This window comes from Cyclopterus lumpus, chromosome 25, assembly GCF_009769545.1.
Source record: "Cyclopterus lumpus isolate fCycLum1 chromosome 25, fCycLum1.pri, whole genome shotgun sequence".
NCBI classification, from domain to species: Eukaryota; Metazoa; Chordata; class Actinopteri; order Perciformes; family Cyclopteridae; genus Cyclopterus; species Cyclopterus lumpus.
The window spans coordinates 5092163-5363774 of NC_046990.1; the positions used below are offsets into that span (position 1 = coordinate 5092163).

A 271612-nucleotide genomic window follows, 5' to 3' on the forward strand; every position below is an offset into this window, starting at 1 on the left:
ATGTGTGAGATGCTTTCCTCACTGTAATTTGCAATATATAAACTGTAATGCTACATAGGTCCCTGCCTCTGCTCATTTTCCTTTGCATGTATATGTATATATAGTGACAAAAAAGGTTACGTCATGACGGCTCCAGATTCTCCACCACTAAAGCTTGTTAATGTAAAATGCATGCTGGGATACTATTCTACCTAAAGTTCCCTAGATATATGGGGTATCCCAAGAACACCAGGAAATAGTACCTTCCATTGCAGAATAGATGACATCGCACCACTTCCTTAAAAGACCTGTCTCTACCAGAAGGACTCTCACCACAGGTGGATCTTAGATGCCGTAATCTGGTCACGCTGCATTTGTCCTCCGTGGGTCTCAATCTGTGTAATCAGGTCATGGCTTGTAATGTCCGTGGTTCTCCCTTGGTGGAATTTGGGATTATGTCTGTAAAGCTCCTGTGGTGGGGATCAGAGGCGAGTAAACGCCTGTGACTCTCTTTTCACAGCTCTCCTCTGAACCGCTCATCTCTGTGTTTACCGGGCCAATAATCTCCAGTAGCGCAAAGACCAGAGAGACACCCCTTTTATTTTGTCAACACTATTTCCACCTAAATATCACAGGAAATAAATGTATTGTCACCTGATTAAGCATCATATTCCGCATTGGTGTGATTTTTCATTCCTCTCTGATCCCAGACACCTTTTCATCCCGTGACGATTTAGCTGTGTTTCATATCCGGTTCCTGAGAAAATGGCCAAGCTGTTTGTGTTACACGATAGGCTCGGCTAGACCTTGTGAATTTAACCAATGATTTAACACAGCATCAAAGACTCTCATGATGTGTTTCTGTCCCAGAACATATGACTATGGCCAAATCCCTCCAACCACAAAGACACCGTTTCCCTCATCAGTAAAGCAACCCTAACCTTTTTATTCTGCTGATTTCTCTCAGGGAACACAGAAGCACTTTACAAAAAGGACAATGTTTTTTTTGCAACTCTCAACCTGGATAAAACATGTCACTTGCTTATTTACCTGGATGCTATGTAGAGTTAGCAGTTACTGTGAACCTAGCCAATCAAACTAACACAAAATGAAGGTTCAGTTTATAACCCTAAAACCAGGCCTGACCCTGTTTACACCTGTGTAAAACAAACACACCCACTCACAATTGAATAGGTGTTGGAGGATGCTCAAACAGATAAAGTATATCCTCTCCTCTTTTTTCTCGATTTTGTAAATCGATGGCCAAAGTGGAAAACCTCCTATCAGCAAAATGATCCTATCTCCACTTTTTATGTTTTTCTTTTCTTTCTTTTTTTTGTATTATGTATTGTGTATCCTTAACAAAAAGCATTCTGCAAGAAAACAAGTTTTCTTTTGTATACACAAAAAAGGATTTGCTCTTCAGCCATTGAAATACTCATATAAATACGTCTCCACTTTGTGCTACACCATGAATGGCTTTGAGGGGAAACTGTCTGAAAGTGTTGACCGCTGTCCCATTTAGTTTGATTAATCATCTCCTTCCCCTCTCTAGGATAGCAGCCTTGTCTTTCATGTGGCCATTTTGACGTGATATAAACAAACACTGCCTTCAGACATGGTAGGTTTTCTTTCATCCATCCATTACTGTGACCTTTGACGATTCGAATTTAAAAAAAACGAACCCCCCCTTTCACACATACAGACTGAACAATAGAGGCGAGACTGCCAAGCACTGTAATAAAACCATTACAAAAAACGGACATTGAGAAAGAAATAAACCCTGAATGTTGTTTTCTTCACAACGTTAGTGGTATTACTGTATCACCTGTCAGCCTCCTTTGTTCCAGTTAAGAGAGATCTTACGCTACAGCATACAGTGATATTTTAGACAATATTGTGGTTATAATTTGTGTTTGGAACTTCCTGTTTCTACCTGCACAAAGCCAGCTCCATGGAGAAATGTTAGGTGTAGAGGAACCTGACTGACCTGTACAGAGCCCTGACTTCGAACACGTCCCAATTTTGTTTTTAAATGCACCAAAATAGGACTGCCAATATGACTGAGCCTTAAAAGGTGGACACAATCAAGTTATGGAGGTCACATTGTTCAATATGATTACACATGACTAGTCAGCTGGAGAAGTATCATTAAAACATGCACTTGGCAAATAGTTGATGCAAACTCCATAACTCTGCCTGGACTGGCATAGTAGCGTGTTAGAAGCTTAATAAAAATGCTGACCAGCACAATTCAGCGTCATACAAAATTAGTCGAATTATGACATTTTTTGTTATTGTTGTATTAAGTCAGTACAATGATGTACTGCAAATTCAGCCATTGTGTAGTTATTCTAGCTATCTACTATGTGCACAGTTGTAGTGGGTTTGACCCTTTGAAGTGAAGAGGGGTGCCAGTCAGAATCACGTCTAACAATTACAAATAGAAATGCTCCTCCTGTCAGGCTCCAGAGACAACTAGGCTTAGCTTTGCCAAGTTGACTACAATGGACTATATCACGCAATCTCACAGACGGTAAAGCTAGAGTTTTTCAAAGTCACTGCCTCCCACACAATGGCGGCTCCTATGTTTTAGGGTTTTAATTGGATTATTGGATGTTGGTTGTTAACTGTGGGAAACATGAATTCATTGTTGATGGTAGGCTATGATGTAATTCTTCTGACAGCTGTTTGCTACGCAGTAGCTCATCTTCCTCTATTAACCAGTCCATGTTCGATGAAACCAAAAGCTAGCACTCACTTGCACCTCCTCAGAAGAACTAACAAGCTGTGTGTTTAGTATTGGCTGGTCTATGCTGCGCTCTGTTATACAGCATTTACATTTAATACAGCTCAATTGATGAACAATTTATTATTATTATTTATGTTACTTACAGTTTGAATAAGAGTCTTTTTAACATATTTACATTTTAAATATGACAGTAAATGCTTGCATGAAAAGGAAGTACTTTGATTTGCTTTGATTTTCTTACTCTGTCTTTGTGCCAAGCTAAGCTAATCATATCCTGCTAATTGTCTGTGTCGGATTTGCAGACATAATTCCATTTTGATCTTCTCATTTGACTCAAAAATGTGGACTGTTTTCATTTAAGAGTGGACTATAGAGTTGCAGGAAGCTGCTGGTAGCTCTGCACCAAAACAACTGATTTGAAAGAATGTGAGAAAACAGGTTGTGTTGAAAAGGTCGCTGTGCTGTGATGTTGTTTCATCAGAGACAAACGTGGACTACAGAGGACATCAGATGTGAAGGTACGTCTTAAAGATGTCACCCTGCTGCACCTCAGTTAAAGGCTTCATTAAAACTGTTGACTGATCAACCGGATATGTGAGCTTCAGCCAGGGACACAGTCCAGATCAGAGCCACTCCTCACCAGCAATGATAATTAGCCAATTAATGGGATCTGGGATGTGAGCTAGTTATCTGAGACACCAGCATTAACGTCCCATCTGAGTGTACCTCTGGGATAATGGAGAGGCTGACACCTGCCCACATACTCACAAAGGAGACAAACACCACAGGCTCCATTGTGATGGTCTACACAACAATGAAGAGTGTTTTTTGTGTGAGTGTGTTTGTGTGTCCTACCGTTCTGCTGTTCTGCTGTTGTCCAGTGGGATAGACAAAGAGCACTTTTGGTTTATTTTTCATGGATTGCGCATCAGGAAACTTTAGGCAGGGAGGAGACAGCTCCAGCTGAGCTTTGTGTAGCAGTAGAGGCTGCTGTCTAACACCGGCATCGGTATTGTCATCTTTGTAACGTGAGCTTTGATTGTTTCGAGCACAATATGAAGATCTTTAATAGTGTAAGAGCCAGTCAGGTTCTGTCTGTGCTGGCTACAGGAGACCGAGAGTGGGGGATGACTAGAAAGTAGTGAGTCGGTGTTTTTCACCACGTTGTGTTTTAATTCCAGCTGACCAACGAAAAACGTACTCACCACAAAGAGTTTCAGCGGGTTCTCTTCCCCATCAGACACACAACATACATAACATGCATTTTCAGCTTCATATAGATATATTTTCTTGCTGTCAACAAATGACCAACAATGACTGCATCCTATAACCAGTATCACATGTCCACACAATTAAATCAAATCGCACATTAACGATGTTTCTTCAGTACTATGAACTGAAAATCCCAAACAAATGTGCCGTTAAATTATTTGTGAATATATTTCTGAGCATTTTTTCAAGATTAACATCTATATCAAAAATAAAGTTAGTTTAGGTCTTTTTAATGGAATATTGAACGATATCTCTTCGATCAAATATTGAATAACGTCAGTCTTATCCTTTAATAATCCAGCGGTGGAAAGTAACTACACGTGTTCTGTATTAAGTATGTTACTTTACCATTCAAGCCCACTATTTATTTAAGAGGGCTTGTTATTCTTGTTTTGGTCATGTTTTTATCTAACTACAGTGCAGTTATTTAACAGCAATAGTTGCTACATTGCAGATAACGATTTCACATATGATACAACTGATCAACCTTTAAAATGCAATGCATTGTTACATATTAAACTACTCACATATTCTAGATGTTAGCTCTACTGCGGTTTCAACTAAACACATAGTGTTTTTGAGTCACTGCCTACATTTTTAAAGCATAGTAAAAGTGAAAGAACAATAACATGTCATTGCACTTGTATTCATGAAATGTAATGAGAGTACTTTATGACCAAGAAAATAGTTGAACACATATTTAACGGATGGGGAAACCTGGAAATCTTTCATGAGAAATTCAACAACCCTTTTAAGCATAAACTCATCCATAAACTCATCCCTTCACATGTAACTATGGTTCTATGAATCCTGGATGACCACCAGAGTAAATGTGCCCCAGTTCACTTTTATTAAAATATAGTTGGTTGATTTATGGAAGGAATATACTTTGCATACAGATATACATATACTTTATCATCTTCATAAACAAATTTAATTAGCCTTTAAGACAATTAATAAACAATATAACATGAGTTTAATAATCCCAATTCTGCTTCTTCAACATTATATATGTTATGTCTTGCATTTGGTGTTTGATATAACGACAGCATAGTTAGTAAAGAATTATATGAACTGCAAACTGACGCTGCATTACAAGTCGTTACCATCCTGTCAAGTGCTTGTACGGAATAGGTGGAAATTATTCATTTGGATTTTGTAATGAAAATAAATCTCTCTTTTACAAGACTCTACCCTTAAGTCACAGAAACATAATGGTAATATGAATCTCGAAGTAAAACTACAATCATGCAAAACAATCCACTTCTGTGAGATGAAAAAGTAAAAAATGTGAATTCAGTAGCTCCTGTAGCTCTTCTTGTCAGAACCCCTGCTCTCTAATCAACAGTCAAACATGATCATAGAGGTCATTGAGCACATCCAGCTATGCACAGCACAAACATGCACTGATGGAGCTATAATGCTGGGGTCACTCTACTGCCAGACACACATGAAGTTAACCGTCAAACCCTGAGGTCAAGCAGATAAGGGCACAGTCCTCTCCAGACCAGCAGGACTGACACAGTACAAATGTGTGTAACCTAATCTTTGACTACATCTCCCACAGCTTCCTCTCCTCAGATCCGTTCCACCTCGGGGGTCAGGGCAAGGAGGATGGGCGCTTTAATCTGATTGGACACCATTTTGCTGAGTCATTGTGGCTAGCATTGACTGGAGTCCCTGACGGAGGTCATGGATTGGTTACGCAGTGACCTTGTCAAGTGGTTCAGTCTCTGCTGAGTGAGGTGCTTTTATGACCGAATTTCCAATTATGTAACCAGTTCGCAGTGCTGAAAGATGCTTCCCACAGTATTAAAGGGCAATATAATACATTTTATTTCATAGCCAATGCACTCTTACTCCCAAATCGTCAGTGTTTGGTCAGTGACTTGGCATCGGAAATGAACGCACTGAGGTTGTATGTGACATATAATGTCTGTTTGAGTCAGCTTAGGGAGGGGGAGTGAGGGTCAGGAGACTGGTGTTCGAGTTTGTGTCATGTGCAAAACTAAAAGTGAACGTTGACATTTAGTCACCTGACCCGTTAGTTATGCAAAGTGAGTTGCAAGAAAGTAAAATTGACATCAACCACGTTTATTTACAGAACCTAACGAAGTGGTGTTCTTGCCTAAACATAACTTCACCTACTGTGAAGCTGACGTGTATTTTGAAAGGACAGTATCAATGTAACCAGCGTACATGCATACAACCAACACCGTCCCCACACATTGGTGGTATTTGACGAGTTGGGAGTGAGACTGTGTTGTCGCAGCTATCCAGACAATTTGACAGTGGGTACATTGTAGATTATTGTGATATGATTGTTATGTGTAGCCACCAAGAGACAGGACTCAAACGCCTACAACTTTGAAAATAAACTTTATTCTTCACTTTAACTAGTGGAATTATTTAAATTGAGGAATCACCAAAAACCGACAGGACTACCACAAGCGATCTCTAGGGCTCTAACCAGGATGGACCAAAACTGGGGAATGAGACAAACAGGGTTTAAATACACAGGGAAGGTGCAGGTGATTGGACACAGGAGGAAACAATCAGGGACAAGACAGACAATCACAGGGACAGGAAGTGAAGGGAAACAGAGGACACGAGAGACGGGGACTTCAAAATAAAACAGGAAACAAGACACAAAAAACTCCAGATCCTGACAATGATAGTCTGTGAATCAGTTATGCAATGAGAAAAATACACAACCAAGCCACAAAATGAGCATGCAACGTAGGCCTACTATATCATTTCCTTTATTGATTTTAAAGCTGCAGTGGACTCCACTACACGCCACGCTAATGTGAGTCATACAAGGCCTTACAAGTGGGACTGATATTAGCGATCATCCTAAGGCCTACATTCCCTTTTGGTATCCCTTTATTTGTGTTAATGAATTGGGTTACAAGATAATGATTTAAATGTCTACACATCTATAGATATATCCCACTTGGGGCCCATTTTTTGTCCACTTTGACCCAATAATTAGCCCACATACTGCCAATGAAAACAATTAGGAGCCTGTGGTTCTTGAGAACGATTGCTCATATGGTAATGTCAATAATTGTTTGAAGGCATGAATATTTATCATAGTTGTTGAACTTATAGCACACAGGTATTTCCAGTCATACTGGCTAATTAGAACTCAGCTCAGTTTGAAGGTGGTTGGAGTTACACTTGGCTCCATGTAGGAATGACAACGATAACAATGTTATTACCTATGAGGTACAAAAAAGCTAACAGGGAGATGTCAAGAATGTAGGCATTGTTTTGAATGTTGGAAACTCCTCCCATTGGGCAGAGGTTCTTGACCTCCCATTGGGCACTAGCAGAGGTTCTTGACGTCCCAGAGGTTCTTGACCTCCCATTGGGCACTAGCAGAGGTTATTGACCTCCCATTGTGCACTAGCAGAGGAAAGTGGCTTGATTAACAAGTCTGCATATATAATGGTTGAACTTATCTTTAACTAATTCTTAATTGGACACCCTTGCCTAATGGGGTTATTGAAATAAAGTCAAGCTTCTGTCATGGTGTGTTTCTTAGTGTCTCCACTCTTGCCATGTTTCATTAATGTGCGAAAACTCAATAATGAGGCAGATGAGGTGAAAGTTGTGAATACTTTTTTATTTTCTTTAAACTTGTGCATCAACTTCAAAGGGTAAACTGTGTGCACTCCATTTTGTTTCACAACAAGTTCAAAATTAGTTAAGTGTTCTTTTTATTTTTTTATTTTTTTTTTAAATACATCTTTTTCCATTTTAAAACCATTTACACACGATTGCTCAGCACTCGACTCTAGCAGTCTATCAGTAATCGGGGGTGTAGAATGATAGGCATCATCAGCAGTCTTCCTCTCTTCCCGTGTGTGTACACTATAGATTTGCTCTAACCAGTATTATCATTACTCTTCTTTCATGTGAAGTAAAAATATCTTTCTTTAAATATGATTCCTTTACATGATAAAAATACTTTCTTTCGTTCATCCTGTCTCTTCATTATGTCACCGATGCTAACAAGAGTTCTCTGTACTAGTAGTAGTACCAACATAGTATTAATTGGTGTGAACCTGCTCCATGGAGGATGTGTGCACCCTGCACTATTGGGTGTGTGTTTGTGTGCCTGTGTGTGTGTGTGTGTGTTGGCTCTGTCTAGTGTCAGAAAGCCTCCTGAACTACTGGCCTGGCGGCCCCTCTGTCGTGGTTGACACTCCTCATGGTGCGTTTCGTGTTGATAAAAATCATTACAAAATTTTTATTCTCTTCGTACAAAAACACTTTTTCATAGAAATTGCATTTTGCACAAGTAAATGTGGAGCTTTACTGCCAAAGAAAGAAAAAAAGCCACAGTAGTACAAAAATTAAACTTGAGACTTTACACTGAGCAAATGGAACGAAACCATGTGTATACCCATACAGAGTTGAAGTGAGGTGTATTTACGGCAGTAGTGAAAATCCAGGCCGTTGAGATAATAAATAAGGAGTTTCATAAATAAAACAATAAATATTTTTGAATAAATAGAGTTTGTGTGTGATTTCTATGAATTTAGAATAGGTGAGTCGTGCCCACGCCATTCCAAGTTCCTCCTTATTGACATTAAGAGTGTGTACCTCCATAGGATCGTCATGACTACTGGCTGATACGTCAACAGCTCATTATATTGCCCCTGCTCTGTTCTGCTTGTACTACACCACATAAGCCCCCACCCCTTCCCACCCGTCCTACATTAAAGACTAAAAGTGTTAGTACTTTGAAACACAAATAAATTATATCATTTATTGCCTGATGGATGATATACAGTATATCCGTTTTTGATGTTCATCAATATCATATGTGACTAAGCAAAGTCTCTCTGTACATTTTGGGAGCAGCAGCTCACCTTTGTCTTCAGGGCTGTGAGTTTGATCCGAGAAAGTTGAGAGCCTGTGTGGTCCCTCTATTCACAACTTTTGAAGAAAAAAACAATCCCTTACAACCTTTCTCCCCAATGTCCCAGTTAGCATCTCTATATTCACTTATACTCTCTGAAATGCTGTTGATGCTGCTTGACCAGCCTGTTTATAGCTGTTCAGTGAAAGACTGAATGAGCAACAGCAAAAGATGATAATTCTTTTTCTTTATCTTTTATGGGCACACCTCTGTCCCAACTTAAATTTATTTCCAGACCGTCTCTCTCCGACTCCTGGTTTTTAATTTTTTTGTTATCTTTGCACCTGTAGTTGGGTGCCTTGCCAAGGTGGAAAGTGTACTGAGGTAACTCGCTGAAATTTCACCCAGGTCCAAGTTATTTCCACAGGAAATATTGTTGAATCACTTATACCTAGCTATTTATAAAGAAACACAAATGACATTTTGTCAATACACTCCCAAGCACCTCAGCGCTACCTTTGAAATGACCCAACTGTCAACTATGACAACCCACTGCCCCCCCCCTTACCATTTACCCCCACCCTTTTCCCCAGTGTCTCTACACACCTCCTCACTGCAGGAGAGAGGGTGATAAAGTGATTGCGAATCCCATTTTACGCCATGGTCTCTTTCCCTGGCAGTCTGCGGTCGTTGAAGGTGTGCATGTTGATGACCTCCTCCGTTTTCACCATGACAGGCGGCTGGGGCTTGTGTTTGAGCCGGCGCTGGCACTTGAGGGAAACCCGCAGCTCGTCCACCATGGCACTGCAAAAGGACCTCTACAGAGGGAAATAGAAAAAAAAGGAGAACAGAATGGGTTTCAGACCGCTTCACCAGTCCAAATATTATGGGCAACTGAACAAGCCTGTTCTCCCTGTGGGCAGCCTCATTTTGTAGCCTCCCTCCATTACCACCCACCACCAGCAGTTCAGAGCTGCCATAGGGCACAATGGTGAAATATACAGTGTAGCAGGCTGGGAATGAAGGGAATGCTGGGTAGGAACAGGGGAAGAAGTAGGATGGAGGGAGGTGCAGGTCCATAGGCTGTGTAGTAGAGTGTGAAGTGTGAAGGCGTGGAATCACTCAACATAGTGTCAAAATGCATTAGTAGTGAATTTTGTGGTTGTTGTTGTTGTTGTTGCTCATGCAGGGCTTTTTATGCATACAGTGTATGAAGCATTGCAATAATGTTCCTTATTTAAAACATCACATTTTTATATTATCAATCTATGATGTCTTGTACATTTCAGCAGTATATTTTGTATAACGTGTTTGCATATGTGTATGCATTCTCTCATCTACTTCTACATTGGCAATGGCCAGTGTTTTTCTAATGCCTTTTCACAGACTCTTTGTTTACGACCCGATTTCCAGAAACAAATTAAATACTAGACAGTTCTGCAAGTTTACATTCACTGTTCACTGTTTTAGCCATGCTAGCGCCATGTCTGATGGCTACATCGGTCAGATGGTTGGTCCAGCAATTCGGTCTGGACTAAAATATTTCAACACCTACAAGATGGATTTCCATTTATTGTAGTACCGTATTTTCCGCACTATAAGGCGCACTTAAAAGCCTTTCATTTTCTCAAAAAACGACAGTGCGCCTTATAATCCGGAGCGCCTTGTATATGGATTCATTCTGGCTGTGCTTACTGACCTCGAAGCGATTTTGTGTGGTACACGGCGCTCTGTCAAAATGTTTTAGTACGACTTTGGTAAACTACAAAGCCGCACCGCTTGCAGCATTATGGTGCGTTCACACCAAACAGCTTTATAACTCGCGTCAGTTTATTCGCCAGTCAAGTTGTGTTCATTTGTGTCTTTCGCAACCAGTTGCGAAAAGGGGGCGTGGCTTATCTCAGTAGCTTGTCTCGGTAAAAACAGTTATAAATTCCACCATCCACCACGGTCGAAATAACCTCTAGTTCTGCTTTATACTTGTTGTGGACATCCCATAAACGTCGGAACATCTAACGCCCTGGTGTTTCGGTTCATAACATCACCCGTAGGCTCATACAGCTCGGGGAGTTTCACCGACTCCGTCTTGATAACTTCCTCTTCCAGCGCTACCAGAGCAACAGCAGCCCAACGGGCGGAGCATCTCAACGCTGATTCTCTGGTGAGTTGCGAAACTTTTGCAACTCGTGTTGGAAGTTGAAATATTTTAACTCTGGCGAAATTTCGCAATGCGCAAAACGCGTCTATCGCAACGCGTCTATCGCAACGTCCGGCGAATTTCAACCAAACGCGCAGCAGAACATGGGAATAGAGCAGCTGCGAGAGAATTCAACATTAATGAATCAATGGTACGGAAGTGGAGGAAGCAAGAAGATGACCTGCGCCAAGTAAAGAAGACCACATAGAGTTACGCTAACGTTTGATTTAGCGGTAAAAGACTGTTTTTTTTACGTGTTACAACTGAACAAGGTTGGGAGTTATTGTGAATACGCTCATTAACGTTTGAACAATGTTATTGTGAACACGTTTAATAAAGTTTGACTGACTGACTGTTTTGTTTCACTTAATGCGCCTTATAGTCGGGTGCGCTTTATATATGAAAAAAGATCGAAAATAGACTATTCATTGACAGTGCGCCTTATAATCCAGTGCGCCCTATAGTGCGGAAAATACGATACATATATCGATGCTGCCCAGACAATGTATCCTCATAACTTTGGTGATACCCTGACTTTTCATCTGGTGTCATCATCAGCTAAATTATATTGTATTCGTTCAAACACCTGCAAATCTATTTCCATAAACCTCACCTATACTTGGTGCTTAAAGCTTATGTAACATGCTAAAGTAAGATAGTGAAACATACTATACATTATACCAGCAATTATCACCAGGATAGCACGGTTATTGTGAGCATGTTAACAGTTAAATTAGCAATTAGATACTTAGTTTTAGTCTTGTTAAAACGTTTGATGACAACATATTTCAGATTAGCTCTTACTATACTATCTGCATATGGTAACCATTACAGGTTAGGAAAAAATTGTCGACATGGCAAATGATAAGGTCAGTGAAACACTATGATGCAGGTTATTTGACGCAAACTCAAGACTTATAAAGGCCCACTAATGCTACTCATTAAATGGTGAGAACTGTCAGTGTAATTCCTACCATTACTGGGACGTTCTTACTGTACATACAGATACAGACAGCAATAGGCACAGCGATAATGATGGAAGCATTACAGTTGAGCCTTTTTTCATTGAGGTAAGGCACGAAATGTACCTCTCTCAAAACACACCACGTCTTGTGGCTGAACCTTTACTAAGTCATCTTGTAGGAAAGAAGCTGAATTAGGCAATTCCTATTTGTTCCTTATCTATTTCCCCAATTTAGATGGTCCAATTCTTTGTTGCTGCTAACTGCCACTCTTGGATAGAGGATGATGTAGATAGAAGGAGAAGGAGGAGAAATGTCAATACCATCCAGTTCGACAAGTATATGATCTCCCATTGGCTTTCCCCCAACCAACACTGCCAGCTGTATTTAATTGGGCCAACTGACCAGGGTTCCAACCCAATACCAGATGCTCAGTTCAGGCTGAATTGATACAACTGTGTATGTTTAACGGTTGGCTACCAATTGTGTACCCATTGATCCTCAAAATGGTGTCTAATAATGTTCCTCTCTATTATTCTGTGTGTAACAGTGCTGTCCTGAAATACACTATCTCCATGTGAGAACATATCATATATTGTGGGCTTGGGTAGTTTCCACAGTAAAAAGAAAATTCCACAAGCATATAACAAAGTGTACCTGGTGATTTCCTTTTTAGTTTAGCGTTGTTTCAAAATAAACTTCTGTCTTCACATGAAGTTAGGTTTAAACAAAAACTTAACAAAACAAATAAGCTCCATTGAAGTGAGTACATTGACAATGGTTATGCAAGAATGAACTTTAGAAAACAGGTTAATTATTGTTCAAGAATGAACTGTCAATCCCAAACTAGCTAACTAAGAGGTCCTACATGTTCTCAGTATAATGTAAACATGGACATGCTTTCATGACCACCAGGCCAACTTCATTTCCTGATGAAAATATTTGGATGCATTACAAATCTCCAGAATAAATGCACTGTGAGTAGAGATAGTTTTGACAAGCAATCATTTAAATTTGATGCTTCTTAATTTTGAAATTAAGTAAAAGCAAAGTGTGCTTGATGCTACTTTTCATGTTTATGCGGATGAGACTGTTCTATAAATATGTGCATCAACTCTTGTGCAGGCCATTTATTACCTGCAAAATGCTTTTAAAATAAGCATATTTCTGAAGATATCAATGATACAAAACTGGCCCCTTTAAATTTCTCTTTTGAAATGTGAGTTCCCTATGCATATTTCTAGTTTCTTATAATTGTTGCCTCTTGTGTTTTCTGTCTGTAACAGAAATAGTTTTTTTATTCCATTCTTGGCCATTCACCATTGGAAAATACATTCATAATCTCAATAGGACTCTATTATATATTGTTTGTTGAGACTAAATAATTTTTATGATGTGAAAATGCTATGGTTAAGGTTTGGCACAAAATCGCCTTGGTTCAGTTTATGGAAACATCGTGGTTTGGGTTAAAATAATAATTGTATTGTCATGGTTACAGTAATAGGGAAAGTGATGAATTACTGGAAAAAAAATACAAAATAAAAATCTCTAAATTGGGCTAAAACACTTGTGTGTGTTCCCGAATAATTGAAACTTAATCCAAATTGCTGGATTTCTAGAGATGTTCATATAGATATCGCCAAGTGCAGCTTTATCCACATAGTATGATTAACTCTAAACTCTCTCCACAAAACAAAAAGTAGGAACATGACACTGAGACTCATCTCCAAAATGTGTTACTGATTCCGAGATTGATAATTGAAACAAATAACTGTCGAACAAGAATATAATTTATATAGGCCCTGACAGGCCTAAAATGTGTAAATCAAAGCCAAAACATTTTTTTGCAACCAGATGTGACACAAGTGGAACTAGCTACAACCAAATGTGTCATGCTTAATTTGCAAATATTGATTGAAAACAAATGAAATACACAGGATTCAGCAGGATTGCACAGTATGAACATTTTGCAACTTTGCAGATATTCATTAAAGTTTTCTCATTAAGTTGATAAAAAAAGAACATCTGGCAGGCATTATGTTTAGAGCAGTATATACACATTTTTAGGACACAGGGTTGTCTCTAGAAAGTTTGTGTTGCTGCCTGTCAGTGTTGCATTTAACAGTATTTTCTTGTCAGTGTGAATTACTGCATATGAAAAAGTTGGATGTGCCCATCCAACACCTCCACATTGCTCCATAAAGGGACACAATGCTTCATGCATTGACCCTGAATGTTCCTGGATACTCAGGTTATGTTTATCATTAATGTCCAGTCAAATGATTTCCATTTGCTCCTTGTAGTTTCTAAATCAGCAGACACCCTGCTTGTATTTTCCGCATCAAGCTGTCAAGCTGTTCATTCTGTTCACCAAGGAAGTGAGTCACAACCAACAGCTGTCAATGTCACACTATTCTCACCCTCATGGTGGATGAGTGTGTGTCTACAGTAGCTGGATTACTGAAATAGTTGCTACTGTACTTCAGAGAGCTGGGGAACCAACACGACACAGCAAAGCGTCGCCACATAGAAATGATTATATTTCTATGTGAATGTTGCCCTCTGTATGATGTATAAACAAAAATACCCAACGGTGTCATAAAGTACAATAATTTGAGAATTTTGTGATTTTTGTGTGTGTTTTAGTCTGTGCTGTCTCATTTGAATTAGTTTCAGGATGAATACTACGTGTTCTGTGTTTACTCTTCTCTTCTCAAGTGACCTCTGTCCAGCCAATCGTGCTTGGTGTTGATGGACTACTATGCTTATTTGAAGGCACTTTACTCGAGGGATAGCTTTGCACCAGTAAGCCCAGTTATTTATTTAATTACCTTCGTTCATGGTCTATGGAAAGGTAGTTTAATATTTCCCGTCTGTTAAAGCTGACAACATTCCAAGCATAATATTCATCAGAAGAGCTATTTAAATGTTAGGAAATTAGATACAAAATTAATTAAATGAGAAAATAAATTTGTTTCCATTAACCTGTGTACATGGAACACTGGGCTTTGTGGTAGTGAGATTCACATAGACATCCACTTAGAAACACAACATAATAGCTGAACCTCAGTCACACCAGACTGTGCAGAACAAAAGTTATGAACAAACACCAACCCAACAGTCTCAGAGAGCACAGTAGATTTTACAGGCCAGAAGAACATTGTCACTTATTGCTGTACATTGTATCTCATTAGACTGAGATACCTTGTCGCTGCATGCCCAATTAAACATCTGCTTCTTCACATTCTCTCTTTTGTCATAAGCTACTGCATCTGCAAATAATGTGTGAATGAACATCGGCAGATGGGAATGGAACAGTCCTGCTACAGGAGACACTACAAGCAGAGTCGCTACGTACTGGGCTCCTAGTTAAAAGGAGTTTATTGTGACGAACAATGTGTTCATTTTTATTTGAAAGCCACAATTAGCAGTGTGGCCCATGTATACTTTTCCTTATTATGTTAAGATACAAATGGGAAGGAGACACAGTAAATGGGATTGGGTGTGAGCTCTTCCAGTGTGTACTATAATAACTCTGAGGCTAATTCAGCCAGCCCTATCCTTACTTCTTTCATTATCAATGGTCACATCTTCCTCTGTGACCATTGATAATGCCATTCATGGATAAAGCAATGGTGGGAATGTAGCAGAAAACTGACATGTTTTCGTAATGTCAAATGATATTGGTTCGGAGCAGATGTTAGCTATGAAACATCAGAACATCTATACCACTCTGATTCTGAGACTCTAATTACAGTTAACAAGTGTGACCACACCTGATTGGCCGCTGATGATTTAGACTAGCATTTCACCAGCTTTCTTACACTAATTGGCATCGGAGTTGCCTCATGCCACCTGCAGTCAAGCAAATGGAAAGTAGCAATTTTTGCTGATACTACATTTAGGTGTAGGTTTTCTTTTAGGATTCATAGCTGTTCAGTTATGTCAAAAAAATGCATGCACCCTGAATATTTACCACGATAGCAATAACAATGCCACTGGTGTGACACAGAGGCTACCGCTTAGTGTCACACCACTATGACTAGTTTTGTTCAGCTGTTGGTGACTTTAGGGCAGCAGAACAAGCTCAAAACACAACATTGACAAATGGTATTATCACCTTATGAAGTAGTTTTGGTAAATTGGTTAAAAAAACAACAGTTAAGTGCATTTTTGGCAGACAGGGAGCAACATTTGTATTAATTTAGGGTTTGTTTGTGTAAACCTTGTCAATGTGAAAACTCTGATTTGGTCTCCACCTTCTCCTTGAAATATACTGTAGCTCTTCAGCTGCTAACTGTTCTACTATGTTCACCAGCTAGTTGCTAACTTACAGTGTGCAGTGGGTTTATCTGAGCTTTTTGACTGAAAACAACTTCCCGCTGTTGCCGGAAATCCAGCTCGTAAGAGTGAAATTTGAAAAAAAAAACATATGTATGTGCAGGCATCTACTGTATAGTGCTATTACTACTACATAGTACATCTGCAGTCAACATGAGACACAATGATTGCCCAAGCCACTCTGAAACACAAAAGTGTTTTATAACTATTGATCCGCCTCCCCTGTAAAATTAAATGGCACGGCAGTGTTTTCACCAGTAAAAGCCATGTTGCTCCAGGCTTTGGGAAACTCTGGGCTCACTCTACTCGCACTCAGGGGACACATTGCCATCACAGCTGCCTGCTGCTGGCATGCTGGATTGATGGAGGCTGCTTAGGGTCATTGGATTACAGAGTTTTTATGACGCTCAAAAATCACCCGCAGTGATCGCTCAGAGGAAGGGCCTGCCTGCTTTGAGAAGAATGGAAGGGTCGTAAATCTAATGCTGAAAGCAGACATTCGAAAGGAAATAGGTGCATTTAGTCGAGCGATTATTTACACAGGCCTGATTGGATAAAAAGGAGTAATGGTTAATAAAACTTCATATCAGGAAGACTTATTATTGATTATTATTATCAATATTATGATTGATTATACATTTGAATTATTGATTTAATGTCATTCTGTATGGTTTTTATAGGCGCAATAACCCAAAAGCAGTTGAATATGAATCTGGAATCGAGCACTGTTGGTCTACATATAAAGGTCCCTCACCTATGTTAGTGAACTAATGGGCTCCATTTAGGTTGAATGGAGAAGGAACAGATGTGAAGCTGTGATGCAGATGGGATGGGGCACGGCTGCGCTGTAATCCTCAGTTTACTCTGCGTCTCCGGCCCCCGGTGGCCAGTAAATGATTTGCTGCCTTGAGGGTTTGTCTAATCTGTGGGCTCTTCTGAGCTGTCGTCCACATTTGGCGCAGTGCGTTCCACATTTTGCTCGGTGGGTGAACTGTGTTCTGATTGATGTTCCCTCATGTCAAATTCCATGTCTGTGTGCCTGCCCGCATATTTTATTTGTGTGTGTCAATGATTGTGAAGAAGAATTAAACAACTGAAAAACCCTTTAGAGATTTAGATCACGTCCACGCAAAAGACCTTTGCCCTCGAAGTCCATTATTTTGGTCCAGAAATATCAGACGTAAAAAAATGAATACAACTGTCTGCGTATTTTATTAATCCGTCTCACCTACTATGATCCTGTCATCATCAATAATTTCAGAATCCGCCAAAGGGGCAAACATTTGATGACTATGTATTCATGGGTAAAAATCATGTGTAAGAGAAATGTGCTTGTTCTTGTGATTCCCAAGCTGACTGGGACGATGTGGCCTCCGCCCAAATGGCTGGCAGAGTCTGAACATTGTATTGTGTAACTGTGATCTTTTGCTAATCTTCATCATATTAATATAGTAATGACATGTCTACAATCATTGCTTGTAAAAAAAAAAAGTGTCAGTGAATGTAACTTTTTTGCAGAGTTGTCTAATATTGACATTCTTGTTTGGCGACAGACACACAGATAGTCTCCTAAATTCTAAAAGACGGCTGCATGTCAGGTATCCTGTGGAAGAGCCTTTGGAACGTTACAGTCCCATTGGGCTGTGATGACATATCTGGTGGAGGCATAGTCATATATTCCAGGAGGGAACTTCCCTCAAAAGTAGTTCTTCCTCTGACAAATCTTTGGAGAGTGAACAAGACTCCAAATTGCCATGTAGCCAAGACCAACAGCCTGAACTAACATTTTATTTGAGCCCAGGCATCTCTACTTGTGCACGTGTGTGTGCATCCATATGCATCCATGCCTGTTTGTGGATATACGTGTTTGAGTGTGTGCTGGGTTGATGAGATGGGTTCCTCACACACAGCTGGTGGTCCCCGCACCCCGAGAGCCAGGTTAGTCTGCGGCAGCCTCAGCAGCAGGCAGGAAGAGAGGAAAAAGCAGCAGTAGCAGGAAGAGCGGGAGGAGGAGGAGCGGGAGGAGGAGCTGAGGGATGGAGGGGGGTTGGGGGGGGGGGGCAAGAGAGGAGAGAGAAAGGAGCAGGAGGCGGAGGAGTAGAGGGAGGAAGGGGACAACCATGGTAATCATGGAAATCAGAAAGACTAGCATGGAGATGACAAAGAAATGCTCCATTGAAAGTCTATGAGGCATGTGATTTAGTTGAACATTATGGAGTCCAAAATTGGTTTTCTTAAAGATAGCTTAAATTAGCAAGAATAATTTCCTGAAGCATATTTTAACACACACTTACATCTTCATTGGAGGAAAAACTGTCACATTTTGTCTCTTTGCTCTTCCTTTGAACCAGGAATTATGAGAGCAGAGTTTAATATTCCCACCTATCCAAAGTCTACTCATAGATATTAATACTTTAAAAAGAAACACAGGCAATTATTGTACTATAGAGTAGACTATACACATAAAAGAAAGACATTTTGAGAAATCCTTGTTTGCCATCTTACCCACAGTCAGCTGAGAAGATTGATATAGACTTCAGACATAGAGCTCCGGGATGAGTTTTCTGTTAATTGTCAACCCTCAAAGAAAAAAAGGTTTTAGTTTTGGAAAACCAAGTAACTCAATGCCCAGATGACTCCTGCATTTACAGCTTAGGTGACTTGCTTGTTTGCTTAGTAAAAAAAGTTTTTAAAAAAACAGGTTTCATCATCCAGATTGAACAATTGTTATTTTTCTCACCAAATTTAGTTTTGACATCTTTAAGGTAAGAGGTTACCCAAATGTGTATACATGTTCAGTTTATCGATTAACTTTGAATGGCTCTGTGAAACTTAGAGATGGCCCGATATACCAATACAATGTGTGGATGCACGTCCGATATCGACTGTTTTGATATGCTCCAAACTAACTTGTTTCATCGCCATACTGGAACGTCCTGGAAACTCACTTGAAATCAGAGTAAACCGTCCAAAAATATAAATGGACTTGGACCATTGACTTTGTTATAGTCATATAGTGGTTATTTGAATTAAAAACACGCAATTCAAATAAAACAAAACATTTTAATTTCTATATTTACTTTGATGAAGAAAACGTCTTTCTAATTATACGTTATAAGCTGCTTTGAGCTAGTTTGAGGAAGTTAAAACGAGTCATAATTCCCTCTCAAATATCTATTTTATATCACTGTGAAAACATCTCCCTCAAAAGACAGGATTTATCAAAGTGTCTTGGCAAAAGCTTAATTTAAAAATATTACATTTGAACACATCGTGAATTACCTTTGCCCAACACCAATTTTTACTAAATAGAGCTTGAACATAACTTCAATGCAACCTCTGTGGACATTAGCAGTTAGCTCCGTTATTTAGCCAAGCAGGACTGTGCTGCTCACCAGCTAACGTTCTATAGCTCTCCTCCTGCTCATTATCACACCAGCATGCACAAGCATGTTTAACCACTGGTGTGTATTACTCACCAGTGGTTACAAATGTTGTCTCAAGGTGGATGTTTTTTACTAGCCATTTGTAAATATGAATACATTTAGCCTACAACCCTGTAATATTTTATTTAGTTGACTGCCAACATTACCGCAATAACACGCTCCTGTAGGTACATGCTGTACAACATCAGGAGAATACGACCTCTTCCCACTCAGAAGGCAGCACAGGTTCTGGTCCAGGCTCTGATCATCTCATGGCTAGACTATTGCAACTCCCTCCTGGCAGGTCTACCTGCTAATGCCATTCGACCTCTACAGCTCATCTAGAATGCAGCTGCTCGACTGGTCTTCAACCTCCCGAATAGTTTAACGTTATTGAAGAAATTGTACTTGCTTGATTCTTGTTGTTCTGATTTTGGACTCATGGTTTAATGCACCTATTGTAAGTCGCTTTGGATAAAAGTGTCAGCTAAATGACATGTAATGTAATGTAATGTAATTGTAAATATACATTATATTGATGATAACAAGTGTTCAGTGGCACTGAGGTGTCACCTGAGCCGGTCTTGATTGCTCTTGAGTTTACTGTTGCTGACATTTTCAACTAGCTAGTTACTGAAGAAGATAGCACTATGTATGGTATTATCAATCCACGCCTGGGATCTTGCCCAAATATTGCTTAAGGTTGGTAGAAAGCTGATTTTTTGTCTTCACTTTAAATGGGAGCCATCCTTTTAAAGCTGTTTCTAGTCTATGTACTAAGCTAGGCTAAATGAGTCCTACTGAACTGATCTATGTTCTTATCTGCCTATGGATCCGAAGGCAAACAAGCATATTTCCCAAACTTTTGGAGAGCTCCATTAAAGTGAAAAGGTCGGCATGAAGCAGTGATGATGGAATGTATTGAAACAATGTAAAAGGAAGAGACTTGGGACAAGAAAAGGAAAGTATTGGTAGATTAATCAAAATGACAAGCCTACAGAGGTCTACAGTTAGTAAAGTTATCAAATGTTTATTAATACTTTTATTAAAATGTTTAACAAGTGTATATCTTCTTCTGACAATGCTCTGATCTTGTGGCATTACAATATGATAAGTAAATGCAATAATCTCCAAAACACATACTTATGGCATTAACATGTCTATTAAACCTTTAAAAAAAATATTAACAGTGCCTCTATTGTATAAGAGGGTGTATGGCTCATCCATTTATAGAAATGTCCTGCTGTTATTTTTGCTCCTTTCTAATGTTACAGAAGTAATTATAACATGCAAATTGCAGGTCAAGCATGTGAAACTGCTTGACCTGCTTGAACTTATCACCAAATTTTTCAACTTGACACTTTGAGCATCATTGTGGGAAAACAAACCCATATTGTAAATGTAGGATGTATTCAATTATAAGAGAAGGCTGGAGCAATGAAAGAAATATATGGTTAATTTACACACATGATACTGATACTAATTAGCACTGGACTGTGGAAAGCACAACCTACACATTACAGTGGATCTTCATTTTTCTTAAATCAATATTTGGATTAAATAAATCAAGCTGATGTTACACCCACATATTGGTTTTCAAGTATTGGTCTTTTTTTAAATGTCATATCTGCCAGTCCGAGTAATGAGGCAACATTATGATTGAAGGGTTCTTTGAGACTAGAACTGTTCAAAAACAGTCTACAAAAGTTACTTTAAGATATCATTTTGTTTCCCCTTAAGTTAGATAGGTTCATGGTTTGCTCTAGTTTTAAGGAACAATTTTCAGTCATCATTCTATGACTTAATAACAGGGGATCTATGTTTTTAAAGTCCTCACTACTTATTACTACTCACTGCTTATGTACTTATTACTGTACCCAGCTGTGTTTGCCTAGGTTACTTACAAAATGACCAATCACTACACCATTAATACAACCACTGCCAATACAAACAAGCTGGCTGGTTATTATTGAGGGATCTTTATTTTCATATGACAACAATATTTTTTTAGCTGTTGTCATACTGTAGTTGCTTAACGTGGCAAGCATTCTTTTTAATTAATGATGCTTATATTGACTGGGCACCCATCGTAACCAGCTAAAGGTTTGGGAATTGGAATTATGTTCATATTGGGCAATTCCATCATTCACTGATTAAGTCCTGTGTCATGAGACTTTTCGAAGACAACATACAAAGCAGGGTTCCTTTGATGTCGCTAAACACAAATAACAATGTGGACTTGTGCACATCAGCATCCATGTGCACAATCCAACAATTTAATGTCTTCTATTTCTATAAACTGTAGTCATGACCTCTCCCCAACCTCAACAAGCATTTGAATTGCCTAATCTTAACTATATTTTAACCCTGGTTTATATACCAAAACCATTAGTCAAACACTATTTAAATCTAGTCGTGATCATATTTTGTTTATATACTAAGTGAATCCAACACAACATGTGACAGTAGTGACATTTGTGCATGAAACAAGAGTGGAAAGGATTTGTTGTCTGTACAAGGTTTGAAAAATGAGGTATGTTGTCATTTGAATGGACAAACCTTGAGTATGTAAAATATGTCAGGCTTTTGCTTCTGCCTGCAAGGTCCTGTTGGGTCCATTCATCCTGTCTGTCTGTATTTACCTTTTTCTGAAAAGATGAATAACCTTGTTCGGGAATTAATGCTGTTGTGGAGCTTAACAGTCACACTGTACATGCGGCATCACAACCTGCCGTATTCGCTCATTGCTTTGTTAGATATTCAAACGGGAGAAACAGGCTATGAATGTATTACATGAATTCAAAGCCCAATAGATTGAACTTTCTGAAATAAACAAACAATCACACTGCATTCAGATGAATAAGGTAATTACCTGTTAGATGATTTAAATTAGATCTGGAGGTAAAAAGTGCATTATTTATGAGGACATTAATACATCTTAATAAATATATTGATTTGGAAGACTGATTGCTAAGACAATCGCCTGTTTTGTTAATCACGGGGACTGACATACACTCCTGTAATGTACCCCAGGCAAAATAGCTGCAGGGGGTAGAAAGAAAGAAATTAACACTTTTATTGATGCCTGTGGGGAAATTCTTCTCTGCATTTAACCCATCCGTAGTTCTTAAGGAGCAGTGGGCTGCAGTGAAGCGCCTGGGGAGCAACTGGGGGTTCAGTGTCTTGCTCAAGGACACTTCAACATAAACCATGGGGAGAGCGGGGATCAAACCGGGTACCTTGTGCTTACGGGACGACCACTCTCCCCATGAGCTACGACCCAAGGGTATCTCATAATGTACATAATGTACTCCTGAAGCACCATATGATAAACTGGGAGATTTCTATTGGAATATAGAATACCTCTGACCATAAGGCAGAAATCTAGGTACCAATATTAACTGTACACTAGATGTCAAACATTCAAGTTGACTTTTAATAAGTCTCAAATTACCAACAATTTGACACACAATTCACAAATATGTTCGATTTACAAATGCACACAGAAGGATTTACAAATAAATTAGACTCACAAATGCACGCAGAACGATTCACAAATACCTTCCAATGCACACATAAATAAATTACAATTGATATAAATGTTAAAGAAAAATCACAAATACATTTCTGCATGTCTATGTGGATTTATTTATTTGTGGATCGCACTGCATTTGTTTGTGATTTGCTCCACATGTGTGTGTGGGATTTATGAGACTCCCCTGACGTGGCTTTATTCGCAAATGCATATTTTTCAACATAGACCTATCTGTAGCCATTCAGATGTTGCCCTCATTTTCAACCAATTCGTGGCTTTATTCGTGAAACAGTTAACATTTCCGCCATCCACCATGGAAGAAATAACCACTATTTCTGCTTTATACTTGTTGTGGACATCCCACACATGTCGGAACATCTAACGCCCTTGTGTTTGGGTTCATAACACCGTCCGTCGGCTCACACAGCTAATTTTTTTCACTTCGCTCTATTCACGTCATTCGCGCCACGGCAAGATTTTTTACAAGATTTACATTTATTGTGTATCCCTCCGCAAATTGCGCAACTGTAACGCTGGCAGCCTTGTGGGAAGGGAAGGAGGGGGGGGATGCGCTCATGTGATTGGTTGAAAATGAGGGCGACATACTGAATGGCTACAGATAGGTCTATGTTGAAAAAAACGCATTTGCGGATCCAGCCACGACAGGGGAGTCACATAAATCCCACACACACATGTGGAGCAAACCACAAACAAATGCAGTGCGATCCACAAATAAATACATACAAATCCACAAACAAATAGAAGAATCCACATAGAAATGCATTTGTGATTTTTATTTTACATTTATATAAATCGTAATTTATTTATGTGTGCATTGGAATGTATTTGTGAATCTTTGTGTTTGCATTTATGAGTCACTCTGTGTGCATTTGCAATTATTGAGACTAATCTGACCCCATACTATCTTGCTATATTGGTAAGCACTTTGTGCTGCATTTCTTGTATTATAGGTTTTTTAAAAAATATTATTATTGTTGTTAAGATTCACCATTGTCTAGTTTTGTAATAGCATAGAATATAACTCTGACATTTCTACATTTATAAAAAACAAAAAACAAAACTATCCTTTTAGCCGAACCCGTTCAAAAATTATATTAAAACATAATAGATGTCAACTCTTTTGTTCATAATCTAAATTATGGTGGAGAAATATCATGATTTATAAATCCAGTCAACAACATTTAAGTCCGTGTTTCAGACTTGTTCATTGGTAAATCTTTACTCGCACATCCTTTTCAAATCCTTTGTATCTGTTCAGCTACACATCATCATCTTTATAACGTATATGATTTTTCACTAGCTTTTATCTGCACAGAGAAATACTTGCACCAGCAGAGGCGGAATAAAAGCTGCTTTAAATTGATTTTTCTTCCACAAGATGCATGTTCATGGTCCCTTGCTGTATATTATGTGGTTGTTATATAATGCTCTCTAGGTGGCAGTGTGACTGCAAATCACCGACACATCTTAGCAGGTAAACATTATAGTGATAAAGTAACATTCATAACCCTGGTTGCCTTAGCCTTTACGGTTTAATGTATTGTTACTTCACTGCTGTGCTTTCAATGCATTTATTCACTGTGCTCACATGTGTCAACACCATATGTGTATGTTCATGCATGTGCATGTTAACATATGTGAGTGTTCTGAGTGTTTTCAGTTAATAGAATGATACCACAGAAGTGTCTGACTTGTCAATACAGGGTCAATAGGCGAAGCTAAAACACTGTACAATCAATACAATTAAATGTGAAAGGAAGCTGAGACTGAACTCTTTCAGGATTAGTACTGCCATTATTTGGAGGGTTCTAAACAATTCCAAACAGATGAGCTACCAGCTGACTGCTGGCTATAAAATGATGGAGGGTTCCAAACAATGGCAATAATTTGTCTTTCCTCCAATCGGGTTCCTTAAGTATTCCTTAAAAATCTAAATAACACGACAACAGCAAAGGACTCGGTCGAAGCAGCTCTGCTGTCACTAGTCACTAAATGTATTGGATGACTGTTTAAAGATTTTAGAACATATTTAGAACAACTAGATATGTCAACATCATCACACAATTCTGACAGTGTGAGCTTACAATATTTTCAATCAGCTTTCTAAATTCGTTGAATAATTTTCATTTAGTTTTACAAAATGACCTCGGTAGCATCAGTATAACGACTGTGACCCTTGTTTACACTGGTTCACAACATAATTCAGAATTTGTACAATGTGTGTATGTGGAAATTGATAGTTTGATTATTACTGAATTGTAATAAAAGAAAAAACTATCTGAATATTAAAATATATTTTAAATATTAGGTGAAATTCTTTGGGGATTTAAATATTTTGTTGTTGTGCTTGTTTCTGTCACGTTTGAATAGCATATATTTATCTATCTCTCATCATGATGAATATATATTTGTTGCCATTATGCCGCTCATATATTTTTTCCTCATTTTTGAAATTGAATGCCACAGATATGAACAGTGAGAATAGTTAGATTATAAGCAGAATGGAAATGGACAGCAGAAGTGGGGAGGTGTGTGTTTGTGAATGTGACTGTTGACGACATGGTTGATGCAGCAGAGCATGTGCCTGTGATCCCACTGTATATTACAGCCAGCCCTCCAAACCTTTTTATTAAACTGCTCTTAGTGTTCCCATTCCCTCAGGAGTGTCAGGAAGAAAGACAAAAAAACAAACATAAAAAAACAGTTTTAAAGTTTTGGTAGGTTTTAGATCATGTTAGATTACAACAGAAAAAAAAGGTTTCTGGAGTTTTTCTTGAGGTCATTTGAGATGGTGGTTAAAGTCTAGCTTGGATCCATGGTGACAGCAGAATTCCTCACGTTTCTTATCTCGTTGTCGCCATTGGGCCTAAGTGAATAAATGCAAAGAAACCAACCCTTATCTTACTGCATATGATATAGCACTGTCATTATAGTGTGAGTTTCCGCAAATTGGGAAACAAATGATTTCTTTAAATCATATATCAGAACATATATTTAGCATATATTTTGTTTCATTTTGTTAGCTTTTATAGATTTAATTTTTTTGCCATGAGGCTTTCACAGCACATGTGGCTATAGAAAGTAGAACTTCTGCTATCATTGTTGTAAATAACAAAGCAGAGGTGGTAGTCAGAGGTATTTCTTACCTTTTCAAGTTGCGCATTCTGTCTGGACTTGTAGAGGAACTCTCCCACGGCCACGAACACGGAGAGGACGAGTCCGGCGGCCAGGACAATGAAGATCCCTCCGATGTTCTGCACCCCGAGGGCACTGGCCTCCTTACTCTCCTCCTCTGGACAGCCGTTTCCTCTCCACCACTTCTCCTTCATCATGTGCAGCTTTCCTTCCTCTTGAAGCTGCAGGATGGCAATAGTGATCTTATCTCGGTACGGAGAGCCTGAAGGACCAAAAGACGTGAGGTCAGCAGGAGCAACTGACACGACTAAATCAGTGCCTTTGTGTTATCTAAGCACAGGTTTACAGAATATTGACTTTGATGGTCAGCCAAAGTTTGTTCATCTCATTTACTTAAACCTCAGGAGGCTAAACTGCCTGCTCAACCAAACAGGTAATTAAGGCAACGAGTCAATGTGTTGTAGAGAAAAGGCTATTTAGTTGAATAGATACAATACTGTGTGACTGCTACAAATCAACTAAAACACCGACCACGCTGGTGACGTAGAACGAAAAATCAATCACTGATTAATATAAAGTCGGATTGTTGTGAAAGAGAATATTCATGACTTTTTATGTACTCCGCTACAGAAATTAACTTTGTTCATTTGATGTAACCTTTTAAGTACTGGTATTTAGAAATACAGGTACTGAATATATTTTATCCACAGTAACACAAAACACATTTGAAGAATCAGTTTTCCTTTTTGACTGACTGTTTTAATTGTTATCCATAGACGCAAATCAAAGCGTACGTCTGTACAGTAGATGTACACTGATTTAGCATTGAGAATTGTTGCGTCAACACATACAAAATGCCTCAGAATACAACATGTACAAATACCTTTACTACAGCCTGTATGATATATTGTGTGTAATGTGTCTTTACTTGTTTCTTTGTTGTTGTTGTTGTCTGGGGATGTCAATGGTCAATGGACTGTAATTGTATTGCGCTTTTCTAGTCTCACGACCACTCAAAGCTCTTTAACACTACATGTCATTCACCCATTCACACCCATTCATACACTGATGACAGTGCCCATGCAAGGTTCCACCTGCCCATCAGGACTAACTAACATACAACATTCACACACCGTGGGCACAGCTACGCTTAACTAGGGGTTAAGTGTCTTGCCCAAGAACACATCGACATGGATTCTCTGATTGATGGACCATCCCGTTCTCCACTGAGCCATAGTCACCCCTTAATGTGTGCACTTTGTGTAAGCATTTCATTGTTTTGCAATACACATGACAATAAACTTAAAATTAACTGATACTATATGACTTAATTTGATGCAAATAAAGCTGAATTTTTTAGCAGAGGAGACATGATTTACATATTTTCAGTGTTAGGGTGACTGTGGCTCAGTGGTGAGCAGGGTCGTCCTTCAATCAGAGGATCGGTGGTTCAATTCCTGGCTCCGCTAGCCCATGTCAACGGCTCCTTGGGCAAGACACTTAACCTGAAATGGCTCCTGTAGCTGTGCCTACAGTGTGTGAATGTGTGTCTGAATGTTATACTGCTGATGTGCAGGTGGAACCTTAGCCCCTACCATCAGTGTATGAATGATATCATATCATTAAATTGCTTCGAGTGGTCGTAAGACTAGAAAAGTGCTGTACAGGTCCATTCATTCAACTGTGGCATTTAGGTAACAGGTTAGTAACAATTTAGTTCTTCAAACATAATTAGAGGATTTGTTAAGAAACCACCAGAAGAACCACCTTAAAGGGCCAGTGTGTAGGATTAGGCAGCATCTAGGGGTGAGGTTGCAGATTGTAAACAGCTGAAATGTCTCCAGTTTGCCAAGCATGTTGGAGAAATAAGGTGAGCAATGCAACAACAAGTGGCCCTCTACAGAGTCAGTGTTTGGTTCGTCTGTTCTGGGCTACTGTAGAAAGGTGCACCATAGCAAACTGCGCTCTGAATGGAGATATAAACGGCTCATTCTAAGTGAATGAAAAGTCAACAATTATATTATAAACCAATGAAAACATTCCATTCCATTATCCGAACCGTTTATCCTATTCAGGGCTGCGGGGAGGCTGGAGCCGATCCATGCTGACATTGGGCAAAGGCAGGGTTCACCCCGTACAGGTCACCGGGCGCATATAGAGACAGACAACAATTCTCACATTCACACCTACGGGAAATTTAGAGTCTCCAATTAAACTGAGCTGCCTCTACACCACAGTGCAGTCCAGAAAAAAAACACACTTATCAATATTATATTCAATTTCCGACAATAGATCCGCCTTAATACTATGCACTGGCCCTTTAAACAAATTTTCACTATTCAATGAATCCTGCCAAAATCTCAGGAAAATCAAATGGAAGACACTCGCTTCCCTTAATTTACAAGACTGCCCCAAATTGAATAAAATACATTTATTTATTTCAATCAAACTGTATTGAAGTATATGTATTATTAAGTCAATTATATCAAGGCTGTTCTCAAATAAACAGGACTTTCACCCAGGAGGCTGCTGTTTGTCACTGACTTATTTAATTCTTAATAATGTATATGTTTGCATCTAAAATCACAAAATGATTTTTTTTGTGCCTTTGTCAGTGCAAGGTTGATTTTTATGGCCATGATAATTGATCACTGTTACTTTTGTAATACTGCTTTAAAAACGTCTTTATGAGTACTTATTGTTCTACTATGAATCAGTGTGGGAGGTGTGCAGCTGCTTTATTTGTCCCATGCTGTTGTTTTAAAGTGTACTCCATCCTCCTTTCTTACCTCTGGAAAGCACCTTCATTCCTACAAATAGTATCCTCTGCTGTGTTTGGTGTGTTTCTATCAAAACTAGGCCTGGGCACGTTAACTCGTTATTTATGCATTAACGCAGCAAACCTATTAACGCCGAAAATAATTATTTCATGCATTAACGGCATTTATTTTTTTTGCATTGGGAGGGGCTTAATGCTGCTGCACACATTAACCGAGAACATGGAGAAATGCACTTTTATATGGACATTTTCATTTAAAATCTCTACCACGGCGTAGTTAATAAAAACAAAGTTATTTGTAACCACTCAAACTGGAGTTATCTCATCACCGGAGTACTACGAGCATGAAGTACGTCTTAAAGGCGTCACACAGTATTAATGCCAGCCAAGAGCTACCCAAACAGCCAGTGGAGCGAAACTTCGTCAGACTACTGCAGCGTGCGGGAGAACTGTCGATAAACCAACGCAGGGCAAGTGGAGAGCAGCCCGATTCCTGCAGTGAAAGAGGTCGGTCTAAGGAGCCTCCTTAGATTCACTTTGAGACGCACCGTCGATTTTTATGAAATGGAGCGGACTACAAAAATGGCGGCCAAATGCAGATAGGTTATGGGCCGCTTAAACTCATTGTGGGTAACTACTTAACCTACATTTATCTTTTTTTGACTGAGATTCTCAAAAGGAAATCCACAGGCTGTACAGACTAAAAGGTCCCTGCACAGTAAATTACAGCTGTGTACTTTCTTTTGTGCTAGACAACTTTAGCTCATTCTAACTGGGACCCTAACTACTGAACATACACAGCAATGCTGTTCCCTAATAAAAGACACATGCTTCTTCTGGTACCTGTATGTGTAATACACTAGTTTTTAATTAGGGTAGCCATCTAAACAAGGAGTCAAATTTTTGCAATTCATAGTTGCTCTCTAGCACCCCCTAAAATTTTGACCGGCGACGCCCCTCACCCAGAATGTCCGATTGACTTGAAATTTTTCACACATGTTCACTTACACCTGCTCTACAAAAAAGCCTCTCAGACCCCTAAGGTTCTAAGGATCTATGGCCCAATGAACATTTTAGGGGCGTGTCTTGTTTTTCAATGCTCATAGCGTCAACACTATTGGGACTAATCACTTTGAAACATTTGTCCTAAGTGCGCATGGCATGCCTTAACTTGAAAAATAAATCTTGTGCGATTTGAACACTATAGGGGGCGCTACAATAATTTGCCGAAGTTGCCCCGTTTTTCGGGTTTTTAGCTCGTTTTTGGCACTTTTCGCCGTTATATATTTAACGTTATCTCCCACAAAAAAAATCCGATCGACTTCAATCTTCTTTTCAGGATGATCGGAAGGCCTTGAGCATGATTATTCTGCAAAAAAAGTCGCTTTCACCCACTCTCACTTGTCGTTAAAATAATTCCAATAAAATTCCACTTTCTGTTGTTTGTTATGCTAGAGACTGTTGCTTTAACTAAACCAATCTTTCCAAAAATAATCATGCATGATGCCAGTCAAGCCCTGAACACATTTCCAAAAGTTTTAGACAGTAATATTTTCTAGCTATACGAGGTCCGATCAAATTTTTTGAGCTAACCGGTGGCGCAGTGGGATAAACACCAGTCTTGAGTGTGGGAGTCGTACATGATGCATGTATCTGTTCACATTCTCAAAGCGCCCCTACTGGCCAAAACAAATAACCCTAAAAATGCATCAGATTCACATGTAATTTACACAACTACACTTCACGTAGAGACACATGGTGCATGTATTTGTTCACATTCTCAAAGCGCCACTTACTTGTTCAATTGGACTTGCTCTAATCTGCCCCAAACTTGTCATGCTTGTTACAAGTCACGGCCTGAGGATATCGACAAGTCTAATTTCAGTCATAGTCAGAGCTCCACTTACTGGCTCAACTATACTTACGTTGAATCTGCCTCAAACTTATCGTGCTTATTACAAGTCACAGCCTGAGGATATCGACGAAATTATTCTCACTCGCGGTCGACGCGGCGCCTACTGGCGAAAGAATATCGTGGTTACGCGACAAACGGTAAAACGCACAACCGCGTTCTCGGCCGAGCGGGTCGGCGTCCCGCAGGCGCCCCCAACCGGCGCGGGTGAGCGAGGACCCATTCATTGCTGCTCGCAGCTTTAATTCATTATTGAATTTTGCGCAAAATGCAATTAATCGCTGTTAATCACAGAAAACCATGCGATTAATCTTTGCCCAGCACTAATTAAAACCCCAATATAAATCAGTAAACATCCACTGCATTCCAGTATTTTTCATTGTACCGGTTTACCATTGTGAAATATGAATGGTAATGTAAGCATTAACATTTTATTGTCCCCTAACAACAACTAATAAACCTAAAACACATCTATGGGGCTCATATCTGCAATAACTCTACCTTTATAGCGGTCTAATTAAACCAGTTGCCATGTGTTACGTGTCAGTGTTGTGTTTTCCTGTACTTTGTGTCTAAAACATTAGAATATTGGTTGGTGCTGCCTCTGTATTGTTTTGATGGACTTTTATTAGAAAAGCAGGTGAAGCCATTTTGTTTGTTTCTTTCTTAGAGGTAGTTAGCCAGGCCGAGTTTGTTATCTTGATTTCTTTTGTTTGGCACAACCACAACTTAGTAGATTTTTTGGGTTGTTTGTTAAACCGAGTGATAATAAATGTTATTTTGAAACCGTTACTCCTCCTTTTGACTTCTCACTTATTCTTTGACTGCTGCCATGTGTCGTCCCCCCCCCCCCCTCGTATCCCCTAGACCGAGAAGGGGACGTAACACCATGGTTAATCTGTGCTAATGTTTTCACTGAGCTGTTACCTTGGCTTAATAAATTAATGTCCCCAAAGAGAGCCTTGAACCGCCTTTCTCAGGTGAAGCAGTCCAGCGCCTTCCCCTGCTCTGCTGATCAAAACCAGTCACATGTCGAGATCCCTGATTAAAGCTGAAGGGTGCAGCCTTGTTGTGAACAAAAAAAGACTTCCAAAACCTCCCTGCAGCACAGCCAACACACACTGCAAAGGGTGTTCATGCAGCTTGAATTATTTAAAATACTAATACACCTATTATGGGAAACACTTAAGATGAACTCTCTGTGGAGCTCAGTGGGGGAAACAAGTCATGATCAGAAAAACACTATCAATTGGCTAGCGCCAGTGGTAGTGATCTCCGTGACTAGTAGTCAGTATGCAGAGCCAGTTTGTTATGTAGTGGACCCAAAAGACCATAAACAGTGACAATGAAGTGCAGCTCTGAGCTGTGGCCCTCAGCGGCGTGGCTGCAGTCACAAGGCTGTGTTCTCACTCTTTAACATCTCTCCTCGCCTTCATCTCTGCCCAAGGGTTTCTGCCATCTGACTATGTAGTTCAGAGCCTGCTGGCAAGCATGCTTCAAAAGGATCTATCACCATGGTGATGGCGAATGTGAATCCCACATTCATTGCCGTCTGCAGTGGATACCTTCCTTTCAGTGGAACAAGCCAATGTGTGTCAAATAAATCACTCGATACAACAAAGAAACCTTGAAACTAGGCCAGCTTTGCCTTATCAAAACAAATAGACCTCAGCTGTGATATTGTGGACTGGACCAAAGTGAGCATTGTGTCGCACAAGTGTCATAACCCACATTGACATGAGCATGAAATGGGTCCAATGCCTTCTGACCCACTGCGTTGACAATAGAGCAGTGGTGTTTCCTTCGTAAATGGGCTTTATATTAGTGTTGTGAAATACACAGCACACCACCAGACCTTCCACCATTTTCATATAGAGAACCAGATGGCACTACGAGGCTGGCTACGGCTGTGATACATCAAAGCTCCAAAAACAAGACAGGCCTTTTATATTCACTTACAAATAACGTCTCCAGACCTTAAGGATGGCAGAAGAATTCTCATTCTGATGGCAGTATCAGCTATTCATGCTTATTCAATAAATCAATGCACGTCCCTTGTCCTTTTTTCCCCATTGAAACTCTGATACATGCCTTCATCACATCCAGAATTCAATACTGCAAAAGCATTCTTTATGGTGCATCATCCAACATCACAACACATCTGTGACTGCACCAATCGGTTAATGCTAAAGAGGTTAGTCAAAACTCTTCTTTTTAGAGCTACTTTTAATGTTTAGTTTAACAGCATGAGCAACCTTATGCCTTCAGTTCTGCAGCGTCTTTTTCATTTAACTTAGTCATTCATTAAACACGTATCAGAAGATTCTACACCCATTATTTCAATTTGGAACATTTCCATACGACTTGTTTCCAATCGGGGAGGTGATGCTGAATTGTCACACATATATAGTTCTAGGGTGCATGAGTTTGTTTTAATCTAATATTGGATATATATGGATTTTGTTCCTTGATATTTAAGTGATACTGTTTTTTTGTATTGTGTTTTGGAAGTTTTTTTTTTTTCTCTGTCAGGGTCTGAGTTTTGCAGCACTAAACAATGAAAATTGCTCGTTAAATACTGTATATGTTGGCTTAATTGTGAGAATTAGAATAAGCTTAATGGGCAAAGTGTGCTTACGCAGACTCCACTGTCTAATGGCTCTCTATGTACACAGTTCCAAGAACAATGACCACCTAAACAAGGACAATAAAGCTGAGCAAGGAGTACTGGAATTAATAGGATATTGATATTGTAATAAGTTACTTAACATACGAGCTGTGGCTGCATTCTGCTCGTGTTTTCTTCATTTGTATTTTTCCTTCATCTGTTTTTTGTTGCTATTGGTTTGCCTGCTGCAGAGACATCCTGGAGTCGCTGTAGGTTGCTTGGCAACATCACAGTGACCAAAAGACCTCGATCACTTCTCGTTTTCACCCTTTGGTATTTGCACATATTTAACAAACTAGTTATAACAGGTTAATTAGTGAACTTCATGAATAGTAACGTCATATTAACTATGCTGACAGGTATCAGTCTTATTTTCTACTCCTGTTAAGTGAATCCATGTATTTCCCAAAACATTGAACACTTTCTTTAAAGCTCCTTCCTTCTTGAGTAGTTTCCAGCATATCTAGAAGAGGGGGCACAGTTCATAGTAATAAAACAACCAAGTCGACAGAAAAAACTAATGTTGGCATTGTGTTTCTGCAAAACGCAGGTTTTTTAAATGTGTTTCGTATCAGCTGTGTATTACAGTTGTAGAAACAATGCCATGTGGTTAAGATTGTGAAACAATGGCTTAGGTTTAGGCAACAACATGTCTTGGTTAAGGAGAGAAAAAGATCAAACAATTAAAGTTAAAGCAATAATGTAACAACCATTACAACTGTAACAGAATAAATAACAGTCACTCTTATGCTGCGTTCACACCAAATGCAAAGCGAATTGTTTGCGCGAGTAGATTGCAAAGAACCAAATTGACGCAAGTAACGCGCATTTCTGCCGGGCGCAATGCAAAGAAAACAAAAAACAGTTCACTTAGTTTATGTGTGAATGTAAATAGGATGCTGCGTGCATTGCAGTGATGATAGACAACATCCACTGTATGTGACAATCAATCAAATGTAGTATCTGGTTGGCTGATAGATGGAGAAATGTGCTGATGTTAATTTGTGAGTTGCATGCGTGCCCATAAAAGAGGCGCCTAATTCTCCAATTCAAAGAGGAGTGTGGAGCGGAGTGACAGGCCATGCTGAATTCTGAAGAAGACGTGTAGATGTAATCTGCTAGATCAAAGCAGAGTAACAGCGCACCGATCCCGGATGCATTGTCTCTCAATGAAGAAAGAAAAAATATTCAAATGTGCTGCAATGTCTTACACCCTGAAGATGTGTATTTTTATCCCACCAAGAGCGTCTCTCTTTGTAAGACATATAGAACGATTGGTTTTACATGTTTAGACAAAGAACAGCATATATAAACACTTACACACACACACACACATATTATATATTTGAAATGATTCTATTCCGGGGATTTTTATGAAATGGAAAGTATTATAAATTCTGTGGTATACATTTTTTTTTTTTACATTCATGCTCAACATTGTTCGATAAGTGTTCTCCAAAACGCCAGAGGGGGGGACGGTGTACAGATGCAATATTCAGTGGAGAAGCAAGAAGTCTACGAGTGATGAAACATGCAATCCTGAGGAGGAATTGTGAGTAACCGTGAACTCGTATCTAATAACAAATATTCAAGAATTACTTTATTGCCTTTGTACAATTCTTGTAAAGAAAGGAGTCAAATATTTAGAATAAGACTTGTTTATTTTCATTCTATTATATCCTCTGCCATTTTGCTTTTATTATGTTAATTCTGTATACAGGGTTCCTTCTTCTCTTTTCCCGTTTTTTTAAATTGACTTAAATATACATTTCTAAACTGGTTAACTATTTGTACACTGGGGTCTCTACAACGAGCATGTACGTAGTTTTAGCCACTTGATTCGAGGTTCTTCTCTCCATCAGTCTAAACCTGATAGTAAGTGGTCCATAAGCTGTTCTTGAATTGGGGCAATTGTCGTGACCTGCCTGATTTCTTTTCAACTGAGTAAAATTACTTTATTACACAGTACTGACACCATTCATAACATGTCTGAACAGAGCTTGATAGAAATTGTGGTAGCCTTATTTTAGGAGAAAATCAATGGATCTCATGCAAGAACACTTAATCATACGATGGGCTCATACACTCTTAACTTCAGATAATAGTAAGCGTAAAGAAGATGAATGCCACCTGTACCTACATGAGCGCCTTTATGAGGACTGTAAATTAGCATAATAACATTAGTGCCTTCAGAGATCCATAAAAGAAAGTCTATAATTTTAACAGCAGAATTAAGGGACCCGCTAAAGCCAACAAATGGAAGAAAATCATTCTGGTGATAATGCTGTGTCACCTGAGAGTCTAATGTCACAGAAATAAAGAAAAAATGGAGCTTAAGTGAGAGTTCGAGCTGAAATTAATTTCCTGATCTAACGCGACTGCTCCTTATTTCCTGGTCTAATGTGACCGTTTTGTATCTGTCAATCTAATGTGACCACTCCTTATTTCCTGGTCTAGCGTGATCGCGTCTTATTTCCTGGTCTAATGTGACCATTTCGTATCTGCCGGTCTAACTTGACCACTCCTTATTTCCTGGTTTAACGTGACCGCTCCTTATTTCCTGGTCTAACGTGACCATTCCTTATTTCCTGGTCTAACGTGACCGCGTCTTATTTCCTGGTCTAACGTGACCATTTCGTATCTGCCGGTCTAGCGTGACCACTCCTTCTTTCCTGGTCTAGCGTGATCGCGTCTTTTTTCCTGGTCTAATGTGACTGTTTCGTATCTGCCAGTCTAATGTGACCGTTTTGTGTCTGCCGGTCTAACGTGACCACTCCTTATTTCCTGGTCTAACGTTAACGCTCCTTCTTTCCTGGTCCAATGCGACCACTCCTTATTTCCTGTTCTAACGTGACCGTTTCGTATCTGCCGGTCTATTGTGATCGTTTGGTGTCTGCTGGTCTAACGTGACCGTTTCGTGTCTGCCGGTCTAACGTGACCGTTTCGTATCTGTTGGTCTAACGTGAACGCTCCTTCTTTCCTGGCCTAACGTGACCGCTTCGTAACTGCAGGTCTAACGTGACCACTTCGTATCTGCAGGTCTAACGTGACCGCTTCGTATCTGCAGGTCTAACGTGACCGCTTCGTATTTGTTGGTCTAACGTGAGCGCTCCTTCTTTCCTGGTCTAACGTGACCACTGCATATCTGCCGGTCTAACGTGCCCGTTTCGTATCTGCCGGTCTAATGTAACCTTTCGTTATTTTCCTGGTCTACCGTGACCGTTTTCCTGTTTTCAAAGCTTTCTCTTTTTGCTGAGGCAATTTCTGAGGCCTTAGGTAAGGTATTGATTTATTTTATTTACATAAAATTATCTTTTTGGGGAATCTTGCCATATCAGTTGGCATCATGGCCCCTTGATTATCCTACGTCAGGATGGAGTCCAATCGCCAAAGACTTTGAACAATTAAAATGTTACGTATATGTAATAAACAAAATTTCAAATCTACACAAGTCTCCTGATTGAAATGGTTCCATATGAATAAAGTCTCACCACAGCACGGCCATGATGACTGCAACGGGAAAATCATTTAAGATTTAATATTGATATTGTAGTGTTATACAATAACATCAATAGCCTATTCAAATTAATGGTGATATCGTTAGACTAATTACATACATTATATCAGCCTATATTTTAAATTGCAGTGTCAAAGAGAATAATGTCAACATAATAAACAAAATACACATTCCATTAGTGAAGAACTGCTAACAGCAGACTAATTGACGCTTAAAACAGAAAATTATAAATACCAGAAATTGGTAATCAGGGAAATCCTTTAAATCACTCGAACAAACCACTTTAGAACACATTTGTTCTTACGAGTTGTTCTTGTAAGGCCCAATGTGTGTCTCTGAAGCCAGAGTCTGTAATTTCCTGATTACATTTAAATGATATATTCTCAAAATTCATTATTTATCTATTTTATCCATTATTGCAGTGGCCATCACACCAAATAACATGAATCAAATGTGGACCTTTTCATTGTACATCGTATGCTTTGATCATTTGCACGAGGCTATTCCTGTCCCCAGGAACCTATTTAGAACCCACGAGGAACCTCCCAACAAACCAGCTTTTAACCATGAGACCTGTGTTTGACTTTGGATGTCCAAAAATGTTGATGTTTGAAAACTTCACTGTAACTAGTGTATTTAAGCCCAAACATGATGTTCTTCCTAAGCCTAACTCAGTGGTTTTGTTGCCTAAAGCCAACTTACGTTTTGTAACATAATGTTGTTTAAATAAAAAAGTTCTGCCGAACAACACAACAGAAAACGGAAAATCTGACTGATTCTATTTAATTGTGTGACTATTTCACAAAATGCCCTGGGACTGTTTCATCAGAACCAGCTGAGTGTGTCACACTTTGGATCAGTCTAATAGGCTAATCATGACATCCATTAAGATTTAAGATAAAAGGCTCAGTATTCTTCAGATTGTCACCACCATGTCTCATCTTCATGGGGGTGGGGGTATATTCTCAGGACTCATGGAGTGACTATACTCATGAAAAAGTATGTGGTCTAAAAGCTAGAGACTATTATGCGTCTCAGTTTTTCCTTTTTTGTATCCTGTATCAAAATCTCTCTCCTCGGTCATATGGCATGTCATCTCCACTGTATAAGTTTGGAAAATTTGTGGTAAATGTTTTTAAATGAAAGGGCCTCCAGAAAATGTATGCGAATGCTGATTCCTCAGTCTGTGTGTAGTCTAATATCCTTTCGCTCTCCATCACACACATCCCGGAGTGTGACCGGATGGTGGGGGTGAAACCGGCGGGGGGTTGAGGTGGAGTAAGTCGCCGCAGGTCACAGCATTGGAGATCTTCTATCTCACAGAAATGTATTCATGACCCTTCCTGTTTATGAGGCGGAGCTGAACAGCCCGGCGGCAAGAGGCAGCAGAGACGACTGGAAGGACAGCAGCCTGCTGACAATCAGCACAGACACTTCCCCGAACCCTGTTTGATTAATGCAGCCTAATGAAGCTAAATGAAGATTGATACTCATCAGGGAGCGAGACAAAGAGAAAAGAAGGATGATGAATAATGCAGAGCCTCCTGAGACTTCAGTCAGGGCAGAGGAGGAGACGGTGGCTGCTCAAGCTGCCGGCTCAAAATTGGCAAATACAAGATGTGATGGTAGTGACTGCATTTAATGCCTTTAAAAAAAAGTAAACATGGCATATCATCAAAAGAAAACAACTAATATTGGTAAGAAGATATTTAAAACACAGTGTCCCCAGCTTCAGGTCCGAGCTCTCTCCGCTACAGAGCATCCGGTACAGTAAAACCTGCCAAAACACAAGCTCAAAGAGCTGAAAAGAACAACACTTATCTTGACCTCACACTATGGTTATGGAGGGCAGACGTTCCTCTGTCTGGATCCCAGCAGACGGCAATGCTGCTGTCTCTAGGACAGATGTGAGACATTGAATGACCATGATGAGGGGAATATATTTGCTTCTTAATTGTTTGGTTTTTCTTCAGTATAAATTCGGGATGGCTTGATACCACTTTCCCCACTTTCTCACCACAGCATGATGGTATGGATCCACACCCGGTTCTCCTCCAACACATCTATATATATGCCTTTTCAGATATCGAAAACTATAAATATCAGAAATTGTTGAGTGAATAGAAAGATAGATAAATGCCTGTCTCAGTTTTGCTGCGTTTGCCTTATTATTGGACGTTGCTAAACATACTAATTTCTTGATCGTCGTAAATATTTACAGCTCAGTTCACGGTAATCTAGCCGGTAATATTGGTGGGATATCAAAGTGACAGACAGACGGGTTAACAATCATCACAGTTCTTATATAGTTGCATTCTGTTTGTGTCATTTAGTTAGGTTTAGGTTGAGTAGATTGTCTGTCTGTGTACAGACTATTTAACTACTGAACTACAAGTCAATACAAGCAAATGCTGTGCAGCCAAACATTCTTCCGACTCACACAACTTCAGTGGATGATCAAAGGGTCCAAAGATATCCAATATAGGAGGCATTATTTGGCTAAAATCTGTACATAATGATAAACAATTGATGGAATGTGGCAGCCAACGCAAATTCTTGTTTTGGCCCATCGAGATTTTACCCAGACTTACACAAACAGAGAAGACCAAAAGTCAATAGACCCCCGCCAAAATAATATGCCTTCTGGTACTATTACGTTCACTCTGCTTTCACTTTCTGCTGCTTCCCCCTCGCAATGTACCAGCCTCCACGGTCACTGTTGTGCTGGGCGACTGTTCGTTCTAAACAACAACAATGGCTTCTGAAGAGGTTAGTGTTAGTGCTAAAATAGCATCATTTATAAAAAAGAAATGTACACTTTTATTTGACGTGTATAGACCACGTCATGTAAATTAAATGTAAAAAGAAGTGATGCAAGAAATTAGTCCCAGCTGGGACATGGACACTGGTCTCCTCCTTCCAAACCATAGTTATAAACCGCAGGGCTAAAGACCCAGTTGCATGAATCATAATTTTTTACTAGAGTATGTTTATAACTTTAGAGAATAAAATGTGAAATGTTTTTCAAGTAGGTGTTTCTATGACTACATTCTATGACGACAACTTCCATTTTCATAGTGAATGGTGTTTTTTGCCGCTGCCGACTTTTGGTACAGTTTAGAGCATGGATGGTTATTTTTAAATTAACGCCTACCAAGTTTTGTATTTCTATGTCAAACCTACTGCGAGGGCTGCTTCGTCGAAATTTTACGAAGGTTTGTTGAAATTTTGTAAACTTACCAAACAAGATTTAAACAACTTTAATTACTAAGGTATTTAGGTTGTACTGACCACATTTTAAGTCTGTACGATGATTTACCTAAGAGGAGTTGAATAGACTAAAGCATGAACAAATTGACACAAAAATCACACACAAATCAAAATAGCTGATTTTAGGTTGCGCTGGGGGTGCTTAAATTAATATTAGTAGGGGGCGCTATCGAGCCATATTGACATTCTGAAGCATTACAATCATATAAGGTAGCTACATCTTTGACTTTAAATGTGTGTGCTAAGTTTAGTTATGTTTCAAGCATGTTACATTGGTTTATTCGGTCACGGCGAAATATCTAATTTGCCGATGCTCTGACTCGCCACCCTTCAACGAATCCATACAATCTTCGCCGTGAAGCATTATCAAGGTCTTAAGTCTATTCTGACACATTTTGAGAGGGATCTGATTAATCTGTGAGGAGAAGAGTATAAAAGTAGAAAACCTGTAACTTTCTGTTGCCACTAGGTGGCACTATGACCAGAACTTAAAATGATAATATGGATGTCTTCAGTGTCAGTATGTCATGACATATGAGAAATATGTAGCAGATTACATAATGTATGGCCCAGTTAAAAAAACTTGGCGAATGGTGTTCTTTTGCCGTAAAAATTTTGTAATCCCATAATTTTCACTGCTAAGGTCTCAAGATCATACTGTCCGACTTTGGAATGAATCGGGTTTAATCTCTAGGAAGAGTTGGCTATTTTACAACTCCCCAAAAGGTGAAAAAAGGCTAAATTTGCGATTGATTGCAGCGTCACCTAATGTTTAAATATTATGAAAATATTAGGGTAGATTTAGGGAGGCCATGTGGACATAGGCTAGCAATTTGGTGAGGATAGGCCACGTGATTTGGAAGTTGTGTCTCTACATATTAGGCCACACCCCGTCAAAGTTCATTAGTCCATATCCTCTGAACGCAATGAGATATCAACAAGATTTAAAATAACCGTTGATGAAATTGAACCAATAATGAACCACAGAACTTTTTTTAAGAATCGGACCAAGCGTTTAGGAGAAAATGAAAAAAGTGTTTTTTACAACATTCAAAATGGCAGAAAATCAGGTGCATTTTATGGCCACCAAATTTCAAGTCAATCGGTCATTGTTAGCAAAAAGCGTGGGCTTTCTACCTCAAGGGGCCGCTTTAGAGAAATTCTTTAATACCCAAAATGCGAGACCCCCAAAATGTTGTGTGTTTCGCGAGTCCTGAACTGCATGTCAAATTTAACAACTCTGGATATGATAAAGCCCCCAAAAGGGCAACATTCCTTAGAGAAAATAACAATAACTCTATGAAAAACAATAGGTTCCTCTATGACGAAGTCGTCACGAGGACCCTAATAACTACTTAAGAATAACTACTGCACTTCTCCTGACACAAACAGGATCCATTGTTGTGCTACAACAGCCTTTCCTATGTTTCAATATTGTTCTGAGAATCAACATAAGCTGCCAGTAGAGGTTTCATGCAGTAAACGCACCATTAGAATGAGCTATGACTAACAGCTGGGGGGTGAACTAAGTCTGTCCATTACGGAGCTGAGGGAGCTGCCAAGAGGCCGATCACTGAGTGCTGTGGCTCTATCATGGCCCAAGTTCTAATGCAGGCCGACACCTACTCTCTGTTCAAGTCAATGAGATACATGCTAAATGGTCCGGCTACATGGGAATACCGGCTGCATATGGTAAAGGGTACTAAAAGGGTAGGATTAGCAATTTAAATACCTTGTTCTGACTGCATGTGAATGGGCCACCAGGGAGCAATGATGCAAACACCCCTCCTTTCTTTGGTACGGACAATCTGTGTGGTGCACAAGCTGCCACAGGCGAGGACTCACTTCCCCTTCATCCCACTCACCCTCTTAAGCCTCTTTTCTTTCTTCCAGTGGCATACGCACGTGCACATGTAGAATATGAATAGATGTATACAGTAATCTAGGCATGAAAGCAGACACACAACACCAAACTGGGAAACACACACACACACACACACACACACAGCAAACCTTCAAAAGGAGCACATCAGTCAAGAAATGCAATCACCCAGAGCAAATATACCCTAACCTCCACTGTTTTCACACACAGCAAAACAGTCACTCAAATTACCTTGTGTGGCTGACCAGCAGAGCATACACAAACAGCAGCAAATGACCTTGCCAACGCTCACAGTCCCAGAGGACACTTCCCTGATTTGTCGGGACGAAACAGCCACAGGATGTCATCTATTCTCCACATACAGAGATTTCTGAATGCGCATGCTGATAATATTTGTTTGTTGCCAATTGTAGAAAATGTCGATGAATGTGACCATTTTCATCTCAAAATGTCTGGGTCTTTGGTCTGTTTTTATTCTAGTGGTGATCTCAGATACCAAAAATGTCAGGCTGAGTTTTGGAGTATTTCCATTTGATAGAACGATGGAGCCATAAGTAACATGGAGTCTTGGGTGTGATTACTGCTACAATGAATAGCTGTAATCAGGATACTCTCAGACAGTGAGGATAAAGATGATTTAATAACCTTTACTTCAAGTGAAATAAAAGAGCCAAGACTGGATATTAAGGGTAAAGTTGAACATGTGCCAGACAATCATGGATCAGTGAAAGCTTGAATGTGATTCACCACACCACTGTGAAAATATAGTGATGTTCTATATTAAATTCAACAACAAATCTTCTAAAAATACCCAAACCAACAATATACCAATCAAACTAACGAGCATTGAGTGTGTATCAAAGCCTGATGTCTATTCTTCCTCTGCATCATAGAGCTCCATGAAAGACATGTCCCTTCATCACATACACCGTCCTGCTGCCACAAATACACACTATAGAGTTCTAAATGTGGATAAATCCGCCGCTATAAGTCCCAAACAAAAGCACTATTGTTCCTTTCCTAGTTCTGGGATTTTTCATAGTCTGCTTCCTGTTTTATTTTTGTAAATTCGCTCTCCTAATGTGTCAGGTCTGGTTTGACTTCCTGCCCTTGTCTGTTTTCCTGCCACGCCCTTATGAGTTTCACCTGTTCCTCATCAGTCCAGCTGTCACCTGTCCCCTCCTTTCCTTGTGTCTGTAGTCTCTGTGCCCTTCTTGTCTTTTGTCACTTTGTCTTGGTTGCCACATGGAGTTCTGTTTGCTGTGATCTGCCAGCTGTACCTGCCTACTTTTTGGAAACTTTGGGACTTTGTGTTTAATTAAAAGTATCATTATTCTCTCTGACTATGACTCTGCATTTGGGTTGTCTCTGCTTGTGGTTGTCCATCAGGTGCATGTGTGACTCTCCTTGGTTCCCCCATGTTCCAAAGAAACGTAGAAAAAGTGCCTAGGGTGGCCTTCCACTGGAGGAAACGAGATGCAGTGCCCTACATGCTCGTAACCTTTCTGTGCGCTGATGTACCACCACATGCAGCTGGCTTTTAAGGTTTGAGTGTCTGCCACTGATCTCAAATGTTTTCAGGAACTAGTTTCTTTAGATAATTTCAACAGCAAATCTAAAAAAGATTCAAGAACAATTGCCTTGTTTTTCCCTTTTTATAATTGGTGAAGGAAGGGTTCATGTCATCTGCTGTACAGCCTGCTTTCACTACCAAATGATCTAAATAAATCACAATCAGATATGTGCAAAGACACTTTCACTGCAGGTGTTACAGACTGTATCAGCAATTCTGTATCAAATGAATGCTATATATTGGCAAAAAGATAACTTCAGCATCACCGTCCGTTTCCTATAGTATGTTCCTAATGTGTCCCAGGTGCTTATTAAATGAACTGAAAACATCCGTTATAACATGCCTTCCATGTAGCCAGCGCTTTCAAGCTTCAGATTCATTACTCTGCATTCATTGAGACGGCATGTTGCTCAAAAGCCGTGTTTGCAAGAGGCACAAACACTGCAGGAACTACTTTAGGGAATGAACATGATTCAAGAGCAGCCTTTTGCATGAGGTCATCATGTGAAGTTGTCTGCCAGTTATAATTCTGCAGGTACTTAACCAGAGTGTTTCTTTTCACTGCATTCATAACAGGATTATGACAATCTGCTGCTGAGCCCCATAATCAAATGTTGCACCTCCAGACACACACAGTGTAATGTTCCACCCTCCCCATTCCTCCCACTATTTATGTAACACCATTTCTCTGCCTGCAGGAGATAGCCTCAGGATTTTCCCTGCTAAGTATTCCTCCACATGGGTTACCCTTAGGAATGTGTGGCTTTAAATGTGCAATAGAGTTGTCAACATTCTATAGAAATATTAATTATCTTACAGGAAGAAACCAAAACTCCTAGAATTTATTTTACGGGTCTGTAATTTTGTAATAGTTTTTCAAAAAATTGTCAAGATGTTTCCTGAAAGGCTGGTCATTTGGTTGTGATTATAGGGAAAATTGAGACTGATCATATTTTTATGTTTTCACCTCATTGGAGGATGTTTGTTTGTTTGTTTGTTTGTCAGCAGGATTAAGGAAAGAAATACAGGCCACATTTTCAAGAAACTTGATGGAAGACTATAGCATGGGCCTTCCTCCCTCTTTACACATTCAATGTGTGGAATGTTGCATTCAGTGCATTGATGCTTTTAATCTTGGAACAAATGTGAGTACATTATGCTAAAAAACATGACAACGCTCGTCCTATGCAACTCCTGAGCTCATACATGCTCTGCGCACCATAACGGAGACACCGGCCGAGTGGCCACCATGACAGCAGTGAAGGACTCTGGTCCTGTTGGTGCCTACTGCAGCGCCTCTTATTGCAACACAAAGAACTGCAACTCAATAACTTTGTGTAGCCCGTAGTTTTTTTAATGCACATGTAGGGCATGTTGCAGTCATGAGGGTTTCTGATTTTCCTCAGCAAAACACGGTGTGTAACTGTAGCATACATACCCATCGGGGTGCCGACCCCGTAGGCTTTGGAGTCAATGAGGCCTCCGATCTGGGTGAGGTTGCAGTTGCGCTGGGTGACAAACTCAATGGTGGTGGACTCCATGAGGAATGCGTAGTCTGAGGTGAGCACCCGGTGGATGCCTTCGTCGATGTTCTTCACCATCACCGAGTGCCTCCGACTGCTCATGAACTCCCACATCTTATCATACGTGGAGATCTTGGTTTTCTGTGAGGAGACACAGAAGGGCATCATGAGTAAAAAGAGAAACTCAGAGACGGCACATGCATTCATTTTAAAAGCCACACTGTGGTTTGCTGTGAAGGGAAATTCTAGGTCGGAGGTTAATGAAGAATTACTTTTCTCTCAGCAATGTTCTGAATGATTTAAAGAAACAATGACAGGCAGAGCCCTCATTTAAATACTGCCAATACAACAGCTCCATCACGGCCTGCAGGACTATTTGCATTAAATAATTTTCCAAATTTAATTAGGAAAAATGTAATTTGCTTTAACTTTTTTTTGCAGCTGCAGCGGAGCTATATGCTCTCTGTCTGCCTCAGTCATTTTCGCTTGTGAGGAGAATGTAGGCTGAAGCGGACGAGCATACTAAATAGCAGGAGCAGTGTGATTTTGTATGACGTACATCTCTGCAGTCTGTGCTGCTGCTATCACCCATAGTTAGGATCAGCAGCGGTGTTGTCAGTAGCGCTGTGCTTCACTTTCTACACCTGTAATCATGGAGAAAAAATCCAAGAGCACATTACTCTCCAGGGGAGCCGATTTGAAGGCATTTTTGAAGCCATTTGAAACCTAATTAAGTCACATCTTCAAGGTCCTGCCCGCCATTATTGTGTGTAATGACTTTTTGTGGCTGGTCGATATTTTAGATCAACTGGGTGATTTGCGGAGTGCCTATCAGAATCTTTCGGAGTCACCCTTGACAAATCAGGCGATTGAGCATGCAAGCTTCAGACTGCTGATAAGGCGAGAGCAACGGCTGTGAATACACGGAGAGTCAGATAACCACCGACGCTCCAAGTCAGGCAGAGAGGGCGTCCCAGAGCCTCGACACAGGGATTCAGAGCCGATTGTGCTTCAACCATACGAGAGATCTTGGAAAGCGCAATGGGTACATGCCATGAATGGCTGTCAAACCAAAATAGTAACAAGTCTACAAACATTCATCCATAGCATTTCAAAATGTGTGACATCCTTTTTGTTTAGCCAAACTGAGTCAGAATATTCTAGCAATAGCAAAAACCAGCTTTCCGCTGTCTGATCCTTTCAAGTCATCACCTAATAAAGTTTTCATGAGCCTGCCTCCGTCGAAGAACGCTCACAGTTTGTCGTATCTGGAAAAACTGCTGGCTAATCCTGTCATCAAATTTGAAATGGCTGTAGATTAGTGATGCTTTACAATCTGTAGATTGTAGTCATGCTTTTTGTTCTGCAAATCACAATCACTGTTCACAAGAGCAGAAAGGCCCACAGCAGTATGTTAGGCAGCATTGAGTCATGTGGGGTGATGGGGTGAAAAGAGCCAGCCAAAACCACTATCAGCCTTAGTTAGATCAACATGGTGAGTGAGTAATCCTCTCCATTACTGCCTGGGCGCATATTTACACTGTATTAATTGATTTGTGTAATTTATGTAATTGCTTACACTAAGACACATTCAAGATGGACAGGATGGCATCTGGAAGTGTATGAGCCTTCTACGCAACGTTTGCCATTTCAGTGTGGGTTCGTGAAGGCAAGTTATTCATTGTTTAATGTATACAATATCACCATTTTAACACCAGGATAAGATCAATATCTCCTAAATGCTCCTTTCAAATACAATTAATTAGCATCAAGATTACAATTTGCATTAACGAATGCATTGTGTATCCATCTTTCATTTCTTTTCCCTAACATATCTAATCTTAGCAAGTAGTATTGTTGTAATAAAGCTTTCATGGTGATGTTCAAGCAACTCAAAGCACTAATGTTAGTGAATGATGATGGTCTTGGCTACAGATTGAAAGGTTCAAATCCACAATGAACCTGCTCTGTTATGCATTATGCTGCCTAAATCAGCAATAATAACACTGTTAACTTTACATGACACAGGGATTTCAGTTGGGAGTCTCCTCCTTTGGCGGGGGGAGGGGGGATACAATCTTACTCACTACATACAGAGGCTCCTCACACACAACAAACTATGATATAGAGCATTTAATTAAAGATTAAAAGTAATCACATTTCATGGCAAGTTCAGTTTTTTGGAGACAATACATTCGTCATAAATAAAGAATTTACCTAGTTATCAACTCGGTAAATTTAAAGTTTCTAAATCTGGCAGCATCTGACAATCACAAAGATGGACAAGTCTGCTGTCAGCAGAGTGACACACTTTACAAATATAACACTATAATATTAGAGAAATATGAAGAAGTTCAACATATAATTCAGGCTAAAAAAATAACAGCGTTAACCGATTTACATTGTCATTCATATTGAGCATGCTAGATCTGACTATAATTTGCCGTGTGCACTCCGTTTAATTATTGTGTTGCTAAGATTTATTCAGTCTAAATTGAAATCTGAAATCATAATTCTAAACGCTAAGAAGATTCTCTTCCATTACTTATAATCACCCACAGCGTACCTTAAAGTAACTGGAGCAAAGTAACACTGCATCCAGTCTGTGACTGTAAGACACGACTCAGACATGTCACACTGGAACACACGGCCCAAGAAGCTGACACACGTAAGTGCATATATGATATGAATATATGAGGAGAATATATACTTTTATTCTATATAGATTTTTTTTCTATTTCATCCCAAGTCCTTTCACACCGCCAGGGTTTACAGCTGATAGAATATGGCTAACATATTGTGTCACACCATAAGAATCAATCTGCATCACATTAATTTCACAGAATAAACACATGTAATTATAGTCAGAGCTATCATGCTCCAGATGAGACAATAATGTTATAAATCCGTTTATTTACACATTCGCACAGTCTGCGATTTATTACCCGCATGTTCTTTGTATTTGTGTATTATTATCTAACAATCCATAAATCAAGTTTATATTAGAACTTTTTTTTATAAACGTACTTGAAACTGAGAAATAATAGCCACATGTAGCATATGCAGGAAGTAGCCAGTTCCTATATCTATTTTATAAATGTATATTGTCGGGGAGGACAGTCAGCCATAAAGTACAGCAGATATTAAAAGGGAGAGGCTGCTCTGTGCAGTCAAGTAGGCAACACGGCACGTAATGAGCAATGATACATAGAAAAACACCCGACATGTCCAGATCAAGAAGGTAAAGTCAGATGCACTGACCAAGGCAGAGTTCCTTAATGACTGTAAACAGGATTTTATTTTGATTTGAAATATTTCTTATATCATTTATTGCAGAACTGGAAAAGTTTAAGTTTTGCAAGTGCATGTTACTTTGGCATTATAGTATAAAACATGATGGATGTGATGGATGTTAAAAGAAGAGTCAGGGGATGGCTAAAGTCACCATTATTTATCATCTGGTAAACACGAATACCATGAAACTCCTCTGTGAATTGCCACCTTAATGGGGTGGAGGAGTTTGAGTGGCTCAGTGATCCTGGGAGCTATGTTGTCTGGGGCATCATCCACTGGGTTAGGGTCTCCCAAGGCCAGCAGGTCTCGGGGGAGAGCCCACACTAAGAGTGGTTCAAAAAACCCTGATGAATAGCGGCCCACGGACTTTAGCTACCTCTCCCAGACCAGGGAAACTGTGGCACAGACCCAGGGGGGGAGTTCGCCATGGGGCCCGGTTGGGCTCACCCCCCGAAGCGACACTATGGAGCAGCCCCCCTGTGGACTCACCACCTGCAGGGATAAGCATCGGGGTCGGGTGGCAGGCCCATAAGAAAAAGCATAAAAAGCATAAGCTTCTTGGAGGCAAGGGGCCGGGGGTGGATGTGATCCGCCCTGAGATGCGGAAGGTGCTGGACATTGAAAGGTGTGTCAGCAAAGAAAAGCCCAACAATGTCTCATGGGGGTCAGGGGGGCAGTTCCCATTTTCAAAAAGGGGCACTCGAACTATCGGGATATTGCACTACTCAGCCTCTTGGGGAAAGCTTATGCCAGGATGTTGGAAAAGAGGCTCCGCCTGTTTGTCGAACCTCAGATCCAAGAGGAGCAGTGTGGATTGGGGGTGGAGAACGTCAGGTGCCTTCTGGGCACCTCGTACTGGAGGGATTTCCGGGCATGCCCAACTTAGGAGACCCTGGGGAAGACCCAGAACATGCTGGAAAGATTTTATATATATATATATATATATATATATATATATATATAGCCAAGCCCAACATGTCAACTCACAACTGGACTGGAACTATTGTCAGTGTAGTTATTAAACTGTTCCCTTTTGGTCCTTGAGTTCTTTTGATACAAAGTTATTTAATCATGTCTTTCATTGTTTTCTAAATTATCCAGCTGCATTCACATATTTAGGTCATAGTAGCCCTTTATTATATTTAAAAGTACAGCATTTTCATCCTCACCCGCATAAGAAACTAGTTCAAATGTAGTTTTCAGCCAACAGCAACACTTCAGAGACATGGCTCACTTGCAAAATGCAGCAGATCTGAAGGCCAACTCACTTATTTTAACCCTAAGGGTTATATGATGTGTGTTCTCTTGATTCTCCTTCCGTTCCTCTTGGTGATCTTCTGAGACAGTCCCCACAACAACACAAAACTTACTTTCCCTTAAAAGACAGTTATTGTGTGAATAATGACTTTCCTCTTTCAAACCCAAAGGCGAAAGTCACGTGACCCTGGTATACTGCTGCAGAACATATATTTAAATTTCCGACAAACCCCAGAGAGAGAGCGAGAGCGAGAGCCCTGCAGGCGCTGTCAGACCACTACACCACCCTTCCACAGAAAACAAGACATTCATTGTTCTATTTGATTCACTTCTCTGATCTGTGCGAGTAAAGAAGGGGAGCGGGTTTGGGTCAGCAAGAAACATCACATAACAGCTTACAGTAGTGAAGGTGCCCATTTTCTGTTCTACAGTGCGGAGTCAACAAATCAAACTGAAGCTGCGCTGCAGGACCCTGGGGAACAGGACACGGACGTGCACAGTAACCATCCCAGTTCTGTAAAATTAAATAGCCGACTTAAAGAGGGCATACTCATTTAACATGTTAATGTTGTTCGAGATGCAAGACTATATTTACTTCATGGTATTCATCAAGACTACCCGATGATCCTGTGAGATTCAAAGTTAACATTTTCAAAGTTATTTAAAGAGCTTTTTGAGTTGGTAAATGACATGTACAGTCCTGTGATGGGTGAAGGGGGCTAGTTTATGCTAAGTGGTCTCCAAAGATTTGCAACTTAAATTTGTATTTATTACATCCAGTATTGAAGAACCTCTGAAGCCGGTTGCAGACCGTTTGGCTTTCTGTCTGACATGAACAATTCCACACAGCTTGGTCACATGTGTATACATTGCACCCAGCTGTGGGTAGAGCAACGTATAATATAACATAACGTGCAACAGTCCACACAAGGCAGGCAGGAAGGGCGGTGGATGGGTCAAATAATGCAGCTTGTTCAGTGACATGAAGCTTCAAACTCCGCTATACCTACACTCCTAGTATCACTTTTGCACATCTCAGTGACCGGGTGTCAACATACGCTCCTCACATGTCTTTTAAAAATATACTTTCGTTTACAAAGGAAGTTTGAAGAGAATAGAGAGAAATCTAGGCTACAAAACCTTGTCGGTTTAAGAATAAAAGCATGGTTAATATTAACTTCACTACGTAAGTGACTACCGGTCTCCTGCTTTGTTCGACCTATGCACCTCCCCTCCCGCCCTTCCTCTTTAATCTACATCAGTTACTCTGCCCGTAATGCCGCCGGCGGGTGCATCACATACAAACGCAAGGAGCACTGACCAAGCTGCCTTACTTGATGCTTTGAGAATGGTCTGATGGGTCACACAAACATAAAACCGATGGTGACCATCACGTCCAGTGCAAAATTACAAGTGAAGTTGACACTTTGTCCCGTGAGTCGTTTAGTCCGTCTGTATTCACTGGGATAGTAATGGTAAATGGACTGTACTTGTATTGTGCTTTTCTAGTCTTCAGACCAGAAAACACTACATGACATCATACACCCATTCATACACTGATGGGAGGGGCTACCATGTCAGGACATTTAACTAATCATTCATACCCATTGATACCTCGCAGGAACAGCCTGGTGTCTTGCACTAATGCACTATAAGCCGTATCCAAAGTAACTTCGGTTCCTGTGAATGAACCCAGAGATCGAGCAGGCTGGACGGTGGTCAAATGCTACTCCTGCTGCACGGCCCCCTCAATCACGAGTTTACAGTCCTCTTCAATTACAACAATTTGGCCATGTCTCGTCCTGTCGCCGAAGTTATGTTTTTTCCTTGTTTTATCAGTTATCATTAATTCCTGTTCATTTTGTGGTACTCTCCTCTCCTTTCAGATCTGTTCACTTCCTGCCTTTGTGTGCCACTGTGATTGTTTGAATGAACCCAGCTGTGTTATCACCTACACCTCCCAGGTGTATTCAAACCCTGTGCTCATCTGTCTCTGGGCCAGTTCGTCTTCGTCCTCTGTGTCATGCCAGCGAGTTCCTAGTCTTCATGTTCCTGCTTTCTTTAATCTCTGCCTGTTTTTTGTCTTCCTGTGTAGACTAGTTTTTGTGCACATAGTATTTCAGATTCAGATTCAACTTTATTGTTATCGAAGTGTTTTGCATATTTTTTTAAAGGGCGCTAATAAAAATAATTCAGGGAGCATTCTCTCTCAATATTTTACACGCACTGTTTGTGATACACGGTCAACCCTAAACACAAGTGGCTAAAAAAGGAAAGCCTTTTGTAGCTCATTTTATAAGAAACATGTTGTATCAAAATGTTTTGAGGAAAGATAATATAGAAAAATATGATTGATATTTTGAGGGGGAGCACAACAGAAATATAATTGGAACCAACAGGGAAAAAGAGAACTTCAATGAAAATGAATGACAATATGATATCTGCACATGTTTACCCCAACACGTTAATAAATGTGACATCACTCTATCTTTCTAGGTTTTTTTAAAAAACAGCATAAGACAGATTTTTTTCTTTTCCATATCTTTATATTTTTACTTTTTTAATTCCGTTATGTGCAGGCATTTAGTGCAAAATCTAAGCAAATAATCCTAATTGAAAAACAATCACAAAGATCAGGCAACGATGCTCCTCCAATCCAAACCATAAAATAGGGAATTGTCCCCGCCTTTTGAAAAAGTGTTTTTTGATCATTTTTCTCTTCGGTTGAACACTCCCATTTCACAAGCTAACATTTGATAGTTTTTGCCCGCACATACATATTTTAAACTCCTCGAAACGCTTCAATACTGTGAAGAATGAAGCCAATCTTCATGTATTGCGTCAATTCTTTAGTTTTTCTTATTCCAGTTGGGCTGATCAGGATTTAAGTTAATGTTGCTATGGAGTCCGTGAGTTAGCTCAACTACACCTGAGCCTGTGTTTTTGCCACTTAATTGTTTGTATGGAGAAACTAAAAACAACCCTTCTCCATAAGAATTTAACAATGCATATTTTCCTTGGTGTATGGACTTTTATCCTCTGGGGTATGAGTAATACAGCAAAAGGGATGGAATTTGTGCACTTTTAGATTTTGTCGGTAATTTTGGATAAATTCAGCAGCGTTGTTGTGGTTTCCAGTTGTTACTATAAATCATTCTGAATTTACTTAAGCTCCGGTATAAACCTGACTGACTTATTCTCCAATGCCATGGGCTCATGGGTATTGTATTACTTTGAGTTATTCCAAACTGACAACAATTTTTAGACACAAATCTGAAATAATTAAAATGATTGCCATACCATCAGGTTGTAGTTTTTCTTCCTCACAGGAGACTCCTGCGGAATTTACCGTGGCGTAAAATACATATCCCAATAGAGTCCCACTTCAGTTCAATGGTATGAAAAGAGACTGACTTGAATCAAGCATATATTTCTCGAAATTGTTGTTGTAATAAATGTCAGTTTATCATTATAATTATATGCAGAAAATATATCAGTCAACACCCCCCCCCCCCCCCCCCCCCCCCCCCCCCCCCCTCCCTCTCTCAGGTATAAAGTACATCTTCCCAATAAGCTTTATCTGCGTGATTTAATCACCATGCTGGAGGTGTACCTCCCATTTGTCTTGTGGCTAATGCAAAACAAGTCAGGCTTGTTAGCCTGGGGACATGGAGCTTCGTGCCAGAGGGCTACCGTCTCTGCCGCAGCCATCACTACATTATATACACAAGGTGAAAAACCAGCAAAGCCTTTAATACGATGTGATTTTATTAGCTAACAAGCCAGACAGAGTGGTGTGTGTTTGCTTATTAAATTATTCAGTGTTATTGTCACGGCGGTCCATAGGGAACGTCCCCGCCAGGAGGACTAGTGTCACGCCTCAAAGCTTCAGAGACTGTCCCGTGCGGACATTTTCGTAATGAACCACCGTTAGATTTGTAGTTTACAGCAGAAGTCAATAATTACCCAAACACCCTGCGTTTGAATAGTGATTGTGATGCGTGCACACATCATCTGGGAGTGTGTCGCACCTATTCAACGGAGCTTGGAGATAATCAAAAACTCTCCATCCATCATCACTACGATGCGTTTTAAACACCTCAAACGGGATTGGTGGACATGATATGACTTCTGCATCAATCTGGAGCAGCAGCTCAGTCCAGGGGGACTTGGTTTGTGAAACAAAGGGGTTCAAGTCCAAGTACAGGGACTGGTAGCTGTGGAGGTGACCAGTTCACCCTTGGAGTGCTGCTCTCCTGGCAGCTGTATAGTCACTGTCCTTAATGCTAGGATGTGTTAAATGTCCTTAATGCTAGGATGTGTTAAATGTCCTTAATGCTAGGATGTGTTAAATGTCCTTAATGCTAGGGTGGGTTAAATGTCCTTAATGCTAGGATGTGTTAAATGTCCTTAATGCTAGGGTGGGTTAAATGTCCTTAATGCTAGCATGTGTTAAATGTCCTTAATGCTAGGGTGGGTTAAATGTCCTTAATGCTAGGATGTGTTAAATGTCCTTAATGCTAGGGTGGGTTAAATGTCCTTAATGCTAGGGTGAGTTAAATGTCCTTACTTCTACGATGTGTTAAATGTCCTTAATTCTAGGATGGGTTAAGTGTCCAAAATGCTAGGGTGGGTTAAATGTCCTTAATGCTAGGGTGGGTTAAATGTCCTTACTTCTACGATGTGTTAAATGTCCTAAATTCTAGGATGGGTTAAGTGTCCAAAATGCTAGGATGGGTTAAATGTCCTTAATGCTAGGATGGGTTATATGCAGAGGCTACATTTCCCCACGTTGTGCTTTGTTGTGTATGATGGTATGATAATAAAAAGTTGATTTACATTCACAACAAAGAATGACAGCAAAGGACTACATGTTCCAGAAAGAGGAAACCAGATGCTGTTTAGTGGGGGTGATGCATATTTATTGAAGTTGTTTATGTATATGGCTTCATAATACAATGTATTTTAGATATTCATGACCAAAGAGAGATGGTAATACTGATTGTCATGTTACTTTTCATGTCTATGAAAACAGCTTTGTGGGAGATTGAATCCAGAAAAGTACACTGTTTTCATTTAAGGACCACATTCATCCAAAATACATAAATAATGTGTCATTCAGACTGTGGTGTGAACTAGATAGTCCACTATGACCAATGCAACAAATCAATTAGAAAAGAGCTCCGAGATGAGAACCACGTAAATTGATTTTCAAATGTGTTTGAATCTGAAGGTATTGGTCGGCAGAGGAAAGAGAGGAAACGCGACCAAAACCAGACAGAACATGACATCCAAATAAATAACTTAGAGTGTGAGAGGGGAAGAAGCTTACTAAAGGTACTTTTCAATTACTGTGAACTGAACCTTTAATGACATTTTCTTTACATAATTCTCTTTACTTTTCACAACCATTACCGTGCAGTGCAGACATGGCGTGCAGATTTAACCTGCGAGTCTTCTGCTCACAAGTGGTAAGCTCTAAAGTGTGTTTGGCCCAGAGGCATTTTACTTTATGGCCACCCACCTGAGATAAATGAAAGGAGAGATATAGAGTGGTAACTAGCCTGCCAAAAGCATTTAGCCTTTTCTCTTTCTACCACAATTTAACTTGTGATATTGTGAGTCATAAAGGAAGGTTGTTTTTGCTATGTTTGGTGAGGAGTTATTTAGTTAGTGTTTGCTTTTACATACACTTTTATGTCATTTTGTTTTATGTCACGTTTGGAGCACATATTTGTTATATTTGCAAAAATAATGCACTTTCTCAAAACTGTCACTTGATAAAAAAATATATTATCCCATGTGCTGGCTCCTCATTGGTGGAACGAGCTCCCCATTGACATCAGGACAGCAGAAAGTCTCTACATCTTCGGTCGCAAACTAAAAACACATCTTTTTCGACTATACCTTGAATAGGGAAGGTAGAGCCGTAGTAGCACTCTAGTAGCACTTAAATGTCCCTTACCGATAGCACTTTGTTGTTTAACACTTTAGTAGCACTTAAATGGCACTTACGGATAGTACTCTGTAGTTTAACGTTATTGAAGAAATTGTACTTGCTTGATTCTTGTTGTTCTGAGTTTGGACTCATGGTTTAATGCACTTATTGTAAGTCGCTTTGGATAAAAGCGTCAGCTAAATGACATGTAATGTAATGTAATGTATTTCTACCATAATGCTCAAACGATTGGGACCAACAATGTCTGACCTGAGGCAGTAAATGATGCCTTACACCAACTGTTGTTTTCATTCATTTGTGCGGCGATATGATAAAGAGAACCATCACCACAGCAGTTTGCTAATGAATTGTGAGTATGTTTCAGTGTGAAGACGAGACACACACAAACATATTAATCTCAGCCGTGTGTGTGTGTGTGTGTGTGTGTGTGTAAGTGTGAACAGCACCTGCGAATGCGTGTGCGCCTATTGCACAGATGGATGAAAAGGAGGTGTGAAATGAAGCTACATCTCAAAGCTGTCTGAGTGCCATCAACGGATTGCAAGAGATGAAAACAGGAAATGGAGAGAAATCAAACCTGGAGCAAAGAGATCTAATGCAGGGAAGTTGTCAAACACGGCTGGATTAACACGGCAGCCTTGATATGCAGGAGGTATTCTATATGACCTTACGCTGAGGGGATTACCAAGCAGAGCCACGACTATCACTTCTACATAGTTCCAGGCTTTTTCACTGGTACATGTACTGCAGTATTTGATCATGGTGACACGGAGACTCAGTGGTTAGGACTGTTGCCTCGCTATCAGGACCCGTGTTTGAACATGACCCGGGAACTCTCTCTACGAGGTTTAGAGTTCAAAACCATGCAGGTTATGTGAAGTGGAAATTGCTGTCAATCCAGTGATAGATTAGTGACAAATCAGCTCCTCATGATCCTGAATAGGATAAGTGGGTACAGCAAAAAGCAGATGTCATTGGCATGTGTTAAACTAGTCAAAGTTTAAAACTAGAGACCATCTTGTGATGGGGAGACACCAGTCATGATGCCAAATCTGGGCATAACGTGTGTGTGTGTGTATGTGTTCACTAGCTGTGTGGAGTATATATATTGCTCACATTGGATATGTTGCAAAGAGAAGTTATGTTTAATCAAATTACCACAATCTCCTTCACAGTAAAGTAGTATTCCAGCAATGGACAACTGATTGGTTCTTACATTTTGACGTGATCTTGGAACATTATTCAAATATTTCACAGGATAATGGAAAAATGGAACTTGCTAATGGTATGTCAGGAGATTAACAGTGAACTTTTGTCCGGACTAAATATCTGTAGAAATTGTTATGGTAATCCATCTACTATCATTTCACTCTGAAGAGGTGGAACTCTGTGGCCGGGGTCAATCTTCTGAAAACTATAATATCTTCTTTGGCTCTAAAACAGCTTTGCCAAGTTTGAGAAGGCGTGACAAACCTAAGTAGAATAATAACCTATTGTGGTCATAAACATATCTGTCAGAACGCAGACATGAAGTAGCATAATGGCATACACCTGACCGAGCTTTAACCATAGAGGTGGCAGATCAGAAAAAATCATGGAAGATAATGAATGACAATGCAAAACTTAAGTGAATTTGACATTTTGCTACATCAGTAGTTAGTTACGAATGTTGTTTTTCACGAGTTGTTAATCACATTAGTTATTGATCACATGAGTCGTGTGAGTGGGTAGTCATGTGACTGGTTATTCAGTTAAATTAAGGTAAACCACGTTCTATTCCCAAACCTAACTAAGTGGTTTCTTTGCCCACACTTAACTTACTGTGAAGACAGTAGTTTATTTTGAAAAGATACTCCGACTTTGGCGTTATGTGTGGCAATTGTCAAACGGATTCATGCATAATGATTTGAGTCATTTGTATTCTATGTTTGGAGTTGTACATTTGTTAATAGAAAGCCGTCACATACTGGTTTCAAAGAGCAGGCAAGCAGAGTCAATACAGGAAATGATACCATAGGGAAGGATCTTGTGATATCTTTCTTGTTTGTTTTTTTTAAGTCCCCCAACATTATTGAAGTAGAATACTGAATTACAAGTTAGGATGGATGAATTCAACACCGACATTCGTAATGCCATCACATCACCTGCAAAGCCAAATCAGGGCTCAATAGCCCATTCCCCAATATGACCTTCATTTTTACCTCAACTTCGCACCTTTCTACAAGTTTCTTGTATGAATGCAATCCTATCGCCAGACAAAGCTCTACACGCCTCTGTGTGACCACATTCTGCCATGATCACTTACACATGGCTTAAGAGAGTTGAGAGTTTAATATTTATTTTATTTAATGTCAATTACACTATTAATATTTACCTCGCAAACTTGTCAGAATAAATATTGTGGTATCAATATCTCAAAGTTTAGAATAAACCTTAACATACCAACCCATATTGTCCATCTGTAATTTGCTGGGTGATACAGAGCAGTGAAGCACTCGAAAGGACTCTAGTCGGTTTCATTATATCCAGCTGTAACTAACCTTGAAGAAGGTCATTGTGGAGCCATCCTCTATCACCCCGTATTCTATCTTCGTCTGCTTGGCGAGGTCGTCAGCAGAGTCAATGGGCGACTCCATCCTCTCCACGGTGAGGAACGCCGCCAGGTTTGCCGTGTAGGAGGAGATGATGATGAGCGTGAAAAACCACCAGATTCCTCCTACAATTCTGGTGGAGAGGGCTTTCGGCATGAGCTCAGATCCTGAACGAGAGGAGCAGAGGAGGTGGTGAGGCCTGGTACAGCATTATGCTGGGGAGAGGGCAGCACCCGGGCCAAGACAGACCAGACCGAACCAGACCGGACCAGATCGGGCCAGGCCAGGAAGGGCTGAGCCAGACCAGACCGGGCCGGGTCGGGCTACGCCTCTGAATCTGCTGCCTGGATCACACACTCACATACACACAGAGTGGGCAGAGTGGGCAGCTTCATGGTTGATCCTGGTGATTGATATTTAGTCTTACTCTCACTTCCGGTCTGCTCTTTCTATACTGTACTGCCTCTCCTGCAACTAATCACAGTTTCTTTTATTTAAAAATATGACCCTGTCCCTTTGCCAGAAAGTGACGCAGGAAAATGTATTTGCAAGTTATGCGACATATAGTAGGTACTTCTGGAAACTAAATAGTGGTCACTTGTGAGGGGGTTACTTTAGCTGGCAAGCTAACCGTCAATATGCTAGCTAGTTGGAAACAACTTATTCATGTGGAAGGTTGCCAACCAAACTGTGTTCCAGTTGCTTACTAGACAAACATTGGACTATCTGTCTACAAACCATCTTTTGTAAAGCAATGTATTTTCACTTCACTGGTGGTCATTTATCATTTTTGATTGATTGCTAAGTTTCGGGAAGGCGGGTCTAATGCAATATGAGCTGGCCTGAGGTCAGACCCTGAGGGATTGGAGTGCAAAAGAGGAATGCAAAGAGGAACTTTTTTTTGTGGGCACCATGATGGATGATGAAGGTTAACCCCCTGCCCTGAAGTATTTGGGTTTAATTTTTGAACTGAAACGGACTCCGAGCTTGGTGCACGGTTGTTAACAAGAAGAGTGCCAGAGCGGAGCTGCCCAACCACGCAGTGCACTGAGCAACACTGTGGGGAATGAGCGGAGCTCCAACTGCAGACAAATAGCTGAGCTCAGCAGGACTTCAGGTGAGGCCAGCATACTTTCCTTGTTGATTTATAGGCATTTAGCATATGTGATGGTCTGTTAGTAGCTGCAACAGCCATAAGGCTTTGTGGTTATTAGGCCGTACCAAAATAAAACTCCTCCTATCTGCACTACCTGTGCTGCGACAGTATACTCGACAGGTTTTTCGTTTGTTGTTCGGGGGGAAAGAAGGTGGGCCTGGGTTATATCGGGACTATTGGCCTCAAGCGGCTTAAGCAATTGAAAGCTGGGATTTTGCACATTCACACAGAGGGAAAGCTGATAAGGAGTCGGGGAGATAGGAGGTTAAGAACTGTGTTCCACTCCCTTTGTGAGGGACTCACTTTTCATCAAACTTCTTTCTCGCTGTCCCCCGAGTGAGCTGTCTAATAAAGGGAGAGCATGCAGAGAAAGACATGACGACCAACTGCAGCTCCAGCCCACCGTTATTGATACGGCTTATAAAGAGGCGGGGGCAGGCTGAGGGGGGCAGGTTCCTCCCTCATCAGGTTTATGGAGATGATCTCATTGGTAAACTTACGCAAAGTGATAACAATAATTGTATTCACTATATTGACTTTCGAAGATCATGAAAATACTAATAATTGTTTGGTAAATTAACCAATTGTCTTTTCACAAGTAACTGAATGTGTTTACTTTCAGCATGTCGACATGCTTAAAGATACTACACTTACTCCTCTGTAGCACTTGAATACGGGGTGTTAAATTCATATCATCATGCAGTTTTAGTGTAGAACATTCGCAGTATGTCGACAGAACCAGCAGACCTCTCTGCATCATCACTCACTGCATGGTGTAACGTCTTGATGGACACATTAGCAGTGTGTTGCCTGTGTTTAGTAAACTGGGTCTGCAGTTCATTTGTCACTTAACTGTGAACCGACCAGGTAATGATTGTGTCATGTTGTCATAGGACACACCACACACATGCACGTTAACTATTGTATGCTCTGGAGCTTGCCTTGTCCCGTCTTTACCACTCCGAAGAAAGTCTTCTTTTTGAAAACCAACATGGCTCAGTGCAACATTTGGTTTTCAAAACAAAACTCATTTTACATCAGCGAACTAAAACCTCACGTCAATGTTAAATGCATTTAAATGCATTTAAATGAATGAAGTAGAAAATAGAAATCGAAGTAATAAGATAAGTTTTAGTTGGCTGATGTAAAATGAAAAACAAATATATAGACATATATATATGTGTGAACCACATATCTAGCACACAGCTAATATGATATCTCGCGAAATGTATTCATTGATCATCATTGGTGAGATAAAGCTTGTATTCAGAACTATTTTATTTGTATGCATTTTGAGGTCATAACTCTATAATTATTATCTAAAAGATGTAGGAATAAATTAATTGAAGGTTATATGCTAATCTCACAGAGGGCCCTCAAAATGCTACAGCTGGCCCTGATCTGAACAACAAAACAATGACTTTAGTGTCTGTTATCATTTAAAACACAAGTTAACCCTCCAAAAAACGTTGTCTGTTTCACCTCTCATTAGCACCAACCATCCACACTGTCACACTTGGCTCATCTACAGTATCTTAGTCACCTAGCACGGAGCACCAGCCACCCACTTTGCCCATTCATAAAACCACAATCAAGAACACAATTCAAGGAAGCAGGCATGATCACAAACACATATCCGTCAGTAGGGTTAGCAGTGGATTCTGCTTGTTCTGTGTTGGACCCATGGCCGGCTATCAGATGCAGGTTTGTTTCAGAGTGTAACATGTTACCAGCTCCGAGCTTCCTTTCCTGCTTCACCTCAGACACCAGAACAGAAAAGATGGGCGACCCGCTCAGAGCGGCGAGTCGACCCGAACAGAGCCTGGTTGGGGCTGACTATCATGTACCCAAGGTAACGTCATGACCAAAGAAGCACATCCCACAGTTTTCTGGGGGGCAGGGCAAGCCGCCGGGCAGGGGAGCCTCTCTACAGTGCAGACCAGCACGGTGCCGTGCAGACACCGTGTTCCTTCAATCTAATCCCACTGCCTTCCGGCCCTCAGCCACATCTTCTCAACTGGTCAACCCTACACATCTGTTCTGCTGGCTCGTCAACAAACTATATCCAACATGACTATGTCTAGTGTCTTAAATGCATTACATGTACATACATAAATAGGGCTTAGTTAGTTGTAAAAAAAATGGTAATCTCTGTGTTAATAAAATCCTCACCAGCCATCATATTTTAATCTCAAATAATTCAAATAATATTGGCATCCTAAGAAGTACAAAAAATACAAATCTGTGAGAAAAGTTAGTAGCTAATTTGGGGATATTAGTAAGCATGCAGTATAAGTAAGCATGCAACTAGCCAACACTTGATACGTTATCAGATGCTAAATCCTGGGAAAGACGAAGAAGTCTGCAGACTTAAAGGGGCACTTCATCAACTTCCGTCTAGTGGTCTCTAGTCATGCAGATAGTTCGGCTTTTATTTGTCCAAGTTTTGGGATCTGTCTGAGATTTCACCCTCCACCTGATTCTGTAGAAAATCAGACAAATAGGTTAAAACTTATAATAAACTGAATATCTTAACATACGGTCATTAATTATTATTTATTTCCTTAGAAACACCAATAAGGTGTTTGAAAGCTCTTGAAAAAGCCCTTTAAAGTTCAAGTTTTACTTTTTAGTCTTGACTTTTAAGTATTAATTAAACATTTTCATTTGAGGTTAAATTTCACAATTACGATTTAGTTCATTACATAACGGTTACGATTATTTAGTTTCATAGATTCTTCCAATACCATAATTCTAATTCCTTCCACCTCTTAATAGGGTGGAGGCAGAAATGAGACAGATTTTCAAAAAACAAATCTGCATGGCTCGACCCCAATAGAGGTAAGGGAGACATTGTTATTTCTTGTACTGCAGATAAACTGACCCTTTAAAGCAGCTTTGACTATAGCAGCTGGTTCTGTGTGCTCCATTGCACTGGGCATGCTCTCCAGGTCCTACAACCATCTGCTGTAAATATGTTACATTGTCAATTGCTTTGGAGGAAATGCTAATTTAAAAAATGCAATATATCTCCCAATGTGACATGCATTACAAAGGGCATACACTATGTATTAATATTAATGTGATAACATTCCACACTTAGTTTATTTTTCTCAGTCTAAAGATGCCAACTAGTTGAGAAGACATGGCATTGGCGTGGCAGAAGGAAACCAAAATAAACAGGCAGGGGAAGCTGCTGAGTTCACATTCTCATTCAATCTCACCCATTTGATCCATCTCAGGTATTCTGGGTGGGTTCACGTACCTGTTCAGGTGGCCGTGGACAGATGGGGGAGGGGAGGAGTCAGGGAGAATGGGGAAAGGGAGCATGCAGGCACACCACCCTCATTCATTGATCACACCACTCAAATCCCATCCAGTCCAGTCCTGCTGGACTCTACCAGTGGAGCATCTAGCATCATGCACAGAGGCCCCCATGCATGGTCATGGGCCTGGTCAAAGAGCAAGGTTGACCCCCAGCAAAAAAGTGGGACTTGTGCTATAAAAAGGGGGGCAGGCAGAGGCGTCTACCTTGCTGCATGAGAGCTCCAACTCCAAACCAGAAACTATTTAGCAGGGTGAAATTGTTTTCCACTACATCCGAGTCAGGGTTGCAAGGGTGGGGGTTATACCACTCGTAGGGACTAAACCTGTGACAATTAACAGAGAACACACACACACATATATACATCTGTTTACTGCAGTTAAAGACACAAGAGTAAACAATACAAGAGACCAAGAGTCGTCATCCTACCTGGGGAGACAGGGAGAGAAAACAAAGGTTACTTAGAAATGTCCAGAGATGACACACTGCAAATCATGCCTGAGGATACTTCCTCCATCAAGAAGCATTGCTAGGTCTTCATGTACATAGTAAATTAGAGTTTATTATATGGATTATTATAAAATGATGATTAGGATGTATTTACTGAATAATCTATTAGTCAAAAGAAAGCCTAAAAAATGATCGTTCTGAATCTCTTGTGTGTTTTTAAATAGTAATAAGATACAATATAATACTCAGGGATTGGGCTCGATTTAACCCCACTCATATTCCAAAGGTGGCTCCTCATGTGGGAGTGCTCATATCAAAGGCAGTTCCCTCAGTAATTTAATCGATGGGGTCTGAAAATAACTCCATTGTCAGCGGAGAAAAGAACTAATAATCCTTATAATCTTAGAGGAGCATTAATATTCAGCAGATCAAGCGGTTCATTCCCATCATGCCCACGCCAGCCCCGACGCTCCCCCTCACTTGACACACTCCTCAAGCAGAGCGATTTCTCATTTATTCATATCAAATAAAAGTGACATTACATTAGTAAAGGTTGATTGGTCTACAATTAAGCATTCTGACCTGATTTGGTTTTTTGCTGGAGTCGAGCGGGAACTGGGGCCCTATCTTGACTCAAGCTGTTTAACAGACACAAGGGTTTGACTAATCAAATTGCAATGCATAATGTAGACTTACTGCGCTGGAAGTCAAAAACGATAACCTCAAGTGGATGTTACATCGGCATAAAGGAGAATGCAGATGAAACTGCTACCGCCGCGTGTCATGGTTTGGATTGTCCTCTGGTTATAATACCCTACATACAGGACTCTATATGAAGATATATGGCTGTATTGTATAACATGACAGCATCATAACTGTATACCCTCATTGACTAATGGGCTTTGCCATTATGATGTGGTTAACAGTGGTGTTCCTTCTCACCCCCACAACACTCAGGAGGATATTGTGTAGTGTAGCTCAAGGACCTCCGAATGTCCCTTCTTGCTTCTGCTTTAGGAGAATCCTTGGCCTTAACTCACTCAATTTGCCCCAGATTTGCTTGCATGTCAATTTGCAATGCCAAATTGAGTTCAGCTGAACTGCGACCTTCCCGTGGCAAATGCGACAATGTGACCCAATCCCTTGCGCAGAGGTCTCCGAGTGTGTTTCCTCCAATCATGTTGCGAAAAGCCAATTACCGCTCGCCATGAACATGGATGAGCACAGTTGTCAGCATCCTGCTGGATCATGGGAGTGGCTGGTGGACTGTCGTCGCTGCTGCTGATGGTTGGGTCAGGGACCGCAAAACCAATGCCGCTTACAGGAGACAACACAGCTTAGCCTGTATCTCACTGTAGCACTGTTTGGCCTGTTTGCTGTCACTTTGATCCAATTACACTGCCCTTACATTATCTCAGGTCATCTGTGCTGCAGCGGGAGAAACTTTGAGCAAGGTCAATGCAGAGATAAAAGCCAGGAATTCACCAGCAGCGCAGAAACAATGTGAGGCTTTTATCTTCCTACGGGGGCAGGGTCACCCAGCAGAAACCTCTGGTGATGCTACACTTGATAACACCAATGTCAGGAGAGATGAATCAATTGTCAGAATGGTCTGGTTGCTCTGTCACAGGATGATGCACTTTATATGTCTAAACTTAAGTGTTTGACTGATATGTTGTTATAAATGTTATAAATCCGGTCGTGTTCAATTAAGGAACAGCTCAGTAAGCTTCATCTTTTTGCTGACTGTTGAAGTGTTTTCACCTATTTCCAGCATGTTTGACTATTCTAATGTTTTTTGAACAGGTAACACTAAACAAGCTCATTCAGAAGCTGCTGCTACAGGCTAAACACAGATGCAACCAGCACAGGACTGTCACCCAGGAGACCGCTGTTAGTGTCCTGTGTGGAAGCAACACTGACTTTACGTAAAAGTTGTTGCCTAAACCTAACCAATCTTTTTTGGCATATCAAACTTATTTTTTTCTAAACTTTTTGGGGGTTGACTGGTTAGTTAAAACTCATAAATAGGATGTTGTGACTTGAACATGTTGGAAAGTGCAGGCTAGATAATTTGTACATTGCTTTAACACTGGCAACATTCTTTAAGGGCCAACTGAAATGTAGAGATCACTGATACACTGTTTATGGTATACTGCTGTGTACACAGGGATACATAATGCAGCTTCCTACCTGACACTAAATTATTATTATTAGGACATATTGGAAGGATTCAATCCAATTATACCTTTTAACTCTCAATACCTTGCTTATTATGGTTTCCATACAATATAAACACGATTTACACAGATCCGGAACAGCCTACTTAGAGGTCTGCTTGGGATTCAGAGGAACATTTTGAGGCTGTGCCTTTAATATGAGCACGTACCAAACCAAAGGCTTCTCATTTTCCTAAGACTGAGAATGGACAGATTACACTTTGATGCGAGGAAAGAAAGACATTGCACACAGAGAAATATTCAAATTTGGAGAAGGACAGGCGAGAAACCTATGTCACTATCATGAGTCACAATTCTTTGGAGAAAAACGAGGAATATGCTGCACAAACCTTCTTATTGATTACTGTCATTTATCGTCACCTCTGCTTCTGCTTCCCTTATCTTAAATAAATTATCTTGATGTGTAGGATGTAGGTAATGGGATTCCCCAAAGTGTAACGAGGTGATAATGCACTGGCTTTAGCAGAGGTGGTGTGAGATCTACTTCTTTTTTTTTTTTAAAGCCGTTTCATCACCTGTGCCAGAAGCAACAGTGGTGCTATTGACATCAGTAGAGGGAACATAAAAGCAACAACAGCTGACATTGACATCAGTAACTGGAGATATCGGGGCAGGTGGCGGTACAACAGAGTAATCATGTGGTTTTAGCTGTGCACCCATGTGGAATAGGCCTATCCATGGCAGAGAGAGGCTGCTCTAGCTCTATCTGTGTACGTCAGTCCCCGTGTTCAGTCTCCCAGCCATACAAACAGTCAGTCACACAGTGCAGCACAAACGCAAGCATACATCAAATGTGTACACACACATATATAAACAGTATATAAATGCAAAGTGGAACCAAACCTTGTCCTGTAAAGTATTTCCTGTCAATGTTATGTGCTTGACAGTTTGGTCTCACAAGCTTTTCTGAAATGAGTACTTTACATACAAATGTTGTATGTGAACAGAAGGTGAAATAAATGCATTTCACCACCATGCAAGGATTAATTAGAGGACATGGGACGAATAAGGCTTTTTATGGCTGTGTAGAATAAGCAGAGAGCGTCCCAAGAAAATCGGACGTCTGTGTGAATTATGACTCTTCTGTCAAGAGCAAAGGCAAAAGTAGTGTGACATTGTTGGGGGTCAGGACACTTGTTAGGGGACAGGAGGGGTGGTTGAATGGCTTAACAAAGCCTGTATCTTTGACATGAAGAGCACTGGTCCTCTATCACCAGTCAACGTCCTGGTTAGAAGAAAACGACAATGTAGTTCTTCTCTCAATCATCACATTGATGGGTCCCGAACCGGAAATGAGTAATCCAACCAGTAACCAAGTGGCTATGCAATCCAAGTTGAACCCTAATCCAAGTAGTTGTAGAACTAAACCTGACCTGACCTTTATCAAAGTAGTGACACATGAAGAAATACTTATTTGAGCATGATTTATAAGGCTTGAGAAGCACTGTTTCTGCCATGGGGGCATCAGATCATACAACACTAATATGGGTAACTTTTGATGGCAAAAATAATTTTGAGCGAAAGAAGAAAATACAAAACTATCTTTATGGCTACATAGCAAAGGGGAAAGAAAGTGCGAAGATATTTAACACTTCTATGATAGTTCAACTGCACATGCTCTTTTCCACAGACTAACCTACTGCCTGACAGAACATCATACACATGTAAAACTCTTAAGGTGGAGGGGACGTAATCGCCACATCTTCTGTTCACAACACGTAATCTGCCTTTTTAGACTTCTCATTTCATGAAATTGTGTGAGACTGTTATGTGCTTCACTCTACAGCAAAAAAAACATGCAGCTGTAGCCCAGCATGCGTTTGTGTGTACAGGAGAGAAAAGAAGGCATAGAGTGAGGGGGGAAATGATACACTTACCCAAACACTTACTTATTATGATAATAAATACAGATAGGTGCATATTCTGAGCCAACTTAGATGACAGTTGCCGCTTTTTATTCTCTTGTGTGATCATATCGCCAGTAACAACGGAAAACACATGTGCGTTAACGCTAAAACTGTCGGGTCACGGCTGCAAGAGAGCCGACGTCTCCCAAAAGTTTTAGAGTTAACATGAACTTTTCTCTCTCTTTTTTTCTTCTTCACCATGCTTCAAATGGCAGCCACAAGTAAGAACCACTAGATCAAATGAGCGAGCCTTGAAAAAACATTGGCCTAGTTTCATCAACTGAATGGATTTGTCTGCGCAAAGACAAGAAAACCAGTACAAATGTTGTATGGTGTCATTTCACCAGCCAAAGCTTGGTGTCAGCTGCATCACCAAACTAAACTGTGATGTCGGTGGAAAAAAAAAAGAAGATAATATAGAGCTGTATGTGTCCATAAGATACACATAGATCTGTTGTGTGGTTAGGTCACATTAAGTCTCATTGTTACACGCAGAGCAAAGTAAAAACATTCAGGATTATTTATTGAATGTTTCTATCAAAAGCACCATTTTATGATAATGTGAATTTATATGAATTTATATCTCTCCATTGCACCTTATTAACTCTGCTTCCTCCCCGGAGTCGTTGTGACTTCACGTCTCATAGGGTCCATTGGACCTGGAGGTGTCTGATGCCTGGTGAACCGGCCTCCCGCGTTGGCCCTGCTGATGCGCCCTGCCCCCCCTCCTCTCTACCTCCTTCTGTTTCATGGATTGGAGTTCCATTCATACATTGTCATATTCATGTAATGTGTTTATGTAACTTTGTAAATGCTGTTCATTCTGTACACATGACATCTATTGCTTCTGTCCATCCGGGGAGAGGGATCCTCCTCTGTTGCTCTCCTGAAGGTTTCTTCCCTTTTTTCCCTGTGAAAGGTTATTTTTGGGGAGTTTTTCCTGATCCGATGTGACGTCCCGGGACAGGGATGTCGTATGTGTACAGATTGTAAAGCCCTCTGAGGCAAATTTGTAATTTGTGATATTGGGCTATACAAAATAAACTGAATTGAATTGAATTGAATATCAGGGCTGAAATCAGTACAGAGCTCGACCCATACTAAATTTACCCTCTAGAGCATCCATCAACTGAACATAGCCCTTATGTGCCATCACTTTCCATTGCCAAGAACCAAGTGCAACTCCAGAACCTTGTACTTCTTCACAAAAGGGCATAACAAACAGATTTGGAAAAATGGATATCAAGTTTGCAGCAGTCCCTCCTTGGGTTCAGTTTGTTTGAACAACTTCAATGCCATTTGAGCTTCTGAGGCACTGATAAACTGCAGTGAGAGACCTGAAATTGCAGGTCACAGCCCCACTTATGAGAGTTTTGTGCAGAACTGAAAAAAAGTATTTCAAGGCAACTAAACAAAATAACCTGAAATGTGAGATTTTATGGGGGGAAAGAATATATGAGCCTATGTAAAGATGGACGATGCAGCTCCACTACCTCCCACATCAATTAAACCAAAACATATTGGAAATGCGGGCTGCTATCTTGCACTGGTGTGATGTAATTTGGAGCCAGAGTCTGTGCAGTAGTGATCGGGGGATGGAGCTGTGGTCCCGCCTATACACCCGCCTGACTGACTGGTCCCATCCGCTAATATGGAGGGGGCGGGGTTTATGACATATACTGCAGCTAGCCACCAGGGGGAGATCAGGATATTTTGGCTTCACTTTTCTGGAGCTGACATGTCCACCTTTACTTGGGTCTTTAGGAAAAAGCCAGATGCTCCGTGTGCTTTGACAGTAGTAGTCTGTAGTCTGGACATATACTGTATCTGTGTCTATATCTGACCATATTCTCAGTTGCTATGAGCACCACAGAAGTTTATTCACAGTGTGGATCCTCAGCAAAGGTTACAAGGACTAAAATCAGATTTGACTCCTCTTTTCTAACAAAGTGTCCAATCTGCTGAGGCTACAGCTCAAAAATAATACAAAACTAAACTGGCTCCTTGTAACGGTGACTATTATTTCGTGGGAATTTTAGACTGTGAACCTAAACACGCAGGAACAAATGATAGGTTATCTCTGACTCACAGTCGTGCTTGAAGCAAGGTGAAGGAAACAAGAGAAAAGAAAAGACAGCATGAACTCGGAGACACTGGGGACAGTGAGGGAAAGGTGGGAGAGGGGCAGCAGTGTTCACACCGAGCTTGACACATCCCACAAACACACACACTTACGCACACACATATTCATATGCGTGCACAACCTTTCTGCCACTCAGACATATACACACCCTCAAACGGCTGATAGGCCCACAACTTCTCTGTCTGAGGTCTGTGTTTGTGTGTGCATCTGTTTCTCTGATACTGATACGAATGTGATGCCAAGTTTGTAAATGTCTATCGGTGGGAAAAGGCAAACATTCATGTGGTCCTTCGTGGTTGAACTGCATTAAACACGTTACACAGCAATGGAGTTGAGTTCTGGATACATGACTGTTGATTAGTGTCAGCATTTACTGTGAGCGAGTCAGTGTGCTGATCCTGTGATTACAGAGATTGGCCTGTTAGTCGGGCGGGCGAGGCCAAGCGATGGTAGCTAAGCATGTTTCTGATGGTGTGTGAGGCTGTGATCACTGGGAGTGACATGTTACCTGGCTATGACAAACAGCACACAACTGACACCCAAGTAAGCCAGCAGAATATACATCCAGATATCAGGCGAGAGGGGGTTGAGGAAGGAGAAGACCCCAGGGTTGGTCCCGTTGGGCTTGCGGTACAGTATACTTATACCCAGCGTCATGAAGGGCTTGGAAAAGTCGATAATCTTCTCGCGTGCGTATGTGATGGCGAGGGGGGCCACTGCCAGATCAGCTCTCTGTCAACAGCAAACATAAAAGAGAAGAGAGATAGACCATAAGTCACAGACACAGGAAGCGTTTAGGGGCAATCAAATTAAGAAAACAGGGTCTTTACACACTACAGAGTCTGTCCCAAGGCACTTAGCAAGAAATTTAAAGCCCTCTTTCTCTTTCCACCCATCAAGTATACTCCCACTACTAAACTCCCCTTTCTCCCCCTGGAGCCTAAATCAAGGCATTCATTTATTTTCTTCACCTACTTTCTTCTATTGTTAGGATGGCTGCGAGCTGTAGCCTATCATGGTACTATACTTTATAATATGCATTGTAGGGAGACATATAGGACAGGTCACCTGTGAGTTAGAGGATTAACACAACAAGAACGTACTGATAACTCACCACACACTACTCTGAAAGCAGTTGTTGGACTGTAGGAATGTGGATTATGAGTTTTGCTTTTTTCTATGCTCTAGATTATATATTTAGACTTGTAAAAGCACACTGTTGACTATTATCACATAGCTCTTTATGTATGAAGCCAAGTACTTTGGAGGCAAAACACGATGCTTTGGCATTTCGTTAATGCAGCATTCATTTGAGCTGCGTTACTCCCAAAAACGGACCAACATGAAACTACAGGGCTTAGTGCAACACACTCCGACTGCTTATGTCTTGCATCATTTACCAAAGAACAGAAATCGCATCCCATTCGCTGACTGCATTGGCACATCCTGGCCACTGTACTTTGACTATTTCTAAATGGCACTTATGTTGTGTGCAATAACCATCCAATCATGCAACACCACCCAATATAGAAGGTGTGTTTTCGCTCAGCAAGATAATAATATTGGGACAACTATACTGAAAACCTTCACCAAATGACAGATATTTCCAAGCCATTAAGAATGACTATATAAAAATAACCAATTTTCTCAGTAATGGTCTTGTTTACTTGTCTCGGTCATTTAGAGGCATCGGTATTATACTTAAACTGTTTCACAACCAGTTAAAAGTTAATCACAGCACTTGATAAATGAATATGGTGAAATGATAATTGTTAACGTTAAGTTACGTAACTAAAGCTAAAGTTGAAGCTTATTAAGTCTACTTTCTCTCGCTTTATACTATGCTTATGTTCAGTTGCTCAGACCGTTTAATATTGACAGGGATGGGTTGAAAGCCTGATGCTTCTCGTACAGATGCTGAAGAGTGCTTTGGTGCTTCAGTATCAGGAAGTGGTTGAACGGGCAAAAATATCTCTTAATATATTTTATAGCTACTGCTACCTGTTTCAAACCACTTCTTGAAACATGTTTCAGGGATATAATTTGTGTTGGTCAGAACACTCTTACATCTTAAAGGAGTGGTTTTGGTTGGCACACTTGTTCCCAAGCAGCCTTGAAGTAACTAATGAATTGTCATTTGCTAGAAAATACGTCTGTCATTAACACTGTGGGCAGTTAAGGAGGGTGGAGAATGTACAGGAACAATTCACTTGCTTGTTGGTCTTCTTGTGTCACTGTGTATTTGCACTTCTGGGGACACCTATACTTATTTTCTACTGCAGGAAATGAACAACCCATTCCCCAGGCTTTCAAAAACATGAACTTTTAAGAACCATGAGAGCCTTTGGTAGCTAGTCCTTCTTTTCATTTTCTCTATATTTTGGATACATGCCATGAAAAAGCAAAAGCCAAACCTATACATCATTTTTATGCAGTGTTTGGTTAGTGGTTATGAGTCGGACAGCAATGTATTAAGTGATGCCATTATTGTTAATGATTTTCTTTCACATTTACATAAACACGAGATATACTTATACCTCATGTTAACGGGTCTCTGTATGTCAGTGGCTCGCACCACCTTGTAGTATTTCGGTTTCTTTTCTAGCTACTGATTATGATCGCTCTCAATGGTTCCTCTCCCCAAATATTGCTGAGGACTTGAACCTGTCGGTTTTTTCAACAAACATTTTTCACGAGTCTTCCCCTTTATTGGTTCTTTTACGACAGCATTTCCTTCTTTTGTCAAGCATTGTTTTTTTTGCCGATACAGATGCAGAAATAAAATGCTGGTTACTGTTGTGTTCTCTGTAATTATCCATGTAGTGAAGTGACACTTCATACCTGCTTGGCAGGACCCTAACAATCACAGGTATCGCCTCCTGAACAAACCAAGCCGAGCAGTGGAAACAATAACAGCTAAATATAGCTTACGTTTTGTTAGAGTTAAGGTCTTTACACATTCGGGGCATGAGGAATAAAAGAAGATAAAGAAAATCCAAAATCTGCAATAATTATATTGATGGCTTTTCTTGTGAAAGGGAGAAAAGAAAGAAATCGATCTGGTCATGAACTGTATTTGGGGACTCCGGTGTAAAGCCTCAAGTTTGGAATTTTGGCTGACGGCATCTTGTTGTTTTGCAACCAGTGAACGCAAGTGACCATATTTGAACTGAGGAGTGACGTAGGGATTGTGTAAATTACTTACTTATTACTTATAATTGACAGTTAGAGACCTGTCAATTACAAGGTAGACCCGCCCTAAAGCATACTCTGCTTTATGGTCTCTTTGACCATCATTTACTAAATGAACATCAGGCTGTATTGAAAAAGACTTGAAACTAGAGACTGAGACCATAAACTCATGTTTACAATGTTTACTGAAATAATAAATCAAGAGAGAAGTAGAGTTATTTTCTATAGAATACTTCTATACAATCAGAGGAGTCGCCACCTGGTGATCAGTAGAAAGAATGAATTGTTTAATTGGCTTTACTTTTTAGGGAATCGCTGCCTTTGTCAAGGTTGGAGTAATAAAGTTTGCTTTCTTGGTTCGAACTACAGAGCCTCCTTCTTGTTGTTTTATTGTCCTTGTAAATAGAGGTGAACTCAACCCATTCCACACAATTGGTTGATGCCATTATTCACGGTGTGATGGCTCAGAAAAATCCACCTCGTTCTTAAAAACAAAATGCCTTTTTCGCAACATTCCATGTACACTGACGTGCGAATTATTCACACACGGCTTTGTAAAGGTCCCACAGTGGGAAAAGGTTTGCTTACATGATTTGTCTCATGCAGCTGTTTGCAGCACACACTGAGTATCAACATTACCTTTCTATAGAGATATTTATAATATGGCATAATCCCTTCTCTGGCAAGCACAAGCGTCGTGCTTATATGTGCTCTAGAGATACACAGAGGGGATGTAGAGAACCTGCCTGGGAAAGACATGTTTCCATATCTGTTCTGAAAACCCTGCTGTACTGCTGGCAGTTAATAAATCTTGGGCTGCCTTGTGACTATAAATGCTAAACATCAACATCAAGGTCAAGTGGTTCATTTCTCAAAGATATATCCTTTTTGTCTTATGAAGGTTGCCATACATCACTTGAGGAGGAATTGACTGTGCTTTCTTCTCACAGCTGTGGTACATAAGAAGTCCAGCAGATACCAGGCATCTCTGAATTCATCCAAACTACCCATAGGAGCCTCCACTTTGAGCATTAGCGAGACCAAAGATAATTTTGCTAAATTCCTTTGACAGGATGTTTCCAACTTGTTCAGTTGAGGAAGACAGGCTGAACTTCTTCCCTGTGAGTCCACACTCCCCAGTCTTCTGAGGGCCTGTCTGCTGCAATCACCATCTGTTTCAGTCAAGCCCTGTGTGCTCTGTGTGAGAAGTGGGGCAAACCCACGCTGAGCATCTCGCAAGGGATTGGATCCTTCAGCCGTGGCGATATGTCACGCCGTCCAAACACTGCACTGACCAAGAGCAGGAGCAGTTACGGGAGACTTGACTTCTCTTGGGTCAGATATTGACTATTGGCCGTGCGGCGTCTGCTATTTTTCTGCCCAAGCAGTTCATCTTAACTGGGACTTTATCTGGAGTAATGATCTACACTGTAAGCACATTGTGTGTGCTTGTGTGATTTTTAATAAGCTCTGTAGGGATAACAGAATCTATGCATTACTGTACTCTCAAAACAGAGCTAGTTCTTACCTCTTAGTGGTTTCAGTGAAATACTCCTCCTCATTATATCTTAATTTTCCCATTTTCAACCAAACATTTTCGCTGGTAATAGATGTTCATATGGCAGTCATAAAACTGGCGCCAAAAGCAAAAATGAAAAAAATGAAAAAACTGAAAGCAGATTTGTTACTTGGCACCTTTGAAAAACCGACTCACAACAAGAGAGCATGCTGCAGGTGAACTGCATACAAATGTGGATCTGGAATAAATACATTATTGTCAATAATTTGATTCCTTATCTCAATGTGACATTTGTATAAGCTCCTCCTGTTATCTATACTATGTTTGTACTTCCCTGCATTGGATCAATAAAGTTATCGTACCTTTGAATAGCTTTGTAGAATGTGTTGTCAGACCAAATTCAAAAGGCATTAGTTGAATGTGGTTCTTGAAAAAGTAACAGCTGTAAGCGATATCATTTTAAACCCAAAACAGTTGTTTTCACCATCACAATGCAGTTTATTATTTAAACTGAAACCTTATTCAGATTTGTGCGCAGACAGAGCTGAACAAACTAATACAAAGCAGCCAGCATGTTTAAGAATACAAATAAATGTTTCCAGTAATGACAATACCCAGCTAATTGCCAAATTCCAGCAATTAACTTTGTCTGTAAAATGCCATTGGCCTGATTTCTAGAAGTTGATGAAATCACATTCATTTTGTCTTTAATATATATGATATGATGAATAGAGACTCACATGGTCCATGAGCTCCTTGACCATTCCATTCCACTGGCCCGTGTTCTCATCCTGGGCACCGTATCGCCCATCTTCCACCAGGCGGACCTCGTAAGTGAAGCCCAGGATGTTGGCCAGCTCTCTCAGCAAGTCTATGCAGTAGCCCTCAAAGCGCTCGTTCCCATACAGCGGCTTGTCAGACTTCTTGAACATCACATATGGCTCCTCCTGTCAGGTGAAATAGGAGAGGAGGGATGAGTCTCTACAGCACTTGGCATCTTTTACCCACCGATAAGGCCTATCTGATGTGTGAGATAGGCTTTTCAGCCACGCAAGCCCAAACCCACAGTGGCTTGACAAGTAAAGCATGTGTAAAGCCGGTGTGTTTATGTATGTGTTTATAAGTTTAATGTGTGTGTGCCAGCAGTCTCAGTCCTGAGATGTGAGGTAGGGTGGGTGCAAAGTGAGGCATGACCATAATAAGAGGTAATCCCCCATATCAATGACTCTGTGCTCCTCTCGGGCTCAGCAGGCTGGCTTCGGGCCCAGGCCCAGCTTTCAGGACACCACACGCTTTGTCAATAAGATAAGCGATGCTGATAGACGGACACAAAAAGAGAGAGCAAGAGGCGGCACATCCCCTCTGTTCGCAGCTGGGGAGATTACTAATGTCTTCTTTCATACTGCTTTTTTTTTCCCCTCCCCTCCCGCCTACTGAGCATCTCCTCCACCGTGTCCTTCTCCTCTCTCCTCCACGCTTCACTCCCCGTTTCCTCCTCCTCCAGCTTCCTCCCCTCTGTACCTCTGCTGCATGCACCATCTGTCTTTGTTAGCCTTAGATGCTCGTTCTCGCCGCATGCCCCTCAATTCTACGACTCCCTCGACTCTCTCAGACAAATAAATCCCAAAATATATTGTCAGGCAGGTGTTGTTTGCAATATAACTGTGCCCTGACTGAAACGAAAAGAAAAAAAACATTAAGATTGCTAACAGCTCTGAGACATTTCACTGGCTGGCGGTTTAACAGGATTTAGGCTGTGAGATGTTTGCAGATGGGGAACAACAGTGTGGTCTATTCACTCGTAGTGGTGGGACAAGAAACTGCTGTATTTACACTGTATCATGCGTTTTCCTTGTAGTAGTGATGGCAGAAAGGTGTTGAGGATAATGATTTCACAGCACAGCATTGGGAGGAGAGATTATGGTAGAACAACATGACAGCTTTCTTTTACATGAGAGTAATTAATATAAAATCATATCTGTGTTCATTGCTCTCTATATCATTGATCCCTAGTATCTTTCTGTATTTACTTTTAAAATAAAGCTTTGCAGAAAGTGCGTTGAATATGGTATTTGCAGATGAAATCCTAATTTAGATTAAATATGTGTTGTTATATTATGTGAATATTTGAATATTACACATGTCTGTCTATGTGTAATGTAAAGGTTACACCTTTACATTACACATAGACAGACATGTGTGGCGCTTAGATATTTCGCATGTAATGAATAATATATGATGTAAATTAATCAAAATAATGGAGTAAGAATGTGGATTGGTTTTAACACGTGAAATATTACAGATATAAATATACATTAAAAAAAGCACATATACCTACATGAGACTTTATGTTAAATGCTGTTTCATATGATAAGACATGTACAAATTGTATCTGCACCAAAAAAGCTCACGCAAAATTGATGTTTCCTCATGTTAAATATTTAAAAAGCCACATACAGTATGTCTACTGTGTGTCATGCATATGTATGTTATATCAATTTACCATGTGTATAATGCTATGAAATTGTGGTGCCTAAGACAAATTACACATTGTTTGATTAAAAAATTGGTGTTATCTTACAAGGGACATTTTTTAAATGAATTTACATGTGTGTACATTTATCACACATGAATAACTGTGTGACATTTGTCTCTAACAAAACATGAACATTTATCACAAGAGTGTTCACAAGGTAGTTAAGACCCATGTGCACGCTAACATGATCGGTCATAGTGAACACACACACACACACACACACACACACACACACACACACACACATACACACACTATTGTATTGGCGCGTCACATGATCAAATAAGACTTTTTTGGACATCTACATACACATTGACCCAGCAATCATCGATGTGATGTAAACACTAAAGAAAATAAGAAGTTTGGAAAAGAAAAGTACTTTCTATAGTTTATGTAAAACAAGCATATCAACATCACAGCTACTGACTGTTCTACCCCAAAAGTATATTAAAAACTTCAAACCACGGTGGAGATGGGAATATATGGAATGGAATATATAGTAAATTAAACTAATTTAGTATTAATGAAAGTATTTCTTCAAGCAAAAGCGTATAACCACGTAAATAATCTCAATTGCATATGCCTTAATGCCATAATTCCCACAATAAGCCCCCAAACCAGTGGGTATTTAATTAATTAATGTACATGGTTTACCCCCAACAAGACCAAGACCATGGCTCTATAGTAATATGATTATTCAACTACAATAATTAATACCATTGGCAATCAAATCTTTCCCATCGTTGCCTTCCGCCCTAAAATAAACAGGAAATCAGTTCATGATATAAGCTACAATATTAACCACACTGCAACTATCCATATCATACTGTGGCTCATCACATGATACTGATGTAATGTTGGTGAAAGAGCAGAAAGCCCTGTCCGCATACAGATCTGTACTGTCAAGACGTACAGTACAAACACCAAAACACAACAGTATTTGTTTGTCCATAGCGAGGAAGGTGAACATAATTGAAATGTACATAACCTCTCTGCTGGCATTTAAAATAGCACATATACTGGACCCAGTCAGCTACCGTTGAAAATGGAAACACTTGGACGGGACCGCGGTGTGTAGTGCAGACCATGATGTGTATAGTAATGTGTATATTACAGGGCTTTTCCCCTAACAACCAAAAGTAGGTGTGTTTTCCTTTCTTCCCATCGCCATGGTAACTGCCACAGTGGTGATGAGCATGCTCTGTTTCTAAATCCACACAGGTAGCTTTCCATACTGCGTGCAGAAGGACTACTGCCAATATGAGAGTCAAGGAGGAGGAAGGGGAATATTAGCTTTTCAAATGTGTTTTTGTCTCTTCATTTTCAGATATGCTTACTTCAGGGCTATTTATCACTTGCTTTTTGAGTTCTGCTTTGAAAAGTGTGGGTGAAAAGAGAAACCTCCGAGCTCAAATTGCCTCCACTGCAACATACCAGATGTAATTCATGTTTGGTTTTGGTTACGTTGGAGCTAAAGTACAAATTGGAAATCAATTAGCCTTCAGGGAGGACATCAATGTTACTGTTTTCTAAAGGAGATTACATTACTAGTTTAAAGTGTGTGATTGGTCAGCTCATTGTGTTTCCTCCTGCCGGTTTATAGTGCCGGTGAAGACAACACAACGCACCTTAAAGAAAGGCTCTATAATCTCCAGTTCAGTAACACACATCTCGCAAAGATATCTACACTGCAAGTCCTCTGCTCTCTGTCGCAGCGAATGAAAAGACAGTGCACGGCGGTATAGTCTCCATTTCAGGTATGAAACAAAGACAGATAGAGGTTGCCTGGGAGTAACATCTTTTCTATAAGTGTGGCCCACCTTTACCCATAGATGTCACCATAACTAAATCAAACTATTGGAAACAATAACTGAAGCACGATGCTGTTGTAGATATCTATAGCTGGACCAGGTTCACAGCTAACTGCTGTTGTTGAATCTGCTGATATTTAGGCTCTTTGCTCACAATCAATGGCACAACTGCACATTTTCTGTCAAGACAGCGAAGAAGCCAGACGTCATGGTAACGCTACTTTTAGTGTTACGAAGTGCTGGAATTTTATGCCACACCAGTGTTCAACTTTGTGCAATGAAAGGTCACCGATAAATAAAGTCAACCAATGACATGACCTCTATCCAATAAAGATACCACTGTTTGAGAAAAATAGTTAAATGCACCCGCATCCTTCCTGACTGTTGGGTTATTATAAAATGTAGCTCACACATCTGCATAATTCACAAATGGTATTTGTGTTGGGCTCGTCATCAAAATGACCCTGAAACAGTGTACCTGTCACCTATGGGTGATGTAAACAACCATTACACTTTGCCTCTGTAATGTGCTCTACACCTGATCTTGCAGTGTACATATACATATACATACCTCATATGTAGAGAGGCGTAATATCTCTGCTTTCTTCTTCTCTTTCCCTCCGAGGCCCGTTCTAACATGGTGACAGTAAATTCCCCCTCAGCACCTTTAAATTAGTATTTATTCCATCCATCCATCCATTTTCAATACCACTTATTCTCATTAGGGTCGCGGGGGCGCTGGAGCCTATCCCAGCTGACATAGGGCGAAGGCAGGGGACATCCTGGACAGGCCGCCAGTCCATCGAGGGCACATGTAGGGACATACAACCATTCACACCTATGGGCAATTTAGAGATCAATTAACCTGCAGCATGTCTTTGGACTGTGGGAGGAAGCCGGAGAGCCCGGAGAGAACCCACGCTGCCACGGGGAGAACATGCAAACTCCACACAGAAGGACCGCTCCGACCGGGAATTGAACCCGCGGCCCTCTTGCTGTGAGGCGACAGTGCTAGCCACTACACCACCGTGCAGCCCCTAGTATTTATTCCCCTCCTTATAATTTGACCATTCTCTCCGAGTCTCTATTTGCTGCCATGTTAACTAGTGGAACAAGCGTTATCTAGCATGCGGAGCACAAAGAAGTTATTGTGAGCCCATTAGCAGCTTATGATCTCTGACCTTCTGACAACTGTGAAAGACCGTAATTATCATAAACCGTCGCCAGGCACATTAACAAAAAGCACCTCTCACTGCCACAGTCAGCAATACCTTGGAGTCTTTCTGGACACTAGAACGGCTCTGATCTTCCATCTGTGGAACTGGAAATGGCACATGGAGAGGTTTTTATTGTTGGACAAGAAGCCATGTTATTGTCTCGGGATTTTGGAAAGTCTATTGCATATTTTTATTTTTTCAAAGTTAACTATCCTCATGCGTTACCACCCATTTGGTAATCGTCTGCCCAGCCCGGATTTGTTCCACCTGAGTCTATCTCACCTGTGTTTCACTAGGTAATTAGTCCCTTGAGTGTTTATTCTGAAGAAAATGGCAGAAGAGTAGATAACTAACAATTTAGCGTCTGCTGTGCTGACCCAAATCTGATTATTAGTCAGCTTCAAGCCTCTTCTGCTCCAATCACTGAGACCACTGTGCGATAACTCATGCGGTTTGTTTATTCTGGCTTGAATAAGGTCAACACCGGACCAACAGAGAATCTGCAATGTCGGCCCTTTCTGTATTACTGCCTCAAATACATTTTAGTAAAATGTTTGATTCAGGCACCGTGGTTCTTCATCTGCTATACACATGCTTTAATCCCAATGAATCATATCAAAACGGGCCCAGTGTACATAATAATAATGTACATAATCTGACACATGATCACATTACCCAATAAGATTACATGCAGTACATGCGTGTGCAATCTGCACATAGGCGACACAGTGATTAAAACAGTGAGCTAAATAATATAAACTAATTTACAGAGAGGTGTCGGTTCCAGCGCCTCCAATCAATCAAGAACATTTTACCTTGCCTTATTTTATTTAGGTGAATACATTTTTTGCAACTTTCCCTTTCAGAACTTTACATTACATTAATGTACTCTCAGCAGCATGCACATAAATCATGTCCTGGAACTATATCACATTTTCTCCCTTTTTTAAGTTGCCCAATTTTCTTCTGATTCTAGAAAGATACACCTCCTCCCAAAATGTCCACCCAGCTGCTCAGCTGATGCTTTCAAACTTCCCTTTTGCCTTTGTTGATATTCATAAAGACGCTAACAACTTGGATTGTGTAATGAAGTGTTAAAAGGGCATCAAATCTCTATTGTCAAATAATCTGCGAGTCACCCGACTTGATGTATGTAAAAATATGAAATCAGAGATTTCCTTGTTTGCAACGTGTGTTAAACTAGACAAGCTAACATGTATATATATATATATATATATATATATATATATATATATATATATATATATATATATATAGTGAAGTACTTTTTTAACTTGCTAAGTGACATTTTAAATACTTTATAATATCCCTAAATGGGGTCATTTAAAAAAAAAGAAGAATCTTAGAAGAGAAGATTATTTATTGGCCTGTAATAAATGTATATATTACATATCTTATCTATTCTATTTATGAGATACTTTCAGGTGAAGGCAATACTCCTGAACATTTCAAGACACATTCACAGGTTCACTCTTACTCAAGTCGTCAATATTCAGATCTTCAGCCTCCTAAATAACTCACTTGCAGAGGTCACTTTTCGATAAGATTTAGGGGAACCAAATTATGGAGTAGCTTTTCCCATTTGACACAAAAAATGTTCCTCAATAAAATGTTTCAAAAGATGCTGAAAGACAATTTAATTGCTGTTTTGGGACATGTAGTATTACTATTGTTTAGGAGTTAATGCAGGTGTATGAACCAATATCCCCTTAACACACACGCCCACGCTAACTCCCACATTCATATCTATGCACACACACACACACACACACACACACACACATACTCTCTCTTTATTTTGTTGTTGTTGATAATGTATTGTTATTGTTGATATTATATAAAAAAATATAAAAATACTCAACAATATTACGCAGTCATATCTTATGTAGATCAATGTTGTGCTCTCTATAACATTTTAATTTAACATAGGTCGAGGCTTTAAATATACGCCCATAGGGCTTTCTGCCTCCTCTTGTTCTGTGAATATATTTATCTCTGTTACGTTTGTTTATTTTTTTTAATTGCGCAAAAATGAACTAAACTGTAGTCGAAAGCATTTAAAATAGTGAACACCCTGATATAGTATACAATTTTGCTGTATTTATTCACACACAAATAAGGTATAACCCACCACCCTGATTACACACACACACACACACACACACACGCTCCTCTCTCCTGCAGATTGAGGCCGGTGCATCTTTAATTAAAAAGATGGAGTGAAGGAGAAGCTGAGTATCTCTCTGAAGCCAACCTAATTAAAGCTACAGCACCTCCTCGCTCTCTCACACAGAGAATCAAGTCTGTTCCTCTCCAACAAATGAAAAACAACACATTGTGTGCCTCAGCAAAACAAATGATGCTGCCTTATTTGAGTCCGGTTTAAACATTTATTTGAGTAATATTGATTCCCTTTCAAGAAGAACAAAGCCAATCATCCAGGTGCTCTCAGCAAGCGGTGCGATGTAACACTACTGCTGCCCATTGCAAAGGAAGATACTGAGGACATTGTGAAATACATTATAATGTGAATATATTTATAAATAAATGCACATTCTCGTTTGCATTTAATATTAATGACTACTAATTTACTGTTTATTAATTAATTTCTAAAGTAATGTGCAGTATTTCAGCATATTAATAGTGTTTGTACGGCAAGCCTATTGCTGATACTATTACAATTAATTATTGTATTATATCTTCTATTACATTTTTTTTTTAATTCTCGTGATGACAAGAAAAATTATTATTCCCAAGATCCTTTTCATATTATAACTAGAAGGTCACGCGGTGAGCGCAGACCTCCAAGTGAAATCTAAATTGTAAACCCGTGATCCACTCCAAAACACAATACCCTTTTTTTCTTCCGTAATAAAACATATAAAGCTCCAGATATATAAAAAGTGTATGCATTTTATATATACATATTTCTTTTCACATTGTTATTGTATTTTCTCGTGAATGTTGCAGCATTTGCTTCAAATGTACTAAAATGTTTGATATGTGTACTGGTATGCACCAAAAAAAAACAAGGCTAATTTCTTATATGTGAAAACCTAATTGGCAATTAACCTAATTATGGTATATGCACTTTAAGTTTTATGTCCTGCTCTGGTTGTAATGTTTTATAGAATTAAACTTACACATGATGTTATGAAAAGAAAAATAACCAGTCAAAGCCTAAAGAGAAGACAATGTCCTACATTAGCTCGTTGTCATTGACTGGTTTGATTAAGAGCCGTTTTATGCTCAGGAAGAGACATGAGGAAAGTATGATTTTAGTTATGAGTTGAAGTGTAAAAAGGTAAACAAATACATGAGATGCATGCTGATATTATTGACACTGGGTACTATTAAGTTGTATCTACCATATATAAAAAATAAGGTGAGACTTTGTACAGCTACAGTATGTACGGTTCTACATAAAATATGTAATGAGGTTTATGATAACCCCTTCAATTTGTTACTGGTTTATCAAGTAAAATGTACGCTGTTATTTAAAATTAAAAATGTTGAAATAGTTCTTTTTTATGTTTGGCTGATATCATCCTAACAGAATATGTCATTATAGTCTAGCCCTGAAAAATGGACATTGTTAGTTGATATTCTGCACTGAAGGATATATTAAAGGAAACCTGAACAGGTTACATTCAACAGTCACACGTTCATAAACAATATAATTGTATAGCAAAACAACAAAGACATTTTCTTAACTTTGATGCCATGGCGACAATATTTCAATGGACATTGGCAAAAATAACTACTGTCTGTTCTGAGGTATTTCAGTAGATAACCACCTGGATACATAACAGTAGCAACATATTTTTGATAGATGAATGATCCTTTTCCCCACACATTTGTCAGTTTGATCTAGTGATTAAGGCAACTGGTCCACATCTGTCTCCTTCCCGAATGTGATACATCCTGGAAGGTCTCTGGGCTCTGGCACCGGCTTGTTTGCATTTCCTCACGTCTCGTCCAAGAACAGTTGCCCTCAATACTGACAGCCAAATGGAAATGAGACTTGATCTGACACCAGAGGTTGTTTCATTTTTCAGCCAAACATTTTAATCACCGCTTTTACTGTCGCTCACTCTCTCTTTTTTTTTTTTTTTTTTTTTTACCTTCAGATGCTTTTAGTCTGGAGGTGCTGGAGAAAAGAAGATACAGATTCATTGGTGCTACTTTAGAAATCCTAAAGTTGATCGATAGATTGCACAGTGTAAGTAAACAAATAAAAATATGTTTAAATTAAATGTTTACAATGTATAGCATACTATACCCCCTGCTGATGAAGACAACCCCATCCTCCAATATCTCAGGCATTTTACCTTTAACTCACATCTGAAAACAAGGAGGTGACATGTCTATTTTTGAGGATTCATTAGACAACAATAACATAAGCTATCTTTGAGGTTAAGTAGAGTAAAGAAAAAGTGATGTGATTAGGAAGGTAGCTCTACTGTTCCCCTGCAAGGATGGGTTGTCTCTGTGAGAGTGGAAGCAGGCCTGCTCCTTGCTCTCTCCAAGACATTACACAGTATATTATCTGCAGATTCAGCCATTAGCCTAAAGGTACTTCATTTCCACCGCAACATTACGGGAGTGATTTTCAAAGTAGATAAACTGTTGATAGGCCAAGATCTCAACAGTAATTACATCATGTTTTATAGTACATAATCCCTGAGAAAATGATGAGAAGCTGGATGAAAGTGTGCATCAATCAAATGTAACAAACCCAATTATTGTCAGCCCTCTCTGCTTTTCCTCGCTGCTCACAGCCATCACACATCTCCCCATGACTCAGGCCTGATATGGCAATTACAGCCGTGAAGAGTCTCTGCTAATAACTGCAATCCAATCACTTCACAGCACGCGCCGAAAGGAAAGAAGGCCCGCGATAAATAATGACAACCTGCAATTTACTTGACATTGTTATTTTTACACTTGGCTCCTCAATAACGGGATCATAAATGGCTTTAATTTGACCTGCTTCTACGAGCTTCTTCCTCCACTGTCATGGTCACACACACACACACACACACACACACACACACACACACGGATAACATGTCCATATCAAAAGTGGCTCACAGGTTAGTTTTAACCCGCTGAGAGTTGTGAATTTAGTGATTTTTGGCCACATGAATAAAAGTGGCATGACTTAAATTTGACTGAGGTTTGAATCGTCCCATTACAACACGACTCATCTACACAATTTGTGACTGGCCACCAACCAAAATCTGGCTAAACTAGCTTCAATAGTTTAATGATGATTCATTTAGCTGATTTAGTTTATCTCGATACATTATAGTCTAAAGTATCTTCATTGAACGCTCTAAAATCAATATGAAGTCAACCCTGAGTTTTTTACCGTGGACAACAATGAACTCGATTTGACTTTTGAGCCAACAAGGACAATGTGCTATGGATGAACATAAAAGCTGCTGAGCTCTCAACAGAACCATCTCCATGACAACTGAACAGACTAAGTGGTTTGGCTTGTAAGTAGACCTTGGGTTGTGTCTTAATGTTTCAGAGCTTCTAAACTGCCAACTTGGTCATCAGGTCAAACATATTTCTGGTTGTTTATTTCATTTTAAATTGTTTTTGCAAAACAGTCAATAAACACAGCATCTGTGATATATGTTTAATCATATAATGTACACTTTGATTTATATAATTAAACTCAGCCTGAAATATTACAAGAACATGACCTCCAAGCCAAATGTATTATTTATATATTATTTATTTATTCAACATTCTTATGATGTTTCATATCATGAGGGGGAAATTATTGCAATAAAGGAGACAGAACAGACATATGTTGCTGCTTCTTCTAGAGGTTAAATCTGAAATTCGTGGATTTTGACACCACTGGCAACGGAGACAATAACACAATATGCCTGATAAATAAGTCGGTAGAAGGCAAGGCCGTAAACCAAGAAATCTTATTGGACAATCAATCAGTCAATTTTCCCTGCCTCAGCCTGCTTCACCAAATTGGAGTCCTCCACAGTGGTGAAGTTAACTGGCAATTTGGGAATGCGGTGCTTTGGGGTACTCTACTTCAATTGAGTCGGAGAGCAGCATCCCCAGAAAGTGCTCTAAACAGAAGGGCAGCCCAGGCAAAGCACTGAAGGATTTTTCAAGAGGAAAAGCTTAAAAATAATGACATCTTTGAAGGGAGTGTGTTATGGCTGAGAGCTGTTCTAGCCTTCTATAATTGGTCCCACATAAAGCACCATTACAATTTGATTTGGCTATAAACAGACATTTAAAGCTGCAATATTTAATTTGCACATTGTTGGAAAAAATCCCAGCGAGAGGTAACTGTTTGAATTTTGCAGACTTCATTACTCAGAACATCTGTTAGATAACAGTACTGGACTTCCCACAGCAGGTTTATGTTCGCCAAATGGGTCAGTGTGCTGCTTCTTTACCGGGCCTGAGCCAGCACCATCCAACAGGCACAACAGACAAAGTGCTGGAACAACCTTGGGTCATGAAACTTGGGTCATAAATGATCATGGTCTAAGAACAAATTGATAATATTGTGACAAAAATGGTAAGAAGACCTGTAAAGGTTATGACACAAGATGCCATTAAACAGGTTCTAAATGATTTTGTTTGGTCACGGCTTGAATATTGTTTTGTGAGTTTGTCCAGTCATCCAAAGTAAGATATGAAAACATTACAAGTAGCTCAAATTAAAGCAGCACGTTGTGCGTTACAGTGCTTTTAAAGAACTTATGCAACAGACATACAGCGGACTGAGTTAACTGAGAAACAGAAAAAAAGGTTCATGCTACATAAAGCAAAAACAAGTATGAAACAAAAAACAGTTGAGCATAAAGCCACGGTCAGGAGACAATATTAAAGATGTGTTCAAACATTATCTCCAAACCTTTCAAGAACCATAATTGAGTTTGTGTGTGTGTGTGTGCAAGTGTGTGTGTGTATGTGTGTGTGTGTGTGTGTGTGCAGAATAAAATGTAAGATTTGGGAGAAGTCTCTGCAGAGAACGAGAAATGTCATTTGTTTTTTGTGAAAGTGCAGGATGGATCATTTGGGCAAGGAGTTTTGTTAAGAATGAATGTTTATTTGGATAAAGGACAAATTAAATTAGCTAATAATTAATTAGGATTTGTGATCGATTTATAATTGTGTTTGTTAAAGAATGGCAATTTTGTTTCTTTTTAGTACTTGATCGTTAATATATTAAAATGAAGGATTTTGTTTGTGGCTATGAGTGTATGAGTGTGTTTGACTGTATATGTGTAGACCAGGAAGAACAGCTAACGCTTATGTTAGTGCTACTAGGGCTCCTAAATAAAGAAGGAAAGGAAAAAAGGAAACCGATTAATTGCCGTACCAGTATGGTGGAGACGACCAGGGATCGGTTGGATAAAGAATCAGAGACGTTTGTCGTCTTCCCCCTCTGGTTGTCCGTCATGTTGAGGCCACTTGGGGGATCCCAGGTGCCAATCTGTGGAACAGGACAGATAGATACATTTAAAATCCAGTTATACAGGCCACAGAACAGGCATAGCACAATCATTTGAAAACTTGCTGCTTTGCTTCTGACAAAATTCCACCATTTGGCATGAAATCAGTGGCGATCTGTCTTCAGAACTTGCTCATTGTGAGAGGACGAGCAAGCCGAAATTGAAATGCAAGATGCACTTTAGTTTCAGTCTGGTATTTAGAAAGAGCAGTAAGCAAAGTAACAACTATACTTCTGTTCTCCAAAATAAATAAAGAGAAAATAAAACCTCTATAGCAGTAGCGAATCAAGGCTGGAACATGCTGCTCTGAGTGAACACCCTGAACATTCAGGGAAAGTTGACATGGAGATTCAAGGATCATTTATTGTCAGGATGCACAGAGATGCACAATGAAATTCAGGACCTCACAATGAATCCAAACCAATTCTCAGTTCAGAACTTAATCCCCACACCTCCTTTATTGCTGGTATTTGGGTGGAACACTACCTCTTGGATTGACCAATCAGCTTTTTGACAACACGCCGATTGAATGAAATGGTTTCAGCTGTGCAGCACTCTGTGATTTATGATCATCCTTAATCTCTTCATGGATTTACAGAGAAAACCCTATTAAATGAAAAGAATGTGGCTATTGGACAACTTTCTGCAAGACTGATACACGTTCAGTAACAATGCAATATTCACATCCACACCACCCCACTCAGCTGAGGCAGGATTAACAGTACTTTTTAAGGGTTGATTTGAGACAGGTGCGAGAGTCAGGAGATAGAGAAGGAGCCGACAGGAAGTGGAGACACAGAGGTGGCCGGAGGAACTGGAGAAACCCGTAAACCACAGAGTTTGGACCGCGGTGTTAAAGCTGTTCCACTGGGAAAGTTTGCTGATGGTTGACAGGGTGCCAGAGCGTAAATAATGCCCGGGACGAAGTACCAGATGGCCAGCCGTAGACGAGTCGGACGTGACGTGTAGGCGGAAAGACTTGGTTCACGATGAGACGCGGCATGGTGAGGATGAGACACGGCGTGGTGAGGATGAGACGTGGGGAGGGTGAGACGATGAAACGTGGCGTGGGGAGGATGAGACGATGAAACTCGGCGTGGGGAGGATGAGACGATGAAACGCGGTGTGGGGAGGATGAGACACGGCGTGGTGAGGATGAGATGCGGCATGGGGAGGATGAGACGCGACGCGGCAAGGATGAGGCGCGGTGAGGATGAGACGCGGCGCGGGGAGGATGAGACGCGGTGAGGATGAGACGCGGTGAGGATGAGACGCGCCGTGGGGAGGATGAGACGCGGTGAGGATGAGACGCGACGCGGGGAGGATGAGACGCGGTGAGGATGAGACGCGGTGAGGATGAGACGCGCCGTGGGGAGGATGAGACGCGGTGAGGATGAGACGTGACGCGGCGAGGATGAGACAAAAACATTACTGGTACCACTACCAAAACGCATGGCAGGCATGTACAGTATAGACATATACAGTACTGAGACATACTTCCCCTTCTTTCTATTCTGGACATACAGAGGATAATGAGCAGCACCCTGAGGACACAGTTGGCAGCCGTGTGAACCCTCAGCACTGTTAGGGGGGGAACTTTCTTCTACACTCCCACAGGGAATAGTGTAAGAGATGATCTGGGATCTGGAATGGCCCTGTGGCCTTTTGGAGGGTTGGTGGAGAACAACACTGTGGAGGCCTGAAAAGAGGAGGGGAGCGTCCTGGGGAAGCAAGTAGGAAGAAGAGGATGGAGAAGCTATTGGATCGTGCCTCAAGGCTTCTTCTGTCTTATCTCGGCTCTCCCTGAGGTCTCCAGACCCAAGCCTCCTTGTCAGCACCCTCTCTGCTCTCCATCGAACCCCACCGACCCGAGCCAATCGGACCACAAACACTCAACAACCCCCACCAGTCACACACTCCTCAGGGCTCCTCTGATGCCCCGCCCGAGAGCCAGAGATAGGCTTTGTAATTGCAAATCAACTCTTTAATTCAGGCTTCATGAGGCTAAAGGGCTTCTGAAGGTTTTTTTTATTAATAGAGTAAATTATTCATGGGGGTGCAGGCGCACACACACCAGAGGTCAGTAGCTGCTGAGAGGCACCGGTGAAGATGCTGAAGTGTGAAGTGTTTGCAGTTGCATTGAGGAATATTATTTGTATCGTCGGTGTTAGCAGGTTATCTTCCCGCTGATAATCTCATGAATCTTAAATTGACTGCTGAACACAGGAGATGCTATTCCAAGGAAAAGATGTAAACTATAGATTCATGAGATCACAAACGCAGGCCGCCACATATTGCATGGCCTGCCATGATGCATTCTAACTGACATTAAGGGGAGGGTTTGGATTCAGTTTGGATGACAAATCAAATGGATCTCTTTTAAAGTTACTCTCTCTCGTGGCTCCATGCTGAGCTGCAGCAGTGAGGACATACAATTAAAATAAAGTGATGTCTACACGCATGCCAGTCTGAACTCCTCTATTGTTGTATAGATTTTCTTATTATTAGCCCAGTGTCATTAGTGCAAAGGGATCCCCAAAACCAACGCCTAGTTTGTCTGCTCAACTTTTTTTTACAGCAATGCAACATCTGGCAATCAAAGTTCACATTCCTGCAAGATTACTTTGTAAAATCTTTTTTACCTAATCATTATGATAAAGGACACAATGATTGTGATGTGTCGCACTGATGAATGGTAAATGTACTGCACTTATATTGTGCTTAACGTGCATGCTCTTTACTCACACATGCAAGGTGTTAGAGACCTTTCCCATCTGGGCCCACTTAGGGTTCAGTGTCTCGGCGAAAGACACTTGAACACGAGAAGTGGAGGATCAAACCGATAAGCCAAGTGATTACCGTAGTGAACAACTGCTCCTGAGCCACACACATTGAACTACTTTCCAGATTTGAAATGTCTTCATTGTGCAGTGTTTCGGCATTTGAATAGCCCTCAGTCTTCTTTTAGTCGAACTGACCTTCCTGGATCTTATTGCATCTTCTTAATGAACGCACTTTTGAAGCCACTTCTGATTGCCCTGTAACTTTCAAGATGTCTTCTTTCTTTATAAACACCCTCCCCCCCCCAAATATGTATTACAAAACCATGTTTTATGTCTGTCGTTATTATGCACAGAGACAGAAGCCAAGCTGAAAGAGTTAAATAAGAAAAACAGAAGTCTGAGTTCCTGGCATGCAACACACAAAGTGTGTGTGTGTGTTTTTAGCTCACTGGATATAACGTCTTTACTGTTGGCTATCACTTGCTATTTGGGTTGAATAATCCCAGCATGCAAAAAACAACCTTCCAGCAGTCAAATTCATTGACAGAGAGAGGCACAATCTCCTTCACAGTGAGACTGAGCTCTTCATGCATGGACAGGAAGAATGATTACAGACATCAACATATCTCTGACTGTAGATATTCAGGCATTGTATTAAGAAATGTGTCTTGTGTCTATACTGTGTTGAGTATCTTGCATTTAAATCAAACTCGGCGTCATCAGATCAACTATTACAACGTGTCATCAGGATACACGTTGAATTGCTGTTTCTCTTCTGCTTGTCAAAATGCAAAAAATTTTTTTTACCTCCAATCAAAATGTTCCGTGCACAACCAACAGCTAAATACATAACAAGTGAAACACATCTGAAAACGATAGTCACATTGTAAACGTTCTCATATGCAGCACTCATCTCTACAAAAGCTGTCTTCGCGGTTGGTTTTGAAACCACTACATTTTCAAAACATTGGTTTGGGGGTTTGGGGAGGCTGCTGTGTACTCACAATGTGCTATAAAAAAGTCATTTTCATAAACAAAATGCTTTTTTTCCGGTTAGCTTCTGCCGTCAAGCGTCTGCCGTTGAGCCAAAGGAAGTGTTAAAGCATCTCAACTTGTCTACAGAAGCACGTTGGAGTTCATGACACACTTCACTGGATAATGGTAATGTCAGTCCCCAAAATAATGTTCATTTAGAAAGTAATCTTCATTCTGCCTTCATATGCTTTGTGCTTGTTCTTTCCACATGGATTGGAAGATCTCACTACAAGTTTACACGCGTGTGCTTTTGTGGTGTTTTTTTTTTCTTTTGAGTTTTGTCCATCTTCTTCCACGCTGGTCCACTATGAGATCAAAAAGCCTTAATCTGGGAGAACTAGTTTCATGTCAGCCTTTTTTTCTGGTATATAAGTGTAACATATATTACTTAATTTCCAAATGGGGAATACATCATTTATAAAGTATACAAAAAACAAACATGAAACGCATAATAGTCAAGCTTATTAATCAAGAATAAAACTAACTGTGTTTATGAATTGAATACTAATGAGTGTTAATGTTGAAACAATGCTTAAAAATGCTTATGCTTATAAATGATGAATTACGTGTTTACTCATACTTAACTAATTTTAAATAGTGTGTAGTTATTAAGTGTTACCAGTGTAATTATTGAGTACTGTAAAAATAATTTTCTTGGGGTTGTTATGAATGTCAATACAGAGACCATTTAGTGTCGCATAAGGCTCATGAACACCGACACTGGAGACCGTGTGACTGCTGAGCAAGAGGTAATAAATGCTCATTTACATTTATACTTGATATATTTGATATGTATATAAAAACAGATGAGTCACAGATAAAATCAGACATAATTAAATGTTTTAATTAATTAAATTAATTTAGAGAGGATAACTACAGAAAGCTTATCAAGGGGGGAAATGTTGGCATTGTATATTTTACATTACATTTCATTTAGCTGATGCCTTTATCCAAAGTGATTTTCTGCAAACTACGTCTTGTTGAATGCGGATGGTTTTGCATTCGATCAGAGCAAGTGACGTACAACTTGGGACGCGCAGAGCAAGTTAAGAGGCCTATATGGAGCGACCATTGTTAAAAGTTGCTTGGCAAATGATAAGATACTGTTAAAATAATTACAGTGGCTGCACCGTAAAATAACAGAAGATTACTGACGCCATAACTTTTTTCTGGCAACTTATTTGTATCTGAGAGCCTTCATTTAATGGCCTGCAGATTAATCTAGATATGCATTTACACTTACATAGTAATGGGAATTTCAAGCAGATTTATAGTGTGGTGATTTTCTCGTCAGTCACTGCTACACATGCTACACCTTAATTTTATGTTTTATCTCATAGTCTCATACAAGAAGAGCTAACACACACACACACACACACACATTAAAGACACACTACCTTCTCAAGTCCCTCCTCCTTCAGACTGATGACATCAAGGTCGAAGTCTGTCCTCAAGCCATTGGTCCGGTTAAAAGTGATTCTCCCGGTCAGGCCATCCCAGTGGGCCTAAAGAGAGGGCGGCAGAGAGACGGGGAGAATATCAGAGGAGACATTCAACCATTAGCATCAAGTCTACATCTCAGCCTTCTGTAATGGTTTTGATGTCAGTGTTCAAGGCAAAGCAGTCGAGGAGTGAGAACACACACTATTTCTATTTCCACACACTGTCTCTGTCTGTATGGTCTTCCCTTGCTTCAAAATGCTTACACAGACTCTGAGGCTGCATTTGTAACAGTGGGAAAGCAATTACCCAATCTTTACAGATATTTAGGGGTGTGATAGGATACAGTGTAGCATGAAAGTGGTTCAGAGCTGGAAATGCTTTTCTCTCAGGTACAGCAAATCATCACAGAGCAGCTCTGACTGGAAGCCGGGGAGGGGACTTCAGGGCCTATCTTTAGTCAGATGAGTGGGGGTCACAGATCTGGAAGGTACTCAGTACAGTGCTGGAAAGCATGTTATACAACTTTGACTGAATACCTCTCTATTGACACCAGTAGTGTCAGTAGATTCAAGTATATATTACTTCAATGGAGATTAGTATGAGCTAGTATAATCAAGGCATGTGGTAGGTATATCTGTCAACAGTTTAGGTAAGATAAAATAATTAATAATTGTTTCCCGAAAAATATTTAAACCATTTTGAACAATGTATAACCAGTCAGCCAGCCAAGATTCCCCCCCATTTCCTGATCTTGACACTAGGATACTCTTCAAGACAGGGCTTCAAGGTCAAGGTCAGGTCGTGAAGAAGGAGCGTCCTTTAGGTCTCTGTCATTTCAGTCGAAATTTGGTTCTGGTGGTGCGTACTCTTAAATATATCTTAAATCAATTTGAAGAAGCCAAGTCTGGAGCTGTCAGGAGTTCTGAGTTGCCTGGGCAGTGCCTATTTTGCCTAGTCGGCAATCCAGTCTTGGCTGCCATCAGAACAAAATGTTACTATGAACACATTATATCAAGAACAAATGATCAGACTGAACAGAATTAAATATTCTCAGCAGATATTTGGTGACCTCTTGACCTCTTCCTCCACCAGACCAATATTGCCATGGGTGTCTTTAAAATCATGTTTAGAAAGTGGTATTTCAACCACTATCGGTCGGGTTTCCGTGATACTTATGTTCACAGGAGATGTATCATGTTTTACTTCAGCCCCCTTATATGTGGTGCGCCACCATCAACTCAAAATGTCCATTGGAACAAACTAAATATCTTGCCAGATTGCCATTACATGTCATTCATGCTTTTCAGAGGTTGAACCTGTGACTTTCCTTTAGCACCACCCTCTGAGAAACAACACAACAAACATATACAACCCAACAAAATGTAAAGTATATGAGTTTGTTTCATCTTTAGTCATTTCAGTTATCAATATATTGATTTTATCATTTCCCCATTTAACAGAGATACAGAAAACAAGAAGAGTTGCTGCTCCTGTTTTCAGATTTACATTACACATCTTTTTATTTGATGAATGGTGTAATTTATTTGTGCCGTGAAGCCAGTTTTGACCCCAAAATTGCTAAGACATTTGTTTTTGCAGAAAGCAACATGTTTTGTGTATGTCAGACACATTTCAAATTGAATGGAAAGCTATGAAAAATGCTATTTTATCATGTGTACTCTTTTATGAGCACAAGTTACAGTTCAATCCTCTGTGCTGACCTTTTGTTTCTGGCACCAGCTGTTCAATACACACCACCCTGTGGTTAGGATGTTACAAACTGAGGGCCAGAGGCTTTCAAGGAGGTATTTTGGCCTTGCTAATACAAAGGACTGCATTTCAACCAGCAACGGGGTTCTGAAACTTACATCTTAGGAAGTAATTTAGAATCGTAACTTACATACAGGTAGATGCATACAATTTTAACTGGTTAGGAGCAGTGGGCGGATGTAAATCCCCGGAGTCCAACTTAAGGTTCAGTGTCTCGCTCAAGGACACTTTGACATAAGGAAAGTGGAAACCTGAGTTTTACCCACTTAGCTACAGACGCCTCGGGGCCCTGGGGTCAAGGGTCAACAAAGGATTTACTGGAAAACAAGTATATTCTGTATTTATTTCCACCTAAAATGATTCCTATCAGTGCTTGCCATGATGATCTTTCCACATTGGTCCCTGTTATAAGACACAGCAGTAATTCAGCAAAGAAAAGGTTTACATATACGGTTAGATAAAGTCTGAAGCCAATGTTTAGATACTGCATTACATCCCACACTATTGAAGTGTTAGACCCGAACGAGCAACATGGTGGGTTTTATTATTAGAAGCTTGAGGGTAATTGGAATGAAAATGTAAGGATTTGTTTTCCCAAAAAGCGGTAGTAATGGAAATGTGGGGTCATTCAAATCAGAAGAGCTCATCCTCAGGGAGATGACTGCCTCAGAATTCCGGGGCAATGTTCCCATTCCATTTTGTCTTCCTTGTGTGCAATTGGAAAGTTTGGTGCTTCGGAAGTCAGGGGCCATCGTTTATGGACCATTAATATAAATAACACATTTCATGGAAATCTGAACAGATGTCCTTCCATTATATTTTCACTTTCATCGTTCAGTGTTACACCCCTTCATACTGTAATTCTTTTAAACTATGAATAAATGTGTTATGTTTATAACACAGATGCACATTTCACTAGTTCACTAGTTCATTAATTACTAATAATTGAGCTCACTCTAAAGGGTATCCTTCACTTTCATTTATCAAAAACACCCACGCACTTTTTCTACTGTGTATGTATAAACACACACACACACACACACACACACACACACACACCCTTCCCCTGAGGAAGAACAGGGAGATGAAGTTGAAAGCTCTGCAAAACACCATGACTTAATATTACGTGTTTTGGTTTAAAAAAAATTTCAAATATTAAAATACGCCGACATCAAACCTAAATCTCATCTCATATCCTATCATATCTTATCTTTAGTTGTCAACAATATATTTAGAAAGCAGGCATATCACATTTCTCTCCCATGCTGTATTTAATCGGCGGTGCAATCAAAGTCTGAGCTAATTTAAACACTTTACATTTCTTCTAACAATCTAGGGTCACTATCATATCCTTCTGTACAATAAAGATAATGCAGCAGAATGTATTTCAAATGTCCTGTAAACCTCTCATTCTGGATTAGCCAATGATTTAACTGGAACCATTTAGCTTACCAGTGTCAAGTCAAGTCAAAAGGACGATAAGAGGCAAAAATGTCGGATTGAAATATGATGGAAAGAAGAGAAGGAATGAGGGATAGATCAGGGAAGAACATATGAGATCTGGATCCTGAAAGTTTAACATAACTAAATCAAAATGTACAGTTTGTGGTTACCATTTGCATACAACCCCTCACCTTAATGTTTTATTATTTGCAATCTTCTCGTGATCCCTGCAAACTAATGGGGAACGGAGCCTTAAATATAGGTTTCCTAATCCACAGACAGAAGTGCTGTGGATTAACCGTGCCAGCTTCATAAACGCAGTGAACCGCGGGGCAATTACAGAAAATGTAGATACGGTTGTGTTTTTGTTTCTGCATGGCTGATTACTGCTGAAATTCAGTGAGCGGGCTCAAGATGGCTGCCCTCCTCGGGGCAGTGTGTATGTACGTACACACACGGAAAAAAACAACAACATTTCCATATAAATAAACACACAGATAAATAATTTCTATTTATTTAATACCCTTCCTTGACTGCCTCTGCCTTCTTTGCATTCCGTCTCTGTTTGCTTTCCTGAGCGCACATGTGTCTGTGTGAAGGTGCTGTGTGTGTGGAGGAGGAACACAGAATGGGGAGCAGGTAGCGAAGCAGCTACCTCTTTGATGAGGGCCATGAAGCGGTTCCCGAAGCGCCAGGGCTTGTGTCGGTTGCACTGTAATGAGCTGACAGTGATCTGCTGAGACTGCTGCACAGCCACGGCCACCACGTGCACGGCATCGTACATCAGCGCGGCGTCCGTCTGTAAACCGAGACAGAGGGGAGGGGGGCGTCATTAACATGGAACACAGCGCACGGCAAATCAGTGCGCCCCCGGCACCTTTTGATCTGTTCAGAATCAGAGAAATATCAATATCATGATAGCAGAATCAGAGGCTCACATAAAATCCCTGTTGTGTGGCTCTGCGGAGTATGGATTACTGAGTGTAATAGATTTATTATGTCAATGTGGAAGGAGAAAAATTTTGGAAAAAAAGGAAAAAGAGAAAAGGAGAAATATATGCACTATGTATCATTTGGGTGGGGCATGGAAACGCATTTGCCAAAGAAATTATATATTCAATTCAATTCAGATTATTTTATATAGCCCGATATCACAAGTTACAAATTTGCCTCAGAGGGCTTTATAATCTGTACACATATGACATCTAACATCCATATATATATATATATATATATATATATATAGAGTGAGAGAGAGAGAAAGAGAGAGAGAGAGAGAGAGACTCGCAGCATTGCTGTGGCGGCTGGTAATACATTTAAAATGTGTATATATATGTATATATATTTATATGTATGTATGTGTTTATATATATATATATATATATATATATATATATATATATATATATATATATATATATATATATGTTATATATTTATATAATGTATTACCAGCCACCACATTCACCTTGCGAGTCTGTGTGTGAGTCATCATGGAGACACCCAATGCAGAAGAACTACCACAGAAGAGGTCCTGAGTACTTATTTTATCTGTCTGTCTGTGAACAGATTGCTTCACCGCCATAGCATTGCAACCATCAAAGAAGGAGTCACGGGACTGTGTAGTTGAGATCAAAATGAAGGTTGAGTTCGAAGATTGGTTGCGCCCCCCACCCCCACCACACACACACACACACACACGCACACAAACACACACACACTCAAACACATACACACGCACACACACACAAACACACACACACTCAAACGCATACAAACGCACACACACACACACATATACACACGCACACACACACATACACACACTTTACGCCCCTGGCTAGCGGATGGTGTGATCTCATCACAAGATGGTCTCTACTATGTAAAATAAATAAGGTGCATTCACAGTCGTAGTGGTGCAAATTTTACAGAAGCAGAAGACCCAAGATAAAAGAGGAGCAAAACATATGAAATATAAATAAAATGAGATGTTGAAGAAATGACATATACATATAGGATAATATAATAGATTGTGCTAATGTTTGTGCAAATATAATAGTCTGGATAAATACACAATTAACAATGGATGATTTTACTTTTCAATAATATATTAATGATTCTTCAATTTGAAACTAATTCAGTCAAATTACTGTGAAACCAGTTTTTATTTATGTTAGTTAGTTCCAGGAACATATGGAATTGACAGAACCCTTAAATATAACATTGTATAAAAGAGCTGCTGCTACTACTAATATTAACATTAAGACACAAAGCAAGGTACTACTTTGTGTGTATTTCAATGTACACCAGTAAATATTATTCGACGGTTGCTGAGTATGTGAAATAGTCCCTTTTCTGAACCGTAGTCTAATATTGCTTTTAGGTCCGTTAATGACAATAGTGCATATTCCATACACTGTATTCTCCCATCCATATATAAGCTATTATTAGTATTTGGAAAAAGCGTAGTCCTAGACAAGAGTCTTCAGCAAACCTAATGACATGAGTGAAAATAGTGCTGTAGAACCCACTTGTCTAGCTGCAGCTCTAATTTACAGATCAAAGGGTGGCAGCCAACTCTTAAAAGCCTTTCAGAACCACTTAATGGCAAATGATGTATATAGTGTAGGGTACATTATATGTGCAGTATTGTGAGTGTATAATAGTATGGAGGACCCAAAGGGTCAAAGAAAAAAAAAATCTGAACTACGTTTGCACTCACAAATACATATCTAAATTCCCACATTTAGTATTTAGTTGGTCCTGGTCCGGTTATACAACACTACGTGGCTTTGCATTATGCATTTATTGCTCATTACTCCTTTCAAAAGGCAGAGCCGCCCCCCCCCCGCCTGGATGTGCTTGGTGAAGCCGTGGCTGTGTGGAGATTGCTAGGACTACGGCTGCATTTGTGGTTGGATCCGTGACGCTCTGGATATGGCTGTGGTAGCTTTACTCAGCCTTTCTCTTCGGAATCCGAGAAAATACACAACATATCGTGAAGGAACAGAACATGTATTTTGCAAGAGAACTCAAATGTGTATTTTAGTTTAAATAGTGAAATTATTTCATAAAAGAAATCCCACGATAGAGGTTGGGTCGCTGGCTGGACAATAGGGTGACACACTGCTTGATGAATTCATCTCTGGAATGCCAAATGACTGGAAGGTTTTCAGTTCTCTGTTGTGAGGATGTGTACATCAAAAAGTGCCACCAGTAAATGGGCTTACAGCTGGTGATACCTGCAACAGGGGTTTGAAGTGAAAGCAGCAAGCATTTGTTCTCCATGTCAATAACATATGGTGTCATTGTTGTCCTTTTGTCAAACAAGAGACCAATTCAATCAACAACAAAGAAAAAAGGCTCTCAAGCTCGATAGGCGCACAACCCTTTTTCCCAGTCCGACCGTGTGCTCTCAGTCTCTCTCTTCCTCTCTTCTAATTCTATAATAAAGTCTTGACAGTAAACAGTTGTTCCAAACAGACGAGTGACGCCGAACCTATCAGAGAAGTGCCTGTCATCCACGCTTCATGAAAGAAGCCTATAATTCTGCAGTTCCTCAAAAAAGAAAAATCTAATTAGTGTTTGTCTCGCTTGATTGAAAAGCAATCAAAACAGCTCTCCACAGTAGTCGCATGGAAATCGTGCCCTGAGGTGTTTGGGAAAGAATTGTCCTGCAGGAAGAAATCACTCCCAAACCTAACATCTTCCCCCATCTGAGCCCTGATTGAGCGTCGGAAGGCTGCGGCTTAAGTTGCCAGTTTGTCTGTAAGAGCACGGTGAAGACATTCCAGCGGCTGTTCAACATGCATGTGTGTTTATGTGTGTGTGTGTGTTTGTGTGAGTGTGTGTTTGTGTGTGTGTGTAGCTCGATCCAAATGCACGGGAGATGTCCGGAGATGTTTCAAAATCAATCACCGTCAATAAGCTTGCTTTCTAGAAATTCAGACCGGTTCCAGTGAGTGCCCGCGGGAGTGTGAGGTATTAATAATCTGTGTTAGAAGAAGGTGTTGAAGCAAAGGGTGTGTGAATTTATTGCAGTGTGGGTGTCACCTGGAGGCTGTTAAGTGTGCGTATTGGGGATGGTGCAGCATCGTTTCGCAGATACGGGTGTCAACCAGCAGTGATATGATGGATGTGACCCAATTTAACTGACTTTGCAGTTATTTTAGAAATAATCGATGCTGCATTGGTTGTAGTATCTTGTGTGCAAATCAAGATGTTGGTGTATGGCCAGGAGAATAGGGATGAAGAACAATAGTTCAACACTATCCACATGAAAACACAGAAATCCAGCCATCTTCTGTACAATGTAGTTCATCCTGGGAGTTGTACAAGAGGAAACTTGTGTTGTCAAGTATCAATAATGAAGAGAGTTACATTCAATGGAAACACCCTTGTTTTGTTTTAAGATTTTTGGGGATGTAAGTAAAGATGTTCGGATACCATTTTTCCTTTCCAATACCGATTCCGAAAACCTGAACTTGTACAGATCAGATTTCAGTGTAAAAAGCTAAACAGATCATAACTCAAATATCTATTGTATATTGCTGTGAAAACATCTCCTTAAAAAAAATGTATTGCCAGAAACTGCATTTTTACGAGATTATATTTTAACACATGATAACTTCATCATTTACCTGGTAATTTTTGTCCAGGGACAGCTTTTAGAGGAACCTTCAGCCAATTGTTGTCTGCATTACCGTAGAGATATAAAGACCTGCAGAAAATAGGTAAATTGGTGTGCTGACGTAGGAAAAAGTAAGACGAGGGCTGCTGGAGGTTGCAGCGATAATTGCATTTTACAGCCTGGAGTTCAGTGTGCCGTCCTGTTTCATTCAAAAAAAAACGGGGATGGTGAAATGACTCCTGAAGTTGATTTAGACCCTTGTCTAAAGCTGTCGATCAGCAATGAGTTCCTTGAAAGGTTCCTAGTCCCTGGGGAAAGTTCCTGCGGTCAAACAGCGGCCTTAGGTTGAGGTTTGGTTTGAGTTTCGACATCTTAAAGTATTTGGTTAGAGTAAGAAGAAGATGAAACAAACTGACACTCAAGACTGCTATTCACATCCTGTCTTCTACCAAATTCACAAAGTCCTGAAGGGTTGTCTTGACCCTTTGCACGACACCCATCCATCATTTGCAAAACTGCAAGAGGTCTTTCCAAGGACATACATGACCGATCCTGATTTTCCTGGTGAGGACCTGCTTTGAAATGGGCCTTCAAAAACCTCCTTTAGGTCATTGCAACTTTGGGTAGGAAAGACTTTGTGTGACTGCTAGCTTCATGGCACCCAGTCTTTCTCTCAGCGCAGAGGGCAGGAGCAGCAGCTCTGTGATGTTCACACTGACATCCGTTCTCTCCGCTACAAGCCACACAGGCCCACAGGGACCTCATACTAGCAATGTGACACCTTGTCAGTCACAGCTCTGATTCTCTGTACAGCAGAAGTCAGTAAGATTTGTTGGGTAATATAGAATCTAACTTCTCGCCTCGGTTGGCAGGGACTTTGCTGGCCTAGCCTCAGACCATGATAATCTGATATTCCAGTTGAAGCATTGCAGTCGATACAGTGTTGAAGTTAAGAAAGTATTTCATGAATTAAATATGCTTAATTAAAATAAGCAGTCAAATGCGTTCCGTTGTGTGCCTGAGTGAGTGAAGGAGGCCTGCTGGAGTTCTGGCAGCAGAGGTGTGTGTGTCTCTCTGCATCTCCCCAGTGCAGGCCTCACAAGTACCCGTCAGGCAGTCGCAAATGATTTAGCAACACCGGCACTTCACTCTATAAACATCTCATTAAAATCAATTATGTCACTCCTGAATGAAATTAAAGCTAAATGCTTTAAAAGCTGCTTTTCCTTTGTGTCAGCCAATATGAGAATTACCCCTGACTCCGTCTATTTTCCACCTCATTGTTGTCTCTCTCGCTCTCTCTCTCTCTCGCTCTCTCTCGCTCATCTCACGGAGAGTGACAGAGATTATTAAATCTCCTAAACTCAGATTGATTTCAACAGTTTTATGATTTGATATAATACCCAGGCCTGACCTGGCGGATGCAAACTCGGTTGCTTTGATTATGTGAACTATTGGAAACCAGACAGGCAGCTGCATCCATGTGAAGCCTGGTTCAGACAATTACATATCTAGCTCAATGCCATTCATCCCCAGGCATCAGCCGACCAATAGCCATATTGCGGTCATCAAAGTTGATCCTTTATCATATTGGCTTATACAGTCAAACATTTAATTCCAACATGAACACTACTGACCCATTATGATGCTCACAGTCTTCTGGGATAACACAGAGGCATTGCTGCCCATGTTTTGTCAACATTGTATCACTTAAATTGCATGTGACAGATTTTCAAATAGAACCAATAGACATAGGCCCTTCTTACTGTAGAATCTCACCATGGGGCACTGTGATGGATTCATTTTAAATTTCCTCTTAGAAAGCCGTACACAAGGCCAATAGAAGGCTTCCAGCGTCCAGGTTAGTAATAGCAGAAAAAAAGGGGGGGAACGGGGGGATTGGCGAGGTGACGTTTTTTATGGCTGATTCGGTGAAGGGTGGCGGCAGCTGGACACGCAGAAAGCTGTGGTCACGCTGCTCTGGCTCTTTTGATTGAAACATAAACACCTTGAGAGATGAGGGCGCACACAGGATCAAGCCGGGGAAATAAGGTATAGAAGGAGTGTGTGTATGTGTGTGTGTTTATGTGTATATGTGTGTGTGCGTGTGTGTGTGTGGGAGGGAGGTTTAACACAAGGCCGACTGCCCAAAGCAGCTCAGTACCCTCCTACCCTCCTCTGTGGCTACTCGGACTCCTCCTCCCTGCTACTTGAAGGGATTAAAAATTGAACATGTTTTGTACTCTTTTGGAATTTCTGAGAGGCCTTAGTCATGACTAGGTCACTCACTGCCAGCAGCTATTCTTGCTATTCTCAGCACTGTGCACACGAGCTGTTCTGATATGTCACACATTATTTCACCCAGAGCATAGCATATTCTCTGGTGTCAGGAGGGACAGAGAAGCTAAAAGTGAGCCAGTTACCTATTACTATCTCCACTCACATCCTGCTTAAAGGAAAAGCATCCTGCGTTTGGAGATGGCGTGTGTCATTTCAATCAATAGAGAACGCAGACTGATACTGGGCCTCGTTCAGCACCAGACTCCATGAACTCCACCACATAACCAAAACAACTCCTTTTGAATCAAATCATGCCTTGTCTCTTTAATACAAACATCCTCTTAATTCCACAGTCAAAACTGATTTGGGACAATATAATATTCTGTTCTTATAGAAAGAAGAAACACACTGGCAGAGTGTATAAAGATCTCATTAAAAATGGGGATGTGGAAAACTCTTCACCCCTGTAAAATCTACAGCGGTGACCTCATGCTGCCGTCACCTTTTTATTTCAAACTAAGCTACCTGCTTGTGCCTAACTTCAGACTTATGGAGATGAGACTTAGTTTGAGTTGATTTACACTTGAGAGGGACCTTGTAAAGGCCAGCAATGAACTGTGGCTCAACCAACCAGAGTAATTGATCTATTTTATTTCCAATAATAAATAGATTACACTCAATAAACACCATCACCAGTCTCCAGTGCGCCTACACAACTCTATTGGATACTAAATCATCAGTGCTAAACATATGACCTGAACCTCTGGCCTGTGAACAACCATCACAACACATAACATCATAACATCCTATTCAGGTTGAACATCCCTCCCTCACATCTTCAAAAAAGGATCCAGAGCATGTCCCATCCCCCATCGTTACCCCTGACAACCACTGACACTCACCCCTGTTACAACTCTCACAGTATGTAGCTCCAGTGTGCCTCTATGGTAAATAGACTTGCATGTAAATGGCGTCTTTCTTTACACTGCATGTCCACATTCACACATTCACACACATGTATTCATACACTGATGGCAGAGTCTGCCATACAAGGTGCCAAATAGTCGTTCAGGATGTAATTTAAATTCTCATTCATATACACTCACACACTAATGGAACAGCCTCGTACCGTTTGTAATGTGTATATATTATGTTGCAATGGTTGATGTCATATACGAGTCTCTATAAAATGTTAAATAAATACTATACATAGATCAAAACTAATGAAACAGCTGACCTGTGTTTGTTTGTTTTTATTACTTCAAACCAGAGGTATGTATGTGGATTATGTGTGTATGATAAGTACCAGTGTAATATGCATGTAGACACATTGGATACAAGATCAGACTAATGCTGCAGAGCGCTGATGACTGGTGACCTTGTGCATCCATCCTGAAAAGACATGTTCACACTATTCATATGTGCATGTGCATTATGCAATTTAAAGCCACAAGCATGCACGCTCCCACACACTTTGTACATACAAGACCAAATAACACATTGCCTGCTTTCACAGGAAATCAGACGGTTTTAACAGTTCTTTACAACAAAAAACACACAATGCTCTTTTGGTAAGCCAAAAAGTGTTTGGTATTTTGAAAGGAATAAGAGTGTGGAAGTCATGTCACAGCTAAGGTGTAAAGATTCATCGTTTCACAACAACCGAACTCTCATTTCTTGAATTAAAAACACCTACACTAGCAATAGATTCGATATGTATAAGGCCCTGATCAAGCAGAGTGTGTTTTAACAGCGTGTGCCTGCTACTTGTTTTCAATGGGAGTCAGGCTTTTTACAACAGCGCCCTTAATGCCACGAGTTAAAAGAAATATCTAATTTTTTACATTTTGCTAACTTTTTCTAGATACCTGGAGTTATATGGATTTACCATAGAAATAGAAACAAAGTAGAACAGACATTTCCATTCAAATCAATAAAGCAGCTGCTAACATTTAATGTGTATTGTTGCCAATAAACAAAACAGACTTGTGTCGGTGAAGTTTGGGAGTATATAGGAGTAATATAACAACTTTATTATGCATCCACACACAGTCTTGTCACAGGGAAGGAAAGCACAGTGCTATAAAACAGATCATTGTAACATGGTGGAAATAACAATTCAGCAAGCTAACTAGCGGACTGCATGCTAACCTAAATCTGCCATTTAATTCTACACTGGTTGTAGAAAAAGAGCAGAACAGGGGGCCAGCGCTCTCTTCCCATTGACGACAATCACCATTTTCTTTTGTTATAATCAAATGACTATAACAAACAGTTGAATACAGGAATATATCATTTCAACTCTTATATTTCTATGCAATTTACCAACCATAGTTACCACACTCTGAACACAAAGAGGCAAATTGTTAGCACTCATTCTGTGGTAAAACACATCCGATCAGGCCATACAAGTGTTGTAAAGTTTTAAAGACAAGAGTGGAAGACAGTTTAGTGTTGTTTAGCACTTTAGTAGCACTTAAATGGCACTTACAGATAGTATTCTGTAGTTTAACGTTATTGAAGAAATTGTACTTGCTTGATTCTTGTTGTTCTGAGTTTGGACTCATGGTTTAATGCACTTATTGTAAGTCGCTTTGGATAAAAGCGTCAGCTAAATGACATGTAATGTAATGTAATGTAGTATATTCCTGTTGGACTGAGCTTTGGTGCCGTCAGTCAGAAAAAGATGCAGTGATTATTATATTACTGTACTATGCATTTAGCAAATGTGTCTCCTGTGCATTGACATGACTGACATTTCATAGTTCAAACCATGTCTATAGAAATGGATTATCAACTTTGTTCAGGCTCAGCTTTCAACAGTTGTAACTAAACCTAAAACAAATCAGAGGACTTAGCTGGGAAATTTATATTAATGGAAAAGTCATGTGAGGGAGGGTGGGGGGGGGGACCCGTGTTCCTACTCCTGTTTTAAATTCTCAATATTGCACTCTTTTTGGCATAAGACATTTCAACATTAGCAGTCATTACCAAGCTGCTCAGATGCAGATAATATCATTGTATAAGGATCACCGACAGACATAATACACACACATTGTAGTAAATGACAGCAGCTGTGCTGTGAGATGGGCTTTATTGACATTTACAATGAGGGATGACAGAGAAGGTTTGATGAAACCACTGGTTGACATTTTCAAATACAGCAAAGATCCATCTATTATCTGTTTCAAATGGCAAACTTTAATAATCATGTGGCTGCTGAACAACTGACGCTCCGCTTCCGAAATGTCTTATATATTCGGCATCCCTCTCAATAGTGGCCATTCTGACTAAAGTCCTCGCTAACTTGGCACTCGCCATCTCTGTTGTGGAGATCTGGGTAAGAGAATACATCCTCATTGGGGTGCGTGTCACAAGCCCAAATGAACATGTTGACATGTTGATATTGATAGAGGGTCAATGCAGAAATTAGCTATCTGGATTACTTACTGTAATGCATACAGATGTGTTTGTGTCACAACTTTGCTGGCTCACCTGGCTAGCTGCCGAATAATCATCTGTAAGATTGTGTTTTATAATATAACAAATGACAGAGGTCATTTGGATCCTAGGTGGAACCAGCTATCTGAACCACATCAACAAAAGCAATGTTGTCTTACAAAGATGTTATATTTAGTTTACTGGAGGCTAACTGTTCCTGCTGCGTATCTCTGTGCTGTTACTGGGAACTCCTTGTCGGCACCAGTCCAGCATATAGTGACATATCTTCACAGTTACAGTAAAGATCTCATGTTGAGTGATTTTCATCTTTGCAGAGAACTTTTCTTTTCTGAATAACAAACCAATGATGGTGATGTTTGTGACTATGACCACAGTCAGCACCCGACTGCTGGACAGCTCCTGCAGCTGAAATGAATAAACTCTCATAAACTTAATGAATAATACTTCATTTAAATGTAATAATGCCTTATAGCTTTGATTCCATAGCATTATGTAGTTGAAACTCATTTGCACTGGCAGTGTTGCATATGGCAGCAGTATAGATGCTTTTGCACTTCATAAGTGATCAAAACACCATAAACAAAGCACTATCAGATCATCATGTGAATGATCTTGTGATAATTAACCTATTATACTGCACTTCAGAGAGCACTCACTGGACTGAACCTCTCAGGGAGCAGCTTCTGTGCACATGCATAATCAGCTTCATCCACAGAGCTTGCATGCAATAAAATGATTATTTTCCTCATTTTAACTGCAGTAACAAACACAAATCAGCTCGAAAGTGCAAGTCCCTCAAGGAGAATATGTGATTTTGGGCTACATGAATACACTTGACTTGAATTGCAACGATCCAACAACAGAACAAACTAAGTTCTACAAAAGAACAGATTGCATTAACTAACTCAAAGCAAAGCCAGCGAAGAAAAGAACAGAGGAGATAACCAAGTGAAATCAAGTTAGTATATTTCTGAAGTTGGAGCACTTTGAAGTAGCTTTCATCAGCCTACACGATGTATGGGAAAAGAGGTCTTCATTGTCAGATAAGCACAAGCAAGAAAAACAATAAATAACTTGAAAAATACATAATAGTTTTGTACGGCATATTCACGGTTGTTGTCATCCAGATTTTAAAAGACATGGAAAAATGTATTTTGCTGATTCGTTTGGAGGTGTCAAAAATACACCTACCACATCATGAGCTCACTGATGAAGCACAAGGGGATCTCAATATCAATGAAGTCACCCAGAAGCAGTAAGCGCAGAGTGGGACTGACATCATCATAGTCCTCCATTGCTTGGAGAGACTGACCTTCCTCACCATTGCTCCTGTAGGATCTGGTTGGATGTTCTGCCATATTTGTTTCTATCAGGCTGTTCATGGTTCAATGGAACTACATCCTACAAAGAAGTACTGGGAGTTGTTCTCTGAGGAATGTATTTGTACTAACGCCCTGAAGTCTAGACTGAACTGTGTGTGTGTGTGTGTGTGTGTGTGTGTGTGTGTGTGTGTGTGTGTGTGTGTGTGTGCGTGTGTGTGTTTGTGTGTGTGTGTATGAGGGCAATCTCCTGACTTATTGGGAGGTGGTTTCATTGGTCACATTTAAAAGTGATCACATCTGATGTTTTGAGTGTTGAAGAATGAGTTTTGATATCTTACCATTTGAAATGTGTTACATTAAATTGAAATCATTATATGTGTTATTTGTGTGGCTGCCTGTCTTGGGACGCTCTTTAAAAAGAGTTATCCCAAAGAGTCTTTTATTTTTGATTAAATAAATGTTAAAAATAAAACAGAACTCTTATAATTGTAAGCTATTGTAAATAGCCAGTATTTATGCATGACTTATGAGGGTTCTGTAAGGAATTGACTAATAACTGGAGTGGAGTCAAAGTAGAGTGGAAAGTTTTGCTAGAATTTGTTTTTGGACTGGGCTTGCAGAGTTAATATATTGAATTAGCAGACACTCCTTTGACAGTTAATATTAGCAAATATGAGCACATTTCTTTTGGTTACAATGACTATATGCAGACATGACCCAGATATCTGCATGTATCTATTTTATTACATCTTTACTTTATTCTTCTTTTTCATGTCCATACCCAAAAATAAACACAGGCAGCGAAGAGCAGAGTTGGCTACTTCTCTACACCATTAAAGAGACGACAGTGACAGAGAGAGAGAGAGAGAGAGAGAGAGAGAGAAGAAAGAGCATGTCACTTATTCCCTCCATTAGCTTCATTAGTGCGGGAGGATGAGGCAGATTAAGACCGCAGCGGGTTGGATGATGATGCGATTTGGCAGGGTTATCTGTTATTTCAGGCTCGGCCATTTTGGCGCCTCTGTTTGGGCTGGGCTATAATGCGATGTGATGCCCGGGCCCTCAGGGGCCTCACTGCTGTTGCTACCAGCCTCTCTGATTAAAATGTGCTCTCACCAGCCAGCCACAGTCTGGATGCCCTCACGCCCGCCTCTCGTTTCCATCCGGCACCGTGAAGCTTTCACTTCCCATCCCACACGATGTTCTAGCGCGTTGCCACAGATTTTAAGAGATCATTTCAGACCAGACTCTTCACCTGCCCACACCTCTACACCATCCAGTGTAAGAAAAAAATTATACTACTTTGTGAAGTACAAATAGGAAAAAAATACTCCATCCACCACGCTGCAGAAAGAAGTTCAGCTGTCAAAATGCATCTCGTGTAAAAGTACAGAACTGTTAGCTTTTAAAACGCACATCATTATCTAATATTAAAGAGGAAGAATAGTCCCTGTCAGCGAGTGAAATTACTGATGCATAAACCAGGGAGAGTGATCATTCTCCTCGATGATCTCTATTAAGGCCTCAAAGTTGATGCACCTGTAATACGTTTTGCACTAAAAGTCAAAGCATGATGCTCTTTTTGTTTGCATATTTTATCCAATGCAAACGTTTAGTTTGTCTGCTGTCACACATTGTTATGTAAAAACATATGTTCATCTGTATGCATCAATTTCTAATACGCAGTTATTACACAGCTTCCTGTGTTCTCCAGCTATCAACCAAATGTGGTCTGTGCGGGGATTCAAACCTGTGACATCATCACATGGCTTTTCTTTATTCCCATTTCAGATCCTCGCTACATGTGTGCATGCATCCGGATGACGACTCTGAATATCCTTTGCTCCTCTGTGTGTGAAATGAATGCGACGTATCCACAAGATGTCAGCTAGCACATCACTAGGAAGAATAACACTTTACAGTTAGACTATCTGATAATTAGTAGATACATTTTGATAGAAAAATCATATATTTGTCTATATAATACCTTTTCAAACATTTAAATAATTGTTAAAACATTTTTTGTTGATGGACACAAGATATTTTGTAAAACTTCATTTTATTAATCATATATGGTATGAGACCATTTTTAGACAACAACCATTGTCCTTTCTTTTTATTGTCCACCACTTGATCTGAAATACAAGAACCTACATTTCAAAATGTAAGGAGATCACTAATTCATACACTTGAAGACTACGTCCACGCCTGCTTTCCTTGTAACTTAGACACACACATAAACAGGCCGACATGCCCTCCGTGTCCTCAGGGGGCGCTGCAGCCCTGAGCACGACGACGGCAGAGGCAGGGATGTAACAGGCCGTTGTGATTTGTGATTTAGGGCTATACAAATGATTTGAAGTCAATTTAATTTCAGCTTTATTTTCCGGTCGTCCATCTCACAGACACACTTCAGTTTGGACAGAAACAGCTGCCTCCACCAGCAGTGGAGCAGCTCGACATTTAGACTCATAATTGCAACGTCTGCTTTGACTCCACGTCTACATTTCTCTGACTTACCACGTGTGTCTACAGTGATCACGGGTTGTGGTCACATGGCTGCCGGCCTGTGCTGCTCTTGCTGCATAACTAGTGTTGACGAGGTGGTTTAACTATATACTAGCTTTTTGAGGAAAATGTTGACATTTTGGGTAATTTGCTGAATATAAAGCTCGAACCAGCAGCTGGGGGAACAAGGGCAAACGGGTAGCCCGGCTCTGTCAAATGCTCCCCAACAACACCTTTAATGCTCACTCATTAACATGTTTGCTTTATTGTTTGCAAAGTGTGAAAACAACAATTTGCTGTTCTACAGGTTTAAAGTATTCATTGTCCAATGGCAGTTGCCTGGCGACCAGCAGAGACTCCAGCAGGTTGCTGGTCCCTGTCAGGAAATAGTCCGGTACCTCAACCTTTGTTTACACCTTGTTATTTGGATGAAAAAAATATATATATATATACATATATAACATGTATTAACAAGCTTTACAGGCACTGTAGGTTCTCACCACCAGACAGAGACCCGGCTGCTTTCTGTAGCTTCATACGTGGTTTAAAGACAGTGATACTGATTTCTCAGCAAGCTCTCAGACAAGAAAGCAAATCTCTGTTTCCCAATATGCTGAACTTTTCCTTCGACTAACTGCGTGTGCATAGCAACGCTGCCCAAACTACATTCTCTCTAAAGTGTTGATGTCACGCATCAGAAGATATTGCTCTGCTCTGAAAGATGCAATGAAGCCCACGCATAGCATGATTCTGTATCAGGATGTAAGGTCAGCCGCAGACAGCAGACACCACAACAACAACAATAACAACATAGAGTGTTTTGAAGAGGAACTAAACCAGCGTAAAAGAGAGTTTTCCACCAATATGGCTTTTTCAAAAACAGATATTATTCAAATGTGACCTTTACCGTGCCAACATTTAATAAGAGAGTAAGGAATCGTCTTTAGAAAGTCTTGGAAACAGCAATTAGACTGGCATTAAACCCTCTATTGACAGAGTATGAGGAATATATCAAATAAAGTGCTTCATGGGCTTTATATGAAGGATAGAAACTCACTCTGGACTCCGTGTGCTTAAGAATCAGAGTGTCACAGATCCCTGAAGGCTAAAGGCCAAATGAAGAGATGCAAACGCTGCTCTTACACTTCACGTGTGTTTCCTGGGCCTCAGCTTAGGAAGGAGACGGGGGTGTCGAGCTACACAAGGGGAACACAAGAGTCTCCCTGATGAGTCTCTCCAGATAATGAGACAAGACTAATTGGTACTTGAATTAATGATGTCTGCTTATTGGACAACTTCATAGATTAAGGGATAGCCCACGCGACCGTGGCCTTCAACAACTCACTCCTTCAGATATCATGTTAGAAATAAAGTAGATGTGCGAAGCTTGAAGGTAGTAGATTAGTGTGTTGTTAGTGTTCTGTTCAGTTACGGAACGGGCCGCACACCGATGCACGGGACTGTGAATACGGTATGATGCTCAGTGCTTCATGGGATGTTACCACACACAGTGTCTGGAAAAGCCAGTCAGCCCAAATGCTTCACAGATGACAGTGGTCAGAAATGGAGGAACTGCAACAGCTAACAGGACCACGAAGCCATCCTAAATACAGAGGAGATGGATGAATTTGCTCTCTAGTCTGGTAGTTTATATAAACTCTGATTTGATTGAAAGTTCCAGATCAAGCGAGCACAGCTGAAACAGTCCTTCTCAAAGTCACCAATGACCTCCTCCTCTCCTCAGACTCCACCTCAACATTCTCCTTCTCCTGGATCTCACTGCAGCAACATTCTCCTTCTCCTGGATCTCACTGCAGCCTTCGACACCATCAGCCACAACATCCTTCTCTCCTGCCTCAAATGGTCCCTCAACATCACCGGAACTGCTCTCTCCTGGCTCAAATCATATCTAACAAACAGACAACAATTCATCAGCATCAACAACTGCACCTCCTCCACTGCTCCTCGGTCTCAGGGCGTCCCCCAAGGTTCGGTGCTTGGTCCTCTTCTGTTCATCCTCTACCTGCTCCCTCTTGGTAATATTATACGTCATCACGGTCTCCTCTTCCACTGCTACACCGATGATGTCCAGCTCTACATCTCCACAAAGGCCATTAACACTACTACTCACTCCACTCTGACCAACTGCCTCACTGACATTAAATCATGGATGCAAACCAATTTTCTCAAACTCAACTGTGATAAATCGGATATGATCAACTTCTGCCTCACCATCAACAACTCCACTCTGTCTCCCTCCCCTCACATCCGCAACCTCGGAGTCTTGTTTGACAGCAACCTCTCATTTGAACATCACATCAAACAAATCACCAGAACCTCCTTCTTCCACCATAAAACATTGCCCATCTCCGCCCATCACTCTCCTCATCTGCTGCTGAAACTGTAAACCACACCTTCATCACCTCCAGAATTGACTATTGCAATAGTATTCTTTATGGCACATCTTCCAAAATCCTCAACAAACTCCAATACATCCAGAACTCTGCTGCTCACCTGCTCACCCACTCCCGCTCCCGTGATCACATCACCCCTATTCTCCAGAACCTTCACTGGCTCCCCGTCCCACAACGCCTCACTCACAAAGCCCTCCATAATCAGGCCCCCTCCTACCTCACCGACCTGCTCCACCACCACACTCCATCCCGTCAGCTCTGCTCCTCTGATGCCGATCTCCTGTCCATCCCACATAGGACCAAGCACCGGACGTGGGGTGACAGAGCCTTCTCCATATCTGCCCCCCTCCCTCTGGAACTCTCTCCCCAAACTCATCTGAGACTGCACTGATCTTTCCTTATTCAAATCGCAAATCAAAACCCACCTGTTCAGAACTGCTTTTAATGAGTGACTGTTTGTTTTTGTTTTTTATTAGGTCAGAGCGACTCAAAGTCCCTATTTGTTTTATTTGTTTTACCTGTATTTTAGTTATTCTTATTTATTTATTTTTAGCTTTTAGGATGTCATAATTATGTGAAGTGTCTTTGAGTATCATGAAAAGCGCTATATAAATTCAATGCATTATTATTATTATTATTACTATATGTTCCAGTACCATCCTCTGTTCCACCGGTGTGATATTTGTGTACAGACCAACTCTGCTCTGAACACACATCGCTCACACCATCTGATTGTTTCTGGTCCTCTACATCTACACGACTGAAACGGCTCAACTTGCTGTATTTTGGTCTGCTGTTTTCAGGACTTCAAGCTCGGCGGTGCAGGTTTCTTGCCTTGGGTAATATTTTTTGTGAATGAAGCTGCAGAACAGGCAGCCTGATATGACCATTTAGCGGTGCTGATTATGCACATGATCAAATCTCACGAACACACACCTCCTCTTGACTCATCAGCTTTATTACAGTTGTCGTATACATACTAGGACATACATAACATTTGACCTCTGCATTTAACCCCTCATAAGGATTGGGAGCAGTGGGCTGCTGTGTGTCCTTCTAACCTTGTAGTCAAAGCTTAACTTCTTCATGGTGTTCTTTTTGTGTGTGTGTGTGTGTGTGTGTGTGTGTCTGTGTGTGTGTCTGTGTGTGTGAGGGGGCGGGGGGTAAAATCGTAAGTGGCAATCTGTAACAAATCTACATAAACTATGAAAACTAGTTAGTAAATAAAGTAAAGTAAATAAAACTATAGATAAACACAACGTCATTAAATGATTAAATACATTCTTCTATCATATATTTGTTATGGATGATTGCTTGGTAATATGCATGTTGATGTTCTTATGAATCTGGTTGATCATGTGTCGAGACAATGTGAAATATGGTAGCTAGTTTAGGTACAACATCTGTTCAGCCTAACGAGCTGAGCTTATCAGCAGCGTGAATATTAGCGTCATGTCTATGAAACATAAAAGCTGCAGAAAGTAACCAGGGTCGAATAACTACCTCAAGCCACTGCTCATAAAACAGAGATTTAGAAGGAGAAAAGAGAATGCTCTTGCATTAGACTCATTGTGTGAATGAAATGTGATGTTGAGGTGCTTGCTGTCTTGCTTTCAGCAACAGAACATCGCATAACAAATATGCCATTGCAACAACCGGTCCACAAGATTTCTACAATAACATGACGATGGTTTGGTTTTAATTCAACACTATAGAGACGTTGTGATGGGCTGAAGTGTAACCAAAAGGACCTACGTGATTCTGTGGAGACAGCATGGATGGACATCATTGTGGATTTGAATCACCTGGTATTGTGATGCATTCATGTAGTTATTCTGCCATCGTGAGTTGTGCCATCTACACAACATTGTACAAGTTTATTGGTAGAAAGTGATCGGGCTCAAATAGTGGCTTCTGGTAACTTCGTACCAGAAACATAATGATATGGCCCTTCAATAGCACACATAAGTCAAAGTCTTTATACAACATCAACTTCCAAAGCAAACATAACACCTTTGAGAAATAAAGGAGCAGACTGTGAGAGCGGACTGCCTCCAGGCTCTTGTTTATTTCTGTTACTCTGCCTGCGGCTAAGATTCCAGATGGCTTTTATACCCTCTCACTTCACAGAAATTGAATTTTTTCTCTGAAATCTTTCCCATGGCAACCACTTTTCCCTTCAATGCTTGGCTCCGGTGACCACTTCCTTCATATATAAAAAGCTAAATTAACAACAATGTTGCGCCAAAAGGAGAGGGAACTTGCAAGAGAAAGAGGGTGACAGCGCCTCGACATTTACGCCGTCCCTTTTCCTCTCCTATTGAAGCACAATAATGTTCTTCAATAGGAGAGTGAAATCGACTGTGTAAAACCGAATCATCACTTCCTTTGTAATGACAATATGTGTCTCTCCACATCCCCATCAGCGAACACGCCCCCTAATATGACGCCAGGAAATGAGTCCTGAAGATGACGGCTGTCTGCCAATGAGAGGGATAGAGGTGACAACTAGAGTGTCGCTACAAGCCTCTAACACACACACCAAAGCCGAGTATAAGAGTTGTATTGGGATTCTTGACAGGAATCAAGTCACAAAAGGCAAGAAGAGCTCTTACAGTTTAAGGCATGGCGGTGAAAATGGCAACAGGATCGTATCAGCCCATGCCCGAACGGATTAGTGTTGAGCAAGTTGAAACATCAATAGTTTGAGGCTCTGACTCAAAGCTGAGCTCCGTCTGTCAAACATCTACCACATCAATGCAGGTCAACGCTTGCATTGATGTCATTACCCTCCAGGGTTTTTTCCATTGCTGATCTATGTGACCAAAACACAAGCATCTATACATTTAGGACAAAGGTCACTGAAATTGTGTTTCTTTTAAAAAGCATGAAACAACATGCAATAGTACAGTACATCCATCCAACTTGTTCCTATAGCACTAACTGTGTTTAGCAGCTATTCAAGGCAAGTGTCAGATTGCCTTGATACAAGTACATTCACACCCACTACCACATTCACACCCACGGCAACGGGCAATTTGGAGAGCTGGGAAAGATGCAACGCAGCTAACTGCTAAGTCATCGTACAACACTGACCATAATACTCCAAGTACAGGTTGTATAGCACTATTCAGCCCATCATTTTGCCCTAATTTGGAATTTTCACTATAAGTCTTAAATCTAAAATATCTGCCTGAAGAAGCCAGGGCCAGTGTTGTTTTACAGTGAGTTCACTCTGAAGTTCAGGAACTCAAATTGGTTCTCATTTGACAAATATGCTATTTTCAGGTAATAAATTCACAAAGCATACGGAAAGCAATATGATTAAAAATAAATTTGGATGTGGATGTTTAAAAAAGAAACATGGGGTGCAGCCATTCCCACTTTTGAATGCTGTAAAAAAAAAGAGACCAAAAAATGTGAAAGTCATCATTTCTACAGTCACTACAAAACTATCTTTGAACTATCTTTTTCCAGAAAACCCGCGTATAATATCTGCGAACCAGAGAGAGCAACAATCTCCTATAATCTGTATGCACCCTCGGGAGAAGTCAATCCCAAGAAACAATAAAAAAGACTGTTTATGAACACTAAAGTACATCTAAAACATTAAATGAAGACCAGTGGAAGTTAGGGATAAATACTGTATGAAGAAGTATAAAATGCCACAGAACTCAGCAGTATAATAACGCATGATAACGGGCATCAGTCGCAGAGTATATTATAGCAAATTACAGCCCCATCGGCTTACGGGCCAGCAGCAAGACAATGTTGTGGACCGCTGCTGCTTTATTATCTCTTCTTGGACTGCATCTTCAGCTCAGAGGAACAGATCTCTCACTCCTTTAATTCATTAGCAACGCCTAATAGATTTTCTTTGTTAATCATTCCTCTATTCAGTGGAGTCTTTAACCATTCTCTCCTTCCAGATTACTACAGCTGCTGATATAATACTATTTTTTTATCCATTTTTCAGTAAAGCACACTGTGACAAAGTCCCACTCTCCCCTCCTCAAGCCTTTTTTTTTGGTTGTTGTCGCTTTGAAAAAAAAAGCGCCAGATTAAATATGAACAATGATGCAAGTTTCAATTCTCAAATTGGAAAAGCTAATCCTCTGCTTAAGATTTCCTTGGGGCAGGAAGATTGAAGACTCTGCCGAGGGAGCGTGTTCGGGAAAATTGTGCTCTACGAATTTTCTGCAGGCGTATTGAGGCGTGTGTTCGAGGGATCTAGGTCAGATCCCTGTGCGTGTGTGTAGGTGTGTGTGCGTGTGTGTGTGTGTGTGCGTGTGTGCGTGTTCACGGAAAAAAAGGTAGCATATACAGTATGTGTGAGGCCACTAAAGGGAGATGTTAGTGCAGGTGGATATATGGATGTGTGAGTGTGTGATTCTGTGGAAATCTAACCAACGCGCTTTTTCATTTGCAGTCCTTGAAATGGGGATTCTTTGAGAAGGCGTAGCTGTGCGTGACATTCAGGAAGGGCCTTTCTTTCAACGTCAGAGCGGAGTTTCATCAGGATGAGCCTTTCTTTCAATGTCAAAGCTGCGTTTCATCACACTAACTGATATCCACTTCCTGCGCATGTAATTATAGAGCCTTTTAATTAGAGCTGAGCTGAATGATTGCTCGTTGTCCGTCATGTGCGCAGTCCACAACCACCGTGCAGCATGAACAGCACAGAGCCCTCTCAACCCGAGTGAAGCAAGGAGGAAGCGGATGGACTTGAAATGTCTACATACTTTATAGCCAGCCTGATGTTGTGAGATACGAGATACATGTTTCCCTTCCGTATGAGATAACAGGGAACATCTACTCTGTTGACAATCAAAAGGCTTTTTCGTTTTTTGTGTACTATAAATCTCATTCTTACTGGTCTTTGTTTTCATAAAATACTGAATGCATTCATAAACTTTGTGTGGAGGATCCAACACATTCTCACTCAGTGGCTCTACACTGTAGTTACCCCTCTAGCATCAGTTTGGGAATGCACAGTTTCCACACGTTACATGCATAGTGTCTTCTTTTAAATAAACTTCACAGCAGCAATACCACTTAGTTAGTTTACTTAGTTAGTTTAGGGAAAGTGGTTGACATTAACTTGACTGACTTACGACTCACGTAACTGCAGAGTGACATTTCTGTCACAGATGCAGAATTATGTGATAACTATCTCATAACTATGCAAAAAGTTAAGGTGGCATATTTTGGTAAAGTTGGAAACGATGCAGTGTATTGTAACCACACCAGTGGACTCCTGGGATATACTACTACAACATTTCTTTCGGGAAAAAGTTATTTTGCATAATTTTGGTGAATTTGTATTGGGAATAATATTCAATAACTTCATTGTTATACAAGGAAGTGATACCAAATTCACTTCATGCATCAACAGTCTTTTGGTTATACTACAACACGAAGATAGGAAATTGAGCTTTTCCGAAAACAAGTGTGGTAGTACCTGTGGCTCACTGTATCCCGGTTAGGTTCAACATGCGTATAGAGACTACGCAAATGTAAATAATAAGCTTATCTTTAGCTTATCTTTTGATGTGACTCCAACAAAAGAAAATCCAATGTCTACAAATGCTATAACGTATCCCATTTGCAATGTGTGCAAATCATTTTGATTTGTGTCCTCACCACGTAATGTGCTTTCCAGAGTTTGAGCTAATTTTACAAAGTGACATGATGACTACAGCAACAGTCGCCAAAGCAGAGGGAGCTCACAGCTTCTCCCTGATGAAGCCATTTACCAGAGCTGATGGAACAGCTTCTTTCTGTCACCGAGAACTAAGCAGAAGGCAGAAGGAGGGAAGGGAAGGAAGAGAGAGAAACAATTAGCCTAGGGGTCCCTGGGATCATAAGTAATAATTTGAGTGAAATTAAGTGGCAGGTTTAACAAGCAGGGATAATTTCACTTTTCCCTTCTTCCTGGGGGAAATCTGGCCTTTAATTGAGTTAACACTTTTTGTTTGGCAAACACTCCTAAAGCAGGCCAAGACTGCCACTGTGTCTCATTACCGACACCCAGGATTGGTGTCAGCGCCCAACCGTCTCCTACCAGTGCTCCGTCTGGCCGGCTGCCTTCCTCCATTTCCTTACTTTCCACCTCCTCATCCTATCACCCCCTCCCTCAGGTTTTTAGCTGCTTTGGGATTTTGGCCCTGTCAGTAGAGTAACTCAAGATATTTATTTTATTTTTTATATTTAAATAAATACCTATTTTTCTTTAATTATTACTAATTACGAATTAGCACAATAGTGATAAAAATCGTGGTGGAGGCCACCAAAAGTCAGTATTCATGACAATCCATCCAATATTTGATATTTCAATTTGGATCCAATCAATCATGTGGTATTTTCCCAAAAGAGAAGGAAGGGTAAGATATTGAGCTCTAGTGATGTTATGAAATGTATGTGCCATCACCATGATTGCAGATGTCATATTTAATTTGACAAACACCACGATGCTCAACATTATTTAACGTTAAACCTTTAGTTGAAAACGTACTTCCTTCTTAAAGTCACAGTGGACAGAGTAATACAGACAGACAGCAGATGGAGATACAAAGCATGCGAGCACTACACTGCATGAACTGGATCTGAAAGGATACCCTTTTAATATGTACAGAGTAATTATAATATACAGAGGTGGAATAAGTAATTCCTCTCTACTTTAGTAATACAGTGTATACTACTCTCATACAGGTAAAAGTATTGCATTCAAAATATTACAAACGTATTATCATAAACATATACTGTCATCACTTTGATTCAAATGATGCTGATCCCTCCTGCTTCAAACCAGTGAGAGGTGCAAGTACAAGAACACAGAAGTACAGAATGGTGGAACTCTTAAAACATCCTTCAATGACCTCTTTGGTGCAACAGTGTAATATTGTTTAGCTTCCTCCTCACTTCCTCTGATGCAGTTCGTGTGTAAAAGTGAGAACGTCCTCACCACTTTGCTGCCTGATCATTTACCCCACACACAAAACACATCTGTTGACAGTGCCTCCCATTGAGTCCATTGTGGTCCATTACTGGAGCTACAGAGAGAGGCGTGGGTGGTAGATTGTTGTTATTTGGACACCATCCACACCCACCCCCAAAACCCCATTCCCACCCCCCACTCAGTATCCTGCAGGCTGTCTAATAATGTCCTGGAAGCCTTTGAGGTAGGGATATTGAGCAGTACAGTAGATGAACAATGGGAGGGATGTGTAGAGGATGAGAGTGTGTGTGTGTGTGTGTGTGTGTGTGTGTGTGGATGGTTTGAGGGGTTGTTATTGTGGAACAGAAGGAAAGCAGTGGCGCCGTCACAGTGCCAGGCAGGACCCGGGATAACGGAGAACTCAATGGAGTGTTAAATGGGAAATCATCTGTTTTCAGCCACAGATTTAATGTCATTGCTGCTCTCACTCTGCTGCGCTCTGCTGTTCCGCTTGCTGCTGTCTCCCCCTCCTGCGTCTCTTTACTTCTGGGTTTTGTTTTTGTCCAAATCCCCCCCCACTCCCAAATGTCACACTCTCCTGTCTTTGCAGTCTTTGCAGTCTACTCCAGTCTACCGTCGATTCGTTTTCCTCCTCTCTCTCAGCCATGCCTCCATTCTGTGCTCTTCCTCATCACGGCCCCTGCAGGCCCTCAGGTTATCTCATTTACCGTGGACAGTTTTCCACCTCATGTTCACAATGGGACTTCAGGGTTCGCATTGTCAGTCAGCGTGCCCTCACTTCGTCTCCCTCTGTGAAACATTCTCAGCAGCGTCGCTCAGTGGGATGTCTCCATTAGCAGTTTGACAAGACGACCGGAGAGAACCCTCAAACTTGGAAAACGCCCCCATCCCCTCTTCAGCCTCTTCACCCTCCTCTGCCTTCACCCAGGCACAGTCCTCCATTTCCATCTCCCTGCCCAGATGAACTCATCCATTTGCAACCTCAGCTAATGGCTTAAGTCATGAGGAAAGTCATCAAGCGTCGTGGCTTTAAAAGAGGGCGAGCTGATTAAAAAACATTCCCGGTTTGTGATTGTTTTGTTTCTTTATTCTTTTTTTTTAACCCAGTGTTGAATTAGGCAGACGACTCTTTCTCCTGCAACTAGCGCTGGAATGAGTTTGTGATTCAGTCGGAGCTCGCAGCACCAGTTATCCTCTGAGGAGCTAATTGATCCCCCACACTCCCCCCTTTACTTTATGGGAGTAGAAAGGAGAAGAATACTCCTTTACTCTTAAAGAAAATAAAACAATCACCTCATCTACCCTCCGACAATGTTATATGCAATAACAAACTCAAAGAGTTACTTTGTTCTTAAGTGCTGCAGTTGTAGTTTTTTGTTCTACATAATCTTCCTCGAACCGCCTCATCTATTTTTACTTCTACAGTTAATAGATTTCAGACTAGTAAAACATGAGATGTATAGCGACTGTGACATCAACTAAAAGAACCCATCATTGGGGCCTGATATGGGATGAGCAAGTGGCAACAGTGAAGGAAATAGCTAAGACCAGGAAGACAAAGGCTAATTATTTATGCTTATAACCCTCTTTGTGTTTTTGATAAGAGAAGGTTGGCAGCGTGCATCCAAAGCACCACGTATCTTATTCCTCTGTGTCATAGAGCTCCATTGTTGTCCAAAAAGCATTACGAACATATCAATGAGCCACTGTTTATCACTATGAACACTGTAATTGAATTTGATTCAGTCCCACATCATGCTGCCCTGAACACTCACTACAGCACCGACTGCTGCTGTAAATAGTCCCCACAAATGCACTCTTAATTAAGAACCGTTTGATTAAAACTACAGTGTCCAGCTGCTTTAGGAAATGAATGAGTCATGTCTAACATGTGAGACAGAAAGAGAGAGACAGACGGAGGCAGACGGAGGCAGACGGAGGCAGACTTTCTGACGACGGGAAAAACACAGAAAGAAGATGGCCTCATCCTCGTGAAATGTAACAATCTTTAAAAACGTTGGGAGTAATTATGAAACATAGATTCATTATTACAACTCTAGTACATTATCATTACTGCCTCCCGTTACACCATTCATTTGATATCTGAATAATTTCCAGCTCAGATATTATTACTGTGCACTTTGACTGCACAACTGCAGTCAAAATCGCAGTTATATCGCCTGAATAAAATCGAAGACATGTTTTCTGCGTGTGTATTTGGTGGCTTCGGGGATATTATCTGGTATTGGAATGTAATCGGATGTTACTAACATTAAAACATAATTCAACTGACTCCAAATAATTGTGGCTTAGGTATGAATGTTTTATAATATCTAAAACTCAATTTTCCAATATTAATCAGCACTTAGAATTGAGAAAAATGAATACGCTTAAATGTAATTGTTAGCTTTCAAACCTTTCCTTACTAAATCAATGTAACCCCCAAAAATAATAACTTCTCTTTCCGGTTTGCTCTTTCTGTTCACAGCTGAGGACTCATCAACTGTACATTCTTGGTTCAGTCAGTACGAACAAAGGCAGAGTGAATAACACTTAGTGGATCTACTTAATTGATCCCCAGTTGTTCACAGGAGCTATGCAGAACAAATATGCAAGGGGTTGCCAATACATTCAGTCTTTAGTGTGTTTAATGAAAACGACTAAATTGTCCAATACAATCTGAAGTGTAAATAGTGTTGACAAACCAGGAATGCATCAGTTCGGTGCTCAGCTAGCATAATGAAACACCGTCCAATCGAAAGGTCTTTACGGGGTGTTTTTTGTGCAATGAATTGGCACATCAATATTGTTTTTCTCAAACTGTGTCCTTTTTTTGTGGACAATTGCGGTGACTAAAGGCATCAACCAACCAAGCTGTGCGGAACGGATTGAGTATCTATATTTATGAAATAACAACAAGGAGGCTCCAAAGTCCGAACCAAGGTGCCAAACTCTTATTCCTTTCAACCTTGACAAAGGAAGCACTTTTCAAATCCACTCTGTATTAACCCAGTGTATAATCTTCAACTTTCAAATTCTGCTCATTAAAAAATGCGGTCATCACTTAACTTCACTTCACTGTTTTAGATGTTCTTGTTGCCTACTTGCTACGTGATACCTGCCTGCATCCGGACTTTCAGTCTCTAAGTCATTTTCACAATGAATCATTGGAATCATCCTGCAGCCTCCTCTATTGACTGTGTTCTGAGTTACTGTCTTCTCGGTCATCAACCGTGAGTCTCTCAGTACGTTGTGACTTCCATACGCTGGCTGTGGCTCTTAGCTCAAAGACCATTAAAGACAGACATCTTCAAAGACAGCACACATATTGACAATATCTTTGCTTTAACAAGAGGACATAGTACATTTATTGGGTACTATTTTCAGAAGCAAATTAATCCACATTTGGTGCAATTTATAATGATTATAATGCAAGAAATCATAGTGATCAATTGATGCAAATTAGGTCTACACAGTTACTGCACACAACTCTTTACCAACAGTCTTCTTTCACCAATCCCATAACTTAATAATATTTAGGACAACACTGTCACATACCATCAATTCAACCAACCATCACTGGTTGCATCGCCCAAAACATAAATCACGAAATGATGTGATTAAAAACTGAGTATTAGAAGAGGTGATGACAGACCATAATAACACCTCAGAGTGACCTTGTTTGTTGTGCATCCAGGTCCACAATGTCGAGCTCCTGTCCCTGGGGCCAGAGACCGAGCAGCAGCTATTTATCTGCCTAAACAGCCTCACCGAAGCTGTAAGGGAGCCCTTTGATAAGAGTCCCTCACGGTGAAGCGATGAATATTGTAAAAACTCTGAACATGTCGGCAGAATACCTTGATGCTCGAAGTCTTTTTGATTTGAGGGTGAGAAAAGCAGCAGCCCTGGGGCCTCGGGTGTGAACTTCCCTTGTTTAAAAGTATGTCAGAACATCTTCAGGCCTGAGTCTGACTCCTCCACACTGTTGCATCTGTCCCCTGACAATGCACCACAACTTGGGTAATAACGAGCGTGGCCTTGTGATGACTCAGTGGTGACAGTTATTAACTGCATCAGGGAACTTGCTTCTCTGATAAACTCACTGACCACTACATTAACACAACCTGTCCTTTACAGAACACGTCCTCAGCCAGGACACAGCGGGGCGTTGGACTGTACCACCTAATTACTGTTGTCTCTGCTGTGCAAGGCGACTCTAAAGAGCTTGACAAGTGAATACGGTAGAAGTGATTCAGCGGTCATCTTACTCATACCAGATATTGTAGAGTTTGTGACTTTTATCCCAGTTTCACTTTCTAACCCTCCGTGACTCAGGAACATTTCTCCTAGTTTAACCTTGTATTCAATTATCGTTAAGGACTGACCGATTCAAGGACACTGTAATAGAGATGAACATGTAGAAAGAATATTCCACTACTATCTTTGATTTGTTGCATGATGATGCAGACATATACATTTTCTCTCCAGAAGCTGTGGGTTGTGACGTCGGGTAGGACATGTCTCAGTAAAAGACAGAACTGAAACCACTACTGTCACCCTTCTCCAACTTTTATAATCAGACAGGTTATGAGAAAAATGCAATAATTGTGGAAATGAAAGTACTTGTGTGTCGACATTATAAGTAAAGCATCATGAATTCAGTCTGCAATAGGGTTGCACTATAGATTGCCATAAAAGCAAGGCAATCTGAGTTATATATCCTCCAGAAATATATTACATTTGATCCTTCCATTCTTTATTTGCTCCTCAGTGGGCTAATCGTGAGGAATACTCTTTAAACTTAATACACAATAATGGAGAACTGAATCCATAATGTCTCCAGCTGCAGCTTTCTAATAAACTCTACGGTAAAGGGTGTGCTGAGTCGGTGCACATTTGATTATGGTTTGTGCGATGATATGTCTATCAAACCCGCCTGTCTCTCTCTCTGATGCGAGACTCCACTGCAGAATGCGCTGAGAGACCCAAAAAAACCACCCAGAGTGTTGTATTTGATCTCGCTCAAAGCAACACAAATGAGTTTAAGTCTTTAAGCGGAGCTTTGCTAATTAAAAAGACTGCTACTCTGTCAGGCATACTAATGCCCTAGCCCTGAATGGACTGTAGACATGACTACGAGCAGAGCTCTGCCATATTGCTTTAGTAGCAGAATCCACTGTCCCGTGACTAAGACACACTGTCAGGAGGACTAATAGTCTTAACACTCAAGTGAATCTGATGAGTTTTTCCCAGCAAGCAGATAATGAGCGGAGAAAGGAATCTGCTATAAGGACCCTCGGAACGTCTGCAAACTCTCTCAGCCTGGGCCGGATCAGGACGTTGGCAGGGCGAGCACTGTGCGATCAGAGTTAGGAATTAGCTGTGGGCTTTAATAGGGAGAGAGTGCTGGAGTCGTACTCGCAGTGAAACGATGTACTGTGTGTACAGAGGAAACTGTAATGCAGCCAGTGACCTAAAGTGAGAGTAGGCTCGGTGCTGCGTAGTCCAGCAGCCATTCACAGCTTCAAACGCTCTCTGGAGGTTGTGGGAAATTAGACCCAAGGTTAGAGCATCTACTGGGCAGCTAGCTGGCAAAAGAAAACATTGTGCAAGTTGAACATATTTCTCAAGTTTATTTCCCTTCCTAACAAGCATGACACCACCTGCACCCTCTCCAACACTGTGAGTCTGTAACCTCTTATCCGCCGCTTGCAGCTCGGTTAGAGTGCCGCTGCACACAGTCAGGAGCATTGCACCATGGGTAACAGATTTAATGATGGCTCATGGCAATGACCAAGCTGAAACCTGCTCATTACAGACGGTATCGAATGTCACTCCCATAGACGCTCTAAAAGGAGAAGTTAAAAGATGGGTATAGATATTCTATAATAGCCAGTAGCACAATATAGGCCTAATATTAGTATATGTATCCAGTTAACTAAGCTGATTCGTAAACAATATGCAAAGTAGTGTTTGTGGAGAAAGAGAAATGATTTGTAAACTTTGGAGATGAAAGCAGAAGTGTTCGTCGACACTCGACACTCCTTCAGACCTTTACACACTCTCAACACAGTGTTTAAACTACGGCAAACACCGTGCCACCCAGAGCCCTGCTTCTCTTCTCCAAGGTTAGTGAATGAATTAGGTGTGAATAGATAGATGTTTGAATGCTATGCCGATCATTCATTCATCGTCAGCATAATACATGGCACTGGCAAAAGAAAAATACATTTAAAAGCGTCCTACTGACCGAAAGCAATGACAGTTCCCTCAGGAAAAGAAAACCTGACGATAGCTTTTGTAAACACATTTTTCACCAGTTCAGTTCCATCGACACACATTATAAACTAGAAGGGCACTCGGACGGCGCAGACCTCGGCCAATGCCAAAAGCCCTATCTTGCAATGTTAATGAAAGTGAATACGAATTTGTGTATCCCTCCCGTGGTTTGGATCTGCTCCAAAATGTAATGGTTTCTCCATTGGCCCTTGCTACAACCTTCAACCAAGCTTCAAGGAAATTGAACATCTTCTAAAGACAATCCTGCTGTCAAACAAACAAACAAGCTCACCACACTGAAAACATGAACTCCTTGGGAGAGCTAGTTAATAACAGACTTTACAAATGAGGTAACTGTCGGTTCTGAATGTTTGGACTGGGTAAAGTCTTTTTTGACGTAGCATATCGTGTCTATGGTAACCACAGCTAGGTACATTGTCATATTCATGTAATGTGTTTATGTAACTTTGTAAATGCTGTTCATTCTGTACACATGACATCTATTGCATCTGTCCATCCGAGGAGAGGGATCCTCCTCTGTTGCTCTCCTGAAGGTTTCTTCCCTTTTTTCCCTGTGAAAGGTTATTTTTGGGGAGTTTTTCCTGATCCGATGTGAGGTCCTGGGACAGGGATGTCATATGTGTACAGATTGTAAAGCCCTCTGAGGCAAATTTGTAATTTGTGATATTGGGCTATACAAAATAAACTGAATTGAATTGAATTGAATTGAATAGGTGGGCTGCAACATATCATACTCTCATCACAAAATATGAATGAACTTTCATCAATATTGTCTTCATGAGGAGGTGGTCATTGAATAAGCAGTATAATTAACAATGCACCGCTCAATTTAATGAAAGAAAATCTAGATATACTGAAATACTGAAGTGTCAAACCAAATTGCCAAACATTCCGCAGCGTCTTTGAATATTTCCAACTTTTCTGGTTTTACATCATTCACACTTTTTATTACAGGATGAATAATTAAATGAAAGAATACTCAACAAATTAAGCGAAAATGAAAGTAATCACTAGTTATTGTCTTCAACTGTCGGATATCACACTGAACTGAAAGGAAACAAATAGCTTAAAAACACATTCACTCTACTAACTGCACCAATACTGCTGGGTGTTAACAGGGACAGTATGTTACTTGGAAAGGTAAAAACATGACATGACGTGACAAGACATAAGTACATGTTAGCAAAACTTAATATTTGTGTCAGTCTTTGTTTTGTTTTGCAAATATTCCTCGTATGAGACCATCCATCCTCTGGGATGGAGTAGCTGGGTAAGCATTAGGTTAGCAGCGGTGGTGTATTGAAAGGGGTTATGAGTCAACGTCGCCTGATATGTTTCCAAAAAAACATATTATGGCTGTGTTTTTGCAGTAACCCATCTAAGAGGACGACGTCTACACAGAAACCTGATGGCGACACCACAGGGCTCGGAGTCATTCATCCAGCTGTGGATGCTGCAGACAGCAGCACTCAGCTTTACCCGCACAACTGCTACACAGCCACACACTCTAACGACACACATTTACTTTGTTACTATTAATTTACTTTTTTACCATTCTTTAAATATTGTCTTCATATTTAATATTGCTCGGCATGTGTTTGCTATGTTTTTTTGTTGTTGTTTACTCTGAAGAAGAGAAGAAGCAGGAGAGATAATTCCTAGCTGTACAAAGTATACATTGTATTGCTATAAATCATTCAAACCGTTGTATCAATAATTCACTGGCCAGTTAAAGACAATATGTTGATGTCTGTAGGAAATAAGGCTTCCCACAGTATAAATACAGAGAGGGCATCTCTATACTGGTGGGTTTGTAATAGGGCAACAATTATAGAGTAGAATCTAATGGCTTTATTAAGGGTCATAACTCATTTATTAATGCATTGTAGAGCTGTGATAAACTAATAATAAGTACATGTTGCCAGGTTGTGAACATTGCTGGTGTTTATTCTTTACATTTGGTAATGGAGTTAAATATAAAGATATACAAAATTACTAGCAGCTGAAAACTAAAACCTCTCCCATATACAGTATATGCCAAGCATGCATAACTACGGTGGCAGACGTGAAAACCCAAATGGCCAAATCTAGAGCTAGTGTTGGTTTGTCTGTTCTGGGCTTCTGTAGATCATGGCAGTGCAACATGGTGGATTCTATAAAGAGGACCGTCTCCAAATGGAGAAATAAAACTGCTCATTCTAAGTTAACAAAATCATTAGTTTCAGTTGATTAACCCCATGGGATCTACGGTCTTTTTCTTGATTTTACATAATTTCTTAGATTCACCTTTTTAAAAGGCCCTTGCATTTTATACATACCCATGTGTTATACATAACAAATTGCAGAACAATCTCAGCTATCTATATAATGAAGAACCATTGTCTTTAGGCACAAAGTAAAGAGGTCATTTGGCCCTAAAGCTGAAAAGTTGAAGTCCGATTTATTAAGATTCTTCAAATCTTTTGTGAAAACATACCTTTACTCATGTGGACGAATTGTTTTGGTGATGGACATTGGTTTACCAAAGCCTCAGCTTCACAAAAGGTGGAATATATGAATACAATAGTAGATACATGCAATAAATGTGTTCACCAAATGGGAGAGAGAGATCAAATGGGACTGAGAAATGACTTCATACTACAGATCAAGCATCATGGGATGTATGCAAATGATAAATGAACATTACAACCGTTTTTGTTTTCAAACTAAATCATTACTTTATATTTTAGTCTGTTTTTCAAGAGGGATCAGCCTGACAAACAAAGTGGTATTCTTTTTAACAGAATATGTCCTATATACTGTATAAAACAACCTATTTACTGACTGAAAACTGCAGTAGTTTTCCAAAGCGTAAGGTGCCTAGGTCCTTAGTGTTCATTGGTCAGTTTCACACAAAATATGTTCCACAAATTTCGTTGAAGGGTGGAGCTCGACACAAACGTCATGCGGCGTCCAAGCTCTTGGCTCGATGTGTGACTCGCGTACGATCTCGTGAGAAGAACACGTAAGTAGAACGTCTACAGATTACGTCAACATCCTTTCAACATATTTATGTGCCGTTTTACCGCGGAGATATGAATTTAACCGTCGGCGCGTCCATCGACTCGAGAGGGGTTAAACCCAAAAGAAAAATGATTATTATTGTCTCATCATGAGTCATGAATGGGTGAGTGAGTGTGCACCTCTGTGTCTGTCCACCGCGAATATCACATTCTACTGCACCAAACTGCGTAATATTTTTGCCTGACCAGTTATGGCTGCGTGCGCAAGGACCTCTAGTGGTTTTTCGCTGCCTTACGCTTTCTCAAAACACCTTCTGTTGCCTTTTTCGTACTACGGTTGACTTCCTGCTGACTCCTCACTCACTACTCTTCGTCGGCCCACAGTCAAAGTGGCACACAGCTGAGTGCGTCTCCGACCCCTGCCACTCTGCGCCCACAGTGGGTAGATAACGGCTGCGTGTTTGGCAAGCAGCTAACGGAACGACTCGCTCTGTCGCACCTCTCGGCCGCTTGCTCACTGTTACTGTTTTGGACACCGTGTTTGCTTTGAACTCTCACAGACAACGGAACTGCTCGCACACACACACACACACACCGCTGCACCTCTTTGCCACTCGGTTGCGGCGCGGCACAGACATCCTGGTGAGTTCATGTCATTTTTGGCAAGATTATATGGCGCGTCTCATACGACGACGTCGAGCTTATTGCCTGCATTCGTCAGTGCATGTTTTTGAATTTGAATGCAGTGTGTTTTATGAAGCCATACAGCCCCCCGGTGTTCTCGTGCTCAGAATTAAAGTGTCACTGCCTCTTAGACTGACAACGTGGCTGAAAAGGCAGAGCAGCCACTCCACCAAGCCTGCCAAGAACAAGGAGCTGAGCTGAAGTCTCGTTTGAATGCTCTCTAATCTGAAGCCCACTCCTGAAACCCTGACATGCTGCTGTACAAACTGCAGACATTAAAAAACAGATCATGTTAATTGAATGAATGTAATAGTGTGAAAACCCCCTCGCATTGTAGAATGTGAGGTCCCAGACACTAAGTGGCTCTCTGGGTGAACCCTGTGGCACCGGAGCCACTGCCCCTCGTCCTCCCCAACGCTGCCAAGCACTGCCAAGCCTCTGCACGAGTAACGGCATCTGCCGAAATAATGTTCCGGCAACCCGTCACAGCCAAATTCTTTCCCCAAACATTTGGACAATACCAGAGCCAGATCCAGATCCAAGTCTGCGAGCCAGAGAGGGGAGACAGAGAGATGGCGTGATGCACGCAGAGAAGCAGATGGAGTGAACTAAGCTGACAGAAGCTCCATCTAGGAGGCGGAGAAGGGCACGGTCTAACTGCATCCATCCAGCGCAGAGATTGGGGCCGCAGCCAAAATGAGGGAATAACCAAATATTAGCCTCCTCCTAATGACAGCTCCTTCAAACAGCTCGAACTCCAGACAAATACTTTGGAAGCCCTTCCAAAACAGCACCAGCTGTGTGTCTTGGAAAATAGTGAAGTCTGAGAGTGGCGCATGCTCTAGGTATCAAGCAGGCAGGTGTTTGTATACTGTTGTGTGCTTTGACAGCCACCCCTAGTCCAGACCTGAACTCTGGCCCAGGTCAGCACCCCCAAACCCTCCCAACCCCAAGTCCAGCCTGCACCCCCACGGACTCATTCGCCTCTTAAACCAATCCAGGCCATGTTTCCCAGCCTGTTCTGCCACTCAAGGAGGTCTCCACAGGGACAGCCTGACTGACAGTTTGGGAAAGGAACAGGCAGGATAGAGAGGAAAAAGCCCGGCTCTCCATCCCTCCACCAGCCTCGTCCTTCAATCATCTCTTTTTCTGCCAATAAATGACAAAAGACCACCAGAACAAAACACTAGAGATACTGAACACATCCTGCGGAGTGTGGATCTAATTATGTCTTCCACGTATTGTATAATCTTTTAAATGAGTTAAAATGTCATGAGTTTTTAAATATTAGTTTCAAACAAAGCACTGTTTAAGAATGCTGCTGTGATGAGCGACTCTTTCTATTAAAAAGAGAAATCATTCTCATGATGTATGATAAAGGGGTTCTACATGCTTTGCGGTATAATTTTCCATCCAGCTCAAAAATGTTGGGCTACTTCGCCTCCCAAGAATTCACGAATGTCCTTGTTGTTATTCATTCAGGTTTGTCTGGTTGTTTTTCAGTTGATTCGATTTGCATATTTGTTTGTGATGTTGACGGGTTAGTTGAACCCACAGTCATTAACTTTATTTGCCCCACCGTTGTCTCTAAAACTGATTTCCGTGGTTGGCAATCTTTCTAAATTGTTCCCAATGGCAACCTGGCAACCCGTACTGTCACGTAGTAAAAAATAGTGTTTTCAACATCATAAACCAGTGGTCACGTTCATCCATTTCTTTGCTGTCGATTCTTGTAAACATCAGAATGACATCAAGGTGAGCATTTTAATAATCAAAATAACATCCTATGACACATTTAAGTAATCCTCTTGCTCCAAATGATATCACAATATTATTGTTTGTGATACAAAAACACTGTATATATAAATTTTGTCAATAGTTAAAATGCACATATGTGTGGCACACAGTTGCTCAGATAGCCCATAAAGTTGTTTTTTTTCCTGGAGCTTTTTGCCACATTTCATGACCTTCATCAGCAAATGGATGTGGTACAGTGATAAGTACATGTGACATGATTATTGAAAAATGTATATGGCTTGTTGTATTGTCATCATGTGACCGCAATTTCATTTAGGTCATACAACAATGAGTTCATTATAGCTGAACAACATACAGGTACTGATGAAGGCATGCGTTATTAAAAAAGCTCCTGGAAAAATTAAACAAGTGGACGTTGTGACAGATTTACTTTTCAGAGCAGGACATTTTTGAGTGTTGGAAGACAAACAAAAAAAATGATGATTAAAAACAAAACATTTGACCATAACTACAAAAGGTAATAAAACGTATTGTTTTTGCCGACACAGGCAGTAAATAGACAGCTAAATGGAGAGGATTAGTTAATATGTTATGTATGCATCCATGTGCAGGTGACACTTTTAATGTAATGAATGGTCTTCGATAATGAAAAAAATGAATTATGATTGTCATATGATTGACACATAAGTAAATATAAGTAGGTTTATTGGCAGCCACACAATCATTGCAAAGTGCTAACACATTTTTGTCTGGTAAGCCTTCTGCAGAGCCTCCTGCTATAATAACACATTTCTCATATGATTCATTCTTTCACGATGTCCACCATATGCCTGTTTGAGTGATGCTCAGATAATATGAATCCCGGAATATGTCTGATGTCTGGGTGACATTTTTTCTTCTTTTCATAACTCTGTTTGGATCAGACTTTAAATGATATCTGTCAAAAAGGAAATAGCTTTCCGTCACTGCCCCCATTTAAATGTAGGTCTGGCACATTTATGGTAATACGGGAACAGAAATGAGTCGGCAGCGTTGACGTGGCTCTGAATACCAACTGTGTTTTGGAGCTGCAACAAACAAAGACACGACCTTGGTGACTAAGGGGTCAACCCGTTTGCCCGGTCGAGGGTAAAAGTTAACATCTCCGGCTTTCCAACTTATCACAAAGAGACAAATGCAGAAGTGACAGTCGTGCTTGAGTGTTTTTTTTTTTTAACCTGTTTCAAATTAGCAGGGTACACAATGAATGAGACAGCAGCTTAAGCAATTAACAAGGAGAGACATTATGGTAATGAGAGCGTGGAGCTTGTAAGGTCACACTCGTCGTGCATGTTAAGCCACGACTCTGGGCAGGGATTCTCCCTGCCGCCACATTAATCGAAGGCGGCATAAAGGAACGAGGCGCATGGTGAGTTTACTTGATTTGTCACACAAAAACATGTTCTCGAAAAAAGAAGAAGAAGAAAAAAGTCTCTGGACCACTTTCATGATTTCATGCAGATGCAGTTCAGGGCTACAGAGAGAAAAGCTGTGGAGGGAGGAGTTAAAACATGAGAGAAAGAATGTGATGATACATGTTGGAAGATTGAACAGCAGAGACCTGGTGTGGTCTTCAGTACTGTGGGATGTGAGTGAGACTCCATTAAAACGCTATTATCAAGTTCTTCATTCTGAATCAATTCAGCATGTATTTTATTATAAAATGCATTGCAGCACAAAATGCTGTACGACCAAAAAAAAATACCGTTGGATAGTAAAATTATTTGACAGATCTTATAACTCTACACAAGGCTTTGAAGATATACCTCCTTGTTACTTCTTGTTGTCTATGTTTTTGTTATTGTGTACATGGTTTATGTTCACTGCTGGTTGGTTCAGCGGGTGGGTGATGGGAAGTTATTTTATGGAATAAAGGACACTGTTGGATTTTGATATACAAATCAGGGGAAGGTCAACTACACATCAAATTCACATCAGCAACAGCAGAAGTACTGATTCTATTCTGCCTGCACAGCACAGCCTGTGCTCTTATATAACATACGGAATTAGAAAGTAAATATGCACCGTGACACAATTAAAGACAACATATTTCTCCAAATAACTACAATTATTTCTCCAAATAACTCATGGAAAATGAATCTGCACATTCACACGAATTGGCTGGGAGGAATTATAGTGATATATGTTGCGAATAGAATCACTCATTTTAGTGGACAGTAGTTTGAGTTCTGTATTCTGAATATGAAATGTATGTTCTATACCAGTCACTCCCACAGGTGAACACAGGGGATTTGTTATCAAGGTCAGCAAATACATTTGCTTAATGTCTTCCATTCTCATATTTAACATTTATATCTGCAGTTCACCTTTGAGCCACTTGAGGGAGCCTGAATGTTCGTATTGTTCTGATAATTGAAGCCTACTTATGACGTACAATCTGATATGAAAGGCTAGCATACATTCTGTTTGTTTAACTGATGAAAAGAACGAGAGTGTGTTAACTACACTTAAAGTCATTTGTGTTGTCTCATTTATAAAGTATTGAACATGTGTATATGTTTTTAATAACATGATGTGAAGCAGCTCGTTTATCTCTTTAAGGTGATGTGGAAACGGCAGTCGATCATTTATGCTCAAATTCTGCTCATGATTTAGAGTATTAAAGAATGTTGTGCCGGGTCGCGATGATTTGCCATTTTAGAAAAATGGGTCCCCAGAACATAAGTTGGTCTATAAAAAGATTTCTACAATGGGAAAGACAACAGGAGTGTCCCAACTACAATACTTAATGCTAACAATCCCACAATGCAATCGGTTTTATGACTGCAAAAATCCCCTGACGGTGATAATGATGATGATGATGATGATGATTATGATGATTATGATAATGTTGACTATGATCATACATTGAAATCTCAATGTACTGCTCTTTGTAGAAAAACTGCTGAGGGTGTGTTTGGTGTAGTACTGACTGAGTGAAGGAGGGAGTGATTTCAGATATCGTAAAGAACAATAATGTAATGCTTTCATACTAACCATTCTTCTCTTATCACTTATCAACAACAGTCACATCTTTTATGGAGGAGCGTCACATTGAACCATGCAACACAGACTCAAAGCACTGCGCTCTCCAGACACTTTCAATTGGTCAACAACACAATATCAGCATTTCAAGATTCACCAAATTCAAACGTAGCATCAATTTTGGCTCCGGTTGTATTCTGCAATCAGCCGCAGTATTTCAATCTGCGATCCCATCCACTAAATGTGGACCAACGGTGCTGATTGGTGTGTGAAAATGAAGTCTCCGGACTGCTCACTCAGTGCAATCTGTCATGATCTTGCGAGTCCATAAGTTACAGCACATCAGCAGTTCACTACTTAAGCACACAAAACCGTAAATACAGCACACAAATTAAGCCGTTAATCAAACGTTTACGGAACCTTTCACCATGTCAATATGCATTAGCTGCTGACTGATTGCCATTTGTCTAATTAATCAATCCCCACCTTCAAACTCATATGCCATTAATTCACTGATGAGCAGGGTCACCGCACACTCCTCACACACATAAATCTCTGTCTGTCGCCGATCCAGAAATAACCACGAGCTCTGCTGGCCTGATGACTCTCTACAGCACATGAATATAAACACAAAGATGATGAGACACATCTTTTATAAGACATCACATTGACTCTCAGACTCCATGTCGCAGCCATAAAGGCCCTCTGTGCTTTTTTGTGTACAGTTATTACACACACAGTCCATTCTGGGTCTCAAGTGGTAAAGAGTATTGATTGAGCCACAAATCCAACAAAAGGGGCTTAAACCGAGTAACACCCACTCTCCGATATCAATCCAGAAACATGACTCAGCAACATCTCGCTATTTTAGAGAGAGAAAAAAAATAAAAAGGAATCTGTTATTCCCCAGAGGTAAGCCACTGTTTTCAATCAGCAGCCAACATGTTGCCGTTGCCGCTCCCAGTGCTTTCCAACTGGAATCAGACCAAGCGGCTACATCGGCCTAACGTTTAACACCTCAACAATCCATGTGGGAATAAAACACAAGGACTCTGATTTCACTTCTGCCTTCCCTTCACCCACTCTCTGTATTTCTTCTTCTTCTTCTTCTTCTTCTTCTTCTTCTTCTTCTTCTTCTTCTTCTTCTTCTTCTTCTTCTTCTTCTTCTTCTTCTTCTTCTTCTTTAATTCATCCCCCTCATCTCATTTCTCCTATCTCCTCCATTACTTTCTTTTCCTTCCCATTCCTTGTCTCTGGTGGGTAGAGGCTTGTTGGCACGGTTCCCAGATAAGAGATGGTATGAAAGCATGCGTGGAGGCACAGTTATTACAGGCAGTGTGCTCGGATCAGAGAGGTTTCAGATCACAGTGACAGAGACTCTTCTCATCACACCCGGAGCCCACAACTCGGGGCACCAGGGTTTTACCATTTGACTCCCTCAGGACGACGGGCTCGTTACAGAACGAGATGCCACAGCACAACCGTTGTAACAGCTCTATCGTGTCCCCAACAGTGCTTTTGATGACTTTATGTCTGTTAAAAACCAGCCAGTCAGAGAAAAAGGGGAGAAGCACACAACGTTTTGGGGTGGCTGTCTCAATAGTCCATTACATGTGTTTTCGAAGCATCATAAAATAGATACAGTTCTATTTTTACACGTCCATAAATCCGAGAGCAAATTCCGAGAGCGCACACTAAACAAAACAAAACACCACCCCTCCGTTTCAGAAGCAGAGCATCTAAAGCAGTCTGTTAATATTTTGGAGGTGCTTAACACTGCTGTGATTCAGAAACAATAAAGTTGTTCTTCATACGCTTTTGCAGCTCATTCATGATTGATTCTGGTAACTTTGTGGCTATACTTTAATTACAGTGCCACGTCAACCTGTTCTATTTCTATTCAATATGGTTATATATAAAGTCATAAAAGTTGCTGTCGTCAACTTTCTCAGGAAAAAGAGAGAACCATTTTGGATTTTTTTATTTCATGTTTATTTCCAGAGGGCATGAATGATGACTCGTAATGAGATTTGAAGTTGTTCTTTAATATCTCTCACTTATGTGTTCACTAATGGTTCTCTTATGATTATCTTTTATGATGTATTTTTTTTATGATGTATCTTGTTGTTGCTCCCCTAATATATGCATTGCTTTATTAAATGTTTTTAAATGAAAGTGTTTTTAATATAGGCCACATCTGTACAGACTAAATACCAGACTTTACTTCCATTTTTCCATCGTATGAACCAATATAGTTTCATGAATGCCCTTGCTTCTCAATTTGGCCTGAAGTCACATGACCGCATACAGCCCATATTTGCACATGTGATATGTGTGTGCATGTATATGATTGGCTGTGTGTAATATTTTCTGACCTCAAATATTTGTTGTTACATCATGTCCCCGATGAAGGCCACAAGTCAAAATATATTGGTCTAAACAATAGTGCAAGTTCTGCTGACTTCCGCTCTACATGTACTATTCAATTTTTCTGTATCTGTATTTCAATCAGGGAGAGACCAGTTAGATAAAGAAAGGATGCATGTTTATTGTTAACAGATGATATGAAATGATGAAGTCTCAGAGTCTTTGGCGCTTGGACTCTGCGGGGAGATTTGCAATTGAAGGGCCGACTGCCCCGATCAGCAACGAGATAGATCCCCCCGTGGAGTCTGGACCTGGTGGTGGCTGATGAGCTGATGGAATGATGAGTTGATGAAGCTGATGGATCCGTGGAGACTGGGCGGAGATGGGGAGGTGGAGGGGTGCGTAACAGCAGCATGAAAGAACTGAAGGTAACGAGACAGTCATATTTAAATGAGACAGCGACAGCAGCAAGATGATTGGCTAACCGTGTCATTGTTTCCGTGTGCTTATTGGATAGAGGGGATCAGCTGATCTGCACAGCTGGTTTCATGATTGACGGTGCAGAGCAATGACAGCAAGTAAACAATGCGTGAGCATGTGTGAGGAATGATTGGCAGGAATGTGAGGAATAGATGGCGGGCTGAGGGGTCTGATCTTCCTGTCTGAACTTGCGCTAGAGCTCCATTTCCTGAACTTTGAAGCCTTCCTTCTAAGGAAGTCAAAGAAGTAAAACAATTTAGTTTTGTAAGTAGATCAAAAATAAAATGCATCATAAAATATTAATTCCATGGCAATTGCATAAAATAGAGTGTATAGAGACAAGAAAAGTTCATAAGATGCTTCACCGAAGGTGGTAAGATGGAAGAGGAACTCCTCAGAGGCAACAACATATTTATCTTACTTCATATTTCACATATTTACGTGTTTTTCGTTGGTCCAGAGGCAAAGAACCAATCTACATATATAAATGTGACCTCAGAAGACAAGCATGGAGACCTTTGAAGTAAATAAAATGTATTGGTGTTTGTTCTCTCCAATGTACTCAACGGACCAATGGGAACCAGCCTCAGTTACACCGAGCAGATGGATGCCATGCCGTGACAACTCGTCTCTGACAAGCTGGACGGAGGGATTCCCTCATTCACTACTCATTTGTTTTGTTCATGAGACTCACGGTCATGAAGCCGTCCAGTAGACCAGAGTCAGGTTTGGGTGGAGCCTGCAGTCGCTCCATGGACCATTTCTCGATGATCGAGGCCACTTGGCTGTTCTCAGTGTTGAGGATCCTGAAGCCCGTCATGTTCACACCACTGTATCGGTAAGGCTCCACGTCTAGTGCAAACAGATCCTGGGGAGTAATGAAAAAATACATTATATAAAGGAGAGAAACACCGAAATGTCAATAATCATCAGCCCTGTAGTAAAAAAAAAAAGAAAGCTTAACCAGCATCATATCCAATGACACCTTAATGTTAAGACGTTGTGCGTCTCGTGAATGGTTATTCATCTACTTGTTATGCCTGTAGAGTGGGAGGAAGAGTCAAATAAATGTTCTCAGTGAGAGCTTACATGGACATGGCTCTCTGGTTAAACCATCCGGAAAAATAATAAACAACTGAGAATATCTTCAGTCAAAGGTAGCAGGAAAGAAGGAAGTTAACCATGACTCCAAAAGAGCATTTTTTATAAGAAACATTCAACTATTGAGCTTACAAATCTGTTATTTCCCCTGCTAACATTTAACTTAAACTACAGATTCTAAAGCAGAGACCAGATCAAATGTGGTCCAAACTGTAATTTGTAGTGATTATAACAATATACAGAATGTTATTAAATCAGCTTTCAAGGTATTGGTAGGTGTCTTTTTATCTTAACGTTGCATCGAAGGCGGGACAAATTATCTCAAAAATGCATGCAAAAAACTTGCTAGAGAGAGCTATGCCAATTTGTTACAAAATGAAATAAATGTCAATAAGGTGTTCCAACAGATTTGAGGCAGAGATCTGAGGTAAACTACTGTTGGATGTTTTGTTTCCTTTTAGCAAAGTGAGGGAACTCGACTTTACCTTCTGGTAAACAGTGACTCAGTGTCAATGTCCAAATGCCTTTATTTGCAGTGTGAAAGCTTAGAAACGTCACTTTTTCACCACACAATATCTGTGTTCTGTGAAAAAGTCCAGAAAAAAAAAAAATGATTGCACTCACAATAAATATGTATTTGTGTAAATATCTCTCACTACCACCACTAATACCTATCATTTTTATCATTAGAATGATAGTGTTAAAAAAGCAATAGATTAAAAAAATCAAACTGACCAAACTCCAGCCTTCAGTCAGGCCCATGATGACAAACCTTCCATATATATTAGACAAACACTTAACACAAGGTAAGTGAAGAGTAAATATAAATCTGGCAGGGAAAAGGCCGCCATATGTGGCCGCAGTGTACTGGTTTGTTCACTCTGCTGGGAGAATTATGCTGTCAGCACCGGACTCTGTCTGCCAAACACCTCCACTCCCTCACTCGTGTTTGTATTTCATTTTTCATCTTCCTGAAAACACCAGAGGGAAATTTAATTATCTCACATAAATTGGGCCTGGAGAATGGCTGTGGAAAGAACGTGCGCTCATTTGGATGTTTCATTTCAAACCTAAAGAAATGATCTCTTTTAGCCGCCGTGATGAAAATTGGAATTATTCAGCTTTCAAAGGAACTTGACATTAAAAAAAAAAAAGTAGAGGTCAGTAGGGAGGCGGGACCCACACAGAGTGAGAGACAGTGTTTTGATATCGGGTGACACAAGCAGCCTCTTCAGGATGAGGGTGGGATGGGACTTCAATAAGAGTTTTAATTCAGTCAAATCTTTTGACGTGCAACATGGACTGAAAGAAAACACAGTCTATACAGTCAGGGAGCTTAGAATAGTACTGAGGAGTGTGTGGACATACGCACATGTGTGTCTTGTTTTACATTTCCTTGTGTGGACAGAGAAGGGGACTTTCTCCTGAGACAACCCAAGGCGAGGTCACTTGCCACGCAGTATCAGAGCTACACACTGAATCCAGCCCTTCACATTGAGGTCATGAATAAATAGTGACACCATCTTCTGCCTCACTTGTATGCCGAGACTCTGGATGGCACTCTTTATTACCAGATATTCCAACTGGCTGTCGCCATTGTGACAAAGAAACACTACTGCTACAAATACTACTATGACTACTACCGCCGCTGATTAATATCAAGCGTCATAATAACAAGAGGCAGAAGAAGTGGGGGAGGAAGCAAAGGGAAAATTGAGGCAGATAAGAAGCAGGAAGGAAAATAAATGAGGACACGGAAGATAAAGAGGAGGGAGAAAAGTAAGACCGTGGATGTATTTTGAGAACTTGACCTCCAAGGTCAAGTGACTGATGGGGGTAGCTGAGCTAGTACTACTGTCTGTGCGAGCTATTAAAACAATACTCTCTTTTAAATCTGGATGGGAACTTCAAAATATCACAAAATTCACCAAAAGAAGTACATTAGTAATTATGCTTGAACATCAGAATTATTTTCCACGGTGCAGTGAAATCTGTATCGATAATTTTCAATTTCTTTTTCCAAACAGGTCACAGTTTAATATCCTGGATGCTCAGAGATAAACTATTCCTCATGTACATCCAGAGGTAGTCTATTGATGTTTGGTGCAATGTATACTTTGCCCTCTTCATTGTGTGACATTTGTGCATTTAGACAATCGGACCTGCAGCTGATGGAAGAAAACAGCTGTGATGTTAGATCTGTTAAACAGAAAGTGTAGAAACTTTAAATGTGTTTTTTTAGAACGTGATTAAGTGTAATGGTATATTTTCAACATGACTCACAACTATTTATTTTTGTCTTGTCAAAACTGAATGGTTGTGAAATAATAGAGGAAAACAGCCGGCTGATTAAGATGTGTCTTTGCTGTAGAGTTTGACTCATTGTTGAAGGACAGTTGTTTTATGAGCTTTTCCTCACGATACAAGTAGGTGACCCAGCACCGCTACCAGAGAGCCGCCTGCTGACGTCTTCTTTTGTAATGCTGGTCTGTGGGGAAAGGGGGGCTGAGGTTCAGTAGGTCAAGAGGTTCATTCACTAACCACAGGGTCAGTTCAATCCCCAGCTTGTGTTCACACTTTGAAGTGCCCTTGGGCCAGCCATTGAACCCCAATGTGCTTGTGATGGTAGGGCCTGTGCCTGGAAGGAATCGCATTGAATAAAGCGCTATATAAATGCACTAAATTCAACAAAATGCTTTTTGGGCCACAGGGGATTTTGCACAGCAGCATTGTGGTTGGGTTAGGGTTGCTACCGGGACTAATTGGCAGCAAGGCTGACTTTAAAACATCCATGAGGAAGACAAAATATGAAGGATGAAGAGGAAGATCTGGACCAGAACTGAAGGAACCTGCCCCATAAATCGGACCCGGTTGCACCGATGACAAGCATTCAGAATAACTATATTGATATGTCGGTAATACATTTAAACTGTTTCATAACCAGTTAAAGAATCCTCACAGTAACTTAAAGAAAAAGACGAATGCCAGAAAGAAGATGTGAAACAGAAAAAAAAAAGGTAAAGAAAATAAACAGCTATCTTGATGTCTCAACAAACTATGCTATTATTTTCTTTAGCTCTGGAAAAAGACATTAAAGGGACAAAGAATGATCCAAGGCAATGAATATAAAATTAATGTCGGAGAAAATGAAGATTGAAGAGCAGCGTCGTCTCGTTCTTTGGGATGCAAAACATCTTCATGGAGATATGGAGCTCTGAGTTAGACCTGATGCCAAAATGATTGTGCGGCACAGCCTCTTTCGCTACTTACCAGTGTGGTGAAGATATAGTGATAATACTCTGTCATCATCCCCATGGCCAGAGCCTAAGAAAGAGAGTGACAGAAGGAGGCAGAGAGAGAGAGCGATTGGGAGAGGGAGAGATTTATAAATGAATAGGGAAGGAAGATTTTGTCATATTTGTCATATTTTGCACACACACAGACATTTGTCATTTTGTGTGGCTGTATTACTGGCTGTAGTACCATGTAATGTGAAGAGGCACATATTCTGCTGCACTGCTGCAGCCACAGGCTCAGAGATAAGAAACAAACGCCCACCAAAAATAAAAAAAACTGCTAAATAAAGCAGAAGACAGAGCTCAGTCTCATCGCTTGGCATATGTAGAGCAATATGGAGATAAACGACATTTGGGAAAAATAAGGAAGTCATCGCACAATAATGAGGTCCAGGGTGGAGTTACTTTGGGAGATTGTTTGAACACTGGTGTTTACAACATTCTGAAGAAAAGAACAGCTTGTGAGGTGTGATACTTCTGGTGTTGATTTGACAATATGATGCTTTTAGCGCTGGCTCTGTTTGGAACAGACTTTATTGGCACAGCCAGGAAAAGTGCAAGCAGCTCATCAACATTTCTCCCGAACAGAGTGGTATGTAGAGCAACAGTCAGTGTAAATGTGCCAGATGGATATGTTAATGCATCCCATTATCCCAGAAATTATCTCAATATTTGACAAGTCTGCACATGACGATTTACATCCCGTGCCGATGTGGGATGTAGTGTGTCCTTCATGGAAGTAATGTAAAGTCAGGGTGTGGGGCACGGGGTGGTAAATTGGTTCTTTTAATGCTTGACTTCCATGCAGGAGACCATAGTTCATGTCATGTTAAAGTTCATGTTCTAACCATGTTCTTTCACCTACCTTAATCATGGTATAGTTGCCGAGAGATATTGCAGAAAGTCGGAATTAACAAACAAAAAGATTGGCATTGGACGGAAACTAAATATTTATTGAACATAAGTCAGTTAACATTGGGTGAAGGCAGGGTACACCCTTGGACAGGTTTCCAGGCTATCTCCATAGCCAACCATTCATGCGCACATTCACAGCGCTGATGATGAGAGTTTAATAATATCTATAATATTCAACAGAATATTTGGGTCCCATTGCACAGAAAGTGCAAGGAACCTATTGCTTTTGTCAATATTATAATAATTCTACTGCGCAATCACAGTTTTTAAGTGGTTTGGGTTAACTGCTAGTCAACTCGTAAAAATTGACAAAACTAGTGAAAAGTTGCAACGCTCCGCAGTGATTGGCTACAGTAAAAAAGAGGTTCAATACCCAACCCTATTTGAGTTCAAGCAACTAAAACTGGCCTGGGAACACCAAGAGTTGCAAGACACGGCTGAGAAGAAGGAAGCCAGGGCTTTACTTAAGCCACAAGCAACTAAATATGAAATGATGGAAAAACAAACATTTAGTTTGCAAATTTAAGTACAAAAACACACTATAGACCCTGTCCTCATTGTTGTTTAAATACGTAGTTTCACCAAACAACGTGAAGACCAGAACTTACTGTGTGCACAGAAGGAGAATGGAAGCTACATTCTCCTCTGTTCCATTTCCATTTTAAGTTTATTATATCCATGTAATTTGACTTGACTGTCGCCTTGGTTCACGCTCAGTGTGAGTCAGACTTTTGTCATCTGTCTGCGATTGCCTTTCATCTTACCAAGCGAGGAATATGTACTCATTCGCACCATTACCAAGGCAATCTGTCTCTAAAAATGCACATCTGAGATGAGATTCTAAAGTGGAACCTTTCTCTGCATAATTCTATTATCATCTAGACTGTGTGTGTGTGTGTGTGTGTGTGTGTGTGCTGGCTGTATGCTACCCCATTCCGGCTGGATGGTGCTATATGGTGGTGTCAAAGTCCTGCCCGCCGTGTAGAGACTCACTAAACCATTATGAATCACAGATCACTGTGTGGAAAGGATGATTAAACAGATAGGAAGGGATAATGGCTGCTGGTATCAGGTGGGAAACCTCGAGAAAGCCTCCAGCATTCCGTCTGAGAGCCAGCCCACTCAGTAGGGATTCACATGATGCTATTTCCTGGACCTTGTGATAACAGAAGAGTGTCGTTAACCTTTCAGATCTCATATTCAATTTTTTAGTGGGCAACGAAAACAAATTAAGAGACAACTTACATCCTAGAAAAATCTATCAAAGCTATCAAAAAACAGGAAAAAAACACTTCCCATTTGTGTTGTAGCATTTAAAGGTTGAATTCAGATGAAATTTGAGGAAAATCCTTCATTCATAACCATGAATTGTACAGCGGGACTGTTTTCAAAATCTGTGCTTCTTGGTGACACGCCGAGTTTAGATATGAGACAAGTTAGACAGCACAACCAAAGGTTTGCACAGCTTTTCACTTTACAACACACCTTATTCTTCTCCTCACCTACAAAGCCTTGATTGGTGATGCACCATCATATCTTAAGGAGCTTGTAGTACCATATTGCCCCACTGGAGAGCTGCGCTCACTAAATGCCGGGCTACTTGTGGTTCCTAGAGTCCTATCAAGTAGGATGGGAGCAAGAGCCTTCAGTTATCAAGCTCCTCTTTTATAAAATCAGCTTCCACTTTCAGTCCGGGAGGCAGACACAGTCACCTCATTTAAGAGTAGACAGTAAAGAGAGACTTTCCTCTTTAATAGTGCTTATAGTTGGGGCTGAATCAGGTTTCCCCATGTCCAGCCCCTTGATATGCTGCTATAGGCTTATAGGCTGCTGGGGGATGTTTTAGGATACACTGAGCACCTCTCTCCTCTTCTCTCTCTCCTTTCCGTCTCTTCATTGCACATTACTAACTCTACTTCTTCCCCGGAGTCTTTGTGCCTTCTCGCCTCATTGGACCTGGCTGTGTCTGAAGCTGGTCCTGGGTCCTGACCCCTTGCCCCTGCTTCCTGCATCCAGCCCCTGGCCTGGACTTGGCCTCTTTCCTAATGGCCCTGCCTCCTTCTCTGTGCCTCAAAGGCCGACCTCATTGGTCCAGCCTCCTTTACGATGCCTCCTGCCTCCGTGGCCCTGCCCCCTGCCATGGCCCTGCTGATCCCCCCCCCTCTCCTCTCTTCCTCCTTCTGTTTCATGGATTTTGGTGGTCTGGATCGTGGTCCATGCTCCTTACTCATTTATGTCATATTCATTGAATGTGTTGTAACTGTGTAACGCTGTTCATTCTGTACACATGACATCTATTGCTTCTGTCCATCCAGGGAAAGGGATCCTCCTCTGTTGCTCTCCTGAAGGTTTCTTTCCTTTTTTCCCTGTGAAAGGTTTTTTTTGTGAAAGTTTTTCCTAATCCGATGTGAGGTCCTGGGATTGTAAAGGCAAATTGGTAATTTGTGATTTGAATTGAATTGAATTATGGGGCAGGACTGTTTGAAGTCTGTGTTTATTCTGTCAATACTACAAAGCTAGCTAGCAATTTCACCAAAAGTGTAGGCGTATGTGTTTAGGTGTGAACAGCGGATTTATTATACAGTTTAACTATCAAAGTGTGAAATTAAGTTTTACTGACAATTGTTGTCAGCTGATGTGCAGTTAAAAAATATGTTATTGTGAGATCGGCATTAATGCTTTCTAGTCACCGATCCCTGATAACGCGATAACCTGATAATTGTGAACAACAAATCTGTGTTGAAATCAGCATGCGGAGAGCTAGTTATGTTTGCAGCACCGAAACTAAGAGCTAAGGAGGTTGCATCGGGATGTGTTCCATGTGATGATGCGTTCATGCTCTATTCAGTAAAACTGAGTTAACTGATGTTGTCATGATTCGATATGTCATCTTGTAAAATGTAGTTTATGGCGCGAAACTTAAATTAATACAGTTCGAAGGTGTTTTCAAAGCAAAATAAAATAGATATTGGAGAGAGATTTACGAGCTGTTTAAATAACATTATCATTTTCATTTAATCCATTGATGGCAATAGAAATATATTCTTTTATTTCTTAATCATTTTAATTACTTTTTTTTGGAAAAAAAACCCACTATAGATGACTCTAACAAATTAAAAGAATGACATTTTAAATTGTTGACGCTTTAAACTGACTTCAGGGTGGTTGATTTTTTTTTTCTGGATGTAAAAATGTAACTGTCGAACCATCTACAGAAGCAAATAGCTCTACTTACGAAAGAAAGTCAAATGTGATTAGCTAACCCCAATATTACGTGTGCTAACAGGCTGTGCTACCCGTTCAGGACTGAAATCTCCACAGTGAGAGTTTAGGATCATTATGATACTGTCCTTTAAAAGAGCTAACTATCTCCATCCTGCAACACACACACATGTTTCTGTTTTATTTCCATTTTTTTGTTTGCACTAGTGTGTTTCAGCCACACCCAGCAGGTGAAACTCATGCTAGCTAGCTACAGCCGATGATCAACAAGTGACAGTCATCTTTTGAGCCGACTAGATCCACAGTCATTAGCTAACAATCAGAGGCCTTATTTTGTCTATTCTGTGTGAAATGGATGACCCATTTTTTCAAAGGTGACTTTAGATGTTGACAGTAAATCCGCCTCCTAGAGCAATGTAAATGGTTAGCATTGGAAACATTTTTTTAATACCACAGGTGGATCCAGTAAAAAGTCATGCTCCCATTGGGTCCCCAAGTTTGAATGCCGTTATTGTGAACACTCACATTTTATTGAATGTCAGGACAGTGAAGTCTTTCATTAAGTCCCATTAACAGGGTTTCTCTTTGAAATTATTAATGAGACTATAGTCCTTGACCTTCCCCAGCAATCTACCACTCAGGCATTGATTAAAAACCCTAGGAGAGTGACAGAGTGCTGGGGGTGAATCATGTTGTCTTTAATATTTGATAAATCCTGCTAGCAGAAGAAATATGACTGCTTGCCAATTGAGTTACAAATTGCAAAGTTACTCTTTTATGCCAAATTACATTCTTGTGCTGCATGGAAATGCCATTCTGTGGAATTGTGAGAATAACGTCTTTATGTACAAGGACAAGCTTTTCCTCGCAGTGTTTAATTCACCACTCTACACTTGCTACAGTGCAACTAATGAAATATTCTAACCTTTACTGTTTAACAATGTAAAGTGTCATTATCACAGTGTATAAGGCTTCTTTGTTTCACTTGCGGATCAAGATCATTTCATCATGTGGAGGAAAAGGTATCCCAGAAGAGGATAACATTAATTTGATAATCAAGTCATGATACACAGTTGGCTACCATGAGATAATGGGATGAGTCATAATTTAAACATAATTGTCTATTGGCCTATTTTTAGTAACTATGTTTACTACATGGTGTCTGGACTGTTTGGTCAGTATCCATCAAACACAATTGGCAGCATTCAATGGTGGGAAGCCAGTGAGGGATCATGTACTCATGTATGGCAGAAAGAAAGAAACCAACCCAGACAGATAACAAAAGAAACCAACCCAGACATCAGATAACAACATGTATCCACAATTCTGTAGGTTTAACAGATGTACAACATTTGATGGCAATTTCTTCAAAGAAATCTTTCTTTCTTTGATATCTCTGCATGGCAACTATGGTATCATCAACATTAGATAAAGATCATGGTTATAGCATATAAACTTTGTTAAGCTTTCATTTGGATTGGGCAACTAAAATACTTGTATAGGGTTGGTGAGAGAAGGATTGCGGTTTAGATTTACAACAAATTGGATATGATCTCTGATCAACCACACACATCCATCCAACACTCCATAGCTGTACTTTCCACGCCACTATAAAAAGCACGGATCTCCAACAAGTAGCTTGTGAGCTACCAGTAGTAATAACTATGACAGCAGAAAATAGACAGTTAAAAAAACAAAAAATTAAAGATGTAACATTGAGCACCACTTCACCAACGTCTCCAGCAACGTGTCACAGGGCTTTCTGGCTAGTAGCAGTTCAAGAACAGAGAAATGAAAGGGAGCTGTTTACCAAACTGATGAAGAAGGCCAACACAGAGGCTTCGTTTAGTGGCGCTCATCCTAATGAGACACAAAAGGCCATTGGCCTGAGGTGGGATTGTAATAGAGGTGATGACTGCAGTGGCTGGAACTTTATTAAAGGACCATAAAAGTAAGAAAAGAAACTAATTCTGCTACTGCTGATGAGCAGTTTCTACTTTTTTTAAATAGAGGAAAAAAGGATTACAAATCCCTGATATAAAGCGCACTCTACTGCCTGCTTTGGCACTGAATGTTAGCTCAGCTGGAGTTTGACGTTAAAATGTTCTCAATTCTATCAAAAGCTAGAAACTGATTCTGAACCCGAATGAAAAAACAAACAATTTGTCCAGATATGCAACATCAGTTGAACCTTATAGGAAGGAAACATACTCCACATAATTATACGGTACAAAATGTGTCAAATTAAATTGTTAACACAAGTGAAGCCACAGTTTCAAGAGCCACAGTGAAGTCTGCTTTAACAGACACAATAAAGAAGCTATCTTCTTCTGTTCAGAACCTCACAACGGTCTCCTGTAGTTTCAACTTGAGAACTGCCTTCATAAGGATGTAAGAACACAGATGTGTAAAGTTGCACCTACAACTATGCACACACACACACACACACACACACATACACACACCTGCTTCAGGATCCCAGCAGCCATTTCGTGGCCACAGTCAAAGATGATGTGGAACTCTTTCCCCCTCTTCATCTCTTTTAACAGGGGTTTCGCATCCTTGGTGTCTGCAGGCAGCTGCCGGATCTTTAACCGGATGTTGTAGCGGGATGGCGCCTTTATAAGTTCTTGCAACCGAATAAGACCTGTGGGGAAAAAAAGAAATGAAAGAAATACATTTATAAGTTGTATTTTGCCCCATTGAAACTAGTACAGTCCTCTTCCCATGAGGGTAATGCAAATGTCCATACATTTCCACAGTAATTGAGGTTCATATGGCAGTGTTGGTCATAATTAAAGTCAGTTTATTTCTAATTGTCTGTGTTCACTATTGATCCCTGGCTTTCTCTTTAGGCCACTCACTGCTGTGTTTAGGATATTTGTGAAGTCGACCTTGCAGTGGAAAATGACTGGTAGTTCAACAGAATCATAAACATCATCATTTTGACAAATACACATGCACTTCGATGGGTATTTCTCTTCTCAGTAGTGGATCGATCCTTTGTGTTTTGCAGCAGAGGAAGATGTGCGTATGTCTGAATGCACTGTAAGAGCCAAGTTAGTTAGAAAGAATGTTCTGGTTGATGCACTATAGTCGTTTATTTTATTATTCACATGCATTGCATAGTTTGGTAAATGTGGTGTGTATGCATCCAATTGGCAAAGTATTTGTATACTTTTATGCTTTCTCAATTTGAGTTAATGCTTTAATTTAACCTTCTGGTAGATCAGAAAAGATTCGTATCCATTTCCTAACCTTCACTTTCCTTTTGGAAGGCAGTGATGAAAGCATTAATAAGGGTCGGAAGAGGTGTTGCTCAATTTACACAGTATGGTGGTAGAGTATGAACACAAAACAGACCATGTGAAACTGACGTAGAGAATGTGTGACATGTTGCAGTTACATGGTTATGGTTCAGGCTGGTTGGCTTCTCTGTGCTTGTCTGTGTGCCGTAGAGCACAACACATTCATTAAATACCTACATACATACGTGATAATATAATAGTTCATATCTGTTATCTTTTTTAATTCAGGTCTCGAAAACTGTGCAAAACATGATGTCACAAAATATAGATTGCAGGCTGGTGACCAGGATTGACAGAACATTCTGTGGATGCAAAGTCAATGAAAACAGACGAGTGGCACCCAGCCTCGAAAAGGAAAACAGATCTACCTCATACCATCCAGGTTATATAAAAAAATGTGGAGGAATATAGCTCAGATAAATAATGTATTGTCTCTTAATTAACAACAACTGTTTTTTAAAAAGAATATTAATAAACATTCCCACTTATAGTTCCCGCTATAAATTTGATATAAATATTGTATTCAGTGCTACAATTTAAGTCGATTATGATTATTATACAGTGAAAAACTAATGTGTTGAGTTACTGCCATGCTCCCCTGACTCTCATTTAAAAACTAAAAGTGACCACAGGTAATTTATCAAACTATATTAATCACAAGTGAATTCATATTGTCTGGCCCAGATGCCAATTTAAATACCAGTCACTCCTTACATCAACAAACAGGCACATCGGTCCTGTGTCTCTGCCCCACGGCCAGACGTCCCCAGCTGTTCGGCCTGTGGCATTATTTGTTTACTTCCTGCTTCCAGATGAGTGCATTGCACTGTGGGAAACCAGGCTGCAGTCTGCGGGGGCTTCGGCAGCCAGTCGCTGCTTTTCATTAAATCAAACACAGTTTCGCTCACTGATGATGACATCCCCACAGTGTTGACCTGTGAGACACTGGCAGTGTTCCATTTAACCATCTCATGACACAGTCCTCAGCTGCTGCTCACAACACTGGAAACACCACTGTGCACAATATAAACAAAGCACACTATAAAAGGTTTGAAGCCAAGTCACAGAGGACCAGTAAACCCATTAGCCATTGGACCGAATATGACTGTATATGTGAAAAGACAACAGTCTGACATCATGTTAAAGTTATTGGCGACGCACACTGTAGGTAAATAAAAACAGTTGTGTTGTGGAAAAAGCTCTTTATTATGGATGCAAATTGAAAATCAATTATGTCACTTGCTCATGTCAGTAAAGATATCTGCACCATGGCCAACATGTATGATATGCACTGCCAGGTGCATAGGTGTACTAAGAAAATGGATGCTTGTTGTGAAAAGAGGTTGTGTGTGGAGGTCAACTTGGTTTTTTTGTAATTCCTCCTCAAAAGGAAACTTTTGGGGAAACCATTTGTTTTCTTTTCAAGAGTGTTTAAGTTAAGTTTAAGTTTGATATCAAGACATGAATGTTAACAGTACAGAGCTGGAGTCAGGTGATCCTAGCTTAGTTTATCATTAAGATAAATTAGCTAGTTTTCCAGTCCTAAGTAAAAGAACAAAAAAAGAATGCCATACACTTTAAAGATGAAATACATTGTTTACTGATCTGATCTGTTATGTGCTAGAAATATTCCTTCGTTCATGTAAAAAAGTTCAAAAAACTATATTAAGAAAAGAAAAAGACCAATTATGTATTTTTTTTGTAGCTGGTTCATTTATATTCTGCATCTCACAGCCTTCATAGATACATTTAATTCCTTTACTGTTAGGAGATAACAACTCTGAGTAATTGTGTAATTTAATTGTCAGAAACAATACAGAGGAAATGGCCTCACTGTCCATACTATGATGTGTTGCTGTTCTTATGTGACTATACTTATACATGTGGCTGCTTGTTTCTCTTCATTCATGCCTTCTCTCGGTGCTGCATGAGGAAATATCTCTCAGTCTGGGCTAAGGGCCAGCAAAAGCAATGAAAAAAGACTCAGTTTAGACTTCAACACCAACAATACTTGGACTTGAGACTTACAACTTGAAAGATCTGATCCAAGTCAGGGCAATGGATTTTAAGTTGAACAAAGGACTGGCACAAGTGCTTCTATAAATCTCAAACAAAAGCCAGTGAGTCTGATTTACGGTACTTGACAGATGGAGAGACGTGTGGACAGATGGACCCATGCTGATCCATTTAGTCCCTCCCATGATTCCACGGGGTTGGCCACCATGCCAGACAAATTCTTGGTGAGTCCAAGTAGCACGAGTGGAGGTCCTCCAAAATGGATGCCACTTGCTGGGACCAAGATCGATCAGCACTTTTAGCTGGCTTACTTTGAATGTATACAAGTGCATGAGAAGTGTGGGTTTGTGTGTTATATTTGAGTCCTATTTCATATGAGCGCTTGATGTTGCGTGAGCTGTCTTAGGAGAAAAACAGCATCCACTACTGCAGCAGCAATTGCTGTTTTACGGATAGTTAGTTAACATCGATAAAAGGAGCCTGACACATCTGACTGCTGCACTCGCTCATCATAAACACATGTCGGAGCTCTCTGGCTCTCCCTCTCACGACTAAAACATCTCTCCTTCCATTCTGCATGGCTGATTCCAAAATCTACAGAAACAGTCTAGAAATCTAGAGGTGTAAAATACTGGAGTGAGAGAAAAGAGGGGTGTCAGTATTGACGGTGTTTAATGCGAGGCGACTGCTCTCGGATCCATATTTAACTCTGCATGAATATTTCATCCCGTCTAAGCGTTTATTAGGGGGCCGTCTGGGAGTCTCCTGAGCGTAAAACAGATTGGCCTGCCTGTGATAAATATCGTTGTAAGGAAACAGCCCTTCAAGCGCTCCCCTCCAGACTCCCCTCCGCGTGCATCGTGACAAGGGAGAAGAGTTCCTTTTCAATCATTACCAGTCGCATAGACGTTAAAGTAATTCCCCCAGACGGCCGATCCGCAGCACTGCATTATGGGAGTAATGGCTTATCACTCACTGAGCTGCAGAATCCCGGGGTCAAGGTTAATGTGAGCCCCCGCAACATCGGGCGGCTTATTTATGTTCAATTACATGCATGTAACCCGTTTGGGGAAAATGTAAGCAGACCTGCGTTCAAAGGTTCTACTAGTTGTTCAGGAATGTGGAGGCAGAGCATGCATGTTGCTATAAATATACCTAAGGGTGTAAATGTGGGCCAGTTGCAACAATACAATTGTCTTTGCTATTAGCTACACATAGTTCTCCTTGCTCTTAATCATTCATGTCTGGCCTGAACCACCACTCTATTTCTCGGCAATTAACGCTTCCCTTTACTTATTTACTCTTGCTACATAGCACAGTGGTTATAAACAAATATTCTTCTGCCACAAAATGAGTTCATTTGGAAATGGGAGCAAATGTACTATTTACTTACTTTTGGAATACATACTATTTGTCTATAAACTGCACCATAATGAATACATACAAAAACTCATAGTAATTAAGCATCAGGGCCAATATTTACAATAGGCAACAATTCTTTATAGCATATTACAGATTTTTACCAAACTTCAGGATGGAGGTACAGAACCAAACTTGATGGTAAACACGTTGCTTGGATGTCCATAAAAACACACAAAGATGGATTACAACAAAGCAGCATAACTCATTGTGTCTATAAAGTGTTAGGATCTGTAGTGTTGTGTCGTGTGTCGTGTTTCCTGTTTTATTTTGAAGTCCTTGTCTCTCGTGTCCTCTGTTTCTCTGCACTTCCTGTCCCTGTGATTGTCTGCCCTGTCCCTGATTGTTTCCTCCTGTGTCCAATCACCTGCACCAGCCCTGTGTATTTAAGTCATGTTCGTGTCATTCCCCTTTGTTGGTTCGTCTTGTCTAGATCATTGAAGATCATGTGTGTGAGCCTGTTTTGTTTGTTTTTAAATCCTGTTGAGCAATAAAGTTGCCTTTTCGAGTGTTGACGGCGTTTGGGTCCAGTTACCTGCAGCTGCACTTAACATAAAGTAAACTAAACACTAAGGTTAACATAGAAAAAACCTGCTATCTGATTAAATGTACAGAAGGGGCCCTGCTCGAAGGCTTTCACTATGATATAGGCATACAGCAGGTGTTTAATGTACAATTAAGGCCACTTTGTGTGGATCCAATGCTCATAAAAAGGTGGTTGAAACATGAATTTGGCAATTTTCTTCATGGCTTTCTACCATGTAAATATGTCACGTTGTTCACATTGGGTGACATGAAGGGGGCTGTGCCTCCCGATTCTGCAAAGAAACTTAAAAAAAGAGGATACTTTTTATTTTGCAGGTCATTTCAATTTTCTTTTGCAATTTCCGATTATAACTTTATAATTTCAGGCCCCAGGTGGTAATGTTCTCTTTTAGCCACCACTTCTGTAGAAGTCTGTAATTAGCTTGCTTCATCATGTTTGACTAAATCATTCATACTTGTGCCAGAAATGGGTCAATGTTCTTGCAATACTGTGGTGACTCATCAAGGAAGACTTTTAATTCTAAATTGCCAAATGCCCTTTTGTTCCATTCTGGTACAATTGTCATTGACTTGACCAAGTATATTTCTTATTAGAAATAGCTGGAAAAAAGGCTGATTTGAAAATACCAATTAACCACTTTTCTCTAAATAACAAAAATACAAGACCGAAAACTAGGGATCAGAGCACGGACATCATGGCAGCTTCCATTATCGTTTCAGCACAGCAACAGTGGGATTAGCATGGTGAATTGTGAAGAGTCATTGAGCCCTTCTCTAAACAGGCTGTTGAGTGGTAGTGGAGCGTATGATGGGACTGGGACTGCTGGTGTGGAGACACACACACATCAAATTGAAACAGATTATCGGAGTTGTCCTGGGACTGACTCTGAAGTACACTGAGAGACAATATATTATCTTTACAAGAACCGACACTCACATGGCTCAATACGCTGTAGATATTGTTGATTATCAGATAGTGACCATGGCTTTCAATTCCTTCAACAGCAAACAGCCATTTGCTATTAATACAATAATCTTGATAAATTCAAGATAATACAAAAATAATGTTTTCCATAACTAACTAGATCCACCTCATTGTATTTTGCCATTCTTTCCATTGGTAGTATTTATTTTGTGATTAACGTGAATTTTTGGTCTACCATTGGCTGAAGGTTTCTTGCCTTCTCCCCTTTAAGCCTTGTCAGGTACATTTACTTATTAATCATCTGGATAATGTTAGTATCAAATGTTTATCTGATGTATTCTCTCCGAGCTAACTCTGATGAGAAAGGCTTTGCTAGCATTGACCGGGAATTGCAATGTGTAGTAGCAAATAAAGGTTAAAGTCTTTCAGTTATTCCCTTTGTATCGTGAGACAATTAGTGTTTTACCATATGCTAATCACAAATCAAAAAGTACGACCTAGATCCTGAGGTTAATCTACAATATAATTTAAAATGTTTCCCTTGAGTCACAATAGTGTCCTGAGCTCCCTCCTCTTTAAAAGCTAACTGTAGAATAATGTACTGTATATTGTCAATGTCTTGACCTAAGTGTCTTTGACTGAAGTATATGCATGCAACTACTGATATTACTATTAAAGATTTTAGTGTATCTTTCTACTAAAACAATAAAACTACAACTAATGCTACTGGCACAAATCCTTAATTACGACTGTAAAAACGACCCTTTAGCATTAGTTCTCTTACTATTGTCCATTTTGATGCTTCACGCCTTCTAATTTCCATTAACATCCCACCAGGATATATAAAGATCAGACATGACCACCCTCTAAATACCAACTTGTCAGACTCGTCAGCTTGTCAGACATGGCTCTTAATCATTTTCGTGAATCTCTCAAATGACCATTTTGGCATCACAGCATGCAGTCATCCATATTACTTGTCGTGAGCATGCTGTCAAGCTGACCTTTCTTGAAGCACCGCAGCTCCCACTATGTCCAGATGCAGGACAGCAGAAAGTCTCTACATCTTCCGTCGCAAACTAAAAACACATCTTTTTCGACTTTACATTGAATAGGGAAGGTAGCGCCGTAGTAGCACTTTGGGAGCACTTAAATGGCTCTTACTGATAGCACTATGTAGTTTAACACTTTGGTAGCACTTAAATGGCTCTTACTGATAGCACTTTGTAGTTTAACTTTATTGAAGAAATTGTACTTGATTCTTGTTGTTCTGAGTTTGGACTCATGGTTTAATGCACTTATTGTAAGTCGCTTTGGATAAAAGCGTCAGCTAAATGACATGTAATGTAATGTACTGTAATGAAATGACACCTTAAGTTATCATTTAATTTTGGAAGCTATGCATTAAAGATTCAATTTAATTTTTACTTTGCAGTCCAGAGCTTGACAAGAAGTTTCCAAAGCTAAAAAACAGTGAGGAGTAAAACATTCCAGTGTGACAATCAAAACGTATGTATACTGCTGTATGTCTGTAACTTGTATGTTCTCTATTTTCATTTTGCTTCTACACGCAATCATGGTATCGTGCGACAGATTGGTGAACCTTTGCTTTTGTTTTCTTAAGACGCAGTGCATTTGGCTTAATCAGGGTGTTAACAGTAAGGTGAGGAGTAAAACATTCCAGAACAATTAAAAATGACTTTGATCTGAGTCACAGTGAATGGAAATGTGATTGGCTGATGTATTACAGCATCTCTTTTCTTTTCTCTGCCACCTCAGGGACGGCCTCAGTTCAATTATTTTCCATCATTTGTAAAGCCCAATACCACAAATCACAAATTTGCCTCAGAGGGCTTTAAAATGTGTACAACATCCAAAAGCATCTGTTTTTGGATCCTGGCATCGGTAAAAGAAAAGAAAATTTCCCTAAAAATACTCTAATGGGAAAAAAAGGAAGACCCCGATCCCAGGATGGGCAGATGTGTGATAGTTGGCATGTGTACAGAATAAACAACATAATATAATTAGAATGGAATCAATCCATATGACAGAAAGTATACATATAATAGCAGTAGTAGCACTAGTAATAGCAGAAATAATAACAGGAAAAGTATTACTACCAACAACAACAGCAGCGGATATAATAGATAATAAAAGCAGTAACAGAAATGTGACTAATCATAATGATAATAATAAAAGCAGCAGTGGTTGTCAGGAGGGACCATGGCAAGAGGCACAACCACAGTCCAGGTACAACCACAATCACCATAGAAACCCGACCAACAAAAGGGCTTGAGTTGGCTCATATTGTTTATGAGTAATGGTTTTGACTGTAAGTCAACATTCACTTGATTTGGTAGAGGACATTTATTTTAAATTAAGGGAAAAACAGCACAAAATGGAAAATGGTTTAAAATGGTACATAAGCTTCCGACTTTGTATCAGCAGTTTGTGTTTGACCCTGTCTTGTTTTCAACATGACAAGGTCCCCGTGCACAAAGCCACAAGAAATGCGTTCCCCAGGTTGATGTGGAAGAAGTTGACCTGCCTGCTAAGAGTCTTGACCCAAACCCCACCAACACCTTTGGGATGAATTAGAACTAGAGAACCAGACCCTTTCAGCCCACATCAGTGGGCGACCTGCATCGTTCATTTATTCATTTAGCTGTTCAACTTAAGTTTTTGAGAGTTTTATTTAAATTGGAAATGTATTTGCCTTAACAACGTATACAGAAAGCACTGTGTAAAGGGCATAAAGTCTATAAAATGTTCAGAAATCATGAACAATTGCATTTTTTCAAGGTCCACAGTAATGTCTTAATTTATTTCCTTTTCTATTTCAATACTAGTTCCAATTTATAGCCATCAATGACAAAGAAAAGCAGCAAATCTTCTTGTTTGAGAAGCTGAAAGCCGAGACTGTATTGTACGGTTACTGACGAATGGGGGTATGTATGGAATCCCTACTGTGAACAGCAGAAAGAAGCACTTTCTGAGCCAGTGTTGTATTGTACTAGCCTGTACTCCCTTATGGCCTAATCAAACTATGCAGCAGCAGCGGTAGTGGCGGCAGCGGTGTTCCAGCTAGTTGTATGGATGTTATGGCTGGCTGGGAGAGCTATAACACATGCTGCTGCCATCTCAGTTTTGCCATTATAAAGTTGAGCCGTTAGAAGAGTCCCATTATGGTTATTGATTTGCTTGTTTGCTCCCTGCTTGGTGGAGAAACAGCACAAAGAGAGAGGTAGTTTCCTACTCCCCTTTATATCCCATTTCCGAAAAGCCAACACAATTTAGAACAGCAGGTGGGGGTTCGGGGGGAGACCCCATGAGAATTATATGATAATATAAATGTTCTGCTGGGCTGACTTTGCCCAGCACATCAGGCAATGTGCCTCTTGTACTGAAACAAGAGAAGAAAAGATCCAAATGAAATAGAATCCTGCCAATCCGATCCGATTTCTCTTTGCCCTCAGTGTCCACCATCACTGCTGTCTGTCCTCGCTATCAGGTCATCCGTGTAAATGTCGACAACGAGAAGGTGAAGCTGTTTGCAGGTCAAGCCAGGATCTCATTTCCTATCACCGAGACAGAAAATCAAGCCACTATTAACCCCATAGTGAACCAGCTATGTCCACTTTACAACTTAATTAACAGAGGTGGCAGGATCACAAACGATCAATTCCTCCCTAAAGCTGCCAACAAGACCTGCATGGCAAAGACGCCCCCCCACACACACACACACACACACACTTACAAATTAAAAATTCAACTGTGTAAACAAAGCGTGCAGGTTTGGTGTTCAGTCTTTTCTTTGAATTTGGGTTCTGGTAACATTTAAAGTGACTTTATTGATCAATCTGACACAATTCATCCAATTACTTTCACCAGCAAAGTCTATATGTTCTTCTGCATGTCATTAATGTTAGGTATGTACAGGTAGAATAATGCTGTGGAAGAAGAAGTGTTCAAATCCCATACTAAAAGTACCACTACAACAAAGTCAAACTATAAACCAAACCAATATTCCTGCATTCAAAATGTTACTGAGCCGATTCCCCACATCACAATCTGTTTAGTGAGTTCACAGCATATGTGAATACAAGTAATAGGTTGTATGAAGTCTCCAGGTGGAGCTGTATGAACCCTGATACAATCTCTTAAGTGATGTCACTTGAGTTAGCATCAGTTGGGGCTGAAGGTTACACTTTTGAAAATGAAGAAAACAATATAAGGGTGTGGAGTTAGAAGGTTGACCTTCAGAAACATTATTGGCGAAATGTACATAAAGCTACAATGATAAACTTTCCTTTTGGTGTTGATGTCAGTGGTGACTGTCGACAAAAGAGAGCAGCAGATTCCTTTGAGAAAACCTTTAATTTGACTGCAGCAGGGTCTATCAGTCTCCCCGCCCAGTCCTGGTTCTGGTTCTCCCGTGACTCCAACAGGCCCATTATTCCGGCCTGGGTCTCCAGCAGCTTGGTGTCGCTGTTGCCTCCCACCAGGGGGGACCGGTGGAGTGAGAGGCACAGCTCTGCTCCTGGCTGGAGGAAGAGATGCTGCTGCCCCATACGGAGCGCTCCACCTGCTGCCGGAGCTCCAACTGCAGGCGGAAGGGACTGACACCCTGCTGGAGTCTTAGTTAAAAGAGTTTCTGGTGAACCTGTATGATTTCATCTGATTTCTCCGGAATCTGACACTAATGACAGGCATTAAGAATAACTGTATAGTAATATCGAATCTTCTCTCTGATGGTTGTGGTTACATATGTAGGTCATATAGAAGCATCAGTATTACATTTAGCCTGTGTCATAACCAGTTTAAAGTATCTTACAGTAACTTTATGTAAATGAGAAAGGTTATTATAATGGTAGATGGCGGTGTTAAGACAATCTATATACTGCTGAGTGGTTCATTCTGTAACAAAGATGTAATTAGCATATGACATCATAAAGAATTAGCTGGCCTAAATGCTAAACACAGTGAACACACACTGCAGTACTGTGATCTAGGCCAAACTGGTCCCAGTGTGTCAGTTGGATGGAGCTCTGGGAGGCCTGGCAGCCTGTCTTCAGGCTGGCACACACCCTGACCCCTGGCATATGGTACATGTACCAAGCCTGCTGGCTTATTTGTCGCCTGGTGACCTAAACTGCAGTAATAACAAGGTCTGCTTCCCTGAGTAACAAGGAAAGCATGTGTACTGAAACCTCGGAAGCTCTCTGACTTCCATGAATTATGGAACATCTACAATGGTAATGATACTCGGCTAAACCCGGGAAAAAAACCTCAGTCTGCTCTTCCACATTAGTTCAGGTTGTATGTCAAACCTTTAATCTTGCAATATAAAAAAAAGACAGAAGCATATGGAGGAAACATACAGTATTCCCTAATGTAGATGTCAGCACAAGTAAGACAGCTGATAAATAATGGTGCTGCAAATTTATGATCTTGTGTTCCATGTTTTTTTTTTATATATATATGAAAGGAAATAATGGGCCATGATTGTAGTACGATTTTCAGTGAGGCATGTGGCCTTTAAAAAAAAGCTATCTTTAGCTTCAGTGCCATGGTAAAAATCTAATTGTATCAGTCTGAAGGTTGGTCCTATCTTGACCCGCCAGATTGTTTGTTACACATAATCTGAGAACCGTCATTAGAAACAGACATCTGTCTGTCTGGGTGGAGCAAACACATCTTTTCCAAGGAGAAAAGCCTTCAATGCCGTTTTTTGCTCTTCTTTCCATGAAGAGGTACTCTCCTGCTCTGATATAACCAATGCTATTGCAGCATATTTGCCTCACACAGATCAAAGTCACGCCCATTGCTGCCATTAGCTCCTCACAGGATGCTGACAGGTCCACACTCTGGCCTCCTGTACACAAACGCATTACTTAAAGTCTGACAAGATGGATTTTCATGTGATATGTGATTCCGTAATGCTTGCGTTATCTCGTGACATCAAGAGAATCGAGCTGCTGTGCAAGATACGGTTGGTCAATGGTTATTGGATGGTTTGGCAAAGCCCTTTGTACAGACACATGCATGGTTCAGGATGATGAGTCCTGACTTTTGTGATTCCCTGATTTACCCTCCAGCGCCACCATCTGGTTGACATTAAATATTTTACTGCAGAATCCTTTCCATGAATTATTAATTTCCAATAAGGATGCATTGTGATCGTCTCACCCTTCATCTTGCCCCATCATCCGGTCAAAACAGAACTTGCAACTGTGCAATACTTTGGTTTGTGACCCAAATAACTGCAAGAGTATCATCAACCTCAGATTTAATTTGCATTTTGCAATAATTGGCAAATTTGAGCATGTTAACATATTACACTAAGATGGTGGAGATAGTAAACATTATACCTGATAATCTGGGAGCACTGGGAGCACTTTGCAATGCTGACATTAACATTTAGCTCTAAGTGCCGCTATGTGACATGTAACCTTCAACAGTTGATGGTTCACTAAAGGCTGTGAAAGTCTGAAATATCAAATAAATAAGGGTATGACATTACTGAGTAAAATGTGTCGCAAAGCAGGTGAGACAAATGTAGTGAACCATATGAGATACTGTTGATCAAGTTTATGTGCCATTGCTGTATTTTTAGTAATCGTAATAGCATTATTAGTCAGTGCCAGTGGGATTTGGAAAGACATTCTCTTCCTGCTGAGATTCCACCTTCAGTCTCTACAGGTCACACACAACAATCATTCGACCTTCGCCAGCGCCACCATTTCTGGGTTGCCTAACTTCCTTATACGTTGTCTCATGGAGTGTGACAATCAAAACGTATGTATACTGCTGTATGTCTGTAACTTGTATGTTCTCTATTTTCATTTTGCTTCTACACGCAATCATGGTATCGTGTGACAGATTGGTGAACCTTTGCTTTTGTTTTCTTAAGACGCAGTGCATTTGGCTTAATCAGGGTGTTAACAGTAAATAGGAAACCTGACCCGTTGACACAAAAACTATGTTATCCCTAAAGGTTTCCTTGACAAATGATCCTTATTAAAAATGTTGAATAATCTGAAGAAAAAATCCTGAAATCCAGGAAATTCAAAATGTCTGTCATCCAGTGACAATAATGATGATGAATGAGAAAGTACTTTTGATAATTATTGATAGACGGATGGAATGAAAGCAAATGTTTTAAAAGTAGAGGAACATTTATGGTCTTACCAGTGCTGTCGTCATAAACCACCGTGACCGTCTTCCATTTGAAGAAGTGGACCAGGTCCAGGATGGCCCGGCTGAGGGAAGAGAAGTCTGGATAGAGGCTAACGTAGAAGATGTCTCTGTTGTCCGATACTTGGTGCTTCCACTTGGTCTGGATGTGTGGCACCCCCAGGGCGTTGCAAATGGACTGGACCGCATTGGCCGAGGAACTGTGAGAGGGTCCAAAGATGGCCGCTACGCCCAGAGAGAGCTGGTCACAGGCTAAAGAGGGGAAATAGTTGAAAAATTAGCTTTCTCTTACTGTGATGCTGCATATATTATTGATGACCAATGCGATGATCCCCACCAAACTATAGTAGATGATGTAAATAAAGCTTTTGTGAATTATGTCTGTATGCAACAAGTCCTCTTTAAGGATATAGAATATGTTAATAGAATGTATTACTTCTTTTTTTATTTATCTTTTTTTTCTTATTGTCAACAAATCCAATGTGCAGAGCCAAACAAAAAGAGAGTATTGTGCCAACAGGTAAAGCATGCATAACGCCTGATACTGTGAATATTCTTGCTTTATGCCCTAAAGCTCCATTGTTGTCATTTAGAGACTCGTTGACTCTAAATGACCATAATTTACTAATTGAACATAATGCTGTATTGAAGAAGACTTGAAACTAGAGATTGAAACCATAAACTCAGGTTTATAATGTTTACTGAGGGAATAAGTAGAGTCATTTTCTCATATACTTCTATACAATTAGAGAAGTCGCTCCCTGATGGCCATAAAGCTATGGGCTCCCAACCTGACTGCTTTAGTGTATGTGTATTAGTTAGTGGTATTAATAATCATTAGGCAAATTAATGCCATTTAAGAAATCATCATTACAAAGAACATAACAAAAACGTTGCTACTTTCTCTTGGAAGTGATACGTGACATTTCTTCTTTGAAAACCAAACACAGTTTTTGAAAGGAAGTAATTCAAATGAAATGTCATTCTATTAAGCTGAGACAGATTCCATATTAGTGTTCAGAGGCTGCAGTTGCGAGCCTTTGTTAATACATAATTAAAAGGTAGATAGTAATAAAGCCAATGATTATTCAATGTTAACAGAATTGTTTTGTATTTTTAGAGCCTTAGAGCCACAGACAGGAATTCCCAAAAAAGGGAAAGTTTTGATTTGGTTTTGACATATGGATATGTTGACAATCAGGAAACTATAGAATAACACCAGCCTTATCCTCAAATCACGAAAGCCTTTTGATATAAATTACGTACTGGCCAAGATGAAGGGAAAAACAATACGTTTTAGACTACAAATTTGATAGCATAGATATGTAACATAATCATCAAATACCTCACTGGCTGACCTCACGTATTCTGTTTTGTCATGTGTGCCATGCATGTGTATATGTATATATATTGATGTTGATTACACAACCTTTACTATATTGCATGTACACAATAGAAGCTGAAGCACTGAGGCAAAAGGTGTGACCAATTTAAACTTACTTTCATGGAATTGTGTTCGGGAGACATACAAACAACTGCACTGTCTTTGTATTAGCTCGACTGTGCACTTTAATCACCTTTTTAAGGGAGTTGGCTAAATCACTGATGCAGGATATAATGGCCCGTAATTGATAAGAGACTTGAAATGTCAGCCTGATGCACACACAAAACTGATAGATTATAGCACTTTATTGGCTGTCTCTGGGGGCCAAACCGGTCTTTGAATTACTGCCGCTGAGTCATTACCTGGAACCAATCAATTCTCTCTGTTTACATTTGAAGTACTCAGCCATTTCTCCCTTGCCTGATTATAATTGTCACAATCTAAACCACTGCAGCTCACAAGCCTCGAACGGGGAATACATTTACAATGCAAAGCAGCTATAGCGTATGTGCACACACACATTCACTGGCTCCATATATACACAAACACACACAAGCACCCAAGAGCATGCCAACACCGGAGGCAGATCTTCCGATCACAAAAACACAAATACCTTTCCTGGAGGCTTCAAAGCTGTCATAGATGTTAATCCTTTGGATGTCGTAGGTGAGCGTGGTGTTTGGTAGTAGGGTTCTGTTCCTGTTGATTGTGTTTAAAGCAAATTTAAAGGCTAGTTCCTCAGCACCTGACGGACCGCTTTCAATGGACTCAAATATCCCCCCTGTCAAAGAAAGACAAGAAAATGATTAGTGATTTATTAAGGTTGAATTGTTTTCTTTAGAAAATATGCTGTACCAGTACATTGTGTTGTTACAGTGGAAACCATTGAAAAGTTTTTATTGTAGCTGCTCGATTATTATAAACAACAGAGAGAGAGAGAGAGGCATATCAACTGCACACCGGTCTTCCTCAGGACCAGTCCTAGTGAACAAGTGTTGAGCAAGTCAATTTCATCACTTACTCATTACACATTGAAAACATAAATGCATTGCTTTACTAAATACTCGTCAAAGGAAAACGAACTTTGAGTAAATGAGTGAACAGTGATCCTATACAGTCCTATACAGTGCTCTGTATAGGGAAAAGGGGCGGAGCTTCAGGGTACATCAGACTTCAGAATGTAGTCCTCAGTGTGGCTTTATAGGCCGTGGCTTTATAGGCCGTGGCTCATTGACTGCAGATCAGCTTGGCTGCTGGATGCTGGATGTACTAACATTACAACCAAACTCTTTCCCTGCAGCACATCAGGGACCGGGAGCCAGGCCATCGTCCCACTCCGAAGGGCCACGCATTCTGAACGACCAAGCACAACAAAAAGATACGTCCCCAACAACACTACCGGGAACCACGGAATAGGTCCATTCTCAGAGTGCATGCCGTGATAGAAAATAGGAATATTTAAATCCCTACATGCCTTTTGTCTCTGGGCGCTAGAGGATTCAGTGAGACCTGGAAGCAACATAAACTGTGATTTTGACAATACATTGTTGTTGGGCCTATCGGTTAAGCATATAGCTCCCTTTGGTTATCACCACACAATGATGGAACAATAAAGGCCTATAAATAATAATATATAGTTGATACTATACTCTATACTTTTCTCTGCCTTTTATGAGCACTCTACCATTCATTTTTACCATTTAAATGATATATATAAGAATATAACAATCGCTTGTCACAATCTAAACCACTGCAGGTATAATGTATAATACATTATTACTATAATGTATTATACATTAAAGTCTGTTGCAACTGGAGCTACACTATAATTTCCATATCCATAAGTTATCATGTTCATCAACATAGAAAAATGGGGACCCCTGGATAAATGACAAAGTTTAATCATAATTTTTCAGAATTTCAACATCTTTTCTGTGTTTTTCATTTGTTTGAAATAGCCAACCTTGTCACTACTTAAATCATCAATATTGGATAATACTGCAAAACCCTAGTATTACACTCAATAACTGCTTATTAAATCCTTTGAACACCCACAGATGTGTTTGCAGCTAATCTGGCTGATTAGACCTCTTTTTAGGACTGTGTGGTGTAGAGACAAATTGAGTGATGTCTGTTTTAGTCTCCTGTTAGCTCAATTAAACATATTTGGTGAGTTAAATTACACCTTTGGTTTTTCTTAGTGGCATCATTGTACTTAGTGGCATCAATGTACTTAGTGGTAGATGAAGATTTGTGACCTAAGAAATTCCCATCAAAGGGCCAACTCACCTGTAACCTAAGCAGAGGTCTAATCAACCAGAATATCTGAAAAACATCTGTTTGGTTGTGCAGAGGCTTCAACATCTAACAGCAACATTGTTCACCCATAGGTGCCATATTTCTGCACATGACACCTATGGGGGCAAGTTGTGCACTAAATAATATTCCAATTCAGACATTGTCCAACAATCAAAGCTGAGGAACATTTCAGTGTTGCAAATGGTAACGAACACAATGGAATGGTTGACTAATTAATCCACAAATGTTTAATCAGGGTTCTGTAGGGTATTGCACAGTGGCAGCTGGTGATTCAAACCATTGGGGAGGACAGGAGGAAGAACCAACCCATGCCGTTATGTTAGAAGAATAACAAAAAGAGGCCGCTGTCACCCACTCCACAACTCGACAAATCCATTCTTGCCTTTTAGTGTACAGTCCACCAGGGATATTACAATGGTTGCATTGGCTAACATGAATAGCTAGCTACTGCGTGACAAAAAAGGAAAATGTAACTCAGAAAGAATGGACTGTCCAATAAGAATGTAATTTATTATGAAAATTGTTATAATCAATTTTCTACTTTTCCACTGTATGCATCCATCGCATTACTGCCAGTTCATCACTCGCGTACATACAGTGGTAGAGGACTGAAGATGAAGTTTAGAACTCTTCATTGGACCACTATAAATATTCTGTTTGTTATTTTTTTACTAAAATGCTTGAGTTTCTACACTGCTCTCCTTGTGTTTTCATGTACAACCTTTTTTTTAAACTGGTGTGAAGCAGTCACAGAGAGTCAGTACATCCAAGTTGGAGTCCACAGTGCAGGAAAATGGTGTCTTGTGCCCTAAAGGTTGGGAGAGAGTCACTGCCCTCGCTTGGGGCAGTGACTCTCGCTTGTCAAGAGTCTTGTTCATAAGTGAAGGTAAAATGTAGCTGGTGCAACCAGTGAGTAGAGAGCAGAGCCAGAAGGCATATCTCTAGATTTACCAGTCCAGCTACATTCAGACCCTAACTTATGATCTTAAGCTTTGGTTTGTGACTAAAGTATGAGAGATAGGGTGAGGAGCTCAGACATCCGGTGGGAGCTCAGTTGGGGAAGGTATCTGATCAGTATTCCTCTTAGACCTTTCCTTTTAAAGGTTTGCAGGGCAAGTCCAACCGTTATGAGGCTCTGGGGTAGACCCAGAACAGAAGAGATTTGATATCTCTTCTGGCCTGGGGACATCTGGGGGTCCCCCAGGAGGAGCTGGAAAACGTTGCTAGGGACAAGGATGTCTGGAATACCCTGCAATGCCTGCTGCTCCCTAGACCCAGCCCAAGATAAGCAGAATATAATGGATGGAAAAATGGATCGCTGGAACTAAGCAAGCTTTTAATATTATTACTATAAAGTAATTATGGTGATAACAACTGGATCAAGGGAGGCCTGAATAACAATATGAGGCACTGTAAAGCACTTTCTTTAGAAAGCCACGGAGGTGTGCTTAAGAGTGCGGGTCTCCACAGCTCCAGCCCCCCAGTGAATACTTCTGACAGCCAGCAGATGAATAGACTGAGAAGAGGCCTGGGGAGTTGAGGCTGGGGGGGTCGGGTTCGGAGATCAATGTACTCTGATTGGCCGGCGAATCAATCAATCAAGCCCTTGGGGAGCAGTGGAGAGCAACGGTGAGAGATTGAAGTGTTTTGTTTGGGTTAGCCCTATGGCCTGGCCCTGCTTGCTGAGTGTCCGTCAGGGGGAGCTTTATTTACTCCAACTACAAGCACTGGAGAACCCTCTTGAAGTCTAGACGGAATCCATACACACCATTGCACGAGTACTGCTGGTCCTTCCTGCCACAAGCGATTACCAAAGGACAGGCTGATTCTGATCAATGCTTCCTTACAGTGAATTCACCGATGGACTCCTTAGAAATGTTTTTTTTCTAAGGTGAATTTATTTTGGCTGTGTGCTGGAGCTCAAAGCAAACATCTAAACAGAAAGACCTCTCACAGCAGCGGCACTGTCGATAAGTTTCTTCTTTCATTAGTATTCATCTCATGGGAGAGTCCTATTTTGCTTGCCATAATGAGTTTGAAGGAATTAATAAGCATCAGTTAAGCGGGATGTACTATAATTGGAAAGCTGAGCGTTTGGAATGGGTCCGTTCACACACGAGAAACGCTGTATTCCTGCTGAGAATCTCAGCGGTTCAATTGAAAGAAATCTGGCCTGTAAAAATGGAGATGAATCACTGCAGAAAGGTGAATCGGTGTTAGAGAGGTGACTGTCTAAGTAGGTAAGTTTGAATATGAATACACATGGAGTCTAATGAGAAAGTTGTTTGCTTGTCTGCATGGACACGGAGATATGGAAATGAAGCAGAATAAGTGAGATGAGGATAAAAGGAAAGAGAGAAAATCTTCCAAAGCGTGTTCTCATCTTAATTAGAGTTAGTCTTGTGTTAGGACTGGGATTAGTTTTAAAATCCCTCAATAAATCTTTCTAGACATTCACATGTGCAATCATGAACACTATGATAATGCAACAAGCCTGATTACTGTGATATTTAAATAGTTAGTTGACTGCATTTCCCCGATATATATTTTTACAGACAGAAACAGTGTGCAAGCCTTATTGCTCGGTCCACACCTACATCACATTTGTGGAAAGTAAAGTAGAAGCCCTGTGTTATGTTTACCAGAGCAGGACATAATAACTCTGAACAAATGGATGTGTGCAGGGAACACAGTACTCAGAGAGCTGTTTTACTGTGACACTGAACATATCTGCAAAATGGTCACCAGCAAAGTATGCCATTTGTTTTCCTGCAATGACTGCAATTTTAATGTTTTTATGCTTACATTTAGGCACTCAAAGAACTTACATTTTGGTAAGATGGACAGAGATGTGACTTGTTTGTATTGCTTCATTAACATCTAACTGAAACCATGATCTTTACCTAATCTTCTCTTAAAGTGCTTTGGTTGCCTACATCTAACTATATGCTGCTCTCAGGATGCAAACCCCAGTTGTGGGGTCAAAGTCCTGCACTTGGTTTTCCTACCATCCACCACAACCTCTTACTACGTCCGACCTGCATGCAGTATGAGATGTGTGACTTGAACAACTGTGACTTGCCATTGAACATAATACAGGTAGCAATTGCATTTCCTACAAAAAACTATTATTAGTATATCAACATAATTTCCCCAAAAAACATGTCACGAGTCACCAACAGGTTAGTCATTGAGACAACCAACCACAAACAGCGTCATCCTTGGTTCAAAGCCAGCCGGGGTCCTTGGTTGCATCTCTCTCGACTTCCTTCCATGTGGCCGCATGTTACATCCGTTGTTTTCCAAATGTTGGCTGTGTTGTCTCTGCGTTTTTATTACCCTGAACTTAACAAAAAAAGAACCAATGTATGTATCAGTGGTCCTGACCACACGTTCATTTGGGATATACAAAATCATTAATAAAACCAGCTAAATCTCTGTCACGTTGATTTTTTATGTTCACGAAGGAGATAGTAAGTCTTGGCTAACAGGGTTCTCACCAAATAGCAGCCAGCGATAGTGATTGCTGCGAGTGCTGCACTTCAACTCCCTAACCCATTGTCTAACCCAAAGCTCAACCTGTTTATGATTGAACTGGTGCTAAAGCTCTGTTCTGCTATGATCTTGCAATTTGTTGAAGAGAAACAGCAGGCAGTATGTTAGCACCAACCTTCATGGCTGAACAGATGAAGAAAAGAGCTGGACCTATAGAAACTCTGAATTTATCTACAGAAAATTGATATGACAGAGGGCCAATAAAAGGAGTATGAACCCTTTGGAATTACAGCATTTTCTGCTTTATTTGGTCATCAAATGTTACCTGATCTTTATCAAATCTACAGGTATAGACAAACACAATAGGCTTAAGTTAATAAAAAGTGTATTTACTGAAAACATCAAATAAATGGGCACAGTGCTGTAGATTTGTTGTATTTAATATCTGGTTGAATCTCTTCTGGCAGCAATGACCTCACTCAAACACTTCCGGGAGCTGCAGATCAGACCTGAACACGGCTCAAAGGAAATGTTGGCCCAGTCCTCCTTGCAAAACTGTTTTAGTTCCTCTAGATTTCTATTCCTCAGCATTTATATTTGCTTGAGGTCTGGGCTTTGACTTGGCCACTCAAAAAGGTGGATTTTCTTTGGCGAAATACATTTATATAGAGTTTCCGAATGTCTTGGACTAATTCATCCTCCCCTCAATGACTGGAAGTTGTCGAGGCCTAGTGTTGTAAGGAGATGCTCTTTGTACTTAGAACTTGAACTTCAAGTGTGCAGTGATGGGTTTCCCTTTGAGCAGAGTTCTCCATGGTGTCCTGCCATGGACCCATACCACTATCGGTTCCAATACTGTGCCCAACATTTTAGCCTGACAAGCCGCTAAGCTTAAGGTCAGGCGACCATAAGGTGAGCTAGCTTTCAAAAACTTTTTCATCCAGCTTTTTATATTTTTTATAATCCTTTAACTCTTTAACTGATAGTATTGTTAAATGGTTAACTATTAAGTTACTACTACTACTACTGCAAACTAAGCTCTGTTTTGTAATCGGCAACAGCAGTGTGTTGTACATTTAATGTTACATTTAAGTGATCTGATGAAAATAAAACATGTTTTCAAAGTCATTACTGTAACTGAGTACTAACTGAGTAATTGTACTTGGTCTTTAAAAACAAGTGCTATGTATCAGTGCATCCCAAATTGGTGTCATTAGTTCATTGTTCTAACTTGAAGATCACACTATATTTAAGTAATTCCAAACAGTTCACTGTTTTTCTTGGCACTGTAAATAAGCTCTTAAGAAGCTGAGCAATTGTGTGTGTATGTGTGAGTGAATAAACCGCATATGGTAACAGTCCTTTATGCTGCCGTACCGGGAGCCAGAGAGCCGTGATCAGTCAAGAGAGAAATCCATCAGCACTTCATCAATCTGATCAAATGACAGTGGACACACAGTGACCACAGCACTCGCAGCCGTCGCCACCTTCTCTACTTATCGCAAGGATTTGTTGAAGCGTAACGATCCCAACAGACATAGAACTCTCTGAAAATGAAACATATAGGCTAAAAACATTGCCTCCCTGATTAATCAGAGAGTACTTAAGCAATAAGCCACTCAGGGCCGAGTGTTTCAGGGATTTTAAATATGCTGAGGGTTTGTTGTTAGGCTGTACAGTGGAGTGAATGACAGCTCCAAGTTGCTGTTGGTTCTTAGAAAATAGAAACAGCATGCAATAATCAATATAGAGTCAGGACACAAATGTTCAAAACACTTACTTGTGACAATTAATTTATTACAATTTGGCTTTTTATTATTTCTCGTGAATATTTGAAAATTACATCTTCAGAGATTTCTATTGTTCTGTTTGATGCAGCACCTTTACTTATATTTCAGAGCAAGCCTATTTTAACTCATATTTCTCTGATGTATCCAATCACATTGCAGATAAACATTTTTACATTTCTTTTGAAAGTAGGAGAATTCTTTTATTGTGGTTGTGGTCCTTTTATTTAAAGACACTGAATACGGAATTCAGAGGATATCTGTTGGCTCCACGTATGGCTCTAAAAATGGCGACGACTGAGTCCAATACCATGGGATCAATAAAAGTGTACATTAAATTAAATTAATTAATAAGATTTATTGGATTATATTTACAAAAAGTATGAAACAGTTCCCCCGTATTCCTTAGGAATTCAAATAGAAATACCAATAAATTGCGTGAGAAATGTCTTTAATCCTTGACTTTTGGGTAGCTGGAATTTGTTTTAATAAATAATAATGACTGATACGTTTCAGTCGAATACATCTATGACTACATACAGATAAAGACAACCATAATTCAATACATCTTGTTTCCATGTAGCTTTGTGAACAGTAGTCAAATGTTTATGTTTCCATTGACTTGACGAAGTCTGTCTTTATACGTTTTACATAGAGAAGGCTTTACAGGCAAAGGTCAGCTTGATCTGGACTGATTAAATACATTTTCCCTGAGTGTCAGTATATTCTATACACTTTAACTTTAGCGACAGCTGATTTGACCTTGGAGATGTCAGCTTGACCGCAGTCATCAATGAACACTGACATTGTGCTCCTGAGCTCTGATAAACATCACAAGTAATAATAGGAAACAACCTTTATGTCTTCTCAAGATAATGATTGGATGATCTCCTTTTCTCAAGATAACAAAATAATTAACTTGTGATGTCGAGATAAAGGCCGTAACACATCCAATTGCTAGCACCAGTCTACTGACGTACGGAGGCTGTTCTTGGCCTATCAAACACATACGTTCATAAGGCAGGATACATTATACTGTATGTCACCATGTGATATAATTCAGCCAAGGTGCTCAACTGTGCCTTACTCTTAGATCAGTGCTACACTGTGCTCTTTCCCATACCAACGTTCCAACAACGAGGTTTGGGGACATTTTCTTTGATGTTATTATCTGCTGGCTTGATGTAAACCTGTTATTGATGTGTTGTCAGACCAACTTTTCAACCTGTATGTCATTGTGAAAATGTTGTCATTCCTTCCTAAAAATAGGTTAACTTGAGATCCATGGTTCCCTGATGTCACTGACACCTGCAAATAACATCAGGTTTGCTTTGTTGTTTCATCATATGTGTGTGTCACTTTATTCTAAATGGTGGTTTGATGTTAACATTGAACCTGAAATAATAAATCTATCTTAATCCTAAAATAAGACATTTCAGGGGAAATCAAAAAAGTGTATTTACAAGGCTCTTGTATATTTATTAAAGCTGTAATAAGTCTGTAGGACCAATAAGGGTGTGCAGAATTAAATCTTACAGTTCTCGAAATGTGTCAACCTTTGGTACTAAACGTGACAGATTACGACGCTTTAGAAGGCAAACTATGTATTCAGTAAGGAATCTTGGGCTGAGACAAGACTGAAATGGCTGGAGTTAATGCTTGTTGTTAGCTGGTGTGTGACACCGTGTCAACTATCAACTATACCTACCTATTTCCTATTCCTATTTCTATCTGACTGGTGAGATCAGATTTTGTCTACAGAGCCCGGCTATCTATATATATATATATATATATATATATATATATATATATATATATATATATATATATTGCTGGGTAGCGCGGACAGGTCCTCTGATGTGTTTGATGGCTGTATTTCAGTAATCCTCAGAACGCCAGTCTTCAAAGTACTTGTTTTCAGTTTGATGTCAGACTGACCATGCTGGCAGTAATAATAACATTATAATAACAGATATATGATCCTGACTTGACTAACAGAACTTTCAGTCTATAAATTTCATTTAAAATAAATAAATGATTACATTTGTTGTTGCTATGTGTGTTTTTTTTTTCTCATCCAACCCTAGTCCCTAACAACACCCCTTAGCTGGTGCAAAAGTCACTGGTAATCACAGCCTCTTGTAGCATTTTGCTTTGTGTTAGTCTTTAGTCTATTGGGGGTAAGTGTAAGGCATCACCTCCGGACCCCCCTGTCCTGACACAGAGGGGAATGGTTGTACAGGGAGATGGCAGCTGGCAGGAAAGACCTCCTGTCGAGGTCGTTGTCACAGCAGAGCCCGATCGGTGTTTTACTCAAAGTACTTGGCTGTTTGGCTAGGAGGTCGTTAAGAGGATGTGATTTGTGTTTTCCGTGATGCACAACAGTTTGAGCTGCACACTCCTCTCCACCACCACCTCTAACGGCTCCAGGGTTGATCGCATAACACAGCCTTCCTGATCATACATTTTGTTGATATTATGCTTACATGGTACAATTTCTTAAAAGATAGTGTTTCATCAAAGGCCTGCACACCACATTCTTGACATGTGCCAAATACAAGAAAAGCTCATGAAAAGAAATAATACTGTACACTACTGATCACTTGTACTGACTTTATTTATGACATTATTTCTTGGTCTTTAAGACCTTCATCTGGAAATAATTCACGGGATGACGATATGTTACCTGATGAAATATTTAAGCCATTGGGTGAAAACAACTGAAACACTGTGACTTTAGTGTTTATAACTGCTACTAGGGAGTTCTAGATCAATTGTGCGCATGACTCTTAGGTTTCTTCACGTTTTATCCATGAAACAACTGTACACATCACTAGAATACTAGGAATAATTTGATGTTCGATGGGGGCTGACAACTTATTTTGGACCCTGCAGGAAGTTAATTAAGCACTGCTAGTGAGGTAGACACAGAATCAGTTGTATTGTGTTATGAAACATTACACAGGACAAAACACTTTTATTCTAGACGTCCCAATCCAGTTGGATAGGATCATTATCAGTTTGATAATATCATCTGATCCCAACATAAGGCAATCCAAGTGTATCTGAGTATTCCCAGAGGACAGTTATTTCTAAATGTGGAGTACACATGTTTAGAACCAGCATAGCTTCCCTCGGACACAACTGGTATAACTGGACCAGCACTCGTGGTGGTGCTTGAGGAACTGGGTCTGAGGAATCTCCATATTTGGATATTTATAGTTTATAGAATTGCAGTTATCCTTGTTCAGTGTGTGTTCTATCTTTGTGAGCCCGTGCAAATCTTGTATAAACATTTGTGAATTTGTTTCGCAGAGTGTTGTCATTATTATTCAATGGTCTGTTTGAGCAGAACAGTTTGTACCTTTTTCTTACAAGATCAACAGCAGAATGCTTTCTATACTTCGGGGAGCTGTCTGCAGCAGTTGAGGGGGTTTAGAAGGAAAAGACTGAAGACGCTTTCACACAGTGAGCCGCTAGAGAATTGCAACTAGGTTGTTGTATTTATTCTATCATCTGTCCTTTATTCAGCTGTCTCTCACATTGCTGTCACCTTCTTCCTGTACTTTGTTTTCCCTCCTTCTTTACGACTCATCTTTTTCTGTTTCATTTTTATTTCACATCCTGTGAACACAGATTACTGCAAAAGATATAAGTGTGTAATGTGTAATTTTCCTCTCTTTCTCATAATAGAAAGTCTTAGGAGTGCTCCTCGCGGCACTTTCACAAATGTCAGTGCTTCTCAGCCATTGTCAAGCACTCGCAAAGACACAAAATGTCAGCCTCTCTCCTCAGTCATAGCCTTTGTGAACTGCTCACATCTGGAAATGTCAATGAGCAAACCACAATGGGAGGGAGAGAGCACGAGCACCCTGTAGACTCTAATCCTGTATAAAGATATATACTGTAGAGTCTTGGTCACATAATACAGAGAAACTCATCCACCCTGCTGCTGCAAACCTGTGACCCATATCAGCACCCATACAAGGCAAAGGTCACACACATTTCTATGATAAAATGTGCCCAGCATGGGTAATGGACATTGGTAAAGTGTTAAGGTGATACATGTGTTAAGATCAATACCTCATTTTCAAATGTATTGTATGCTATCTAAGGTGAAGTGATTATTAGATTAACCTCATCCCCATACAGAGAATTAAGCCATATGTTGTCATATAAACGTACTACACTGAATTTAATGGAATTAGTGTTCAGACAAAAAATGTATCAGTGATTATGTATCAATGAGACTGGGACTATGCTCTGCTGCTGGCCACTATTCTGCTGTTCCACTTATTTTCCCTAACTTGTGTACCGTTAGCATAAAACATGGTTGATCTAGCATCCTAACATTAGCTAGCTAACTAAATGAGGAAAATAAAACAGCTTAATGCTTCATCAAGGCGATCATAACACAGCGTAAAAAGCACTGATCTCACCAGATAATCAGTCAATAACACAGATTCAACAGATTGTATTTGTAATATCCTTAATTTCGAGTTCACAGAAATGAGTGAACAGGCTTGGGCTGTGCTGGGATTGTAATGCAACACTGTTTTTCCTGAAAAAAGGAGAAAGGGTAGATGCTGAGGGGAGGGGTAAGGTGAATATATTATATATATATATATATATATATATATATATATATTGAGAGAGTCTCCTTTGAGTCTCCGGTCTCCTTTGAACAGACGTATATCTGAGGTGGCAATCTGAGCCACTCACAAGGGTTCGTTCTCTGGCCAACACGTTGCTTTATCTACAGTGCTCCCCCACCACATGGAACTTATTGACAACATCCTGTCTGCACTGTCTATATTACCACCCCTGAATGTAACCCAATATGTCACAACTTATGGTATGTAGTTCTCGGGGGAGCTCCCTACTGAGCAGTTCCTCTCTGGGATTCCCCAGAACGATTCAGTCCAAATACACCTATTAATTTCGCACTAATGGTTATATACTTCTAGTGCATCACGTTGCATTCCTTAAAGATTGGAGGCTCATGCAGCCACACTGTGAGCCATGTGTTGGAGCACAGCTCTACTCTGCATTACAATTCAACCTCCTCCATATCAACAGTTAGCTAATTCCCCATGTGCTGCGATCGGCATTCAGTCGCTCCGAGGAGGCGGCTTCCCCCATTGGGCTCCAAGAAGATACAGTTTGCTAATAGCACAGGGAGTAAATCGTATTATTTCTCTCCTGTCTATCTCTCACCCTGTGGATCTATTAGCTTAACAATGATAACAATCCTTGCAGCTTAACTCTCCGCAGTTGGACCAATACTCTGAACAACGTGTTTGCCCCCTCTCTTTTTAATGAGTAGCTTCGGTTTTGAACTTAGCTCAGGCATATTGATTTTCTGTGCTCAGGCGATTGTGTGATATTATCTCGAGTACAGGGATATAAGGGGTCGGGGGCGCATTCCTCCTGAGGCCTTTTTCTCCTCGTGCACCTGCATGATGCCCCTTGACCCCTCCATTGTGATGTAATCCCAGTCCGTTTATGAGATCAGCCGGGGCTTTGATGAGATATGAAGGGGGTCTCGACAGGATCATTGATTTTGCGGAGGAGGAAACATCAGCCAATGATCGACCAGGTACACAACCTTCCTTCTCTGTCCAGGATTCAGATTCATTAAGGTATACGGTTCTTGATGGCTCCAATGCAGAGCTGTCTATAAAGTCTCCCAACCATAATGGGATCAATATTGGATCTTTAATGCTCTGAATCAGGTCACAGGAGTCTTGGACCTTACATGTCCTCTCTTTCCTTCCTCGTATATCCATCTGCCTTCCCTTTCTGCTGTTTTTACTTTGCATTCTTCTCCAGTGTCAATGGTTTGACCAACTGATTTTAAATTGAAGCTGTCAATAGTCAGTTGTTTGTGCCAATAGTCCCTTTTAATGGCCAACCAAGTCATTAAGCTGTTAAGCACAGTCCTTCCCAAATAACACAGTAGAAGAGAACGTGAGTGGTGCATCAGCACCGCTGAAGTGTCCATCCACTCAGTTTAACTGAAACTACATTGTATTAGTAATTCATTCTTAATAGATATTATATTCCTCCCTACCCCCAAAGAATGCCCAGTGACATTACCATATATATATATATATATATATATATATATATATATATATATGGTAATGTATATCGAAAGCCTTCCCTTCCGGACCAGCTTCTTCGGACGCTCCAGTACAACGCCCACATCACTGTTGATGCCACATCAAACCACCTGTCCATCTTCCGCTCCATTTTGCCATTTAGTATCTCGTAAGCAAGACTCCGAGATACTTGAACTCCTTTGCTTGGGTCAGTGACTCACTCCCAGCAATCCACAGGAGTGATCCACTGTGTTCTGGCAGTGAACGATGGTCTCAGACTTGGACGAGCTGATTATCATTCCTTCTGCTTCACCCTCAGCTGTAAAGCACCCAATTGAGTGCTGACGTTCATGGTCCCCTGGAGCCAACAGAACCACATCATCAGACACAATTCTGAGGTCCCAAAACCAGACACTCTCCTTCGCTTGGCTGCACCTTAAGATCCTGTCCATAAACATCCCAAACAGAATCTGTGAATAGAAACAATCCTAGTGAACACATCCAGAAGGTGCTTAGATGTTTCCCTCTTAGGAACTGCTTCTTTACATTGAAAGGGTCCAGCTGGGATGATTTGGACATCTGATCAGGATTTCTCCTGGATGCCTCCCTTTAGTGGTTTTCCGGGCATGTCCAACTTGTAAGACCCAGAAGATGCTGGACAGAAGACATATCTCGTCTGGCCTGGGAATGCCTCGAAGCTGGAAATAATGGATTGATGTATGGATTTTAGCTTTGGTTATATGGGAAACCTCAACGTCAAATGCAATACTCCACTATGTTCACCAGCTAGTCTCTAACTGTGTCTGTCTGCCATTTGCTTCTAAGCAGGAAATGCACAGAAGTTTTATCAGTGCTTTCCTTACTGCTGCTTGACACAGAATAGTTTAATTATGGGCCATAAAACTAAAGTAATCGTGGGAAAAGAGTTTGTGATCAATTTGTGTGTTTCTGTAATCCTTTCACATAGTCATTTGATCCATAGTTATTGTGTGAAATATAGAATTGAGCAGCTTTAAGTTGCATCATGAATTAAGCTTCAGTGGAATGTCATTGTCCCTAACAAAGAAAAAAGGTGAAGACTATGAATGAATAGAGAGAGAACCCATGATCAGAACATTCTGTATCACCACATCTTTTATAGATGATTTAAGAGGAGAGAAATGGAAAAGTGAACTCTTTCATCCGTATGCTGTAAATCTCTGAATATATTGAAAATATTGTATGGAGGTTAAAAGTGGGAGAAGTCAGCTATCTGTACACCACTAAAAATAAAGTCCCCTCCTTTAATCATCATGGGAATTATTCTACGCACATTTATCATCGTGTTCGGAATTTTCCATAGAATTGCAGCCAAGAGCTATTTATTATTAAAAATATTTTGAAAAGGGGGAAGGAAGAAAATTGAACCTGGGCACTTTCATAGGAAGATATGCAGCGTGACTTTTAATTGTCTGCTTCCTCTTTAAACTTTGTAGAGGGTTAGAAATGGGTAGAGAGGTACACAACATGTTTGACAGATAATGAGAAAACAAAAAGGAGCAAATCAAATGTACAGAAATTAGATTTTCTGAGGGAGAAAACAGCGTTGTCGAGGGTGCACTGAATTATAATGTCAAGAAAAAGATAATTCACAAAGCGGGAGACCCCGGCACGGCGCACTGATAAAATAGAAAATGGGACACCTGGTTTTTTAAACAAATCTCCTCACAGCTGCATCGTTCATCTAGAGCTGCTCTCAGGGTCACACGGCAAATATATTCAATGGGAGTGTGTTTGTGGGTACGCTCACATCCAAAACCGAGATGTTTAGCAACCACCTTTAAGCTGCTTTAAGTCACGCTTTAAGAATGTAAATGTACTGGCAATTTGATATGGTCTCATGTCTGAATACCATTTCCGGAAAGGGCATAACAGCACTATTGTTAGGTCAGAATACTGCCACATTCAGACTTCTATAAGACTATAGCAGGGACATGTTCATATTGAAAGAGATATTTAGTGAACCAATGTGTCTTCATGCTTGGCATGTCAGATCAGTCTATCACATTGTGTGTTTTTTTGTGGAAGCAAGACTTGAGGTTCTACAGCCGTACTAGCAGCTCTGTGAGGCTGTACTTTAGCACCACAGTGCTTTGAGCTAAATGCTAGCATCAGCATGCTCACATGCTCACAATGACAACGTTAACATGCTGCCATTTACCAGGTAATGTTTACCAAGTTAAACACTTAAAAGTGCTATATTTAGTTAATAACCAGTAAACGCAAAGTACAGCTGAGGCTGTTTAGCAGGTATGTGTACTGACCCAACGCTCGATGTAAACTAATTTACAGGAGAGCCGAGATGGAAGCTAAGCTATCCCAGCTAAGACCTAAGGCTAATCCATCACATGCCCAAACTCAATCATAGTCAAAGTGTGTGTAGCATAGACAGTGTTTCCCTGATGTTGAATTGTTCATGTTCAGATGTCAGCCGTATTGCACAGATCATTTTTGTTTTGCTGTTGTTTACATTCCTCCTGATGCAAGATCAATAAATGCACTACATTTTTGTTTTGTTTGTCATGTTTTTCTTTTGTAGCAAATGGGCTGAACTGCATATTGTTGGGTTAATCTGTGGTACATAGAGTAACATCATTTAATCCTAGAATTTCTCCTAAGGGAAACATCTGAGGCAAATTGTATGACATAGCAATCATGGACATATTCCACTGTTTACAATTAAACTTTAAGCTGCCAGTGAGGCCAGACGCATCATCTGGGCATGACAGTCTGTAAAAATACATTACAATCCATCCAATAGGTGCTGAAATATTTCAAGTGCTGGACCAGACATTGCCATGCCAGAGCTCTGCTGACAGCTAATACATGAAAACAAAATGCATGTGAGAAATTTTTAAACCATCCTCATACCAACTGCTTAATGTATAAAGGCTTTACCTACAAATAGCAACTCTGTCAGGCCCTGTCAGCCTGTATAAAATAGGCAATGAAATATTATATTCTGTCTTATTATATCATTATATATGATGGAATTGATTACAATATTTTTAACAGGTTCCAAAAAGTGGGGGGAGATCATTCGTCTCTCTGAAGACGGTGTATGAAGCCTTCAAGTACAAGGTTTAAAATCCATTACTCATGCAGCCTGAGAACTAAGAGTTCTCATCTTCCAACACATTCGTACCCCAAAACTTTCCAATTTATATACCAAGACTTGATTAGGGCTCCTAAACTTCATTCTGTGACACACATACTCTTCTAGTGTCAGTTTTGGACATGCCAGGGATAGTGTCAATATACACCTGTTCCATGCATAATGTCTTTTTTTTAATATATATATATATATATATATATATATATATATATATATATAAACGGGAAGTTAGGTTTACGCAACAAAACCACTTAGTTAGGTTTAGGAAAAGATTGTAGTTTACGTTAACTAACGACGTTCACTTTTAGTTTTGACAAATTTTTGAAAGTCCTTCTCTCCTCATCGTTGTGCAATCATTTTCGTTACTTACGGAACCATGATATGAAGAGGTACAGAATGCTTAAACATTCCGTCATCTTATGAAAGCCATTACAGAACATTTCCGTAACAGTAACCTTAGCGTGAAAGCCAAAAAGCCAGTACTTCAGCCAGCAATATCTGTCATGCTCTCTAAACGGCTTTATTCATTGCAACGAAAAGACAGTGTCCTCCGCATGAAGTAATTGACAAGGCTGTTGTGTTTATTGACCTAGGGATCTTATCAGGGTATCGGACATTCTTTCTGACACCGCTGTGTCTCTGCCATGTGCACATAGTGTGTTTTTCTTTTTCCCACTGCTGTACACATCTTCTCTAAGTGCCAACACAATGCAATCATCATGTTTCAGTGCACTTCCCATTTAGCGAGCAGTGCTCCTAAGACGCCTCGCTTCCATTGTCTCAACTTCTCCCGTAATGAAATCAGGCTGCAGCTTCAAGGTCACAGCCGGGTCAGCTTCATGGGATTCTGCTATTCTCTTTCAAAGGCGGAGGGGGAGGGGGGGGTCTGATTACTTCTCCTGGATCTCAAAAGGTTCTCTGGGAATCTGGGAGACAGAACTAACGGCTGATGGATGGATGATGGATGCAGCGGAACGATCAGCCTCGTCTCTGTAATGAACTTGTTCCATTTGATCTGCCACACAGAACCAAGCTGGTGTGAGAGTTAACCCTTCCTTCATCGCAATATGTGCAGCCTGCAAATTTATCAAAGTCCAAGCATAAAATCAAAACATCAATATGTGTGTGGAGCTTTTACAGCATTTTATCTGGCATACCAGCGTTACTTTGCCAGTGTCAGTGTTTCTCGGATATAGGCCCACATTCCTTCCTGTGCCCTCTTTCCTCAAAGGAAAAACACATTTGTGATTTTTACAGTGGCCTATTGTTTCTTTTAAAACAATATGACTAAAGTTAGGAAAAGAGGAAAAGAATGTCTAAATTGAGGTTAGGAATGAATGATAGTTTTACAGTACTGTTATTCCTGACCACACCTCCTTATATATATGTTGTTATACTACTAAATGCCAAGTAGATTTACCAGAAAATGTAAATAAAACATTTTCACTGCATGGTATGGCAACTCAACTGGCTCTTTGATTCCCTCTAGCAAAACGTTGTGGATAGAACCTGGTATTCGGTTGAAGTTCCGATACTAGAGGGTGAAGTCAGTCAAAGAAAATCGTTGGCAGCATTGAGTGGGCAGTCGCTTTTGTGCCTCCTATTAACAGTGTATCCTCATCGGACACATGCCCACAAGCAACAGTCTGTTACAGACTGAACTGGTTTGGACAAACAGTCGCAAAGACTAGGCTCTCTCATTTGGTTGTAGAAGAAATCCAACGGGTCATATAAGATAGCAAGCCGGCGTCGGCATTCCTGGTGTCTGGTGTCTGAGATTTGTATGATGCTCGACCCTGTATCAAGTTCTACTGAATGAACGTGGCAGCCGACGATGAATTAACTGAACCTATGCTGGTTTCAATACAGCAGGGCCAAGACTCTACATACTCTGGGACCGCCGCTCTGAACCCTGTCTCGGAGTGATGTCATTTCCTTTCAATGGTAGCCTTGCAACATGGTAGGTGGACGGAGTGACCTTCTACCCGGTTATGGTTGGCCTTAGCACCTCACTGGGCCAACTAAGCCTTGTTTGCATCTTGCACCTAGGCCATGTGTGTACATACAGTAGTTCCTTTATCCGAGCATGTGAGTTAGGGATCTAATGGCGGTGACGTCAACTGCCCACTCTTTCCACTGGAGCAGCCAGGTCTGCTTGGTTTCCAACATGGAGTGTCCTACATATAACTGGTAAGATGTGTAAACCCGGTTCTCTGAGACAAGAGACTATACCTACACCAAGGATAATTTCTCAACAGTCAAAGAAATATGTGATTTCTATCACACAATGATGAACATAATTAAATTGCATTGGTTGTGCCTTGAGTGAAAAGCTTCGCAGCGATCATCAGACAGTGGTGAACAGCGCATCCGTGGCTGCACATAATAGAATCATCTACAGGTGATTTGTCTGAGTCCCGCGGCCATGCCATTATTCACCGTTACCACCGTGATCACTGCCCTCTCTCATTCTCTCTGTCGTCTCTTTTCCTCTTTTCTTTACCACCATCCCTCCTTTGGGGGTTGGTGGGTGGCTGTAGTGTGTGAATGGAGATAAAAGGCAGGCATGTCTGCAGGTATGAGCCATGGGATCCATTATTGCCGACTAATACATTAAGAGACATTTCAAACTGAATCACGGCAGGTGGAGAACAGCTTTCCCTCTGGGCAGGATGAGGCATCTGTTATGACAAGCAAACCAAATCTCAGCTTTCCCTGGATGAATTCGGAGTCACCTCCAGTCACACAAGCTCCTCCACCGCCTCCTCCATCTCTGACACATCCCTTCCTGCTGGTACCTCCTCCCCTGACACCTGAACCCTTTTACCCCCCCCCTTACCCTATCCCCTTCCCACCAGCCGTCATCTCTTTGCCGCTGTCACCTACCATCTTTCATCTTACCTTCACATCTCCAAAATACCGCTCCAAAGAGAGGGAAAAATTCAGGGGAGCATAGATGATGTGGTGTGTGTGTGTGTGTGTGTGTGTGAGTGTGTGTGTGTGTGTGTGCATAAGAAAGAAAGAGCAAAATAGTCAGAGTGAGAGTGCCTGGGGCAGAAATGTTGAGATAATGGTTTCATTTGGAGAGGTGGTGATGAGGCCCTTGAAGGGAAAATCCCCCGAGATGGGTGGAAGAGTTACCTCTATCTTTTCATCTCTCCACTGCCAGATCACGGCGTCCTTAACGCCACAGGAACATTGGACCCTCTGCCTTTAACTAACCCTGACAATCACAGCTACAGGGAAGGAAAAGGCTGTCCTACAAAGTCGTGTGCCTGCAGGCTCCTTTAAAACAAAAGAGATGCTCACACAGATGCACAGGCTGGCTCACATGTAAAAGCACATAAAAGGTATAAAAGAACCCCAAACGACAATTTAATTAGCAATCAAAGGTGTATTGTTATTTGTTGTAAAGCCAAATCATGACAGCATTAATGTGCAAGGCAGCTTCATGTTGAAACTGCGTGAGGGAACATGGACTTTCCTATTTGCTTCTCCTGACTGAGATATAAGTGGTGACAGAAAACATTTTATAAATATTCATAAAGGCTTTTAAAAGCAGGTAATCATTTTCCCTTTTTATGCATAATGTAGCTTATTTATTTCAAACATTACCATGCATTTGAAGGAAATCATTCCCTGTTTGAGGGAACTTGTGCCTCTGGCTGCAGTTAACTGGGATACTGAGCCAGCTGCCACGCAACTGGGGAATATGTGTTTGTGCGTGTGAGTGGCTTTATGGTGTGTTGCACATGTTTGGCTTTTTCCACTTGTTTATTTCTGTGAGCAGATAGTGATGATGGTGGTGGTTTAGGGAGTATTTACAAGACATATTATAGTGCTAATTTACCAAGACAGTCACCTAACTCTCACAGCAACAGTATGTGTGGAAATGTACTCAATGTTTATTTAATGTCAACCCCAGAATCACACTCAGGGTGGGAAAGTCTCTTTTGTGAAAAAGCCTTTACAGCAAACAAACAAACAAACACTCTCCCTTGAGATTCACAATAGTTTAATTATTTTACAGATTTCAGCTCCATTGCCACATTAACTATATATATATATATATATATATATATATATATATATATATATATATATATATATATATATATATATAACCCCAACATAACACATATGGTTTCTAACCAACACATACATATATATACATATATATATATATATATATATATTTTTTTTTTTTTTTTTTTTTTTAAATTTTTTTTTTTCTTTTGTTGTCTATCTTGTTTGTAATTGTTGTTGTTTTAAATACTATATAGGTGGAGGCTTTAAATAAGCCCAGTTGGCTTTTTTGTCTCTTCATGCACTGTTCATTTATCTCTGTTGTGATTTTATTGTTTGAAAATAAATACATTTAAAAAATATATATATATATGTTTTTTGTATGTTGTGTTGAAATGAAATGTTGTTGGATGAAGTCCTGTGTTTGTTGGAACCATTCAACACAAATCCCATCCCTCCTTTGTAGACCTTCTCTCTTGTCATACTTGATGTTATAACGTGTAACTTTAAATACTAGGCAATATACTATGTCACTTTCTTTGAGCGTTGTGTGTTTAGTTTTGCTCTGACTGAAACCTTCAGTTATACTACTATGTGACTTATGTACTTATGACTAAGCTTAATGAAAATGAAATACATGAAATTACATGACCTCACACAACCCTGTGACCTGAATTGGTTTGGTAACTACTCCCTCTGTGTATGATAGAGAACAAGACTCTCACTGTGGTCACCATCTGTCTATTCCTCCCATTGCCATATCCAGTTAATGTATAGATCAAATGCACCAATAACTTGCACAAATATATTGAGCTACACCTGGCTAATGGGAGGTTATCACAGAACCTGGTATAGTAGTGAAGCGGTTTCAATGACATGATGATCTGCCCACACAGTGCGGTTCAGTAGTGAGAACGAGCGTGGCACAAACCCAGGATCAGCTCTGCGTCCCCCATGAGCCACCAACAACAACACCAGCAGGGGTCCAACGTAGCATTCCCGTGCACACTCCACACTAACACCACGACTGCTTTCCATTACACCCGCGGATGGACCCACCACACTCCAACCGCCTCGCTGTCATTGACACACACGCAGCAGTGTGTGCGCGTAAACAGTCTATTTGTTAAAAGCCAAATTAACACTTTCGTCTGATGCACATTCCCTATCCAAAAAGAGTGTGTGCGAAGCTGTATGAGGGTGTAAACTCTACATTTCTCAAAGTGGGAATATGGTGGGGATATTTCTCACTTTCTCTGTGAGATGTAGACGCCTCAAATGGCTGAGTGTAAAAAGAATGTGGCATGAATATCCACAGGTAGTGTTATCAGAGCCAGCCAAGTCTGCAGGCAGGCAGCGCAGGAGCTACTTTTGGGATTACCAGGTGTGGGGGACGAGGGGTGAGAGGGTAAGTTCAACAATGGAGAGATACGGAGCATGGGGACAGGGCCACCAACTGAATGGAGGCCACACAAAGAAAGCAGCCAGCAGCCAGAAGCCAGCCTCCCTCCCATTTACAGTCCACTCACACTGCACGACATAGCTTCCAACACATCTCAGTGGCCGTTCTCTCCTGTACGAAGTTGAACATCCAAACCAAACACACACAGCATGCTGTATGTTACTGAAGCCGATACACACAGCTCATCCTGATGTTCCTGAAGGCAGCGTCAGAGCTATGATGAAAATCAATCTCTCATGCAATTCCTATAGTCTCATAAAATTGCAACACTGATTATTTAAAACATTGAAATGATTAGGTATACTAAATAAGCAAGCAGTAAACAGAAGCTATGTGCTTAAAGCAAACATATGCACGAGTTGTTGCTAAGGTTTCTACACAAAAAGGAAAGGGTATGAGCATCCCCAACTCAAGATTTAGTGGGCATGTGTTGTTTTTTAATGCTTTTGTCAACTTTGTAACAACACTTTCTGTGTAGTTTCATTCTCTCCTGAGAATGAGCACTTGCTATTTTGGACACTTCATTAATGTTCCTAGAGCAACACCCTCAGGGAAAATGGCAACTTTGAAGAAAATTCAATATAATTGTGTGTAATGGTGGACTGCCAACAAATTGGTGTCTGTCATTTATGCTCCCAAGAGGATGAACTGTTCAGAATGAAAATGAGATTTCCTCTGCCACCGCCCTAAAGACAAATGTCCTGTCTCTCTCCTGGTAATGCTTTAAGAGAAGCAAAATGATCAGTACGTTGTCCAAAACGTTTGTATTGTCAGTGAACTATCAGACAGGTGGAGGCAGGATTCACAAAACCATCCCAATATCAAATCAATATAGAATAATAATAACAACATCATCAGCGGCCATTAATCACTGATCAATCGAAAACTAAGTAATCAAACCAGCTTTGTAGGTCTTCCATTAAACGTGTGACAAGTCCGTTTGGTGCTGTGGTCTTGGACCTGATCATAGACTGCAGACGGAAAGAGAGCAACAGGACTTTCAGTGACAAAGACCACCCAGGAGAGTTGTCTCAGATGTAGGACAGAGGAAAGATTATAAATAGAGGAGGTAAAAATAATCCACGCAAGAGTTGTGTGCGACACAACGCAGACGAGACTGCTGCTCTTTGTTCCTGTTAAGTTACAGTCCCTTCAGCAGAGGAACAGGCATGTGCTTTTCCTTTTTGACAGAATACAACATAGGGAAGGGGAAAAACAAAGAGGGTGGGGGAGTGTGTGGGGGGGGGATGAAGGTTGAGTGAAGAATAGAATTGTCTTCAATACTTAATATCCAAGGAAACATGCTCGTCTAAGTGATTTTCACCAGTGGGGGTTTGTGAAACGCTGAGGTTTCAGCCTTGTGTACGCTCGTCTCTTTCCTGCTCGGTAAATCAGATATGAGTCGCACGCACACACAAACACACAAGAACACAACAGAAGACAGTTGGAAATGATTTAGTTATGAAATGTGTAAAAAACAAAATGTGTAAAAAACAAAACGTGTCGTGGCTTCGTGGATGAACTTTCTAGAAATCTATTGTATCTCTCACAGAGGAGAAACAGGATTACTCAAATGCATCAGCCCGGGAAAAAAAATGACTGTAAATAATTGTTCAATTTTGGAACAAATGTAGTCATTACAAGAATCAATTCCTGTGTCCAGACAATTTCCTGTAAGTGACCAACCAAAAGCAACATTATTGGAAAACTGCAGCAACTCCGAGGCATCTATATCACAGTAGATGGGATGCTATTGCAGCGCTACATCCAGAGTTCTGAATTATTATTTGTTTTTTACAAATCTTGTAGAGCGGCATAAAATATTAACCATCATCAGTTTAAATCAAGGGTAAAAAATATCTTTTTACTCTCTAAATCCCAGTAAACTTTCATCTAACTGTCTAGCTGCAAAACTCCAGAGTTGATTAGCAGGTTGCCTTGCAATCTGATTGGTGGAGGATGTTGGACCTCAAGGTTGCCTTGCAATCTGATTGGTGGAGGATGTTGGACCCCCCAAGGCCTTGAAGAAAAGAAGGTCTGCAGACACAGCATATTGTCACTCTCAACTCATCTAACAGGCGCTGGGTCAGTGCCCCTTGACGTTGTCTATCAATGTTATATTTAGGAAATTATTTATACATATATATTATTATTTTATTAATGTAAATCTCTGTCTCCTCTGCAGGAACCCCAGCTGGTAAGATGAAGGTTCGAAAAAAATTAATGCAATTTTAAGTTGATGACGAGTGCAATTAATTTTGCTTTTCTAAATTTTTTTACATTGAGATGTACATTAAATTTTTTAGGAAAAGGATCTGTGAATTATTGATGAGTATGAATATGTAACAATACAGCATGTCTATAAATTGTACATACATGTTGAAAGTCAAACCTGCGTCATTGATTTAAAACCAAAAATAACAAAGCACTCCTCTTTTAAGGGTTGCATGTAGTCTGCACACAGCAGGTTGTGGATTTGAACTCCCTGAGCCGTGCTGACACCCGAAGAGATCCATCAGCACTACCACAGAATATCAATAAGAACGAATAAGGATGTTATACATTGTCAGAAGCTTGTGGTAAGGACACACACAGAGCAACATAGTTAATATATATCAGCCACAATAGTGGTTTTAATGTACAACATCCAAGGTTTCATGGTTAAATATATTAGTTGATTATTTTTGTTTACCCTTTTCATCTGTAGTGTGTCATGTATGTAATTTTACAAAACATATCCTTAAAGGCCGTTTTCTTGAAACAAGTTTTTTCACTTCAGCAGCGCACCAAACTTTCCACTTACATTCCATTCTATAATCTGAAGGTTTTTACAGAGGGGTTTGTTCATATATCATTGATAGCCTGACTTATACTACATGGTGAATATATTATGTCTGTGATTAAAGGAGATATCCAAAATTCCCTCTGTAAAAACCATTGACTCAAGCATTGAACCTGGCGTCATTAATGTTCAGAATTCTGTTTTGGAAAGTTATGAAAATAAGCACATAGGAGATTGACCATTTTTAAACTTGTAATACAAAAATGTAAATAATCAACTGGGGAAGTTGCATAGCGATATTTACTAGTTACATTTTTGACCCTCTTCACCTGTGTGCCCTTGGAACCAGATGTGCATCCGCTCGATACTTTGAGCAGTTATCCATTGTGTGTATTTAACATGTGGGGAAAACACGTATCCAATTTCATTGCTTTGGTTGTTTCAGATATGAGCCTGTGGGTGTGGAGGGATGCAGCACCATCAACCACATCAGGACACTTATAATAATTCAGGAACTAATTACAGGCTCAACCATTTTATTACCAATTCAACTTGCCCTCCTGTTCACCAGCCGAGGAACTGCATGCGTGGCAACAAGACATTAACATGGAAAGCATGCAAATAAAGTCTAGGTTATGGAGGGGATATGGGGGAATAAGTGTGTGTGTGTGTGTGTGTGTGTATGTGTGTGTGTGTGTGTGCGTGTGTGTGTTTGTGCATCGCCATCTTCCATTGTTCTTGAAAGACACATTACTGCTGTAAATTATGCAATTTCGCAATGCTTAGAGCAGTACAGACACACACAGTATATTCACCTCTTTTAAATAATGTATAGGTATTGTATTATTGTGAATATATATATATATATATATATATACACACTTTAAAACATGTGGTGTGTACGTTGCTAGCTGGCTACAGCTTATGTCTATTCAGTTTGAAGTGAAGAAACACTGAACAGTCCTGCAGTAAAAATCGTCTTCATACTGCAGGGGATGTTCACAGGGAGGAGCTTGTGATGGATGACTGGCTATTCTAAACAGCCAATGCATTCACTGATAAAACATGGAATCCGAATAACGGTGACTCCAACCCTCAATGTACGGATCTAATGGATGTCGGTCCTATTTCAGGAAGGAGCAACACAAAGCAGGAGGTGACAGAGCAAACAATACTGTAATACAATAATGTCCTACAAGATTGTCTTGAATTGTATGAACCGTAAATATGTCTGTTAGCCGACACCATGTACAGACAGTCTCTCTCCTCAGTCCTCTCACCATCCCTCCTGTCCACCTCCTGGATAGCACAGGCTGCCGGTTAATGAGGTCTGGAGATCTAAATGAGGGCCTGAACATGCTCTCCAATTACCTCTTTTCTCTGAACCGCATCCGCATACAATGGTCTGGGATTAACTCAGAGATCTGTCACCCTGTCCTAATTATATTCCCCTGCCACCTACAAACAAGGCTTTATTACCTGTCAACTTTTGGAACAAACAAAAAAATGTAAACGTAAGTAAGCCTTTATCGTCACGCATGGTACAGCACAGCTGCTGAACAGATGATTGAAACACGTGCAATGATAATGGGACACATTCCATCTGGTGGTCCTGAGAGAGGAGCACTGCTTCAGCGGTCGGTCAACTCTTGATCACCTTGTGAGCACATTATAACAGACAGAGTTGACTGCACTTAGGCACCAGAGAATACACAATTGTGTGCATTTTATTTTTCAGGTAAACATAATAATTTAGCTAATATGCATAATGAAAAAGTAAGATAAAATGTCAAGGTCTAGTGGGTTGCATTTTGGGTGATCTAGTAGGTCTGTTCTCAGTCCATCATGAAAGGACCAAGTAGTAGAGATGTCCTGAGGTTTTGTCAATCACATTGAAGGTAAAGAGCATATATTTTGAAAGTGTTTATTGGATAAAATCCAAAATGTTCTAATGAATCGTATTTTCGTTTTGTCCTCCCTGCCTTCAGGAGACTACTTTGGCGGAAGGATGGCAGGCAGCCAGCAGCTCCTGTAGAGGGACCCTCAGTTTGCAATTAGCTGTAGCAACCAGCTTTCAACCGGCGAAAACACCAGCACCAGGAGTCAGAGTGAGCTTGGTAGAGCGTTGAGTCCAACATGTGTTTTGGCCAGGTGATTGCCACTTAAGGGTGCAATCAAATCACCACCTAACTACAAAACATGAATGCAACTAAAACAAGAAATGCATTAACAGTTTGCATTAGGTTTGGAGGAAATGTCTAACTTTTTGGAGGTGAATGAGGTAAATGTGTTTCTTTTATGAACTCCAGTATTGTTTTTCAAGTGAATACTTGAATTAATGAATATACATTATCTTTACATCCCTAATTGGCTCACACGGGAGGGGGTTTCAGGACCATTCAGATCACATATCAGCTAAATTTGCAAATTGGTAGATAATGCAAAGCCTGTTTGGCAAAGCTCAGATGTTCTCCACTCGGTTACCGGTGTTGTGAACACAGGTGATTCAGCTGAGCGCTGCACTAATCTGAATAAGTACCACTTAATGCTGAATGGAGGTGTTATATAAGGCTTCCCTTCCAGAGGCTTCCAGCCCACAGGGCCACAAGCAGCACTTCACAATGGAGGAGTTCTAAAATCCTAAAATGTACAGAATGGCCAGAAACTACAGTGGTGTGTCCAATATTTAGCAGGAACACTATTGTTTGTGTCTCTAAATCCAAATTCTGTATCAGCTGTCAGTTCGGGACCATTTCCGACATTTAAATTGGAAACAAAAGGAAAAACACATGATATAGGTGAAAGCAACTTGGGTGGAGTTGTAATGCTTAATGTGACCCGCCAAATCTCCAGTGCTGTTTAGAAACACTGGCCCCAAGACGTCTTGTTCTCCTACAAAACCCTCCTGATGGAGTAAGTGGGCCCAGGTCTACTCAGGGGGAGACTAATTACTTGAGTTTAGTTCCAGCCAGTTCAGAGCAGACAGACCTGGGATTCAAGTGTCTCCAGTCCTGCTCCCTTCATGCATTATTGACAATGTGAGATTATTTATGGATATTATATTGTTTGAATTATGCTGTAACCATACATTTGATTACATTTAAACATAATACAACGAGTTTATAAATGAAAAGAATGGCTTTTGAGATATGTTGGCTACAGCCAAATACATTTGTTCAGTAGGAGTATCACGGTCCAATTGGTAGAGGATTCTGCCTGTGCTCATAGAAGTAGGGTTACAATGTTGTGACGTTCCTCTTAACTCACAGAGGCTCAACCCTCTACTGGACTCTATGGTTGCAGTGGGTGGACCCGAAAAAATGCACGCCCTGCTGCAACATTAAATCAAACCAATTAACCACACTAACCTAGGGAGTCAAAGCAGAGAAGTAGGGGCCCCAGCTAACCCAGGTAGTACACAACTGAATTGGGTAGAGCCATTGTCTAACAAATGACCCATGCTCAAAGGACCCAGGCAGCGATGAGTTCCATAAACTCTAAAGGCAGCAGCAGACGTTGCGTTGCTGTATTTAATCCCTCTCATCTGCCGCTTGGAGATCACAGAGACACAGTGCCTTCTCTATACTCAGTTGGACCCATTCACCTTAGCAGTCTGGGGCTGTCTTGGTGGCTATCCTCAAGAGGCCGGAGGCATGGGAGCTCTAACCCGGCCGACACTCCCTTCTTCTCGACGTCGCATTGTTACACTTTGCCTCAGTTTTCCTCTATGACTGTGATCAAGCTGCAAATGGCGGCTGAGCTGTAATTTCTCTTCGTCCAGACGTGGAAATCAATACAAAGACCCCTTCCGTGGCGATGTATGTTCCAAGGAGATTATCCAGGTCCTTTCAGGGGAGTGTCAGGAGTCCCAGCCACACATGGAGAGAACCTATAATGGCTGAAGTCATCCCATTGTAACTCCTTGAATCAGATTATTCATTTGGCCAATGCTACAGTCTGAGAGGGTGAGGCAGGGGCTGTAGAAATGGGAAGACGCAAGCAAAACGGCCAACACACCCAGATTGTAGCAGCTGCAGCCAGCTGTGGCCCAGCATGCCCTGCCACAGTGGTCATCACTATCGGGGAAGTCCCGGTGGAGGACTTCCGCAGGACGCTGATGTACCAGACACACTAATGAGTCATTGTTGTCTCAGCAGATATGACTACAGGTGTTGGTGGCTGGCGCAGGTACATTGACCTTGTCAATCTTAGGATCCGGCTTGCTCTCATCACAGCAAGGAATCACATCAAAGCACATCAAAGGGGTCTGAAGTGGTCCCACCGCTTAGCAGGCACGGCAGATGGTGGCTGCTCTCTCTATGGTATGTTTTGATCGAGTGGATGCGCGCATCATGAGGATTCATGACTGCCGCTGACGAGGTTCCTGAAGCAGCTACTCCATACAAGTAGATGAGCAGTCAGTGAGCAGGCAGATGTGTATGCCCCTTATATACTGTAGGGTTGGCACATATTCAGGTAGGGATGTCCTGATTGGTCAGCTACGCTTATGCAAATGTTCAGTGGGCGAATCCTCGTGGTTGGAGGAGATTATTACCCATAGAGTCTAGTTGAGGGTGGAGCCTGTGTGAGTTGACACAGTTATTTTGGAACAAAGTGGTGGAGCACCTAATTGAACAACATAGTCATCCATAAAACCACGCTGCCAAGTTACTGTAGTAACTGAGTTGTTAAGTAGGTACAAGCAATTCCTCAGTGTTTGAATGGCAGATATTATTGGTTTATTGGTGATTGCTGTATTACTGGAGTGGTAATCTTTAGTTGAAAAGAGCTTGATATAGTACCTGCCTCAGCTCGTGTCTATATGATGACAAGTGAGCCAGTTGTGGCTCATTATATGATGTAACATCAGTATTGCGCGGTGTCTTGCCATGATTGAACTGTGCAGTAAGTGTGTATCTTCAGCTCTTTTAATGGGCCTCCTCCACACCCACACCTCTCATAATGTGCAGCCAGGCAGAGACAGGATGCTCCATAAAGTCAGCTGGACAGGCAAAAGGCTCGCTGGATGAAAGAAGACAAACCCTACAGGTCCTCAATCAATACAGCTGGCATCGATATTCACCACCTCACTGCCCCAATAGCCTCCTGTTAACTAACAGTCTCTCTGCTCCGTGTGTGTGTGTGTGTGTGTGTGTGTGCGCGTGTAGCCATGTTTTAAAGGAGACCAGAATAGAGCAGGGTAGAATTTACACTCAATATGGTATTGATTTTATTTTTGCTCATTTCTCATGTCTGCAGCAAGTTTAATTGGGTCTACTATACAGTAAGGAGAATGAAGGCAGTGCAAAAAGCAACAAAATCTAAAACAACCCACCAAGTAACTATTCCCCCATAAAAATGACCGCAGTGCTTTGATTACCCCTTTTGTCTTTGGGGGTATGTCAAACAGAAATGAAAGAAACACTGGGGAACCAATTTATCAACACTGTGATGTTGCCAGAATAGATATTGTGGTCAGAAACAATTAATTTCATGTTACTTCATCTCACAACCTTATGGTTTTCCACGACAAATTGGACGCTTCTTCAAGAATATAAAAACAGCAGTAGATCAGTAAGAGCCCGAGAGGTTAAATGTATTTTAATAATATTTCAGACGTTCTCTTCTTTCTTTAATTAGTATGATAACTCACAACTTGTATTCAGTAGAATATTGGTACTTGTCTCCAAGCCAAATAGAATTCCATCCATAACTACTCCAGATGAGCTCTTTGTATGCAGTACTGCTGAAGCAATGAATAAATATCCAGAGAACAGTTTGAGCAGCAAACATTGTTTCAGTCTATTGTGCATTATCAAGAAGCAGCAAGGAAAGAGAATGATGGCCCTTTGCTTCTCCATCAAGAGGCCAGAATATGAATCCCCCCGGGATGACTGTTGTCATGAGTAACCAGGTCGGAAAATGAGTGACGACACTAGGCTGAAACACTTCTCGCTGTTTTCATGCACAGTAACACTTTTTCTTTGAAAATAATACCTTCTAATTGCATCAGACAGACTTGTCTCTGTACTTGTCTTGTTAGACCTTAGTGCTGCATTCGACACCATTGACCATCACATTCTGTTACAGAAACTAGAAGTCAATTGGCATTAAAGGAACCACTAAGATGGTTTAGAGCCTATTAATCAGATGGACCTCAATTTGTATTGCATGTATTGTATACGATGAAACCTTGATGAACACCAACGTTAGTCATGGAGTTCAACAAGGTTCTGTGCTTGGACCAAATTTATACATGTATTATACAGGTATTTAAAAGACTTAAAAATCAAGAATCACATTTAAAAATGTTCTCCTCGCCTACAAAGCCTTGATTGGTGATGCACCATCATATCTTAAGGAGCTTGTAGTATCATATTGCCCCACTAGAGAGCTGCACCCACTAAATGCGGGGCTGCTTGTGGTTTCTAGAGTCCAAACAAGGGATGGGAGCCAAAGCCTTCAGTTATCAAGCTCCTCTTTTATGGAACCAGCTTCCACTGTCAGTCGGGGGGGCAGACACAGTCACCTTATTTAAGAGTAGACTTAAGACTTTCCTCTTTAATAGTGCTTATAGTTAGGGCTGAATCAGGTTTGCCCTGGTCCAGGCCCTAGATATGCTGCTATAGGCTTATATTTTAGGATACACTGAGCACCTATCTCCTCTTCTCTATCTCCTTCTGTATAAATTCACGTCCCTTCAATGCACACTAATACTTTAATAATACTAATTATACTTCATCGCCGGAGTCTTTGGGCTTTCTCGTCTAACAGGTTTAAATAGATTGGGCACCCTGGTCCTGCCTGACATTTACTGATACTATTATCATTATTATAAATTGCATTGCTATTACTACTGCCGATACCATACTGCTTTTATTCTCATTATTATTATACAACATCCACTGCTGCTGTTCTTTTTGGTTGTCGTAAATATTTCATCATGTCTACTACTCTCATTATATGAATCATCATCAGTCATAACTCTGTTATGTTTTTCATTCTGTACACATGACTGCACTTCTGTCCATCCCGATAGAGTGAATTAATAGGCTCTCAGTCAAAAAAGGAATGCCTCTTTTTGTTTTTCTTCACAAAAACATCTACTGGGGAATTGTTTTTTTATTTTCTTATCTTCATCTATGGATAGTGATGCATGTCAAAGTACAATATCATAAGAACTACCGTCCAGATTTCCAATTTATTTTTGGGTATTCTGATTTATGATCTTTCAGTTCACCAGAAGAGTATTTCTTGTTATCCACTGACTCTAGTTCAAATTCCAAAACCAGGCCAAGATGTATCACTGACCAAAAATGTGGCCCATGAGACAGTATCTCTGAACCAATGGCTGAATATGAAATGCTTTTTGAATCATTCTCCCAGAGGATGAACCCTTTATGTGACCCCTATAATGTTTTCCACAGGCAGACATGCCCACCTTACACACAATATACTGCATAAGCTATTATGTGACCAGCACTTTCACGCTCTCAACGGGATAAAAATGTTTAAATAGCAACTCTCACAATACTTTCACAACGAAACACTCACTTCTTATGTTACTCTTTAATGATTCCACAGCTGTTCCTAGGTGGGGTTGCACCAAATTATTTAATGATGCAGAGTCTGATCCTCCAACTCAGTGTCTCAACACTAAAAACTCAGTTGCAATGGCAAAATATTCAATAACAATTGCATTTATTATCCTATCCAAACTATGGTTATGTCCACCTGATAATTATAACTCTAATATTCATTCTCAGTGTCTTTATTTATTTATTCAATTAATTCTTCACATTCTAAAGGGACATTTATTAGTCTTTGAAAGAGTGCAACGTTTCTGTATCTCATAATGATCTAAATGACTGCTTCAGTCATGATGTTTTGACATGAAAATGCTCAAATTGAATCTTAATAATGGTCATTAAAAGTAAATAGCCAACACAAATAGAAACAGTGAATCAGAGACCGGCACACGAAGACAAAGAAAAGGCCAACGGTGAGCAGTGAACAGAATGTCAGCCCCTTTTAAAAAAGATTATAGATCATTTGTAAAACAAGTGCTCACAGCTCGGTGTGGCTGTGTAGTGTTTCCAGCTTTTGCCTCATTGTCAGGGTGAGCAGTGTTAGCAGGTAACAGATGGCAGCCGGATCACAGCACTCGCTCTCTCAGATGATTCTTCATTACCTTTAAACAAGTAAGAGGCAAATGTCCTGTAGCCAATGCTATGCTTTATTACATTACATTACGTATCACTTAGCTGGAGCTTTTATCAAAAGCGACTTACAATAAGTGCATTCAACCATGAGTACAAACTCAGAACAATAAGAATAAAGAAAGTAAGATTTCTTCAAGAAAGCCAAAGCTACAAAAATACCATAAGTAAGTGCCATTCAAGTGCCACTGAAGTGCTAATCAGTGTGTATTCAAGGTATAGTCGGAAAAGATGTGTTTTTAGTTTCGGGCGGAAGATGTAGAGACTTTCTGCTGTCCTGATGTCAGTAGGGAGCTCGTTCCACCAATGAGGAGCCAGGACAGCAAACAGTGTTTAGCTCGCAGTGACAGAGCTACAAATCGATTGGTAGATGCTGAGCGCAGTGAACGGGCTGTGGTGTACGCTTAGACCATGTCCTGGAGTGTAAGGTTAGAACCATGTCCTGGGTGTAAGGTTTGACCATGTCCTTGGTGTAAGGTTTGACCATGTCATTGGTGTAAGGTTAGACCATGTCCTGGAGTGTAAGGTTTGACCATGTCCTGAGTGTAAGGTTAGACCATGTCCTTGGTGTAAGGTTTGACCATGTCCTTGGTGTAAGGTTTGACCATGTCCTTGGTGTAAGGTTAGACCATGTCCTTGGTGTAAGGTTAGACCATGTCCTTGGTGTAAGGTTAGACCATGTCCTTGGTGTAAGGTTAGACCATGTCCTGGGTGTAAGGTTAGACCATGTCCTTGGTGTAAGGTTAGACCATGTCCTTGGTGTAAGGTTTGACCATGTCCTTGGTGTAAGGTTTGACCATGTCATTGGTGTAAGGTTAGACCATGTCCTGGAGTGTAAGGTTTGACCATGTCCTGGAGTGTAAGGTTTGACCATGTCCTTGGTGTAAGGTTTGACCATGTCCTTGGTGTAAGGTTTGACCATGTCCTTGGTGTAAGGTTAGACCATGTCCTGGGTGTAAGGTTAGACCATGTCCTTGGTGTAAGGTTTGACCATGTCATTGGTGTAAGGTTAGACCATGTCCTTGGTGTAAGGTTAGACCATGTCCTTGGTGTAAGGTTAGACCATGTCCTTGGTGTAAGGTTAGACCATGTCCTTGGTGTAAGGTTTGACCATGTCCTTGGTGTAAGGTTAGACCATGTCCTTGGTGTAAGGTTTGACCATGTCCTTGGTGTAAGGTTTGACCATGTCCTGGGTGTAAGGTTTGACCATGTCCTGGGTGTAAGGTTTGACCATGTCCTTGGTGTAAGGTTAGACCATGTCCTTGGTGTAAGGTTTGACCATGTCCTTGGTGTAAGGTTTGACCATGTCCTTGGTGTAAGGTTTGACCATGTCCTGGGTGTAAGGTTTGACCATGTCCTTGGTGTAAGGTTTGACCATGTCCTGGGTGTAAGGTTTGACCATGTCCTGGGTGTAAGGTTTGACCATGTCCTGGATGTAGACGGGACTTGTTCCGTTCGCAGCACGGTACGCAAGCACCAATGTTATGCTAATAAGACTTCCTGCTGTATCCAAGGCCTACAGTAAAACATACTGGCATTATGGCACGTCATTATGCTAGGGTAAGGAAGTACTTTGTGCCCAATAGACAAATCTGAGAGAATATGCATTTCATTTTTTTTGTATTTCATTTTAATCTTTGTGTCATTGCAGGACTGTTGATGGCATACACTATGGTATTATTAGCATAATAATGGCCATAGCAGAGTTGAAAATGAATTAATTGTATATAGAGCTAATAACAGGGGGCATAATGTTGATCGTTGTTGCACACCGTTATCAACCAACTATCAATCAATTAAAAATAATACCCCTCCTCCATTGTTAATGTTTGATGTAAAAGCAGGGTAGAAATCATCAGTATGTTGTTTTGCGCTGATCAACACTTTCGAGAAACGTTGATTAATCAATTAGTACCAGTTATTTGTTAGTCGCTTTATATTGGAATATTTACTTCTTCTGCAATGGTAAACTGAACATCTTGAGCTTTTGGACTGTCGATCATTTTTATGTCAGCTTGGGCACACATCTTTCACAAAAGAAATGTTGAACAAATAATCAATTGAATGAGAAAAGTATTAATCAGATGACTCAATAATTATAGGTTTTTTTGTTTCATTTCATTTCTGCATACAAGGGATCAAACATTGAAAACGTCATTCCTGCATCAATCTTTGACAGGTTGTAAAAAAAACAGCCAGTCCTCTCTTCCCTCTCTCATGTTAAAAGTTGGTAATTGTGGTAAACACCTTCCTTTTTTCCTGACTCCTCATTGTGCCGTTTCTCCATATGAAACAGTTCCCATAGCAGTAGTTATCTGAGCACTGGAACACTGTTTCAGGTTTCTTGGAGGAAGGAGGAGCCCTTTTGCAGTAATGACGGTCGCTGAACAGTAAGAGATAGGGATGATGAAAGCAGCTTTTTCTTCTCGCCTACCCTCTTGATCCCTTTCCTTCTCAGTGTCTCTACGTCGCCTCGTTCGCTCTGTCTGGATTATAGACACCAAGCTTTTTGAGTAAGACTTCATCTCTCAATTCCCTCAGCACTTAAAAGTCAAAAGAAGAGATCTCAGTCTTCCACCCCAAACCCCCCTTTCCCATCACTACACCCACTACTACACCCACTGTATTTCCCCTCTACTGTAAGCGTACAGACATCATCTTGGTATGGAGGCTGTAGGTCAAGTGCTGATTTCTGCACAGGAGCTCTAAATGTTTCCTGGCATCCATTATGTAGAAAGAGGGAACAGCTTGGTGATAATTAGACTGGAGGAGGGGAGGCTTTTTAACAGAAAATATAATGGTTATTATGGAGGAGGTGAATGAGGGAGAAATTATAGAGGAAATATACAGCTACAGATAAAGCCTCAACTGTCCAGAAATAACACAATTAGCAGCAGGCCATTCTGCAGCCCTAGACTGACTCTGCTCAAGCTGAATCTGTAGGTGAGAGACAAACATCAAGTATATATTTCAGGCCTTTTCTTTTTCATTTTCTCAGCACTTTGTTGCTCAGTAAGTGAGTCTGAGAGCTTTCCTTATTCTCTGGCCCTCCTGAGGAAGGTGAAGCATCTCATCACCAGGAGGCAGAGGGGCTGAGAAACAGCAGTGTTCCCCATTTGAACAAATTCACTGCCAAATAAAATAAGCATAATCTGTCCTGGACTGGTTCTATCTGGCTATTATAGCAATATATTCTTGCAATATAATATCAACATTGTAATGAAACAGGTATGTCCGATATCTTGGTTATGGTAATAATCAGGCACGGTAGGCAATATTCTAATGTTATTATGTTTGCTCAGGGTCTTTTCACAAACTCAAGGTCAACTTTCTATCTTTTCTTTTCCAGAGCTTTCAAACAGTTCTGGAAAAGAAAAGATATAAAGTTAAAATAGATGATGTTTTCAATATTCTTTTTACATGATTTCATTGTCACTTCATATTTTTCTGATCTCCCACCTACGTTTTTGTTTAGGTTTGGAAAACAAAAGAATATTTGGCTATGGATTGGGTCATATTTGTAGTCATGGTTGAGGACACCAACATGATTACAATAGGCACCAATCTAAAAGTCACATGTGCATAGGACCTCCCTGTTTGGAAAACATATACATAAACAAATCAGTTTGAGTTTACTTTCCAATATTGATATGATTTGTAATATAATTATAACCGTAAATGCATGTACTGTATGTCAACATCAGCTGAAGTAACTCCTTGCTTCCAATGTGTTTTGCTCAAAGGCCCCTTCACACTGCAATGGATATTGTTGACGAAGCCCTCTGAGGCAAATTCGTAATTTGTGATATTGGACTATATAAAATAAACTGAATTGAATTGAACTGAATTGACTTCATCACCGAGCAGGAAAGATTTGAGCTGCTCGTGAACTGTGCAGAAGATATCAAAGCTGCGCTTCCCCTGGTTAGATGAGATCAATAGTGTAACACATTTTGAATGTTCTCACGAGGGCTTGATCTTACCTTAAATTCTGAGAGGATTCTAAAAAAATCTCAGACAGTTTGACGACTCAAAAAAAGCAACTGCTACGTATTCTTTTATGATGCAAGCAGAGAAATGATGCAGCAAATGCAAACTACCTTTACGGTTCCATCTGGAACTGGCTGAGAAAATAAAGCAGCCAGAGATCAAAGAGGAGCAGACAGAGCTGGGGAGCTCCGGGGCTGAGCCCCGAGGCCACAACCTGGATGGAAACCCCAGCTGTGCCTGCACACGTGCGAAGACAATCTTGCCACAAATCAATCAGTACCCTGCATTAAATGTCCTTCTTTGTCAAATCCAGATTTTCACCCTGAAATGAGATCAGCTGGCAGAGAACAAACAGGCGGCAAGGAGAGAATGTCACACTAATGCCGCCGCCGGTGGCTGCCTCCTCCACCGCAAACTGTTTAAGGGTCAGCAGAGCCAGCCGTAACTCCATTAGACAGAGAAATGGATAGCTTAGTATCTGCAGCCTGACGCCTGCATCATGTATTGTCAAAGTGGCCCTGGAGGCAGGGGTGAGGGCTGCAGACGGGAAGGCAAGCAGGCAGAATATGGACTGGAATAATGATGATACAACAAGGACAGACATACGTGCAAGAAATGGGGTAAAAGAAGAAGAATGGGGTTCATACCAAGGTGTAAAATTTTAATTTTATTTAAAGAGGTAATAATGTATTTTGGTGCTTCAGTTTCAGAATAATACTATTTTTAATGCTGGCTAGGGCTTTATGTTATTAGCAACACTTATTAGCAACAAATATATCTGTATTGTTCTATAATAAGTATAAGATGAAATAGTGCTCATCATGAAACTTCAACAGAAATGACGTGTTCTTTATTAAGACATTATTAACCTTATTGTTTATCTGACTATCAATTACTTGAATAGTCATGTTCATTCGGTTAGTTTGATTTATTTCCCCCTATATTCAAATGTTTTAATTCAACTTAGGTTAAGAAAACTCTATTTCATCCACTGTGTGTGCAACATTAAAATAAAAAGTCTAACCTATTATTTAGTGATAACTACAAGTTGAGACAAGTAGTTTTTGAGAAATTGCAGTTTTTTGTAACTGTCCACAATGCGTTGAACACCCACTGCTTCAGCTCGATCGAACCAGCAGACTCACAGCAGTGAACCTCTCTACACAGCTGCGGCTCAACTCAGAGCTGTTTGTCCTTCCAGACTGAGAAAGACAACAACAACAACAACAACAACAAAACTTCTTCAGACAGCCACTGACCCTGGAAATAACACTGTTTTATATTTTCCTCTTCTTTCTTTTGTCCCCGGCTACAAATTGAGCAGAAGTAATTTGATTTAGCCGTGGGCATTTTCCATCGATTGTCTGGCCTGCTGGACGCTGCGGTCAATTGCTTGTCCAAACAGCAGGAGACTGAATAACAAAGAGAGAGTGAGTGTGTGTTAGAGAGAGAAAGACAGTGACAGAGAGACGCTGATGGTGAAAAAGTCAAGATTAACTCAGTGACATACAGCATGTGCACTCCTCCACAGAAGGTCCTGAAGCAATGATCCCTGACATAAGCTTAGAGCCTTTGACTGACACGTTCAGCGCAAGCATGGCAATGTAAAATGGTCCGTATATGATTGTATGACACCATAAAAGATTCGATTGGAAACCTCATGCACACTAAAGGGTTCATCTTCACTTGACTTAATGTAACAGTTGGAAATAAAGTTCTGTTGTTGTACAAAAGTTTATGTAAAACTATGTTTGTTTCCTGGAAACTACTTGAAATATGTCCTTCTCTTTTAAAGCTTATGACCATGTTGTCATAGTACCACCCACAAGAGGATATTATCACACACATTTTCAAAGCAGAGCGGTGTATTTAAACACCTGCTTGTATTGCTAATGCTACTATCTGACATTGGTGCTGCTGATTGCTATCCACTAGCCAACAGCTGCCACCACAATACAAGCTGATTAATGAACCATGGTCACATGACATATTGTATCATACACAAGGCTTTTAAATGTCTATGTTGTCATCTGGCAAGTTGCCGAGGAACACCAATGTCAATAGTCATGCATTTCCTAAATCGGCATGATCGTAGTCGTCAAATTTTGCCGTCACTTTAATGGTGCCAGGGTCAACATTTAGCGTAGTATTATATTTAATGTAAACGTTGTAAAAACGCCCGTCCCTTGAGTAAAAGTCCTGTAAGTCTTCATCCATCCACTTCCTCTCTCACCCATCCGGAGAGGAATTCTCGCTCTCAGACTACATCCATTGTATCATGTGGTTGACGTTGCAGAAAGATTACTGTTAATGCTGTTCCACGTAGTTAACACTGCAAAAATGTTGTAACACATGGTAAACATTGTGAAACAGTTACAGTTACTGTGAAACGCTCACTATTGACATTGTAACACATGGTAAATGTTGTGAAACGGTTACGGTTACTTTTGTAACATGTGGTGAACATTGTGAAACGCTCACTATTGACATTGTAACACATGGTAAACATTGTTGTAACATGTTGTGAACATTGTGAAACGCTCACTATTGACATTGTAACACATGGTAAATGTTGTGAAATGGTTACGGTTACTTTTGTAACATGTGGTGAACATTGTGAAACGCTCACTATTGACATTGTAACACATGGTAAACATTGTTGTAACATGTTGTGAACATTGTGAAACGCTCACTATTGACATTGTAACACATGGTAAATGTTGTGAAATGGTTACGGTTACTGTTGTAACATGTTGTGAACATTGTGAAACGCTCACTATTGACATTGTAACACGTGGTAAAGGTTGTGAAACGGTTACGGTTACTGTTGTAACATGTTGTGAACATTGTGAAACGCTCACTATTGACATTGTAACACGTGGTAAAGGTTGTGAAACGGTTACGGTTACTGTTGTAACATGTTGTGAACATTGTGAAACGCTCACTATTGACATTGTAACACATGGTAAAGGTTGTGAAACGGTTACGGTTACTGTTGTAACATGTTGTGAACATTGTGAAACGCTCACTATTGACATTGTAACAAGTGGTAAACGTTGTGAAACGGTTACGGTTACTGTTGTAACATGTTGTGAACATTGTGAAACGCTCACTATTGACATTGTAACAAGTGGTAAACGTTGTGAAACGGTTACGGTTACTGTTGTAACATGTGGTGAACATTGTGAAACGTTCACTATTGACATTGTAACACGTGGTAAACGTTGTGAAACGGACACTGGTTACGTTGAACCACATGGCAAACTTGAAACTGTCGCAGTTACCATTGTAACATTTTGTTATTTTGAAACCTTGGTGAATAGGTTTATCGGTCCATCAATACCCCTTCATATCCTTGATCTTTATGTAGTTTTACGGTTACCTCATAAGTTAATATAAGTGAAAAAATAAAATGTTAGATCGGAATCCACCAGTCCACCCCGTGACAGCCAATCCATGGCAACATTGTCGATGTTTAGACTAGAATGGGCAACATATTACAGATATTAATCTGTTGAATTATTTTGCCACTTTGACATCATGGCTTTACATCAGAAATGTATATGTCACCTGTAAATCTCAGTACTACGTACATTACTCCGCCACACACTTTGAGCTCTGGTTTTGCCCTGCCCAATATGAGATGTTTGAATTCAGCGGTTATGCCAAGATCAGGTGTCCCCATTATAGTAAACTAATCTGCATCATAGATTGTTGTAACACAATAATCCTTTCCAAGGAAAACTGATGAATGAAGTGATGCAAGTTTCCTTTTCCTGTTTCGAATGACAAGAATGAGAACTGAGTGGTTGCCATGGGCAGTGGTACTCACAGACAATGGCTGGTTTGAGAACAGTGCCACAAACCTGCAGCAATAAGCTAGTATTACCAAACAATACAGACAAAAATGAGGTTCTAGTTTATGACCTCATTTACACGTCACAAAAAATATTCACTATTGTGTCTGAGCAATAGGTTGACAGCACACGTACAGTATACAATTAAATAAAATCACACACACTCACTGCCCCTTCGCAGTAGACCTTGGCAAATAAAAGAAGGTCAAAGAATGTGTTCTTCCTCCGTCTCCCTCCCCCTCTAAACCGCCGTCCCTTATAACTGTGAGCGAGTGAGAGAAGGCCAGCCATGAGCCCTGAGCCTGCCGCTGATATGTGACATCAAGGTGAACTCCTTCCTGCTCCCTCAGGAATACCAGGCCTATTAAAAGAGAAAAGAGCTGAGGGCCAAATCGTCTGTTTCCTTTTTTAGCCCGTCGCCCTCCAGAGGTTCGGCTTACATAGCAAGAGGCAAGGAGAGAGAGAGAGAGAGAGAGAGAGGAAGAAACGCACACTGAGAAAGAGACAGACATCTGAGGAAGAAACACATACACTTTGATTTCCAAAATTAACTTTCTCATGAGCATAAAAAAGGTACAAAATAAACTCAACACTTTTTTTTCTTTATTAAGGGGGAATCTGTCCTCTTTTTCACTTCCTGTCTGTCCATTAAAGTATATGGCAGCCAAAAGTTGCTTCCCTTTTTTCCCTGTCAAAGGTTTTAGAGTTTTTCCTGATTCGATGTGAGGTCCTGGGACAGGGATGTCGTATGTGTACAGATTGTAAAGCCCTCTGAGGCAAATTTGTAATTTGTGATATTGGGCTATACAAAATAAACTGAATTGAAATTGAATTGAATTGAAAAGTTGGTTGGAGTAACGTGTCTTACTGATAGCATGGTCAGGGCCCTGCCGGGAACCTGCGGACCGCCTTAAACATACATTTATTTAGGAATATCCATCAATCCATTATCTGTAGCCTTTATAGAGGGTCACAGGTGGCTGGAGCCAATCCCAAATGACATTGGGCGAAAGCTAGACCCTGGACTGATGGCCAGGCAATCACAGGGCTGACACATTACAGATGGCCAACCATTCACACCTAGAGGCAATTTAGAGTCGCCAATTAACCTAATTTACCTAAGCTGCATGCCTTTGGACTGTGGGAGGAAGCCCGAGGAAACTCCACACAAAAGCGGTTTGCAACCCAGAACCTTCTTGCTGTGAGGCGACAGACCATGTAAGCTATGAGACGGGTAGACAACACCAACCTGTTCTCTCTCCCAACTCGTCAAATACAATAGCTAGGTCGTTGCTCGTCGGTGTCTGATGCAGACTCACAGAGGTAGCTTCTGGTCTTCCACGAACTCCGATGTGACCCCATCAGCATCGTTACAGGATGGTCGGATCGACTGCCGTACTTTAAAGTGCGCGATAGACTGCTTCCGGCAGGATGTGTCAGACAAACACAGAACTTTCACCAAGGTCATGCTGTGAATAAAAGTCAACGTTGACTTATTTTGTCACGTCAGTCACGATTCTTTTCCAAAACCTAACTAGGTTTTTGTGTTGCCTAGACCTAACATCCTGTAAATGTTTTTTTTTTTAAAAAGCAAGTTGATTTTTAAAAGACACTGATGCTAGAGGGGTACATAGTGTCATAGTTTGATGGAAGTGACAAACACTGGTGATGAAAGAGTGCAGGCTGCTGCCAGACATTAACAATAAGGTGAACCATCCCTGTCGCTAAGCGATGTGACATCACGCTTTGGGACGAGCTGAATCTGTTTCTGATTTAGATTCAACTCGTACGTATGAAATGCTTTAAGGGAGGAGGAAATCTATCTTAAGGAGACCAAATGATCATCCTGCATATTAGGAGCGCTTTGAGCGTGTCATGTTTCAAACAGAGATTTGCTTTTTAATGAAGAATAATTAATTTAAATGCAAATGATTTCATTCTAAAGAATGACACTCCATGTAAATGAGCCTTTACTTTTCTTAAATTGTTACCATGCAGCTCTAAAGTGTGACTATGCAAAGGAAGCATCTATTCATTCATTATGGGTTGTCAACAGAATCGTAACTGTTTGGCAGCGACTCAGATCTGATCACAGGAACAGCTTTACATTCTTTCAGCTCTGTTATTTATTTATCAAGTAATTTACTGCAGACCATTTCTCCTGTGAGAAAGTTGGTAGGAACAACCAGGAAGTGGGCCACATCGCTGGGATCCTTGTTTTTCCAATCATGGTCACACTTGCTCTGAGATTAGACATGTCCTCATAGCACCTGTGTGCACTGTGCTTGACGTTTTGTGCTGCCTGCAGATATTATATTTTCCGCCGTATGTATCCAGGGAAAGTTACCTTTTGACATTTAGAAATAAAAAACATACAACCATTACAGGACCTGTCCATGGACCGTAAATAAGTGGACGTTCTCATCACCCATTGGTTTGTGCACCAAGGCTTTAAAGCTTTGAGTTTGGCCTTTTTGCCGTCGTCATCTTGTTTTACAAGCAAACATCGGACCAAAATGTTGCAATTATCTTTTATGAACTAAAAACACACTATTAAAGCATTCCCAGACCGTAGTAGCCCAGCACTAAAGCATACCCTGCTTTATGGTTTATTTTACTCTAAATATACCATAATTTCCATAATGAACTTCATGCTGTATTGAAGAAGACATGACGCTAGATATTGAGGCCAATAACTCATGTTACAATGTTTACTGAAGTAATAATTCAAGAGAGAGTCATTTTCTCAAAGACTTCTATACAGCCAGAGGAGTCGCCCCCTGATGGATAGTAGAGAGAATGCAGCTTTAAGGCTCTTCCAGATTGGCGTTGCCTTTCAGACCTAGAGGTTGCCGTCTGGACCTGCCCAGTCCAACAGCAGTACTCTACAGTCGACCACTGAAGGGTTCAGCTATTTACTCAAAAATAAGTATTCTGATGAAGGATGTATTGCTGTCTCCAACCAGGTTTTCCCAGTTGGTCCTGGGACTGAAGCGAGCGACTTCACACCTGCCTCTCTGACCTCCATATTACATTTAAGTCCCCGAACTATGCATGTACTCATCCAACCGGTGTTTTTGTTAGTTATAGCCATGCCGCATGGGGTCGTCTCACACTTCTCAATATGGGACACCTGTCAACACTCCCGTCTCTCAGCGGAGCCACAATGCCTATTTTCACCTCTGAATGAGGTAGAGAGCCTATGCATGTCTCTCGCACAGAATCCCCAAGGCTGCTTTCACATTGAGCACAAGTCCGAGTCACTGTGTATCACGCACTGGCTTGAATCTCTTTTTTTCTTAACAGGACTGAGGGACATAAGGGGGCAACAGAGAAAGACACCAGAGATTCTCCGACTTGCCAGTTTTGAATGAATAATTTATTGTCCATTTGTGATCCATGTTCCTAATGAATAGGATGAGATCCCACGTGTCGTGACCTGTGTAGTACTACACTGTCTGATTTATTGGAGGACATAGAAAGGAGGGCAGAAGTCTTTGCAATGGAGATGTCAGAGGGAAGACGGTGAGATTAGATTTCCATGATAGGGGCTTTTAAACACTCACCGCGCTGAAAGACTGTGTCAAGTGTATCTTTATCTGTGACGATGTGGCTTTGTGCCATGCTGCTTTACAAAACACCAGCTTTACTGCTGGCATTCTCGCTCATAATCTAGAGCCCATCATTTAGGTGATGGCTCACATGCAATATAATTTGCACAGTTTGTCCACAAAAAAAAACCCTGGTCATTTATTCCCCATGAATCCCCTGTCACTCCGCAGCCCATGGGGACGCAAGGACAGACTGACATGTTGTTCTCTCCACCAGAAACCTGCATTCTGGCTGCTGCAAGTGTCACCGGCGTTTCCCCCGAGTAAGTACGAGTGCTATTTGCTCTGCTCTTCTATTTATCGTAAAGAAAGCTGGATGCATAAAACAGATAATCATAACTATGTAAGAGTGGACTTTGGCTATGGTCGTAAATAGTTACCCTTGAATGACGACTTTATAAGTTAAGTCACTATTCATGGACATCAGTTGGCAAAATTATAACAGAAATCAGCTGAATGGCCCTCAACCTTCGACCAGTGAACACCCAACTGCTGGGACTGGTGTTTATTGTGACTCTACCAGTAGCAAGACCCAACCACTAGCCACTTAGCCTTACTAATTCACACTGGGACTTAGGGCAAGCCGTGGTCCGTTGGGCTTGTTAGAATCAAAGTGAAAATGATACTTTGCTGAGTTAAAGCAAACCAAATATCAAAATAACAAAATGTTCTAGGGTGTTTTTGAAGAGGCACATTTGTCTTTTTTGTTTTCAAGATTTACCACTTCTATGCAGGCTATTGATAAGATAGCAGGCTTTGGAATATTGCCGTTAAAGGTTTTGCACTTCACAAATTCCTTCTCTCCAGTTTATTTGGAATTACTTTTTTTTTTCTCGTATACTCCGTATGTTCTCATCCAGTCATCATCGGAAGTCAGTCCTTTCCTACTCATGGTAACCTGTCGTTTACCTGTGTCCATCTCAACAAAGTGCAATGCAGGCAGCCAGCTTTTTGGTTCATTTAGAGTTGATTTCATCCTAATAAAGGTGCTTTGCATGGATTGTGCTGGTCTGAAAATATTCTTTCTTGTTCTGTATATTACAAGTTTTTCTGAAGTTTTGACCTTTTCAGACTTTCCTTTTATGCATCTTGGAAGTAGGTGAAGTTGAGCCGGTAATCCCATTTTAGCAAATGGTCCCAACATGATTTGGTGGGAATGGCTCTGCTCAGCTGGACGGAATACTCCTCCATTAACCACCATTAAATCTTACACTGTAAACCAACATAGAATATAATGCGTTTTTTCTCAAATAAACTCAATTGGGTATAACTGGGATGTTCTAGGGAAATTATCAGCTTTTAGTTTAAAATCATGAGGTTTTTTTTCAGATTGTTCTCATAGTTACAGAATTGAAACCATATGGACCAAGAAAAAAATGTTAACCATCTCAAGGTGATAAAACTGCATGGCCAATGTTGCTATGACAACACAGGCACCATGAACACAACAGAAGATGCTCCAAGCCATGAACTGTTTGAATCAGACGCCCTGAGCTGAAAATAATACGGAGAAGCTTTACCACATTCAACCTAACGAGACTAAATATAAATATTTTGTAGTTTTTCTTTTGTTTCCCTGAACACTGACTGAGTATCAGTTTCTATGCTTCACATGCATCGATTCAACATCTCCATAAATAAGTAGTGTGTATATTTTAGAGGGAGTTGATTAAGCAATGCCAACAAATTGTGAAACACATCTGCATTAATAATGTGTAGGAAACAAACATCATTTAAGTATTTAATTTGGAAAAACTTCTGCTGAACTGCACAAAATGTTGTTTACTAGCCCATTTTCGATTCTCCTGGCTGCATATGAATCATTTCTCTTCCTCACAAACATATTTTACTTTTTTAATTACTATGGTGAATCCAGCCAAATGAACTGTTTCTCTTCCTGTTCTATTGATCAATACTTAACACGCTGCTGCTCTTCCACCTCCAACGAGTTGATTTATGGTGATTACACATTAAGGTGAAATAATATAGAACTATAGTTTTTCTCAATGGGAAATTGTTGGGCATATGTTGCAGTAATTAGGAAATAGAAAACATTACGGTGGAAATACAAGATGCCAGTAAGGATCATGAAATATAGGTTAAAGGTAAGGGGCAGTATAGGTGGGTTGCATATGATATGTATAAGAGTTGGCATATAATATCAGATCTAAATGTGTGTTATGTCCATGATATTGTACATAATATCATAACGTCAGATTAAAAGGAATTCTGAAAAAAGAGCAGCTGCTCATAGTACCATTTACAGTCAGCGGCATAACAATTCAGAACTGAGCATCGGAGCGAGGAAATAAAGATAATAACATCAAAATTAAAAACAACAGTGAAGCCATTAACAATTATTGATGACATTTCTGTGAGCTGATGAAAAGGTCACCAGAACAATTAACACCTACGGAGAGTTTCCTGTGGCTTTAACTACGATTCCACAGATGACACAGACACAGAATAAACGCGTATTCTAAAATTAAACTACAAATATATGGCACCTCAACATGTTCTATTAAAAAAAAAAGAGTAACACATTATTAAATAATTATCTTTTTATATGTGAACAATAAACTATGCAATATTTTAAGATATAATTGAAGTTCATCTATTGACTGATTGATTTCTTTATTTCATGAAATAAAGAAATGTTATGATTAATGTATTAATGCATTAATGCATGTAATATCAAACATTTGGGGTTTCGAATGCAATCTTTGTATCCTGGGGAAAAAAACACATTTTACACACCAACCAAGCTCAATAAGAAATAGATACACATAGTTGCTATGGACACTGGCATGTGTGTAAGTATTGTTCTGAACAGAGGTTTCTATGGAAGCTTGTAAATGAGTCCATTAATTACACTGCCAGTTTCAATCCATGTCCAGCTTTTTCAATTAGGGTAACTGTAACCCTCACAGGGAAATGGCCCTCTTGCTTGTTAAATTTGACTTGTTCCATATATTTTACTGTTGAACAACCCTCCCTGATTCAAATCATTGGCTTGAATTAGCCAATTAATACTATTTATCTTTAGAGGTTAACAAATAACCCTGACTTCAGCGAACCTGGCAAGCACAGTTGACCGCAACATCGCTGTCTCAGTACATACATCCACGAATCACTCAGCAAAACGTGGAACTAGAACCCAGCTGGAACTGCAACCAGGCTGAGCACATCTGCAGCTCAGGATGCTGCAATGCACTCGCAGCAGCACTTCCTCTCTGGCCCCTAAAAGTGATGAGAGGAGAGTTGGGAGCCTTTGAAGTAGTGCTGGTGGAGGAGCTAAGCAGACCTCCTCTATAGAGTAACACAGGAGGGATGTACAATACAGCAGGTGACACCCAGCTCAGAGGGATGCTGTTCCATGTGAAGGAAGCTAAGACAGTTCTCTGCAATTGCAGAGACACAAAACGAGCGGCCCAATTATTAAAACCACTGACTCATTTAGCTGACCAGGTATACCAACCCATAAGCACATTGGAGCTCATGCGAGCACATATTGCAATTTAACTTGTAACTTTCAGTAAATGACCAGTGTTAACCTGAAGAATGCCACCGAGAATTAGCAACATTATTGTCTCAATGATTACATACAATACTTTGCTTCCTGCGCCATATGTCCAGTATTGAAGTTCTGCTTTCAGAGATCTATAAAGGAAAGTCTATAGTTTGTATCAGCATTAGCAGCATAATTAAGAGACCTGCTAAATACAAGGAATGGGGACAAAGAACGAGTGTTGTTAATGCTGTGTCACCTGAGAGTCTAATATCACAGAAATAAAAGAAAGAAAAAACGTCTCGCCACAGCCCGGCCATGATGACTGCAACGAGAGGGCTCAGACAATTTAAGATGGTCATATTGATATTGTAGCTTTATACAATAGAATTTCGGTTGATTTAGTTTAGCTATATGAAAGTGTTTCAAGGAAAGCTTTTATTTTGGCACATTGTGGGTGTGTGTGTATGTGTGTGTGTGTGTGTGTGTGTGTGTGTGTGTGTGTGTAAATAACAGAATAGTGTACAGTAGAGATTTGCACTGGAATTATTTTGTTTAAGCAGCTGAAATTTGATTATTTGGAAAGTAGCTGTACATGATGCTGTCGTGTTCCTGCTGTGATGAGTCTGGAACCAGGTAATTGGATGCAGACCTGTTTGGAACGTTATTTGTATATGGATCAGTGAAATGCACACATACTTTAATATTGTTGTGAGCACATTAGCAATGCTGTTTGCATTTGGGGGTTGTGAGTGGTTGCAGGTATGGTACGTTGATTACAGAGATGGAATACTTTTTTTTCACCCAGAGTGTCCAGTCCTGCATGATTCTACTGATGCAACTGCTGTGATTTAAACAAATATGGATTTGGAGTCTCTTGCCAAAAACTGACAACATGGCAACATGGAGATGACAACTACACACATGACTATTGCAACACAGCACTGTGTTGATGAGGACTGTGAGCTGTGACACAACAGTCTCTGCAATAGAAAGTGGACGTTGTGTTCGGATTATTTTATCAGACAAGGTCAAAAATGAACTAACACAGTTGGGTAATATTCTGACAGTTTGCCTTAGTTTTCTTTAAATTCTTCGCCTGACTGTTCTTGCCTTGCTCTTGTGTTTGTGATGTTCCCAGATCTCAACAAAGTGCAATATCATTATTACCAATAGCAATGGCAGCAGCAAATGCAAGAATAAGAGCCTGGCTGATGGCCCCAAAGCAGCTTTTAATGAAGTGCATTTGCTCTGCAAACAGCATATGAGATATGACACACAACATGATTAGAGACTGAAAATGAAGAGAAAAGCAGGCGGGGCAGGCACTGTGTTTAACCGCTCAGTGTCCCAACAGGCTCGTGAGGCGTAGTGTTGTGTTGACCAGCTCAGATGAACTAAGTGTGAGGTCCCTATCCCCCACGCCGTTTACAGACATGTTTAATTCAAAGGAAACATCCTTTATTTATTTGCTCCCTCCTCTCTTAAGTGTCTTCATATTTTTCAGCAAAGTTCCCCCAACTGACCTTCATCCCATCATCTCTCTCTCTCTCTTTATCTCGCAAACACACGCGCAAGGATGCACACACTCTTTTCTCTGCCCTTTCGCTCCTCCCAACATTTTTCTCTCCTCTTTAAGTAGAGATTGCTGTCTGAAAGCGATGAGGCCTGACCGAGACGTCTTGGGAAATCAAAGCGGCTCCCCTCCCACCGTAGCGATGCGAGCCGCATGAAAACACATGCGCAAAACACACACTTTGTGGAGACTCAAAGCCATAGCAGACAATGAGGAGATACAGTGAGCTGATAGGGGCGATGGAGACGCACAGATCTCCCCTCAGAGTTACAAAGGGCAGAACAGGAGATTCGCAGATCAGCAGGGGAAAGAGACACAAAACACACTCAGGAAAGATCCCACATGCAAAGTTTCAAAGAGTGAAGATAACAGCGCGAGATAGAACGCGCACACACACACACACACACACACACACACACACACACACACGGCCTGTAGAAGAAGTGCAGATAAAGTACCCACCAACAACTAGTGATTCTGTTGGTTGTGATGTCGCAGCACTTCCAAGAAATGCCTGAAGTGTTTCTTTATTCTACAGTCAGCAGAGTGTGAGCCACTTCCTTTCTGCGCATGTCTCTTAATGGAGGACTCAAGACATTACGTTGTGTGTATAATTACTGAGTAGCTGGACGCACTGAATAATGGCTGTTTAAAGGGATAGTTTGTGTCTTTTGAAGTGTGGTTGTATGAGATATTGTCCATGACCAATAGACTACCTGCAGTAGCTTTAATAGCATCGCTGCGTCTCATCGAGCATTACGGTCATCTGTCGATCAACTGTAAATGCACTTCATGGACTCTGCTGCCTACGTTCTCTTACAAACCTAGCACAGCCTTTTCATTGATACAGGAAATGCCGGCATATCGATAGCCTGAGACATGTTCATGAAAATCTGTGGAACTACATGTGTCTGTGTCATGTGTCTGTGCGTGGACAACACAAAAGAAAACGTGAACCAATGCATTAAATAACCGCTCTGCGGCGCTACTAGAGGTGGAACAAACATAAACGCAGTCGCCCTCACACAGGGTTATTGTACGCAGATAACAAAGACAAGTCAAATGATCAAATGTCAGGTCTTTAGCCTTGGTAGCCAGAAGGTTACAGTGACTGTGGTGTCGCATAGCCACACCTGATCACCACAGCGTTGTGTCAGTGCCAGAGATTGTGTATAAAAAGTGGACGTAGTCGTCGTGACGTCACCCATTGGTTGTGTAGCTGTTATGAAGCCTCAAGTTCAGTATTCTGGCTGTCGATTTTCAGCAACCAGTGATCATAAGTTACCATATTTGGACTGCGGAGGAGTGACGTAAAGATGCCATATAAGGCCCTAGTAGAAAACTGTCAATCACTGTGTAGTCTTGCGCTAAAGCATACTCTGGGTTATGGTCTATTTGACTCTAAATGAAGCATCATTTACTAAATGAATATCATGCTGTATTGAAGAAGAGATTGAGACCATACACTCATGTTTACAATGTTTACTGAGGGAATAAATCAAGTGAGAACTGATTAATTTTCTCATAGACTTCTATACAGAGGAGTCATCCCCTGATGGCCATAGTAGAAATGTAACGTAAATGAAGTTTAAGGCACTTCCGCATTGGCTTTACTCTTCAGAACCGGAGGGTAAAGAATGGTTCATGAAACGTGTAGAGGTGCATGAAAAATTCCGTTCAATTCAGTTTATTTTGTATAGCTCAAAAAAAATCACAAATTACAAATTTGCCTCATAGGGCTTTACAATATGTGCACATATGACATCCCTGTCCCAGGACCTAACATGGGAACAGGAAAACACCCAGTGAGTCAGAAAACAGCACATGCCACAGAAATGCCTGGTTTCATTCCATCCACTGGACATGCATGTCAAACCCCCTCTCTCTCCCTCTGTTTCCTGTCTATGTCTTCACTGTCCACTGCCCAATAAAAGTGCAAATGCCAAAATGTTAATTAAAAAGAAACAATTCACCCATTGTAGTGTACTGAATTAATTAATTTAAAACAATATCTCGACTATGTGTTCAAACAGGGGGGCTAGAAAAGGTCAGTCATGGGCATTCTGAAAGCCAAGCTGAAATTTAATGCGCCAGTGTTCAGCGTTTCAAGCTCAATCATGGCCATGAAGGTTGTGGGTGATCGAGCACCAAAGCACTGTGACACAAACAGAGACAGCAACCCAAAGGGATGCATATAGAAAACGCTCCACTGACCAGGACACATGACGATGTGCTTCAGCCGGAGGGCAAAGGGAACCACAGAGTCACCAGCTCTGTAAGTCTATTCATGCATTTTAACAGCAGCATCCACAAGGCTGGACACGCCAAGAATGGAAGCCGATAATAAATAAGTTAGATAAGAAAAACTACACCCACGCATATATTTTCAGAGCTCTGGTTCTATTGATTGAAATAATGTTGTGCTCACCAAAGTAATTGATGTTGGACCGACTGCAGCGACATAACTGAAATTGGTCTGACAAGGCAAAAAAGAAATCGCCATTAGCGTCTACTGTCAAGTACTGCACGAGATTTGCAGCACTAGGATTGTATATCTAATCACAATGTGAAAAAAACACTCGTGAAACATCAGTCCGGTTTCCAGCCTGCACTGCACACAAGCAAGTGTGTAGATCCAAAAATGACTGGATCAGATTTGGTACTAAATGGTAAATACCATTTGAAATGAAATATTCTGGTGCTGCAGAGATGTCCGAACCTAAATATCATATACTACACAGTTGAGAAAACATGTTTGTTTGGAACAGATCCCTGCAAAAATCACACAAAAAAATAGTGATAGTAATAATAATTATAATTACATTATAATTATTTGAATAATTTGAATATGTTCAATGAAAATGAGAGTAATAAAATGATCATACACAATGATCACATTTTTTTTGAAAATCACTCAGACACATATTTGACATTCAAAACATGCGTACACTTCTGCACTGACAGAATGAGTCAATATGTTCCGTTACAACTAAGGAGTATGTGCTTGACAATATTAGAGACATATGCTGAACTCAAACCTTTAACTATTGGTGGTGTCTGTTCCCTTCACTACAGTGTAACATCACTGTGTATCTCCAACACATCTCACGGCTGACTTATCGGACAGACGACTCTGTCAAGGTTGAGAGCTGAGAATGACTGACATGCACACACACACACATAACACACACACACACACAGAGACACACACAACACACACACACACACACACACACTGAGACGCAGGAGCAGGCTCTCATAATGTGGATGACACTTCAATCTAAATACAAGCTAATGAAAGAACCTCCCTGGCACTGAGGACATTATTGACATATAATCCCATCCCCCGGGACAGGGAAGCCATCATTTTCCATCCACAAGCCAATCTAAATGGCCTGAAATTTTAATATGACATTTTAGGGAATTGGATTTATGGCATATCAGCAGAAATTCAGCCGATTGACAGATAAGAGTCGTGTGGTGCAGAAAGGGCCCACTGCTGGTATTTGTCCCCGTGGCGCTGCATTCTGTCATCGATTTTCCAGGATTATTATTCCAGTTTCTTCAGCGACTCGAGGCAGGATATAGGCTGGAGTCTACCTTCCCCTTAGCAAGATCATTCTAATTCAAAACCCTTTCCAAATGAGTTATTGACTTGGAGAGAGTTCTCTGCCATTCGCAATAAGAGGCTTTTACTTACAATATATGCAGCTCTGGTCTCCAAACACCTGTCTCCAAGGCAGCGGGAGGAAAGATAGGGACATCTGGAAGACTCGGATGGAAATAGAGGGCGAATGTTGTTCTCATGTTTAACATGTTTTTCACTCTAAATTATGTTTTCAGTTTAGCATAGGGTCAGCCGTTGGTGTCATATTATCAATTACTGATAAACCAGCTGTTTGTTTAAGATCAAAGTCTTGCCCATTGCCAGTAAAAATGTCTACATAAATATAAATATATAAATAGCTAAATGCTAACATCAGCATGCTAACATCAGCATGCTAACGTGCTCAGAATGACAATGCAAACATGCATTGATGCTGATTCGCAGGTATAACGTTGACCAGGTTTACCGTTAGTTTAGCCTGTTAGCATAGCAATATTTGCTATTTAGCACTAAACACAGTTGAGGCAGATGGTCCTTTCAGGTGTTTTGCAGGTATTGGTCGCAAACCCAAATATTGAACAATTGAAAGTGTTAAACTGGTGATGGTTGTAGATGGATGGATTTGTCATCACCTTTATAGTCTACCGAGCACTCAAAGTGCTGTAAATTACATTCATAAACTGATGGCAGAGGTTACCATGCAAGATGACCTCCTGATCAACAGGATCTGAACTAACACAGCCATCGGGAGCAATTTGAGGTTAAGTATCTTGCCCTTGGACATGTGGACTGGAGGAGCCGAGAATCGACCTTCCAATCTTCCCATTAGTTGATGACTCGCTTCACCTCCTATGTCACAAGATCACCAAATCACCAACGTGATTACAATTCATCCTATGTGGAACAGGAGTGTTTCATGGTCATCGATCCTCAAAACCACAGACGCCGACCTCAGGGTGACACAAGAGAAAACGTCAAGGGATCACCAAACTTATTAGGATTCATCTTCTGGGGATCATGAATGTGTACTAAATTGGAGAGCAATCCATCCAATAGTTCAAATATTTGAGTCTGGACCAAAGTAGTGGAACAAACAATACCGCTATCCCTGGAGCAACACTTTTTAGCATGGCTAAAAGAATATAGTATTCCATTCAAGGCCAAGAAACTCCAAAGCCATAACTCCTGAAACTACTTGATACTTGATTGTCTTTATTTCACCTCAACATCCCTGCCAGTTTGTTTTGGCTTATTTTTGACCCCAGTTATTATATGTATTTCTAATACAAGTCTGAGTCTTATTGATAGTTACCTTTTGAATTGAAGCCATAATTATAACCAGCTGTGATAAACTCAGAAAATGTCACATCACTTCCTTTGAAGTTAGGATAAGACTGCATCTACCTAAAAAACAATAGCATTGTGTGTTTTTCACATGATTAAAACCACCTTAAACTAAGTTATCGTGGCAAGCAACCTTTTGTTGCCATGCAAGTATATGGTAAAGACCAATGTAATGCCCTGAGAGACTCTAAAGTCTTATTAAGTCTGCCATCCAAAATCCATCTTTTTCGCATGTCCAGATTTTATCCAGATTAATTTAATCTGGACAGCAAAATATGATGGGAAATGTGATTTTTGAAAATTGGTTCCCAACCACATTTGGAAGATATTTGAAAATGTGATTCCAAAGGGATTTCTGCAGATGCATCTCAGGCCGGGCACTCTGGTCGCTCAAATGTGATTAAAGTATGGAATTGCTGCTACTCACATACCCCTATGGAGTACAAAAGAGGAGAACAACAGTCCGTGGACGGATGCAGAAATAAATTGTCTGCTAGCACTATCACTCTGCTTTCATTTTCTGCTTTTTCCCCCTTACATCGCAAAGTATACCAGCCTCCTGCATCGCTGAGTTGGTCTGGTGCAACGGAGGAGTTCTGCGAAGGCGAATGCTTCCGCATCACCAGCGTAGCTACGTAGTTACTGAAGCCTACCTCGTCACCACAGCAACCCAATGCAGATAGGTTGATGGTGTCTGGTCACACAAATCCGATCTGGTCACTTGCAAAGGGCGGACAGTCTGTGTTAAAGAACACATTTCCCTGCAGTCGGATCATAACCTTAAAGCTCTTTTATATAAGTTAAGAACAGGTCCAGCATCAGACTGCTCAGAGGCGACTCAATCAGGCAAAACAGAGCATCGGGGAAATGTATCTGGCAGTCATCATGGCCCCGTGATGCAGCTCTTAGTACACAGGGCCTCAAGTGTAGGACAAAACACAAGAATAGAATAGTTTGAGCAGAGGACAGTGTGTCAGGAGGAGTCCTGGTTTGTATTACCGTCACAGTGATACAGGGAATGGATCTGGTCACTTATGATCGCAGTGTGTTCCAGTACAGCAGGTACAGAGCGTCTCCGTCACTGTGAGTCCACGCGGTAAGTCACCTCCAGCTCAGCCCCAGTCAGCATCTAAGACGCAGCTAATTACATCCGCATACAAGCGACAGCAGGCAGAGACTTTGTTTCAGTGAAGGAGGCAGAGAAGCGGCTTTTAGAATAATCATTTCACGTGGCGCATTAACCATCTTCATGCATGGCAGTATCATGAGCCTGAGAGGAACATGGCATGTGTCCTCCTGCCTTGCCCAGCCGGGAGAGACAGAGCATCTAAAGCCAGCCATATCAGAAAAACACACACTGTTGGGGGGGCTTAACGCCTCGACTCCGCTCACCAGCTCCAGCTCACTTTGTTCCCTGAAAATGTGAAATGATATATATATATATGTTATCCATGTAACTGATTTTGCCAGCCGGAGATAATTTCAAATTTCTATAAACTAGCTATGAGTGAAATATGAATATTTTAAGCAGCTTAGCACTGATTTAAATATATTTACCAGAAGTGTGTTGGCTGTGGGCCAAGACACTGTGTAATGCTCACAAAGCCACCACTGCTAAACTCAATTTAAGAAAGCTGATAATTCAGACTGGCAGCGCTAAGGCAAATAAAGTAATTTAAGTAAAATATTTCTTCTCATGCTTTGTAAAAACCGCAAGGAGAATAACACAGATACAAGTAGACATGGAGAGAACATGGCAGAGAGGAAAATAGGCAACAATAACAACGACCAGACCAGTGTGAGTCATTTCCTATGTCTGTATATACACAATAAAATGGTAATTGAAATACTTTGATCTGCCATTATAGCAATAATGAATACTGAATAGAATGTAGTCTGTTCTGACTGCAATGGAAATGCATCTATGTAAATGTACTATGTTCTGAACAAGTGATATTGTATGAATTGTGAAAAGTGGATGGGTCTAAAAGACACAGACAAGTTTTTTTAATCTTTTTAAGTTACATGGATGTTAGTGACATGTTTCCTGTTCCGTGGTTTCCGTGGGTATTTTACGTAATTAACATTTTGATTTTCAAACATATTTATATTTATTTTCCAAAACCTTCGTAAGGGGTTTTGCTGCCTAAAACTACCTGAAGACCTTCCCTTAGTTTTTCCTAAATATAATCGAGAGCGTTTCACGTTAACAATATAGCGGGAAATCACACACAAAAAGCTTAAAATACAGATTAATGACGCACATAAAAGTGTTCCTATTTAAACTCTACTTTTCATGAGAATGGATTACCATATCACATAGTGTTCATGAGCAGATGGCATTCGCCCAGTTCTTCAGAGTTTTGCTTTGCCAACTCCATCTGCTGTTGAAGACCATGTGATATGGTACACAACTGCCAACAAAGAAGTCAATTGGACTTTGAGTTGGCAAAGGACTATTTTCAAGGTCAAGAATGATCAAACTGGTAAACAGTTCCAAAATGACAAAATAGTATGTGCAAAATAGCACAAGAACCAGCACTTAAAAAACCTTCATACACAAAACTCTATTTTAAAACCTTTAAGACTGCCGAGGTTTAAGTTTTGTTGGTAACTGTATTTTGCTATTCTTATTTTTCCTGATAGGACATGATGGCTAAGCTGCTTTATATACTTACAGTCTTCTAAACAAACTGCAACCACAACATGCATCACTCGCTGAAGCAATATTTTGTTATTCTGTTTATATCATTGTACAACTTGAGGTTATATCAGTGGCAAGAAAGCAGCAAGTGTAATCTTTATTGTAGCCACCGCATATGGTTGGCAGGGAACACCCTCAACCTTATAAAACATGAGTACTGCTCTCTACTGTTTAAATAAGGCCAGTAAAGCTGCACCTCTTAGGAGGAAATCATCATAAACTGGGAGAACAAGTGAATGGGAAGTGCTGCAATGGTGGAATGTGTGCTCTGCTGCCAAGGGCATAAAAGGAGTCACTGACACATCATATGCTTGAGTTACCCTCAATGAAGGATGATACGATGAGTGTTGCCATTCTGTGAAACCGTTGAACTTCTTTCCGTCTCAGCAAACAAGCCTACTGGCTGAAGACAGGTTCCCGAGGACTGAGTATACACTCACTGTGCCTTTCTTCCCAAGGCATTAACATGACAGTCATTTCTACCAACCAATGTTACACTTGGTGAACAAGGGCTAGCGATGTCCGTCATTTTGGCTAAATGGGAAAGTATCAATATAGATTTCTTGGCAACTTCTTTATTCATCAATCCAACACAGGGTTGCCAACGTGTAGTTGCCAGGCATCATCTTTTGGTTTGCAGAAACGGAAACAATGTAATACTTTGCAAATACGCCAGCTTAATATTGAAAATGTAAGAATAACAGCTTTATTACAGTAACCAAAGTAAATAGTTTGAAGTCCGTGTTTCATCAGAACACAAACTAGAGCATAATTAAAGATGATTTCTTTTTTCAGGTTCTTTGTCAGTTCAGCCAATGTACGCATTAGTTTGTGATGTTAACCTGATCTCTGGAGCTTTTCACCCCACAATCAAACTACATTATTTTCAGACATTCATTTGTGCGTGCGACTAAACGCACCGACATATTCGGAGGAGAAAATGAAGGCAAATGCAAAAGACTATCGTCCAAGCCGTCCTCGGATATCTACTTTCCTCAGCTGAGTCCTTGACGCCACCGGGGCTGCAGCCTCGCTTGCAGCAGCTTTACCTCTCTGCCGTCACTGCAGATGACATCCAAAGACGTTAGCTAAATGCTTTGGCAACAGATAGAGGTTGTTCTGCTGTCCTCGTCTCAATGTCATGAAGCAGCCTTTGCCTTTGTCTGACACTGCCAGCTGTTAATTGAGTTACAATGCATGTACATGTTTTACAATAAACTGTAATACCACTTTTGAGTGAAAGAGCTCTCTTGCAGAACACTTCCACGTGGAAGATGTGCAGAGTGTACAACCTACATTTACACTGCAGAGAGGCATAATGAACACATCTTTGTGTTCATTATGTTCACTTGAAGAACAGCAGTAGGTCTTAACGTATAAAAGACCTTTGCTCAGCATTATTGGTTTTGTATCGGTGTTCATGGGTGATCATTTTCAGCTAAAAGTCTGAGCTTTGAAGTTGAAGAAAAGGGTGGAAAAGATCAATTTTATTGTAAAAGCTGAAATGGTTTCCATTAATCTGCAACAGCCCAAGGATTTAAAGATATTAAAGAGATGAGAATATCTTCTGCTCTGTTCATTTTTTTCATTAAATGGACTCTGAATACAATAATGGCCTTTGCAAAATATCTGTTTTGTCCTCGTCTTAAACTGATAACTCAAGTTCCGCATTCAAAAGAGAGAAAATGAATGGAATTGATTTTAGCATCTTCCTGTTAGAAAATTATCCTCCCCAAAAATGTTCCACCAAATCAGATTTGTTTCCTCTGATTGCGGTCAAATGCAATTCAAACAGCACGCTTCTAATTGAAATGATTCTTAATATCTTGAGCTTTGTTTCTAGCTCCAGGTAACCTTGACTTCTAATTCAGCTTGCTAATTCAAGTAGGGGAGATGTAGAGGTGGTAAACAAATTACCAGAAAATTATCCTATTGAGCACAAGGCTCTGAGTCTGACTGCTGTATTGAGTGCATACCGACTGGAGCCTGGCAAAGCACTCCAGTAGTGGAATGTGATTGCAGATTGTGCGATCATGAACAAAGACAATAAAGGACCCTTTTGTTGACAGCTCATATGGAAGTCATGCTGCTGCTGGATCTTTTTCTATCCCCAACCTCAGCCTCCATCTGCATTTCATTTGTGTCGGAAAAAGAGTGCAGCCTTTGAGTAAGCCAGGGTGGAGATATAGTTAGCTTAGCTTAGCCTACTGACTGGAATCAGGGGGAAACAGCATGTTTGACAGTGTCAGTAAAATGGCCCAGTACCATTAGCTACAATACTAGCATTAGTATGTGCCAAATCAGAACTGCCAGAAAATCCAGCCAACTAGTTGATCGATCATGCAATTAATGAGAAGTCAAAGGCACCCCTCAATCAAAACGTCAAACAACTGCATACAGGAAATTCTGCCCCATTCTTATATTAGTCATGGGCATCATATGCTAGGGATCCATCAGGTTGATATATAGGAGGAAATAGGACTATCGTGTAACTGCATATCATACAAACAATATTCAGAGTTGTAGATATTGTCACTTGCTGGCTTCCAGTCTGTATACTAAGCAAGACTAACCTTGTCCTGACTCCAGCTCTTTTCACCCTTTCTTGTCTTGAAGGAGTGTTGGCCCAAATGTTGGAGTGAATCTCAGTGTATTGTCGCCTCTTCTGTTTCGTGCATTGTGTGTGTTGTCGGTGCAACATCTCTGCTGTGTTTTTTTGTTTTTTTAAATCTCTGCTGAATCTCTGAGCATGATTATAATATGAATCCAAGCAGCATGTTCAACCACGGAGCCTTTCCTGCCAAATACTGCAAATTAATTATCCATCTCCTTTTATATAAGCCTTTCTGACTGGACTGCAATTCATAATCCACAACCTGTTCCATTTTTAGACCTAGACCTTATTTTCTTAGGTGGGTTGTGTTTTTTCTTTTTGTTATTGTTGTTTTGAGTATTGATTATGTTCAAGATGTAATATCTTACTTTACTAGCACGTGTAATGTAGCTTCAGTTGGCAGGAAAACACTGCAGTTCAATACACACCCACAGGCGAAACACAGTCTCCAACCGCTGAATCCAAAATAATAACTATTTTAACGCGGCACATCACACATGCACCCACTGCAGTGAACCTGCATGCTTCCACCTCGTCTCCATTTAGCCGCAAGGACTTGTTGCAGTGTTTCACCTGCCATGTGGCGTCACAAATGTAGGAAGCGTGACAACACAGGCAGTAAACATAATAGGCAATCCAGCAAATGTGATGCTCCAAGTATTACACATTAATTCAATGAGTTAATTTCATTGTCTCAGCTTCTGTCCATCCGGGGAGAGGGATCCTCCTCTGTTGCTCTCCTGAAGGTTTTGTCCCTTTTTGCCCGTGAAAGGTTTTTTTCTATTTCTTGGGAGTTTTTCCTGATCCGATGTGAGGTCCTGGGACAGGGATATCGTATGTGCACAGATTGTAAAGCCCTCTGAGGCAAATTCATAATTTGTGATTTTTTTAGACTCTATAGAATCAGCAGTCTCAACGTTGTTGAGATGCTACAGAATTGTTCCTCCTGCTATACCACCATGTGTTGTAACTTTGAAGAGGTTGTGGGAGAGTTGTCAGTTTGACATATTTCCTTTAAAAACCTCTTTGTTTGCTGGTTCACACATGGTCAACTTGCTGCTGGACTAGCAGTGGCATCTGTCACGGAAATGAACAGGGGCAAATGTAATGCTACAGTTGGTAACTTAAATTAAAAAATAACGCTTTGTCATATTTGGTAAAACTGTCACTATATCCTGACAGTAGTACATGAGGCAGATAATTCCTCGGCCTCCTGAAGGCATTTGCAAGATTCCAATCAAACTGTCAAAGAAAGTTTGCTCCAGCTGGGGGGGGAAGTGGTGCTTGGTTTGGGCTTGACTGTTTTCAACATGGACGGGTCATGAATGTGCTCATTTTAAAGCAAATCAGTGCACCAAATATATATTTCTGAAAACATTTGAGGCGAGAAATAGGCAATGCAGTGACAGAATGTTTTTGTTCAAATTTGATCGCCGCTGCTCAGTTTGACAGTTGTAGAAAAAGAGAAAGTGCACATGAACACAACAAGGCTTTCTCGGATGTCCTAGAAAGTTTCCCCACTGATTTAAAAACCCAACCCACATCCCCTGTAGACTTACAACACATGTGCTCATGAGAATAATAGATGAATCATACAGTCCAGGGGATGGTCCACTCCTCACCTTCAAACAGAGTGGATACATTCCACTCTCTACCACTGAGGAACGTTTGGTCTTGGACTGCATTTTGTTTTGGCTCTGAACAAAAGATCAGAAGGCAGGCTTTTGCGCAGATGACAATACCCATGTTATATCTGGTCATATATTTCTGCATAAAGACTGTGATATTTAAGCCTTGTCTCTGAGTGAAAGGTGCAGCATGTTGTTTCTCAAAGCCTTTCTCTCTGTCTGTGTTGAATGTTGGATTCCTCCATCTGTCACTGCCAGACTCTCTCATAGCTTTACTTTTGCACTGACTAAATAGCGCTCCCACTATTTTGGAGCTTAAAGCAAACTTCACTCCAAATCCTACCAATGGCCAATTATAGACCTCATTTTAAATGTATAAGTATTGGTTTGTTATGTTAACACTGCTCTGAAGGAGAAAAATATATTTGTATATTTGTTGTATGCTGTGATTTGGTGTTTTGGTTGACTTTGGTACAGTTCATGTGTCAGGATTTGGCCAACAAAACCACGTAGTTGGGTTTGAAAAAGGTTGTGAATGGGCTTTAAATAAGTGTGTTTTGGACGCAGAGGAGAGTGACAACGCGTCGTCATTTGACACCCTGGGAATGAGAACCGGCTGTATTTAAACATGTCAACTACAGTATGGTATAGGTTGGGAAATGATAGTGGTTGGCATTAAAATTGGATGCACTACATACCCATACCAGACCGCGAAGCCCTTCATGTCTGCTTCACTCCATAAAGGACTCCCTGTTTACTACATTGCCACTGCCCCAATGGTTGTAATTCCAAGGTTACTGGGCGGAGGAGAGGTGGCAGATCAGGTATGTGGGATATGTAGGAAAGTACTGACTACCAATTGTGTCATTCACTTGTGAGGACTTGTAAACAGAATATCTGTCTGAGACTATTAGTATGGATTGTGTTTTTTTTCAAGGATGATGCTCTTGTCTATTCTGCCATGGAAAGACCAACATTTAGTATTTTGTGGCTTCCTCTGCAGCTTTAAGCCCCGAGCCATTGGTGTGTACTGAGTTCAATAGTTAAATACAGGTTTATACTTTCTTTCTTTTTAAATGGCTTGTAATTCCCTAAAGCAGCTGGTCACTGTCATGTTTAGCAAACGCCACTCAAACAAGTAGAATTCGTGCATTGGTTTGGTACTATTTCCACTTTAATGGTATTATAATATGTAATATTATAATATAATATAGTATGTCTCCAAGCTGTCGCTTCAGAAAACTCCTAAGCCTACAGCTACATTAATGAACTGGAAAGTAAATAGGGAAATTAGCTTGTTCATTGAGGGATGCTTTGATTATCACCTTCTGTTTCATATCTCATGCTCTCCACTGCACATTGCTACGCTTAGCTACCTATTGTTTCCAAACAGCTTGCGTTTCTCTGCAGATCTCCTTATTTACAAGTCATCAGTGAGGCACAGGCCGGAGCCCGGAGGATAATGTCAACTTTTCTGTTCACTTATTGACAGGCTGCCTTCTCAGAGAGTGAGTTCTTTTCCAAAGAGGGTTTTTCTGGCCTCGACCTGCAACATTTAGCTGCCCCATTAGACGGTGACCTTCCTACAAATGCCGACCGCGTCAGCCACTGCCAAAGCACCTGATTCAATCTCCACTCTGCCGTGACAGAGACGTAGAGAGAGAGTATAAATCCATTGATTGATTGATTGATTGCTTTTATAGATACACAAATACTGCTTTAAAACACTTCTTTTGGATGTGAGGAAACTCCTAAATGGCCATGAAGAAGGCTCAATTTAAAGTATGACTTTTCATACTTAATTGGATCACTTCCTTGACGTAAACTTTGTTGCTAATGTTACGTTTCCATCCACAGCTCATGCAATGAATGTGTGAAATTCAATCTGCTGTGTTCCAGTGAAGTGACCCTTAATACGGCTTCTCCTCCACACAAGCAATCCAATGTCCTGACCTCGACTGTCTGCAATGCAACACCTTAAAGCTCAACCACTTCAGCAGAGCCAGCAGGCCAGAGTCATAGTCACAAAGCTGGCAGCTCGCATTTTGCCGTGGTTCAGTCTATCGCTGTTACAGCTGATCTGTATCAAGCTTTATCTTCAACAGGCCGTGGGAGGATTCAGTTATATGCTTTCTACCATCAGAGGTTGTCAGCATGTGAGACTCTGTGACAAATACTACTGCTGAACAATCACACCATGTGAGCTCTTACTCTGCTTCAATGTCTTTGTTCCCTCCACAACTATTTAGAAATAGGATCTTGCTCCAAAGGTATTTTAAGAAGTCACAATGGGAATCTGCAAAAAGCTTTTTTTTAATCACAGGATTCTGGTCAGATAGATCAAAAACAACATCTGTGGCATTCTTACTCTGAGCTGTTTCTTTCTTGTGCTTGAATTTAAAAAATGGAAATCCAATTTAGCTATCAATCACTCATGCAGCATAATTCTTCAAAGGGCTGAATGGATTAAACCATTTTCAAACTCCTATTTTGAAGAATAGCTATTGCAATTGATTGGTCAAAAGACATCCGGAGATTTAATGTTGGGATTATTGCATTAATCGCAAACTCTTTTCACGTCATTTATCTGAGTCCAAGCTGCTCCAGAAGAAGAGGAAATCCCCTTTTGTGGCTTAAGAATTCAACTTTTTAACAGAAACCTTACTTAAAAACTGGATGTCAAAAGTTTGAAAGACATTGGCCTCTACCACAGCAGGAGGGTATGGTAGAATATACTGTTGAGTTGCATCATGGGAAGCGTAGGATCCAGTGTTTTTGGAGCTTGATCCATAGAACCAACCAAAAGTCAGGATATCTCAGCTTCTGCTGCTGAAAGTGTTAGCAAGTGTTGTTTAATTTGTCTCTCAAAGGTTTCCCCACCTTTATTGATGTGCAATACTTAACTGTTAGTGTCCCTTTAAATATGAATAGTTGGTTGCACTGTGATCAGTGTTCTCTCTTTGCAGCCTATGTTTAGCCCAATCAATACAGTTACCTTCGGAGCCACTGATTTTCTCTGAGTAAATGTTTTCACAGCTCAAACTAAAATATGTCACATTACATGATGAAACCTTGAAAACACACACATTAAAGGCCCAAAGATGCCGGCTGAACAGATTTCTCAAAGGACAAGTGGTGGTAGCTGATAAAAGTGCCTTGGCAAAGGACGAGAGGGGGAATAAATGCAATCACAAGACATGTTGTCCGACAGACAGATTCAGGTTGTAACCGCTCAGCTTCAGCCTTCTGACTCCTCGGCTGTCAAATATAGGTATATTTAACTATTCAAGGAATGGGGTACAGGGTGTTTCCCTCAGCACTCCATGTTCCCCTCTACACGTGGACTGAACGATGGGAACCAGTCACTGAGGTGTAAAGGGACTACGACTTTGCTGACACCCTGCAGGCCAGAGGTTCACAGGGTTTCACCTATTTATCCATCTACTCTTTGATTCAGATCCTACAGCTCCATCAGAGGAAAAATCAATCCGCACATCATCAATTTGCATTCATGAATTAAAGAAATGTACAGCGCTGACTTAATTACTGAGGAAGTTCCCTCTATATGCTGTAGCACCAATGTGTTTTTTTCCAATCAATACAAAAATAAAACCATTGGATTATTAGACAAAAAGTTTGTTCTATTGTAAATGTATCTGTGTGTTGTTCATATAAGTAATCTGCGTACTTCTGTATCTGTCTGCATTAATTGTGGTGTGTGCAAATACATGACTGTTGAATTGAACTGCATTCAATAATTGTTCATCTTTCTACTCTTCTATTCTGTGGTTGTAGCCACAATGTGTGAGTCAGTGGCCTAAATGTTTCACTAACCGCTGGCCCCAGCATAACAAAATTTGCCTTATATAAAAACGTGAACATTATGTTGTGTATAAAATTAGACACGAGACAGCCTGAACATTTCCATCTTGTAAAATGATCAATCAAAAGATGCAGACCCGGGGCCGAATATTTCTTGTGTGAGGATCATATAACCGTTCGTTAATAAGCGTTCTATATGTTCATATAGTCATATAGTCCATTGGACACCTCCAGGTCCAATGGACCCTATGAGACTTCACGTCTCATAGGGTCCATTGGACCTGGAGGTGTCTGATGCCTGGTGAGCCGGCCTCCCACCTTGGCCCTGCTGATGCCCCGCCCCCTCCTCTCTACCTCCTTCTGTTTCATGGATTGGAGTTCCATTCATACATTGTCATATTCATGTAATGTGTTTATGTAACTTTGTAAATGCTGTTCATTCTGTACACATGACATCTATTGCTTCTGTCCATCCGGGGAGAGGGATCCTCCTCTGTTGCTCTCCTGAAGGTTTCTTCCCTTTTTTCCCTGTGAAAGGTTATTTTTGGGGAGTTTTTCCTGATTCGATGTGAGGTCCTGGGACAGGGATGTCGTATGTGTACAGATTGTAAAGCCCTCTGAGGCAAATTTGTAATTTGTGATATTGGGCTATACAAAATAAACTGAATTGAATTGAATTGAATAGTCATGAAATGTTCGTTTTTCCTACTTTAAAGCTGCTTAATGAGGATGTATGGCTCAATAGATTATTAAAAAATGTCCCTTGCAGCATATTAATCACATTTCTAAAATGTGGATGAGGCTTGTAGGCATCAAATGAAAAAGAATATCCAGTTCAGTCTTTTTTATATATATATATAAAAATGAAGCGACTGTAATAAATAACATGTATACCGTACAATGTGAATTACTGAATGAATATACACACATAGTGACTTATAAACAGCTGACACTATGCACACTCACACACACACACACACACACACACAGTGAGGGATGTTGATACCTGCAAACGTTAAACCTTTTCAATGTGAAACTTTCCAAACAGCAACAAGTTACAGATGTTCCCATACAAATGTCTCTTGTTGGCAGCGTTGCCCTATAGGAGTGCAGGTCTGTGTCAACTCTTTGGATACACGAGGACTCTCGTGGCATTGCTCCTATAACGTTACAATGCAAATAACACTCAGAAGAGAAACTTTCCCAGAAGTGAGAAAAGGGTTGGTAAGTGAGTCTCCAACAGGTTGGGGGGGGGGGGGGGGGGGGGACAGAAACAGGCATAGCGGGGATGAAAACACACCAATCAAACTTTTAGGGCTGGATGAGAGGAAAAAGAAGAAGTAGCTCACCAAATCTCAAGACGTGTGGCATCCCATGAGAATATCCCACACAGTGTAATAGCAGCACTAGAAGCCTGACGGTGCACCTGACTCTGGCGTGAAGTATCAGCAGGGAGGTAATCTTCATGGTGCTTGTGTGGTGCACAGGATTTTTATTCCCTGAATCGGTATATTCCACAGAATAGTTTTCTCTTTAACGTGAAGCAGGGCGGCTGAGCACCACCGGCGGGCTGGGAAACGGTTTCCCCACATCCATTTAGCAAAAACAAGCACTGCGTGTCCACCTCACTGCGCCAAGAAGAAACAGCCCTCCGACTCAGCTGAGGAAGATGATGGTGGAGGTGGTGGTGGTGAAGGTGGCTGGGCATCCATGTTAGGCAGGGCAGAGCTCGAGGAAATCCATCTACTGAAAGACACAGGCAGAGATTGGAGGAGGGGGGGTGAGAGGGGGTGTGTGTGGTGGGGTGGGTGGGGGTGGGGGGGTGTTAGGAGGAGGATCCAGCGTGACCAAGTGAGAGTGCGAGTGAATGAATTCGCGGTCTCAGCAGCCTCGCCAGCCCGAGCTCCTCCTGCTGCACTGCCGCACAGCATCTGACGTCGAGCCGACACTAGTAGTGGGAGAGCGCGGGTGGATCGGGCTTGTTTCTCGGCTACCTCTGACCACACTTCGCCCCTTGATCTGTATCGCCTGCCGAAATTGTCACGTCTCCCCCACTCCTCCTCCCCGTCCTCCCCGAATGTCGTGTCGCCGGCCAGCTAGAGCCGCCGCTCGGTTCGGTTCAATGGCGGTTACTGTCGGAAGCGTCGCCGTGCACGGCCGTAAAAGAGCCAGCGTGTGAATGTGATCAGACCGCCTGTGTTTGATCGGAGTCACTCAGGCTTGGACTCATGTGCGGGCTCCGTAAAGTGAAGCTGTCACTGTACACCCAGCGTGAAAAATACCCCCCGGCTCTCTCCCGTTGTATTTCAGTGCTGCTCCGTATTTTGAATTATTACTTTTTTTTATTTTCTACTTTTCCTACGACCGAGAGGGTACAGTGTGTTAGATAAGAGCATCACATTTGAATTGAATGTGTGTGTGCATGTGTGAATGTGTGTGTGAATGTGTGTGAATAAGTGCCTTATCGGCTCCTTTGACTATTGAATTACTGGCCGTGCTCTCGTGGACTGAAAAGCGAGGACATTTAAGTGTCATATTCAATATTTTCACAGAAGCTAGACTGTGGCCTTTAACCTGTTATTTACAAATACATCTAACAATGCCATACCCATTATATACGGGTTAGTTTTACTGGATATCTAGACATAGAAGCACAATTAATGCTCTATTATTTCCGAGGTCGGACAATTCTGGTTGATGAATATGATGCATCATTTGTAAATATGATACATATTCCTTCTCTATACTTCAATATCAAGACAGGGTGAGGAATACTGCATACATGGAGGTCAAGCTGATTTAAACTTGGAGCAATTAGAACGAGTGGCTGGCTGCTCCTTAATGCAAGCTGTCAGTCAGCACGGGCACGGGCATTTTCAATAAAACATTTAGCTATGATCATATGTGATATCGTCAGTTATGTTCTATTTAAGAAGCTACCTGCTTTGCATTTAGGCCACAGCTGATAGAATGGTGTTTTAAATTAGGCTTCAGCACCACGGACAGAGAAACTGTTCAGCTGGGTCTTTGCGTTGTTTTCAGCACCATGGACAGAGAAACTGTTCAGATGGGTCTTTGCGTTGTTTTCAGCACCACGGACAGAGAAACTGTTCAGCTGGGTCTTTGCGTTGTTTTCAGCACCATGGACAGAGAAACTGTTCAGCTGAGTCTTTGCGTTGTTTTCAGCACCACGGACAGAGACTCAATGTAAAATCTTTGCATTGAGAAGGTTCCAGCAGCGCCGACAGCGGCTCTGCGGCCCCGTGTGCTCCTATACATTTGGCCAGCTCCCTTGGTCCTTTGCCTCCCTAATTAGCAGCGGGTCAATCAGTTTGGACCGCATCCATGCGACAATACAGTGTATGCTTAAAGGTTAAATATTGCTCCACAATAACGCCCGCTGCCACACCAACATGCATGTAATGTGGCCAACACCCTAATCACTACCCTGACTGCCCAACATTTTTTTGGAAAGCTAAAATGAAGTCATACTTAAATTGTATGAACTGGCTGAAATGGATTTAAAAAATAAACCAACGTCATAATTATATTTAAGTGAAGAGGACAATGTGCACTGTGATACAGTCCAACCCAGCATGAAGCGGGACTTACAAGTGGATTTCTCAGTTTTTACATTGTTGATTATTTAGATTTGTTTCATATATATATATATATATATATATATATATATATATATATATATATATATATATATATATATATGAAACAAATATATATATATATATATATATATATATATATATATATATATATATATATTAGCAGCACATTGAGGTTGTCTTTAGGTTTCCTGAGCCAAAATATGACTAATGAGCAAAACGGAAAAAAATACACGTCTGAGATATGTTTGCCTCTCGGCGTGCAATGAGTAAATATGAACAGTGTTTTAACGCACAGAGGTCATAATAAGAAGGATCCGTTCTTTACTAATATTAGGAGAGCACAGAGCCGCAGCTCTGGTCGCCGCGCATGACGGCCAACAAGGTGCGGGCTTGGCAGGTGAAAAAGAAAACACAGTTGTCCCCAGCGCCTGTACTCCTCCTATATCTATACAAAATATTCTGCTCTTTTTACAGCTGGAGCAACAGCTCAACAAATACCCATTTGAGCACGTGCAAAGGGCTTTAAAACGGGCTGAGCGGAGCCCGTCCGCCGAGAGCCGCTGCGAGATGATAAAGTTGATTTAAAGCTAATGTCCTCATCAACTATGGGGTTTAAATGCGCGGCTCGTCTCCGCGAGTTCACACCCAGCCCCGCGAACTACAGGCGTTATCTATGGATCATTCATGAAGCGGATCACGGGAGGCATTTAACGACCCTCGTGATGCCTTTCGACCCCAAAACAGTGAAGGCATCAGCCCGGCGAGGTGGAGAAGAAGGCGGAGGAAACAGAAAAGGTGACAAGCGTCTCCAAATAGAGGTCGAGCAAAGACGCGGGAGGTCACATATCTCGGAGGCGTATTAAACCTTATTAAGTCGGAACATATTTCTGACACATATAGCCGTATTGCTGTTTTGGTTCTAGGTGCGCAGCTTCAAAGCGGTTTTGCCCCTCTAAACTCACGGATGAACTTCAAACCTGACCAGCGCGGTGCGTAACGCTGTTTTCTGCGCGTTTTACCGGTTGGATAACATGTTTAAAATCTCGTACTTCGGCCTCATCTGTTTACAAATATATAACCTGTTCTTAAAAATATGCAACGCGCAAAAAGATTGAGCATCAGAGACGTGTAAATATATGTAAAGTTGGAAAGAACGGGCTTACCCTAGGTAGAGCTGGAGCAGGAAAGAGTCACCAGAGCAGCACAAAGAAGTTGGTTTGTTTCTATGGAGGAGCCGAGTCGCTTCCCCCGCACTTGCATCTGGTAGCGCTGAGCTCCGGCCGTAGGGGAGACACGCCTCCTGTCGGACGGCAGGACGCACTGCTTAAAGCAACAGGGGGGCACAGTCCGGACCAGGGGACTCACCCACATCGAATCTGCAGTTTCCCCGGCGGACGAGGCTGGGTGTCAGGTCGGGCGGAGCCGCATTTTAATCCTTTGTCCGCTCGATAGTTCAGCCACGGCACCCCCGTGGACATGTGCACAATTTGTGAATGTGGGTGTAAAAGTGTGCCACTGTTCATTCTACAGACAGATCTGTGAGAAATTGGAATACATGCGACATTATTGTTGGATATTGTTGGATATAAGATACATATTCCCTCTAAGACGAATGGTCAAACGACCTTTATCAACTATAATATGGTCGGAACAGATTTATGTGAACACATTGAATGTAAGCAGGAGTTTAGTGTGCATTCGTGGGAAGTCAAATACGCGTTGTGCACAGTTTTAAGGGTTGCCACTTGAGGTTTGATGCTAAATTATATTAAAATACAGATCTCAGTGTTTGGGCTTCAGGGGATTCATCTGGAGCTTGGTGAACAGTGGTGAACTAGTTGGTGAACATTGGTGAACTATCGTGTTAGGAAGCAGTTACATTATCATTTGCAGTAGTTGATGGAGTGTCTTTGAAAGTTGCTTAAACAAAGTAATTAATACATGTAGAAGCAAAGAGAAGTTCTCAAACTGTGCAGTTTGAGATCAAATGTTCGGATGAAAACTGATCCCACTGCTTGAGGTCTGGTTCTTAACTTTTCTAGACCTATGAATTCAATTTTTTTTTAATGAGCCAGAAATGAAGGGCCTTTGTAAACCCGATATAATATTTCCAAAAACGCTTCTATCCCTAATGTGCAATACTAAAACACTCAGAATGTTAGATCCACAACATTTCTTGTCAAAAACAAACGCAATAGAGCTTTTTGAAATGATAGTCATCTGCATAAATTCTATGAATGTACAGGTAGCAGGGAATAAACCCGAGTGGAGAATCAATGTTGCCGATGAAAAATGTCCTTTTAATGATCTTTATCAACAATATGCTCAGTCAGTCATCTTAGGCTGAATGACTGTACGCAGGACGCTCTGCATTCGTGATAACATAAATTCAATTTTGGTTTATGGAGTGAATGAGATGGCACTTGTTTATCAGATTATGTATTTCTTGTCAAAAGATTAGAAGCAAAGAGAAGCTAACAAGCACAAAGGATTCATATGAGTTCTAGAAACACTAAGGAGAGGGTGCTGCTGAATCATATTAAATGTACAGACTGTATCCCGTTGCTGAGGGTTACCTAAACATTTCCATCACACACATTCAGGAGCTTTTAAAAGTTAGAACATTACAGTATTGTAGATATATAACTTGTGTTTATCGTGAGTGCGTCCCGTTTCTGAGGGCAGGCACAGGCCTTGAGCTTATTGAAATATGAACACATTGTTGTATTTGTTTGTATCGTGAAGAGGTTCTCAGCTGACATACAACGTCCTTCAATGTGCAGCTGTATCTCAAACCACCAGACATAAGTCTTCCTTATGCCTGTCCTTTATGTTTTAGCAACACACAAGTTTGATCTGCTGCTTGATTTTGTGTCGTTTTGTTTATGCTCAAAAGCATAAACATTCAAAAGAGGTTTCTTCATATACTTTAACCTAAATGTAGAAATAATAATTGATTAAGAATACAATTAAAAAAATAATACATATGCAAAGAAAATCTCATGTCATTTCATAACGATTTTATATCTGCTTGGTAAGGCAACAACATCCATAATTTCAGAAGCATATGACTGATTGGAGTACATGAAAGGCTAATATCAATGCATGAATTATAACTATGGGGCGTATCGCAAAACTATGTCTGTCATAATGTCTCAGAAATGTTTTCCTTTAAACTAATAAAAAAACTCTACCTAGAAGCAATCTCTCTCTCTCTCTCTCTCTCTCTCTCTCTCTCTCAATTTGTGTTTCGAGAAGCAGATGACAATATCTTGACATCAGGTGAGATAATGTCTTTCAATTCTGAAATGATCTCTCGACGCTCGACAACGTCACTTCACTTCAGATTCAATGCCGGAACAATTAGCTTGTTAAGATACAGAGCCTTTACTTTTCAATGTTCACCGCTCAACACGAACACGTTTCCTTTCAGCATGTCGAGCCAATCGAGAGGCCGGATCAGAGAGGAGGGGAACGATGTGGTGGGGCCATCAGACCCAAGTAACTGCAACAAAATATACAATTTAGTGGTGATGGGTGCACATCTCTGCAGTAATGGAGGCCTGATCTGAGGCCACAGTCTGCAGCTCAAATGAAAGGGAGCTTTGATCGAGCCCTGCCCCTCCCCCACCCCCCACCCCCCCCCACCCCCCCGCCCCCACAGTGTGCAGCATGAAAAGTTGAATTGTGGGGGCTACAAATAAATAGTCAATGACAGCTCTGTGATTCAACAGCCTCTACTACTCGTACCCATGGGCCATAAAAGGAGCTAACATCCCTGTACCCATAAGATAAGAGATATAGACGTCTGACTTGGAGCGATATACATTTTGACTTGTTGATGGGTTTTGAGAGCGATGATGACCAAAACAAAATTGATTAAAATCATAGAGTTGATTATGCTGAATGATTAAAAGCACATAGAGTTTAACACAGAGAGTAGAGAACTTTTCAAGAAAAGGAAAATTCTCTTTGCCGATCCTCCTGTTTCTGTTTTTAAATGGTGATTTGGTCGACAATGTAAAACGAGTTTGAGATTAATAGTAAAGAATAATAAGATTGGAAGATGTTGGAGGAAAGGTTATCATTTTGTAATAAAAGTCATCATATGAAAGATTAAAGTCATAAATTAAGACAAGGAGTCAGTTCTTTAAAGGGCAACTTCAGTATTCTTAAACCTGGACCATTATCTGATGTTTTTGTGTCTAAGTGACTGATGGAGATAACGATTTTTGAAAGTGGTCCAGTATTGAGGGAGAACGCTGCAGACGACAGCTGCTAAACGGGCTGCAAGGACAATTGTGCTCCGTCAATGTAACATTACGTTCACTTAAAGTGCTTGTTTTAGCCCAGACTATTATTATAAGTGGCTGACAACATTATGAAAAGAACCCTTCTGAGAAATGAAACCATTTTCTTTACCTTTCACATGACCCCATCTGCCGCTCTCTCTGAGTATAGAGCAGCTTCCCATTCAGTCACGCTGCAGTTAACTTATATTACCTGTATGTGTAACTGACGCAGTAACGGATCTTTAGCCCCATCAAACGTGGAGTGAGTTCAGTGGGTCATGATGTAACAATCCCACATCTCTACCAGAAGCTCCTCAGGATCAGTGACACTGAGCAGCGGATGAAGAGAAAGTTCAGGAGCCGTCTGAAAAGTAGCTTATTCAGTTCATCACTGAGGACTCACAGCTTTGATAAGACTGTGGTGGGATATGATGAATGACTAAGGCCAGGAACCTTTTCACAATCATATATATATATATATATATATATATATATATATATATATATATATATATATATATGATTGTATATACATACACATGTTCAAAAATGGGCATAATAAATTAATGATGTCAAACTCTGTATCTATTGTTATTTCTATCCCATAATCCCAAATGTTCTCCGAGCTCATTGCTGAAGTTCTAAATGTGTGAGAAAGGACAAAGAGTGACACATTCACAGGCAGAAAGATTCAAAGGCAAATATTAACGATTTTACTCAACTATATTTTTATTACAGCTTTATTTAATGACGTTTTAAAAAAAAAAAAAAAGATTTTACATACAAACCCTAAAATCTGCTTAGAATGATGTGATCTATAATAAATGTACAACATGATCAGTTTCTTCATTATGTGTTCTTTTACTCTTCTCAAATGAGACTGTATTTGGGCAGCGGTCGGTCATGTGAGGGTTCTGAAGGGACACTCGCGGGTTGAAACAGAAGCCAATCAGATCAAGTTCACCCCCATATAAACACACGCTGCACTTACTTTTGTAAATACACTGAACCTCCATCACAGATATGTGACACACACACATGGAATGATCTTAAATGTGGCTGTGTTTGTCGGCTCATTGAAAACTGTTCAATTCCCCCTGTCTCTTGTCAGTTATTTCTGTCCTCTGTGTCTCAGTTAGTTGGAGGTCTGCTGTAGTGGAATTGACAAGCTGCTGGTTATGTGTGTATTTACAGAGAAGAATTAGCCAGTTAAGTGCTCTTAGTGAATGAATTTTCAGCACATCTCAGATTCAGCCATGTGTCTGCTGCAATCACCAGTGCAGCTCTCTCAAGCTGACACCCTGACATGTAAAACCATCAAGTGTCACACTTAAAAGGGTCATTTTTAATATATTCAGCCGCACACAGAATTGGTCCACGGCCCTGTCAAAGTGCTCTTATAATTGCTTTAAAAACTGGAAGTCCTATAGAAAGAATCGTTCTCTTTTGACCCTGTCCAATAGACTCCATTCTGCCTGTAGTTTAGTTTGAAGCAAGCCGACCTCTAAATGGAGCTGGGATCTTCACGCTCCTTTATTTACTGAAGTTGGCTTGAATTTCACTTTTTGAAAGACATTTCTTTGACAAAAAATACAGCAAGGATTATTAAACTAACCCACTTGGTTAAAGGAGTAGTTCGACATTATTTAATAAATAACATGTAACTTTTAAGGAAAATCCATGTGTCATGATATGCATTTTTAACTTGCGTGCCATTTCACCTTGCTAACGTGAAATGGTTGTGGTTATGTCAAGCAACATAACGATGTTAACAGTTGCAGTGTGGTTTCGGCAACACAACTACTTTGTTAAAATTTAAAATAAAAAAAAGTTAAAAAGGTATTGTGACATGAGGTGACATGAGGATCCGGATAGCCTACTGGTTCAGGTTACCAGTACCTCAACGAGCATGTACACCTGGCCAGTCCTAGCGCTTGAATGCTGCACAGGGCTGGTCTTGCCATGAAAAGTGGGATTCATACTAACGTTCTAATGTGGCTTCCTGGTGGAATATAATCATCGCAGACATGTAATAAATCTGCCATTTTGGTCTTTGGGGAAATACTTTGACAAGAGCGTAGGTGTATGTCAGTGTGGCGGTAAAATGTTCCATTTAAATACCTTGTTTCCCCAATGGCAGCATCCGAGGTGCTTTCAGATGCATGAGAAAAACTCGGAATTTCTCCATTCCAATGATACTAAGCATGATATTGTAGACGGGTGAGAATATTATCCCGGATCTTTTGAACAGAAGGTTAACATAGTTTGGAAAACATACTATTAGTTTATGGATGCTGAAAGCAGAGCAGAGGAATCCATGTTTTCAAGACATTACAACTTCCATATCTCCTGCTTTCAGACCATCTTCCACCTCAACTTTGTGTAACTATGCCTCAGGAGTGGACCTGGTACCATCTACATCAGGTTAATACACATGTTATGTGAGAGGACGCAAGCTTTACGATGTTCTACATAAAAACTAGACATCCACCCCCCTGACTACACCTGTACCTTCCACCTCTCTATGTTAACGGCAAAATACTCGTCAATTTTGGAAAACCAAAAAATCGGTAATCTTTGGAAGAATATTTTTGCCTTTCCAAAGTTACATGTGTATTGAAAAATAAAAATGTTGCACAAATTTGTAAAATCCATTAAATTCTTGCCATCTGGTGTTTTCACACCACGGATGATGAGCAATACAACACAAGACTTATTTAGCTATTACAAGAGTTCAGGAGTAACTGTGTGGAGGCCATAGTAATATGGATCTCATAATTGTATGCATGTTAAAGAGAAAACATCAGTAATCATATTTAAAAAAACAGAAACATATCTGTTGAGATCTTGATTTCATCAAGTTGATCTGTTCTGAAATGACTGTTGTCATAGCCTTTGATTTTTGCTTCACTTTACTCGCGTGAGTTGACTAGCTGGATTATTTGTGGTTATTCGCGTCATTCTCGCTCGACACGCCGGAGAGGAGGAGGGGCTTAACTCCACGGAACACGTTATCATTTCCGCCATCCGCCTGTTCTGGCACCAGCAGCTTCTACAGTACCAGGCTGGCTGATGTCAGAATGTGACTTGACCTCAATCGTTATCTATAGGCTCCATGAGGAGTACACTCATATATTGATTCATAAATTGTATTTCTCTTGTATATCGTGAAACAATGTGGGTGGGGAGAGCATGATCATTCATTACAGATATTGTTAATAAGACATCCAAACAGCAGGAGATGTGTTCAATTTACACAGCTCTCTATGGAGAATATGCTTCAATAAATAGCGTGCCAATCGAGAGGGAGGCACCCGCAGTGATATTTTTTTATGAAATGGACATGTATCTGTTCCATGAGTTCAATGACATAAAAAAAATATTCTAAAAACATCTCCAGTGTGGATTGCCCATAAGAGGTTTATAAAATGCTCCTCTACATCCGCCTTTGATTCCAAGACAGAACATTTTTAGCACAGCCACAAGGTCGCTTGTCAGGAAAACATAAACATACAGTTGATGTTTTTTAGGCATAACAACAAGCCACCAGCGCTGTTGTTATTCTGGTAAACACACATAAATGTTGGTCAAGAAAGGTTAAGGGGTTACCAAATTCATTATCCTGCTCTGGTCTAAACAGTTGGACCAACCAGCATCACCGTCCTCCATTAACACACTGGATAACAATTTAATGAGAAACAAACGCAACAATTATCAGAAATAGTAGCAATTTATTGTGTGATTATTTCTCCTCCTCCCTTAAAAATGCATCATTCCTGCTGATAAAACCAACACTAGCAGGTTGGTTGCCACCGAATGCGGCTTTGCTCTCTACTGGACACGAAGCACACTCTGGGTTACAAATCGGAGTGTCAACGTTACGGTGATAAAGTTCTCTCTGAGGGATCATCGCTAGTTTAGAATTCATATAATGGTTTTCCTTTCCATAAAGGTATAGATCTCTTCTGTTTCCATGATGAATAGAAATCAATGAACAGGACCGACACAACATTTCCCCTGCATAAACTCCTGTTTATTAGCACTATAACACGGAAAATGGGCTCATAATTCACATAAACCATCCTATTACCATTGTAACCATTGAAACTGCTACTATAAATAGATCAAATCAATTTAGCACCAACATCTAGAGCAGTGGTTCTCAAATAGGGGTCCATGTACACTAGGGGTACGTGAAGGCACTCCAGGGGGTACGTGAGATTTGTAAACTATATATTTAACGTTAGCATCCATTCAAAAATCCTTTAAAAACAGTTATTTGATAAATACTCAATATAAATTTAAGTTATTACACTGAATTGTATACATTCTATATTAAATCAAACACTGATGGCACAGCACTATGTATTACATCTTTAGTTTAACCAGAAATGCTTTGCCCTGTTAGGGGGTACTTGGGTGAAAAATTAGTACTGATGGTCAGTTCAACAATATTGTAACAAAACATCGGTACAGATACAGAATCAATGTTAACATAGGTCCATTCAATTTAGTGAAAAGTGGATATGTGAAGCAATCACTTCAAACTGTCTTTTAGGTTTTCTCTGTTAATAAAAAAGCCCAAGGAATGTAATTTAAGAGCTTTGCTATCTTTTCCTCCTCTTCCTTGCTCTCGTGTCTTTTCTTACTGCAGCTTTTATGTTTGGAGGACATGACTGCTCACTCAGATTGCAGTTGTGCTCAGCCTGTCAGTCTTGACAGATTTTGCGCCGAAGCAATATTAATGCAAATGGCACCATTCCTATATAACGTGTGTTTTTCTTAGAATACAGTCATATTTCCAAAAAAGCATTAATGATTCACCCCTTTTCAGCTTAACTCAATGTTCGAGGGCCCAACCCCAGTGCAACCACATCGCCTGCACTGTACAGCAACCTCATTTAGCAGAAGGTGAATTTGAATAACTTATTATGCTTTTGGTGGTGTATTGCTAGTGGATTGGTTGGTTCAGTACAATGTGAGTTAGGAACAAGGAAGCCTCATTGTTGTTGTTGTTGTTGTTGTGAAGATGACAAAGTGGAGAGAACAGTAAAGTGATGCTGCTTAGGAAAGTTATCCATCCAACTGCTTCTACTCAATAAGAGCGGTCCAACCACCACCTATCGAATCCCGAATCCTAAGTGTAAAGTGGAGATATTTTCAGAGCACTGTTTCTGTCACGCTTGTTTGTTTTCCGTCTCACATAAGAGAATCTGAAGCCAATTATAGTTCAACATCAAAGTCCACTTTGCTGGAATGACATTTAGGAATATTACAGCAATAGTTACAATTTCTCCCAGTCCTGTTTCCCTATTTATTCCATATGCAGAATGTATATCTGGTTTGTCCCACACAACAAAGCAACTGTGTGTTTCGTCTCTGGAGGGTTTCTCAATGTCACTGTCACTGTTCAGAGCCTTTCCCCAATAGTTTGTGGATTTAGTGTCATGCAGACTGAGGAGTGTCGCTTGTCTGTGGAACTAGAACAAAATACCAGTAGTGTCCCCTAGTGAGTACAGTATTTGTTCAATTCCACAATAGAGCTGTAGGGATGAGTCGTAAAACCTGGAAATGAGTCAGCAGTTTTGCACTTCTGGTCCCTTCTCTCAAAGTCTATGTTTCTATTTTGTTTTTTTAAGCTTAAAATATTTGAATGTTTTGATCTATTATTCATACATTTATGTCATATTCATTTAATGTGTTGTAACTCTGTAACGCTGTTCATCTGTACGCATGACATCTATTGCTTCTGTCCATCCGGGGAGAGGAATCCTCCTCTGTTGCTCTCCTGAAGGTTTCTTCACTTTTTTCCCCATGATTTTTCCTATTTTTTGGGAGTTTTTCCTGATCCGATGTGAGGTCCTGGGACAGGGATGTCGTATGTGTACAGATTGTAAAGACCTCTGAGGCAAATTTGTAATTTGTGATATTGGGCTATAGAAAATAAACTGAATTGAACGTAAGCTTCATAAAACATGGGATTTAAAAACATGTTCCCTCTTGAAATTAACTTGTTTGGACATGTCTTGATTAACCATACAAAGAAGGTGTCTATAAATATATAAATGATAAATAAGGTCTTGTGATTCTTGACAACATCATGACAACAATACTGTTGATAGATTACAAACATGTAAATCCAGCAGGAGAGTTTGTACTTACCCTGTGAAATATTAAAACATCTACACTGGCACAAACATGAAGACTGCGTAGATATTCATGGTGCCCAGAGGAAGCATACTGATGTTGGTGACCTGACTTCTCTTTTAGTGCCAGCTTGGGACAACTATTAAAAGAATTGTCAGGAAATGTGTTAGACATTCATGTTCCCCGCCAGTTAAATCAGAATCCCTTCAATGACAGTCTGACTTTTACTTTAACGCCATCATCAGGTCAACATTATAATTCATCCAGCACTTTGGTAGATGACCAAACACCTGCAAAACTAATGACATTCCTAACGTCCTCAGCTGTAACTTGTGTTTCATGCTAATTAGCAAATTTTTGCATGCTAATTAGCTAAATTGATTGACATGTTTAGCGTGCGTTAGCATTTACAGCCATGCCAGTAACTCTCTTGTTTCAGAGGTACGGCCTCGTTTAACATTGCTTCCAATTAGGTTTGTACCCATTTCTCCTTGATCTTTGCTCTCCATGCTAATAAACTACACAATAAACAAGATGACATTTGGATTGCAGGAAGAATATGACACTGATTGCCACACACAGCTGGCATGCATGCTCCTGTTCTTTCTAGATGCTGTGATTGCGTTTCACCTTTCTGCATATTGGATTTATTACATCTAGATCCTTTTCCTATGTCGTCCAAGCCATTTGGACCATCACATAAAAACGTTATGTCCCCTGTCAATCTGGTGGTTGCTCCTATCTTTTTATAGTTGGTAATGAGGCCTGGAGCACAGCCTTGGTGATTACAGGACCTGAACGCCCAGAGCCAGTGAAAAGATTGCCTGAGAGAATATCAGGTTGGAAGGCTTTCTCTGCCCCCAACCACACAATGTATAACACACAGCACCAACATCCTGGCCCCTTTAGCCAAAATAATTATGTGAAATTGCAGGTTTTGAAAAAACATTCTTTGTAGGCCAACAAATGTTTCCGGGAGAATTGGTTCATGTCATTTCAGGCACACAACACTTTCATAAAGAGTAAAGGCAAATCAGCAAGAGAAGATTGTTGAATGTTACCTGATGAGTCACTGAGGATACAAACAGCCGCCTCCTGTGTGTCAAAGCTTTTGTTCCGTTTCAAATGGAACTCAGGCCTGCACTTGACCTCCTGTGAGTCTGGTAAACTGCATTGCTGTGTGTAGCCGCGGAGCATGGCAGCAATATCATTTAACTGAAACAGAATCAGATTGATTCAGAAATGTTGTTAAGAATAAAAGAAAACATATGATGGTGGTTGATGACGTTACTTTTCAGTTTCAGGGCGGACAGTCTGTCAAACATCACCCTGCTTAATGTGCTATTCTATTCATTTTGAGTCTGCTTTGGTTCTAAGCAGTCCTTGCTTGGGTGTTTTTGCATCTGAAAGAGATCCCTTGTCAGTCACAGTCCCGAGCTGGGACACCTTTGGCTTTCATGTGTTTCTGTTAATTAAGTTGAATTTTAGGATTCTCTGTGTCCTGTCAAGTGTGACAAACAAAGAACATGAAAAGAATCTGTAGATGGTGCCATTTATTCTTCTTTTAATTCCAATACACCAAATAGATAAATAAATCCAAAACATCAGTTACTCAGTTACAGAAAGATCTTCCCACACACTGTGTGAACCAGAAAGTTGATGTACAAGATACAATCAATATAAAGCACTTAGCTCATACAATGTAATTAACTCACACTAAACACTTAACTGTCATCACACACTGTTGGTCCGACACACATACAACACAATTCATTCAGTGTGTGGAGGAAAACTGGGCTGTACAGGAGATAAAACACTGGAGGGGCGTGCAGCTAAATGACATGTGTTCATGGCCCTCCTTTCACGTTTGAGCCTTTAGCATCTGTTTGCTAAATCTCTTGCAGCATTTTAAAGTGTCGGACGGGCCAAACCAGAACAAGTCCACAGAATAAAGCCAGTCATAACAACAAAGACACGTTTTTATTTTGTGGCAATCCAACTATACATACATAAAAACATCCAGGTCAAATTGATCCACAGGCATCATCGATGAATACAAATTGGGTTCAGACATTCACAACACACCAGTGTGTCCTCATGTTCCGTACAAGGCCATGACCCTAAATGAGGGAAAGAGAGGTTAACCAGGATCCCATGCCACTCAAGAGCAGAAATTGACCCACAACATAAAAGGCATCAAAGGCAGACTGTCAAGTACAAAGAACTTCTGAGAAAGAAAATCCACTGTTCTAAAAAGCAATATCGTATATCTGCCTAACATTGAGTTTTAGCTGATGCGCGCTACACCTCAATCATTTAACATGAACACAAATATATTTATAAATATCTAGGAGGAAAGATGACGTCGGGAAAATGCGTCCTTGTAAACATGTTCAATTCAATTCAATTCAGTTTATTTTATATAGCCCAATATCATTTATATATTTATAGACACCTTCACTGTATGGTTAATCAAGACATGTCCCAACAAGTTCATTTCAAGAGGGAACATGTTTTTAAATCCCATGTTTTATGAAGCTTACGTTCAATTCAGTTTATTTTCTATAGCCCAATATCACAAATTACAAATTTGCCTCAGAGGGCTTTACAATCTGTACACATATGACATCCCTGTCCCAGGACCTCACATCGGATCAGGAAAAACTCCCCAAAAATAACCTTTCACAGGGAAAAAGGGAAGAAACCTTCAGGAGAGCAACAGAGGAGGATCCCTCTCCCCGGATGGACAGATGCAATAGATGTCATGTGTACAGAATGAACAGCGTTACAGAGTTACATAAACACATTACATGAATATGACAATGTATATGTGCCATTGGTATGGTGGTAAGCTGTGAGAAGTACCAAATGATAGGCTTTTGTATGCTTCTCTACCTGTCAACACTAATCATCTCGCCATATACACTGACACGTGGAAAATAAGGCAATTGTAATAACTGCAAAAATATTTGGGTAGCGCAGTTTCAAGTGATTTGTATAGGCCATTAAAAAGCCCATTCATTCTTTGGTTGCACAGCCAGGCACTTGTCAACCACAATGTTCATTCATCTTTCAAAGCGAGGTGAAGCAGTCTAGCTAGGAGAGGTCGTGCAGCCAGCATGGAATGGCCTTACCCGTCCCTCTTTGATTACCAATTACTGCTGTGCTCTCCAGAGAAGGTTCAAGGCGAGCAGCCGGCTCCATCTTAATGAGACAGAGGGCCACGGCCATGCATCTGACGTTATCTTTCTAAATACCAGAGCAGATCAACCACACAACCCCGCGATCTGTCCCCCAACTGACAATACCAAGCAGCCATGGGACGAGATGCCAGCGGGGGGGAGAGAATAGAGGGAGAGGGAAAATAATAAAGGAGAGGTGCTAAAAGGTTGAAAGGAGGGAGACAGAAGCAATAAAGAGAAAGATGCTGTTACCAGCGTTACCGGTCTTCGTTTGTGCCGCGCTCTTCCCTCTCATTTGTGAGGAATCAAAGGTTTTTGGCTGATTTATAATAAGCTGACCCTGACACTAATTAGAAATTCGCTGCACATTGCCACTTAGATTAGAGTGAACTGAACATGTCCCTTACTGTGGTCACCATGCCGATAAGTGGGACAAGACTTTGTTAAAGAGCAGCTCTGCAAGCTCATCAAGATGCCATGATGTCATCTGAAGAAGAGGACTGTTGTTCTGGGTGGAAACACTGTACACTGTACGAATTCATAGTATAGCTTATTCATAGTAACTGTTGAGTTGTAGTGGATTTCATATATACTTGCACATGTAAATAAGAAAGTTTATGTTTTAAATGAATACGATTGAAACCTGAGATGTTGCTTTTATTCTGAAGGCAGGATAATAGGTTTTATTCTGAAGGGTAACTTCCGGTCCCTGACCCGGAAGTGTGAGCTTTGACCCCGCCAGCTTATCGATTAGCTTTAGCGAACAGAATGGCGGCATTCTTTGAACTGGCCAATAGAACTAACCTTTAGGTGTGAATTCATTTGCATGACCAAAGCCAAGCATTTGTTCTGGGGAGATGGTTCTACTGGATTGGAGGTCTTGAGACAGCCCCGGGCTGGCCGCTCTTTGCGAGCAGCAGAGTCCGTCTGTGGAGAGTTCTTCCTTTCTGGCCCCACGATCGTGAACGCTATATGAATGTTATCTTTTGCCATTAAATATTGTTAAACTTTAATTCATTGAATCCTGGATTTCCTGCGGCCACGGGACCCGAGTTCTGAACATATCTTTACATTACAATTCATTTACATCCCATTATATCCCATTATATAACACTTTGTGCAACGCGCCTTCGTCAACACTGCACCAGGTGCATATTTTTTGGGAAGCAGAGAGCCACTTTCTCTTCTGGGATGCTTCTGAAACGCACTGCAGTGCGTCTGGTGGAAACATGTTGGAGATACATCAAATCTATGGAGGGATCCTCTCCATTTCCTACAGAGAGCAGGAAATCCCCCCGTGCGTTACTTGGGAGTTGGCAGGCCATTCTCCGTATCTGAATTTAATCAACTTTATCAAAAGAGATCCGTCCATCGCAAGGCAGCAGGCTCACTTAGATTAAACAATCCAAGTATACTTGAACTGGGATTGAAATCTGAATCAAAAATTTCTGTTACTTCATTAACCTGTTTCTTGTCTTGTCTTACATGCGAGAGTACTGTTCTGCTCCATGATGACAACGTTTGTGTCCTGGCCACCACGTTGAAAGGACAGAGGCTGAGGAGAAAACAGTGAACTTGCAGGCGGGGCTTTTAAATGATAGGATATATAGTGAACTATTACATAGTCTATGTGTTTGACCTCTCTCTCTCTCTCTCTCTCTCTCTCTCTACCTACTTGGTAAGCATGATGTTATTAGCTTCTGCTCCAGACATTTCACAACACGCACCAGGGAAATTATATATTCTAACTTTGATACAAAAAGAAAGAGCGGGGGGGGGGGCATTTGGGGAGCTGGAGCAGTGACTCAGGTAGCGATAACTCTAGAGGCTGGCCAAGACTGCGTACTGTAAACACCACGACTAAGACTGCAGGTCAAAAGCGACACCATTTCTCTGTCAGAGGTTTCCTTTTAACTACATGCTAAATGGAGCCCACACATCACAGACACACGGACACACAAGCCTCTACAAAGCAGCTGCCTCGGGAGAACAGGATGACACCCAGCAGTGGCAGGGAGAGGGGCCGAGGAGAGGGGAGGATGAGAGAAAGAAGGTGTTTAGTGCTGCGCAGCTGAGAGAGAAGGCTTGAAGGACACCGAGATGAGAGTCACTGTGTATTTAGCTGGGAGACTAAAACTTCAGAATGGGGACGAGACGGGGAGCAGGAACGGGATTAAAAGCCTATCGACCGGCCTGTGCAATCGCCTCTTACATTATATGAAGCTATGTTTAATTCAGGCCTATGCTGTGAACAGGCAGAGATGAGATATGGGGGTGAAGAGGAGGAGGAGGAGGCCACAATCTGAGGATTGTACTGGCCAATCACTTTATAGATCTAACTACAAGAAGAAGCTGCTGCTTTCCTATACACAGCAGTGTGTTTATCCAAAAACATACTCAAAAGCAGACCGTCCAAAAGTGATTTGCTACATTCCTAAAGTGACACAGAAATCTAAATAGAGAATATTGTTAAACTTTAATTCATTGAATCCTGGATTTCCTGCGGCCACGGGACCCGAGTTCTGAACATATCTTTACATTACAATTCATTTACATCCCATTATAACACGTTGTGCAACGCGCCTTCGTCAACACTGCACTAGGTGCGTATTTTTTGCGAAGCGGAGAGCCACTTTCTCTTCTGGGATGCTTCTGAAACACACTGCAGTGCGTCTGGTGGAAACATGTTGGAGATACATCAAATCTATATAGGGATCCTCTCCATTTCCTGTGACACAGTGACACAGAAATCTAAATAGAGAAGTATCTCTGTCAGTGCTGTTTCCAGATCACATGCCCAACCCCAGCACCAAGACCTTTTTCACCTTCTTTTACAGATTTATTTCAGTGTTGTTTTTTTGCAATTCTATAAATACTATCTCAAAGCCTTTTCCACAATGTAGGAATACAATGTTATTTTTTCATTTAGGGACAAAAAGGGACTTTTTACTTTTGGTAGTTTGACACAGAGGCCACACCTCCTCCTCATCATGTTATATATGAGGGTTTGAATTGGCCACATACTGCTCCAGAAATCCCCTTGACAAGTGAGCTACATGTCACCCTGTGATTATCCTTTCATGATTATGGCAACCAGGGCTTAATGGTTCTCTGGAAATAGCCACTATTTATATCTTCAGCTCAGTACAGCTGTAATAATAATAAGCCTAACCCTAACCCCAAAAGGTCCACTGGTACATAGTCTGCTTCTCTTTGTAGATATTTCTTTGAGTAACAACCTTCACTTCCAAGCACAGAAAGTGTTGTTGTGGTGAAAGAGTAAGAGCTATGATCAATCCCTCACAGATAGTCTTGTATTGGCGTAACAATGGACTCAGTTCCAGACGGCGCTGAATATCAGTCAGTGACAAAACCTTTTTGTTGGCAGGCAGCAAATCCTCCAGTCAAATGAAGGTTAGATGCATTACAGCAGTCCCGAAAATTGACTCGAGCTCAGCTGCACTGCACAAAAAAACACAAGCCCAGTGAAATTACTGCTGTTTACAGACAAAAAGACATATGTAATAATACAGGATACACCTATATGACACCGACCACAGCAACACTTTCTAGAAGGTTTGGACATGAATTAACGTCCTCCGTATGTTCATTTGGAGTTTCCCTGCTGAGGTGGCAGCTTGTTGATTTTTAGAATTCTCTCGATGATGAAAAAAAATCTGTTTGGGAAATTACTACTACTACTTACTTACTACTTCCCATTACATTTACAAATGCCAACCATTTTATGAAAATGTAAAAATATCAGACAGAATTTAAACAGTGGTTTCAAGATTCTGCTGCCACTTTGTTGACGTGGATGGCGTACAGGAGGATGTGCAGTTTATTGACATGTAATGTGACGATACTCTCTGAAATCTCCAGCACAGTTCTACAGGGGTTTGGAAAAGGACAGAGTTCCCCAATGTGGCTCCATGCCAAAAAGACGATCCGTTTTCTTTTGGCTGAGCAAACATTTTCTCAGAGGTCAAAGATGGCAGACCTCCCTGATGTACTGCGAGTCTCCACTACAAGACTTTACACAGACCCAACAGCAGTTCTTTAGTTTAAGGCCCAGTATCACTGCCCCCATTAAGAGTGATATTTACTGCTAAGTGAAATTTAATGGTGGTAAAATCATTTTACTGCTAATTCAAGTGTATAACGTACCAATTAAAAGGCTCATGGCTCAGGACTATATACGTATTTCTCTATGTGGACCCTGGTATTAAAAGTTTGTACAACGCCACTCAAGGTATTTTTTTATTTATGTGTTTGCTTTTTGCTAGGACTCGTGTTAGGACATCATTTATTGATGGTGCAATAGAATTTGCAGATATGCTGCATGTAAATGTTATGCTCAAATATCAGATGCCTACAACAGACATCTCTGCTGATTCACAAGTACTATAATTTAATTAATAAACATGAACTAAAACTTTTTTATATAAGTTACAGTTCCTTAATATGACACGGTGAAGGTCTGGGTTGATGGATTGGTCAAAACCATTGAACTTTAGCATGGGACATAGCAGTTTATTTTGTTTTCATCCAACAATCAACTTTATCATTTTTAAGAATGACTGCAATCATTCCCTCACCTTAACTAAATGTTATTGTAACCATAACGACGTAGGTCCCTTAACCCCAAAGTTACTGTGAGGAAGTTTGAACTGGTTACAAAAAAATGATCTCAACATAATACTGAAGACTATATGACCTACATGAGTAAACAGGACTATTAGATAGAAGAGTGTCCTCAGCACCAGATTCAGAGTCCACTCAAAATCTGATGAAATCCTGCAGGTTCACTTCAGCAATAAGGTTCGAGAGGCTGGACTGTACTGTCAATAATGTCCGGTTCAAGGGTGTTGTTAGGCCCGACGCGTAGCCTAACAACACAATATATATATATATATATATATATATATATATATATATATATATATATATATATATATATATATATATATATATAGAGAGATAGATATAAGAATTATCATGAGTGAATATCAAACTTGTCCTTGAATAAGATATCCCATTAAGTCTGTTTGTTCTGGATCCAAACATCCGTTACAGGGGGACAAACACTCATAGTCACAGAATGGAATAAGATTAACCAACCTGTCTCTTAGCACTCAGGGTAATGTGGCAGCCCATTAGAGTCTCACTTTTAGACTTACTATTACATTTCCTTCATTAAAGGACACTGAGATCGCTGCATAAATGATAAGATATGGGCGCCGATCTCCAAGAATCATCTAGACCTGCGACATTAGACACTCAATGACGTATTCATCTCTTCGTTCTGTGTTTACTAATCTAGTTGTTCATTTTCTACAAACTTAAATTTCCTTTCTGTAAATCTCAATCTCAACCTAATACTTTTATGTGATGTATCTGATGGGCTGTCGGGGAGGGTGAGGAGCACCGCAGCAGCTACTGTCGCACGTCACAGGTGGTCTCCCTCCATCGCTTCCTTTCTCCATCAGCATCTCACTCATTTTCTTGCACACCTGCCCCCATTGTTTCATTCTCACCATCATCTGGTTCCTCATTTCTACGTTACTACTACGTACCAAAGAAACCTAATACTGTTACCATAGTGAATACATCTTGTGTGACCTGAGAAACGTGATCTTGATCTTAGTTCTTAGAAGGTTGCTATGGCAATGGGACAGGATTTTGTATGTCAATCAGGTAATGTCTTGTTGGGGGCTATTATCATTTTTTAATGGGCTATAACTTTCTAGACATACCTAAGCACCACCTATATACCATATGTACTGATACTGAATATCTCTTCAGTTCTCACAGTGTGTGACAGGTGGAGCACACGGGACCAGGTGTGAAATGTGATGCAGAACAAATATTTTGACAGAAGTGATGTTTTGACGTCGGAATCTTTTTCACAGCAGAACAGTAAACAAGTCATGCTTTCACAATGGTAATGGTGTTCACCGTTGGACGAAAAGAAAAAGGGACAAAGCTTCCGAGACAAACAAGACAAGATGCTCAGCTGACGGTAATCAAAATAAAATAAGACAATTCCTATCTTGCTCTTGGTCTCACAGTGAATGCAGTGAGAGATGAGGAGAGACCAGTGTTCATTTAATGTGGGAAAACTCTTGCAGCTGACAGACTCCTGTAGCTGACAGTAGAAGACCCAACAAAGTAAGAAGATTTTAGAAACACTACTCCCTAGTCACATGAAAAAAAAGGTTTTTTGAAGTTTACGTCGAAATTACTCGAAGGAATGTTCATGATCTTCATGTTACGTGTATTTGAAGTTGGGAGGGAATGACTACCAGGGAAAAAAGTTTTGAGAACCACGGGTATAAGGTCAGTGTGACCCTGTGCACTGTATGCTATACCGCTGAACTCTGTTTTACTATGTGTCACTTCAAATTCCACCCACATCTCTTCTCTCCCTGCTCACTTTGGTCAGACACGTATCAACACTATAAGCTTTGTGCAGGCAACAGACCTGCACGTTGCTTCATGTTCCACTCCCTTAAACATTTATGATGCTGGGAATGGTCATTGGGAGAACAATATTGTTTTCAAAGTGAGTTATATCTGCGGCAGGTAAAAGCTTACCGCCATATGAGTTTACATTTCAATGTTTTAACACTTGGGTGGGAATCACTGACACCAAAGATACCCCCTTATGCCATAGATCTTCATAGAGGTTAGACAAGGAAATAATCCCTAATGACTATCACTGATGAGTCTGACATACAGTATGTCTGGAAAGAAAGCAACATATGTACTTTGTATAAACAAACAAAACTAAGAAACTTATAATATTGCCACTTTCCATGTCAAATTTGAATCATAGTAACAAGAGCAATGTTGCGGAAAGGATTTCTCTCAAGTTTAATCTAGTTTCATTATGTTTTATAGGCCTGTGATACACTATTCATAGAGTAGAAATTCAAATGTTTTCTGTTTTTGGAAGGAGTGTGGTTTCACAGTGATAGCTGCGGGGAGAAAAGCCAGTTGTCTATCTAATTGGCAGGGGTATTTTGTTTATGCAGATGGAGACTCACTGTGACGACTGATGCATGACAGTTGCTACATGAAACATTATTAATCTAAAATAAATTCAGTCTTGTGTTCAGTCACTCACATTCTACAAATGTGCTGCAAGTGAAATGTACATATCTGAGGGCCAAATAATATGTTGAAATTTATATTTTTGTGATTGACAGTTGAAAATTCTTCTCAGTTGCACAAATGTTCAGCAGTTAAATTAGATTAAAAGAAAACAAACCTAGACTACATAGTACCCAAAATACAAATAGAGTAGTAGAGGTTACGCTCTAGCGAACCACTAGTGACTGTGGCTCAGGTAGAGCAGCGTCATCCTTCAATCAGAGGATCGGCGGTTTCATTCCCGGCTCCGCTAGTCCATGTCGATGTGTCCTTGGGCAATACTCTTAACCGCAAGCTGTTCCTGCGGTGTGTGAATGGGTGTGCATATTAGTTAGAGTCCTGATGGGACTTCATCAGGATGGGCAGGTACCTAGCATGTAAGCTCCTGTAATCAGTGTATGAATGGGTGTGAATGGGTGAATGATATCATATAGTGTTAGAGTGCTCGAATGTTCACGAGCAAGAGCTATACAAAGTCAATTTAGTAGAGGCGGTATGGACAAGCTCTTCAGTCTTTTTTGTCATCGCATAATAGATTACTTAATTGGCCTTTTTAGAAAATAGGCTTTAATAGAATCATATCATACATTCATTAATTCTATTGCAGAGGTCTGTAGTAATAATAATAATAATACATTAAATGTATATAGTGCTTTTAAATGTACTCAAGGCACTTTACTTTGTAAAAACAAACAATAGAAGCAATACACAAGAGCGATGACATAACAGTAAGAAACAAAACATACTTTTAATTAGCATCACAGGTTAAAAGTAGATTAAATAAATGAGTTAAAGAGGTAAAAATGGAACAACAAAGTATGGTTTACATGTTCTACTACCTTGTCATTTGCAAGTGCATTCATCATTTCAAGAGTTGATTGTGAAAATAAATGTTGTTCGTGCTGTTTTGAGAGTGACAGAGAATGTCTGAGGTGCAGTGGTAGAGAGTTCCAGAGGTAGGGGGCAGCAATGGAGAAGTCCCTGTCCCCTCATTTACGATGCTTGGACAGAGTAGGGGGTGAGAAGGTTGGCGTCGGCAGATCTGAGGTTGCGGGTGCGGTGCAGGAGGTCAGAAATGTATGTTATGAAAGAAGGCGTTTTTTGTGATGCAGTAGAAGAGAGAAACTAACCCTCTTTGTTCAAAAGAGAGGGTTTGATCAAAGATGACATCAAGGTTACAGTTGTGTGTGGAAATAGGAACAGAAGTGCTATCGATGCAGAGGGAGAAGTTGTGGTGGGATTTGTTGCATGGCTTTGGGGCCGATGAAGAGGATTTCGGATTTGTTGCTGTTGAGTTTGAGGAAGTTGGCTTGCATCCAGGTCTTTATTTCTGTGAGGCAGTTGCTGATGGTGGAGTAGGTAGTGGGTGTGATGGATTTGGTGGAGATATAAAGCTGTGTGTCGTCACAGTAGAAGTTGAAATGGAGACCTGGAGTATGATGTTGCCAAGGGGGAGAAAGTAGAGGATGAAGAAGATGGGGCCGAGTACTGAACCTTGGAGGACACCTTGAGGGACTGGGGCTGTGTCAGACTTGGATTGCCAATGAACTGTTGGTGGTCGGAGAGGTATGACTTAAACCAGGAGAGGGCTGTGCAAGTAATGTGGAGGGAGGACTCAAGACGGGAATGGAAGTAGAAAGGAAATGGAGTGGTTGATGGTGTCAAAGGCTGCACTGAGGTCCAGTAGGAATAGGATGTTGAGGGAGTGGTCATCAGGAGGAGAAGAAGAGGTTGTTGGTGATTTTGATTAGGGAGGTTTATTTGCTGTGATTAGATCTAAATCTGGATTGAAATGATTCATACAGTTGGTTGGATTCCAGGTGGGTTTTTGACTTGGTTGGCAACTGTGTGTTCCATTATTTTAGACAGAAAGGGAGATTAGAGATGGGTTTGTAGTTGTTGTGGATGTCAGGGTCAAGGCCAAGCTTTTTGAGGAAGGGTGTGGCTTAAGGCGAGTTTGAGAGCTGTGGGGACGGAGCCAGTAAACAGGGAGGAGTTGATGACAGAGAGGAGGATAGAGAGGATAACTAAAGTGGGAGGGATAGGGTCCAGGTTGCATGTTGGAGTCTTCATACCATATAGCAATTTATTAAGATCTGAGAGGGAGATTAGGGAGAAGTGGGAGAGTGACCGGTTGGTTAGTGGGGGATTTACAGATCCAGGGTCGGGGGTTGTGGGGCTGGGAGTGGCCAGTTGATTGTAGATGGTCTCAATGTTGGTAGAAAGACAAGAAGGAGTTGCATTTCTCAGCTGTGCAGGAGTGAGAGCGATTGTCCATAGGTCTGAGAAGTTTATTTATTGTGGAGAAGAGGACCTTGGGGTTGGTGGAACCGGAGTGTATGATGCCAGAGTAGTAGGTGGAGCGTACAGTATTGAGAGCCAGTTTGTATTGCTGGATGTATTCCTCGTACTTGCCACATTCCTCTATACTAGTATGTCAGTAATATGGGTTGCGCCATATGTTGTTAATAAGAACGGCAAGCCCCCATTTCCTTTAACCGCTCTCCTTTCTTTCTCTGTTCACTTTCATAGACTCCAAGTTGGTGTGAGAGGAGATCGGTGTACAAAAGAGCGTGGCTCTCCACAGCAGACAATCCCTCACTCCTTGACCAAAAGGGTGTCCTCAACACCTGGAGGCTCACAAGAAGAACTTGTATTATAGAGTTTATGTAATGTTTGGTATATTAAACAAACAAAGTATGCTTTTGATAACCTACGAATGAGAACGGGCTGGTTTCCCAGCTCTATGGTACATAATTAGAAATTGTAAAAGGTTTTGGTAGCATTGTTTAATATTTCTCGATGATATTATTATTATTATTATTATTATTATTATTTATTTTATTAATAACAGTATTATCCACTACTATTTACTGAGTTTCCTTAAAAGTGTTTAAAAAGCATACATATGCTCAAATGGCCCTGCTGTTTATTTGACCTAATTCCGATCTAGATGCAAACAATGGGTTTATTCTGTACCTGGTGCCTTCCGTGCTTACACGATGGCTTGCTGGGCCTGTCAAGCTTCATTGAACACAAATTTCTACTAAAGCATTAATACACACACACCACCCCCATCCATCTCAAGCTTTTTTTTGTTGTTCATGTTTATCTCTTTATACCTTAGTTGTACGGTTCTGATTTTCATAGAGAATAATCTTCAGAGTTTAGAATTTCTTCAGAAAATGCACCACATTTGATAAAGGTGGTAGGGAGCACATAGTGCTCCAATAATTGGAGCACTATGTGGTGAAGGCCATAGCATACGATTTACATAATGTTCACACTCATCAAACTATTCAGTGAGCATGGGTATCTTTGTAAGGAAGCATCTGTTGTTGCATTTATTTTCATGTGTTTTGACCCACACTGCTGGTGCCTTCCATTGGAAGACTCTAAACAAAGCCTGTTAGAGGAATATAAAGCTGCACCATATCACCGTATGGTGGTTCAGTTCAACTTAATTAATGAAATGCTGTTTTTTTTAAGAAATCATCCACCCACGACCTGACTATTACCTTCAACAACTCAGTGTTGGCTCCGACTGCCAGGAACCTTGGTGTGACACTCGACAGTCAACTCTCCCTGACTGCCAACATTACCGCAATAACACGCTCCTGTAGGTACATGCTGTACAACATCAGGAGAACACGACCTCTTCTCACTCAGAAGGCGGCACAGGTTCTGGTCCAGGCTCTGATCATCTCACGTCTAGACTACTGTAACTCCCTCCTGGCAGGTCTACCTGCTAATGTCATTCGACCTCTACAGCTCATCCAGAATGCAGCAGCTCGACTGGTCTTCAACCTCCCGAAATTCACCCACTACTCCGTTCCTCCGCGACCTTCACTGGTTACCGGTGGCCACCCGCATCCACTTCAAAACATTGGTACTTGCTTACCGTGCTGCGAACAAATTGGGTCCGGTCTACATCCAGGACATGGTAAAACCGTACACCCCAGCCCGTTCACTTCGCTCGGCTTCTGCCAATCGGCTTGTAGATCCGTCACTGCGAGCTAAACACTCAAAGTCACGACTGTTTGCTGTCCTGGCTCCTCATTGGTGGAATGAGCTCCCCATTGACATCAGGACAGCAGAAAGTCTCTACATCTTCCATCGCAAACTAAAAACACATATTTTTCGACTATACCTTGAATAGGGAAGGTAGTGCCGGAGTACCACTTAAATGGCTCTTACTGATAGCACTTTGTAGTTTAACTTTATTGAAGAAATTGTACTTTCTCGATTCTTGTTGTTCTGAGTTTGGACTCATGGTTGAATACACTTATTCTAAGTCGCTTTGGATAAAAGCGTCAGCTAAATGACATGTAATGTAATGTAATCTACAAAAATTGAATCCCAAAGTGTGGCAGGAGCAGAGAATACGTGTTATCCTAAACTTAACTACTTGACACTTTTGATTCACTCAGTTAGCCTAGTTCACCTAATCTCTGAACACATCATGTTTTTCTATGTGTATATGATGTCTGTAAGAAAGACTTTTCTCAATGTTTGTGGCAATGTCGATGGATGGTGGCTAAGAAATGACACGTTTAAACTGGAAAATGCAGGTTTGAATTTTAAACTAAATAATGTCAGGCTGTACTGGCACGGGGGCCCTTTGAGCTTATTGTTAGAGTCAGCATACTCACATTGACAGTGTAGACGATCACAAAGACGGACTGAAATATTGATCTGAAGACGGCTGCAGAAAAGTTAAGGGATCACTAAAGTCAGTCGGATTGGCCCTCTGGAGACCATTAGGATAAATGTCCGTATAAAATCTCACAGTCATCTATTCAATTGTTCCTGATATACTTCAATCTTTCGGGCCAACCAACAAACGACTAACATTGCAAACCTTAGAGCCACTGTTGTAAAATTAGCATCCTGATGATTTAATGTGTATTGGTTTAAACATACAGAGCCTTTGAAAAAGCAGCATTTGGTTGAATGCCTGATATTTTAATCTTTGTTAATTCCAATCTAATTAATGACTGAAATCTTTCTTTGATGGTGCACTCTATTTGTGTCCCAGCCAGTATCAAGCATTGTGTTGTGGGTGCACCAGCCGGAAGTTGATAGTGTGACTGCTCTCTCTCTCTCTGGAAGGTGATGGAGTGCGTCTTACCTGCGACACGCCAAAGAAAGCAATTGTGCCCGCTGATGGATGACGTTTCTCGGTGCAGTGGTGTCTGGCTCAATCTGTTTATTTAGTCTCTGTCAAATTGATCATCTGAAAATGCAAACAGATTCATCCGAAGCAATACATTGCTATTAAGTCGCAAGCAAAGCAACTCAAGCTTTCGGATGCATTATAGGTATATATATATGTTAGATAAACTGTCCAAAAAAAGATAAGCTCGGAGAACATTTCTGATGCCAGGCTTTTTGTTTTGGCTGTAAAATAAATAACATTTAAGGTCAGTCTTTTTTTTTCCTTTGGCCATCCATCAATCAACATCTCTGTTTAAACTGGGCAGTAGCACAGACAACAGCTGCAGGACACCAAGGTCATCATGTCCTCTCCATTTCGTCTGGAGATTTGGTGTTTAAGTCATGATACAATTTGCTTTTCAAAGTTACACTAGTCACGTCTCTTCATATGTGTGTTAACAATGAATCATTTAATGCATGGCAGGTCATAAAGGCTATCTTTGTCACACAGTGTGCAGAACAAGCACCAGGCTTTCATTTGTGGACTATATTAACATGTGTTTTTTATATTTAATGGTGTACTCTTTGGAACAGGTGTCTGGTGGAAACATCTACAACATGCTTGGCCAGGATCATAATTGAATTAGTTGAGTTATGACAGACAGCCAGGCATCTAGTATCAAAGAATACATATGTGACACGTCATGTGATCTGTAACATTTACTTCAATTTTTCTGAATCCAAAGAGGGACCAAAATATGATATATAAAACTATTTATTGACACCCCTATCTTCAGGACATCATTTGTCATTGCCTGTAAAATGCAAATAATTATTATTATAAGATTGATTCCTACAAGCCTTTATTTGATCCTCCACCCTGAGTATAGTGATCAAAGTATGGCCTTACAATGCATAAGGCAGCCAAATAGCAACATACTTCCTGATAAATGCTCTTTCTTACATTTGAAGGACTGTTTTTTTCTATACATTTCTGATTATGGCTTTAATAAGCAGTTATGTTCATTTGTGAGCTTTTGGGTTGTTGGTAGGTGTGTGACACTCGACAGTCAACTCTCCCTGACTGCCAACATTACCGCAATAACACGCTCCTGTAGGTACATGCTGTACAACATCAGGAGAATACGACCTCTTCTCACTCAGAAGGCGGCACAGGTCCTGGTCCAGGCTCTGGTCATCTCACGTCTAGACTACTATAACTCCCTCCTGACAGGTCTACCTGCTAATGTCATTCGACCTCTACAGCTCATCTAGAATGCAGCTGCTCGACTGGTCTTCAACCTCCCGAAATTTACCCACACTACTCATATCCTCCGCGACCTTCACTGGTTACAGGTGGCCGCCCGCATCCGCTTCAAAACATTGGTACTTGCGTACCGTGCTGCGAACAGATCGGATCCGGTCTACATCCAGGACATGGTCCAACCGTACACCCCAGCCCGTTCGCTTCGCTCGGCTTCTGCCAATCGGCTTGTAGCTCCTTCACTTCGAGCTAAACACTCAACAAAGTCACGACTGTTCGCTGTGCTGGCTCCTCATTGGTGGAACAAGCTCCCCATTGACATCAGGACAGCAGAAAGTCTGTATTTTTCGACTATACTTTGAATAGGGAAGGTAGAGCCGTAGTAGCACTCTAGTAGCACTTAAATGTCCCTTACCGATAGCACTTTGTTGTTTAGCACTTTAGTAGCACTTAAATGGCACGTACGGATAGTACTCTGTAGTTTAACGTTATTGAAGAACTTGTACTTGCTTGATTCTTGTTGTTCTGAGTTTGGACTCATGGTTTAATGCACTTATTGTAAGTCGCTTTGGATAAAAGCGTCAGCTAAATGACATGTAATGTAATGTAATGTAATGTGTGTTTTGAATCTTTGAAACAGATTAGTCAAACTAACCACGTCCTGATTCCAGATGTAAGCTTAAAACACAGACATGACAGGTATTCATATTCTTATCTGATGCTAGGTTCAGTAGAAATATATCAAACCACTGAAATCTAAAAGGTTGGCTTCTTTACAGTGTCTATGAGAATTGATCATTTAATGGGGAAGTAGAGGCTTCTGCAGCATCCATCGTCATGGTGACCAAAGGTCATAAGGGCTTCTTCAGTCCTCAGTACGGAGCAGATTGCAGCAGGGCCCGGCAGCTATACACTTCACAAATGCAATGTTAATGAATACCTGTTATTAGGTAATGAAGGTTCCTGCTGCTTATAGTCCATGATCAAAATCAAGTATTTTGGTGGAAGGGTTAATCCCTCACAGTGCAAATGACTGATTTGTAGTAATCGCTGCGTGAGGTTTGATATCTCGATTGATTCTGTGCCAGTCAGTTCGGCCTCATGTCCATGGCTCTGAACAGGTGCTGCTGCACGTTATTTTCATCCTCTGTGCTCAGAAAGATACAAATCACCGCATTTCATGTTTTTATGTTAACACGTCAAAATTAGATCAGGTTCTTTAAGAAATATTGCATTACAATTTACTGCATTGTTCAGATGTATTCTTAGAAACAAAGAGCACATTTTGAAAGCACTGGCAATCTGCTTGTGAATGTAGTGATTGCATTTAATGGAGGGTGTGGTGGCATGGGGCGTGGTTAGGCTCAGCTGCAGGGGGGGAGCGGGGGAGTGGCTCAGGGAACAGGTGCCGGGAAGAGGCTTAATTAACCTCAGCTGCATTAGATCAGGGGAATGCGTCTTGGACCCTATATCAGGGTGTGTTGCAGATGGAGCAGGAGACCGGCAGAGCAGGATCACAATAAAGAATATTGCCAAATGTTACACAACGTGTGCTCATTCCTTGGTGCTGGGGGGGAAACCCGGGGATTGTGACAGGACTTGTTACAGAGGGATAGACGGAGAGAGATCCGTTTGTCATGTACCATTGCAACAATTTGTTTGGTGTCTTATTGTCATTCTATGTCACTGCAACTAAAGTGAACATCAATCAAGTGGGGATGCACAATTACAAAACGGTTCCTCAAATATTGTCTGGCTTAAAGTTAGATGTTTTGATCCTGCTCCAGACTATGGACTGCACCTGGATTTGAAAAACATCTTTTGTACGAACAAACCTTTGGTAGTCCACAAATAAAACCCCTCCACACAAGGCCCAGATTATCTTTCAGTATATGACGCTTTGCACAATTGGTCTTACATTTTGGAAGACTGGAGATACAATTTCTCTTATTGAAATGTCCATCATTTGAGCTAAATGAAGTATGCCTTCATCATCCTGTGTGTCTTTGATGAGGAGAGCAGTAAGAGTCGGCGTGCATTTCTCTTTTCTCACAATGCGTTGGCATATTGCATTGCCTTCCATTTTATTTGACTGTACTGGTTGTGATTAACTTCTATCTAAAATAGATTTTCAGTATTTTCCTCCAGTTCAATCAAGTGATCCCACAGAGAATTCAATTTGGAAACTAAAAGCCAGCAATGAGAAAAATCCCTCTTCAGAGAGAAAAAGTGAATAATTCAGAGCCCATTCTTTTGAACAAGCTGCCAATAAATTACCAGGAGTCCACAGTCAGAAAGAATTAACAGAGCCAACCTGCATTCACACACACACACATTTACAGTTATATATGTGTATATATATATATATATATGTGTGTTTGTACCCCATAAATAACTGTTGTCCGGTTTAGATATATTTCCTATAAAGGATAGATACTGGAGAACACAGAGATTCTTCAGTTGACCAAGTAACTTGATTGACAGTTTTTTGTTTTTTTTACCTTGTTTCTCCATTGGCTTAAACTGCTGCAGCTCACCTTGTCTATGGAACTCCTGAAGTGAAGTGAACTTTCAGGGTATCTGCTTCACACTATCACGCCAAGACGTTCATATAGATCGCACGTCATAATCCAAAGGCGCAAAGGAGAACTACACATGATTTATTACACTTAGTCTTATTTTGGGTGCTGCCCTAAGAGCATGGGGTCAATCTCATGTTCGTCTATCGCGCAATGCGTATAATTTAGAGCTGCCATACAGTCATAAACACAGCCTCCGATTGGTCGAAAAGTCAGGATGCAGCGTTGCAGAGATATTTAGTATGCACTATGCGATATGTCCTACTCGTTTCTTCAGCTTTTTAGATGAGTAAGTGGGCCAATGTTTTTCACAAGCTCGACCTCAAAATGCGTATCCCCTGGTACACACGAGAGAGGGTTCTACGATGAATACATAGTGATGTCTTTGTGGCTGACCAATGCACCTGCAGTTTTCTTGGCTCTAGTTTGACGAATGCTCTGCTTTGACAACACAGTGTGGGCTCTACATTTCATCCTGTCAAGTTGTGTTCTTGTCTATTATTGTGTCTTCCAGCTGCTATTGTCTACAATTGTCTGTCACTGTCAGCAAGTGAAAATAATTAACCTACACGAGGCAATCTGGGTCATATTTCTGACTCCATGGGTTATTAGCTACACTTTGCACGATGGCCAGAAGCCCTCAGCAACACCATACTTACCTGCAGCCATTAAGACCTGCTCCTACTTCGGTCTTCTTCCCTTTGCAATACCAAACCAGCTGCTGTCCTACTGTTGGACACCCTGCTGTGGATGAGGCAGTCTGGCTGAAGTTAAGGAGGACAGGATGAGGGAGCCGGGAAAGGAGAGGGGCGGGGGGGTCTGCATTTAGATGCCGACACTGTCGCTGCACCCCCTCTTTCTTCCAAGGGAATGTAGTGTTTTCTCTGTCTGGATGGCATTCTGATCTCTTCCAAGAACCAGCAGGAGTACGTGCAACATGTGTGGCGTATTCTCCAAAGGCAGCTGATAAACCAGTTGGTGTTATGTGCAGCTGCAGGTAACTGGACCCAAACGCCGTCAACACTCGAAAAGGCAACTTTATTGCTCAACAGGATTCAAAAACAAACAAAACAGGCTCACACACATGATCTTCAATGATCTAGACAAGACGAACCGACAAAGGGGAATGACACGAACAGGACTTAAATACAGAGGGCTGGTGCAGGTGATTGGACACAGGAGGAAACAATCAGGGACAGGGCAGACAATCACAGGGACAGGAAGTGCAGAGAAACAGAGGACACGAGAGACAAGGACTTCAAAATAAAACAGGGCTCTGGAAAACCGGGCTCTGGAGCCGTAGGCCGTGCCAAAGGAACCCCAGGAACAGAAGCCGGAAGCGGCCATGGTGGTGACCGAACACAGGGAGCCTGAGTCGGCCGGGGCGGCGACGGGACCCGGGGTCGGCCGGGTCGCCGACGGGACACGGGGAGCCGGGGTCGGCCGGCGCGCCGACGGGACACGGGGAGCCGGGGTCGGCCGGGGCGCCGACGGGACACGGGGAGCCGGGGTCGGCCGGGGCGCCGACGGGACACGGGGAGCCGGGGTCGGACGGGGCGCCGACGGGACACGAGGAGCTGGGGTCGGACGGGGCGCCGACGGGACACGAGGAGCTGGGATCGGACGGGGCGCCGACAGGACACGAGGAGCTGGGATCGGACGGGGCGCCGACAGGACACGAATCTGCGGCGTGGACTGTGGCGCAGCATCGGCAGGAATCGCCGTGGACTGTGGCGCAGCGTCGGCAGGAACAGGCGTAGATTGCGGCGCAGCATCGGCAGGAACCGGCGTGGACTGAGGGCGCAGCATCGGCAGGAACCGGCGTGGACGGTGGCGCAGCGTCGGCAGGAACCGGCGTTGACTGCGGCGCAGCGTCAGCAGGAACCGGCGTAGACTGCGGGCAAAGCAGGACCATGTTTAACGCTTGGCAGGAGTCCATCATGTCCCGGAGAGCGTCCTGGGACAAGGCAAAGGAAGCAAGGGCCGGCCAGAAGTCCGGCCCTTGTCACAGGAAGTTGGGGTTGGCCGGAACACGGAGGCGGCAACAGTAACAGGCGAGGGATGCAGCACGGAGGCGACTGCGGGAACCGGAGTAGTCTGCGGCACAGAGGCGGCAGCCGGAACCCTCCACCGACGCGGTCCGGAGGTTTGTGCCCCCCACTCCGGGGCTGGGCCTGCGTGACCTCTGCCCCTGGGGCTACGAGGTCCCCCATAAGCCCAACGGGTCCCGTTGAAGGGGTCTGGTGCCGAGACCCTATGGGGGTTGTAGTTCCCCTTCTGGAGGCTACGAGGGCCCCCATAGGGCAAGCGGGTCCCTTCGAAGGGGTTGTAGGCTGGGTCCATCCTTGGTCGGTTCGTTCTGTTATGTGCAGCTGCAGGTAACTGGACCCAAATGCCTTCCACACTCGAAAAGGCAACTTTATTGCTCAACAGGATTTAACAGGATTTAACAGGATTCAAAAACAAACAAAACAGGCTCACACACATGATCTAGACAAGACGAACCGACAAAGGGGAATGACACGAACAGGACTTAAATACAGAGGGCTGGTGCAGGTGATTGGACACAGAAGGAAACAATCAGGGACAGGGCAGACAATCACAGGGACAGGAAGTGCAGAGAAACAGAGGACACGAGAGACAAGGACTTCAAAATAAAACATGAAACACGACACACGACACAACACTACAGATCCTGACAGTTGGTCTTCGATGCAGAGTAATATCAGTAATATCAGTTAGATGTATCAGAGGTGTTATTCTGGGGGTTCATTGTCACCGCAGGCAGCATCCAGATGGACTCATCCGAGGTCAAGGCAGTTACGGACCGGCCCGCCCCTTCCTCTCAAATACAGTTGCAACACTTCAAAAGGTCGGCCAACTTCAACTGGCATTTCATCTGAATGCTCGTACCACCCGGTATTCCCACTCCTCACTTCATGGGTTTGGCTTTCCCCATGGTGATCGACCTCAGTGTGCCTCCAACTGCCTAGCTCCGTTCAGATTCATCCCATTTTTAGACATTAAATAATACATGTATGTACAGTAAAATAATGAGCCTATAAAATATTGGGTAGTAGAAGCAGGGAAAGTATAGCAGAAACCGGACAGCTCATTTAGCACTTTGTGCTCGGCTGTGAAGCCGGAGCAGTTTCTTGTCCAGTTACCACACAACGTGGAAGTGGGACATACTGAAATACTGTTTCAGGGCCTTCCAAGATGGCTCGAGACACCAGGAACAACATGTTCTCAGGGCTTGTCTTTTGAAACTGCAGTTGTCCATATTAGTTTTCATCAAATCTTGAGAGTGACATTCCAGATGAAGTTCCAATGTGATCTTATTATCAGTTTCTCTATGCCCCTCAGTTTTCTTAAAATACTAACTTTGCTTCACTGTGAACACTTCAATAAAAAGTAAAAGAGAAATGAAAAAGATAATCGGATCATGATCCATTTCGCAAAATGAGCTTGTTCGATGCAAACATGCCAGACCAATCCATCGAATTTAAAGGTGACACGATATCAGTGTTCATGGGAATTTCCTGTCCTCAAACAGAGGGAGGACACCCATTGCCACCCATTTTTGACTTCTTTGTGTGTCAGGTGTTTCCATTATTTAGTCCACCCTATTTATATCACTAATGGTAGGCGAAATAACAGAAACAGCTCTCAGTATGATGCAGTGTAGTTCAACAGCACCACAAATCTCCATAATGATCCTAAGTTGAATAAATATGCGGAAGTGAAAATACATGGGACAGCAGAACTTATGAGAGTCCCAGAATGAATTATGGCTCGCACAACCCGTCATCCATGTGGTCACACACACGCATACACACACTTAACCCAGTCACGCTTACTTGTGGAGTCATGAACTCAAATGCACACTATGTTGCTCAATTTGTCATGCACGCATGTATGCACAGACACACACACACACATCTATAGGTAGTAACTATAGTGTATACTAGCTTTACAAGGAGTTGCTGGGAGTGTGTGGCAGATTGGCTGCAGTTTTCAGGGAGGTGAGTTATTAAGATGTATTGGTGCTGGCTGCACCGTGGGAGAAGGGCCTTCACCGTGGAGCTTACTTCAAAATGTGAATAATTAGGATGGATTTCTGCCTTGAGGGAAAAGCCAGTAGCAGCATCCTGGAAGCACATTAGCAGGGTGTCGAGGAGCTTTCTGACAAAAACAAATGGCCCCCCCGTACGCCACAGGAGATACCGAGGAGCTCTTTTTTCTTCTATTGAAAGCCAGAAGTGCTTCTCAGTTAGACTCTGATGCATCAAGTCTCCTTTAATGTGCAGAGCGCTTTGTGTCTGTGGGACAGAGATAAATAATAGAGCTGTACTGTAGGTAAGACTGTAAATACACACCACTAGTTACGTTGCACCTGGAAAGAGTCACAATTTCATATTTGCTTTTTCACATTATTATTGTTATTGGACTTAGGATAACTTGAAAAACAACTGGCTGGACTGACATGATGTTTGTTTCAAAAGATTGTTTTCAGCATGTGCCACACCGCAAGGTTAAATTCAATATTGCTACAAAAATATCAACGTACTCACCTCATGGACGTACTTAGCAGATTAGAATGTTTCATTTTAAATGAGGAGCCCTCGGGACAAACATTGCATCCAATGCAACCATTCCATGTTTGGTCCCACCACTGGCTACGATGCTTTCATAACCAAAGCCTGGCACAGAGGAAGGTCATTATTTCCGATGAGCAGCTGCACTCTTATGGGCAACTGTGCAAGACATGGCAGCACAGACTCCATGACTTTCTGCCAGCTTTACCAGCTTTCTAAATCAATATTGATTATTTACATTCTTAGTTGCTTTGAAGGATTTTGTGTTGCTCTCCATTCTGCACAATATCTCATGCATGCTTTTCATTGTTGGACATTTGCTCTGAAGCCAGCATCAGGCCCTGATCAAAGGGAGATCTTTTTGCAGTTTCAAAACATGCAGCCTGCATTTAAATTAATAAAATGTTCATGTTTTTTTAAATATGTTTTTGTTTTCCTGTGCTTTTTTTTGCTGCATATCTTATTGACCATGCTAGTGGCATGGTTTCTAATGATACCCCAGGCTAAAAAAGCCTAAGATTTTAGGCTATTTTGCTTCCCTAACATATTTCCGTGTTTATTTGACTAGTTTGCTTATTTTGATTTATTTACAGAATTCACCAAGTTAGCAAAGAAAATGCCAAATTAGCATATTACAATATAAAAATTGTAATATGTATATAAAACAACAAATAATTGTCCTAATGTAAGTAATCAACAGGGGTAGTTTCATAGTGATATCTATTTTTATTATTATATAGTCTTCAAAATATGTAATTTTACAAAACATATCCTTCAAGGAAATTTTCTCTACATTAGATTTTTTATCAGACTTGGTCAAATAAATCAATTCAATTCAGTTTATTGTGTATAGCCCAATATCACAAATTACAAACTCTCCTCAGAGGGCTTTACAATCTGTACACATACGACATCCCTGACCTTTGACCTCACATCGGATCAGGAAAGACTCCCAAAAAAACTGAAAAAACCCGTCCACAGGGAAAAAAGGGAAGAAACCTTCAGGAGAGCAACAGAGGAGGATCCCTCTTCCCGGATTGACAGAAGCAATAGATGTGAACAGATGAACAGTGTTACAGAGTTACATAAACACATTCATGGAATATGACAGAAATTATAAATAATTTGTAGTAGGCATGGGCCACGATCCAGACCTCCACAATCCATGAAAAAAAATCCCCACTTCCCTTTTTAATCTTTCATTCCTCTCTATGTTCCGAAGGTTCCTACAGAGGGGTGTGTTCATATATCATCCATAGCCTAATTTATACAACATTTTATTATTCCTGAAAAAACATGAATTAAATGGATTTGAATGACTGTTGAAATTTAATTGTGTGTGATGAGTTATTTATTACTCAGCTAAATAAAAAATCCCTCAGTAAAAACATTTGACTTTAACATGTAAACAAAATGAAACCTGGCTTTATCTCATGTTTTGTTCTGGAAATGTGTGCAAATTCGCAAATTTGATTTCGATAATGTCTCATTTGCATATTTAAAAATATATATATATATATATATATATATATATATATATAGTAACATCCTTAGAGCTTGGTAAACAGTGTACCTGCTAAACAATGGATCATACAGGTGAAAGCAATCTAGCACTAATCATGTGAAGAAGGAAAATACTGTGTCAGTTTTTCATATCAAAGATACATTTAAAAATAACTTGAGAGAATTTTCAACAATCCCCAGACAAGATATGTTATGGTGACTAATGAGTTTAAGCTCCTGATTAGATACAAATGTGCATCATTACAGAATAAACTAATCATTATAGGTCAACAAAATTGTCAGCATAATAACGTGTAAATATAGTGAACCAAGACCTGCAGACATTTCTTTTCTCATTATGTCACAGAATTATGTCTGTTTGTTTCCAATTCAACCCCTAACTGCCGAGCATTTAGCTTTTGCATTTCTTTGCTTAGTAACGCTTTATATATGAAATCTGTTTGCCTCGTGGATCTCGTGGTTTTCCTTACAGTTTGGTTCATATTACTTTGTCTTTGCCCGCGGTAATGTCATCCACAGGATATTCACTTGGAATGTGGTTTATGTTGGATGCAACAATATCAGGGACGACAAGTCAAACATGAGAAAATCACATAAATAAAACTCAAACTGATGCATTGTATTCTACAGGTCCTGCCCTTTAGTGTGGTCTCCGGGACACGTGTGTGTGTGTGTGTGTGTGTGTGTGTGTGTGTGTGTGTGTGTGTGTGTGAGTGTAAGAGATAGAGAGGGAGAGAGAGAGACAAAATGAGAGTGAATCATTCTCTCACTCTCAGAGAGCTCACTTGCGGCATAGCCAAAATGCAGTGGACACCACTCATGCATACCGTGCATGAAGATTTGTGTGTGCGTGCATGCGTGCGTGCGTGTGTGTGTGTGTGTGTGTGTGTGTGCGTGGTACCTGGCCAAGAGGACAAACCACACAGAGGAATAACGCTAATGAAGTGAGAGAGCAGATGAGATACCTTCTTCTCAGGTTGGAGTCACAGTAGGTGGGTTATGAATTACAATGAATGAATGCAGAGGCTGCTTTTCACATCAATGTGTGGCAAAACATTAAAGGAGAATCTTTTGAGAATCTTAAATGTATTTCTCTTCTTCTTGTCCATAGAGCAATATGAACTTTTCAGCAGAGAACATAGAAACACAGGACGTGTGGTCTAAACCTCCATTAATGGCCCCCGGAATGTGTTTAGTATTTTCCTGACCTTGTCTTAGTCTGTCTGTGTGGTATAGTGATGCCCAGCACAGAGCACACAGTTTAAGAACATCCAGAAGAAGCAGTGAGTTATTGGTATTATGGTGGGAAATTGCAATATCTCCTGGAAAAAGCATCCGCAGAGTAAATCAAATCTGTGCAAAGACCTTTGAGCTACTAGTCAGAGACCTTCTTCAAGACAAGAACAGGTAGAAAGTGAGTGAAGCAGTATCAACAAGGGCAAACAAAATATCCTATTCTTGGAGCATATCTGCAGCAACAACAGAGTATTGCTGAAAATGTGAATAAACCATTTAAAAACTGCTTAAGCAGGAATGTTGATAACTATCTGTTATTCAAACTTGCTTTCATTGGCCACTAAAATATAATTGTCAAACTATTTGAGAATGTTCTCCTTCAGTTCATGACATCCCTGCAGCCATCTGAAGGCAGCAGAACGGATCGGCCACGCTGGTGAATCTGCAGCCGTAGATTTGAAGAAGCGCTCGTTGGACTCATCGATACCTGATCACGAGCAGCGTGTGTGTTCTGTGTGTCACAGGGTTGATGTTTTAGTTCTGAAATGCATCACACGGTCACATTTTAAGATATGTGGTGATCATTTAGCCACAATGTGAGATACAGCAGAATTATAACTGAAGTACCATTAGAGAGATGGGATGAAAATGAGCATTTTGACATTATTGGTAACGCTTTAGAATACAATGTGAAACGAAAGGCATCAGTGAAATTATTTGTAATTCACCGTGTAGCAGGTCTACAGTAGGTCTTACGTCGGCTATAATGGAGTTACAACTTGGGAATTTAACCTTTAGGCTATTTACAGCCTAATAGGTTCAGGTGGTCCTGGTGATGGGCCGAAGCTGCGGCCGGCTAGGTACTTTAAGTAGGTACCTATTGTAATATTTTAGCATTTATTAAAGTGGTCCAAGAGATACAAATATTATTGTCAGCCATCACTTGTTACCTGGTAATTACATTAATTTATGATTTCTCATCTCCCTTAGATGAAGCCACATATGAAGCCCAATGATTTTATTTGGACCTTTTAATTTCTTTCATATGTTGTTGTAATGATGGTTTATTTGTCTCTGTTGTCAGACAGAAACAATATAGAATAATATTGTTTAGGGAAATTGGCAATAAACTCATTGCATTTTAATATTTTATGTAGAAGTGAAAGGTTTGGCTTGACAGTAAAAATGTACTATTGTGGATATTCATTATCCCCTTTAGTGAAAATGTACCCATTATACCTTTTCATGGATTAAAATGTTGGTGAGGGGGGAATTCTAAATTGTTGGTGGCATTAAAAGAAAAGAGAGAGTCCCCAAAATGATCATGAAACATGATCATGCATATTAACAGGAAAACGTCTGCACATCTGGTCAGAACGCCCTATGTGTTGAAAGTACTTTAATCACATGGATATGCTGATATATGCTGTGTAGCAACACCATCCATATGTGCAGTCTGCAGTTTTACGGAGGAGGCTTGAGCAGGGCTGTGCATGGGATTATCAGCGTCAGTGTAAATGTGACAGAATCTAATCTCCAGACACTGCCACCATAAGAGACTCGCTAAAAACTGTGTTTCACACAGATGGCTGTGGTTTCTCAAGTAGTAGCCGTGCACCCTTCAGGCGAGCTCTGTAACTTTCTCAACCAAGCCCCCAGAAAGAGATCCAGGCTTTATAACAGTCCATTGGACTCAAAAGACATTATCACATAGACTTACATGAGAAAGAGACATCTGTGACTATGAGGATCCTTTTTTTTTTTTAAGGGTAAATCAACTTTCCAGTATGAACACTTGAATAGCCCTTTGAGTCTGCCTTCACCGCGGGACACGCAGAGAGAGAGACACTAGTTTACTTGCTGTATGGGTGTAAGATCCAGCCAGCAACCTCTGGGTCTAAAAAAAGTGTCTTAAAGATGCATTCTCTCTAATGTCCATCAGGGGGCGACTCCTCTGGTTGTATAGAAGTCTATGAGAAAATGACTCTACTTCTCTCTTGATTTATTCCCTCAGTAAACATTGTAAACATGAGTTTATGGTCTCAATCTCTATGTTCAAGTCTTCTTCATCACTGCATGATGTTCAATTAATAAATGATGGTCCATTTAGAGTCAATTCAGAGACCATAAAGCAGTGTATGCTTTAGGGCGGGGCTACCTTGTGATTGACAGGTTGTTCATTCCGGCTCTCTCCGGTCTGGCGGTTGTATGTTTTTTTCTTCCAACTTTCACCCTTTCACAGTATGTTTTCCCTTCATGAAAGTTAATTGTAACATGGAGGTTGCCAGCACCATAAATCCCTCACAGACGAGCTTTGCTGCTTGAGTTGAATGATTCAACTTTTCCGTAGATTGCTGTTTACGGAAGAAGGAAAAGATATCCGCCAGCTCTGATTGGTTGTTCCTCGTCACATGTCATGCTGCAGCGTTCCTAAAGTTGAACATTTGGCGTATGAGAACACTTGCACACCGCAACACTCTCGCTTTTGAGCGCGACCTTCTGCCCGTCTACA

The 271612-nt window shown here is 40.7% G+C and overlaps 1 protein-coding gene across 2 annotated transcripts; it reads right to left on the bottom strand.

The window, feature by feature from the left end:
* Positions 1-9440: 9440 nt before the first annotated feature.
* Positions 9441-229810, bottom strand: grik2 (glutamate receptor, ionotropic, kainate 2). 2 transcript variants are annotated; one of them, XM_034528752.1, is made up of 17 exons: positions 229693-229810; positions 163348-163515; positions 161345-161602; positions 148405-148586; positions 141777-141830; positions 138100-138273; positions 96872-97015; positions 92958-93065; positions 87610-87723; positions 75390-75596; positions 70447-70670; positions 63405-63523; positions 58667-58884; positions 45532-45757; positions 26504-26754; positions 26196-26223; positions 9441-9694 (listed from the first exon to the last, which is right to left on the bottom strand). In XM_034528752.1, exons 1-17 carry the CDS (start codon positions 229808-229810, stop codon positions 9441-9443), a joined length of 2847 nt encoding a protein of 948 aa, XP_034384643.1. The 2 variants fall into 2 exon arrangements, with proteins under 2 accessions (XP_034384643.1, XP_034384644.1); XM_034528753.1 differs by lacking the exon at positions 26196-26223 and having other exon boundaries at positions 9530-9694; positions 148405-148591; positions 161344-161602.
* Between the last annotated feature and the right edge of the window lie 41802 nt (positions 229811-271612).

What these genes read in the sequence shown, in the direction of transcription:
- grik2 (XM_034528752.1), bottom strand. Translation starts at nt 229,810, where the DNA reads ATGAAGATTACCTCCCTGCTGATACTTCACGCCAGAGTCAGGTGCACC. An exon ending in CTGCTGGGATCCTGAAGCAG is followed by an intron (nt 141,831 to 148,404) that starts GTGTGTGTATGT and finishes TCTCTTTCTTAG; the next exon opens with GCTCTGGCCATGGGGATGAT. An exon ending in ACTATATCTTCACCACACTG is followed by an intron (nt 138,274 to 141,776) that starts GTAAGTAGCGAA and finishes ATTACTCCCCAG; the next exon opens with GATCTGTTTGCACTAGACGT.